We start from the raw sequence: 265,796 nt of genomic DNA on the forward strand, positions 1-265,796 counted from the left end.
CTACCCATAGGATTAAAAGTATCAGAGAAATTTTGGTGAAGTGAATATTTTAACTAGGTGAGTTATTAAACCCATATGGAAAAGATACCATCCAATGGCCAACAAGAGCTTTGAAAATACAAAAAAATTGCCTTACTGAAATTATAACCTCACCCTTCTTTCAGCACACAGGTCCAAAAAAACAAGTCAAAGATTCTTTTTCTCATTTTCTCCATAATTTAGCCAAAATTGCAATGAGACAAAGAAAGGTATAAATGAGGTAACAGCACCAGTTAAAATCATAGCTACTGACAAAAACAAAACAAGAATAATTAGCACCTGATTGTAATTTTAATTATTATCAGCCTTGTTAACTCCCAGATCCTATTGTTTCAAAATATTTTATGTTTTGCAGGATATCCAAATAAGACACCATTTTTCAGTGGCCAGCAATGACTCTCTCAGGCCCTTCTTATCCTCTTGCTTAGTATCTGCAGCATCTTCCAGATTCATCCTGGCACATCAGATAAGTCTAGATTAGCTACTGGCCATCCTTCCTCCTTGGTGGGTAACACCAAGGTCATGATGGAAGTGAAGTATCTGGGAATAAACTAACCTGGAATGGCTGTCATGTTTTTATTCTTTTCTAAATGAACATAACCTTTATTGTTAAAGGGATGAAAAAGATAGAAAAACCCACTAAACAAGTCACTTGCAGAGCAAGACAAAGACAAAACAAACTGACTTGCAAAAACAAGGTTCTATAAAATTGGAGTTATAGTGAGAAGCAAGCATGACTACTTAATTTTGCCTTCCTATTCTTAGTATAATGCAAAATGGAACAGAAATAAGAGTTTAATCATGGCTTGGCAATATTTACTCATACTTTTAGCACGTATATAGGTGATCATAGTATCTATAAGCAAATGAAAGATCAGGTTATTGCTTTATGACTGAACTAGAAGAAAAGCAATGGCATGGATTTTTTTTTCCTTCTGTTTTTCCCCTGTGTTTGGTAAGAAATTAAGCCCATTAATCTTATGCACTGGGTTTACACTGGTGTGGGTTTACACTGTACTTCTGCAAGTACAAGCCTCATTCAGAAAAAGATGTGCAAGGGAGTATTGGAAAACACTGGAAGTTTCATAGATCAGAAAGAATCAGAGCAGCCATTTGGGTATGTTATCTTTTTCCTACAAATTCTTTTATATTTTCAAGTCTTTTCATCTCAAAGCAAATACATACATGACATTAAAAATATGTTTGCTTTGGCTAAATTTTAACTAAGGTCCTAAGATATGCAGTAATAAAATGCATGGTTTGTTTTCCAATGGTATTTTCAGGGAAAGAACACATTTTGTAATACATCACAGGCATCTTAAATCAATGTGACACATTTAAGTTAATTCAGTTCCTTCTATCAGCACATCACTAGCTCTAGGTTGCTCTTATTAGCCATTTCCCTATTTCCCACTTTTGATCCCCAGGGAAAAATTAACAAACCAGTTTGTTTAAACTCTTCTTGAAATATTAGCTCGCCTGTTAACCCAAGTGACTCCAAAAATTCATTTGGAAAATAGAAAACATAGCATACATCTGGATGGCTGTACACTATTGTAACACACACATATTAACTACTTCTTCTGTATTGCTTGAGGGACCAAGAATACATTTATCTTTCATGGAAAATTCTACCTAGCACTAGAAGTAGCAAAAAATAAATACAGTGAACATCATGTAATTCCCAAGGCAAACATTAATCAGTTATGAGAAATATTATGATACAGGTATTTCAGCTCTCTTTTCCTTGTGGGACTCATAAGGTGAATAATCTAAGCCATTGGATTGATTGTAGAAAGCATTTAAACCTATGATGTCAAGATATTTATGATTTGTGCAGCCAGATATTAATTTGCCAATACTTTTAACTCATGTGATTAGCTTTTTGCTATCTACACAGAGGTTGAAATGATGGCACCTTTTAAAGCTGGTGCTATTTCAGTGAGTAATGTAGAAATGATATTCTACTGACTGAGAGTTGCACCAGGACTGTAACTTATCCACAGACAGACAGCACTACTTTCTTAGTTTATGCAGACATTTCAAACGTTTTTCTACAGAGAATATTCCAAAGAGAACATCTATTGATACCCTAAGAATCCAAATATACATTACTTTTGTCCTAATTACATACTGAAAGTTTCAGTCAGGAAATTCCACTAATGCCAACTAAAGCTTTTTTCCCCAATAATATTTTTTACAGGTTTTGATTTAGATTTATTTTCCCATATACTTAAGTGATCTTTCCCAGGGGAAATGTTTTATTTGTCTATATTAAATACATATATATTATTATTATTTTGACATTTAGAAAGGTTTAGTCTGAAATATCTAAGCATTGCTATCATGTCAAACTTCTTTCAGTTATCTTGGAAACTTTACATCCATAAAGATTAATCATACTCAAAATTTTCCAATGTACCACAAGATGCAGAAAACTAAATAGCAGGGATGTTTCAAATAGCATTCAATGAAAAGCAGCTGTCTTTAAATGAGCTATATGTAAATATAGCAAATTAATTTAATATTTTGATTCTTTCTATATGGTGTAAAATATTGTAGGCATAATAAAAGTTAGGCACAACTGAAAAATATACACAGAGGGGGAAATTTCATTTTCAAAAAAGCAGCCTTTCTTCTACATGATGTCCTCATATAATGAAAAGTTCTGAAACATTAAATGTTTAATTTGGTTTTGCTCCAAATCAGAAAAAAAAAAAACAACATTAAAATGTTTTGTAATGCAAAATAGACATCTCTAGCTTTTATCCACTCCACTCATTAACTTTTGTCAAATCAGTGCTATTCATTATGGGTGAGTTTCTTTGTGAAACAGAAAATAAAACTAAAAAGTCCATAACTCAAATCCTCAAGTTGTTCAATTGCTCAATTTTGTGAAGAACCAGTACTGGTTTTTTTTCCTTCTGGTTTTGTTCTTATCTTAGTTTTAGACATCTGGCTGGTTTCTGTTTCCCAGTGGGCATTTTCTTTAATGTGTGGGATGTACAACACAGAAAAGAGACTTTACCAAGTATCCAAGCACCAACATTAGGTGTGATTAACTCCTATTCAAACAGCATCTTAACTCATAGTTAATTTTGAAAAAAAAAAAAAAAAAAGAAAGAAAAGTGTTTGATTTTTTTTTTTTTCCTGGAGACCATTCCTTATTTCCACTCACTTTCCCTGAACTTTCTGGACAACCATTTTAATACCTGAAAGAGGAGGTAATTTTGATAAACATCCACTTCGACATCTGACTCACTTGGAGTGACTTGGCTGGGTTCATCTTCCTGTCTAAAACACTTTCCACCTTTCCTTTTCCCCATTTTGATCCATCTTGCATGTGATTTTGTCCCACATGCAGCATGACACAGAAAATCTATTTGAAGTCTGTAAAATGAACATGAAGTGCAGCCAGAAGAACTCTGCATTTACAGAATATTAGTGCATGTGAACAGAACACCTTCAGCAATAACAGGTGAAAATTAGAATCTGATTATGGACAATTTAAGATGAATCTTATCCTACTTACTCAACTAGCAAATTATAAGATTTACCCAAACTAAATTTAATTCACAAAGATGCTTGATTTTGTAACCCTTTATTTTTAAATTTGCATATTGATTTTATAAACCCCAAGAGATTTAAATTACATTCACACATTTCCATCTTTGTTCACATGGAAATCCTTCCTTGTCCTTCATATGCAGGACAAGTGCCCACGAGTGCACAGCTAAAATGCACAAAAAACATAGATTTCAATAATTTTTCTCCTTCAGGAAGTGCAAAGAGAGGTGTACTAAAGCTATAATTAGAATATATAACTTTCAAGGGCAGCATGTATGCTCAGAGTCTATGTGCTGTGCTTTGCATGCTTACACAAAACCAATTTAACAGCAAAGATCCAAATTTCAGGTGTTGACACTACCCAAGTATTATCAAACTTTGTCACTAAACTGTGACCCACACTGGATAAGTGAGGCAGCAAGAAAAAGGTGTGGAGTAGAAACTCCTTTTTGTGGAGTAACATTAGAAATCTGTGTTTCCCACTTGTCCCAACCACAGACCTCTAATGGATCAAATTTGCAGCATCCTTTCTATTGGGCTGCTAGGGGTACTAAAATCTAATTAATATGCATTTATTGAAATATTGAATGAACTACAAAATAACCCAAATCTTAGGCAATCACTGTCCAAAGGTTCAATATTGCTACTTCAGGTAATATTATTACCTTATAATAAGGTCTCCTGTTTTCTAAGTGTGACTAATATCCCTGAATTCCTAGACATTGTGCTCAGCTGTGTTAAACACACACACAGGCCAAATGAACTCACTTAGCAGCAGTACTCAGACTAGATTGTAAAGCAGATTTATCTGTGCTGTGATTTAATATTCCATTTCATTCAGCTGCCAACTTCACATGAATTTTTTTCTTCTAGTCCTTGATGCAAACCAAGAAATAGGGATTCACCTTTTCCCCACAGGAAACAAATTTAAACAATAACAATCCATCCTTGGATTTTTCAGATCTGACAGTCTGCATCTATTCAAGACTTCCTGAACTCTAAACAAACAAATAAAAAGGATTAGTATGCTTTTCAGAATTTTGTGCTGTAATATTTTATTAGGAACCATATTGCATCCCACTGCCTAATATTAATCAAATTAGATTATTTTTTAATTGTATACTGACTGGGCCCCAAATGCCCAAGTGCAACAGCAGGCTAATGTGTTAATTGATGCCTATTTAATTTTATCTCAATAGTTCCTGTTTCATTATTACCTGAATAACATCCTTTACATCTTGGTTTTTTGGGGTTTTTTTCACCTATTCTTTGCCTCTTTGTTTCCCCAAGTTTGGTCTTCTCTTCCTAATATTTCTTCTACTGCATGTACTTAATTCATCTGGATTGAAACTACCTTTTTAACCTCTCACAGACTTCACACTGATTTTATTCTTGCTGTTTCAGAAAAGCAAACCTCTGACATTGACAGGATGTTAATAGCCCACAAAAAAAAAAAGATTTTTCTTTTTATAAGAAAAATCTACAGCTACTAAAGTTCAGTTCTTAATGCAGTGTTTCTGTCTGCACTTCAACTCTTGTCAATGGTAAGACCAAAGTAACACCAGTTGATCAATAAAGGAGGCAATCTTTGAAAAAATAGTTGTGGAAAAGTAGAATTGCACTAGCACAAGCCTGGAGTTGGCAATGTCTGCTCTTATGTTTTTATTATAATTTTGAGACTTAAGGCTTTGGGGTTTTTTAACATTAATTCCTTAGCATACTCCAAAGGAAATTAGAGAAACAGTAGTAATAACTGAGTAGGCAATATGACCACAATTTAAAAATTAAGATCCAATTTTTAGTATTTTCCACTTTACCACAACTTCTTATTAAAAGAGAAAACAAAACAAAACAACCTTGGAACAAAATTATCTTTAAGGTCCCTTCCTCCCAGGCCATTCTATGATTCTATGATCATGCAGACTAACAAAACCAACCAACACTGGAAACCAGGGCTGTCAAAGAAAAGTCTCATCCAAGAAAAATTTCAAATTGGTGCTATTAAATACAAAATAAAAGAACCTGAAACAAATCTCTAAACTAGGCTGAAAACCTAAGTCCCATAAATACTATAACTGTCTTAAATTTCACACTGATGACCTTTGGTTGGCCAATAAATCCAAGAGAAACCAAGCATTTTACAACAAAATAATTATTAAAAATAGTTACTATGTTTCCTCATATGAAGATTCTGTGTCCTCTGTTATAAACATACCTACAAAACAGATATGAAAAGTCCATTTAAGTCATAAGGACTAGACAGACTAAACAGGTGTAGAACCAGGTTGAGTGATTTCAATTACTTTGTGAAGCAGAAATGAATTTGAAGCAGCTTCCTGAAAGCTATATTATATATGTCATTTATCAAAATTAAAAAAAATAATCTATAAATCTTGGAAAGATAGATTAATTTTAATGTAAAGGTAAGTGTGATAAGAAATTCATCCTGTGCCTAGGTATAGAATGAAGACACTTTTTCTCTTTATGTTGTTAAATATATTGTCAGAGAATTCTTATTGTTCATTGGCAGTCTAACTGTATTTTTTAAAAACCAATTCATCCACAATCAACAAAAAAAAGTACTGCAAGTTATAGTATCAAACCAGGGCCTGATCCTGCATTAGACATAAAAAAGAGGAAAAGTAAAACCTGTAAATATATCTGTAAATAGTAATCATTCTTTGCTTGGTGCCACTAAAATGAACCCCAAAGTTTTTTTATGTTTTAGCTGCCAAATTAAAGAAAATCTTTCTACTTATTTGACCACTGTACACCTCGAATTTATGTTTCAACAGAGAGGTTATAAAACAGAGGCAAAATAAGACATTCAGCAACCACAGGTGTTTATCAAAATTTTTGAATTTAAGCTCCTTTCTAAGGAAGAGCACTGTGAATATTCCTCATTCCTTCTGCAGCCAGCCATAAAGAAATCAATGTCTCTTGCACACTTCTTATCTTCTGATGATCTCGTTCACCAGTTTACTTTAGAGATACTTTTTTTGCTTACAATTTGCTAACTGGTTCAAAATTTCCTGTAATGAGTTCTCTGTCCCTAGTTCAAAGTAAATCTGGCACTCAGGATTAAGGAGGGAATGATTTGACTACTGTGTGCACAAGGTAATTATTTCTTTCCTAAAATTTTAACCTTGTTTAGATTAAATTATTAGATTATTAGATTAAATCATCAGCTTTTAATATATGGAAATCACAACCAGTCAAAACTTGCAGAATGCAGCTTTAGCACTGAAAAATCTTGTTGTACTTTATCAGTCTTCTAATGCCTGGATCTGCTGTGTGACAGCAGAGGCTGTTTGACATTATACAAGGGCTTCAGGATCTTTATCAGGAGCCACTGAAAAATGATGGAAAAGCATTTCTGGGTTCTGCCCCTGGAGAGTATTGATACAATGGGACATCTGGATATTGCATAATGCTCTGTGCTGGCCATTCAGATGGAAATAATGCAAAATTTGTAAAATCTGAGAGTTTGCCTCACCTGTAGGATTCTCACACATCAGCTGACACACTGTAAGATAATGCAATCAAAGACACAAACCAGCCTTTTCTCAGCACCACCCTGGTGCAGAACATTCTGAGCTCTGCAGCACGTTCAGGTTCAAAAGTGGGGTGAAAAGAGTAGCAGGGTAGGTAAAACCAGCTGCCTGCTTATTCCTGAGCACAATAGGAGGTATGCATTTCTTCTGTGATAAAATATCAATGAGCCATGTAATTCTGCATGTGGAGTGAGATAAAACACCATAACTACTTTTCAGGAGGTAGTCACTGAAAACTAAAGAAGAATTCATTTCAGATAAGCTCACGCTGCTTTTGTGTTCCCTCCCCTTAATCATTAGAGTGATTTTCCCTAATTTAAACAGGACATCACAGGAAAATGTTAAGAGTCTTGAATGCTTGTGTACCTGCATGTCACTGTACATGAAAGGGAACTTAAGGGAGGAAAAAATCCTCGTTAATAACCCAGCACAGAGGTAAATTGAAAGAATCATGCCAAGATCTGACTTCACAGCAGTAAGACAATGCATCTCATCATTTAATGAGAACAAAATGCAGGAATATTGAACTCTTCATCCAACTAATGTTTTGAAGTTCAGGAAAACTTGGGAGAAATGTCTGTGGCAAGAAATATATCTGCCATAAGAGACAGAGTTTCATATTAGTCCAATTTTCATTCTTAAAATCATATGCCAATTCTTCCTACTACTGCTTTCTGCTTGTGAAATACTGTTTTCTGCAAAGTAACTTAGTTTGTTTTCAATACCAGTGTGACAGCTGTGATAGTCAGTGAGAAGCAATATGGGCAGCTCAAATCAATGCAGAGTGGAAGGTATTTGCAACCTGGTCCAGCATCCTTTCAGACCCCCCAGAGAGGTGGGGTGGATGGATGACCAGCAGCACCAGTTTTACGAGAATATTTGAATATATGTCCTGTTGCTGTCCTAGAGTACATCATGCATCACCCTCAGGTAAGCTTGGAATATGCAAAACAGCAGGTCCAGGATCACTAATCACTTTCAGTGATACTGTCTCCAAGTTTATGAAACTTTCTCCTTGTGATTAATTGATATTAATTAGAACAGGATCTGGCATCCATTACTAAAGGATGCCAGATAGAAAACGAGTGAGCATATGACTGAAAACCTGCAGAATTGTTTTCATAATTTTACACTGCCTCAAAATATAACACTTAACTCAGATAATTAATCAACTCAGAAATAAAACATTTGGCTTAATTGAAATGGAAAATTCTATTCTAATATCAAACAAATATTGCTCAACTCTCAAGAAAGAGGAAGGACACAAGACATGAAAAAACACCTTGCTTTCCAACATTGCCACAGTCTGAAATTCTATCAATGTACCTGCTCAGTTAGAAATGGTCCCTCATGATTTCAAATGGAACTGCAAGAGTCCTTCAGGTTTCCACTGTGGCAGAGATTATGACACTGAACCTGCAAGATGTACACATTACTTAGCTAAAGTATAAAGTTAAGCACAGAATATAAATCTCTGCTGACTCAAAAGCCAGCATACTGTATTCCTTGGAATTCCCAGTGTTCCACAGGGACTGCAGAATTAGCTCTTCAGCAGCTGCTGTCTGTCATTGTAAGCAATACACAGAGCATGCAGTAATGAAACAAAGAAGTGACTTCTGTTTTCCTTTAGGTTATGGCATTGATAAAATTGTTTAAGTACTGGATTGTAACAAAGTCAAGGAAGGAAGCTATTTGAATACAATGCAAGTTTCTATGGCTTGCAGCCACTCTGCTGCCTAATTTTATAGGAGTTAGCTGTTACCTACATAGCAGAGACTGTGCTGTGGTAGTTTTATCCCACCCAGAATCCAAGCCCCCCTTGGTATTTCCAGCCAGCACTTCCAACTCCAGCATTGTTCCATGTGATGAACACGATGTAAATGCTCAGTTATCTGTCCCAGTTCCATAGAATACTTAACCTTCACAGAAATACTGCACCTCATAAGCTAAGCATTTATTTAAGCTCAGAGTTGGACCTTCAGATGAACCCTGAAAGATAAGTAATTTCAAGGTTCTTACACAGCACAGCTGAGCTGACAGTCTCAGCAGTCCCAAATCATCTTTTTTCTCTTCTCACTTGGTACATCCCAGAGCAGAACTTCATTTAATCACAGAAGGAGGAACTGGCACAATTTAAAGATTTCCTGATACAATTTAAAGGTTTCCAGGTTGTTTTCTGTTTTCCTGTTGTTTTGGTTAAACTTCAGTAAATCAGAGCATAAACCACAAATTTTAAAAATACTACTCAAAACCTGACAATACATTTTGTTGCAAAAGATATGGATGTAAATTATTTGGGTTTTTAATTACTCTGAGATCAGTTTTTTCCTGTGAAGTTAGTTTTGCTACTATCAGTTTTCATGCTCCTTTCTGTATAAGTGATAGCAATGAGGTTTGCCATCACAGGATCACACAAAAAAATACTTGCAGAACACATTAAATAATGTAGGAGTAACACTATCATATATTGATTTGGGCTAAAAAAATATTTTTGGGGAAAAGAAAGACTATCTTAAAAGATACAATTAAACTAGAAAAACAGTATGATATGCATTCTAAAATTATATACTTTGCCATTCAATTTTCTAAATGTAAACCCAAATGTTTTGTCTTCCTGCTTAATTTTAGCTCCATTCTACTGCAGGTAAGTCTTCTGCAAATTCTAGCCTGAGGGTATACTTTTTTTCCTTTGTGTTTAATGCTGTTTGAAGCTGCCTGTGTGGAACTTGTGAAATTCCCAGCATCACAAGAGAGGTTTGTATTTTCCATTTAACCCCTGAGTTCTAACTTCTGTTCACAAATTATCTGAGCAATATGCTACATGCTGCACTTTCCACATGCTGATGCAGATGCTGGGCTCCACTCACATGAAAGCAGAACATGTTTATTTAAATATTGACTCCACTTAGACATCAATCTTTCTGCTATAAAAGCTGCATCTGAATATTGTGGAGAGTGAGGAGGATCTAGATAAAACTCACAGTATTTTTTTTTTCAGTAATAACATAAATTCCATGTGAGTAAGAAAACAGACCAACAAAGAATGCACCAACAATCATAGGAAGGAAGGATTTAAATTACATGGGTAGTTATGTGGCAAAGACTACAGTGGTTTATTTTTATAGACAAAGTAAAAGCCTTATATAAACAGAGGAGGAACTGGATGTACTAGCTTTAAGGCTTTATCCAAAGAACTTACACCTGAAGTTAATATATTTTTAGAACTGATAAAACAAATGTAATTTAGAGTGCTCAGTGTGCTAAATCTACTTGGCATGCTCTACAGCTTCCTCTTTGCTGCTGTAAGATTCCTGCCTATAGCTTTTGGCAGTCCCAACAGAGCCAGCTCTTTCCACTAACAAAATACAAAATGCAAAATTAATAAAAGGACCCTTTGAAACTGACAAAAGTGCCTCAGGCAAACTATCTGCCCAGCAGCTGGTTAAAATTTAATCAGTTATTTTTTTCCAGCCCTGTATATCTTTTGTATGGAGCTCCCCAGACCGAGTGTGGTCAAAGTTTGTTAAAAAGGAAGAATAGATAAGTCTCTCTCTTTCAATAAATTAGCAGCAAAGCTAGTTCATTTCTGGTTTTTATTGACAAATTGAGCTAATTGTTTCAGTTTCCCCAAAAGCATCTAAAAAAATCTATTGACAGATTTTATTTAAATACAAGAAAATTAATGCAGAAAGTCTGATTTGGATAGTGGTGAAACTGTGATGCTTTTTACCATCTACTATTGCTTTAAATCTTTAAATAATTTTTGTGGAGGTGGGTTTTAGCAGACATGCTGATTTTAAGCATTAACACTATCTGTTACAGATGAGGAATATAGATTCACTGAGTAGTCAGATGCAAAATATAGGGTTGCTCTTCAGTTCATTTAGTTTTCATACTTAAAAACTGTTTCCAAGCATTCAAGTGAAAAGGAGGCATTTTCATGAACCACAGAGTACTTTAAAGTGGACTTGCATATGTAGATCAGGCTCCTTTCTAGTATCAGTCTCATCTTTGAAATCTTAGGTTAAACCTTCAAAACTAACTGCATGCAAAAAGGGTTTCTCATAGCTTAGGTAAACTTTAACTCCAGGCATATATTTCCATGCACTAGACTGAGCAGATAAAAATTTACCTCTGAATATAACTCTCAGCTGCAAAAATTGTAGCAGATGGCATTTTTTAAGAACTCCCAATAAGCTCACACACTCTATTAGCATATGCTTTATCATAACACCCAGGAACTGTAGGCTTAGGAAAGGACTCCACTGCATTTCATTTATTATGGTCACACCATCAGAGTGTGGAAGTTTCCCCAGAATGCCTGAATTAGAAAGACAGAAAAGCTTTTCTGAAAAGCTAATAAGTGAGCATGAGAAGCATGAAGGTACTTGTTACATGTATTTACTTGTTAGCAATAGGATAAAGTTCAAAAATTAACTTTGTGTGTGAGAGAGGGGTTGTTTTGGTTTTTTGTAATTCATAATCATTAACACATATAGCCAACTAGATGTGGGACAAAAGCTGCATATTTCTTATTTAATACAACTTTGCTTGAATTACAAGTCTACACAAAACATGGATTTCATGGTAATTTTGCTTTGGTATACTACCTGCTGGCAAAGCATGCATTTTATAACAGTTCATAGTATCATGGTGGTGTCAGAGCAGGGTAAGGAGGTTTATTGTGGTTTATAATGCCAGTGTAAAATTGATTTCATGAAATCTATTGTCCAACAACCTCTCCATGTCTGTGTGATGACATCCCTCTGCATCCCTGCTGGCCTCCCTTGGCTCACAGGTGCCCATCTGGGTGCAAAGTACAATCCAAGGATTTTCTCCTGCCAGGACCACTCACTTCAGTCCAACAGGTTGAATCCATTTGCACTCTGCAGCATATCTTATTTTCCCCCAAATTTTCTCTTACAGAAATGAAAAATGTATAAGAATGCTCAAGTCTTTTCAAATAGCTGCACAACTTAGTGTTCAGTAAATTAATGTACAGACAGCTCCCTTATTAGAGTCCCCTCACTAGGATATGTTTATCCTAATGTTCTTGCAGGGTAACTAATGAGTTCTGCAGTAACATTGTGCTATGTAAGACACTGCCTCAGGCTCTACAAGGAGCCCTGAAGGCCCAAGGCAGGTCCCAGCCACACCACATAAACAGATTCAGCTGCAGGTGGAAATGCTTTCAAGCTATTTACCTTGAGCAGATCATATGTCTTTCCCTAAATAACCAAGATAGCATGACCAATAAAATCTCCAAGCAGAGCCTGCTTACAGGCTAGGATTTTGACAGATGATTTTCTTCATAATCCTAATGTCTATTCTTATATTGATATAGCTCTCTACTTACTTTTAATAAAATCAAATGCCATTAATTGCAAAGTTCTCTCTTCATTCTTTAAATCTAACAATGTAAAAATAAGGATGTGAATACTAAAGCATTGTAGGTAGAGTTATATAAATCTGTGTTTAACTGACAGAAATGAACCAAAACTGCAAACTCTACATTTTAGTAGAATATTCACTGGGAGAAATAAATTCCTTTTATCACACAATTCAGTTATGTTTCTCCATCCTGGTACGCTCTGTGTTTTTTTAATATTCTGGTGTTGCTCACTCTTCCATTACTATCCCATTATTAATAAAACAAAATGGTGTTGCATTACCAGCCACCATCCACCTCTGTAATCCATAACTTCTAATGCTCATGGAGGTTTGACAATATCCAATTGAGGAGAAACTCTGTGCCTTCTGTGCTGCTACAAATGGATGACCAGAATTCATACCCTGTTTGTGCTCAGCTCAGAGCTGGCAGTTCTGGTGTGAACCTCTATCCCACCTCTGCTTAGGTTCAGTCACAACTCTGCTATTCTATGTATCCTACAGACTGAGGGGCTGCTCACAGCAAATTTTCCTTGTAGCTTCTGTAGCTCAGCCAGGTGTATTTTGGAACAATCACAACCAAAAACTGCATAAGAAAAAAAATGACATCCTTGAGGTAAAGATGAGTGAGCATTTATACACAGGGTTACTTTAGGATAAATTCCTTTGGCATCTCGTGAAATCCACAGCCTAAAAGTTGTGTCATCAGCATACAGAAAGAGCAGCTGGATGAATTATTCTTAGGAGGCAGCAAAAGGGACATCCTCCTTATAGATCAGCATTCGGAAAATTCATCTGACATGCAAAGTATCCTGCTTCAAATGCCTTTGCAGGTTCTGAGGACACTTGTCTGGATAGCCATTAGGAGATGAAAGAAATAAGTTCATTTTCCTCTCTATGTAATTATGTGAAGTATAACAAGTTATAAAGCAGTGAATGGGAGAATTCCCAACTAGAAAATCCTTTTTCAGATTAACTGCTAGCACGAGATCTTGCACAGGGAGTGCTCTTGAGATAAAAGGGAAGCAGCATCGTGTTCTTCTCACATTTTCACTGTGCAAGCCCCAGGTCTGTACGAGTCTTGAATAAATCCTTACCTTAATTGGACCCCTCAGGAAAGACAGGTAGAGGATCCCTTTACTGTGAATTGTAATAGGATATGTGAAAAGATCTATAAGAGATGTTGGCAGTCTTTATGTGTTCTTGATGGCCCACAGAGACCCAGCTAAGTATTGCAGTTCAGCATTCCATGCTTCCACAAAGAATGCCTCACCTGCCAAATTGTCTCCCCTACTGCCCTTAGACTGTCCAGAGTGGATTCCTTTTTTTATATATATTACTAATATTTAGGACATGCCTAAAGGTTTTGCTACTTTGCTTGAAAAAATCTTTTACAAACCTAGCTATCTGTTCAGACACCTCAAGAGTTATCTAAGTTTGTGCATCACCCAAAACCAACCATGGCAGGGAGAGGAACTACCTTTGTTGTGTTTCCAAAGACCTGCACACCAATATTCCTGTAAAGTGCATCTGTCACAGGATCTCTTCTGTACTTACTACAGAAAATGCTAAATCCTAAATATAGTTTAGGGTATGAACAGGGCTGCTGAAATGAGCTGCAGTGAAATGAGCACACAATGGCCACAGCTTCATCTCTATGAGTGACATGAACCTAAACTGCTATGAGTAGTTCTAATCAATAAGAAGATAATGGAGAAGACAACAGATATTCTGCACAGAAGTGACAAAATACATTCACCCTCTAAAAAGTCATTTCCCTTCTCTTTCTTTAACATTGGGAGTACTGGAAAAGGACTTTGTGTATTGTATGAGAATCTAAATAAGGAATCCACTCCTGATTATTATCAAAGAATTGTCACCCAGTCTTATAAAAGCTGTGGAAAACCTTCCAAAGTAACCAAGCCTGGAAAATTATTTGGCACACATTGACACACCTCTTCAAACTAATAAAAAAAATATCTATATGAAAACTAAAGTAAATAACAATAGACATATAATAAACAGCACTGAGTGTTTACATACCAATAGTAGCATAACTCAGCCACATATCAAGACAGTAAAAAATGCAGTTTTACCCACTATCCATTTTATTACTTATCCAAGGACATCAGGCCTTGGTTAAAGAAATAATATTCATCTCTGAGCTGAATAGACTGATAAAAATTATCAAAATTCTTAGAATTATAGCAATAGCCTTGATGGCTGAATTAGTCTGCAGTATACAAGAAAGGTTTAAAATCTGGTGGCAAACTTTCTCTCAGACCATTGGGTTTAATGGTAAGATAATTAAGATAAAGAGTGTTTGATTACCAAGTACAAATAATCTGATCTGTGATTTGTTTGAGGAAGGTGGAGATTTGACTGACACATGTGGAATATACAAAATGAGTGCCTGATTAGGAAAAGAAATGTGTAAAAAAGTACTTTCAGAAGAATAAAATCAAAGACACAACATAGGCATGACATTGTAGAAGTAAGTTCTCTTTGCTGGAGGATCAACTGCAAGTTAGACCAAAACTGAAAGCTTAATTCTGATTTTTTTCAGGTCTCTGGAGAGTGAGAGGAGCACAGTCTACTATCCTGATTTCAGTAACCCCTACTTGTTACACATTGGTGGCAGAATACCCTGAACTCAGAAGCATGATTTTCCTATACACTTCTACAGGAACAGATAGCAAAAAGGCAGTAATACTCACATCCATGGCATCTGTTAGTCTTTATGCAAATTAATTTCTCATTTACAGAGGGCCAGGTTCTATCACCATTAGCAGAGAGTTCAAACTTTTCTCAGTAGTGCTAAATAAAAGTAGTAGGGAGGTATGTACGGAGCAGAAATCACTCTGGATTTAAGTGACAACATCTGAAATTAAAGGGAGAGAGAATTTCAGGTTCTCATTAACCATCACCATTAAGTTTTTCTGTAAAGATATGTCTAAACTCAGTTGATAATGTAAATACTTTGCAAATCCTATTGAGTCCTGTGAACAAACCCACTACAGAGAAGAAATAGTCCATGTTCCAGACTTGCAGAATCATCCCCCCTGTTTGCTATCTCACTTGGGTTTCACATTGTATGCATAAATAGCTGAGACACTTGTATTAATACATCAGCTAAAATTAGCAATACAGTATTTTAAATGCAGGGAGCATTTAAATAAAAATCAAAGAATGTAAAATAGCCTTAGTCTTCATGCTGCAGCAGCTTTACTTAAGCTTGCCTCAGTAAGCACCATGACATTGCCCAACAGTTGCATAGAGCCCACACAGCAAACTACTGGAGCTTTTATTTTGCAAGAAACCACAGACATTTGTTTTTATTAGCATATCTGAGGTGTACTAACTTTGTGCCTGTAGTGTGAAAGAGACAGGTATTTAAGTAACCATCTAAAAGTATAATCAGGGACAATTTGCATCTCTCTTTCATGGTTCTGTCTTTTGTAAAAGGGTGCAGCAGCAGTGATTGCATGAATTCCTATCCATTGCTCTGCTTTCTGATACTAGGCTTTAAATCATCAAATTGAAAGTGGACATTTGGGTCTATCAATGATATTCACAGACAAAAAAAAAGAGGATCAGGGCATTCTGGTTCTGTGTATAGCTTATATCCAACTAACACTCCTGAAAGAGCTTCATTCACAAAGGTTCCATGACTGTAAATTTACATGGAGAAATACTTTCTTCCTGTTTCCCTCACCCCACAAATTCCACCAATTTTCCACTTCTGAGCCCATTTCCTGCCCCCTGAATTTGATCTATTATCACATCTTGATTAAACCATAAAATTGAACTGCAGGCAGCAGGATGTAGGGAGCACAGTGGCCTTCCCAGAATACTGACTTGTGGCTCAGTCTGTTGTATTTGCTATAAACACAGATTGCTAAGGAAAAAAAAAAAAATCCGTATCTACTTCCACATGTAGCCAAATGTCAGGATGAACCATTTTCCTTGAAAGAATTCCAGAGGCAATGTCTAGGTGTTGGGAGTGGCTACAGGATCTGTAGCTGTGGTACACATTCTACTCTGGTTTTGAATGAGTATCCTACACATAACTGTTTGGGAATAAGTAAACATTTGAAACCATGATAGTGGAAATTTAGAAAATGCCAAATATATTCAATATCAGCTCAGCAATCACTTCAGAAAAAAATCCATATAAAAATTCAAAAATGCATTATATCATTAACAGAGCACAGGCTGACAGTGCAAGACCAACAATTTTGCTGCCCGAAAACTGCAATAAAAATCTGCTTAAATATATTGAGATTTTTAAAATCACATTTCACAATTAATATTTTGGTGCAGAAATAATGGAAAAGGAAAAAAAGAAGAGTGGTTTTGTTCTAGAGTTGGGTGGCAGTAAATTTCAAAATAAACATTAATGCAACTGAAAAGTATTAAGTCAGAAATTAAAGCCAATTGACAGACACTGAAAAGGGGATGGTATAAGAATTAAACATTGAAAATGCCAGATGTGTATTTCTCAAAACTGTAATTTCTGCCTTCCTTTTATTTTTGTTTTTAATTTGTTATTCCTGCGGTTATGTTTTGGATTTTTTCTGGTTTTTGTGTTGTGTTTTTTTTTTTTTTCAATGACTGATTCAGTATTTTTCACTGGAATCCATTTGATACCTAATGTGAGTGTCTTCCAAAGTATTTCATGCTTTCTACAGAACACCTTAGAGCTTCTGGGAACATTATTAGTATGCAATGTGGAGTTTTTTTCTTTTATCTGCAAGACTAAAAGCTATTGGTTCAAACAGGTGTGTTTGAGTTGATTATTTTCTCCACTTATCTTTTGCTCTAGATGCTCACAAAAATCTAGATTTGGCATAAAGTTATAAAATGGAATTCAGTGTATGTAAATATTAGAGGATTTGATGGAGCACTTACAGTTCTTCATGCCTGGACATCTATTTTTTCTTACTTGGTTCATGTTGCTTTTCATCACTTAAAGGTAAAAAAATCACATTTTTGGTTACAAAGCTTAAGACAATCATATATACATTGCCCTGTGAAAGTGTTATCATGTCATAGACCAAGTTTCAGAGCCAAAATCTTCCCCAGATGGATATTCTCCTTACTGTCAATCAGATAATGAATAGGGAAGAGTAAGGGGTATCTCAAATTGAATTAGATATCAAATACCTGCTCTGATATCTGATGTTTCTACAACTGAGATCCTTGACACCAACAAAAAAAAAAAAAAAAAAAAAATTACAGACAGTTTTACCACCATGAAATAAAAGCAGTGAATATTATCACAGTGAGTCACAAAACAGACTGCTCTTCCTCCACTTAAATTAGTGGAGCACAAGAGTGGTTATCAGAAATAATCTAGCCTTCCTCTGACCCCCAAATTTCAGTCAGCTGCCTGTCCCAATGAGGCAGCACATGGTCCAATCTCCAGGAGCTGGCCACCCACACATACACACCTTAACAAACTGATGTTTGAGTGAAAAGGTGAAAACACCATTTGAAAATTCATTTTTTCTTCCACTTTAGACTATCTGTACCCCAGACATCAATGACTGAAACAAAACCTACCTTATGAGCTTCCATTTCAGAAAACATGCAGCTACAGTGGCTGTCCTGTGTAGATCTGCTGTATTTTGACTTATAGACAAGAAATATTTGGTGAGTCCTATGAAAAGCAATAAGTTTCTAAAATGCAGAGACAAGAGGAAATCAGAGCTATGCAGCTTTAGATAAAACCTTCTCTGATAGGACTGGAGCTACAATAAAAGATTTCTGCCCACGGTCTAATGTTAGTAAGCGTAAGGAAGGGCATAACACAAAATCTTATTATGTTCCACTCCACTTTTTAAAAGTCAGGCACCGGTTATACAGATAATTACATTGAGGTACAGTAAGAACAAGTGTCAAGTGTGGTGGAGAAGGATATACTAAAAGGAGAGATTGTTAGAATATATTAAAAGTTTAACCATATGAGCTTCTTCAGAAGTCAGTTCTGACATGTAATACCTGAAGATTTTAGTCTGTATTTATGTTTGTAATCTATATGATTATTTGCTCACTTAGAAAGGCAAAACCATAAAAATGTACATTAGACTGTACTTAGACCAAAAAAAGAAGAACACAGTGTGGATATGGCAAGCTTTCCCAAGAAAACAGCAAATGGCTATAACCTCCCATGGTATGGCTGCAATATTTTATAGGGGTTTTTTGTCTTAAAAATCAAACCTCATCTCCTCTGATCAAAACAAGTATATGTTTTATATTGTATATATACATTTACAATATTTAAAACATAATTATATTTATATTAAAGAAGGCACTTTACAAAATGTAAGCATCATTTTTAATAGATTTCAGTGATTTGTAAACCTCAGTTTCACTATGGGTAGTTTCCTATGGGATCTCTTGTTTTTCCTCTAGTCTTGAATCTTTTAAAGCCCCTCTCATTATTTTTGTTGTCTGAAGTTGGGCAATAATGTTACTGTGATTAATTAAGCAAAAAGACATGGAAATGGGGGTGTGGTAATCATCAGATAATAAAGCCCTCTGGGTCTTGCAATGCATGAGGTGCAGCCAGGACCCTTTATCCCCAGAGGTCTGATTATCTCCAGGAAAGCTACACCTCCCTGTACTTGCTGTATGGCTATTATGAAATATCTTTACATTTTATAGATAAAGTAAATTACTTTAATCACTGAAAATTGCCAGTGTTGTGAGGTTTCAGCTGTGAGGTTCACAGAGCTTAATCTGCCCATTTCAAGTCTGAAATAACCAATAATTGTTCTAATAAAAGCATCAGTAAATCATTATTTAAATGCTGGGATCATCCCCTCAGAGTGGCAAAGGCACCTTCTGTATGTTTGATGACATGGGGTGCTCGTTTAACCATAACCCTGGAAGTGCAAGCCATAAGGGAAATGCTCTACCAGGGCTATTTAGTGTGTGTAATCAATGCTTTGTTAGAGCATCAAATTCTTTTCTGTCATTCTGCAAAGTCCTAGGTCAGCAAACAATAACATCTGCCCAACATCTGAAAATCTCTTTGGAAAAATTCCAAATGTCTTCAATTTGTCACACTTCCAATCAAGCATTTTTCAGAAAATCTTCAGTGGCTTTTGTTCAAAGGCAAAATATATTTTCCCATTCCTAAATCATTGGAACGCACAAGAAGCATGTTTACTAATTGCAAATCTGATGGGGATGTCAGTGACAACTCTATCCTGCCCTCCACATGCTCTGGAACTGGGAACACAGGGCTCTGGCAGGCACCACAGTCAATCCAAAGATGGATCCTCCTCACTGCTGCCAGCCCTGGGATCCTGAGAGCCTCACATCTCCTTCCCCTGCAGCAGCACAGAAACAGAAATTCCAGAATTACATCCCAACTGATGAAAGAGTCACTGTCTGACAAAAATATCACCTTTCAGGAGGAGTGTTTCCAAAACAAAAATTGCTTGCACTGATATATTATCCTTACCTGCCTCATCACAGTAATATATTTAAGATAGACTATTTGGGAAGATTTGCAAGCAGGGCTATGGATTTCTGCTTCCAGGAGGCTTTCAGTGACCTAATGCACTGCAAAAAGGCACTATAGGATAGAGACATTTAGCTAAAAAGCACTCCTGGTTATGTGACTATCCAGAAAGGTGATCTATGTCTGAACTGTACAAACAGATGAATTAAAATCAATCCAAAGCCTTTTTGCAGTGCAATGTTCACACACATGTAGAAGCTGAAGACCAGTCAGCCAGGAAAGCAACTAGTTCTATTTATTGGACTAATGTTTCCAGTGGCATGTCAAACTGGAGACATTTTACCTAGAAACAGAAAAAATATCCTTAGAAGAGCTGAAAAAACAGAACTAGGAGGCAGAGGAATACTGGTCCTAATGCCATTTATTCTACTTTTTTAAAGAAGTGCTAAAAAAGTTGACATATTTCTCATGACAGGAAAGTAATTTTATTTCAGAAGGAAAATGTGTGCTATCAGTAATTCTCCAGAGAAATCTGAGATTATTGTGCCAGAGGCAATTAACCCTGAGTAATAAAAACTTCTAGCAGCCTCAAATGACAACCTGATAGAAGAGCAGATATTTCCAAGGGAAAATAGTGACTTGCAAACAAGATATCTTTTTCTTCTCTTCTGGCTTTCAACCCAAGCTTTTAAGCTTCCTGCAGTAATTTGTTTACCAAGCTGACTAATGAGAAGAATTAATCAGAAGACTTTTCATAGGAGAAATATGACCAGTAATATGAGCAAGAATCGTATGATACAGAAGACCAATGTCATCTGCTTCTGGGAGAAGTCCAAATTGAAAGATTGAATCTGGTTACAAGATACAGTGTAGGAGATGAGGAGGAATGCTCTGTAGAAGCTGCATTTTAAAAAAAAACAAAAAACAACAAAAAAAAAAGCCAAAAAAATAAATGAGACTATCAGTCCTAGGAATGAAGATGAGATCAAATTTAAGGCTTTAGACTTGTTCACTCCTGAAGTGTAACATATAAAGAAGGAGCTGGTAAAGTCAGTGAAAGGACTGATGTGAGAAAACATGAAAATTGGGAAAATGGAAAGATTCTGCCTTCTGATAACTAATTTGCTAGTGCTGAAAATCTATTGCATTTTTGAGATTCAAAGGTAAACATCAAAATCCCAGTACTGTGTTCTTGTTTCATCTGGGACACAGTTACTTTTCTTCCCAGTAGTTGGCACGGCTGAGTTTTGGATTTAGGATAACAATAATGTTGATAACACACTGAGGTTTGAGTTGCTGCTTACACTAAGATTTCAGCTCATACCAGGGAGGAGGATGAGGGGCACAAGGAGCTGGGAGCTGGGACAGCCAAGCTGGCCAGGGGGATATTCCATATGGTGCCATGGTCAGTGTCTGTCCTAGGAGGAAACTGGCCAGAGATTGCTTAGCATTGCAGGTGGGTGGTGAGAAATTGCACAGTGCATCACTTGGGTTTGATATTCCAATCAAATTCTGTACACTTCCAAATGAAACAGACTAAGTAGCTCCAAAATTTTTAGCTCCATATAGTTCATGATGTAGCCCATTAGTTAATGCAGTTTCAAAAACTAACTTACATCTTATAATTCAGGAAGACAGAGTGAACAAAAGATAATGAAACAACTATATTGAGAATAAAAAATGTGGGCTCTTAGGAGCTGTTATTGGAATACTGCTTATGGAATCAAAATTTTGGTCAAGTATATCTCTTATGAAAAAGGGCACAATGCTTTCAGAAGTTATCTATGCCAGAACTGTGCTTTATGTGGTACATTGTGCATCCAATAATTTTCTTATGCAAAAAAAAAAAAGCAAAAACACAGAGTTAAATTCATCATACCTCAGTATTTCTCAAAGTATTTCTTCTGAATTTTATCCTGAACAAGCAAATAAACCTAAGTTTAACAAAAGTTTTTAGAACATGCTAAAAGGAGGAATTGGAAATGCATGCAACATGGCATGTTTTTAACAAATATATGTTCTGTGACTGAGTACAGCATAACCAAAGCTGTTCATGAGTATGTTGGTCAGTATGTTCTGCTACTTACAGCACCAGAATTTAAAGCTCATGTGCATTTGAAAAAACTTCCAAACAGTTCCAGCCACATGGTATACCTAAAATATAAAAGCTAGAACCATAAAAATTCTTGGTTATTTAGAAATGGAAATACTGCATCATCTGAGCCCAGAGTCTTGGGGTCCAGCTCTGCAACTTGTTCAAAGTGAGCAAACTGGGACAGCTCACAGGAGCAGCTCCCTCTTGCCTGTGGTTGCTGAGGAGAAGGGCAATGTTCAGGTTTTAGTAATTATGTTAGAAAAAGATGCACATAGACACTCGATATCAGGTAAGCTCCTCGTCTAATACGGAAATTGAACTCATGTAACATTCATGCAGAAATATTTTACGTAGCTACAGTAAATATGATCAAAGCTTCTAATTGTAAAACAGGCTGAAGCTTCTTGTGAAGAATTTTGGGTAATAAGCAAATATGAAAGCCAACTTGGGGGTTACCTAAAAGGGTGAACAGCCTTTGAGGTACCAAACTTAAAGCCTCTTGTGCATCAAAATCTATAATATTTAGAAATAAAACAGAGATCTTTGAAGGCATGAAAATCCTGAGGCTTCAAGAATATCTTATTTAGGCTGAGAATATATTACATAAAATGGGAGAGGGCATTATGAACACAGCCTAACAAGGAACACAGAGTAATGTCTCAACATGCTTTTTGTTCAAACTTTATAGGAAATTAGATTAATAATGCATGAGTTGCTTTATGCTAAGGTTACTGGCTCACCCGCCCCCTCATTTATTTTCCTTTGGAAAGCATTCTACTTTTACATACAAAATTAGATTTTTCCCGTTTTATTCAACATGGCTAGAGCAAACACAGAGCTCTCAAAAGCACTTGGATAAAGTCACTTTTATTGGGCTATGCAGAGCTCTTCTGTCCATCTGGGCATTTTTCTCGTTGCAAAAAGTAGACAACCTAATGAGTAGCACAACTACTAGTAGAGAGAATTTCTGTCATTCTCCCTTTCTTTCTTTGTGGAAAGAGGGTCAAACTTCTATTAGGATCAGTTTTTCAGCTAAGATTTGGGCAGGAAAACCTTCACCCTGTTTTCATTCTGAAGAGAAACAAGTTGCAATAACACAGACTCTCCTTGAAGCCACCATACCTCCACCTACCTCTCTTGTCAATGAGAAGATTAAACTGTGCAGTCCATATGTCTTGTCTCATGAAACACAAGGCATTTTAAGGGAAATTAGAGGTTGTAGATGAGAAAAAGGCAATTACTGCTAGCAGAGAATAACTGTGTGCACTACGATGGCTTCTTGAGCACAGTGACTCATGGAAAATCAGAGAGTCAAACACACATTGTGGTGTTTCTTTAAATGACAAATCATCACCAAAAGAAAACTGTGAAACTGTTGCCATCACCTTCAAAATATAAATAGGGGAGAAGAGAGCAGAAGAGAAGGAAGACTTCTCCCATAGAATCACAAACCTCATTAACAGAACAAGAACATACAACCATTTTGTGGATAAATTCCTGCAATCACTAAGTTAAACAGTTGCAGGGATGAAAAGGAGCTCAGTAGACCACTTTGTCTAAGACCATGATCTGAGACAGAGCCATCTGTATTAAATAAACATTTACCAGGGAAAGCTAACAGTTCTATAAAATTTTCAGTCAGATCTTTTCCTTTTGGAAAACTTTTATTTACCTGCTTAGGTATCAGTAGAGTGTGGTATTTTTTTTCCCTCCTGAATGGAGATATTCTCTTTCTACAAACTAAGCCAATTTCCTGTTGTCCTTCACCTGAAGTTACAGGGAGCAATTCAGGATACTCCTAATTACTGTTTAGACACTGAAATGCTACTGTCAAAATTCTTCTGTTTTTCAAAAGTAGAAAACTAAAACAGTTTTTTCAGCTGTTGATTTAAGCTTTACATTGGGTGTTTGTGCTTCATCATCAAAAGACTCAAATCAGGTAAATATAGTATAAATTAATATATCCTGAATGAATATATATATATATATATAAAATTATAGTCAAAGGACTTTTTACTTTGTCGTCACAGGCACTGTGAACTTTTTCATTGCCTTCACTAGGAACAGCATTAATCTAAAGAAAGAAAACAGTACAAATCCAGGATGATCTTTATGAATAACAGCACATTATTTTGGGAAAATTCTGGACAAATCTATGTTTGCAAGACACACCCTTTCCTTAACTTCAGAGAGAAGTTGCATGTAGGAGATAAGTAGGATTTGACTGTAAAATAAGTCACTAACCATGTACACTAATATTTTAAGAGTTCATCATCTGGCACACACGCAATATTAATAAAAAATACATAATTCAGTTTTCCTTCTCTTGTAACAAATAATTACATTGCCAAAGTTCTCACAAATTGAGAGAGCCAGCAATAAGAATCATTTTCTGTAGATTATAAAAGTTAATTTCCAATACATTATGTATATCATTCTTTAAATGTCACATCCAAATGCATTTTTAGTGACTGATCTTAATTTTGCATATGCTTTTAAAGTCGTACTCATTAAAAAGTAATCTCAGTAAATTGACGTCAGGACCGTATTTCATTTCGTCAATCAAATTCCTGAAATGTTTTGAGACAAACTCTTGCACATCACCAACTATACCTGGGAAGTTATTGTTTCACTCTCATTTAAACCACACTCTGAATCATCAAAAAAAGATTAGGAACTTGCTAGGGAGAGATCCTTCACTTAAAGCAAAGTGGAGAATGATTCTGCCCTCCAAGGAGTTTTTTAATCTGTTTTTTTCCAGAAATTCCAGGTGAAGCTGCTCATCAGATGGGGACAGCCACAACACCCACACCCAGGTTTTGTGCACTGTCCTTTGTGAGCTGCCAGAACTAAATGACCTTTCCTGCATACACATAAACATTTCCAATTCATTTCTGATTTCAAATTAGACTAAAAATCCAATGAAGAGCAGGTTTTGCTTTAATTTACTGTGAATTTCATAATGTAATAACATCAGAGGAGTTAACATACAGCTCTATTAATTGAAAGTAGAGCTTCAGGGGTTGGTGGAGCTCTTTGGTTCTTTTCCTCATTTCTTTGTAGAGAATGAACTTTGAATTTTATATTTTCAGGTCCCGTAGATTTGTGACACAAAACACTTTTTCCTCATTCTTGTCTCAACATGATTAGGGGGAAAAAAAGCCTTTTTTTGGCTGGCTTTCTCTCTTTTTTTCCATATAATGACTCAGATCAGCTAGTCAGTCTGACTACCCTTACAATGTCACAGCTTTCAGACTGACATTTATGTTCATTTTAATATTTCCTTCTGGCTAATAAAGAAAATTGGCAAATAAGGTACTCATATAAAAAGTGTATCTGAGCAGTTGGTTGTGTAGGGAGATATGACAAACCAAAATGCTGGAGAAAGGGAGAAAAAAAAAACCCACAAAACTGAATCACATTTTAAACAGTTTCCCAATGAGGTTTGGAGGAATCCTGGCAACCTTTTTTAGATAGATCCACTGATCCTAAATGTCATTTTCCTTATCTAATGTTGTATCTTGGTAAATGAAGAGAGAGAAGTGGTAATTCTTTGTTCTGTACACCATAATAATTCATTAAAAGAGCTGGGACTAAGGAGCACCATATATCACATATATCACATATATAACATATATCACATAAAGAAGAATCTAAGGTTCACTGAGATACACAGACCAGTCTTGATTGCACTGTGAGGGATTCCCAGTGCCTGGGATCACAATACTCTCTTGTGTCTTATGTCTTCAAGTTCAATCTCTTTTTTTTTCCCCTAATATTAAGAGGTTCTGTAATTCAGGAGAGGATTTCAGGTTCCCTCGCTCAAAAAAAAATCTCACACCCACAAATTAACCCTGTCCCTCCACCCTACAAATACACAGATACCCTGTCCAACAGAAACATCTAAATATTTATATTAACCATCAAAACTTGCATAAAATCTCTTCATGACATTTTCTAAAAGTACAGAGGAGAGTCATGAAATCTGGCTGCTAAAATTTCTGCCTACCATACAGACAGAAGAAAGAGGAAAGCAACATACTGGTCACAGGGTAAAATTAGGGTACATTACGCCTGTATCCCAAATTCTACAAAAGAGTTCTACAGATATAAAACCCTACAGAAATTTTCCAGATAATTATTTGGCCTCATCTAAATCACAGAAGAATTTGATAGTGGGACTTGGTGTTTTGGGCTATTTTGTCCCAGTCACATTCTGGGACAAACATTGCAACATACTGGAAAAGTTTAGATTTTAATTTCCCTCTGAGGAGGAAAGCATTCTTCTCTACCAACCTACCTGCCCACCTTTTGTACCAAAGATATGTGACTCCTCAGGAAATCCTCCTGAGGCAGAAAAAGAATATTCTAAAAATTAGATTTGTTGTCTGTTAACACCCTATTTTATATTCAATTTTCTTTTGTCACATTCCAAGAAAGCAATTATTTTTGCATGTACAGACACAATGTTTTTTCTGAAAGGTACAGCTTCATATCTTTGTCCATCCCTTTTGATTTATTTCCTCAGTGTCAATACAGGATGTCTGTGCCAGCATTTTGAAACTCAAAAAGGAGTATTTGCTCCACAGAATACAAATGCTAGTTCAAAGAAAATCTGTGCTTGCATTTACACTTTGAGAAAACAGATTTTAAAATCCTGGAAATCTGTTTAAATTTGGTTTACTGGCAGTATCTGCCCTGTTATGACATTTGCCTCTTTAGCTCCTGAAGGACAGCAACACAGAAAAACCACCATCATTCTCTGCTAATTACTAACATGTGAATCTTAAAAACAAGCAAACCAACAACATAACAAACAGAGATTTTAATCTGGCAGGTCATTTTAAGTATTAAAAGCTGATGTAAAGTCGCAGGTACTGGAGCCCACTCGAAGTCCCCAGAGCTCTCTGTTCTGCTGGAATTTACAGAAATGCTTTTGGCAGGTGCATCCAGAAATACACTAAGAATATTTTTGCAACTGATTTTTTTTTTTTTTTTTTTTTTTTTGTCTCACCAACTGTTATTAACTTTTACTGAGAGGGAGCCACAGATTATTTTTACTACTGGAGTGGTAATCTGCTATGAGCAGCACAGCTCCCCTCATTAGTTTTGTTTGCTCAAGATGTTTGTGTTTTTTTGTTTGCAAACACAGCAAGGTTAAGGGAATTTTCCCATATTCTGTGCCTAGCTTTTGAAACTAGAAAGAGCTGTTCTATGAGCATGCAGGAGAACACTTTTCCCCCCTATTTCTATAGGACCACAATTTCTTCACATTGGCTACACTTAGAAATTTGAAATAAATACTTCTATTTTCAGCTGAAATCCACTATCACTGCCTGTAATAAATTTTCTGAGCTAAAGGAAAAAAGCACTAATAAAATAAGATGAATTATTGCAGACTGACAAGCACTCTTTAACTCTTCACAGGGGAGAATAACAGCTGTGAATATCAAGCAGAAGCCTCTAATTGAAAATGCCCCACACTTTACAGAGTTTACAGTAAAAAAAGTGTTGGGAGAGGGATGTGCAGGGGCAGGGGGAGACCACAAGGACACTGTACAAATCCAAAAAGTGTTTTTAGCTTGCTGCAGCATCCTTGAATTCTGTTTACATCACCACCTCTAAGAAAAGCTTTGTTTGAAGGGCTCCATCAGTGAACATTCTGGGTTGGTGCTTTTTAGTTTTACCATGTGGATAACAGGTCCCTGCATCATCACACACCCCTGCACTGCACCCGTGCTGAAAACACACAGGATTTGTGTTCTTAACCCTGTGATTTGAGAACAATAACTGTTAATGCAACTCAGTTAACTGTATTGCTTTTAATTGAAGATTATCTTGATTACAGCCAAAGGGCACTATTAATACTCTGAATAAATGACTAAGACTTTAGCATCTGAATGTTGTAGAGAAAATAGAACTAATTAGCACTAATTTAATTCTAAGATTAAAGAAAATTCTCTTTTTTTTAATTTTTAATTTAAGATAAACTATTTTACTCAGAACAAAGAAAGAATAATAAGTACTTTTTCCAACTGAAAGGCATTTTTTTACTTTTGCATTATTTCATTAATATGGGAATATGGGAATCATGACCCCATTAAAGATCAAATAATAAGCATTTAATTATTGACAGCAAATAAATTTTTAATAAAGATACAAGGGTTTTGCTGTATAAAAGAAAGAAAACAAAGTACCTCTGACCCAGAAATTCTTGGAGGATCTCACACCACTATATAATCTATAACCTAATTTCAAAAGGATAGGTTCACAAAGGGACATGTCATTTTTCTTTCTTCTGTACCACAGAATGAGGTACTGTAAGTACAACATCTGTGAAAATGCTCCCCAGAAGTCCCCCAGTTCTATCTTAATCATGCACTTAAACTAAATAATACATTGAATATGTCATAACCAGGAGGACAGTCATGATAAAAAGTGATTTAACCCCTTTTTACTCTACAAAATAATACTTTCTTTTCTTTACCTTGGGACTAGTTGTCATTTATAATTTCTGACCAAGGGAAACATAATGGATGTACAATGAAACCCTGATGCTTTTCCAAGGAACTTGAAGATGCAGAAAATAAGCACCCATTACATTAGCAGACAAAAAGCTGTTTTCATTGGAACTCTGAGCCTCATCCTGATGCTGGCAAATAAATGTTTGCAGGTTCTGAAAGCAAAATTTCTGGCTAATCACATTTGTACAAGGCAAAAATAAAATGAACTTTTTATGAACCTTCTGATTCATCACATAACTAAAAGATTCAACATGATTTTTTTTTCAGTTTTGCATTCATATTCAGAAGGGTCCCAAATCCAAGAGCTCCAGACCAACCAGTCACTACCAAATATTTAGATTGGTTTCCTAAAATTAATAGAAATACCTACTTGACAAAAAGGAAGAAAAAAAGGAAGATTTATTTGGGAAATCATTCCTGTAAGAAATTCTAAGTCTTTTCCCAAATTACTTCTTTTGCCACCTGTAAACCTCATCCAAATATCACATCAAGGAGGGGAAAAAAAAATCTTAAAAATGTAAAAAGTAGAAGAAAAAGTGGAGCTGTCAGAAGACAAAATATTTACTAAATTATGGAATCTATTTAGTCTTTTCATAGTTTAAAAATAATAGCATATTCTTGACAGATGAGAAAATTTCAAAAGATTCTATGTTGAGATTCACAGTACGAGCTGAGTTTCACGAATTTTGCAGAAGTGGGTTGAAGTTCTCCCATGCACTGCTTTTCTTCAGATTCCCCAGATTTCCAGAAGCAACATAATATATAAATAGGCAGAAGTGAATCACATGAACATTTGAAAAAAATCCCTCCTCAACAATTCAGTCTAAGTTAGTTTATGGAGATCCTGATCTGAGATATGAGGAAGAAATCCTTTCCTTTGAGGATGGTGAGACACTGGTGCAGCTGCTCAGAGAGGTTGTGGAATTTCCATCCCTGGAAGAGTCCAGGGCCAGGTTGGATGGGGCTCTGAGAAACCTGGTCTGGTGGAAGGTATCTGCACTTTGTGTCTAGCAGCAGTAGGAAATAACAGCCCTCATCACTCTGCATTTCACAAAATAAAAAGGCTGCAAAAGAATGTGCATTTTGCACAATGCATTTCTCAAAAACATCCTCCTGCAGCTACACTGGTCACATTCACAACAGCATCATCTGCACTGACTTACCCTCAGCAGCATCAACACAGAGCCAACACCATTTTCAAAGGATATCCAGAGCATTCGTGAGCAAAAGTGAACATTTTGGAAAGAATTTGACTGACTGCCTGACTGCTTGGGGAAAAAAAAAAAAAAAAAAAAAAAAAAAAAAAAAAAAAAAAAAAAAAAAAAAAAAAAAAAAAAAAACCCAGACAGAAACCTGAGAACAGGTTAAATAAATAAATAAATAAATAAATAAATAAACAAATAAATAAATAAACAAATAAATAAATAAATTGTCCTCAGTCTACTCTGTTGTAACATTGCATCCCAGTTTTTGTGAAACATCTGGTGCAGGCCACTGCAGGGCTGCTCAAGGGAAATTGCTACTCTCTGATTCGGACCAAGCCTGAAGGACCATTTAAAGATAATTTTTAGAGTGAGTTTTCCCAATCTCCTAGACCAGGAAAACTGCAGGTTAGCAACATCTGCTTTATTGGGAGCAAAATTAAGCTCCTAGCAACCATTTTTGAAAATGCTTTGCAATGAAGATTTCAAACAAACATTGTTATCAACTACTAACATTGCAAAAACTACTCTGATTTTTACGTTTCTTCTAATACAACATGGATTTTTATAGAGTGAAATGCAGTGTATAGTGCCTGTGGCTGGTTTGTCTTTGATGCAAATGCAGTCTGTGCATATTTACAGCATTGGGATTGCTCTGCAGGCAGCTCCTCAGCCTGTTTGCCAGGGAACAGGCATTGGGAAAGCACCTCCACTGCTAAGACTTCCCAGTAATGTTAGAATTCAGGTAAATCATGGATCCAAAGCAAAGCAGCATTAAACTGAGCCCCTGTGAGTGACTTCAGGCTGCTTAAAGCAAATATTCAATGAAAGAAATATTTGTCTAGCCTAGCATTTGACCAAAAAAAAAAAAAAAAAAAAAAAAAAAGAAAGGAGACAAATGTTTATTTCTTACAAGTGGGGTAAAATTCAGTGAAGTAAAAATACCAGTCCTGCTCCAAGGTACATTTGGTTTCTCCTCACAGCTCTGTGTAGATTCTTGCCTCCTAGTCACATTTTGCCTGCTACATTAACTTCTCAAACTCATTTACTGAATCTAGATTAATTTTAAATACAAACAAAGCCCTCATTTGCTTAGCTGTGAAAGTCTCAACTAGATGAAAACACAGTTGTCAACTTTATCACCAGTTTTATGCCACATTCCGTCCCTTTCCAGCAACACCAACAAGAACAGTCCATTCCTCAGACACTTCCCCATCACAGCTTTTGGGGATGAGCAGTGCTTATCTGACTGTTCAGCTCAGGCTCATCTGAATTTCCCAACTTGATGGAGAAGGCAGGAGACACCAAAAACATCTTATGTGGGATGAGAGAAAAGCAGTGTGTCCTCTCTGACACAGGCCTTCCCAGTGAAGCCTTGTTATTAAGGAATCTGACTAAAAATCAAGCTTTTGCCAACATTTAGATAAACTTTGAATGAAAATTCAAAGGAAGAGAGGAACTTTCAAAGTGATAATATCAGTAGTTTTGAATATTTCTTAAGGTTAACAGTCATTTTTTTAAAAATATAATCTCACTACTGCACATCAGTGGCACCTTTTATCAATAAATTCTGTCGGGAAACAGTTGAAAGTAAAGTTTTTTTCAGTTTTAAGTTTGCATTCTTTCCATTCTGTTGACTATTTTCCTTTTTTTTTTTGTTGTTATTCAGAAAAAGAGTGAGTAGTTTCCCTGATCTACCTTCTCTATAACAGTCATCCCTTCTGATCCCTTTATCATATCTCTTCTTATTCATTCTGCCCTGAAATAAAAAAGCTTAGTATTTTCCATCTCTTTTAATATTACTCTTGTTCCATAACACCAATTATTCTTGTTTTCCCTTTCAACAACCTGTTTATTTCTTCCATATCTTTTTAAAGCTACAGTGCAAGAGTAAATATTCAGTTTTACTAGGGAAAAAAAAACAACCAACCAGATTTTACTTCAGGTATTAGACTAGGGTTTTCTTTTATCACCATCCTATTCTTTACATACATGTTCTCTGTTCCCTGGTGAACAAAATTCTTCAACAAGTCCACTTCCAATACTGCCCTTCAAGAAACCATATAAACCAATATTTTATTGCACTCCAAACTTTTTTCATTTAAAATGACCATAATCACAGAGGGAGAAGTCAACTAGAGAAAGGAAAAAGCTTGACCAATATTCTCATTGATCAATCATTTTCTATTTGTTTATAGGCTAGAGTTGAAGTACTGAAAACAAACTTCCATCACAGTCCTATGAATAACTTCAGGGTGCTTTTTATCAGTATTTCAAGGAGTCTTCAAGGGTCAGCCATAAATAAACTTTGTTTTTTTCAAGGATGCTAATGTCTAGTTAGTTTGGGGCAGGGTAGAAGACTGTCACAGGGTTATCTTTAAGAAACAAAAGAATTACTATTTAAGAATGTTAATCAAATAACATGCTGCACCCCTTACTTCTGCTTGATATTTTAATTATTAGTAACTCAGTTCAGTTCATTAGGGACCTATTGTGCTGCTGTTGGCAAAACAGAAATGTCACTGCATGTTAAATAATTAAAAGCAGTAAAACAAACATTAACTTTTGAGTCCTGGATTTATAAATTGCTGTTAAGCATGCAACCCTTTAATCAATAACTGCTTATCTGTTTTGTTTTAGCAAATAATGAGTATAAACTTTTTCCTGCCACTCTGATTAGATGACTTCCCAATTCTTCCTACTACAACCATAGATATTTTATCTCATTTTGTTTTACTAGAGAGTATAAATATGAGCAACAGTTTGCATCCAACAGGTTATGCAGCAGTACTAGGCTATGTTTCCCCAAGCCAATCACTACATTTTTTCCCCTTTTCTGGAGTGTCAGGTTATTCTATATGACCAAAACCTGCAGTCCTTAATCAGTGGATTTGTGTGTGCCATGTATTTGTCCTGCAGCACAGGAACTGGTTCAGATTTAGTCCTAAGAAGATTAGAAACTTGGAAACTTTTAAGGAGAAGCTGCAGGGAAAGGTTATTGAATGGTCTTATATTGTTTATTTGAAATTAAATAATGGCTTTGCTGTGTCCAAGTCCCCAGAATTTTAAGAGTATTTACTTGCTAGTCATAAGAAATGGGACACCAGTGATAGAGGAACTCTGTGCACTCAGTTCTTTGCTCCTTCAGCCCAAATTTTTACACCACAAACTGTGTATTTTATCACCAACAATTACCATTACTGAGCTCTGGTACAACAAAGACTGAACAAAGGCACAGTCTGACTCAGAAAACCTTGCTAACAGGCAGACTTTCTTACACTGGAATAATCATAGGAGAGATTATTTTGGAACTGAATATCATCATTCTTATTATTCATATTTTTTTTGGTTATATTACATTATGGCAGTCCTGCCAACCTCAGTCAGAAAGAGAGAGAGAGAGTATAATGCAAATTAAAATGCAGTGTAAATCTAGCTTTTACAAATATTTACTGCTGACAGGAAAGGAATGCCAAGTGGAGAATAATATCTTTGTCACAACTTGGGAGAAACTTTAAGAACCTTGAAGAGAGTCACTTTCATACTATAACTTCAAAACTGGGCATGTGTAGGCTGGATTTGGCAAGGAAGCAAACCATTAAATCACCATGTATGATTTAGGTATTTCTGTTGCCATATTGGCAATGATCACCTTTTAATGCCTACTATTTCCCTCACAACTTCCTCTCACCAAACCAGGCAGAAAGCTGCCACCCAACAGCTAATGCCTGTGCAGAACAGCTACTCAAATCCTTGGAAAGAGGATACCTAAATCAGCCTGAGGAGCAGCTCTGGTAATTCAGCTCCCTTCCAGCAAAGGGCAGGTTAACTGTGGTAAGAAAAGGCAGCTGTGATCACAAGGGCACAGCATGGGAAGAGAAAAAGGCATTTCAGGTACTGACACGAGGGTTAGCAAGTGCCTGACCTGACTTGAGCAGCTCTCTCCAGGACAGTTCAGTGGAAAAGGACAGCAAAGAAAACCAGAAAAATTTCTGGAGAAAAATACAATCACACTGCACTTATTAGTTTGAGAACAAAGTAATTTAATACATCAGAGTGACAAAAATTATTTCTTTAAATAATCTATTGCAAGCTGGTCTTCACAGCTACTCTGTGTTTCTTTTCATTTTCTTCTAGTAGGTCTCCTACAACCATGATTTCTGAATATCTGTTTTCTGATCAGCAGAAACAAAGCATTCTTTTCCTCAAAGCATAGCTGTACATGACAAAAACAGGTAACTACAAACTCCCCACTCCTGGCCTTAGCTGGCCACCTGTTACAGTGCCTTTTGTTGGGAATATCTCAGATTAACCAATTTTGCATTGCTTGTACCCTCAGTCTAGTTTGCACACCATGATTATGTTTTTAGTCATTACAGCAAGTGGACATAAGAAGAATGTTTCATATTAAAATGGGAAAATTCAAGTCAAGGCTAAAACAAAATGCCAATAGGTACATTTGTTTTCTTAAAAAAAAAAAAAAATAGAATTCAGCAAGAAGCCAAAGGAAAACAAGCTAACTTGCACTAAAGAACCCATCAAACTTGAGAGGGTGCTGGCACTGCCACAGGATATATCATAGCACAAGTCCCTGTGGCAGAGAAAAACTCATTTCACACGCCTGGTTTTCAACATGCAACTCAAACTGACCCATCTCCCTTTTCCATTTTACAGAACCATTCAGTAGACAATAAATCCACCCCCAAACACTTTGTTTTCAAGGCAAAGCTTGCTTTTTGTTTGTTTACTTCCATATAGGTACACAGGCCCAGAGCACAGGCAGCCAAAGCTCACAAACACTACCAGAAAGCAAAATGACAAGCATTGCAAAAACAACAAACAGGAGATGGGAAACAAGAAACACCGTGGGGAAGACACAGAATAAATGGTTTCCCTCATGCAGGACTCTGAATGAAGATGAGCAGTGGCTTATACAGGTGGGGAATAGGCAAAGGGAAGCTAAAATGAGACTGAAATTGTGTGTCAGCTCCCAAAATGTCACCATGCAGTAATTTAAACGTTAGCAGAGAGCAAATTATGGAGGGGAAGAAAAAAAAAAAAATTAAAAAAAAACCAAAAAAAAAGAAAAGGAAAAAAAAGTGTTACATAGGCTTTTCATCATTTCTTCACATCTTGATCTCATATGTTCTTCTGGGCTGGTGTAATCTGCATATTTACAATCTGAAAGAGCTATTTTTAGAAGACCAACCGGGTTGCTATCTGCAGAGTAAACATCAGTTGGGGTCCAAGATCTAAGCCAAAGCAATTCATTCACTGCTCACTTGACAGAACACCATAATGCCAACAGGAGAATCTTTTCCTTCTATTTGCCATGCAGGAGCTTTCAGGATTTTTTAGGCAATCTTCTCTTTCATGTGCTCCAGCTGGTAGCTCATTTCTTCCTTGTCCCCTCCACTCCCTAGACACAACCACACTGTGTCCCCAGGTACATTTAATTCCCCACAAATTCCTCTGTTTGCCTTTGCTGATCGTAATGGATCCTTGAGCAAATTGGTTCTGCACTTATAGATATTTGCATTTTCAACATATTGGGTTTAGTGATGAAATAAGAAAAGAGCAATGGAAAAAAGAGAAGAGAACCTGAAACAAGACAGGAATGAACTCAGCATGAATAAAAGCAACTACAGATACAAATGCATTTTCAGATGTAAATAATTTCAAAGGAAAGGTAAAGGAGATTTGTATTTGGGGAATTTTATCCATATATGTGTATGTATGTGCATATTTTTACATAGACATATATTATTCAGGCTAGAAAATTCAAAGTATAAAACAATATATGAAATCCTTTCAAGTTAAAGAAATTAAAACCTCACTGCTCAGGCAGTGAGAAACCTCAAATTCTCATGTCTCCTTACCAAAAAGTGAGCACACAGGTTTGAAAAGCACCTCATAGGCACACAATAAAATACCAAATGAGAGTGATTTTTAAAAATCTGCTTTTATACACACTCTTACTCAAATACTTCACTTCCAACTTTTACTTGATGAAAGATGCTTATGGTATCACCTCTTCCTCTTTTCTTAGTGATGTCATTCTAGGTATAATGAAGACTCAACAGCTGTATTTTTAAATATGCACAGCTTTAAATGTTTCTGGAAGTATTTGGGATACAGAGCACACCTACAGACAATAAAGATTTCCCATTTAATTAATAAGTTATTCTTGAGTAACACACAATGAAATCTCCTTAAGCATCTTCCAAAAACAGTGTTCACAGCTGGTTTTTAACCCCACTCTCCACCAGGCCTCAACTAAATCCATAGTTTAGATATAGAGAACCATAAAGCAAAAGTCTCAAGGGTAAAGCACATCTCACTGAATATTTCTTCATGGGCAGATAATCCAAGCTAGTAACAAAATGAAGCAGTGAAGAGAATCACAAATGGGTACAAGTAAAGCAGCACGTGCACAAAAAAAAAAAAGTAGAATTCTGTAAAGGTAAATTAGACAAAGGCCTTAATCTGCTTCACCATTAAGGTTTTATTCTGTGTCAAAAGTTCTGGCACTGCTCTACAGCTTCAAATGGCATGTTCCTACTGTCTCTTTAACAGCCAGGCATAACTATTTAACCATTATAGGAGCAAAGTAGAATATGCAACTCCAATTAACACTAATGGGAGCTGTATGTTCATTCAGCTATATATGCTGCTAAAAATGTACTTCTTTAAAGTAAGAAAAAATCCCATTCTTAAAGGCAAAAAGGTTCACATTTTAGATATTTTCACTGAGAAAAAAAAATATATATAGTATAGTTGTTACAGGCAGCAGAAACTGCTACATAAAGACAAATCAGGCCTGCAGCAAAAAATCTGAGCACCAATAATCAGTGATGGGTCACAGTGATATACAAAATTAATCAAGGCATTTGCATGGATAGGATATAGTGGACATAACTCACAAATCCTGCAACTAGCAGCTAGAAGTTATTTCAAAAAGTTTCCAAGTGCTCTGCTTCATCTAATCAACAGTATCACTCTAAAGAGAGAATCTGAAACCATCTGTGTTTGTTAATATGGCCTTAAGTGTTAAATTTGCTGTTGCTGTCTTGAGCTATGTCAAGACTGTTTAAATAAATGCTGTGACTTGCTAAATCCTGTCTCTAGCTAATTAAAACCATGGGTTTGAAGTATGTTGCTCAATACATTCCCTTTACTCTCTGTTTACTGTGGATGCACTTACTATAGAATTGCACAATACAGGACACATTCAGGGCTGCAAATATAACAATAAAAGAAATGAGAATGTGAATTTGAGGGAATTCTCAGGGTACAAAAAAAAATCAAATGCAATGCTGTGATTAAAGAAAGAAGCAGCTTCATAAAAATTAGGAAAATTTATTGATTTGTAAAGAAATATATTTTTTAATGGACAGCATTCATATATAAGTCAGATAAATGCAGGGTTTTGTCTGAGACAGATGTTTCATAAGCGTCAAAAGACTGACAAAATAAAACAATTACGATCTAAATAAAAATTTGCAAACTCTAAGAGAAATTCGAGTAATTTACTAAGTAAGGCACAAAATACCTACCTAATGTGTCAGATCTTTTCTTCTAATTGGCATTTAAAATAATCCAGAAACTTCTGTGTGCTCCCTTCAATCTTAGCTGGGCACCTTGTCACTTGGTTGTGTCAGTTACTGGCTGATTGCAGTCAGAACTGGTTTTCTATACTGGGAAAATGTTTTCCTAAATGTTTTCAAAGAGATCTAACAAATTCTAGAGTAAGTAGGTGCAAGGTACAATCCATAGAGGGGATCCTGCAGTGTAGCTTGTGCACAAGAACCTTCCAAGCATTGATTAGGTTTAGATCTGGAGGCAAACTCCTTCATTCTGATTCCTCTCCACCCATCAGTCAGCTTTCTGATGCAGCTGTGGCAAATTACAGCTGCCCAAATATTATCTATCAGTTATTGAAGAATGCCTAATGATTGCACATCAGAGTAACTCTTTTTAAGTCAAAAGAGATTAAAAACCTATTCTGGTTGTGTCAGAGCACACAGCACTTGGACAGGAACCACATATTGCATGCAGACATAATGTGCAGAAGAGAAACAAATATATTGGATTATATTCACCTGAGCCAGGAACTTCTTAACGTTAGAATTTTTCACCTTCCCAGAGGCAATGGATTCTTGGCTCATCCAAAATACCTGAGACAATTATCAGACACAATGCATGTCCCTGAAGGTTTTTCTTTAGCAAGAAGCAGCTTGTGCAACCAAGCCACATTCTACTTCTGTAGCAAATAATAGGAATAAAAGTAATTTCTTCACACTTTAGCAAAAACATGGGATAATGGTTAGAACAGGGCTATTGGCAGGGGCCTGGGATCTCCTTGGATTGTGTTTATAATCTCTAGCAAATGTCTTTAACCTTTCTTTCTCTCTATTTTCTTTTCTGTTAGCTACTTGTAATTGCAAACTTCTCAAGTCAGTTATAGGTTTGTGTTGTGAGATGGTCCAAATGCACAAGGACCTAACCATAGGCTCAGCTGCAAAATAAGAGTGGTAAACTGCATTTAGTGAGAGTAGCCAAGCTGTGAAATGAAAACAGTATTCTCCAGGCTGTGACATTAAGGTCAAGAGAATATTTCTCCATTCAAAAGTTGACATCAGGGAGCTCCCTATTACCACTGAATGGATATGAGGATTGCAGTGACCCAGCCTTCATTACCAATCATCCTTAAAGAGAAAAAAGGGGGAAGAAAATTGGAATACTTTGTAAACTTAGAAAAATTCTCATTTAGAGAAGACCCAAATTCACTCTGAATTTGATGGAATTACTTCAGCTTTACAGTTGTGTGATCAAAAGAAAGTTATGAGCTGCAGTTCAGCCTGTTTCTGAGCTTGCTCAGCCTGATATCCCTATCCATCAGCACAGGCTTTAACTCAAAACCTGATCTGATCTTTTCAACACAGAGCCACGTCTATTATATTCCACAGCTTCATTAGCATTAATAAATTCAATCAATACTTCAGCAAATAATTAAAGTCAATAACTAAAGACATGTTTCTTATTCGCAGCCTCTGAAGGATTTCAGTTCTGTACTGGTGACAGCCTCACAGCTTTAGCAGGAAGCCTCTAAAGTAATTACTTGCAGACAAACTGGACAATTTTATATATAAATTATTTTTTTTAATGAGGCAATTCTTGAGATAGTAAGCCATCTATGAGCCAGAGAACTCTCATGGCAACTTTTGTGTGAACTTTGTTTCTTGGGCTGAACTCAGGAGCAATGTGCCTGCCTAGAATTACGTCTCATTGCCACAGGGTTGAACTGGAGCTCAGGTACTCATGATAAGCTAAACATTGCTAAAAAGTCAGGCTGCTCACAAGGGAAAGAACACATCCCCATGCTAAGACATAGATCTTCCACAGTTTATTTATCATTAGCCAAAAGTGCTTTATAGCACTGCATAGAGGTTGCCATAAAACAACGTTTTAAGGCTCTCTCAACCATATTTCAGCCATAAATGTCCTATAGATACAGGAAGGAAAACTACCAAGGTTCAATATTATCATCTTTATTACAGATGACCTCACTATTGTGCTCTCCATAAAGAAAAAATATTAAACCATTAAAATAGTCTGAATCCTAAATTAATACAGGTTTACTACGCATATCTAGATCTAAATGGCCTTACTTGCAGAGTAATTATTTTTCTAAGAAAATTTTGTTGACAGCCTCATTAACAGTGATCAGACCAGAATAAATGTTACCTCTTCTACTAAAAATGTGACTTCCCTGTCAGAGTATCCCATATATTAGTGCACATCCATTTGTGATTCAGTTCTCAGTGAAGTTTTATAATGAATGCCACATTAAACACCAAGACACAAATTAATGAAAATACAGTCATTGCACTTGCACTATGTGTTACAAAGCCTAAACAGCTGAAACAGCTATCCTGTTCAATCCAGAGATTTCCATTCCCCTTTTACATTACTTCTCACTGGTCCTATTTGTCAGTATGGGTCCAGAACACAAAAATATTATTACAAGCTGTACTGTTGCAGCTCATAACGATTCTTATAAAAATCCAAAGGAGACAGTAGAAAAAATAACATTACTTATTGTTTCATTATTTTTTAAAATGAGATGCATATGTTTGATGCCAAAATGTGTTTCTGCTTAACTCGTGGCTCTGTACATCCTAAATCTGAAAAACCCCAAGGCAATTTCTAATGCCTTGTGTCAGAGTATGGCAATAGCAACAGTTCTCATTTCTGAGCCTATTCTACTGCATTATTCTGCTAGAACTTCACAGAATTTGTCCAGCTTACTGCAACATTCTCAGATAAACAGCACATGATTTATGAAGATGGTCAGTTTTAGTTGAACACAGCAGATTTAAATCATTAAACTTGCTTTCTTTTATTGGCAAAATTCTGTCTGTAAAAGTCATATTTCACAACAAAGCACTATTGCTCTGAATACGGTTTCCCATCATACAGTGCCATAGAAAGAATTCTCTCATATTTTCTGTGGAAAGCTCATTTTGCCCTGTTTAGATAATAATGATTGCAGCAAAATACAGGGAAAAAAAATGCTGGCTGGGGGCTTTTCTTTTAAAACCTTTAAAACATCTTCCTACCTATTTAGTTCTTTCTTCTAATTTTTTTTTTCTTTTTTTAGTCCTCTGGAAGATACACACAGAATTTCCTCTCCTATTTTAGCTATAAAGTTCTGCTGGAGAAGGCACAAGGCTACAGCCACTGTGTGGTTGCACCACAGCAGAGCTGTGAACACTGCTCTGCAGACAGCAACACATCTCTGTTTATCTTGGCAATCAGCTTGCAGGGATTTGCCTAAAAAACAGAGCAACTCTAGGTCTCACTGCTGTAACAGGCCCCAGGTTATTATTTCCTCTTCTTCTAGCTGTTACTTTTTTTTCAGATGGGTAATAGAAAAATCAATTGCAGAAAGTTTCATTCTTGGGCATGAAAGAGGGCTGAGAAAGATGTGCAAGCTCTGGTGGCAGTATATTCTTATTATTCACCTTGATACAGCTTTTGTACATTGTGCTCATCACAGTTCCATGGTACCTGACAAAACTAATGCCAGTTTTCATCCAGCACCAGCTTGTGATGTTAAATAAGAAACTCTGTGTGTGAACGTGCTTTTAAGCACTACAGTGCACCAAAGAATGAGCTGTTTTCAGCTAACATTGAGCCACTAATGATTTTAATGAGAGTGCCTTCTGGATTCATATTTTTTTCATAAAATACATCACACTAAAACAAAATCAATGAGAAACATTAATTAGGGCCTTTTTAGACGCCTTCTGTGGTGTTGTTTTTCTTTTGAGAAGCACCAGATGAAGAATGCTGTGCTTTATTTAAGCTAAGTTGTTTGACATTTAGATGAGAGAAAAAAGAGAAAAATACTAACAAACACAGGAACAATTTTTGACAGCTCTTTGTCATGCAAGAGAGAAAAAAGGGGACCGACTGTGAGATACTACTTTGAAGCCCTGGAAATTTGTAATGAAAAATTTAAGATACAAGAGAGGAAGAAAGATGAGCTATTCATTTGGTTCTGCATATATTAACACTTGTAATTCAAACTAAAGGTTTGCTATGTGTTTTCATAATTTTGACTCTAATAAATATCTTGGAGAATTGCTTTGATATTCTAAGATCATGCGTGTAGCTTGCATCCATTAAGAAAAATGGGGAACAATCATCATCAGCCCTCTTGGCGCTAATGAGAAGGTCATTGCTCTTTAATTATCACAGACATGAAACCGAAATATTTCAAAGGGTTTGTGGAATACAGTGGCTATGGGCAAAGCTGTGTATCTGTTTATAAGTCTGTCTGTCCCAGAGCATCTTCCATTCTGTAGCCTTTCTGCTTTTGTGGGTATTATATTTGCAAGTTTGTATCACTGTTTCTTGCACATCAGATTAATCTGGGAAATTTAGCCCAGCTATTAGCGGGGGCTGAGTGGGAGGGAGGAGGGCAGGGAGAGGCGGAGAAAAAGGGGTAGAGATGTGAGAATAGTAAAATGTTCCTCATCAGGAGGTATTGTGAAATAAGTACCAGTGTGTTGTGTGACCTTATTTCCCACAGTAGGGGTGTTATGAAGAAATAGAAACGGTGAGGTGTTGCAGGAAAATATTAGCAAATTAAAATTTTGTGTCTGGCATTGGTTGTGATCTCACTCATATTTCCACCCTTGCAGAGGAAGTGACTACAAGGGGAACAGATAGAGTTGAGGCAAACCAGGAGCTAAAATAAAAAATAAAATAAAAAATATATTTTTTTAAAAGGTGAAATTTTTTCTGTTGGTTGTGAATTACTCAAAACAATTTTCTCCTACTCTGGTACAGAACTAAAACAAATCATTCCCCCACTCCTAATGTCTTTACACCAAACATGGTCTATTGATCCATTAGTTAAAATGTCAATTATTTCTGGATTAAATAGACCATTTTAACTTCAGTAATAAGTGAGCAACCTTGTCTTTCATGAGAGTGAAAGACTGAAGAGTACAAAGGGAAATATTTTCTCTGTGAGGGAGAGAGGAAAGAGGAAGATCCAATTTTGCATACAATTTCCACTTTGTTTTATACAGTTTGGAATGCTACTGCTGAACAGTTATCTTCCCTCTTTTTGCTCAGTTTTCACCTTTGGGAGCAGACACATTCCCAAAGGCACTGTTGAAATATGTGTGGGAAGGGGAGGGGTGGGAAGAGAAAGCATTCAAAACACCAGCAATCAAAAATTGGTCTCCTCTGGATGCTTTGTTTAATAAAAAGTTACGGCAAAAATGCAAATTTAGCTTCTAAATCTAAAATTCACAAATATTTCTCATAATTAAGAGAGTTTCCATTTGCCACCTTTGGAAGACTGATACTGAATTCACAATACAAACTGGCTTATAGTTTGGATCTCTAAATATTCATTGCTGAAATCTGATGTGAACATTTCAACAGAGTAATACAGCAGCAAATCTTTATGACAGATGAAAATTTTACCTTCCTGCAGCAACCTTCATCTTGAAAGGCAGCTTAGGTGGAATTACATTAGGCAAGGAGGAAATGATTTTCCAAATTATTTCCGATAGAGATTCCAGCTAATTCTCTTCATAGATTTTCACCTTTCTGGGGAAATACAAATACCTTTTCCTTCAGCTGCCAGATGTCAGGCCAGAAAAAACTTCTGGGGAATTTCAGTGAAATTCCAAGGGAAAAAAACACCACTCTATTTTTAAAGGTCTGTTATAATACTTGACATGCAGAAAGCAAGAAAGAAAGTCAAGTGCAGAAGGACCATGTGTTAAGCCAGTATAGAGTGACAGCTATTCAAATTTTATCTGTTCATCTCGTAATCCAAACAAAAAGACACCTAAAACTGGTTAATACCTTGAAACCAGGTAAAGTGGCCAAATCCCCAAAGGAGGCAAGTCACCAAGTAAGTGATTCTGACTAGAAAAGTAAGATTGCCCCATTAAAAACCAATGTAAACATTTTCCTAGGACCTTTCCCTTGAGATCTACATACATAACTCTGTAAAAGAGATCAGAGTGCCTTTTTCAAAGAAGGACTTGAGTAATCATTTCCAGAGTGACTACAGTGACTTGATGTGGTTGAAGCCAAAGCACAGCTGATGTCTGAACTGAGATATGCATCTGAATGCCCAGATCAGGAAATGTTTCCTGACCTTTCTGCTTCCCTCTCTCCTAAGAACCTGCTTCCCACAGTAATTTGTTGCACCAGGCAGATGGTGCACCTCCCACAAGCACTTCAGATGCAGCCAAGGTTCCCCTCTGACCAGATTTCACTGCAGCAGAAAAATGGAGTTAAACAGGAGCTGTGCTGACAGTGCCAGCTGACTCCCACAGCTGGACACCAGCTGATCTGGTGATTGCAGTGACCCCTGGAGAGCCCAGGGCTTTCTCCTTTTCCCATTACCATCAAACCTTCACTTCAAGAGCAGCACAGAATCTGTGGTGTCTCATCACAGAGTGTCATTATCTGGTACTCCCACAACTGGTATTTACAACTCTTAATTCTCACCTGCCCTTCTAACTGGGCCATTTCAAAAAGAACCAGAGGAAAACCACACATTTAGTCAGTGGGTAAAATCTGCAGTGCTATGTCAGAAAAGAGCCTGACCCTCTATATACAGGAGTACAGGCTGTGAGAGGCACTCCAAGGAGAACATCTCCTAATGATCTTGTTCATGAGGAAAGAGGGACATTAGCTGGATTTCAGGATTCCATGGGAGAAATCTGCTGTCCAAACCAGATTGACAGAAACACTGTGTTGGGCTTCACTTGTTCCCTCTATTATTGTGAAGAGCATGGGAAACTTGCAAGTGTGGTCAGGGAAGGCAAGCACGAGACTGGAATCTTCTAAATGCATTAGAAATAGAAAAAAATATTTTCTAGAATTATGAAAGAAATCAAAAGCAAATAATTTAGCTCTCATAATCCTTGGAATCCCTTTCTCTCTCTTTTGCACAGGCTTAGGGAGAATGGCAGCATGCAGGTTCAAGCTGCTATCACAAAACACATAAATAGGAAGTGCTCACACCTGGATAGAGCCAATTTTCATCTGTAAATCAAGCAGCACAAAAAGCACCAGGGAGCAAGTTTCCTGTTTCAAAGCATTATGCTGTTAGAAATATTTAGCATGTTCCCAAATACTTCTCATTTACAGTATTTTTTATCCTTAAAACACACCAAAAAAAAAAAAAAAAAAGGCATAACTTTTCATTTTGTTTATATATTTCTCCGGCTTTATACAGCTCAATATCCAGAAATGCAGCTACAGAAATAGGAGTCATTTTATTTTATTCAAATAATTCTTAATTAAACTGCCATCTTTATTTATTTTGATTTTGTTGTATCCCTGGCATCTCAAATCCTTTGCCAAATGCTTTTTATTTGTCTTGATCATTAAGGTATAAAGTAAATTGAATTTATCCTAAAACTGTTCCTTGTGGCACTTCCTTTTTTTTCCCTACCTCCTTGTATGCTGAAGTGATTTACTTCACAATTACTTTTTTGCCTTTGGTACCAATGCACTTAAAAAAGAAAAAAAAAAAGTCATCGGTTCATGTAGTAAATCCCTTCACAATATTTACAAAACTTGCATGCAATTAGAAAAGCCTTTTATGCAGCACTGTATCAAAACACAGAAAGGAAATGAAAACAGAAGAATTCTAACATTACAGGATGAAAGATTATACAGCAATTTTTATCAGGGGAAGCTGCACGAGCTTTTGACAGCCAGAGGGGGGGAATTTGTTATTATTTCAATCTCTTCACAATGGAAATGCCACACACTGAACAAATGGCTCCTACTCAAGTTTTGTGTGACCTTAAAGCACTTCTCTCCTTCTGCCACTTATTACCAGCCCTTCTTTCTTCTTCTTCACCCCATATCACACACAACCCTGACAGCAACATCTACCATGGAAAAGAATACTTTACTCCTAAGCATTTGCCCTTTTTTTTTTTTTTTTTGTGGAATCCCCATTTCATTGTTCTTAAGAGCACAGAGAATGAAACTGGAGGTGTCTGATCAGTTCATCTCCACTGCTCTCACAAGAGCCAAGTGTCTTGGCAGAGACATTCATGGGAGGCACAGCTTGGTTCTAGAACTGAGCTAGTAGGAGAGGCAATCAGACAGAAAAATATCACAGGTACAGAGAAACTGAAACAACCTGGGGGTGCATAGAACTGCACAGAAAAGGTACAGAGCCTTTAACAGGGCTCTGATTGAGTGTATCTGAAAATCCAAGCAATGAGATCCAATCTGCCCTCTGGGAATAGGTTTACACATAGAAGGCAGAGGTTGTTCTGTGGTTGCCCACTCTCAGGGTTAACTGGTGTCTCAAGCAGACAAACACACTAGTTAAAGAAATTCAGCTCTTACTCCATAGGTATCCTGAAAAAAAAACTGCACACACTTATCTAGAAACAGAAACACCATGAAAGTTCATGAAAATAACTGCAGGAGCTGTAAGGCAATGGAAAACCTGAGCATGAGGCAATGAATTCCTAGGCCAGTGGGGGCCTAAGGGGCCAAACCCCAAACTCTGCACCTATTAATTCAATGCCATTGGCTTCAGTAGGGCCATAGCCAATAATGATGGGTGATACTCCTGGTGAGGTTGTTTTTATGTCGTGTTAATACAGTGTTAAGCCAGTTGTTTAAAACTGCTTTGCAGTAATTAAGAAATGGAAGTTACTGTTACATGTGTTTATTAGTGAAAAATAGTAAAGGACTGTTGCTTTTCTTTTCTTTATATGTGGCCTTAGGGACTCTACCTTTTGTAGTCCCCAAAGTCCCCTCTCATTACTGGACTAAACTTGCCAATAAAATAGGGGATAAAGGAGATTATTATTTTTTTTTCATTGGGGTGGGAGTTCAGCTGAACCTGAACATCAGCAGAACAGCAGCTGCTGATTTCTTGGAATGGGAGAGGCAATCCTTACAGGGAGGGCTTTCTGTGCCATTCTCCTCTCTCCTTCATGATGCAGCATCACTGGGACACAAGGGGTGTGTGCCTGGATGCTGCAGTTTTCCTCTTGCTTTGTTTCTCCTCAAGAACACTAAACAGGGCTGGAGTTAGCTGTGACTTATCAAATGAAATGTCAGAGGTCTGTAATACAAAAAGCAAGGGGCTTTCCTAAGGCAACACTCACAAGTGCTCACAAAGGGCACAAAACCAAAATCCAAATCCACTTTTAGGCAAAGCAAGCCTGATTTTTCCACTACCACACACCTTATATATTTCCTTAACAGAAATGTGAGGCTGGCAACACAAAAAAGCTCTTCATTCACCATTCTGATATTTGCTCACTAAACAGAGAAAATATGGAGAATCTGCCAGAAATCCAAAAATATGGAGAATCTGCCAGAAACCCCAGCTGAATGGAATGATGGCTGTTCAAAGCATCTCTTAGGACAAGTGCACCATAAAAAACAGAACCACAACCTTTGCCCCACAAAGAATAACCATATAGATTTCTGTGTGATTTGTGGATCAAATGGCTCAATTTTTCACTTAAGAAAGGAAGTTCACTTTTTTTTTTTTCCAGCTTCTTCCAGCTGCTAAGCAATATAGACTTCTGCCCCAGGTATAACTCAGATAATACAACCAATACAATTATCCCATGTCAAAAGGTGCATTCCTTAAACTTACATACATATTCCACATCTTCTTTCAGTTTAAATATAAATATCTTCTATCACTCCAGCTTTGACATTACCTTGCCACAAGGAGAACTTCAGCAATTTTGGAATAAAAGTCTGTCAAAGATGAGATTTGCCTAAAAGTAGCCTTTTCAGCAGGCTGAGTAGTCACAAGATACTGAGATGATTTTTCTGGTCAAGACCAGCTTTCAGCAAATCACTGTCCCATAATACTAGGGCACCAGCATTTTAAGGCATTTGTCATATGTTTTAGCTCAAATACTGCAAGTAAGTAATTCCTGTGTGTGTCTGACTTTAAAAATTCAGAAGGAAATAGTCTTGAAGATTCTTGTTAAACTGTTTTCTTTCTTCTCAACTCCTTATTTGAAGCATATTTTTAATTATGCATCATTGCCCACACATAAATTCATTTATGTATATTAATTTTTGCTCCACTTAGCAGAGTGGTCACTTAATTAAATGTCTTCAGTTGTTTTAATGAAAAGAAAAAAAAAAAAGGATTTAACAGAATGTGTAACACTGTACATTTAAACATACTATTTGTTGCCTTTATTTCAGTCCATTTGTAACACTGATACTAAGACATTTGTGGAACTGGTATTAAAAAGTAATATACTTTTCTAAAGCCCCCAGACTGTTTAGCAGATTTTTAAATTGAAATCAAAATTATACAGATTTTTCATTCTGATAATTTTACCAATTCACTAATTCTTTAATCTTTACAGGTCATTGAACAGCTTCACATTAATGAGATGTAGTTAAGAACAAATTTTACAGTTTTTTCTCTCTTTTTTTTTGAAAAATGTTGCATATCGTTTGCAAATTAGAAAGAACTTGTTCCATTTATGGTACATTTATTTAAAATAATCGAATGCATGAGAGCCAGCTGAACACTGTGTGCAATGATGCTTTAAAACAAATTACCATTTATTTATAAGGAAGAAATAGACTTTTAAAAAGCTCACAGACCGCATTTCGTTATTAATGGTGCTCTCCATGCAAAACTGATTTCTTTCAGTAAGATACAGAAGCAGGAGAAAACTCAAAGTAAAAACAGGAAAGAAAGCTTTTCTTGGGGACATGCACACTTTACACATTAGAAATTTCTAAAATATAACCAAAAATTGATGGCACCTGAAGTGCACATTTGAGGGATTTCAGTGGCAACTTCTCTGCAGCTGCTAGACAATCTCACCACAGTAGATAATGCATTTAGAAAGTCAGATTGGTTCAAATCAGCATGCAAAAAACTTCACTTTCTTCCAGTGAGCCCAATGCATTCAAGAAACACTTCTAACATCAGAAGCTTGAAAGGATCAATATTTCAAAATTATTGTAGACTGTAATTTCATGCTGCGGAAACAGTGTAAGGTAATTACTTCAGCTCAAGTATGTTAAATTACTATTATTGTCTTCTAAATTGAATAGACTCTTTATCTTTTTAAACAGCAAGTTAACCACCCTGGGTTTCTGGGCCAGGTTTGATGCACAGACACGTGCACAGCACTCATGAAAGTCAGCACTCAGTGCTGGCTGAGAGGTCCATTGTTACTCACTCCAGAAAAATCAACTTCCTGAAGATTAAAGCCACATGTCTTAGCTGAATATTCTGAAAGCTGTTCAACCATTCTCTAAGTTTGCTCTTAAAAGTATGAAAATTGTTCATTTGACTCCCTCTGGAAGTCAGATGAAAAGCATTTCAGACTGCTCATAAACAACTATATCATTACAGAAGATCAGCAACCAGAAAAGAAAAAAGACATCTTGAGTGGTAGGTAGCAAGGTTCATCTTCTTTTAAAAAAGAATGACCAAAAACTTTAATTCCATGGGTCTCTATTTTAATATCAGCTTGTTCATCCACTTGCACTTTAGTTTTCTCTTTCATGTCTTATGAGCTAGAATCTGACCTGTAGCTTCAGAGCTCAAGACAAGGGAGTTTCCACGATTTCTTAGTCAATTTTAACAACAGTACAGATGGAATCATTAAAAAAAAAAAAAAAAAAAAAAAAGTCTGTTAAATCAGTTTTTGAAAGAGCTCCGAAAATATTTTCATTTCAAAAATATATGAACAGTTTGACATTAATGACTATGCACCTGATAATTCCAGAAATCTTTTTTATATAGGGCGATGACACACACAAAACCTAGAACTACTGCTACTAATGAGATTGCTGTTAACAGGCAGCAATATCAACCACTGACTGCAAATTCCTATCTGGCCAGTGATCTGACAACAATTCCAAATGACTCATTAGTGATCTTCACTTCAGGAGGTGCTTTGTAAAAACCTGAGCTAATTCCTCTTCTTTCATTGAAGCTGCTATTTGCATGAATCCTGAAATGAGAAAATTTAAGTTTCTCTGTAGCTGCCAGCTATTGTCATTGATGATATTTGAAGGTTTCTAATAAGCTTCCTCACAAAATTTCTCAGCAAAGAAAACCACAAAGTTACAGCTCCTGGGGCCTGTTCCCAGCTCTGCAATCAGGTCTGATGACCTTGCTTCCCAACTATTCTGATTTTTGCCCCTTGCAGCCTTGGGGAATGACATGGCTCTGCATAAGAAGGCAAAGAAATCTCAGAGCTTGGGATGAAGAAACACAAAATAAAGATAGAGTGGGGCGGGGGAGGGAATTAGATGAATATGTTTGTAGAAGGCTGTGGAAAATTCAACTTCTTCACCCCTGAGTCCAAACAATCAAGGGAAGAGAAAGGACATGGTTACTTCCATCCTGTTAGACAAAAGGAAAAGACAGTGCCCTGACCCATTCTCAAAGACTGAAGTACAGCAGCTTCTGAAAGCCACATAGCACCTACACCCCTTCTGCATTCAAGTAAGAACTAGGAGTCACTGGCAGGAGCCTAGGATGAGTGTATTGTAGTGACCATAGCATCTATCAAACAGTTAATAACACCACAGGAAAAAAAAGGGATGAGAAAGGTATTTCTGCAACAGGACACCTGGCAAAATAGTTAAAACTGCTATACAATGGCAATATATTAATACAAATAATCTGTAGTAAAAATTAACCCATCTCTGGTGTTTTAAAATAAAGCTCTAATTTTCAGGTCAAATCTGCATTTTAAAGCTTACAACTTCCTGTGACATTTTCCATTTGCAGAGGCTACTATTAGACATATGAAAATGGATATAAAACAGAAGCACACAATGATTTAATCCAAAGTGAGCTCTGAAGGACCTGTGGTCCAAACATATCACTAAATGCAGAGATGAGGTTAGAGACTATTTCAAAAATTACAACACCTGTTTCAGAGCCTTGCTTGGTGATGCTTTGATTATCTCCAGAGAGATTTCACTCCTCCTCTGGGCTCCTGCACCACTGTTCAAGCACCTTCAGTGTGAAAATTCCCTAAAATCAAAACAGGATTTCATATGTTGGAACCTGCATCCATCGCCCCTTTTTGTTCTGCTGTGCTATTGAGGAGTCTTCTATCTTGTTCATAAACCTGTTAAGCAGTTGGAGACAGCAGTATGGTGCACCTTCTCTTCCTAAATTGAACCAATTCTCAAGACATTCCTTGTACCTCATGTACCTCAGCCTTCTCAATGATTTTTCAGAGCTCTGCTGGACTTGCCTCTCTAATGTTGTCTCCCAAACTGGAGACAGCACTTGAGATACCCTCTCCCTTTCAAAAGAGGGAACAGTCCCTTCTCAGCCTGCTGTCTGCTCTCTTGCTGGTATAGCAGAGGTTTGCTGGCCTTTCCTGGCACAAAGACACAGGTTTGACTCAGACTGGATTTGTCACTGGCCAAGGCCCCCAGTTCTTTCCCACAGTGCACCCTCACCGGTCTGCAGTCCCAGCTGCAGGTCTCTGTATTGAACTTCAGGATATTCCTGTTGCTCAGTGCTTCAGCAAGTCAAGGTAGCTCTGGATTGCTGGACTTGCCTTGCTGAACAATGACACCCTTGAACTGAGTGCAGGTCCACTCCATCCCACATCCAGATGAGTAACAAAAGCTTCTTGACCCCTAAAGAATGCACTAGCTGGACCCTGAATGGACAACCCTTTTTTCTCTACCATGTTTCTCACCCACCTCAGAGCACATCCAGGCTGTCCCTAGCTCAACAAAACACAATAAAAATGTTAAGTCATTATATCGTGACAATAATTTGGAATTCTTTCAAGTAGAAACAGCCTGAGAAGAAGGCACTAAGCTACTCCTAAGAAGGAGGCCAGGAGCCTTGACTGCCCCAGAGGAGAGCCTATCCTTGTGCCAAATGTGCTGCCAGGAGCAGCTGCCAGCCATAACCAGGGTGCACATCATGTTCTCAACTTCTCTGGCTACATCAGACAGCCAGAGCCTTGAGGGCCACCTGCCAGTGGTGGGGTGGTGTGGGTGGATACTGCTGAGAACCAGGGAAAAAGCAGCCTTGAAACCTTGCCTTTCTCAGCCTGCTCAAGGACAAGGAGCCATAACAATGATTAAACACCTGCTGGAGATGTGATGTTTTGCAGAAAGCATGTTTTCAAAGAGGTGTTGCCTTGTTGGACCAATGAGCCTTTTCTATTCTGTTTTGCACAAACTACCCTATTTATAAACTGGTGTTTCTTTAAATTAAACTCTCTTACTTCTCCATTACACGAAGAACTGTGTTGCATTCTCCTTTTCACTGCTCCTATAGCCAAAATGCAACAGGGTGCCAGCAGGGCCATTTGGTAGCCACACAGCTGCTTCTTGCCCCCTGCCAGTGGCCAGCCTAGATGCTATTCCTGGTTCAGCTTTCCAGCCAAGCAGTCTGCAGCTGTAATGTGCAAACTGCAGGCATGTCAAGCCAGTTATTGAAATTTGCCAGCATAACTAAGCATTAAAACTGTGATGTGCATGAATTTGTGGTTTGCCTTAAGCATACATACATGCATATAAATTCTTATTTATATTATTTTCCAGGTAAAATAATGGCAGTGTCTTCCTGTGGTTTAAGAGAAACATACCACTTTACCAAATGGCTAAATAGCCAAAGTACTTGCACATATTGATCCTTCCTTTATTCCCTACAGATATTAGTTATTGCAGTGTTTTGGGCCAACTGAAAAATATGTTTCCAGTCATTTGCCATTGAAAGTTTACAGTCTACTTTGTAGGACCCATATTAGTGCCTTTTACCTAAGGAAAATCATTAGAGATCTTCCACATCTCCTTTGTGAAATCTGTGTGCTTCTGCTTCACTTCTCAATCCAATTTAACATGTACCTCTGCACTATTTTAGCAGTTGGTATCTTTACCAAACACGAGGAAAAAAAATAAGAGTAATATATGATACTTGGTTTTAAATTAAGTTTAAGACATCAATAAAAATACTTTTTCTTCAAAGCTCAAGAGAGACCCCTTCATAACCACTCTTGCAGATCACAGAAGATGGGATCTAGACATCTTCTAAACAAGAGGTTGCAGATGCCAACTTTATTCCTCAAGTGACTGAACCAGGCATATTAACTCAGTTGGAACAAGAAAAAATGCCTTCCTTGTCCCAACAAACCTATTATCATGAGGGCTGTGGATACTACGTGTTCAATGTTCTATGTGAAAGAATGAACAGCAAAAGCTTTCAAAATTTAGTCAGCTGTAAATGCATAGTGTTCCTTGAACTTAAGATGTAAGCTCCCCTGAAAGTTGGCCTTTTAAAAAGTTAGAGAAACATATTTGAAAAATGAAGGCACAGCACATATAAAATTTCCATATTTTTAGAGAAAATATAAAAATTAATACATCATAATCATGTTAAAATGAGATTTTTCAGTATACTTCTAGTTGTACTAATTTGGTGTTTAAGGATGATCTGTCAATGCTTTAAATTCTGCCTGTTTCAAAAAACAGACATTGATTGGTCCTAGTTCTAACAGTTATCTTAAATTTCAGCATATTTGTTATTTCTTCCAGAATGACATACTTTGAAAGAAGCATTCATTTCAAAAGTAACAAAAACACAAAACTCAAAATTCATGGTAGGACAGAAAGGCTGGAAAGCATTAACTAAATACGCAGATAAAATTTCGAAAATATATTCCAATTGAAATAAATGATCTTTCCCACAGTAGCTATTCCAAAGCAAAATGGGGTTTGTTTCATGGTAGAGCAGCCACACAGGGATAGCCATTAGGAAATAGCATGCCACTTTACATTTTTTGCAAAATATTTTTATTCCCATGTAGATTAGACCTAAGTCTTCCAGACTAGACCTGGAAATAATGGAGAAAGCTGTCTAGACCCCAGGGGTTTTGGTTTATCAGGATTTCTTAGGGGTGGAGGGCAATTTTGGCCAGATCTAAGTATAAAGAATTTTTGGCCATTTCCTAGGCTGCCAATCAGCTTGCATGCTAAGGATGCCTGCTGCTCCTGAAATTATTTTCTGCATGTTCTTTTCAGTCCTACAGGAGCCCCAGCAGGGAAGTGGGGTGGATGAGGACACATGGTGCTCCCACTGCAGCAAGAGCTCTGCTGCTCTCATCCTTTCCATCAGGACAGGATCAGAGTCAGCACCTCAGAGTCCTGCCCAGCCCCTCTCTCCTCACAGCAGGGCTCACCCTGGTCCTGGCCTGCTCAGTAATTTCTGTTCCACACCCCTGAGCTCTCCTGACCCATAGCTGAGCACTGTTGTCCATGTGCAGGTGCTGCCTGTTCTGGGAAGTTCCTTACAGAAGAGCTTTGCAAGGGGAATTTTCACAACAGGACCCTAGGACTCCCTCTAAGTGTGTGAATTACTGAACTTGCCTCACTGAGGGTAAATAATGCAGCACTTTCTAAAGCACAACACACACCCCAGGTCAAGCTTTCCCTCCTTAGTTACACAGGCAGCCTGGAGTACATGGAAATAGGCCAGAGACAAAGTGGATGGTAATAAAGTCAATGGCATTTTATCAGACACCATAGCTAGGGGCAGAATATGATCCAATGTGTACATTTTGAATAGAATTCCTTTAGAAAGCACTTCAGAGGAAATAAAACAAAACCAGTGTGTTTTCCTTGATAATATTCAGTCCATGCAGTACAACTCACAAGAGACCAATAAATGATTGTTACTGGAAACTTTGAAAAATCATTGCGAAAGAAAACATTTATACAAGTTTATGGATGCTTCTGAAGTATGGCCGATATGTTCAGGTCCAAAAAGGCTGTAAAGTATCAGGATATTACACAGAGTAATACTGATGGTCTTTACTTATACTGAATGCAACACAGTTTGCTTTTTGCATATAGGAAAGGTTAATTCTATACTGAACAATGTTTTGATTCCAGTCTAGTGAGTTTCTTATAGAAACACTAAAGATTACTTGGATTAATAACAAGAGTAATAAAAATAGTCCCCACTTTATAATATGAAGATAAACATATGCCTTTGCAATGGGAAAATGTGTTTTGTGGGTAAGACATAAAATTTAAGTCCTGGCAATCAGGCTCAGAGAAAGTGAAAAAAGCCCTGAATGGTTACCCCAAACTGGTTTCAACCCCTATATTTGCTTCCAGCAGAAGTAATTTTCTTAGGTCATTTCTGGTTCAAACTTGCTACTGAAGATATTTAGATAATGCTTAGAGTAGGGCTACAGCAAGATTTTAATCATGATGTGATCCATATCAGTGCAGCTTTTCAGCCATATTTGAGCCAAGTTTGCTAAGTTCATAAACCTTTTGGTAAAACTGGGTCAAGTCTAGAATGAACTCAGATTGATTTATGGCATTGCATTTAAAAGGGAAGCACCTTGTTATCTTCAGAAAGTTCAAAAATTAAATAATTGTCTCAATATTATAAATCAATGGGATACCCTATTACAAAATAATTTACCATGTTCTGTCTATTCAGCTTTGAAAAGAACACAGAGAAAGATCTACACTGATGACAGGACTAAAAAACAGACAACAGTCAAGACTTCAGTCATAAAAATACATCTGCAGAAGGAGAGCTTGAAATATTAGATTTTTTTTTCAGAGGAAACAGAGTGGGAAGCAGGAGGGAACATACTAGAGGCACTGCACTGAACACAGTCTGAGGGATTTCAGATGTTCCCATGTCCACTGTCAGTGTGTGAGAATAAAGATTGCAAAAATACTCCTCTTAAAGCATAACACTTTTTTAAACTGTAATTTCAAGTTGTTCTTTCTCAATTTATTTTTTTTTTTTAACAATATATTATAAGTAACCTGTAGAATTCAAAGTTATAATGAAAAAGCTTAGTTAGTTAGGGAAAATACAAGTGATGAGATTGAAAATCTCAACAATATAAATCACGATGATTAGCACAAAAACTGATTGGCTGAAGAGCTGAACCTGATTCAAGACAAAACAAAACTTACCTCTTGGATAAGTTGCCCTTTGTACCAAATAATGCTATTACTAGTACTACTGTCCTTTTCCCCATTATTAATTCAGCATTTTTATTTCCCTATTATGCTACTAAATTTCCAGTGGATTTAATTTTTTAATTTATTTTTTTTAAATTTTTATTGACAAAGGATTGCTCTGAGGTTAATAATCTACAAAGACTGTGTGTGTTCTTCAGCACACATGTTTCCAGGAGAGGTCTGCAGAACTGGAGAAGGCACTTCAGTCATGATTACTGGATATACCTCCTTGCTTTGGAGCTATCAATAACCTCCTTAAAAATAAAGATATCGTAGCCAGATAATTAACTTCATTCTAGCAATAATTGATCTTTATCACTGCATACCACCAGAGCAGCCTGGATACCATCTCAGAGCTTCACTAAAGTATTTGCATAAATCATCATCATGGAGCCCCTCTAGGCATTTGTTGGGTTTGAAGTAACTAAGATGCAAAAAAATCCTCTTTGAGTAATAGTCAAGAGACAGCAACTGACACCAATCGATGTCTGTAACTGAATCAGATGCAACAGATTTCTCCAGAAGCCTAGGCAAATACAATCTGGGGACGTGGAGAGAAATCAGGAATGGCACTGGGAACATGAAAGAGAAGTAAGAATATGTTTGCTGAAAATATTAGAAGGGAGTGTAAAATGTATGCAAGAATGCCAAAACAGTATGGATTAACCAGAGGAAGCCAGAAGAGATCAGAATTCAGTTTCTGTGCTCAAAGAAGCTTTTAAAGAACATCTTAGGTAAAGGTGAACAGCTCTTAGACTACATAGAATACTAATTTTCCTAGACACGTAGCTCAAGGTATAAAAAACAATAAATTAAAAGCCTATGCTATTTAGAGAGTCATGTTAGATCATCAAACCATTTCTCTTCTCCTGATTCTAGATGTTAATCATGTGCTTTAGCCACTTGTCTGCTTCATTCACTGTGGCTGTGGCATATCATATATTGGGTATGCAGAATGGGGGCACTCAGAGCAATGGCAGCAAGAAACATTATGGATTTTAACTCCATCTTCCACCAACATCCTTCCATTGCCTTGAATACTCTTGCAGCGTAATAGCAAGCATGCCTCAGGTTTAAGGATGAAGGTTAGAGCATTTAAATTTACCAAATATAAACCTGGAGGAGATATCCTGCACAATACTTGCTCAGTGCAAGTATTTTTTGCTTTCACAAAACCTTGGGTTGTTCTTGTTTCTGTAAAAGGTATTGCCACCTGATGCACAAAGCCCACAAAAAATGTTTTCACCTTCCTCCCAACACAACAAGGGGTCGGCAACAAACTGAGATACAATAAAAATAAAAAATAAAATTAAAAAAAAAAAAAAAAAGGGAAGCATTTTTTTAGACTTGCCTGCCTCATAAACCATTTGACTGAAGAAGGTTGAACACCACACTGTCAGACAGTCAGTGAAGACCTCAGTGTGTTGTAGGATCATACCTCCACTGCAGAAAGGAAGCTCAGCTCACTGTCCCAGGACACCTTAAGGGAAAGGAAGAGCACCAAACAATTCCTGCTGTTTCTAGAGACTTCTAACAGCCAGGCCAGCCCATGGCATGTGTCAAACATTACTAATTTAGTTCTTAGCTGCACAGCAGGGTCTCTTTCTGTCCACCTGGCCTACCCCAGTCTGTAAAACCACAGAGGAATCCTCTCCTGAGCAACAATTTCTGGACAGCTCAGATGAGAACTCCATTGGACAACTTGGAACTTGCAGATATGGCTCAGATTGAAACATACCCAGCAATTAAGCTCCACTTCTGTGCATGAACCCAGTAATGTGCCAAACCTCACATGTCTTGTGGGAGCAAGAGGAAGGTACTTGAAAGATATTTTTTGGGAGGAGAGGAAAAAAGAAAGCACAGCTACTTCTGTGATCAGCTTCAGATGACAAAGCCATTGTCACAAGAAGAAAAAAAGCTAGCAAGTTGTTCCTCTTCAAAATATTAAATTTAGATGAACCTTGACGTTTCTAGGTGAGAAACCAAAGTCTAGCTCCAGGTAATAGAATGTATGCTATGTATGTCACTAATGAAATGTATACAACAACTAAGACACATTAGTTAAGAGAGGCCCATTAGTCATTTGTATGTTTACAACACAGTTCCTGCTGCTTGAATATAGTTCCTCTGACTTGATGAAGCATATACAGAGCACCATTGTGATTTTTCTACAGAACACGAGCTGGTATCGAGGCAATGCAAATACCACGTAGTGCTGCGAGATCCAGATTCACAGAGTACTGTGCTAGCTGAATTGTTTGAAAAGACATATGGCATCCCAAGTGTAACAGATAGTTGAATCTCAAGGGGGAACCATTGTTCATTCATCTGGACCAAGTGACATTCTTTATGCAAGAATAATTCCTGATTAAAGGGTGAGTTTTAATGGAAACTAATTAGGCAACCTCTTTAGCCTGGGCATAATGATCAAATGAGCTGTCACACAGTACCTGATACAATGATCTCACTTGGTACAAGATTTTATTCCTTAGCAATTACACTCCCACGTTGCACTGCATGTGTTTATTGCCTGGAGCACACATGTCAAATTAAAGAGCAGCTTATGCACCTGATATTTAATTATTGCCTAGCACTACAGACAACCGGGAAATGTCAAAGCGAGCAGTCCTGCACTGGAGCAACTAAAACGGATATCTTCTCTGGCAAAGAAAAAAACACAGATAAAATATGTATGGATGATTCAGTTGTCTTACAATTCACAGTTACAAAAAATGGCCTCCCAAATCTTGAATAATTTACCATCGTGCTCAATGCAGAGAATGCTCCCTGAGCAGAAGGGTACGTGAAACAGGTTCATCAGCTCACACGATTATTTGTATTAGATGCTTTTTTTCATGGTTAGAGTGTTTACAAGAAAATGTTGAAATTTGAGCTGCTTTGTATCAACTTCAAATACCAAAGGGATCATTTATTTATTCAGGTATGGGCTAATTCACAGGTGTTAAAAGAAACATTCATTTCTACAACCCTGTTATCCTGCAGTTAACTTAAAATCATCCTTAGCTTACTGGAAATTTTCCTAAATTCCTTCATAGTCAAATCACCTCCTTAATCCTAGCTGTAATAAAGCTGAAATGAAAAGCTAGCAATACTAAACGAGATGCAAGCAAAGGGTTTCCAGCAAATTGAGACAAGCTAATCAAAAAAGAAAGTTTTATGGCTCCAACAGAGGTGATGACAATAAGGTGAGGAAAAATCCATATCGCCCCAAGTTTTGAGCCCAACTTTTAATAAAGAAAAAATGTGCACAGTACAAAAGAGTTTCTCTTAGTCATTGATCTGTAATGGAACACCCAAACAGAGATACTATGGTATCCCATGGCTAAGAAAGTTGTGTGTGTGTGTATCTTGGACCATTCTACTCCCAATAAAGGAATCTAATTACCCGTAGTCTTAATTGCACAGTCTAATACTAAAAAGGCTTAATAAGAGTGCTTTTGTATTTACAAAACTGCACAGCTTGTGAAAGAACCCTCAAAACATTTGGCAGGAATCCCAGCCGAGGTATGACTGACTGGAACCTCTAATGACTACAACATGTAAACAAGTGTTTTGTTTCGACTGATAATCATTAACTTCCAGTGTCAGACTTATCCCACAAGGTTTTGTTCACTCCTTCACCAGGCTGCTTTACAAAGGCATCTGGTGCTAAGGGAAAGGGCGGGGGGGGAGGCAGAAAGTGCAGAGTGCTATACAGTGTTGTCACTCTTAAACTAAAGTGGCAGTAGGCAAATGAAAGGGTCATGAGGTAAATGCTTCTAACAAGGAGCAAGCTGCTGTGATAATTCCCACCATTCTTTGATGGTCCCTCTTACTGTGTGACTTAGTGGCATAACGTGCTAGACCTCCTGGTTGCTTTATTTTATTTTTTAATGAAGAAAGGTAATTTGAAATGGAGCCCCTCTGAATTATTGTTTCGTGCCACAGTAGCTTTCAAAATTAAACATGTGCAAAAAGAGAAAAAAAAAGAAAATGGAAATTTGGTTTCCCTTATTACGGTAGCACTGGAACAATCTGCCTCTAAGTGTTGCATTAAAATAAAAGAGGAGCTGTTGAATTCAAGTCCTGTAAGGACAAATCTAGTTGCACATATAACAGAAGGGAAGAGTATCAGAAATGGCACAAACTGCCCTGGCTAGCTGAGTAATAGTCAGTTTAAACATGAAATTCAGATGGCCAGATCCTCAAATGCAGGCACCATGGAGAAGCCTACCTGGATTTCTCATCACATATTTCCTTTATTATTAAAGTACTTCCCATCTGAATAATTTTACGTAGAAACAGTGAAGAAGTTTTAAAACATTATGTCCATTACGTACAGCATTTAGTAAAACTTTGCAGTCGATAAACAAAACGCCGAATGGGCATATTTATATTTTTACATATTTACATTCTCAACCCTTCTTTAGCCTGAGAAGTGCAGCTAATTTGGTAATTTTTTAACTACAGCCCGTGGTCTCCAGAACAGCAGGAGTAGCTGGCAGGCTGCAGCTCTAATACTTGCTCGGCTACCTGCGAGCGAAAGGTGGCCGGTAGCACACGTTTAACTCTCCATACCGCCGAGACTCCTTTCAAAGGTTCACACTCTTTTCATGCCCTGCTAGGATGCTGCCTGTGAAAGGAGCATTTCCTGCTCGGCTCCAGCAGAGCCCGGCAGAGCAGGCTGCTCGCAGCTCCCACCGCCGCACGGAGGAATTTATGCGCGCAACTCTCCGGCGGCTCTGATGTAGAACCCCGCAGAAGCAGGTAGGAGCTGTGGAGCTGCCCAGCTAAATTTGCTTAAGGAACACTTGGCAAAGCAAGTTTGCAATTGTTTGATTTTCATTACAGCCGCCGCCTCACGAGATAATGAGCCCTCATAACAGTGTTTTATGTTAGAGCACATTATGCCTTTACCCAGCGCGCACAAATGGCCAGTGATTATTAGCAATGTTAAAATGTCAGTAGAACCAAGCCAGCAGAAAGGCGTAGATTTAGGTGCCATAAAAGCTGCAAGTGACTGTTACATTGTTTTAAGGAAGCATCTTTAAAAGGCTCTTACAAACAGAGAAAAAGAAATATTTGTTAGGCGGAATAGAAATTTATGACGAGATGCCAATCAAATTTGACTTTGCTGCAAGCATTAGGCACAAGAAGCAGCTAAGCTCATCACTGCTGTCACTAGTACTTTCAGTTTTAGGAGTAGAGACAAAACAGTCCATAAATAATTTTTGATTTTACCTTTGGCTTGAATTTTTTTTATCCCTTGCCATTCCAGGATTTCAGTGTTTTGGAATGCTGTAAGAAAACAGTCTCAAAGTAAAACTTCATAAAGTTCAAATCTGTACATTTGCCACCAATTTACAGTCAGGAAAAAAAAAAAAAAAAAAAAAGTCCAACATTTAAATAAAAGTCTAGTAAAGAGTAGAAGGTCTAGACAGGATAATCACTATCTAAATTATTACAAATATTTTAGAGGCTTTTAGCCTCAAACTGTCACTCACAGCATCATCTCAGATACAAGTGGGTCTTATTCCCATTCACTGAGGGGGAAATTAGTGTGGTAAAAGTCAGATTCACAAAGGATTCATGTTTGGCTGTTGTTGATTATTTACATCAATTCTCCAAAGTTATTCACATGAATTTAAAAGCATTCAACCCAATAGGGTCTGTTTAGGTTAGTTCAATTTTTAAATTAGAAAGAAAGGAGAATTGGGGGTGGGTTTTTGGGAGTATTTTTTAATTTGGGTTTGAAGTTTTGGGGGGGGAGGGTGGGGGGAGGTATTTCCTTATTTGTTTGTGTTTTTTAAGTTACCACTACCTGGCAAAGAATACTGCATCATCTAGGATTTGTCAGAAGAATTACTGAGTTTGTCTCCATGTAACTCCAAAACTCTACAAATTCATGTAAATTAAATAATTTTTAATTTTAGCTTGTTCAGTTGCCAGGCCACATGCTGCATTTCATTTCATACATTAACAAAAGGTGTTCAAGAGCAAATGAGTTGTGAATGTCAGTTTTCCCCACTAAAGATATGCTTCTACAAATATAAACCTTCAACCTCTTTATTAAATGTGAACATAAACAGAAATATGAAATCAAGCATTTTAGACTCAATCTATGCCATCTATTGCCAATAATGTTCTTTTTCTCATTTCCAGCTATTATTGTTTTATCTTACACAGACAGTAGCCTTTTCAAATGCAATATTCAATAAATATTTGTACATCCCTCTCACTAACCACAGGCCTAATTTCTTCTCCTCAGTTATTATAAACCAAATACTTTAGAAACTGATTTAGATAGCTCAAAGAATAAATTGGTACGTCTGTATAATTAATATAATATAGATTTTGGAACCAGATAGGAGATATTTCAAACAGGACTCTAAAGTATTAATATTTCACTGCTTTCATTGGGCACTCAATTGTGAGTTAAGGCAATAAATTAGTTTTCCTTAAGCATGCATTAGATAGATATTGTTTCTTTAAAGTTGGAAATCTATCACCAGTCTCCAGTCAGCTTTAACACTTAGCAGGTCTGTAATAAATACACACACAGAGGCAACAAAAGCCTGAAGATTAACAGGGATGCTAACAGGGCTGTTAATTAAGCCACATTAGTACAATGTGATCAAAAACAAGGCATCAGTATCCTTAGGGCAAAAACACATTTCAGGTCAAACTTTGCACATATGCACTCATATATACATGTATGCATATATATACACATATATATATATATATATATATATATATATATATATATATATATATTTATATTTATACATACACACACACAAACAGGCACACATAAAGAAATATATACCAGACAGACCCTTCCTTTATGCTAAGGAACAACAAAAAAAAATTACATCAAAGTAAGTATTTGCACTGGCTGCTTCGTTTATTTGCACTGTGAATTATTTGAGATCAGATTTTAAAGCTCGTTTGGTTTCTGATCTGCTCAAAGCCCAAACCATTGTCTCACACTGGATATACTGATGGCCTGGCACCACCCTATGGCAGCTACCAGAAATGCAGATGGAAGTTCTTCCAGATGCAGGGAGAGGAAATTAGCAACAACTAAACATATTAGAGAAAAGAAGCAGTGAGTGCTTTGTCAAAAAAAATCGACAGGCATTTATTTAAAACTAACTAGCTTCTCTTAAACACGTTTTAAAGTGGTTCAACAAGTGTGATTCTTGCAAAGTTTAGTGCTGCCTAAAATCCATAACAAAGCAAATTTGTTAGTGAATGCTGTGTTTGTTTGGGTCTTTTTAAATACTATTAAATAATCACAGTTCTTGTGATACCAAAGCTCAACCAGATGGGAATTATTGTCAGGCTTTCTGTGACAGAAAGGCTGACCTACAGTGTGTAATTACCAAGTAAAGGGTAAAAGTTAATCAATTCTAGCAACTAGGGAAAGAGAAATAGGTGGCTACAAAGCAGACAAGGAAAAAGAAAGTCTTTAGTGATTTCTTAGCCACAGCAAATGTATTCAATCCTTACTTGGTCCATGATATCTATTATGGATAATTAAGAAAAAAAACAACAAAGTGCCAAACTCCCTCCCCCTGCAAAAAGCCCTTTACTCCCACTCCTCAATCAAATGTAAGAGGGTAAACAATTCCCTTGGCTCCTCCATTCCCCAGACAGGATAACAAACATTACTGCAGTATCAGCACAGCTGGCCATTCCCAGAGAAGAGACAAAGTCACAGCTTCATCCCCAGACATCTTACTCAGTCACAGCCTTTGTGCAACTCCAAATTCGATTTCCAGCATGCAGAATTACAACAAAATGGAAAGGCAATATAAGAAGCACAAAAATCCTTTGTAACAACTCAGGTTCTTTTTCTCAGGAAAGGTTCTAAAAACCTAGTTGGTATTGCAAGTTTAAGCTGTCTTATGCTCTGGTGCGTAGTTTGCTCTTCATTGCCTTCATTATGAAGGTTGAGCTTTATCAAGTGTGAAAATAATTTCCTGCTGTTCCCAGAAAATTATAAAAGAGAGCAAGCAGCACTTAAGCTTATACTGTTTTTTTTTTCTTTTTGTTTAAACATATACATAGGAAGCTTGAAAAGCATTAATTGGTGAGGCATATTCTTTAATTGACAGATTGCTTTACTATAGGCTTTGCATGAAACTGACTGTAACAGGCATCTCTAAATTTAAGACCTGGATTTCACAAGCACAGAGCACCTGCAGAATTCCACAGAAACTAACAGTGCTTTCACAAGAGAAATTAAGCCTCAAATGCCACCATAGACTAAAAATGCTGTGGCAGCTTTATCCAATTTCAGATAAACTGGATTTTTCAAACATAAAATGAAGTGAACAGAATAATGTGTAAAGTTTACTTGCTCCTGTGTTTATAGAGATATTTCTGGACATTTGAGTGCTAGAAAAGAAAATATTTACACAATATATTTTTTCTGTGGCTCAACACTAACAATTAAACCATCGATTCTTGACCACAACTCCTCATAAGGAGAGTGTTTTGCAATAGAATTTAGAAAATCACAAAACACCTGTTCTCATGATAGCAGCATCTGTATTTCTAGAAAAGATTTCTTAGGAGGGAATCAGTTTTCTCCAAGAAATTAAGACACAAACAATTCTCTAGAATGAGCCCTTTGCAGATAGAATGAAGGTTCACAGGGATTTAATACTTCCTCTGGATGAAATGGCAGGTCTGAAATATCTTGTGTCTTAGTCACTGAAACATCCTTTCTGTCTTTTCTTTATTCTCTAGGCAATAACCACGCTAATGACAGGGGGTCATAGAATTCACTGAGAAAAATGGAAAATAACACAGGACATGTTTTTCCTATGGAGAAACTCAGAAGACATTATTTGTCAGAAATTCCACAGCTTCAAAAGGAAAACTAAACAGCAACAGCAAAGCTTGCAGCACTAAATATAATAGTACAATTTATATGTTATTTTCACAGGGATAAGCTGTTTTCTAAGGACAAGACAAAATAATCAACTCTATAGAAGCAGCTTGAGTAGTCTAAATATGTCCCAGTTAAAATTTTTAATGAAGCTGCAGAGTGAATGCAAATCTACAAGTCCCAGAGCTGGTGTAGCACCACGTAATTTGTAAGTAACAGTGCCTGAGCAGTCCCTGAGCAGCACACACAGCTCCTGCCCAGGAACCAAGAACCCTTGTAACACATTAGTGCTCTGCACAGCAGCATTCAGTCAGTGCCTTTAATCCAAGGAGCGCCTTCTTACTTTGGGGGGAATCTAAATCTACAGGGGGGGTTGAACTGGAGGCTTCAGGGTCCAAAAACAGCAACATTACCAACACTGCCAGCAGAGGCAAACCTCCAGTACCTTTTAGCAGGAGTCTTGAGAGGGCTGTAAAAACAGCGAGGGATACCAGCTATAAAGGATAAACCCCTCAGCCAGGTTTAGCAGTAACAAACAGGGGAAGGGGGGAGAAAAACCCACGGAGGAAAAAGGGATGCTAAATTATAGAGGAACAGTAGCAGATATGTTGTATTCATTCCAGGTCAGAGTTCACAAGGAATTAAATCCTGGCAGAGCCCGAGTGCTCTCGGCTACCACCGGGCCAAACCCTCCCGTCTTTCATGTTTCCTTAAAAAATAGCAAAACTGCCAGGGACTCCCAAATTATTTTTCCCCACTTAGAAGAATAGCTGGAGTGCTAAAGTGAGAGGAAGATATGACAGAGCTATTCTGGCTTACTGACAGAGGTTTCTTGGCACGTCTTCACCCCCTTTAAAGAAGCAGGAAAGTCAGACGCATAACAGAACAAGCCAACAGGAGAACAAACATTTCTCATAAAAACCTCAAGGCAAAAGACAACTTGTTTCCCTGCTTGCTGGGAGGACAGCTTCCCTGGCTGCTGGAAGACCAGCACACTCCTGGAAAAAGCTGTCCCTTCCCCCAGCTTCCTGCTGCTGTCCTGCTCCAGGTGAGATCAGCAGCTCTGAACTCCAGCACACCGGCTGACGGGAAAGCTGAAAGGCTTTCCTGGGGTTTTTGGCTCACGACCTCTAACTTTTTGGGATGGTGCCAAAGTACAGCTCTTTCTGTGCTTGTTGGCTCAGCAGCCCTAAGAGGGTGAACTAAAGCCCAGGCCTCTAAAGGACAATTACTCATTTATGCACATTGAACCTCCAACCTTATAACAACCAGGACAAATACGGCACTTCGGGGTCAGGCTCTGCTTTTGGGTAAACACGAGGAGAGTAACAGAGTGTGTGTCATTTGCATGGTTTTGAGCAAGTCCACAAAAAAGCACATGCTGGCACAGAGAAGGGAGCCTTACCCCCACTTGACACCACACAGCAAACATGGCTCTGTCCTGCTCTGTTTCCATGTGGAATTTGTTGTACCAAAAGAAAAAAAATTTCACTGCCAGCCAGAGCTCTCCAAGAGACACCCAGGTTCAGAGAGCAGAGCTCATGCACTGACAGCCAGCCCTATGGCTCCCCAAAACCTCTCTGAAAAAGCTGCACAATAAATAGGGAGCACTTGAACTCAACATTTATGTAGTAATATAAAATATTAACTCCAGCCAGGGTGTGCAGACTTTGCCAAAGCTTGATTGGCTTTAGGTGATTTTGGCACTGCTGCTTACAAAGATTTCAGTGGAAACCTGGGCAACTGAAAATTAACTGTAAAAAAATTATATAGACTAGGATCTGCCTTCAAGCCCTTGTGCAGCAGAAGAGGTCAGCCAGGTAGCTGCTATTCCAAAGGCAAGGAGGTAAATTTAAAAGCAGCTTGAAAACTTTTAATAAAGAAAATAGTGGTGCAGAAGATACCATGAAACCTCACCTGGCTAACAGTTTATTCTGAAAAGCAAAACCAAAGAATGGGAAAAAATGTCAGAGGACCTGGGAAACCAAGCAAAAACATATGTAGCTGTCATTTCAGTTAATTTCTGTGTTCGTTATTCATTAAGTCTTTTGTCTACATCTACTGATAAAAGGCTTTAATCTCTACACTTCAATTCCAAATCTCTGTGAATGACAATTTAAGGCATTTTATTTACCCCATATTTTTAAAGATGTGGTAATTAAAATAATCTGTTTTACACTTATTAAAAATAAATTATTGCATATTTTAATGTTTTTCCTCCCTGCAACTTTTTCTTAATTAGTTATTTAAACTGCGTTGAAAATCCCAAGCCAATACATTTCAATATTCATTTTTCTATTTTAATTTTTCAAACAAGAAGAAAAGTTTCCCTCTTTAAGCTGAAAATTCAATTTAAAAAGCAGATTAAATACTCATTGGTGTTATTTTACATCGTTCACAGAGAGCTTTTTTTTTTCTTCAATATTTATTAATGACGACATTCTTGCATGTACACATTATCTTACATCTATTAGCAGCTTTTATCTGGAAGGAACTTGGAGAGCTCTAACAAACAGACACTTTTGTAACTACGATGAGGGACTCATTCACTATTCTAACCCAAACCTCCCTGGAACAGAAATCCTTCAACTGTTTGAAAGTCCTCAGCAATGCTGTGAAAAGCAGCAAAGAGCACCTTGGTGAACATCAGCAGAATTTAGTGCAACATGGATCCATTCCCTCCTGGTCCCATTGAACCATAAAACTCATAAGGTAAATAAATCAGCTATCAAGGCTGATTGGCAGAGTGCTATTAGTTCTACTGAACAACAGATCCCTAAATAAAGGATTAATAAACTGAATATTCCCAAATCAGAAATGGCTGCACATACTTTACACAATTTAGCAGCACATACCTTCAATCATGTTGTTGTTTAACTCTCTGAAGAGCACTGGACTACTTCAGTATTAGCAAATAATAACCAAAGCTACAACCAAAATCTGGCTGCTATATCAGCCAAGATCCACAGCAGATGTCAGCATGTTCTAGGTGTATGCCATGGCCACACAGCAATGCTGGAGAGGAGGCTCACAAGGATACACAAATAAATGTAGGTGGTTTAAATTTAATTGTAATTACAGACTTTGTGAAAACAAAGCTTCAGGGGAAGACAGAGGCTTAATTTCAGCTCAGTTGGAACTGAAGCAATCATTACACAGTGGGGAATGGTACAAAGAATGAACTCAGCAAGCTTATGCAGAAAATGACTGAGTTTAAAGGGTCCTTACATGTCTTTGAAAAGAAAATAATTTTACTCTTTGACTCTGTTTTTCCACCATGGCATAGCATAAACTAACTTCTCCCAAGGTGAGACACAGGTTACACTGTCCCATGATATTGGTGGTAACAAATATTTCTAGTTTGGCCAGCCTGTTTCTAGTTTTTCAGAGAGATACCCAGAGAAATTTGGGGAAGGGGGGAAGGTGGGTGGATTTGGTTTCAGGGTGGTTTGATATTGTTGTTTGGTTTTGAATTTTATTTGGGTTTTTTGTCCCTTCTCCTATTCCACTACTTTTCCTTGTGCAGACTGGTTTTATCCATGTAGGAAATACAGAGGTGAAGTATGCAAACACTGCTTTGGCACAGGGTGTTCCCCAACTGCAGCATCATTTTTACTGCCTGCATTGTCTAATGCTTCCCTAATAAATAATGTCCTGCTCTTTCATGCTAATCATAGTGGGCAAGTGTACACCACTCTCTCTTCAGCTGGATTAATCTCTTCAGGGTTTGACCGGTGCAGTATTTTTCCACATTGAACCCAGTCTAATTCAGGGCAAGATGCCACAATTAAAGATGAAACTTTTACACAATTGCTGAGAAGAACATTCCAGATATGTATTTATAAATTCAAAATTTTTATGTTCCAATGTGTCCTTCCCAGTTCTTATAGAATTGTTTAGGTTGGAAAAGACCTTTAAGATCATTGAGTCCAACTCTTAACTCAGCACTGTAAAGGCCACCACTAAACCAAGTGCCTAGGCTGTCTCTTGCCACATTTGCAAGACTTTTAAATACCTTGAGAGGTGGTGATCTGGGTCAGAAAGAAGCAGCAGTTTTATCAAGTTCACCAGCCTTGTTTCCTCTCAAAAAAAGCATCAGATTCTTCTTCATTCCTGGGGGCTTTCTTTCTCTGTAGTTCAAGTGTGATGGTCAAGTCACAGAGAAATGACAGAGCACATTATATCCACAAAAAGTAATCTTAAAGTCCAGCAGCAGGCCCAAACTAATGATTATTTTACTTTACGTGTTCAACATGTTATTCCTGCTTTTGACTCTAAATTAAGCCTCAATAATTTTGCACATTTCTATCTATCTCAAATGTAAAACTTGTAAGAGAATGGTAACTAAAAACCTGGGTTAGAACTGGACCAAAATTTCCAGTCTAATGCTGAAGATGTGGATTTTAAGGTTTTGGTATCTGCACTGTAACCAACTGTCCACTCCAGTAATTTTGTAAATTTACAGCTTTGAATGAGAGCAGAGATCTGCAGATTCCATTACCAGATCAAAGCCAAAGACATCAACTGTCACCATAATGTCTTTATTCACAGAAAGGGGGGCACATTTGTGCACACAGATATTCTATGCACTGCATGCAAACTCTCTTTCTATAGGAATTATATTGCTGCAAAGCAGAGCTAGGAAAGCTCTACACTAAGGCTACATCCCTGTGGAAATACTGCATGAAAAGGCTTTTTATTTTCAAAGATAAATTAATTTTTTTTTTGTATAATTGAGTCGCACTTTTCATGTAGCACTCAGCCTAGGGATGTCTGCAGGAGAAAAGAACAATATCTTACTAAATCCCTTTTAGGATCATTAAATTTAGATCACAAAACTCTCGCAGGCAAGCAATTCCAAACATGTCACAGAAACAAAAGGAACAACAACAAAAAGTGACAAGCTTCTCTTACATTATTTTCCTTCTTTACAATGATGTTTAAGGTAGCAAAGTGTTAATGAATTCAGTACAATGTATCATGCATTGTGTTAGAACTTTTATATTGTTGAAAAATTGTCATATTTGGCTAGGCAGCTGCATGGAGAAAAAAAGCTCTGACAATATCTAATTGAGTCTATTTTTGCTGTCTTTCAGATAACATTGTTAGAATTATATACTGTACATATTTCTTATTTTTAGTTTCATACTCCCTCCCCCCCTCTTCACAGCTCTTCTCTGCAACAGTGTTTTATTACTGCTGATATAAATCCAGGTCATTTTCACAAAAGAAGAGTGAGTCCTATTCTATAATATTGAAATGGGGCTACAAACTGTTATGTAAATCACTATTAATAAGAGAATATTCAGGACATGTGTCCCTTAAAAGCTGGTCCTTCTTTAGAATGCTCACTGGGACACAAAGGCTTCGAGCTCCATCTCCTACTTTACCATGTGCTTCCTGGGCATGTCTGAGCTGAACACCTCACATCTCACTCCTGTCTGTAAAATGGGAATAGCAGAACATTCCTTTGGTTTTTCCTGCCTTTGGAAACAAAGAATGCTTCAATGCAAAGCCTGCCTCTTCTGTGGATAGATCATGTTGAGTACCACTCCTCCAACTCACACAAAATTTCTGCTGTTGCCATGGGATGCTTCCAGCACAACCTTTCATCCCTCATCCTTACCCAACCAGCCTATTCACTCGGGATTTTTCATGAGTTTCCCAAGCCCCCACAGCCTGGTAGGAAAATCAGGTAGGTGGGTCAGTCACACAGACAGAACAATTTGCTTCAGGGACAGAGAAATCACATCTTGAGCCTCATCCTTTGCAGCAGCCTGGTTAAGAATGTTGCAGGACACTAAGCAGAGACTGTCAGAAAGTCTTTCCAAGAGGAATCAAATTGTCTGGGGCAGCACACACCAAGCACACCACTGCTGATGAAGTCCAGGAGCAGAAATTTACAAGAGGGCTGGAACTTCAGCCTTTGCAAATGGAGATACCAAAGCCTGCTCCCATGCAGGACAGCAGCACAACAACCTAGATAAAGCAAGCCAGCCAGGGGAAACAGCCCCAGGCCTCCACAGAGAAATGCATTTGCTTAAAAATATTACTGTTGAGGAGAAATCACTTTAAAAATATCCCACAATTTAAAAGCAACATAAAACTTCACATCAGTATCACCCCATTGTTGTTTAAATCATATTTTATACCCATGGGCTCAAGAACAGACTTCTGGGGACAAAACTCTATGAAAATTTCAATCAGTTGTGATCCAAGAAAGCATGTTGCTATGTATACACCAGAGACACTCTCAATAACTGGGCTTCAGAGGAAAACTTTTTACTGAGAGGAAAATAATTATTTCATGGACAAGGTACAGGAGAAGAAAGTAAGCAAATGGGACTTCCAAAATGGGAAAGAAAACCACATCACCTAAAAAAAACTAAAACCCACCAAAAAAAAACCACTTCTCAGCTTCTTTGGTTGGCTCCCATTAGCACCACCAAGATTTGCCCCCCAAAAATAGAGAAAAATATCTCCTCTTGAAATCTGAATGACATACATTCATGGGAATAAAATGAAACACAGAGCAAAAAGTCAAAATTACAGAAACTGAAACTTGTACTACATATAGTAGAAAAACTAAACTTTTCCTTTCTTTTACTTTTTTCTTCCCAAAAATAGAAACATTGAGTTTAGGGTGAAAAGCAAGATACCATTTTGCAGAAGACTGACAAAGTAAAATACAAATTCTCTATGCCTTTCCCTTGGCCCTTACCCTCCAATTCTGTCTCTATAAAAACATATTTCATGATTTTTCTTCATGGCACCTCAGATTCCCATGATAGGAACCTAATACTGAGACATTATTCTGAGTGATTTAAGCCTGTGTAAGCTTTTAGGTGCCCATGGGGACGTTGATTATTAGAGAAACAGGAGTGAAAAAAAGGAATGAAAAGAGAACTTGGAAAGCATGGCACTCTCAGGGAAGAATAGTTGAGATCTAATGAGGAGCTGTGCCTAATAGCCAGAACAGAATTAGCCATTCAGGGTGACTTACTCAAAATAGTTCTTAGAGCAGGTTTAACAGCAGAAGTGCTCCAAACCAATATAAAGTGCAGGTGCAGATAAAGTAACAAATGCATGAGTTAGTGGGACCTGCTCCTCTGTTAGAGATGCCCAGAGGCTACAGTCAGACATCCAGGATATGAAAATGGATACACCATATAATCAAGACCATAATGCCCACAGCATCCACTTCCATTTAGCCTGCAGGCTTCTGAAAGTACAGGGGAAATCTGGTTGATTATGGGAACTGGCATTATGTATGTATTGCCAAAGAGAGCAGAATTCTCTAATATGATAACACCACTTTTCATTTTTCATGACTTTCCTGATTTATAGCACATAGCATACTGGTTTGAACAGATGGATTTAGGAACCAATTTGCTTGTGAGCAAACTTGTCCATTATTAAAAAAAAAAAAAAAAAAATCAGTATAATTTTCATGTATGGATCTACACAAAGACTGGAAATGGAGTGTCACCAACTTTGCAGGCTGAACTATAACAACCTTAATAAAGATTCTGCCCATGTACCCCTGTCAGTTCCCACCAGAGGTGAGGACTGAGTCTCACATGAAAACTTCTTAAAAAAACCTAATTAAATCTGCTTGACTACTACCACTTACTGTCTAGAGTTACTATGTGACTGAATATAAAATAGCAACTGCTAATGACAAAAACACAGAAATACTTAGTAAAGGAAGTTTCCACTTTCTGAATGCAAGATGAGCTGTAGCCTCATAATGATTGCTATGACATTTATTAATCACATATTTTTGGAAATAAATGCCTATTTTTAGGGGTGGGAGGTTTGTGAATATTCAGTCTAACCCTTACCTATCTACCATTCATATTTTGCAGTTCAACATGGAAAAATAAGTATAATATGGTAATTTCCTGCTCAGCTCCAAGCCAGACACAGGATAACCATATGCACAAATCTCCTGCAGAAACACAGAATATGAGAGTGCAACCTGGACTATCAGCTCCTGGCCCCACTTCACAAAAAGTCTTCCAGAAGGGGTTAAATCTCTATTTTGGTCCATAGGGCTCGTGGCAGGCAGTTCTGAGCTCCCACTGCTCTGATAATTAGTTTAGTCCCAGATTTTCAACCTGAATGTACTCATGGCCAACTCATCCCATTTGTTCAGTATTCTTGAAATCTCACTTCCTCTATCCAGTCTGCTTCCTCTGCTGTTCAATTTTTCTCCCTCTCCCTTTTCTTTCCTTCTCTTCCCGTTTCCCTGCTGTCCTTGAGAGTTTCTTGGGTAAATTACTGTTTGCAAAGACCTACTTGACAACAAATTATTCATTTCCATTTTGCACAATTATGCAAGTAATTTATTTAAGGATCCTGTTGAATGTGTGTACATATAACACACACAATTGTTACTAGTTACTGAATTATCAAACAGCTCAACATGACACAAGCCAAAACAGAGACCTTATTTTGGTGTCAGTAAGAACACTTACACTCACTAAAACGGGAAACTTTTTTTTTATTTTGGTCTTAGTTCTGTTTATGGCAAAGTCTGTTTTCAGTGTGGTTTCCTACCACAGTGGAATCACAGAAACAAAGACTCTTCTCTGAATTATCTCTGCTTCTGGCAATTGTCAAAGAAAATACATTGAAATAACACACCATTTATTTGCCCCAGCAAGCAGCTCTTACTGCAGTTGCAGTCCTGGGCCAATGCTCAGATTTGTGAATAAGTTCCTGACTTAAGTATCAGTCCCACACTATCCTTCATTTTGAGAACTACCTTTAATAAAATTAGCAGAGACTGGCTAGACATTGTTCTCTCTCTCAGTACAGAAAAGTTATTACAAGGAAACAAATACACCAATAAAGTGGCAAAGGTTCACAGAAGAATCTATAAGAGGATGTAACTATATCTCCACTGTGTTCCCTGCTTGCAACCCAGGAAACTAACTGGTAGGACATGAAAGATGTACTAGAAAGCAAACTCAACTTTAAAACATCAGAAGCAAAGTTGAACTTCATTAGCCAATGCACAAGCCATCTTGAAAACATGGAAAAATTAAGCCTTGTGCATGGTTTGAGGCTTTATGAAATTTACACCCTTAATATTTAAAATTATGCAATTGCTTCAAGGCCTCCCTCTATCTCTTTAGGAAAGTCTAAAACAAAACTTTCATTAAAGGAGACTGCAAGCTTGCCTGTGGAGTCAAATAATTTCTTCATGTCCCACTTAAGAAAGCTCTTATTTTGCAGGTCAGCTCTGCTTACCACACATGCACATTTTGTAAGGGATGTAACTCGTGCCAGCTAGACTAGCAGATGATATGCAATAGAATAAAGAGATTATACTGGCAATTTGGGAGAAAAGAGTTAATCTGACAGCTCCATCTGATTAGAAAAATGTATATTTTATCTTTTGAGAGTTCATTTCTCCCATTACAGTTGCTTGCCCTTTATTTTGTTCTTTCTTCTGTTCACCTTCCTCTCTTCCCATGCAACATTCTCCTCCTGACTGTATTGTCCCCCTTCCTCCTTGACATGTCCTGTCTCACTGGAGGCACTAATTTTCCTGCACTTCTTTCTCTTTAAAGTGATTCTCACATGAGTCCTCCTTCCAGGACCATCTCATTCCCACCATGTAGGGAAGAGTTTGCATCCATCAGACCCCAAACTCTGCTCCACTGAAGTGAGAGCAGACTACAGCCTCAGGCTATCTTGTTTGATGCCCCAGAGTTCATAGCCCAAATGCAGCTGTTTTACCATCCTCTCTTCTCATCAGGAGATGCTGTGTGTGCTGGAGCTCACACAGAATAAAATCCATCTCTGTTCTTCTCTGTGCCTGCATCCAGATGGGGTGGCTTTTGTCCTTGCATGCTGCTTGAAAACAAAGCAAAGAATCTGCCCCATTTATTGATTTCCAGAACCCTACAGGTTTTGAAATAATGCCTTTCAAGCCAGAAGGGTTGGAAGCCACAGCATAGGAAACTGGCAACAAAGAAAACGTTTTTGAAAGCATTCATTCCCTCAGCAATTCAGAATCAATCTGCAGAGTGTGTTCCACTTGTGCTGGCTTTCCACAGCCATTAGAGCAAGAAAGCTCTTTTTGCACTCCTGCCCTGCCAAAGGCTGGAGGCTCCTGGGCTGTGCACACCCCAACTCATGGGGCAACCTGGCAGAGCTGGTGCCATGGCACAGAGAGGAGAAACCCACCCTGGGTAAAGGGAAAAACATCCAGAAGATCTTGTGTGGATCAGGACTATGCTGTCTCAGATAAAAGAAAAAGACAGATCAATCTTAATATTTCCTTACATCACCTATTGGTTTGTACCTGGTAATTCAAACAAAAAAAAATACAGCATGGAAACATATATCTCCCCCAAGGGAATAACCTTTAATGTTCAACCTCTAATCAAGGCCAGCTCAAATTGCCCTATCATGTCTACAGACATGTAATGAACCACAGAAAAGAAGTTATTGCAGAAAAGAAGTTCTTTATCTCAATGATCTCCTGTAAACTTCACATTTTCTGAAAAGACTGCCAAACTACTGTTTATTTATTTCCTGACACACAGGCTGCTTCAATGGACCTTCCACAAGCAGAAGAAAAACCCAAGCAAGCTTTCCCTGGTCACAGAGCAGACAATTTCCTTGCTTCTGGAATGCAGGACCCCAAACTCCCTTGACATATCTCCTGCACATTGAGACAGAACAGTACAGGAAGGAATAGCTGTTTGACCTCCCTCTCTGCTGACAATAAGCACAACAAACATATGGGATGTATCTCTGTGGTGAGACAAATTCTTAATTTATTTAATGTTATCAGAGGCTAGAAGCATTTGGTGACTTAAAGGTCCCCTAAAAACTCAGGCTTATGTTAAGAGATTATTTTATCACCATGGAAAGAAATGCATTCAGAGATCTGTTGAGCTGAGACTTAGGGAAGTGTCAGGTTACAACCATCTTCAGGAAATTAGAATCAAAAGGAACTCCAGACCACAGCAGCTCAGAATCCATTTCACTACTTCAATACTTTTAGAGAAAAAGAAAAAAAACCAGCAGATTTTAATTGTTTAAAAATAGATGTCTAACTAGTGGTCCAAGACTGCATGGCAGGAATATTTGACAGCACTCTCTCATCTTTGCTCTGCAGTCTTTATACCACACCCATATCATATGTGACACCCATCTATTCTGCTGCATAATTTGTCACACAGAGTCAAGTCAAGTCTCTTGCAGTGTTTCTGAATATGCTGCACGGATTTTTGGCATCCCATTCCCAATATTACTTGGTTTTTTTCTTTAAGTTTGTTCCCTCTGTTGGCCTAAGAAACATTAATATAACATATATTTCAAAGAGGTGAATGTCTACTTTTGCATGTACTCACAAAGCTTCCTATTTTTTACAGAAATAAAAGTCATGATTGAAATTCCACAGAACAACCACAGTTGTTAACAACTGTGATGGAATTTCAGAATATGTGCTTTCTCTCAGGCCTAGTCTTTGTTATCAGCTCTAGGAAAACAAGCCAGAAACCAGTTAATAAACCTGAGTTTATACTTTCTTCCTGACGACTTGTGACTGTGCAGAAAGAGCTTTTTAATGCTTTGGTGCTACCACCATAATTAAACATCACAGATGTTCACTCAGATCTACAGTAACACAAGTGCAATTTTCACCAAGTCAAAAATACAATATTGTACTTCCTACTCATCTTCTGGCCACAGCATGACCACAGATGAAAAAGAAGAAAAGGAAAAGAAAAAAGGAAAAAGAAAGAAAAAAATAATAATTTAAAAAAATAATTAAAAAAAAACCACCCCGTTGTGGGATCTGTCTCCTTGGGAAAAGGCTGGAATTTCAAGTCTTGGCACTATTTATGCATGCTGTGATTTCTTATGCACAGTCTCTATAGCATGAAAAAGCCTACATCAAATATGACCATCTTCTGAAGATTCTGTGTGGGTTTCAAAAAATCACTTTGCACATTCCAGTGCTAGTAGGTACCCACACTGAGTTATGAATAACTCCCAACATGTCTGGAAGCCAGCAAGCCTCTGGCACTTCTTCAGGATATTCCTGGCAAGAGAGAGTTTTCCTACAACCATCATATTAGACTCAGGTAACATTTTGGAAAAGGATGTTCTACCTACTGAGCAATCTTTTTTTTATTTTTTGTTTTGTAAGAAGGGGTCACCCAAAGCACTCTGCTTTGTATATAGAGTTTTGCAAATAGATTTTTAATCCTGGCTTCCCCAGAAAACAAGGCTGATGCAATCCCATTTGTTTATCTGTTTTCCACCAAAGCTTCCCACATCAGCACATTTGCAAGTAGAACTAGTATCAAAGACATGTTGAGTGAAAACAGGCTGTCAATAGAAGGAAAAGTTCCAGGCTGGGCTTGTGCACTTACTTATCCCTAGAAAAGTTTACACTCAGGAGACCAAAATAATTTTCTCTTGTTGAAAAAAAAAAAATATGGATGATAACCCTAGGGTAAAAACAGGAGAACCTTCCAAATAATGGGGAAATGTCAGGTTTCACTCTCAAGCATTATATGCAGCTCCCCTGCAAACCAGCCCACAATTGTTCTTGTACTCCTGAAATTATTTGCTTTTAGCTTTCATGCTGTTCTTTATATCAGCACAGCTCAGCAACATTAGAGTTCACAAACAGCCTGTTTTGGTGTACTTGTGCATGTCTGTGCACTTTCAAAAATACTTAATTGGGGTTTTTCCTATTTAGAAAGAGAATTTGCACCAGATTACACCAATTACAATCTGTGCACCAACCTCATTTATTACACAGGTCTCTAGGAGACTGCCCACATCCTCCAGTTCCTTTATGCACACCATATTGCTGAATATTTATTTTCATAAAACATATTTTAGTGACACTACAAGTGGACAGCACTCAGGCATTGGGTGGGATTTTTGGGGGGTCCTGTGCAGGGCCACAAGTTGGGCTCAAATTCCCTGATGGGTCCCCTCCAGCTCAGCATATTCTATGATTCTGTGACCCTTCTTTCTCAGTCAGCATGGTAAAATCAGTGTGACTCAACTTACAAAAGCAAGGCCCAACACCAGTTTCTTACAGCCTGGAGGAGAAATTGTCTAGATCTTTAATTCACTCTTAAATCTAGTTTAGAGCTCTGAAAATACATCTATATTTGCACTGTGTTCTCATTTTGCAGATAAGTGGTAAAAACTCAGTTTACTTCATGCTTTCAGCTGATGGTAGGCAGATTTTACATGGCTTTCTTCATCTGATTCTTACTTTAAATAATATATATATATATCTCCAGGAATGAATGAGAGCATTAGCCTCCACACATTCTGTACTTTATGCTATTTACTACTGGATAGCCCTGGAATATTCGCAGCTGGCTGTACTGTGTTTTGTACAATTGTAGCTCTTTATCATGTTTTTTATCAAAGAACTGTGGTTTAGCACAGAATGAGGCAGAGCTGCATTGAAGCTGTAATGTGGTTTAGGTTACCAGATTGCATTTTTGATGATTTGGTATTAAAGTGCTCAACACACACACACAAAAAAAAAAAAGTAAAAATGAGAAAAAAAAAATCAACATTTAAGAGATGCAAGTGAGAAAAGCTCAAAAGAGAGACTGAATAAACTATACCATTATGGAAATTTTACATTACTTTCTATATTAAAACAAGTAGCTTTGAATCAATACAAGCAAATCTCACTATTATTTTCTTTCTGAGGCAAATCTTACACAAAACTTTTGCCAGCAGAAAGTCAGGGGTGTGAGGACATGGGATTTGCAACCAGCACAGCTGTGCTGGCAAAAGGCCCTAACATGGATGTGGTTTTACTGGCAAAATTGAACTTTTGCCAGCATAGCTAATTTCTCTGTTGGGAGTTAGTTTTGCCAGTACAGCTGTGTCCAGACTCAGGACCCTGGTGTTAGAGGCACTCACAGAGCTGCCATCTCTGACTTCCAATCTGGGCACACTCTCAGCTCAGCAGAGCTCTGCTGTGTCAACACCTTGAGTGACAAGGAAACAACCAGCCAAAAGAGTTACCTGGCTCCTCCAGGCTCATGGAGTCACTCCTTTCTGTTCTCCTCTCTTTCTTCTCCTGACTCCTTGCTGTAGGGGTAACACAGGACACTAATTTGGAAGTTATCCTGTTTCCTCCTCCCTCCCTGCAACCCCAAGCGCATCACCTTCTCCCCATCCCCTCAACTCTGCACAAAGCCTTTGTGTTTCTGAGCTCAGTGCTGATTTCAGCTGATGCCTGGGACAATAATTGCTATCAGCTGCAGCGCCATCACCTAGCCATGGTCCTTGCACAGCTGCCTGTCTCTCATCCTAAAGGACTTCTGCAGCATGGCATTTCTGATGTGCTGCTGAAAGTGCTGATCTGCTACCACCTACACGCCCTTATTCAGCATTTCTGTCTTTCTCCAGCATTATTGCTTCCAGCTTGGAGCCCTCTTTCAAACAGGGATCTCTCCTTTTCCTGTGGGAAACTGTTTTGGCACCACTCTGCACAGGTAAATTTGGCCTTTAAAATAAAAATCTATTTTCTTCTCCTTTTTTTTTTTTTTTTTTTGAGTACATGGAAAATGGAGTTAGAACAAAGCCAGTTCCCCTATTTGTTTTTTCGATTCTTTTTTTTTTTTTTTTTAATGCTAACAAGCAGTGATTATGTAGCTATGCAGACTTAAAAAACCGAGGGAAGCCATCCAAAAAAATCTACCAGGAAAAACACTGTGGGTTATGTGTATCCTGCCCTCCACACCCTGGAGCTCTTTGAGCAAAATGTGATGCTGTGTTTCCTTTAGCCCCAGGAAAAGATCACTGAGAGCCACAGAGATTCAGCTTGGGAATCCTCCAGTCTGAGCTCTCCAGGCTACTGGCCTGGGCTGTGAACAGCTTGGCTTTATCACACTTTCTTTGCCCCAGATTTAGTGGAGATGCACAACTGCTACCAAGTAACAGTTATTCAGTGTTTTAAATGCTTTCAATCAGGCATTGTCAAAACCGTTTGAGGAAATTAAACATGTGCTACTGTTGTGTGATTTGGTTTGTTTTGCTTTTCTGCTTTTTTTTTTTTTTTTTTTTTTTTGGGAAGTTTTCTATTCAGTGCAAAGAAATTAAGGCACTGATTTATCAATTCTTAGATATTTCTTTCTAATTTAAAGAAACTGCATGTCCAGAGAGGATATTCTGCCTTTTTGGGGGGTAAAATGAAAAGTCAAATTCTAGCCTCAAGCTCACCAGTGGAAGGCAACAGGCACATCATTTTATGTTTTATGGCCATGTGAAAATGCACACTTGATTACCTACAGCTTATCACATGAGACAGGTGAGGACACACCTGTAGTTAAGGCCAACAAATACCAACAGATTTTTGGATAAATCTAGGACTTTTTACAGGCATTTGTGAGAGATTCTCACACAAGACACCTGCAGCAGCAACAATATATTCCCCAAGCACCTTAAAAGTACAGGCTGCAGATTCAATTTCTCCTGAGCTTTGCACTTCTCAGCTATTGTCAATTTGCATCACAAGCATAAAGTTATTTAATATACAAAAGCTTTAATGCTCTTTCCACATCATATAACAACACATGTTTATCTGAGTGCTAAATAAAAGCTTTCAGAACTTTAAAGTGACTTTATGAATTGTATGTACCATAAAATAAACATTAGAGTATAATAATATTCTGTAATTTGGAAAACAGCAACAGAAACCAGTAGAAGACAAAAGAATGAATGCTTGAATAATCTGCTGCATGTCAGAAACATTAAATTAATTTATGCAATAATGTAAGCACAGTGATGTTAAGGTAATATGGAGGACATAAATTATACATTATTATTGTCAGTTCTAGCACTTATCTTAGTGGTATGTCAAAATAAATCCTGATGTGTTAATATTTATAGAAATGAACAAGTGTTGCAGCTCAGGGATTCATCTGTGATATTTTTATATATAATTTGCATTCACACATATGGGTGTCATTGTCTTTTCTGTAATTTGAGAGGTAAGCATCATGCAATTCATTTCTAATGCATTTTGCATTACCATGAAAGCACATTATGCTTTCTCCACTAACACTTTTCAAATAGATGGCCTGCAATGATTTAGAGATTGCACAGAAGGACTCAGCAAATGGGCGAAAATCCACCTGCGAAATCTGCAGTGACAATGGGCTACAGTGAGCAAAGTGCACACTCTGCTAACTACTAATTGTCCCTGGGGAACAAACACCTCCCAAAGTTCTTGCAGTGGCACATTTGTTGGGGATTCATATCTTCAAAGGATACATCTTTTTCCTTTCTTTGTATTTTCACACAAAGTGGGAGAATAATTCACCCTCCTCCCTGTGAAATATGAGATCTGTATTCACCACCTTTCATCACACCCATTTTCATCCAACAGATCAGTTTATGGATGAAGATAGCTGAACCCCACTTGACTTGGCATTTGAATCTGACAGGAGAAGTTTCCAGAGGAAAAAAAAAAAAAAAAAAAAAAAAGAATATATATATATATATATATATATATATATATATATATATATATATATAAAAGGAAGATTTCCTCCCCTAGATTAAGTACAGTCACATTTGTTGCTACCTCAGAAGCAAGAGATGCACATTCTTCAATCAGCAAGAGACCAAAATTCCTCCCTTGAGTAAGGGTGGGTTAAGGGTTTTGGCCCAGGGCCATGAGTTCTGGGAGCTGTGCTTGGGACAAAAAGGTGGCTGTAGAGTTCATATACTGCTGAGTCTACAAGTAAGGCTACTGTTTCTAATTACCCGAGATGGTTTTGGTGTTTCCCAGAAAAGAAGTGTGAAAATACTTATACTCCCTGATTCAGCAGTATAAAACTTATTCTGAGCCTTAGGTTCGTGTTCTGCTTATGCAAGGACTGCCATGTCAAAATGATTTGGCTAAATCTGATGATCTTGTCTCTTCCCAATTGTCTCACGCACAGCTGAGGTTTGTTGCTCCAAAGTTCATCTGTCAAGATTTTCAGTATGGAAGAGTTTAAATTCAGTTTTTTGTATTTTTATTATGGAGATGATTATCTTTTAAGAAACTCAACAACTATTCCCCATCCTAACCTTTATGCTTCATCCTATCTTCTGAGATAGCTTATCTGGAAAAATGTCTTTCCTTTTTTCCCCCTCTCAAGGTATTTCTAGGGTCTATTAACAAACCCATGAATATCAACCTAAAGAGTAATTTTGATGCCAACACAGGCACAAAATCCAGAGAAACAGTAGAGAAACTTAAAGAATAAGCCATAAAAAACATGTTGGCTGTGGCCTTACACACAACTAAGTTCTAATGGACTCTATATGAGCATACAAGAAGTTACAAGAGAAGATATGGGGGAATATCTGAGGGTAGTTTCAGATCAACACACTCTAAAATCAGCCCAACACTTGAATGGAGACAAAAGGCTTCGTAGCCATAAACTTGGAATATAAATTGTCCCTGTAAGCATGACAACATGGAGAAAAAGTCCTGCTTGATTTCACCTTTCAACAGGAAACAAAAATAAAAAAAATTCAAAGGCCACATTTTCACAGAACCCATGTACAATTCAGGAGAGTGAAAAAAGACACAAGTGCAATCTTTTCACATATGAATATAATACCTGAAAAAATGCCATACCAGTACAGGCAGCACACTGCAGACACAGAAAATATGTAAGTAAAGCATAGTGTGTGGGTCTGATCTATCACTTGCCTTTTGTTTATAACATTTTATGCTCCACAGAAGTAGAGGATTCTCTTCCATCACTGAAATGGAACTCGTGTCAGCTCTGCAGTGAAATGAAATACTATAAAAGGCTGCTTGAAGGGTCTGGGAACAGAGAGGAAATAGTCTTGGGGTAAACGAGGAAAAAGCTTCTAAGCATGCAACTTTACAATAGCATTCAGTCTCTGTGGGATATGTCTTCAGCTACAATAAATGTTATCACTTCATTGAAATCAGTGGAAGAGTAGCATTTGGTATCAGCTGAGGATTTGTCCCACTGGCTTCAAAGGACATACTTAGAGTGCACACATTTAAAGGAAATGTATAAACCTTCCCAGCACTGGGGGCTTCAATGTAAGCACAACAAACCCTGAAATCCTTACTTAATATTTTAAACTACTTTTATTCAGAAAACTCTCATTGGAATCAATCAGGATAAGTAACAAACAGAGCATCAAAAGTTTTTTTCAGACCAAGATACTACATATGAGATTTTACATGTCAAAGCTGCTTAGCAGAATAAGGTGATTATTCTCATGTAAATTTGTACTCTGGAGGAGAAGTATTCTTTATTTCTTGGGCTTACAAAATAAGGGGATTTCTTTACTATTATTTATTATAACTTTACCAATGTAGCTGAAGCAGAGAAGAGAGACTGAAAGCAGGAGGAAAGTTGGAAGAAAGCATTCTGTGTAGACAGTATGGATTTTAACAGACTCAGTACCAAAAGGGAAAAATATGAGCAACAGGGAAAAAACCAGATTTGTGAAACAGTAACTGGGTTTTGAAAACAGCATGCATTTTTCAACCTTATAAAGCAAAAATTATGTCAAATATTTTATAGTATTCCATAAACTGCTCTTCTACTTTCCAACCAGATCTTATACATATAATCTTATAGATTTTATCTTTACTTTTAGCAGAACTTTAGGAAAACATAAGATAATATTAAAGGTGTTCAGTGTGAGCCTATCCTTCTTGAACACTCATAAATCCTGATAAGGGGAATGGGAATTTTAAGTATAAGAGCATATTGTATATTCCCTCTACTTTCTTCCTGCCTTGGTTTCATCCAGAGTTCTGATTTATATATTTATAAGAATTGTGCAAAGTTACTGGAAAATTCCAATAATGGGCATACAGAAGAACAGAGTAACTGGCAATTGCCAGATGGAGGGGAGGGAGGAAAAGGTGCAGTTTATAGTGTGCTGCTAGTGCTAGAACTGCCTTTCTTTCCTGAGTGTAAAGGACCCTTTACAAAATGGTCACTACAGCATATTTCACCCTAGTGGGGTTTAAGTGGCAGCCTGATGCTTGTTGCTTGTTTCTTTGGTCTCATTTCAGCTTGCTATCACTGCACTGAAATGTATTTTTTGACTCATTTCTTCTCCCTTCTGAAATATCTCTAGTTCTGTTTGGTTTTTATTTCTGCTTAATATGGCTGGCTCAGTCCATCACACTGCTTTTCTATTTTGTCTTCCTTATCCTCATAAACTCCTTTTTTGTTCCTTTCTAGTGTATGACCTTTCTTCTTGTTTATCAAACTTAGTGAGCATCCTAAAGTATCCCACAGTGTCCAACAGTACTCTTACTCAAAATCTATCAGGATTCCTCAGCATTGAGGAAACCAGCAATGTTCCTGCCTGGAGAAAATCCTGAGCTGGCATTAAGTATAATACATAAGCATGGGCCTTTCTTGGCCATGGAATATGGGATATGTTTAGTGCAAATGGACAATCCTGGTGCAGTATCACTCCTGGAAGAATCTGCAGGCAGTCAGCCAGCCATGAGTTAGCACAATCTGATGTTTGCCCAAATTATACTGGCCACCAGGAGAGGGCTGTGTGATTTGGGAGGGGCAAACATGCACAAACCTGTTTCATTGGCAGTTTGTAAAACCAATTATTTCTGCCTCCCTACATGCAGCCATCACAAATATGTTCTTTATTCTGACCTAGTGCTCTGTCCCCAGAAGAATTCTGTTCCTTCTCTCCACAAAACAGATTGCCATGGCTTTCTGTTCTCAAGCACAATTTTCACTAGATCAACTCCAAGATCACTCCAGGGTCTCCTGACTGTTCTAGCTTGTCTAGAAAAAAAGCAGTTTAACTCCACAGAGGAGCAGAGGAGCACATGTGTGGCTAGAGAGGAGGGTAAGTCAGAAAAAACCAGAAAAGGTCTAATACTCAGCTACAAAACAGGCTCTCCTACAGACAGCACCTACTGTAATACCAAATCTCTATTTAGGGAGTTCTAAAGTGACACATCCCTTTGTGAAGGACAGCAAAAACATTTCTCAATTTCACATCTATTTATACTTTTCTACAATGCTCTCCACTCTCACCTGTGACTATGTTGAGACAAATCAGTTTGCTGTATTGATTCAGTCTCACAGTTACTTTTTTCCTTTTTTTAATTTCTCATAAATGTGGCATAAATATGGAGCAGTTGTAATACCACAGGTTAAAAAATAAATAAATAAATAAATAAATAAGAAAGAAACTAAAATTAAAACAGAAAGACAAATTCACAGTGAGATTATTTTGTTCCAGCTATAGAACCAGCATGCTCAGTCATGTCATGTGCACCTGTAGCTCTCCCCTTTCCTGTCTTTCACAGGTATCAGGCTTTGGTAGCAAACACACACTCCAGACTTTCCCAGGGTGGTTAGGGTTGGGAAGGGGGTGGTGACAGAGCCTGTGGGTGCTGAGAGCAGCCAGGCAGGGCTGTGTGTGTCAGCACCAGCTGTTCTCTGCAAAGAATGCGTGTTATCATGCTAAACAGGATGCATCTTTTCTGCATTAGGCTGGTAAAGCTTTGCAACTTTGTCAACCTTTTTAGCATTCAACAAATTCTTTTAAACATATGACTTTTAGTAAGTTAATCCATTCATTGTCTGGAACTGTGCAAAGTGACATAAAAGCACAATGAAGCCTAATTAAACTTGTTCTGTGAAAGCTAATTTGTCAAACCCAGAAGCATAGTTCATAGATAAATGCTAATATTTGAAAGTCAAATTAAAGTTGAAAAGGTTTGTAATAACAGTTAATTAACTCTTGTTTTGTTTTCCTCTCACAAACTTGAACCAGCTGAAATATTGCTCAGTTCATCTTTAACATTTTGGACCACAAAGATAAAATTCAAAGCTTTGAGATAAGCCTTTGATGTTGGTATTCTCTACAGATTATATATTATTTTAAGATCTCTTTGTTTAAAAATTCATTTTTATTATCCCTGCATGAAATGCATGGCAATTCCCCAAATAACTAACCATCAGGGCAATTAACATCTTCGATCGACACCATATTCCTGATAATTAATACAGACTTTGTACCTCCCCTGTGATAGCTGCAAGGGTTTGATTTTTCAGAGCAACTGTTCATTTACAGAATCAGTTTCATCCTAATGAAAATGGATTGTGAAACTTTAATGAACAAGACTTTGCTGTCATAATAATAAAGACTTTGAAACAACACGAAGACCTACATAACAAGCATCTCTCTACACTTGTGCTGCTGCTCTGTATCAAACCAATTAAGCCATACAATGAATACTAACACCAGTGTTTGTCTAAAGTATGTGACATCAGATAAACTCACAAAAATGTCCATTATTTTGGCCTGACAGCTTCTGGCATTATGGCTTAATAAGCTTGCATCTGTAGAGCAGGATGCTTTGGTCTGCCCTCCTCCCTTTGGTTTAACACAGGTCAGCCAAAGTCTGGAAAATCAATTTACACATGGTGCCATTGTGTGTTTGCTGTGACAGGCAAAGGATTGCCTCTTCTGCTTCCAGACCTCAGGAAGTGCACACAAAAGCAAAAATGCTGTTTCTGGCATGCATCTAAGCACTTGTACCAGCACCCTGCAGGGTAAATAACCCACCTATTGACAGGTAGGCTCTCCTGAGGAAGGGGTTTGCTGTTCCAACACTGATCTTGGATAGCCTTGCCAAGGATTCCCTGTTGGCAAAGGCTGAAGGGTTTTCAGCTAGCCACTGACCTCACTGGAATGAGCCCATCAGGCTGTGGTTCATCTTGAAAACCAACCAACCCAGCAATCACCTGCTGAAAAAATAAAATAACTGGGGGGCAGAGAGGATAAATATTTTCATGTGCTGAACCAAGATGTCAGGGTTCCTCTCCAACTCACCTCATCCCTGTGCAGGGCTCCCTGGAAAGCTCAGAAAGAAGTTTTATTCAGCCTCTAATATCTTGGCAAAAGGTCTTTCAAAGTTGTGATCTGAGCTATAATATGCTCATAGTTTTTCTTTGGCTAAATCCCCTCAAACATGGAAATGACTGATAGTTCCAACTTTAAAAAAAAAAATGGTGTATGGAGAGAAGGGATAGAGTCATTAGTAAATAAATGAATGGGATGATTTTAAAAAAGAATAATTTGCTCAATCAAGAATAATTTGAGCAGCATCTAAGTAGTCATGGAAAATCATAAACTATTACCCTATATAGTGCTCTGTTGACTATTAAATGCCTCCTTTTTCACACCACTGGCCTGAATGAATAACTTGGCAGCACAAAATTAGCCAGGTGGCAAAATGTGCTTGTGTCAGCTATTGGCCAAACAAAACAGCAAATAGCAAAGCTCATTTTGCAATGTCACATTAACTCCTTCAACACTGGGGGCACGTATTTTATATCTGCTGTTTGGAAGTACCTGGGAGCAGGCCAGGAGAGAGCTGCTCACTCCCTGCAGCACAGGTGGCCCTGCTCTTGCTGCACTCACTGTTGCAGTTTGAGCTGATGTTCGTGGCTGTTTCCAGATGTGGCATCTGAGATTATGTGGAAAGGGCTCCTCTGTAACATCTGTGTCAGCTTAACATCCCAGATTAGAAAAACTGAACTCTCAGATGCTTTCTACTAGAGGGGATTTCATTCACAACTTCCTTTACCTTTATTAGAGCCATCTCTTGACATTACCATAACACTCACCGATCTTTCTGTTTTCATATTGCCATTATCTCATGTTTGTCTTCAGCTTCCAAGTGACTTTCAGGAAATTGATGTAAACAGCATGAAGCCAAGTGTTAGATGACCAAACTTAACTGCACTGTGTTCCTAGTAGTTTCATTGGAATCATCTCAGGGATTAATCTGGAGCTTTACTTGCACAGCATTACTAAAATACTATATATGACAAAAGGACACTTATCTCATTGATGTCAGCAGGATCCTTTTGAGAGATTTCACAGAATTTATCAAGAGCAACCAATGAGCTTTTTCATGCTAAAGGTTAATACAGGGGAACAAAACATGTTCTTTTACCATTAGCAGTCTTTCCCTGCTACAGAAACTCACCTTCCCATTGCACAGCTAAAGTTAAGACTGGGCCTGGTTTTTGTTAGCAGAGAATTTATTTAACCCTAGTATGTAATATTTCCCCGAAGTACCGTGGAATCCATTAAGAAAATAAAGGCAGTATTTCATAATTAAGTTGCTAGTTTAATATTTTTTTTTTTACATGAGACATGCTTTATTGATAAAACTGACCGTGTCATTCACTGTGAACTCAAAGCAGAAAAGGGTGGGATATTGGCAGCTGTATTTTTTACAAAGGATATTTATAGATTTTTTTTGGTCCACAACACATATATCTAGTATTTCAGATTCACTTTATTTCCAGAAATTATAAACACATTGTACCTAGCCAAGGATGATGTCCTGTTCTTATCCAGGCAGTCTCTTTTCCACAGGGTTGTTTCACATGCCCTAGGAGAAAGACCTGTGAATATTTTCCATTAAAAACAGCAGTGGTGGGAGGAGGGAATCACCAGTACTCTAAGTTAATGAGATGGGGGGCTTTAAATACACTTAATAAACAGTCACTTAGGCTGAGCATAATAAGTCATGGAAATTTATAAACTATTACCCACTATAGTACTTCATTGACTATTAAACATCTATTTTTCACACCACAAGCCTGAGTGAATAGCTTGGCAGGAAAAAAAATTGGCCAGGTGGCAAAACGTGCTCAGTACAACCATGTCAGATATTGGCCAAACAAAATAGTCCAATAGAAGCTGATTTTCAAATGCTTTTTAACCCTTGATAGCCTACAAGGAAGTTTTCTAGTGGCAAGCAGACTTATTTTCCTGGAAAGAGTAACCTGTATGAGAACTACACACTTTTTTTCTCCAGTGTATTGTGGTTTTGCCTATCCTGGACAGGTGTTCTTAGTGCTGCCTCTCTGTGATCTCCAGTGGTGCTGATGGTCACAGCCTGGGGACAGAGGCACTCTCTGTCACCCAAGGTGTGAGGGTGCACCCAACATGAAGTTTTCATGGCTGGCCTTTAATGCTGGGGTTTGGACTGTTCTCTAATTTGGGTTCTCTCTCATTTAATAACAAACTCCAAGGAGGACTGGGGGAATTTCCAGTCTAGCTAAACACATGGCAATCCTTAATCACTCTCCCAAATGGACTCTTTCTGCTGTAGAACCAAGCTTTACCTGTGGATTTAAGTCTGTGGTGTGCCTGGAGTCACACGAGACAAGGAATGTCTGAGGAAATCTCTGAGCTTGGTTGCATTGCTGTATATTAGCTCTGCTGATCTCTGTGGAGAGAACAAAACCCCACATTTTTAGAAATTCATCAAACTTCAGCCACTCCCAGGCTGTTTAAGCTTTCTGGGGTATCTCAGCCTGGCTGAAGAGCCCCTCTATAAAGTAGGGTAGAAGGGCTAAAGTTGATTGCATAGAGCACATTGGAAACTATCCAGTCTAGAAGAAAAATGAGAGGTTTGCACTGTGTCTGACCTTTCATCATCCTTTGTGACTTCAATTAGGCACAGCAGCAGAAAGGCAGCAACTTTGTTTTCCATTATGGACTCGTATCTGTCAGAGCAGAAGATACAATATTTTGATTCAGCTTCTAATGCATTTCATGTGCCTCGTGTTTCTTCCTTTCTCCCATCTAACACTGTATTTCTGCCTTCAATTTGCTCATGTCTTCTCTGTAGAATTTTGGAAGTGCTTTACCAGATTACACAGAGAGACAGAGTTATCTCTTCTTACTGATACCACCCATCACTGCAAATCCAACCATGCAGCACATGGTGGGTAACACTTCCTGCCATGAAAGAACAGTGTGACAGTCCTGTGTGCCACTGCAGGACTGAAATTCAGTGTGCCAGCAGAATGGCTCAACCACCAGTGTTCATAAATAATCCCTTCACTTCTTGAGTCCCTACTGAATATTGCCTTCTAGAAATGTCCCCCTGTCAATTGCTCCTGGAGAGGTGGTAGGGACACACCACTGAAAGCACAGCTGAAGAAAATGTGTTAAACAGTAATTATATTCTTGGGATAAGGAGCTGTATTGGAGGGAAAAGAGAGCTTACAGTTGTCTTAGTGTCTGTTTGCATCAGTCTAGCTAAAAAAAAGGGGGGGCCAATGTGGCAACACTGAACTGAGCCCAGCACACAGAACTAAATGAAACTGCTGAAGGAATGTGTGTAGGTTAAAAAAAAAAAAAATCCAATTACTGGCACTGGAATTAGGCCAGAACACCTTCACTAACACCTCTATTCATGAAAAAGGAAAAAAAAAGTTATCCTTAATGACCACAAATGATCACAGACTCTGTTTTACATCTCTTACAAAAGCCAGCATATTCAGCAGCATTACATTCCCCAGAGCTAGATGGATAAAGGGGGAAATATGTCATTGATTTTTTTCCTCTCCAAGAAACCCATGACACTATTTGCACTAATTTGAACAGTACAGAGATTTTCAAATAGGGAATCAGTCTTGTTTAACCTGGAAGCTAACAGATTGAAAACCTATGTTGTGTCACTGCTTTCGTTTGCAGAGGCAATCAGGATCTGCTTCTTCTCAAGCTGTATTCATGAAAAGCCTCTTAACTCCTAGACTGTAACACTATTACCTGCAGCAGAAGGGAAACATCCTCTCTGAAGGCTCCTTGTAAGCTCATTCCATCAGGGCAATGTCTGCACTGTCCCAAGGCCCACTGAAGCACATGGATAGGGTTCTGTTTTTTACAGCCAGGCCTAGAAACATGTAGGAAAGACTTCATGTTTTTCATTTCTACTAATGAAGAACTGTCAATTTTTATCTACATCCTTCCTTTCTCCATATGTCTATTATTCAGGTTCTTGCTGCCTGAATTTTGGGCACACAGAAACAAGGACTAAATTCCTTTACTTACCCATCCTCTGTTCCACTGGAAAAGAATGAAGAATTATGACATCACCTTTTCCCCTCACTCAATTCCAGTCTCACTGGGATTCAATGTCTTGCAGGACAATTCTTGGCACAGTGTAATCTTTTTCCCAATAATTTGCTCTTTCTATTGCCTACTAAACCCTCACCTTCACTTTACATGAAAGTTACTGAATCGAAACTGAGAGAACAGCTCACATGGTTCTACATAAATTCCTTGGATTACTTGTTCAAAGAGACTGATATAGTTCTGCTGTCAAACTTACAATTGGCTTAACCCAACTTGGAGCCTGTGGTGTTGTTCCAACATGTGCTACTGGGAAAGTTTTCTCTTTCTGAAATTTTATTTTCCACTGCCAAAGCACGCAATGATCCAGTGCTCAGCTACATAAACTTAATGAATGAAAGGAGAACGCTCCTGAAATCTGAAGAATTTACTTTATTTCATATTCCTTTTCAAATTGGCTACTACTCTGAAACACTTCTGCCACTTTAATGGGCAATAAAAAATAACCAAAATCCTGCTGTCCTTAGAGCCTGTGCTGGTTAAATAAAGCAAAGCACTACTCCAGCCTATATGTTGAAAGGACACACAAGCCTTACTTCTAAAGCAGATAAATAATTTTGCTTATGTGCTTGCAAGGGAAGAGTGACACCATCATGATAAGGTTTGGTATTAGGGTTTTTCAGCCTGTTCTCATTTCTAGGCTCACCATTCTTGGGGACACATCCTCTATTGGACACTCTAGACTGGCAGGAGAAGTAAGCCTGGGGGATTCTTGCTTAATTGCTGAGAGGTGTCATCTGCTGCTGCTCAACCAGGGCTCCTGTGATGGATCTGAGTAAAATACTGGTGAATTTTTGGGAGTGCAGCCCCACTGAGCCCCTTCTAGGAAATGGTGCTCTAAAATGGAGGGTTTGCTTTGTATTTAGCTTTTTAATTTCATCTTTGGTTAAAGGAGATAATTATTAGCACTGATTAAATATTAGCAAATGGAATGATTGCTAACTCTAACCAGGTATTCCTGGTTGTGCCATGATCTCTTCCTTACCCTTTATTTACTGTTATCTTGGAACTGCATTCTGGATTTCATTTAACCTAAATTCAGAAGATTTTTGCTCATCTGTTTTGCTGGTGGTGTTCTTTTTTTCTCCTTATTATATGCCATTCATGCCATCTATACAAACTTGCTGTTTCAGCTATGGAAGAAATCCATAAGACACCACTGTAGATGCAAACCATGCACCCAAATGAGTTGATTTTGGCACCCAGCTTGCTGATGAAATTTATGCTTCATTAACAGATGCCTAATGTATATAATGCACATATTTAAGAATTGACCTCAACCTGGCCAGGGAGGCTGGCTGACCCCATGAAAATACAATTACCTAATGAGAGATTAGAGTTTTGCTCATTGTATTTACTATTTATAGGAAATTACTTTGTGTCTCTCTAGCTAAGTCAGCCTTCTTGCTTGAAGTTTGTTTTAATGTTATTAGAGCTTGCAAGCTAAACTAGTGGAAAGACAGGGAAAGGCAGCACAATTTCCTTTCAGATCAGAGCCAATGTTTCTCCAAAACCTTAGCAGGCTGGGTTTGCCACAAGATCAATGCAGCTGAACACTCCACCTGCAGAATGAGCTCACTGTCTGTGCATTACACCAGCTCTCTGCCAGTCCAAGTACTGAGACTCCTGGGGTTGGTCCTGAACCTGCTACTCCCCACACTGGAGTGCTAAGCTTTGCTGCCAAGACACCAGGCCAGGCATTAAATGCATTCTTGTTCCTATTACTTTCCAGCACTCCAGAGGACCACATTAGAAACACCAGAAAACTTAATTGGAAAGCAAGGAGAATGCAGAATGCTTCAAGACATTTTACAGACTGAAGTATGTTCTTTAAAAAAAATAAATAAAGCAACAACACCAAAACAAGAACTCACCCAGTGATTTAAGTATTCAGCTCACCTTTTCTTTACAGAGGCATGAAAATGATAAATCCTATTTGAAGTAAACAAAAATTAAAAGTATTAGAAGTAAGTTCATCTTCATCACTGTATTAAATTTTATGTGGGCTGCTCATTTCAGCATTGTAAAGCCTCCATCTTTTGGAGAAGGGGACTTTATGGACACTGTAGCTCAAATCCCCAGGTGCAGGAGCCCAGGGCTAAGAACCCACCAAGCACCTCCAATTCAGTCTCAATCAGGACTTTGGATGGAGCATGTGCACCTTGTGAATTCCTTGGAAACCACAGTGAAGGGCAGGAGTGCTGCTTTTAATTATTTGGAGTAAAACTAGTGAACAGGAAAGTGAGGTCCCTATAAAAGTGATTTGGCAGGACAGTTTACCTTGGTTTTTTATAGCTCTTGCAAGGGAGAAATGAAAAGCCCATTTGTGGTTTTCTAGTTGTGATTATTGGAGGTAAAAACCCAAGCACCTCAGGTTTATCATTGTATAGATTGCAGACATGGGAAATAATGCACAGTAGAGTTTGACCACTATGCTAAGTAAAACTTCTTACAGGTTTTCCTGAGATCAAGCTACCAACAAGAAGCAATTCAAAGATTGTGAGATGCCATGAGGAACTCAGAGGCACACAAGCATGAGGATACATTTTTTCAATATAACAGATTGTTAAAAAACATTAGTAATTTAGTCTTTCTGAATCAGAGCTAAATTTTAGTCTTCCATTTTTTCACAAGAGAGTTGAAAGTAGCAGTTTGTTTGTTCCACTGCAAGGGGTTTCCCTACTATCCATGCTTCTCTCTCTGTAGATTTCTATAGACAAAAAGGACAAGAAAGTTAAAAAAGACAAAGCAAAAAAGAAAAGAAGACAAAGAAGAAAATCCTTCTATTTGTAGTAATAAGTCTTAAGAAAAATATTTCCATGTTACTTTAAGCTATCCTATACATGACAGTCCCTTCAAACAAGCCATATAAGTCAGGGGGAATAAAGAGGAAGCAGTTATATAAATTTTATATAGCTCCCCTCTTAATGGGGGAACTGCACTGGTATATCTCTGCCTAAAGCTTTAACTGTGTTGGGTATGGCAGGGAGATACTACAATAAAAATATTTAGCATGTAAATAACAAACATTTGTGAAATCTGTAAACCTTCTCCAAAATACATATCCACTGCTCAAAACAGCAATTTCAAGTTCTTAAAGCCCTGATTTGGAAGGGTTTTCCATCTTGAACAAGAAATGATTAATGAACAATAATTAATCTGATGGCTTTGACAGCTGCAGCTTATGCTGAAGTTTGATATACAACCCACCCTCTTACTGGTGGCCTCACAATAAGGTAATTGATCTGGATCCAGACTGAAAGGCAGCAGCTCTGCCATGTCAGTTTTCAATGCAGAGGGCAGCAGTGGCTTAGAGAGCCTGTCAATATTTTTGAATAACTTACTTGGAATGTAAGCTGATAAGTTTTGCCTGCTGATAAAGGTTTGCTATTAACCCTAATATATCAATCAATTCTCATCTGTAGGAGAATAATGACTCTGCTTTCTCTCTGAGTCAGCAAGGAACAATGCCAAAGCTTGGGATGTTTTCACATTAGTGCCAGGAGAAGGGAGAGCATTGCAGTACAGCTGCTGTACACACTTGGAGGAACACCTCTCAACAGGATTGATGCTCCTGTCTCCTTGGGTAAGTAAGAAAATATTCAAGCAAGAACACCACAGGCACCTTGTTCTCAGACTGATATCAGTGAGGCTTTTAGATTTAAAACAAAAAAAAAACCAAAAAATCTCACCAAGACAATCCCCAAAAAATGCAGAGTGAAAATATTCAAATGGTCAGAAATTTATAAAAATGTGAAATCCAAAGCAACAGACACACAATGAGGAAGCTTTATCTGTATCATTCAAAGATTTTGATTACATCCCACTCACATTTAGGGAAAGTTCTCCACTAACACAAGGTTCTCTGATGTAGCATGACAAGATCTCAAAAATGATTAATTCCAGATTTTAGCTGAAAAAAACTCACTTAGAAATACATAGGGTTTCCTTTTTTTTTTTTTTTTATGAGCATAGATCACCATCAATCACTGAAGCAATTTAAGAAAGTGATCAATTTACTGTTAACCCCATAGTAGTTCAGATAATCTAGGAGGATCCCTCTCTGGAAAAAAAAAAAAAAAACAAAAAAACCCCCAAAAAATCAGCAAATCAGGACATGCATAATAAATGCAACTTGTTGTCTTCAAGAGGCAAGGCAGACCAAAACATCCTAAAATATCCCTCAAAAATCCATTAAACCAAGCAAAACTAAATCAGTTTAAATCAGTGCAGCTATGTACATGATGCCCCTTGAAACATGAGAATCATAAAAAAAAAAAAAACAAAACAAAAAAGAACACCAAAACCCATATAGTCAGTGTTTTTGTGTGCTTGTGAAAAGAGACACTGAAAAATATTCATAGGGTTTTGTGCTAGGCAAGGGACCTCCCATCCTATTCTGAGTATTATACTGTTTGGATGTTGACAAATAAATTACATTAATTGCATTCATTCTAGCAACCACTTAAACACCATTAGGGCTTATGCATACAATAACTGTGCCATTAGTCAAATCTGGATACCTCACTGCTGGTAATCAACATTCTGTCTTCTTCTAGTATAACTATCTTAATTTCTTTTTGCAATCCTCCTTCAGAACCATTCAGCTTTTGAACATGAAATTAAGGACATTATCATTTTGCCTAATAACATTACATGGTGTTCTCTCACAGTTACAGTCAACTGAGCTACTTGTAATTACTTGGAGTGAAAAGCTGAGGTTTGCTGACTCTTCTATTTTTTTTTTTTTTTTTTTGCCACTTTGCAAACACCTGCTGCAATACCACCCTTGTATTACTGCTAGAATTGTTGCTTGGCTTATTTCTTAATCCAGGGGGAAGTAACAATCCTTCTTTTCCTATCCCTCTCCCAGAGGACTGACAGCCTAGGCTGGGAGGAACATGAGATACAAAGGATCAAATATTGGAAAAACTGTCCATCCCTTCTATCCACTTTGAAATAAAGGAAAGTGGGATTCTTGAAATCTGTTTTCCTTCCTTGCCCTTCAGCTGGCTATAGGAGCTGCCACCACAGTCCTGGGATTAGGAAGCTGATTCCTTGCCAAAGCTGCTTGTGCATCCTCTCCTGCAGGTGATCCAGGGGCATGTGGTCTCAGCAGTGCCAGAGCCCCATCTCTAGGAGCTCCCAGCTTTGTCATCAGAGTAGCTGCTTCTGCACACAGGGACCAGGGGACTGTGACCCTTCTTTAAAGGGTAGGCTGAAACCACTCAGAAACTCACCTGTCCTGTATCAGCCCATAACCACAAGAGTAAGCTGATTTATTTTTCATATTGACACCAAAAACTCATCTATGCACCAGGGAGGAATTCCTTGATTACTTGAGTTAGAGAACTGCTTGGTATAAATGCGAGAAAAAATTAACAGGCAGGGTAGGAAGCTATAAAACTGATTATTCAGGTCACAGAGATCTCTATTTTTATCATTTCATTAGCATTTGTTTGTGTTTGATCAAGGCAATAAAGAAAGGAATGAGCACACTCAGCATGGCAAGAAATATTTGGAAGTGTGGTTTGCCCACAGCTTTAAGGGAAACTAAGCAATAAATCAGCAGACCTGAAAAGATGAATCTTAGAGAAAACATCTCACCATTACTTCAAACTCTTCATTCCACAGCCAACACCTGGCCAAGATTCCTAAATTCAGCATTGATACAGCATTGTTCTAACTGTAACAGTTGTTCATTAAAATCAAGTCCTTTCATTTATGTTCATTCTCCCCCCTCTTGTGGTTCATTATAAAATCACAATTGTTGCTTTCAGAAATGTTCCATAGTTGGGCTTTTGTGCAGAAAGGACAGAAAAGGATCCACAAAATCTAACCAGGCAGTAAAACTAATAAACTCAACAAAATGCAAATATAGTAAATAATGATCTTATAATTCAGGGTAATATAATTCTCACCGCTAATGTAAAGGTTTCTGTAATCTCCTATTGAAAGCAACTCTTGCCACAAATGATATGAAATGTATTTCAGGCAGATTTACCACTATTTACAACTATTAATGGGATATTATGTGCTATTGTCTAGGGAAGATTTTAGTACTTGCACCCTCAATCATTTATTTTCTTACTAGCTTAACATAGGAGCATTTTTACTTTAATGTCTTCAGCAGATCTTCAGCTTGTATAAGTGGATGTAGTACTAAAATACTCTGAACTTGTGCCAGAAGTTCTACCAGCATCCTTGTGCAGGCAGCTTCTGGCATTTCTAACATACAAGTGTGCTCCCCCAGCAATGCCCTGATCCACTAAAGTGTAATTATGAAAAGTACTAATTGAAAATATACAAGAACTTTGCCCACAGATCTTGGATATTGGAAGGTCTGCAATGGCAGTAGGTTTAAGCCTCAAAATTGTTAGAAATGGATGTGGGTATGCCTACAGACTCAGGGAATCTCTTTTCACTTAAAAATGTGTTATTTGGGATACATTTAGAAAAACTTGGGAGCAGCAGGCCAGGTAAATGAGACTAGAAACGTGTCAGTTTAGTAAATCAGAGACACAGTGAAGGAAAGTCAACATTTACTAACAAAACCAGAGGATTAAAACTTATTACTAAAGTCAGAAAACAGTCATGTCAGCATTTCTCACCATAATGCTGACAGCCAAACTGTTCATAATGAGCATCAGGTAAGAGAGATTGTCACTTGTGATCTCTTTACCCAGACAGTCTCATAACCAGAGCACACTGCAAACACTGTGCAAAACAAATCTCATTACTGAAAATGCTGTGACCACTGGGAGGTCCTTTGATTTCCAGAACCCAACTGAGGGCTGCAGAAATAGAATATTACAACAGTTTGTATGGTCATAGGTGGAAAAATCCACATGAAATCTCCACACATCCGAAACTTTCAGAATTAAGGGTAAGACTGGAAGTAAATGTGTGTTTTGATGAGCAGCAAATGGGTCCCTTTTGTCATTCCAGCAGAAAATCCTAAAGAACAGATTTGCTTTACAGAAAGTTTCTCACAGATCTGACCATTTTTAACCAGAGAGATATAATGAGTAAAAAACCCAGCACAACAATGGGAATAGGTATGAAACAGTCCTTAGAATGAAAAATGCTGATGGGACTTACAGGAACATTTTCCATTTTGCCCATGGCATTTCTTGTGCCTGGTACTCTAAATACTGCTGAGCAATTATTTAACATTACCCACCAGAAACTACACAATTTATTTAGTTAATTGTAGGCAAAAAGTTGAAAATGCAAAGAACCCAGTAAAATAGAGAGTTTCTGAAACTCTGTGGATGAGTCTGTGAAGTACCAATGTACTTCAAACATTGGTAATTTGGTTTTTAGTTTAAGGTAAGTGGGAAAACTCCTGCTTCTCATTTTCATTAACTTTTAATTGCATTACACAATCACATTATACAATCAGGTCATAAACTTTGTAAAGTCATAAGGTCTTTGAACTTTAAGGATTAAAATAAGGCACAGACTGACAGGCAAATTGCAGTGGCACAAGATAACACTGGAAAACAGCCCCTCAGGACAACTTTGTTAACATCTTCCTTGTCCCAGCAGGAATTATTTATTCACTGGTTCACAGCAGTGATGGGAAACCCTCATCTAAACCCAGCAATCCAGGATTTCTGTATCAAGAGGGATAGCGTCCCCTTCTGCAACCTTATTCTCCTTTCCCTCCCCTCCAGAGGCTTTCTCTGAGAAGACAAAGGGAGCACATCCATAACCCTGCTGCTCCTGCAGGCACAGTCCCAAGGTCCAAGTAAACCTACCTCAGGATGCAGGAAGAGCCTTCACACTCCTATTGGCCATGCAGGACACGTCACAATCTAGCCCCAAGAAATTAGGAGATTAAAGTCAGAACATGCTTTACATGGATCTGAGTGAATAATTTCTAATGAATGCATTTAATGATGGATGAGTTTCCTTCCTTCTTACCATGAAATGTGGGGAGTGGGTTGCAATTTCCTCCACATATTCCTTTCTCATTGAATTCTTTTTTAATTTCTTTTAAAGTAAGGGGTTGTTACTCCAAGCACAAACTCACTGTTCAATTTTTGTTAGTCCCATAAATCACATAATATTGTTTCCATCCTCCAGTCTAATGAACATAACTCATGGAATCAGCTTTGTGGTACACAGGCTTACAGAAAGCACATTTGAAATTCACTTTTCATACTATTCCTGTGTGATCTTAACATTTATTTTCTGCCAACAGTTATGAGATTAAAGTTTAATAACTCTGTGTGTGCAGGAAATGACACCAAAAGCAACCCCAAGATGGCTGAAGATTTGCTTCCAAGTTTGCACAAATATAAGAAGAAATTGTTTCTGCATTATTCATCCAACTTTAGACCTAAACCAAATACATCTCACTAGCAGCCTTGGAAACATATGATGAAGTGTTTTAAAATTCCAGTAGATGTCCCCACTTCTCCCCCAGCAAGTCCTTAAGTACATGTAAAAGAAGCTTTTGAAAGCTCAGTTTGCACTTCATCATGAGCTGTGAAAGCACAGAGACTCCTTTTGCTTTGGGTTACATTGTGTTTTGACAGAAAAAGAATATACCCATTTTTCTAATCTGTGCCAATGAATTAATGAGCTTCTAGAACTCGTGCCACCATTACAAACCAAGGCACATGCAGATCAGCTGCCAGTTGTGATGTTGTTGCTAATACAAAACAGTACCTAGTTTTATATTAATTCTTTCTCTTTTCACTTGATACTTCATAAATATCCAAGTTTTAAATGATATTTTGATTGTAACTCTATCCCTGATTGTGACTACAGTTAGTTTTCCAGTGTTCATTCCCTGCAACATTTCTATGCTTTTGTTTCCCAATTTTCAACAAGCCCCAGTAATGTCTCCTTCCTAAACATTTGGGCTCAATTCTTTTCAGGTTTTGCTCGCTGTTATCATCTCCTCTCATGAAAAATGAGAGTTCTCATGCTGCAGTTCACCTGATTTTCATGGCTACATTTTTCTCCACTCCCACTGGGAACAAGACACCCATGAGTCCTGGAGTTCTGACAGCATGGAAGGTTCATACTCCTGGTCAGTTACATCCAGACAGACATTCCCAGTACTTTCCCTTCTTTGCACAATAAGGCTCTATGGAAGAAAATATTTTTAAATTAATATCAGATGAAACTCAATTCCAGCTAAAATCTGCATCTTTGAGAAACACCATCAGTGGATATTCATTTGCTTCCACTGACCTTGTGACTCCTCACATCTGACAATTAATAAATGTTCTTAATTAATTAATAAATAATTGTTCTTTTAAATATAATAAATTAATAAATGCCTTTTTATTTCTCTGCATCACGGAATAAAACAAAAAAATATATTTACTCTGCTCTTTTAAAAGCAACTCAGATCCACAGGACATTGTAATGTGAAAAACCAAATTAAGAAAACCTTATTCTACTATAAAAAAAAAAAATCTTTAGCCCAAACTTCAATTTCTGAAGTGATTTTAATAATCTTTTTCTTTAGAGACAAATTTAACATTTTCTAAAAAATATCACAGGACAAAATTAATTCTTAGCAGTTCCCAGAGCAAGAAAATGTTTTGTGTGACTTTTTTTTGTCACTTTACCAGCTCCTAAGGGAAGCTGACTTTCTGGCTACAGTCACCCCTTAAGACTTGGAGGAGAGTTTGGATGCATAACAGTGTATAATGATCATCTATTTCTGATGAGTTCAGCAGTGGCTTAAAGACCTCAGAAAGGTTCATTTGCAGGTCTCTAGATTACTTGCTCTCATTCAGATTTCACCCAGATAAAACCAGCCAAACTGACTAAAGACATTACAGATGTCAGGAAAATTGGTTCTTAAGTGTTTTAGGAAGTCAGATAAGATTCAAATGCATCCCTTAAACTCTTTAAAATGTCTTTATTTATGGGATCAGGTCACCAGAACAAGTTAAAAAACTATCATGCTTTTTAAGAATACTTTTTAAGAATAACTTTTTAAGAATATTTCAAACATTTTTGTTGCAATTCCTTTCCCAACCAGCTGCAAAGGGGCCTCTAAATTACTCTATTGTTCATGGGATTTGTAGAATAGCAGCCAGAACTAACATGAAACTGAACAATAGCAACACTGTACTCCTTCTCAAGAAAAAGGAAAAATGCAGTCTCTGGCAAAACCTTGGGCAGCTACATGACAATTGACTCCTTTTAGAAGATTTTCTAATTGTTTTCTATTTTTTAAATAAACAAACTTTCATGTTAAGCATTTGAAACTTTTTCCTTGTTTGAAAATAAGTTAAATTTGAAGAGAGATTATTTTGTTTGAACTGATAAAAGTTTATTGACAAAAGTATGTAAATGGAGGAGAATAATATGAGCAACTGTGCCTGACAAAATAGGTTAAGTTTTCCAGAAAATGCTTTTTAGTCTTACAAAAATAATGCCATCTTTACACAGAAGAAACACATTAATTATGTGGTGAGTTTGACTGAAGTCTTTTCAGATTTCAGAAAAACCTGTCATGAGTAAACAATAGTGAGGAAGATGATTCTTCAGCAGGCAAGTGTTACAAATAGAGCAGAAAGAAAGAGGTATGCAGACAAAATCAGAATTTTCCACAGGGTTGCAGCTCTCAGCTGTCCTGATGGGAACAGAGAGATGTTACCACTCAAGGTTTTTTTGAAAAAGTGAATAAGCCCTCAAGGTACTGAGTGAAGGCAGTGGACACCTGAACTCCACAGGGGTCAGGGAGCAGTCTCCAAATGGCAAGGACTTTGCTGATTCTTCAACAGGAGGAAGCACATTCAGCAAGATCTCTGCTACATTTCTAATAATAATTTAAAAAAACAAAAATCTAAGAATATATCCATACTTCTTTAGTGAAAGACACTCTACCTCAAATGTACCTGAGAATCACTTCAAAATACTTAAAGTCTGAGATCCTGGTGTCAATAAACCTCTCTACCAAAACCATATTTTAATGATTTAATTTTCAGCAATCTTTTTGATTATTGCTCACACCCACCTATACCATTTAAATCTGAATTTAAACAGCTACAATATTTTATTAATAATGAGAAAAGTGAACAAATTAAAAAGGTGATCAAAGGATAAATGAAGAAGGCAATTAAGTATGAGAAGCAAGAAAAGTACTGCCACATGAAAGGGGTTCTCAGATGAGCTTGCAAACAATAGAAGTATAAATCATAAAAAAAAATTGAAATCAGCTGGTTTTAGTGAATGAAAGCTGCAGCTGAACAGGTGTTGGACACAAAAGACATCTCTATTAGAGCCATGTCAGATTATTAACTGCACATAAGCTCCAAAGGCATTTGCACATAAAGAATAGCTAAGGGTCACAAACCAAGATATCATACTGGTACTGCCTAAGGAATTGGTTATTTTAAAATATTTTTCAAAATAAATTCTTTTTAAGTGGTCTCAAATGAAAGGAACAATCTTAGAGACCTCAGTATCGTGTGAAATGATGGAAAGGAACACTTCACTCCTGTAATTTTTAGCCTATATAGGCAAGAGAAACAAAAAATGACAAAAGGAACAATTCATGAACGTTCATCTGGTGTTTGAGGCAGAATCCAGAAATTCCATCTGAGTGCACTACCCAGCATGTTGGTAACTATAAGTATGATGCTTTCAAAAAAGAGAAATAGATAGTATTTGAGGAGAAATGGTTGTGAGATGGTGATAACAGTGCAAGTGAGGAAACAGACAAAATTTTGTCCAGGATGTCAGACCAAGAGATTGCCTTGATGCAGATGTAACAGAGCAGTGAGACAGCACCTGCCAATAGTTTGTAAAAAATGTCACCGTCCATTTCCACACATGCTGGGTTTGAACTCTCAGTAGCTTTCTCTTATACTGAGCTATGCAAGTCCTTCAGCTGCCATTCACTCTAAAGGGGAGCATTCATCAGGGGAAAGGCCTAGAGAAAACTAGAAAGGATCACAGTTGTGAACTGCCACACATCCATCATCTGCAACACTGACCAAAAGCATATTCTTGACTCAATAAAGGGTTCCCAATGTTTGCTAGCTCAAAGATAAAGCCACAGCAACCACAGCACAGAGACTTCTATGCAAGGGTTTAACAATGGTCTTGATAATAAGCAACTTCCAAGCCAGTATGGGCTCCTATAGGATATCCTGAAGCATCTGGAAATTGTCCTCCTTTATCTGACTTACCTGTGATGTTGTTTTGTTCCAGGCTCTGCCTTGTAATGAAGTGTCCTGTCTTCTTCCAGCTCATCTGGCTACTTTTGGGAAAGGAGATGTACTGGGTTGGAGGAGATTTGTGTTTGTTTTCTTGTTTTCTGGTGAGCAGTAGCTTTCGTGGCATGTGCAATATTATTGATTAGCTCAGTGGTATTTCATATATTGTCCAGGAGAGCTCACTTTGGAGTTCTTACTTAGTGGCCTGTAACCTGTTTTTCTTCTGTCTTTTTTTCAAATGAAAGATATTTTCCTGTAATAAGAAACCTACAATCTGGTATATCATCATGAGATCAATGAGTTGGTCCAGCTACTCCTTGTTTTAAAACAGTGGCAAACAGAATTCATCAGTTAGCACATACCAAACAAGTAAATGACATCTTAGTCATTTCAAAAGAAGAGTCTGATCTTGCAAAATTTTCTGGTTTGAGAGAAATTGTGCTTGGTAAGTAAAAAGCATGTAAAACCCCACCTGAACAAGTGCCTCCCATTTGTCTCCAGACAGAAATTCATCTCCCCTGATCTGAACTGAGAGTCAGATGTCAGGGTGTTTAGACAGCTGTCTCAGAGAAATCATCAGCACTGTTTTTCCATAGCCACTAGATAAAAAAAGGCAGCCCACAGTATTATGTATACTGTCTGTCTTGGGCAGTCATCCTCAAAGAGAAAGCACTGCCCACTTCTCTCTGTGGTCTACAGAAACTACCTAAATTGCAGGTCTGATCTGTGCTTGCAGAACTGAATTTCAACCAGTTCGCAATTCCCCCCTAGACAAAGAACATGATAATTTCTTCTACTGATAGGATAAAACTTTAAAATCATTGATTTGTGTTAATTGCTTCTCTGGAAAAAAAAAGTTTGTTATCCTTAGTTTTGTATTTATATTTATTTTATGTGTTGGAGCACTACACATCTAACTCAACAAGATCCTGGAAATCATGGGTTATTTTTGGCTCTTTATTTCAGTACTAGCAAAGTGATTTATAAAAGTCCAAAGAATAATACCAAATAATATTAAATAATACTTCCCTAGGTCATTTGGGCCCATAATTATCCTTTTTTTTCTGGATCCTTTTAGATATACATTCTTGATTTATCATAATCTTTTTCTCACCTGATGAGCATATATAGCACATATATTATTAGGTTTATCCTTTCAGAACTACTCAAAAAAGAAGATTTCTACAATATGATGTATTAAAAAATAAATAAATCAGACTAAGTAGATCACTTAGAATACATATGCATTATTAGGTCACATTCTAAATGTTGTGAGGAACATGGACCAAAGCTGGTTAAAACTCAGCAGTAATCCAGAAAGCCTGAAGAGGGGATGAGCAGTGATTTGCAACACAGGTGATCACAACAGTGATAGGTGAGGCACTGTATTACATACACCTCCTTCTTCACATCATTTAAGACTTTTGATCCTTTATAATTTCTTTCCAAAGCAAATTACCCTCCTTACCTTCTACCTTTTTTTTTTTTTTTTTTTTTTTTTTTTTTTTTTTTTTTTTTTACCACTGGTATCCCATAGGTTTCTTTGGGTACTAGGTACACTTTAATTATTAAGAGAAAAAAGTCAGCAATTGACTGCTGAAAATGAAAGAGAAAAATCTTTGATTTTCCAGGATTTGGTTTGTAGGTCTAGTGGGTTTCTTCGATTTCTCTCATTCAATGGTTATTTCGCTGACAACTGATCAATTCATAAACTCTTTTCAGCAGATCTGCTTGTAAAAGTACCAAAATATGAAAGCTGATATACCAATGCTTTCATTAAGTTTTTTTTGAGGATATGTTGGTCCTTCCCCTTATTGTAAGAATGATAAATATTTCTTTCTCTTCTAGGTGATCCTTATTACATCTACTTAACTAGATATCTTTGTTACTAAATTTCTCAGCAAAAACTTTTTCAATATAATAATTAGAAGGACCAGACCTTGGAATGTAACCCTCTTCTGTTACATAGCTAGTAATTATATAAATAGACTCCCAATAAGAAGAAATTTGTCACAGCTGGAAAAAGAGAAACAGATGCAAGGGCAAGCTAGAAAATGGAGATAAGGGCCTCCACAAAGCACAGAAGTATCTAGAATAGATGACCCTGTGTTTTTCTTTAGCTTGTCAAGGGCTGAAATTATTCACCCACCTTCCCACCAGTTCTGCACTTCCAACTCCAATTAACAAACTCATTCTGGACCTGTATTTCAATGCTTAATGTCATCTTCCTTCCAACTGTCCTTGAAAATGAGAACACTGGGGAATAATTTACAGTGTCTAGAGTCCTTCTTTAAATATATTAAATACAAATTTAAACTGAAGATCAAAGCAGATTCCTGAAAATACAAAAGGCAAGGTTATTTTGACAGTTCATTGCTGTTATTTAAAAGGAGATAGTCAACACAAAAATTTGGAACTAGCCAAATGAGAGACCAGAAGCATTCTTGAGCAAAGGCAAAAATCCTACAAATTAAGTAATCTTCTGGATATTAACAGGCAGCCCCAAAAAATAGTGAAGGAATGCAATTTACAAAGACACTATTTTATTCTTTGTAGATACAAATACTATTTTAAACTGAAAAGGTCAGACAAGTAACATTCCACATAAGTGATTCATGTACCAAGTTCACAATAAACTGAGAATAACCAAACTTTATTCTATGAATGAAACATCTGGGCCCTGAATATCTGTAAACAGTTTGAAATTAAAGCTGAAATTTGAAGACATTGTCCAAAGTTGCTGGAGTGTAAATCAAAATTACAAAGAATCCTGCAGCTCACTGTGTGCTTGTTAAGCATTTCTAATCTCATACAAAACTGAAAATGTTCAGAAGAATTTAAGTGAAATGACATTTTTAACAAGTTTCACATTCATTTTCCAGGAAGATTAAACCAATACCTAACCAACATTCAGTCTCTATAGGTCAATGAGTCAACATAAATGACCTGATTTGTGACTGTATTACACATATTCTCCACTCCCTCTCCTACCTGTATATGTATATACACAGGGTGTCCAAGGATTAAGCCATTGCAATACATAATTTAGTGAAAATGTCTTGATATGAAATGTTCTACTTCATACTACATTTGAAAGCAAAAATGCTTATTCTGGCTTCAACTGTCCTTTTTTGTTTGTTTGTTTTGTTCAAAAGCTGAAGGGTCAAACATTTAGGATCAAGAACTCATTCAGAATCCAGAATTCTCATTCAGAAGTAATGGAAAAATAACTCAATCATTTTAATGTTCAATTATTTCCAAGTGAATCAAGAGGTAAAGTTAGAGGCATGTTTATTTTCTCATAAACTTTAGCAGTGCACAGCTCTAGGTGAAAAAATCATGGTTTTGAGGACACTTATGTGACACAAGAGGTCTGCTGAAATGGCTCTTTCAAGGTATCTTTTCTGCTGCAAATGTGAGTTTCACCTAAATGTACTTTTCTTTTGTAATATCAACAGCCACATCTGTAATATGAACATATTTAAATAGAAAATTTGGGCCTAGAATTATGGACCCATATTTGTACATTGGGAGTATCTGTAGTAAATTCAATTAATGTGGGTTCACATTACTGTATTTGAGAGCAAATTAGTTGTTATCAACTGCTCACTTAATATTTGATTGATCTGTTAGAAATTACATTTAAACATTATGAATCATTTTCACTGTGCATGTGTAGAAAATTTCTTTAAATGAGATTTTAAATTTACCTACTATGGGATAAACCCTACTCTTCTAGAAACTCATCTCTCTGGTGTTAACTGAAGGTGACAGAATGAAGTTCTATACAGAAATTCACTACAGAATTTGATGTGTTTTATCAGAGATTGCCATGCTATCAGAATGACAGCAACAGGATTTTATTTGGAATCAGGTTTTTTTTTATGAAATTCATTAATTTATTGATTAGAGCAAGACATCCACATGTATTTCTGCTTAGTGTAGAAAGTGTTAAAGTCCATCACTAATACGTTTTTAAAGCTTTACAGTACCATACATTTTAACAATAAGAAGCTGTCTCAAAGTAAGCAAAAAAAGCAGAATTCATCTCTGAGCTTACTAGAACATCTGATTCAACACTTTTCTTCAAATAGCTGCTCATGACAGAGGTTATTGTATGCTTTGTAAGGTTTTCAAATCCAGTCAAGATAGAGCTTATTAAATGAAGGGCTCACAAGAAAGACATTAAGGCAGAGATTTCTTAACCTATACAGTCAAGGGAGGAAAATGTAGCCACCACTGTCTCACTGCTTGAAGCAGGAGAGATTTCTCATATGCAGAAAATGGGGAAGGCAATCACAGCTTCAAATATCCTGGTGCCTTTTATCTAAACACCATGTAACACTAAAGAAACATTAATGAATTAAGCTGCTTAATGTATCTACAAAGTATAGTGAGGAAGGAAAGGGGCGGGGGGAGTTGGCAGATATCCTAGGACCCTGAAATTACTGATCATAAAATGATCCAAAGCAATGTTTGGGAGCCATGAGGAAAAAATTACATCTTTTTTCATAATCTTCTGAGTGCTTTGTGAAAAGCTAAGGAAAGAAAAACTACCAAGATATGGTTGAGTAATTTTCAATATATGTGGTTTGTCAATGAAAAGTAAAAGCAAGAATTAAGAACATTAATGAAAAAAATAAAACCCAATTTCAAAATCACGTCTGTTATCCATTTCTCAACTTCCAGAGCTCCCAAGAGTCCAATTTAAGTTTGAAAAATTTAGAACTTGTTAGAAACCCAGAAAAATGAAAATTCAAGTTACAATTAATTAAACTCTTCAGATTATTTAGCATAGGTGTGAATAACTTTTCACAAAAACAGTAGCTTGAATGTTAAAAACATCTCTGGACATTAGCACTTCCAGTTCTTGCGTGGCTTGGAAAGGAAAGAAAGTTATCACGGTGTAATTATTTTATATCATAGGTGGAAAATCTCATATTATGAGATAAAACACACACCATCAAAGATTTTTCTATAACTCTTAATTTCTTTAGGAAATTTCAGTCAATGTAAATAAAGAGGTTTCTGGTAGTGAGTATCCTCTGATGGAAATCATCTTGACACAGCCTAAGAACCTAATCGAGCATAATTTGAAGCCAGCATCTGAACACTTTTTTGGAAATTTTTCTTCAGTTACATAATTCTATTAAAAAATAACAACAGTTAAGAACTAGACTCAGACTGTAACATCCCTTTCATTTCAAAATATATACTTGCAGCTTTTAGGATTATTTTTCTCCTAATACAGATGAGTCTAAAACATTTATTAAAAAACCTACAAAATGTCCTAGCTATAGCAAAATATCAGTCATAAAACATTATTAGAAGCATTTAACATCAGAGCAACAAATTCTTGGCTTCATTACCTTAATTCAACTATATTAAACAAAACATTTTGTTAGATGGCAATGATAAGGTCTTGTGTGTCTTGGCAGGAAAATAAAATACAAAATTACCTTTGCAAACCACAGTAACAAGTTTTCTCATTCTGTTCCTTTGCTCTGACAAACCACACATTCATGGGTTTAGAATAAATAAGTCATAAATAACAATAGGACTAAACCAAAATAAAATTGTACATGTGTTATCTTACTGTATACCTAACAACTTCATTATTGTTCAAAGGTTTTTGGCTCCCATTTATACAAAGCTCTCTTCCATATTTGTGCATAGCAGAAAAGAATCCACCAGTCTGGGCTTTACCAGCTGCTGAAAATCTGAATCTTCCAGTCCATCAGGACTCATGACTGCTAGTCTCCTCAAGGCAGCCTAGAAAAACACAACAGCATCATTGCAATGCAGACAGGTTTGGCAAAGCCTTCATTGCAGGAATCCATTATAACCACATCCAAATAACAGCCAGAACTCAAAACTGAACTGTGCAGGTCTAAGAATTCTGCTACCTGGGTAATCTCTCCTTACTGTCTTCATCTGTCAGGTGAATCTTCCCTCACACAAAGTTATTAAATGACAATTATTTTTAGATGTGAGCAGCAGGTCTAAGTACAGCACAAGCCCTCAGTATCAATACTTATCAGAGCTTGAAGCAGCTTATGTCTCAAGGACAATATTTTTGCAACATTTTTCTCAGAAAACATCTTCAGCAGTTACAAAAATATCAGGAGAAGCAGAACTTCTGAGACAGGAAGGTAGGTAATGTCTCAAACAATAGGCATGGATTCAAGGAATGTGCAGCAACAACTTCAGTGAGACAGAAAAATCATAGTCTGGTTTGCTGCCATTGCTCTGTGGTCTCTGCTCTTACCACACAATATTAACAAGTCTTCTTGGGATGTAGGAAGAATAATCACAGCATTTTCTATGCTCACATTTATACTTTCTTCATCCTGAATAAGACCGACTTACATGAACAAGGTGCAATAACCTAGCTTTGCTTTTACATTTAAAATAGCATTAATATCATAAAGCACTGTCAAACAATATTCTTCAGTTTCCATTCACCAGAGCTTGTGCTTCATCTCTAGATCACCCATGTCCCCAGAGCCCTTTCACAGAATGCTCAGTGAAATCATTCAGTAGATGGGATCTTTCTCCTGACCAGAGAAAGTGTTAAGATTCTGTTGCCCACTGGGCACTATATTGTCTTGGTAAGGCTTTTCCCCTTTTTGGATGCTTTACATAAATATTTTCATATGTATGGGTGAGTGCAGATAAAGGAATGCTACCCCCATGACTCAAGGCTAATTTCAACAAACACAGAACTTCACTGAATGGAATTTAGCAATTAATGAATCCCTAAATTCCAAAGTGTTCCAAGAAAATTTTTTTGGAATGTGAAGATGAAGCCATTTTTCCTTATGTGCTTAAATCTTCAATCTGAGGATGAATATATAATTGACAGTGTACAGAATTATGTTTAAGGGGAAAAGCAGGAGACCCTGACATGAATTTAAAACATTATTGCAATACTTATGCATTTTGAAATCTAAAGGGATGCTTTTTCCTTAATTTTCCAGTATAAGCATGAAAGGAAAATAAAAATGTACATACCAGACATGCCACTAAAACAGAATCACTGTTATTTCTTTCTGTTGGTGATCTGCAAAGTTTAATCAGGCGAGGAATACCTGAGTGCACAAAAGAGTATCAGGAGAAATAATTTAGAAAAACAACTTCTTATTTTGTGATATTTTTTAGATGCATCATGTTTATCTTTTTTTTTAGTAGATATGATCTGTAATGCAAAGATGATATGCAAACACTTAAGGGACTTTCCATGGAGCTATGCAGTTCAGAGCACTCATAATTAATAGTTGTAAAGCATAAACAAATAAATTGGGTTTACTTGCTGCTGCAGTTTCAGAGTGGAAATTGTGACCTCCATTTCTTCCCCACCAATCCTCCCACACACCCTTGAAAAACTCCTAGTCAAAGAGCACGTTCCCTCCCATTGGATCCATCACATCTGGAACTACAGGGGTCCCAGTTTTCTGTGCCATGGCAGATCCTGCATGAGGGTAGGATCAGGAGCAGTGTCAGTTGGCACAGTAAGGCACAGCTACATGTTGAGTGGATGCTGCACCTCAGGTTCCTCTGGGAAACCAGCCAGAGGTTCATTTAGCTCCATCTCCTCAGTCATCCCTTGGACAGACTCTATAGGGAATATCTTTCAGAAAGTTTACCAAGTGAGGCTAAACATTAAAAAGAGCTTCTCCAAGACTGGCAGTTCCTCCCCCTTATTTAGCAGGAGCCACATCCTTACAGCTGAGCTTTACAGCTGCATCTGCCACCTCAGGGTCTCGGCTGAGCCGCGCCAGGGTAACCGCAGATTTCTGCTGCACCCGCTCACAGGCTGCAACCTCTGCTGCATTTCCTGAGGAGGATTTTTCAGAGAGCATCTCCATTAACAGTTCAACACCTAAAAGAATACAAGAGGTGTTGTTATCCACTCTCCAACAAAATAAAAAAAAATCAGTGCAAAAAAAGCAAAGGGAAAAGGAAAGCTGTTAATACAGACCAGCCACTGCCCAAAAAGGGAATGGAGAATACATCAATGTAGGTGCAATTTTGACATCAGCACCCAAGCATATCTGATCTATACATAACTTTGTCCTCACCAGGAAGCTACAGAACTTCTGGAACTAGAAAGCATAGTAACTCTTTCCTCTTCTAAAAGTTGGTATTTTAAATTTCATAGATTTATTTCAGTCAACCAAATGTAATTCCTTATCTTCTTCTAAATTGACCTGAAGGTAATCACTACCTTAAAAACCTGTAGTTTCAAGTCCCTAAATGAAGTTTCACTCTCAATTAAAGTAATGTGGTTTTTTTTGTTTAGATATTTTTATGCAAGCCTTTAAAAATTTCCTTCTCAAAGTGTTTAAGGGTATTTTAGACTCAGGAATCCTTTAATGAAGGAAATTATTAAATCTTGTTTCTTAAAGTTTACTTCATGACTAACTCTTGACTCCAGAAGAGACAATGTCATCCATGTTGAAGTGGCTTCATTAATTTATTATTGCCTGTAGGAGTTTATATTCTTCTTGTAGCAACACAAAAAAAAAAAAAGATGATTTCTCTTTTCTAGATTACTTTAAGTGTAAAGACAATTATGTGCTATTAGACTCCATATGCTATTAGGAATTTAGATTACATTAGGTAGCATCAGAGGATTTTAACTGTTAGTACATTTGCATAAATAATTCAGAGAATTATCATCAGAACCATGCAGCTAGATAGTAATCAGTCAACATACAAAAAAGTCAGAGTTGAGAAAAAAGTGCCTAAATTCTCCAGCATTCAAAGACCATTCTCAGAATGTGACACTTACTTATTATAACATTAGGCAGACACAAAAAAAGATTTTACGCACAGGTTAAGTGCTAACCCCTCTCAAAAGCCAGGGGGAAAATGCTTCTTGTGAAATTCCAGGATGGAGTGTATACACAAATTTTACTAGGTCTCACTATCCCTGACAATCCACTGCAGGGTCTACCATGAGTTGGGCCTCCTTGGCCTAGTAAAACAATGTATGTGAATTTTCACTGTAATTTAATGTTAAAAAAAAAAAAAAAAAGAAAATTGCTTGCCCTTGAATTTATTGGTAGATGCATTAATAAGGCATTTACATCTTACCATATTAGCTGTATTACCACAATACAAGTTACTGAAACACTTTTTACTGCTTTGCTTTGCATCTAGGAGTAAGACACGCACAGAGAACACCAGCAACGTGGTCACAAATGCAAAGTTTCCTAAAACAGTGGCATTTTATTTCAGTTATATAGAACTCATTTTGCACCCTGCAGCAATGCACAATATCCTGCAGAGATAGGATGCAAAATGAATCTTTATATGTGAAGTCTTTCTCCTTTACCTTGTAAGTACTACATTCCCTTCTACTCAGACCCTCCAAAAATTAAAAAAACCCCATAATTCAGCTAAAATACATACCATTTCCTTGAATGATTTCTGAAGCACACTGGTCCAACACAGACATGTTTGCCAGTATTGTTACCACCTGTTGTCAAATAGAGAAGGACATATGGAGTCTAGTCCTACAATTCAGTAATATCAAATATCACTTTGGTTCATAAAATAAATATGGCAGAAGCAAGGCAAATATTTGGGAGTGCTGTCATTGCACTGAATTGGTTCAGGTGAAATGCTAAGAAATCCTTACAAGAGATTTGGAGTTTTGAGCTTTGATTCAAGGGAATATTAAAGGAATATTTTTCAGTTTTGTTGAAGTCAAAAACTGTGTGGATATCAAGGCACTGTCTCAAAAGCAACTGGACTTAAAATTCCATTTATACCTTTCAAGAGACAAAGACCATGTTTAGGGTTTGTACCAACACATTCCGTGTTGATATCTGCACAAACACATTCTGAGATCTTGATTTACAGAATTTCTTATCCCAAATAGCTTTAACTGTTTTTGAGATTAGGTGTAATTTAACTTGCTTAAAGTGATGCAGCAAGCCACTGACAGAGACTGAACATTGTGGAGCTGCTGGCTTTCAGTCAGCCATTCCCTTCATTGATATCTTTCTCACACATCCTGTAAGACATTCTTGTCAATCCTTCAAATAGTTGGCTTTTTGCATGCAGGCACATCCCAATATTAACAGCATATGTGAGAGACCAAATAATAAATGCTAGAGATCATAAGAATTCAAAACAGAAATAATATTTTTTCTTAAGAGGTTTTAAATTTAATCTAATTCAGGAAAACTGACCAGCCTCAAAAATAATGGACAATTTTGGAACTGGTTATGAGCTTTTTAACAGTACACTGTCAGTTTAGAAACCAGCAAACTTCTTAGATGTAAGGAGACATGAGATCAAATCACCATTCTGATCTCACTTTGCCATTTTAAAAACAAGGATGACTCATTTCTGATGCTGTGACATAAAGGTCTTCCACTTTTGAAGGTAGTGTTACAGTGTCATCTCTCTGAATAAATATACTTACTTAGCATGCAAATGAGTTGCTGAAACTCTACAGAGTGACAGGTAGAAATATGGTAACTCAGTGTATGTCTATGTATTTATTCCATATTAATTATTAACTGTGTTGCAGGCAGAGTGTATATGTTTTCTCATTCTAAATTATATCCCGTTAATGAAAATTGCTTCCTCTGTGCAGAATCTGTACCCCATGTGGCTCTCTAAGCCACAGATGAAGAATTCAATTAACCACAATTTGAATACATGCCAATTATTCCACTCTTCAAGTTATTTTGTCTAATAAGTATTTTCATACATAAAAATAGTTTGTGTGCATCTTTTAACACCAAAAAAATTATTTGAGGTTATGGTTATACTTCCTTTGTGTTGATTATGTGGGCCCTGTATTTTGCAATATTTATGGACTGCTCTGAAGGGTTTGTATGTAACCTTATCCAGAGAGGTGGAAAAAAGACCCTTATGATCAATGACCATCAGGTTTCAGCTATATTAACTTTTACAATTTTAGTAGGATTTGAATGGTAGTTAAGCCACAGATTAGCTCACTACACATGGATAGATTTTTTTCTTTCCCCTAGAAAATTCATTTCCTGTGATGTAAATAATGCAACAAATAGTATAATGTAAAAAATTATAATAGGCAAACAGAACAAAGAGTTGACTTTAAATGCTCTATTTCCCCTATATTCTCCTATTTTAAAGTTCATGCAACTTACATGAAAATTTCGTCTATAACACAAACCAAAGTTCAACAAAGTTTCCTATTAAGGATGAACACTCTAGAGCAAAACACAAACAAATGTAGACTCAATTTGCTACAGAAAGTAACACTTCTTTGAGTGCTGGTATTAAAGAAGTCTCATCTCTTTTGGATTTAGAGTTGATCAAAAAACATAAATAGATGTTTTCCAGTAGGTTCTCTCCCACTAGATATTTTTTTTTCTTTTTGTCTAATGATACAGAGGCTTACACTGCTGTCTTCATCTTTGCTTCTTTTCCCATTATCTGGCTCCAAATTTCAAAAAGCCTTAGGCAATTTCAAAAATAACTACAAAGTCCTGTTGAATCAGCAAACCATTTCAGATGTTATTGTGAGACATGGAGCACATAAACAGATATAGACAAAAACCACAGCCTAAACCTCATTCTGTAGGTCAAAATTACTGGAAAAGAATAGATACCAAAGCCTCTTTCAGAACTGAAATTACTTTGAAAAAATTTAAAGACTTGAAGATATTTAACATGGAATCTCTACTGTTCAATTGCAATCTTTAACATCAATTTCATTAATTGCTCAAGTAATTGATCCTGTAAAAGAACACACTCCGTGATCACAAAGTACTGGCATCTGACACAATTTATGACTCTTGGAATTATTTTGGATTCCTAAGTCATGCAATGAACTTGTGGTCAACTCAAAGTGCAAGAAAGAAGACATCTGAAGACAGGATACATGAGTTCTGGTCATCTGTCATTGCCTTCCTATCATGGAGAAGGAATATGCTGAAACCACACACCAATTCTTGACCTGTGGGATTTGTAGATGTGCTATTAATAAAATTTTGTCAGGGAATCCAGCATAATTCCCTACCCCAGCATCTGTATATCTGCTAAAAAGATCTGCTTTGGAGGTGGATCTTAATCCATGCATTTCCAATATCTTTGTTTCAGCAGTGCTCTCCAATACACTGACACACTGTTCCACACCCCTTTCTCTATCCAAATCCATCCAAAATTGCAGGTTTCTCACTAGAGCAGAGCCTGATAAACCTGGTGGCTGCAGCTTGTGAACCGGCAGCCCTAAATCCACTGTACTAATGAAGACCACAGAAAAATGGATTTGCTCAACAAATAATCAGCACAGAATCATAGAATGGTTTGGAAGGGACCATAGAGATCATCTAATTCCAATCCCTGCCATAGGTAGAGACACTTCCTACTTGATCAGGTTGCTCAGATTCCATTCAGCCTGGCAATAGACACTTCCAGGGATGGGGCATCCACAGCTTCTCTTGACAATCTCTGCCAGTGCCTCACCTCCCGTGCAACAAAGAATTTCTCCCTAATATCTAATCCAAACCTGCTCTCTTTCAGTTTGAGGCCATTGCCCTTGTCCTGTCACTCCATGTCCTTGTAAAAAAGTCCTTCTCCACCTTCCCTGTTGGCTCCTTCAGGGCCTGGAAGGTCTGAGATGTTTATTGGATCAGAGGGAAGCTGGATGGATGATTCAGGTCAGTGTCATGAGTGGCACTGCTAAAAACAAGCAGAGGAACAGCCCTGCAGGGTTCAACACCTGCCTGTTATGGTGTGCCCAGCTCCACACACCTAAACCACGGGGCACTGAGACACAGGAAAAGGTGAAACATCAGCAAATGAATTCTCAGACCAGCTCATGCTTTAGCACCTTCTGAAGGGGCACCGACTTAGCAAAATATCAGCATGCAGAGATTTCACTGGGACTAGTAAGATTTTTCACAAGAGTAAGAGATTAGAGTAGGCAACTTTTTTTTTTTGTCAGAACTTTTAAAAAACACACCCAAAATCAAGAAGCTTTGAAGGTTCATCTTTAAATGGTTTGTTGGTGAACTGAGTATACAGAGATATTTGAGGGGTCCCTTAAGGCCCATGGAAAATTTCCCTATTTAATAAACAGACTTAAAAAATAATGGTGTTATTTCATATTTTTCAAAAGCCAATACAGCATCATCTTTTTAGTCTTGCAATTGCCTTGGAAATTAATTGAAATACAATCAAAAATCTCTATCTTTATAAGCAAAATAAGTAAACATATAGTGGCAATATCATAAATCATTATAAATTTGGCAGTGTTGGTCTCTTTTTGTTACTCTATATATGTTTCATAATTTAAAATTTGTTTCTATTTCCACATGATTTCCTTCCACTGCCTCAGAATTTCACACATATTGAATTTATGAATGGTGAGCCTTCCTTTTAAGTTCTATAGTCTGCTTTGCCCTGAACTGTAGGAATTTCAGTCATCAAGGGCAATTTAAATTTGAGAAACCTTGGATAATAAAGAACTTTAATAATTTTATTCAAACAGTAGTCACCTTGGAAATTGTTTTTGCTAAAATATGTAATTACTAACATTATAATAAAACTTCTCTACACAACTAATAGTGACTAAAGCTCATCAACCAGTGTATGAAGGTACTAAATCTTTGTTGCAAAAGTAAAAACTAGATACAAATGCTTTGCTGTAAAATAAGACACACTGAGAGTGTAAATCTGTAGTTATCAAAGAGACTTAAACTTGGTGAAAACTTTAGAAACAGAAGGCTTTTTTTAGAACTTTCCCTGAGTGGGAGATTTAAGGAAGTTTTCCCCTTTATTGTGAGACTAACAACTAAGGAAGAAAGGTGCCAAAGGATTAGGAGGATGAAAGCACACATTTTAACCTGCTAAAGAGCCAATATCTTCCACAACTGAGGGTCCCTTGCCTCATTTGTGAGAGGGGGAAGTGTCTACAGAGATGGAAGGTGTGGTGCTAATATACCTTTATTCATAATAAAGGCACACTGCTCAGTAGGCTCTTATTAACAGTCCTGACATAAAGACACAAGCTCAAAATAAGAATTAGCAAGTAATTTAATAGAGTGGCAAAGTAGATCAATATGGAATTGCTAATTCTCTTAGTTAATTACTCCTTTAAGGCTGATTCATCGCTAAGTAATATTAATTTTTGTACATATTATAAGGGCATTTTGTAATTCATTCAAATAAATGACATAAGCATAAATCATAGTGGGTCTGCAAAGTTCCAGATAGCCATCTTCAGAAGCAAAGTGGCACTGGGAAAACTACTCAGAAGAAAGACAGAGTCTTTGTTTCTGAAAGTAATTAAAATCATCTGAATGTCACAATTCAAGATCTATCCACAGGGAGACAAGACAGCAAGAGTGCTGAGGTAGAAAAAGCCTTTCAAGATATTATCCATCAGGAGAAAAAACTTGAGTAAGAAATGTCTGGAAGTTCTCGCTGGGACATTATATTGCTTAAAAATAGAAGATAACTCCAAGTGCTTCTGATAGCCATTTTTGTGATTGGCAATTTAGTTTTTCTTCTGGAAAAGAGAAAATAAATACACCTAGATGAGCATAAGAAGCTAACATCCCCCAAAAATAATAACAGTGGTTGGAGACAGGATCTGCTTGCAAAGTCTAGGTTTATTCTGAGACTGTGCCAGGGAACTGTATTTTTGGCATGCTGAGGCAGAGCAACAGAGACTAAAGCTGTAGGAAATTCACATTTTGGAATGAAGGAAGTCTTCACTACATTTTTATTTACTTTACTTCCTATTGCTGGCTAATCTAGATAAGGAATAGGCAGGATAGGCAGGTTCTCACATTATTTGTTTTAAAGAAGCACGTAGGACATGTATGGGTCATGTTGTGAAAATACACATCCCAAAAAACAGGGCATGTAACTAGAGGAGTGATTGAGCTAGTGGCCACAGTTTTCTGTATTTCATGTTAAAACCTGGAAGGGGGAAAGAATATCCATCTCTGAGATTTCCTTCAAGGCATTGAAAAGCTTCTCATGTTTTGAAAAAGGCTCAACCAGCCAAAGGCACCTAAGAGATCTGATCTCCCCAGAGCAGAGCACAAATTAGCCTTTCAACACAAATTAGTTTTTCAACTGAGCTGAGATTTTATTCTTGCAACTGAACCCCTTGCTTTGCAAGTGGGAGCACATTGTTTTATCCCACATATAATCTAAAATATGAAAGGCAGAATTGCAACTAAGCAACAATTTTTTCTCAAAATTTTAGTGGTTTAGACAGTCAGTATTGCACCCCTGAAATACAACAACCCATAACATTGATCATATAATGCCAGTCAATACTGTTATTTACTTATAAGAGTATAAATGTGTGGCCACATGTGCATGAAAAGACAGACAAGCAGTTAAAAAGAAAAATAAAACACACCAGGAAAATTGTTACACTCTTACATAGGAAAATAACTGGAATATCATGAATATAATGGTGTGGTTAAAATTCACATAATCAGGTGACTTTGGCCTGATTTTCATTTTTTTATCTTTACTAGCAGTCGTGTTTCTTTCTTGATTTCTTAAGCTTTTTAAAATAACTTAATTTTTAAATTTATCAGGTCCCTTTCTAGCTGTATTAGTTGAAATCATGTTTTCCCAGCGTGATCCAGCCAATACTGGAAAGGATGCCACAGTTTTAATGTACACTGTGGTTGGTATACACAGTGCACAGTCAGACCTCTCAGAGGAAAGGGAACTCCAAGCACATATCTAGTGATCATGGTACTAATGTTAGAGCTGGATATTAACAGAGACTTGTGCAAGAAAACAGTGCAGATCCCTTTATAACCTTGTCCACACATAAAGCCTTTGTTAATAAACTCCCCAGTATTTAAGAAACTCAGATGATGAAGTAGTACTGCAAGCTTCTTTCATACAAACATCGATTTTCAAAAGAAATCGAAAAGAATTGTTAATACTCATTAAAAGCATTACTCTCAAAGTCTTTCACTGGGGGTTCAGCAATATTTAAAAATCAAAACTTCTTTATATTAAAGTAGCATCAGTCTCTAATCTCCTTTTGATAATACAATCTTCAATTAAGAGGGGAAAAAAGTGAGGAAGGACAGTAAAAACAGACACAAATGACTGCTGAAGAAAAAAGGTGAAGAGCAGAGACAAGAATGTGAAACCTAGGGGAAGAATTGTATTAAGGATTTAAAATCTTAAATGAGACTGAAAACCACCAGCATCTCCCAAACACCAAGAAAACAGGAAAGAATTTATCAGAAGGAAAAAAAACCAAACAAACCAGCAACCATTTCCAATTTTTTCTTCCAGCTTAAGAGCCTTTCTCCACCTCAAACTGTTCTGACACATAATTCACTGATTTTAGACCTAGGAATAACCACTTTAAAATGGATGTCTTCACTGCACATTAATTCTTTGTCTGCCTAAATAAGAGAAAATCAGAAGGTGTTAGGCTATACCTCCACAACTTCACAGGTAAGGTGAGAATGCTAACAACACTGAAGAGACAAGTGGGAATGCAGAGAGAAAAATTTTATTATACATAACCATACTGTGCCCAAGCATACATATTTCATGTTTTTCCATGTAGAGTTTAAGATGATGGCTAAAGTCAAGAAGATCCTGAATGATAAGGGGTTTGGCTAAACCCCTCTTCTGACAGATCTTGAACTCCATTAAGACTGCATATACTACACTGCTCAATTTAACAATGAACCCTTCTGAAAGGGTCTGTTGATGCTTTTTTGAAGTACAAAACCTGCTCTTCAGAAAACAACTATCTACAGAAAGAAACATAATATGGGATATTCATATCCATTTTGACCCAAAACTAAGAACTCAGGAATCTGGAAATTATTGCTTTATGACTGTTCTTATAAAATACATTTTCTTACAAAACTAAGGAATCTCAATATCATGTTGCTGGCTATAGAAGCAGTCATAGGCTTCTATAAAATGGGAAATGATAATCCTGTTTATTAGTAAATCCAGATCTCAGCTGTAGATTTCCTTCCTGACCTAATCTAACACTGCCTGGGAAATGAAAGAAGAAAGAGGTTGGTTTTTGGATAGCAAAGACAGGAAAGGTTTTTTATCATTTGGACAAAAAAAAATTCCAGAAGTAAAAAGGAAGAACAATTTTAAAGATCTTTGAGCAGTAAAATACTGTTTGCAGCCAGTACACAATCTATTCAATATCCCGCTCCTGGGCAGAATGTTATTTATTTGTACCATCCCAGAGGGTGATAACTAATAATAATTCCATGTCCTGTATAGAAGAACAAATAATAATTCAATGTCTAGTATAGAAGTGTGAATTTAAGATGAGATAAAATGGCACAAAGGAAAACAATGTTCACTGTTCCTTCCCTGCATTTCAGCTGTCTTCCTCCCAATTTTGGCTTACAGTAAAGCACACTTCAGACTACCAAAACAGAATTTTCTGAAATCAGCATTAATGCTAAAGTAGTATTTCTAAAATATTTAGAAACATTAGATAGCTTTCTGTAACTACCTAATAACTACCTAGTTATGTTACTTAAAGTTTGAAAAAGTTTGCATGAAAAACAGAGCATTTAAGTTTAAGGGGCTCTTTTATACAACTTATAATATTCTGACCATATTTTGTATCAGTTATGAGTCTTCTTATTTTGTTTTATGGTTTCAACCTTTATTATAAATAAATTCTAAATCATCTGTTTCACTGGCCAAGATGACTTGATCATTCAGAATGGACATCAGTCCACAAAAATACATATCACATTTGCTGCATAATCCAAAAAAAAATCTCGAATCAAAAATTTTTCAAACCTACTCATCTTTAATGTACCTCTCCCTAGACAAATTTCTACTGCCTGGAACATAATATTTTACATACTGGGAAAAGAAATCGACTACATTATTTACCTAAAATTATTTCCTGTCAAAAGCCAAAATGGTAATTTGTGATACCATTTTAAAATACAGTACTGTTGTGCTGCTTTTCTTTTCAGCTGAGTGTATTTTCCTCATTGTAACTTGGCATAGAGAAATTAAAAGGCAAAATACTCCATGAGACTGCTGTAATTGGCAGACACCACCCCCACCCCTAAATACAAGACCGAAACAAGGACAGCAATTCAGTCAAACACACACTTGTTCAGGAATTTGAAGGAAGACTTCTCTCAAGGCTTTCACATTACCAAAACTGCTTGACTGGCACCTCTTAAAGAAAAGATGAGCAGCACTCAGATTCCACCTGGACATTGAGGGCCCAGTAAAAGACCCCAAGGTAGGATTTGATAGTTCCCATTGCTGCAGGACCAAGGAGTCAGCTCAGAAGCTGACTGCAGCCCATCACAGAGAACATCACCCTTTCTGCTCCCATTTCTCATTCTCAGAAGGAAGGTAAGGGGTTATGGGGGATGAAATCTCCTCAGTTCTTGGAAGGAAGCCATCCAGTTTGCTGTTCATCTAGCTAGTGAGATGAACCTGCAAGCAGCAAAAGGCCTGGAACTAGCCTGCCACCTAAAAAAGTGATATGTATTTCTTTCAATATCTACCTTCTCAAAAGGGGCTTGCTGTGCTACCCACAGAGCAAACTGCAAACTCACAGCTAACAGCAGAATTCAGATGAGGGCATAAAGAAATAAGGAAATCAAAACTATGAGAGCATATAGGAGGAATAAAAAAAAAAAGAATGTCAAGGATTGTATATATGAAAATAGTACACAGCCATGTCAACACCACAGCTGATATCTCCAACTTTGCCCAAAGAGCACTACAGTAATTATGGCTTAATTTTTTTTATACACAGTCCTGAGCTGAAAAACTAGTAAGCGCTATTAATATAATCTAAAATAGCACTAGTCATCCCTCTAGAACACCAATAATCAGTTTCTAGGATCCACAGGGCCTTAATCTCCAAGGCCTGGCTCCTGGTTAAGGGTGAAAAAAGTCTTCTGTGGTAGTGAGGATCCCAAGTCTACTATAATTCATCTGTGCATTAGCATAGGCCTTTAGTATTCTATGTCCCTGTACTAAAATTAATTAAATAAATAAATAAATAAATAAATAAATAAATAAATAAATAAATAAATAAATAAATAATGGTGAGAAGGAAAGGCAAAAGAGCATTGGCAGTATTGGCCAATAAAAATTTGCACACTATCCACCAGGCAGACAAGACTTGGTCCAAAGCCCACCGACGTCAATGGGCTGGGGATCAGATCCTTATTCAGCTTTTGGAGCTAATTCAGCTTTGAAACTGACAGCTGTTTGGGCTCCATACATATCTTTGCCTCAGAGTTCTGTGCAGTCAAGTTTTGAATCCCTCCAAAGACAGAGATTCCACTACAATAAATTCTACTTCCTTAGATAGTAGAATTACATAGGAACTGCATAGGAACTGCCACCTCTTTTTTTTGAAAATCAAAATTAAAGCTGTCATATTTTATAAAGATCATTAAACACACACACACAAAAAAAGAAAAAAAAAACCAAAACAAAACAAAAAAACTGAAGTAGATAAAGAAAGAGGAATATAATAAAAAGAACCAAGAAAGAAATACATGAAAGAAACTTAGGTTTGGCTATGTCAAAATGGACCCAGTGCTGAAATCATCTGGCTTTTACACAAATGTGACAGTGGCTTGCACAGAAATTCCTCACCTGATCCCGGGAATATGGAGTATCCACTATGTGTCTGTCTGAGCATGCTGCTAGGAGAATCTTCATTGCATTTAACTGGAGCAATATTTCACAAGCCATGGTATCAAAGAAAGTAATATTGGCAAGAGCTGCTGAAGCCAGCAGGAAAACTTCACCTGATGAGGCTTCTTGGCACAGTTCTAGGAATGCAGAAAATAAGCTGAATAAAAGACATTCCTTCATTGCAGCATTTAAAGGCAATACCTAAGCATCTGAAACTTGCAATAGTGATCTTATTAGCCAATATCAAGTTCATAAACACATAAACTTTATTTTGTCAATTGTGTAATATTATAGAGTGGTTTAGGGTGCAAAAGCCTTCTAAGATCATCAGTTCCAACCAAACCCATCAATGCCAAGTCCACCACCAAACTACATGCCTCAGTGCCACACCAACACAGCTTTTAAATACCTCCAGGGATAGCAACTCAACCACTTCCCTGGGCAGAGCTTTCCAGCACTTAACAACCCTTTCCATTAAGTAATTTTTCCTAATATCCAATCTGAAACTCCCCTGGCACAACCTGAGGCCATTTACTCTTTTTCTATCACCTATTACTTGGAAGAGACCAACACCCACCTCACCACAACCTCTGATGAACGATATGCTCCACTTAGTATACAATTCCACTGGGAATATTTCACTGCATGTTGTTCAAAATAAAGCTTTATATAACTAAATTAAGTTAAATACAGGAGGTAGAAAGCTAACAGTAAATGATCCATATGAGAATAATTCCATCCTCTTTTCTAGAACAAGGTACATATACATGCTGCTTATCTCTAAACCTAATTCTCTGTAGTCAGAAATCATCCTGCATATTTTTCAACTTCAATAAGAAGTGCTGAAGAGACAGCTACCTTTTAATCCCTTGTACATATGTACTTTAAGATGTGAATCACCTGGTAATGGGATTTCTGCATGGTTTAAAAATTAAACATATTACAGTAATTCAATTACTGAGTTATAAATATTACAAGGAAAGTGATGTGTGATTACTGAAACAGCTCTTGCAAAGTCATGCACGTTCTATTTTTAACATTTACATTTCTTGGGCAGAACATATACTGCTAAAATTCCTGTGGAACTTAAACAGCAACAACTGAGGAAATGATCCACCAACTGCTAATGCTTTCTGGATAGGCTGCTCAGATTGGTCCTTGACTGCAGTACACCAAAATACCCCAGAAAATCATCTGAAACAAATCAGGTCAGGTGCTGCTAGCTACAACAGAACCAAGCTCAGCACAGGTTAATTCCACCTGCTGGATTCAGGGTAGTGTCAGGGCACAAGCTTCTCCATTTGATGCTGGACATCAGGAATAAATTGTTCCCCTGATTTCTGCATCACTAGTTCTGTTTGGGCCTATTGAAGTATGCCTAAATATATCTCAGGTAATACCCAGCTACCACAGAATCCTCAAGCACTTGTACTACTCTTTTTTTCTTCTTTAAATAAATAAAAATAAAATTAAAACCCATACACGCAAAAACATGCATTCAAATTGAAGTGTTGCAGTTTAACCACTGGGTTGACCAGAAAAAATTCCAAATGTACTAATCTATTATACATGAGAAATCAAACTAGAAAACCCAAACATCCCATTCTGATGTGGAGCTCTGGGAAACTGAATTTCTAGACTAGAGAGAAAAGAATGCTTGAGTGAAAACTTCTGGTATTTGTGAGGGAGGGAACACAGTAACAGAAATAAGATATTCCTCTCTTTGAAAAGCAATGAGAAATGTCATATTGTTTTTCTAAAGTATCCTCACTGACCCAGATTAAGGAAAGACTTGCTGTTACCTTTGTCTCATTTTACCATGGATCAGGGGCCTAGACAAGAAAGATCTTTTATTTTCTTGTAACAATGCCCATAGATTATATGACACTACTTTTCCTCTGAATTAGCATACAAATACAGATGTAGTGGTGAGCTTGAGTTCTAGAAAGTTTGGAAAACACAAAAGGCATTAAGGTTAGCAGCTCTCAATATTCCTTTATTTTACAGACAAAAGTCAAACAAGAAGATATTTTGCTGAGTTTTTCCTGAGCCTCTTAAGTTAATTTTCACACAGATACTATTTTTACAAATATGCATAAATTCTATTCACATGTGGCCTGGAGTAAAAGATATTATGTAATTGCAGAATTCTCTGGTTTGGAATGTTAAATTGTTTTTTATCTGTTAAGGGAAGTATGGGAAACATTATATAAAGATCTTTTATAATGAAAGAAATAATTTAACCTGTTATTTTAACTGGACACAGAAGTCCAGTTACTGACAAGTAACTGACAAGTTACTTACTGACAAGTGCTGTCACAATCTCTTCCATATTTTCCAGAAAGCTGCTGAGATGCTGAGTGAAGGTGAGATGTGGAGATGTGATCTGGGCAATTACTGCTGCTGCTTCTGCATGAGTAGCCTCAGAATGGCTGGTATCAGTGAGGATGTCAGCCAGGCACAGTATCCCATCAACCTACAGAGGAATAATAGGTAGGAGTTAGAAATACTGTAGGAAGCACTTTTGCAACCAAAGACAGTTTTCCATTTGTCTTTTCTTGGCGGTGACTAAACTACTCAATTTATTTTCAAAAATAACTTAAACTCGGTGGCCTTTGTGTTGCAGGAAGTTTCAGTTCAGCAAATATAAGAGTTTGTTGTCCTGCCAAAAGTCTTGCAGTTCCTTCTCCCTTAATGTTTCTGTAAAATCAGTTTTGGTCCAAGGAAGCCTTTTCTGACAAACATCTAAAGTTAAACATGAATTCAAAAATAAGCTCTGATAAGCAAATGTTAATTGCTACTGTGCCTCATTTGAGCTCTACTACAAGACTCAAACTTGAGTGTATACTAAGGTCTAAATAGACTTTTTTATTTTTTGCCAGTTTTCCCTGAAATTGTCACAAAGCTAATACAGGATCAAAAAGAATACTGTTAAGATGACCCTGACCAAGCTGTTCCTGAGGAGCTTGCACAGCACTTATACTAATGCCAGGTTCTTACATCCCTTGCTCACTTCAAAGGGAAACAGAAAAATTAGGAACTACTTTATGTGAACACTTGAAGTGTTCTTACATGGTTCAAGCAGATAGATCATATACACATGTATTGGTTTAAGTTATAGGAGACCCAGTGGCACAAAGAAAGCAACAGGGCACATCCATTGGGATCACTGTTAGCAACAAAACACAGCAAGGGGGTTTTTGTTCTCTATGCACAGGGGCATAATCTGTGAACTTTCAGAGTAACAGCCATGTGTTTCTGCCCATCTGACATAGCCCTGAACAATTCATCACATTGACAAGCAAGTAGGTAGAACAGAGGATCATCCAGGATGCAAAAGCCTCCAAGATCACTGAGTGCAGCCTATGACTGAACACCACCTGGTCAAGCAGACTTGGCACACAGTGCTGTGCCCATCATGGTGGGAGTATCACCTCTCTTGGGCAGTACATTCTGAAGCTTGACAATCCTTTTCATGAAGAAATTTTCCTGATGTCCAACCTGACCCTTCCCTGGGGCAGCCTGAGGCCATTCGGTAATTGCTCTTGTCCTGTCTCTGGCTGCCTGGTAGAAGTGGTCAGCTCCCACCTTGCTCCACCCTCCTTTCACTGACTTGCAGAGTGATAAGGGCACCCCTGAGCCTCCTTTTCTCCAAGGTAAACACCCCCAGCTCTGGACACTTAAGAGCTACAAAGAGGAATTAAGAAGGCTTAGTACTGAAATAAACTTCAACACTGAAACAAAAAACAAGCCCACATTTGTGTTGTATACCTGCTCTTAGCTCTGTTGCTCAGACTGTGTTCTCTGTCAATTCAAAGCCTCCTCACAATATCCAGGTTGAGACCTACCCATTATATTCAAAAAGGGTATTTAGCAAATCTCTTACTCTCATTTTTGCTATTTATTAATATAGAATATTCAGTTATCTTAGTTACTGGTCCTGCAATGGGCATGAATTAAATTATTTGATAAGCACTGCCAGTTACTGCATTTTATGAGAAGAGCTCTCAGACATCAGAGTAAAAATTACCTTCTGAGAGATTATTCACTGGGATGTAGTTTTTAATAGGGAATAGACTATATCATTGAAACTCTAATAACACAGATAAATATAAAAGAAATTATATCTCTATTTTTCCTCAGATCACAAATGGTATTTATTGTAGAAGCTCTAGTACTGGCAAAAAGAGAAAGAATAAATTTTCAATGTTAAACTTTTTCTTGACAAGCTTTCAACATTAATCTACCTACAGCAAAATATTTCCTCCTAGTTATGGCAGAATTCTACAGCTTGAAACAGCAGATTCACATAATTCACTGGGCTTCAAGGTATATTAATAGATCTCAGTGTCAAGAATTAATCTATGTCCTCACAAGATGATTTAGTGCCCAAAGTGTGCTAGACAATATCATATGCAAAACCCCACAATTTTGTCACCTTGAAATCTCCCCAGATCACACCTTGTCTGGGGTCCAAAGGATATTAATAACAACAGGCAGTATAAGAAGTTAAACACATTTCAAGACATTAAAAAAATACTTCACAAGAGACTTCTTCTAAGATCTGCTTCAGTCTTCAGCTCTAAATTTACTGGTTAAAATTCACTTGGCCAACTTATATTCGATGACCTTGACAAATGAGCTAAGAGTACTTTTATGCCATTTGAGAACAGGTAATGGCTCATGAAAGACAAGTACAAGCACATGGTTAGATTTTTCTATCACCAGTAATTGTGTAAATTTACATTACTAATAGAAGCTTCTAACAATACAGGGCTGTAGTCAAATTCTAAATCACATATTTGATTTCATTTTTTGCTAAGTAATAATTTTTGGAAATTGGGAGTTGCTGAACTGTGAATAAAAAAAGCAGATACAATTTTATTCAACACAAATATAAATTACATATTTTGGGTCTCTGAAGGCCAACACTAGTTATTCTCCTTCCTTTTCAGAAACATGTAAAATACTAACAAATTCAGACTAAAATTTGCCCCATACACTTCTTCCTCCCATCTTAAATATAGAAAATAAAATAATTCTACTTCAGCAGGCAACCCCATTTATAAGTGTCTAGCAATAAATTTTAAAATGACAGGGGAACAATCTAATAAAAGCACTTTAACATCCAAAAAGAAATTGCTGTTCAAAGCATTTTTATAATTAGGTTTCACACTGAAAGGAACTTTGGATGGCTGCCCTGTTTTCTGTTTAATTTTGGTGAAGTAATCAGCTAAATGTCAAATCTGTTCATCACCTTGGCAATACAAAAGAACCAGTTAGCCAGATAATGCAAACAAATGAATTCCATGAGTGCAACAAGATGCTGTGGAGCCCCTGCATTTGAGGAATGGTGTTCAGTAAAGGCTTGATCACTAATATTTCAGTATTGATAACTGGGAAAATGCCAGGAACTTACATCCTTATGAGCATAGCCCTGTTGTAGAAACTTAATCCAAGTGACAAAATAAATGTGTGACCATGTTACTGCGTAGATCAAGACTTCTGAAAGAAAATTATTTCTTTTTTTCTACAGCAGCAATGAATGAGTTCTGGGTCAACAGTCTTCTTCAGTATACCTGTCCTTCCTCTTAAAAATATTAAATAAAACTAGGCATCTGTTAAAGATACCAATCCAGATCTTGGGATGAATTGCATTAATGACTTCATGATTTGAAATATTATACACAACAGCAATCTTAACTCTCTGCTTTCCACTAGGGGGTTCAAGGCAGTTTTTAATGCCACTCTGGGAACCAAGACCCTTTGCCTTCCTTTTAGTAATGTCTATGTTCATTTGTATGAAATGCTGCTGAAGGCCTTTTCTCATAGCATGACTTTCCCTAGCTTTCCTGTTTGCTCACTTAATGCTCAGATGATCCCTACATGTTGGTAAAACTTTGGTCAAAATATTTTTTTACCTTCTTTAAATTGATCTTCAGAGTCATTTAGTGAGACTGGAAAGTCTTTCAAGCTTCTGTCAGCTGATTTCCCACTGTCAAATCCATGGATAACACTATCAACTAAATCTGGGTGCTTCTAGTAAGAGGAACCAGAAGATTTCAAAGCAGTTTTACAGAAGAAAGAAATGGAGATGTTGAGATCCAGATAGGGCAGCAAATGTGGAAACAATATCACAAAGGGGATCACCCCTTAAACAATCTCAGCTTTTCTAGAGGAGAATTTCAAAAGCAGAGGCTGCACCCAACAGTCAAGAAGTGATAGATCAGAGCTGTGAGTCTTCTATCCTTTCACCCATGCTGTGTAATAGCACCTCCTACCTGAAGCTAGGACAGGTTAACTATGTAAGTGAAGACATAAACATTAGCAGGGCAAACCAAATATGTAAAGGTGGATAAAAACCCAAACACATCAAAATTTATAGGATGAGGAAGAGGGTAACTGAAAAAGAAGGCACGGAGGGAGGATTATCATATTTCTCCAGCAAAACCCATATACTGTAATTTTGATGACTTGTTACTGAGTAATGAAATTGAATGAGAAGGTATAGCAACAAAGTGACACCATTAAAACATCCCCAAATATAATCCCAAGGAATCCAAACTACTGCAACAATTCCATGGCAGCAGCAATGACCAGTGAACAAAACTGCAATGATTTTTATGATTAATGCTGTACAGCAGTGGCCATGGCACCTAATTTATAAGTTCTGTTGTGTACACCACAAAGTAGTGTGGGGCTGAATAGAGGTTGAGTAGTTTTGAAACTTCTGTCAATAACTTCAGCTTTGTATCTAAACTGGCAGTGAGTTGTGCTTTGGTTTGCAGCAACTTTGACTACAGTTTCCCTTTAAAACTTCCCTCCTTCAGATGTAGTCAAGCTGATGAAGAAGTACTTGGTCTTTCTGACATTTACCCATCTAGGAATATTGTTATAAGAGGAAAGAAATTTGGCTGCATCAGTTTGAAGGATGCATTAAATGTGGTAGTGCCTGTGTAACAACCTTACATCAATGTTGCAGGGAGACAAAAATTGGAGAGCAAGATAAAATAAGAAGTTCCTTACTCTGGACTGTCTAGGAGTTGAAAGATTAATCCTATTCAAACCCTTTCTCCCTGAGAAACAAAGAGGAAGCAGCCCTGCACCTCAGAATTCATGTTCCTTGGCACTCAGAGATGCTCTAAGCTTGTTGCAGATAAAAAGTAAAAGGTATTGTCAAAGAGGTAATGGAGAATAAGTCATTTTACAGAAAGGTTGGACAATATATCCAGACTTCTCTCTTGTCTTTGTTTCAAGGATAAGAGAATAGCTGGTTTTGAACTCCCCCAATATTGAGGACTGATATGAAGGGTAAACTATTTTTGTGGATAAAAGGAACCAGGCACTGCACTGCTGTTAGCCTAGCAATATTCACATATTCTCACCACCATAAATCACAGCTTACATTGCTTCAAACTACTCTCCACAAACATAAGTGAAACATCCAAGGATAAACTCAGCTTTACTGATCTACTCCTCCAATGTGATATCCCTCCATTTCCACAGGATAAACACTGAGTGGCTACAAAGGGCAGGAGAAGAGACTGCAGAGGAATTCACTTGCAGTTATGTAGAAGTCATCTGTGGTGCAAGTTGGTGTTCACAGAATTGGGATGCATCAATAAAACAGAGGGAAAACAATGGGTGACAAATGAATACAATGGCTTGTGAGAGAAGAAAAAAAAAAAAAAAAAATTTGCAATAACCCTTGTACTCGACATTTGTTACATTTTCTTTCTCCTATTCTGTCAAAAAATCCCAGTAATGACTATGTTACCTGTAGGGTCAGAACCCTGTAAGAATAAAGAAGAACTATGTATGCTCACATATGATAAAGATTAAATTCCTGAAATTATGTGGCACATGACACCAAATGTTTCTCAGGTTCTTGTGCCCTACATTTTTGAGGGCTGGATACACTGGCTTGTTTTTAAGCTGCAAGAATCTATTCCTATTTGTAGGGTTTTCTTGGTATCTGCATCTGCATTACAAATTCCAGAAAGTACATGCTTGTTTCTTTTAAATAATGGATAAGGCTTTATACATTATATTTTGGGGTCTGAAATCCATTAAAATGAAGCCACACAGGCCCAAAAAATGACTTGTCAAAAAGATGAGAGGAACTGTCAAGTGGTGTACAAGAATGCTGAACAAGATACTGAGACCTGAAGTCTGAATTAAGGAAAGACCATACATTAGTCATTTTCACATAGCCCTCATTTTTATTTACCCTGGGGGATCATAGTCTGAGAAAAGGAAAAACACCCTCCTCAACTACTCCAATAAACAAACAGGGGCTCCAGGTTATGTGTAGCAGGGCACTCCAGAAAATGAGATGTTCTCCCTGAAAAACACCATGCTCCAGTCATCTACTTTTAAATAAATAATGTCACAGACACTTCATGGTGTGAGGGTATATTCTCCAACACCTGGTGCCTGGTATTTAAAAAACAAGACACTCTTTCAACATGTTTGATTACTTTGTATTTGTTTAGGTTTAGGTGTGACACCGTGGTTTTTATTTTCAAGTGTCTCATAGTGTAGCTTTTCATGAGAATAAAAAAAAAAATCTCATGCACACCACATTTTTAGAGGACCCTCTTATTCTATTAAGATAATGAGAAAGGGTCTCTATCCAAAAAGAGCAGCATGGAGGTCACAGCCCCTCATTTTCACCTAATCTAACTCTTCATAATATCCTTCCTCTCTCAGGAAAAGTATCAGATAACCTTCCTGCTGGAATTATGGATCTTTTTCGAGTCAAAAATTTGAAGCCTTAATTATGCTGCAGATTTAATCAATAAGTTTAATAATCCTTGTTGTTATTATTGCTGTAATGTCACATACAACTTCTCTCATTGAATTAAAATTCTGGACCAGGTATATACCATTATACCATGACTGGCACACAAATACAACCCTACCCTATTCTCAAATTATGACAATGGAAGAAATCAGAATTGCATTAGAGAGGCAGAGAAAGTGAGCAATAGATACACATAAAATGTTGTTCTTTCTTTAACTCTTATTTTAAATATGAGATTTTTGCAAACATATTTAAGAAGAAGATCCGTATGCAAAAAAAATTCCTACAAGCATTTCTCATTTCAATTGAGTCAGTCAGTTTACCCTAAAAAATATCCACTCACTAAAATACAAGGCTTCTGGAATATCTGAATCATATGTACACTAATCAAATGCACTATAATAGTAGAATATTTATATAATATAATGTATTAAATATACACAGGAACTAAGTAAAAAAAAAAAAAAAAAAAAAAAAAAAAAAAAAGGCTTTTTATGTCTAAATTCACATTGTTGCCAAAACTGATTTGGTGTTTTACTCATATTTCTCTTCCCAAAATTTTTGAGAACAGTGCTATGAGGCACCAGACGTTCGTAGAATTGTTTGCTACATTCATTACTTCACAATGCCTGTTCAATTACTTTAATAATTTTTTTTAAATAAATTACCTCCAGAACCAAACTTGGATGTGCCAGATTTTTATTGGCAGAGAATTTTTACAAGCAAGTTATAGAGTTTTATGATACCCATTTATAATGAAAACACTCACAGTACTTTAGCTATAAAACTTTTTGTGAGCAACTCAATAAGAGTCTATTCATGTTGTAATAACAACAGAGGAAATTAGTACCCTTATTTAAACAAAAAAAAAAAAATTAAAACTGAAAAAGTGGCCATTTTCATCTGGTGAAAATTGATAGAATTTTATTGGCTACAGCAGACCCAAGTTATTTGATCATAAGATTCCTCTCCTGACAGTTGGGCAAATCTCCTTGGGTCTCCTACAAACACTGATTTATGTCTATGACTGCAGTGGCAATAAAATAATTTCAGAATTGCTTTAAGCCTGAGAAATTCAAGTTTAAGATCAGCTGTTCACATACAGTCTTTATGAGCAGTCAGAGGTCTAGTAGGAGTCATCAGGTAAAGTGATCTCAGATGTTTTTCTCTCCATTAGCACTTTCCAGTGCCTGCTCTATGGTCAAATACAGTTGCTACATTGATTCTGTATTAGAAGGAATAAGGAAAATCCTAAGACACTGAGAAAATTGAATATTTTTACAAGCTGAATTTTTATTTTTCTTTTACTCAATATTCTTTCCTTCCTTAACAGGTCTCAACATAAAGAACCATTCTTAAGAAAGATAATAAACATATATATTTTAAGTTAAGCTAGTGTTTGAACTAGGAGGAACAAAACCACAAATTTCTTTACACTTTCAATAGATTGGTCTTCCAACATGTGAAAATCCAAGGATAAGTACCATACAGCACTTTGATAGCGGGGAAGTTACAATCTGCATTTGAAATCATATTTTCAAGTCATCTTATTTTCATAAACTGTTCTCACATCAAAAAAACAGGTCAGAACTGACTGAAACTGAATTTTCCTTGTGAGCAGATTCCTACTTCAATAGCCCAGGATCTTCTCCAGGTACTTTGGATAGATCAATGTAGGGGTGTTATGTTATGGCAAAGACAAAGCCCCAGTTTGCCTTATTTTAGCTTCACAGATCTGGGAAAACATGTCGTTTAGAAAAATCCCAAATACTGTTCTGATTCTGTCATCCAGCCACTGCCTGTTTTTCTAATATTGCCAATAATCTCTACACCAGTTTTCTCATTCTTAGAAAAATGCAAGGGATGTTGTGATGGAATGTAACATCCACAAAGTACTAAATATTAGCGTTCCCAAATAACACTCAAGGCTCACTTCTCATAAGCAGCAAAAACTCTCATTCCATGCTCCAAACCAACTGAATCCCCCACATCTGCAAAACCCAGGTCTGGAGTAGAAATTTCACATGATCAAGCTGCATTCTGCCATCAGCCAGTCCATAAAGAACAGAGGCAGAGCCACTGCAGGTCTCCACAGAATGGTACTGGGCTTCTCCTGGATCCAGGAGAGCTCCCAGGATTAGGACCTGTTCTGTTTCAGAAAGAATCCAAGACAACATAATTGGACATCTAGAAGTGATACTAGAAAAGTGTGACAGCTAGGATTCTGGAGTATATACACACCACTCTGAAACCAGAGCTACTGAATCCTTGAGGCCAAAAAATGTAACTTTAAATCAAAATGTACTAGACTTTTATAGAGAACTCAAATTCAAGGCATCCAGAAGAAAGAAAATGGTGTTTTGAAGGACAATGCCTAGAAAGAGACTATGGCTTACTAGATTTTCTCCTGAGCCTTGCCTTCTGTGCACTTACCATTCCCAAGGAACAAAAGGAAGAAATAACAGTGGACATTCTATTTATATTAGCATCCCATCTCAGAGTACAAATATGTCCAGCTTCACTGGGCAGCAGGCAGAGTCGTGGTCACATCCTTCTCACCCTGGGGAAAGTGTAACAAGCCTGAAGTTCCACTGAAAGCAATGACAACAACTGCTGAGGAAAAGACACTGCCAAGTCTGTGCTATGTCTCTCCCACTATTTTTACCAAAGATGAATTTAGCATATTTTTTGAAATTTACTTCGACTGATGTCTGATGAGGAAAGTAAACTATATAAAACAAGATTCAACATCAACAAATTAGACCAAATTCAAAGCCAACAAGGATTAATGAGGAGAAAAAAGAATGATCAGTGCAAATGACTTTTTAAAATATCCCCCATGTTGCTTATAATTAGATTAGTAGCCTCCAAACAAAAAAATTCAGACCAATCTCTCTTACATGTTTTCTTTCCCTCTCTACATAAGAGGAGGAGAATCTCTAGTAAAGATCATTCAAAACTGACTTGAAGTGAGTCTCTTGAGTGCTAAGAACTGCTGGCTCTCTCACATTCCACAAATAAAAGAGCATTCTTCAGGCTTGGTTTCACCCAAAATGTGTGAAAAGTGCTTTGCAATTGAGGCATTAATGATAGGACAAACAGAATGTTTAGCATTCTTCAGTGAAAATAGGAGCCATCAACACAAGTCTTTGCACCTAGACCTAGTTAAGCTAAGAACTGTTCCACATCCCATGCCCCAAAAGTCACTATAAATCTTTACAGGTGTGAATACTCTCAGACTGCCTAGGGATTTAGGTGTTCTGTTCACAGCATCTGCTCTAAAGTTCTGTATCAAAACCTAAATGGCAGTTGTTGCATTGAACACGTGGGCTATTGTTTTCAAAATATTTATAGAATTGCCAGTTTTTGAAGCAATACCAATGGCATTTATTTCCATATTGCTTCCCATCAAAATAACTTCCATATTGCCAACAGCATAGATTCACCACAAACTCTGGAGATTTATTAGTCCCATCAGTGAGCAAAGATATTTCTAAAGCCAAGTAGATCCAAACCACCTTCTAGATGGTCCTTGCCATGGCAGAAAGCTGATGCTTCCCACTCCTAATGCACAAAACCTGCAGGACAGCTCTGTCATCTCCATTTTCAACCACCATGGACAAGTTGCCCAGCAGCAAGAGATGTTGTCTGGCCTTTCATTGACACTTATGGCTTAGATCCTTAGATGTTTTAGGGATCAGCAACTTTAACCAGAAGTAAGATACAGGAGTCACTACAAAGATGAATGGCCAAAGTAAATGCAAGTACCTATTCCAAAGGTAATATTTAAGGCAATATTTTTGTTCAACATAGCTGGCCACAAACCATTCTTAAAGAAAAAAAAAACAACTCCAACAGTCTAACCAGTCAGCTTTTAATGAGTTTTAGCTGATCTCTCTTAATTCAGTTGTAAATCTTAATCCATGTTACTGAAAAGATCTTTAATTGTTATATAATTTCCTATCTCTCTGTTATTTTCCCTTTATTTGAACTATAAAATGCTACTTATTGCTATAACCTTACTCTTCTTTTAAGGACTAAAAGGATCAGAAGTCAGCACTCATAACTTCTTTAAAAACCAAGAGAGAAAAAGAAGGAAAAGAACACCAGTGTCATCTTGACTTAAAATCACTTCCTTTGCCATTACCACTTTCAGCAATTGTCATTCTTTGTCTTTTGGTTTTGTTTTTTTGTTTTTTTTTTTTCCTGTAAGAAAAATCAATTGTAATTACATAAGTATGTCTCAATTACCTGTCCTTTTTTTTGGGCTGGAAGTCATGATCTGATTAATTGAACTTCTCTGTCCTAATGTCTTCTCCAATGCCCCAGGTCCCAAGTGCCTTACCTTCCTCATAAATTTTGTGGCAAGTGCTTCATTTTTACTGGTTAATTCAAGACAAATTCTTTCAACAGAGGAATGTGCCAGAAATTAGATGCAAGTAAATGAGCTTGAAGGGAAGATGAAGCAAAGGAAAGCAGTAAACAGAATTTTTACTCAGAGTAACACCAAAGTCATTAACACACTAGCAAAGTTGGTAAAATAAAGGTGCAGGGTGTATCAGCCTCATCTGATACAGCCACACAGAAATCCATGGGCTGGAAAATTCAAGCACCGACAGTTCCCTGAGGCATAAATCATCAAAAATCCTTTTCTGAGTGAGGAGAAAAGCAATTTGTCACAGCCTTTAAATGTATAAATAAATTTAGCTAACAGCAGCAGGAAGTCAGTCATGTGTCTTCATCTGTGAATATTTCCTAGGTGAGATCCTGTGACTTGTAACCCAGTTCTTCTTCCAGTATACAAGATGAGACAGGAGCAATCTTTAGTAACTAAAAGGTGCCTTATGCCTTCTAATTATTTTTCTCAGAACAAATCAAGTATCTTGCTCAAAAATAAATTGCAAAGCTATTCTAACAGCTCTCTTGCCTTCTCTTTGGTTATAGTTGCTTCCTCAGTCCAGACAGTAGTAAAACATCATGTTTGATCAGCCATGAAGTTCACATTACACATTTGGGGGAGATTCCTACTCCTGAGTGACTTCATTTCCCTCTCATACCCTGTGTTAAGATAAAAAACAAAGTTAAAAACCTACCTACTGTCACATAGCATGTGGATATAGGCCTTTACAATAATGTTCTTTATTGTCCTTCAAATGAACTTTCATTTTTCCAGAAGTTGAATGTTTCTCAGACTGAATAATAACCAGATCAACAGAAAGTCCTGGAAGGTGTTTTCCTGCATCCAGCCACTCTATGGAGATCTAGAATGATCCATTATGGACAAAATGCCAGAGCATCTGGTGCTTATAATGAAATGCTAAAATAAATACAGAGAGCAAAGAGTGCTAAAGGATGGGCATTTTCTAGGAACTCAGATCATCATTCTCATTCATCACATTTTTGTGGTCTTATGAGTAGGCCTACGTATAACAGGAACAGAAATCTCAGCTCAAATCTGCAGCACCTTGTGTGAAGGAACATTATTCTAATTCACTCCATTCTCTTTAGCACTACATGTTAGTTATTCCCAAATCCCTGTTCATCAGAAATATTTGCAATGCATGATGCCTGAGAAAGCAATAACCAAAAGATGACAAGTGCAGGTAGCTTCATTCCCCATGGAGCAGCACATTGACCACCCTGTAGTAAATAATACATTCTTTACAGAAATCTGATAGTCCATTCATTTTGTAAGATATTGAGGACTCCACACTGAGGGGGATTCTGCTTACAGCTTATTAGTAGTGTCAATTTGCTTTTAGTGGTACTGCTGTTAGCATTACCTCAATTTAAAACTTGAAGATATTTTCCCTTGATAATTCCTTCCCTACCTGACACTCCTGGCATTCCTCCTGTTCTCAACTCCTCTCTCATGCACCTTACAGGCTTTTCAGATTGAAACTGAACAAGGAGCCATGGTTTCCTTCTGATCCTTCTTTCCCCCAAGCACACATCCTGTTCCTCACATCCTCTCCAAGCTTTTCAGGCTGACACTGTCACTATCCAGGCAGTACTCTCAGAGCAGTAGGAACAGAAGGAATTTTTCCCCACTCCCCCAAGGATGCTCTAGCATTAAATATTGCTTAAGGATCTTTTTTTAAATTGCTGTAGTTAAGGCAGAGAGTCTATCCTGTAGGAAAACAGTTTTCACATCATCCAGGTTGTTGTAAACAGATAAGAAAACCTAAACTTTTCAGATTAAAAGCCCATTTAACAAGGCTTCCCTTAATTTAGGAGGATGCTTCAGTGGTGCATAGCTTTGGTCCTCATAAACCCATTTTCCTAAATCCTCTTCTGCCTTCCTAAACACAGGATAGATTTGGGCAGACCATATCCAGGAGCAGCACAAACCTTGCTGTAATTCCAGCCTCCACTGGGTGCCACTATTGCATAGCATAATATGCATTTACTACGGGAGAAAACAGCCTTGCAAAACTGAGTTTTAATCTGTGCTTCCCCCTCGTGAAGTTTTCAGACTGCATGTAGAGAATTATCACTTGGTTTTTACAACCCTGAAACACCATGTGATAATCATTTTAGCACAGAAGTAAGAGGATGATTTAATTCCTCCTAGATCTCTACAGCTGAAAAGTTCTAATGCAAAGGTGCTCAGATTCTTTCCTGATTTTGTGCTTGAATAAGCCTTTTTGACCTGTGTGTGGATCTCTTCCTCCATGCTGGCTGATAATCAATTTAGCCCTCTATTTTGCCTTATCTTTTTTAATCTCATTGCAGAGGGCCTGGATTAGATGACCTTTAAAAGTCTCTTCCAGCCCAAATTATTCTATTGTTCTGTCTCCATCTAAAGTATTTTGAGGACAGCTTAACTAGCACAAGGGTAAAATCTTAGCACAGACCCACAAACACCCTAAAACCTCAGTGCTCTTAAACTGTGTGCACATCCCAAGGATGGCAAAAACACTGAAAATACATTATCAACCAACTTTTAAATTAATAGCAATTAAGTATTTATTTTATGGAGTGGATTTAATTGAAATTTGATGGTGCATGGATATCAAACAACTTGATGGACACTATTTTGCTGATTCAAGCTGTAATCTAAAAAGACTGAAATTTAACGTTATTAATCACTTTTTAAAATCCTGGGCAGACAATTAAATCACCTTTGGTCCTTTTCACTTTATCCCTGCTCTTGTATTTGACTTTATTTCCTTTTCCTAGGCCTCAAATAAATATCTTAATAACTGACTAATATCAACTGAAATTATATTAATTTAAAAAATACTTAAATGTATATATTATTTTAATTAAGTCAATAATATATACAATTAAATAAAAAATATTACCTAATGGAGTACTTTGAGAGCTTACAGAAAACATGCAAAATTCTTCCAGGCAAAATACTGCTAGAAGGAGATTTTCGTGCCAGCCTCCCATCCTGGAATGATTTGTTATCCTACTCATTTGGCAGAGCTGACATAACCACAACTGTTTCAAGTTGCTGAAGATGGGGGAAGCAGTGGCTCAGTGTTTATGAAGTCTACTTTTGTAGCTCAGTCCTTCCTCTCACTCCTCTCAACACTCATAGACAGTGACATTGATAAGTACAGAAATGTCTTGAGTCAGTGGCCTTTGAAAGGATCTCAGCCTTTTCTAGCAGAGATCCAAAATACTTCCTTGAAAATCTGCTGTGTTCTAGCACAAGCTTTATTGCAAACAGAAGCCCAAGAGACTCTGCCCAGTATTGGTTATATTACCCTCACAGAGATGGGCAATAAAAGAACATGCAAGCATTAATCTGGCAGTGTAGACCTTTCTAAGGCCTGAAGATAGAGCAGCAAGAGAGAACAAGACTACACAATAAATAAGGGAAATCAATAAAAGCAAACAGCAAGTGGACTGAATCTTAATCTTACCCACAGTTTTTCAAAGCCAGCTAAATCTCTGGCACCAGCAGCTAAACACATCTGTGGTACAGGTCTGGAGGCAACAGGTAAGACCTGTGCTCTGCAGCCTGGACATTCCTGCATTGCTGGAGACTCAAAAGTGGCTAAGGAGAAACAGCTATTCATTTGGCAAGGTAAACTAATAAGTTCAAGAAATTCACCCAGGGCAGGAAATAGAAACACTTGCAAAAGAAGATTGAGACAGAGGCAGAATTTCACTCTATTAGAGCAGCTCTGCCCTAATGCTCTCTCAGCATTCCAGCTGACATGGCACATCTGCAAGAGTGACCATCACCTATGTAGTTCCCTATGTTATACCTACTTACTGAATCATGTTAAAAACAGCAACAGAACAAAATAGCTATCTACCTGCTATTTAAATTGATGTGTGCCTGTCACACATGAGAATGTTAAGCAAAGGCCACAGATGGAAAGAGGTTCAGGTTTATAAACCAGTTTGTGCTATCAAAAACTGAGAAATCCCTGTCTCTTTATCAACAGATGAACTAAAAGTTTCTGGGTAGGAGAGCCCAGTCCCACTTCCAGGTATTAGGATGTGTAAGGTCTTTCCTACCTCACCAACAGCTCAGGAAACTGACTGCACAGCCACCAGAAGTACTTTCCCAAGGGACTTGTTCTGCCTTCAGAATTCTGGGCAATTGTCAGGCTATCAGAGGGCTTTTGCCTCAGCATAGCTTTCCAATTTCACTTATTTTTTAGGGTTCTTTGGTTTAGGTTTCGTTTCTTTCCCTTATTTTACAAGTCATAGTTAATGAGGGGCTCTGGCCAGTAAAGCTCAAGATTAATAGACAATACAGTGACCAGGAAATTGTGTCATCACAGGCAGACCTTTCATGGCTCTTGCTGCACATCTTCATGTGACACTGTCTCTCCAGTGGCATTCAGCTCTGCTCTGCCTTCAGTTAGACAGAGGCTGTCACAAACTCTTCTTAGAAGAGGATTCTTTGAAATATCAAGATGCCTATAGAAGATGCTTATCTCCTTACAAAACATGGATTTATGTATAGGCTATAGTGTTCAGAGGGGCAGAAGGAGCACTTTTAGCTGGTATATTGACTTTTCTGTTGTAACTAAGAACAGCAGTGCAGGGATTAGTAAAACTAATAAGACAGTTTCTACTCTATTGTCAGATACCATTCTAGTAATGACATCACAGAATTTCATGGCAGATTGAACAGAAAAAATCAACTTCTTCAGTGACAGATGTTATAGATCCCCTGTTGAGTGTCAACAAGTCTTCATGGGATGTATGCAAGAGAACACTTTGGCCTCTCTTCCAAATCAAATTTTCTAAAGCGTTGTTGCCAGAAAAGCCTATTTTTTGCAATCCGTCTAAAACCATTTTTAAACAAAGACAGACAAGAAGATATTTGGACTCTGGCAGAAACACACAAATGTGTAATTATGGAGACACAAGAGAAGCTAGAAAGAAACAACCAGCTGGCTTGGGATTAGACATGGACTGTTTGTTGGATGATGCACTGGCTGGATTGCCACAAACAGAAAGTAGTAGTTGACTCCTCAGTGTCAAGATGAAGAGCAGTGATGAATGGGATCCCTCAGGAGCCCATATTTGGACCAGTCCTCTTTGATATCTTCCTTAAATATTATTATCTTGAGCTTGAAACTAACAGTTAGTTTCAAATAAAAAGGAGTGACAGCAAAATGAGGTTATCTGTCAGTTATATATGAAGTATAAAGAAAATGCACACATGTCCAGTGTGACAGGATTCTCAATATGAGAACATCATGTCAAAAGCCTTACAGAAATCCAGGTAAATTATATCAGTGGATCTTCCCTTGTCCACTAGTGTACTCACTCCATCACAGAAGCCTTTAGATTAGTCAGGCAGGACTGGTCCTTGGCTAATTTAAGTTACTGTGAAAACTTTTCCACATCTTCTTTGTGACAACAAAGTGACAAAGATGAGTTCCTACAAAAACTGGAAAGGCTTCTGTCATCTTAATTCAACCTGTTGATCCCATAAGGATTCCTTCTTCATCCCAGCTGAAGATCCTTGTCAGACAAGTATATGAGTATGCCCTGATGCACATAAGACTTGCTGATCCATTCCCAGGGACTGCAAAGGAACAAAGCCCTCAAAAAAAAAAAGGTCGAGACAGTACTGGCAAGGGAAGGAACAGCCAGTGAAAGAGCTACTGTCTGGGAACTTAATAATAGGCAAGAGAAGAAAGGTACAGGTCAGGTAAATATACAAGCAATGCTGTTAGATGTTTATCTAACAGGATTATTATCTTTACCAGAAGAGGTTGTTTTTCCAGCAGCTCTTTAAGTGTTTTCAGAGATGCTTTATGAAACATGAAAGTTTTAGTGTAAATCAGGCAGTGTGCCAGACCTAAGTGGTTTCCTGCAAACAAGCCTAAGCAGAAAAAATCCCCTTACAGGAGACACAAACACATCTCTACATCATCTGCCATTGATTATTGTTTAACCTTCCCTTATTTGAAGAAATACATGGAGACTCCTACATATCATGGGTGAGCTTCAGTTAAGCCACCTAGTAGCTCTGAGCTCATTACAAACTTGAAGTAAGAAAAATCTCCCACAATTAACTTCCTTTTGGTTTGTTAGGAGCACATACAAGACGTTTCACCTGAGTAGTGCCAGCCCTGACTTCACTGCACATCACAAGGAAAAGATACCAGGTTTCATCTAATTACCCAGCTGGATTACATGGGGTTTGATTTCCTGTTTCTTTTTTACAAGTAACTCTGGGAAAACAGTCAGCTCCACTAAGGGCTAGTTTTTGGCCCATGTAGCAGAGTCAGAATATTACCACCAGGAAAGCTCTGAGTTTTTTCTTTCTATAAGGCTGTTTGAGGGGTAAAGTTAAACTGGTAACACTCAATTTAAACCAAGCAAACCCACTGAATGTTTAATAGCAGCCAGGGCTAGAAGTGGCCAAAGCTGATATTGTAAAAGTTTCCTGAATATATTATTTTCCCAGTTTTCTAAAGAGTTTCTGACTTTCTTGCAGTGATAGGTACTAGAGACAAGAAAGGAGAAAAGAGGTTTTGACCAAATATTTTGACTGTAATTTTGGCAAACATTGTGTGAAACCAAACAAAAACCACAAGCAACTGTATAAAATTAAAATTGGCAAAACACAAATATATGGATTTCCCTCTCGATAACAATATCCAGATCTTTTGTGCTTTGGGAGCCTCTCTTGGACCTGATTTGCAAAGGTTCCTTAGTATGTGCAGCTAGAAAAGATTACCAGCTTGTAGGTGGACTGAATTGTGTCACAGCAGGACTCTTGGAGCTTCCCTGCCTAAGTATGAACTCTGGGAAGTGCTGTGATGCTAGGGCTGGTTAGCACCACGTTGAGCTGGAGGAAGGGCAGTAGCACTCATGGGGGTACAAGAATGGCAAAAGTGGTTTTGGAGAAGAGCCAAGCTGTAAGCTGTACATAAGGTGAGGTTTATGTGCTTTGCTAGTTTGAACTACTACCAAAAAGCAGGGACAAGGAAGTGGTCAAGATGAGAAGTTGATTCAGAATATGGATGTTCTTGTGATGAAGGCTTATTTTCTGTGGTGTTCTCACATCCTGTTATCCCAATAAAAGACCAATATCTATTTCCAGACCAAGTAAGCCAGTCACTTTGTCTAGCAGCCTCCATCATGTTACCCTCAAATGTGCCTGAGGTCAGCTCATTTATGAACATACAGAGCTATATGCTTCCATCTGGTATGACCTAAGGAAAAGAAATATAAATCACCTGAAATCAGGAGAAATAATTCTCTATTTTTGAGAGTTTTGGTCATTCAGTACTTCTGTAAGTATAGCTTTATATTAGTAAGGAATCCCATAGCTGCAGTTAGATGAACAAAGAAAGGATTTTGTTAATACTTTTGGTAATGTACATCAGAGAATTCAGTCCTTCAAAATCGAATGTGTATTAACATTTTTGAAAATTGTTATACAAGCAGGAATAGATACATAAGAAACCATATCAAGCAGTAGAAAACTCTAAGAGTGATAGTTAATTAAGGTGGGAAAATAAACATGAGAGAGGAAGGGAAAATAATGTTCAAGTGCATCCTCAGGCACCAGAGGCATTTAAATCCCTGATGTGTTACCAGATTTTTGCAGGAAGGCACCTGCAGAGGTCTCAGAAACCAGTGAGGTTTTAGGTAAGCTCAAGGATCAGCCAAAGAAGAAAAGGAAGCTCTGAGCAGTAAATTATTTGGACTTTCCTGTGAAACAGAAAATTCATCCACAATACTGAGTCATAAAATCTTCAGCAGCAGACCAGCACAACTTACTATTATTAGCAGAGGTTTTATAGAGGGGAACTATCTACTTGTATTTGTCTCCTTTTCCAAGCAGCTTCACTCCTACCTCTCCTTTATTATGGCTACAGCTAAGCTATTTAGAAAGTCTTACCTAAATACATTCAGCACATGTGTTTACACCTGGCTACAAATGCAGACATGAGAGGCAGCAGTTTCCTGCTGAGGGAGGAGAAAAGGATTATCAGAGTTACCCATCTTTTAGATCTTTCTGTAAGGACATCTCTTTGCAGTTTTCGGCCTCTGTCAGGGACAAGGGGAATATCTGAGGTCCAGAACAGCTCTCTGCTTGCACTCTTTTTAAATGTTTCAATTGATTCTCATTCATCTCTGTCTTCAGTTTAGGAGCTGAGTAAGCTGTTTCTTTCATCTTAAAATTAATTTTTCTTGATATATTATTATTATTATTATTAGGTATGGAAAACTCACCTGTTATTTGTGCAGGTTCCTGTTCCTTTGGATGTCACTCATGGATCATTCATGCCCCGATCACTGTCATCACTTTAGGTAATATTTTAAATTGTTACAGAAAAATCATCATCTGGTGATTTCCAAGTTATTTTTCATTTATAAAATTCTCTTAACATCCTGACTTTTGAACTGTAAATCTAGAGCTACTTGGAGTGCCCGAAATAAAATACTTAGCAAAATATAAAATCAATAGATAGCATAAAATACTAACAGAACTGACTGCAAAAACCATGTGTAAATTATATCGGAGCCAAGCAAGTGCAGAGCAGTAACCTGGCACCAGTCCAAATTTTCAAAATTAAGTTGGAGGGAATGGCAATCCACAGGCACTGCTCCAAGTTGATCTTGCTGTTTGAAGTGTACACCTCAGTAACCTGGCATAGCCTGGGGACTTTCCTTTTCAGCAAGAAGAGAAAAAAAAAGATCTGTAGAGTCTATTCTGTATCTCAATGAATAAAATCAAGGTGTATAAAAAGACAGAGCTGAGGGATATATTAGAAGAGTGGTTGCTCCTCCTTCAGGAACTACATCCTGTATGGAAACCAAATGCCAAAGGACACCTGATTCTATCAGCTCTCACATGCTGAGCACTGCTCTGGAGCCATGAAAAAAGGATAATTGTGACAAGATTTACTGCCAGCACATCAGTGATAATACCTGAGTACCACTGCAATGCCTTCTTCTGATCAGGTCTGGCTGAAACATTTAAAAAACTAAAAGCTGCTTTGACTGCTATGAAATTTTTGCAAACTGTGGGTGGGTGGTCTGGAAGGACACACACTACAGGATAAGGACTTTAAGTATTCATTATTGGGTTAGAAGACAGCTCACTTTGAATTGACATACAAATCTATCCATAAATTGGTAACAGAAGTTAACAATTTACAGATAGATTTTTATGTCAACTCATAGATTACCTGTTGCACTCCATTGTGAAAGGCAGACAAAGTTTATTAAAAAGATCTTTCACCTATTTAACTCTAAAAGTTTTCCTTTGTACCACAGCACTGTGTTCAGTACTCAACAAATTAATATTTATTTAAGAAAATTTATTGCCATCAGAAATCTGTTGGTCATGAATAGACCAAAAGATGTACATCTGCTGACATTTTTAGCAGGTAGTGGTTATCTTGGTTTTTTCCTTAAATTACTCAGATGTTTAAGGCTGAGTGCACATTTATGTGTTTGCAGAATCTGGGCAAGGCCAGATATCTAAATGAGGATCTGCTGATAAACAATAGAATCTGTGTCCTCCAAAGGCCAAGGCAGGTATTCACCAACTCCTTAGCCAAGTCTCACCTTGTCCTCCTTCACCAGTCTTATCAAAGTGTTTATCTTTAGTGCTGCACTTGCTGGCTCCTTTGTCCCTCTTTTAAAACATGTAATATGATTTAAGTGAAGCAAAGATTTTAAGGAGAGGTAATGTATTTTATCAGAGCAACAGATATGTATCTTTTTAGAGCGTCAGGACTGCAACAACACAACCACTATTATTTCATTAGTCATTTTAACAGAATTGAAATAATGGCCATGACCTTAGTCAAAGAAGTCTGTCTATACTTTTTCCTATGGAGATCTGGCGATGTACCATAAACCTGCACATACTTGTCTGTCTTTATTCAATTCTACATCTCTTGAATGAGGCATAAAAAAACTTGCTTACTTACCTTTTTGCATGGTGAAATGGGTACTATCATAAAGTGAACAAACTTTAATCTTCTGTGTAACTGGCAGAAGGTTTTCAACGAATCAAATGCTGCTTCAGAGACTGGATCCCAATTGGTTTTGGGGTTTTTCTTTTGTTGTTTTTGTGAGGTTTGGTGGGGAGGGATGGGGTTTTTTAAACCTCTTTTCACACTGCTTTTCAGTATTCACAAATATCCTTTCCATTACTTCCTTATTTCACCTTAAAACTGCAACCTGTTGCATTTAAGTTGGTCAGATTCTGCAGTGACCTAAGAAGTCTTGCTGCTCCTGCCTGGGAAAGTGCTGAAAGAGGCTACATTTACTAATTTTGTGTACATAGCTGTGTAGTCAGAGGTAAAACTTGAACCACCTGATACACACGAAGGCAGCACTTGAGGAAGGGCAGTTCCTGCACTCTCAGATATGATTTAATGAATCTTGCAGGAGCTTTGACAGAAATGTAATTTGCCAAACACAGCACATTTTTCACTGCCAATTAATTAAACAGCCTTACTCAGAAGAAGTGTCCAGTAAATTAAAGAGCTGCAAGCGTAGAACTTTACATTATCTAATTGTACCACAAAATCAGCTACTGAAACAGATATGCCTGGTTATCCAAAAAGCTATGTGAAAAGCAGCTTGAATATGCTGCCCCTCCTGCTATTCCTTAAGTTTGACTTATATTTCTTTCTCACTGCTCTTCATTCTCATGTGTCTTTCACAGTTACCCACTGACAGCAGTGAGACACAGTTCCCATCTCCAGCTATCAATGCCACCAACTTTCAGTTCACTGACTCAAAAGTTGCCAGAATAAGTCTTTACAAGGTTATGCCTCTCCCTCAAAATTCAGAAACCTCTTTATCCATCCTTGCTTACTGTTTGGAACTTCACAAGTATTATTTCAAAACCTGGCTACGCACAGCCATGAAAGATGAGCCAAAGAAGTGTTCCAGGATGAAAAGAAGTGAATTATGCAGACCAGAAGAGTAGACTCTCCAGCCAAAGGGCTGTAAAAGCAATGCATCACTTGTACGCTATCCACCTAAATCTTTTCACATGTTTTCAGCACACAAGCCAGTGCTCTGTGGTTTTCAGCATGCAAAAAGTAAGTTTCTGGGCTTTTCCCTACCATGAAGCTTCACATATTTCTCCTGTAAGCAAGTACTGCTTTAGGAACCTAAAAAAGTGGTATTGCTCTTTATAAAATAGCATTAAGAATGTTTGCCAACATGACCCATGAAAAATTCAGAGAGGGTTGTAACACTGCACGTTACCTGATTTTGTGGGAAAGAGACAAGAGAAGAGCTCCTTGATAACTTGACACCTAATGGCTTCTAAGAATCCTGCATTTTGTTGTTATTATCCAGCTTTATCCTGTCTAACTTGGGAAACAGAATAATGTGATATTTGACTCTTCATGCATTTAGACTGAAATTTGAAAACTATGACTGTTACAAATATTTTTAAGTAGTTTGAGTTCTTAAATTCAACTAATTTTAGAATAAAATAACAATGCAATTTTTTTCATCTTTGAGACCATCTAACCCTTGTTCTGAAACTATTAAAATAGACCATGAGAAATTTTCATCTAAGAAACACTAACACCAAGCTCTTCTCTGAGGAGTAATAAGGGCTAACAGGCTGAGGCAGAGGTATGCACTTTCTGAAATTTTCTAATTGTTGGAAGTCCTGTAAATAAGCCACCATTTGCCATAATGAAAATCAATATTTCCCTGTTTCTCAGAAAACTTGCAATTCTTAAAAGAAGCAAACAACCTGCAGACATGCTTTTAAATTTAGCAACCTTAGAGTTTCTTCGACCTAAACTGACAATCTCACATACCTTTTCTAGAAGAGTATAAATAATAATATCCCTTGATATTTTGCATTTGGAATAATGAAATATGAAGGCAGCTATACAGTTCATTCAGACTGGGAATATTTTCCATCTCTTGCATTGTACAAAGTTACTTCCACTGTATACCAGGTACTATGAAAACTAAAACATTCACAACTGTGGAGCATTCCCATGCTGTGACAATGAAATCCATGGGTTCTGTAATATTTTCATCTGTATCATGGAGAGAGTCATGCAGAAATTATTACTGTGCATAAAAATATGGTTATTCTAAGACTCAAACTGGATTCACAGTGAGTAATAGAATTTTACAAGTCTTTGTAAAACTCATATAGTTTCCCAGCTACAAATAATGTACACTTCATACTTTCTTTACCCTTCTTCTTCTGGAGGTAATTTGATTTAGTGTGCTTTAAAGGAAGGATTGAAAGTAATTTGTAATCTATTCCTGGGGAATTTTGCTTAAAGCACAGTGATAAAAGCTGTGTCATTTGTTTAAAAGGTTTTAATAATGAAAGTAACAGCTGTTGCCACCAGTGTCTCTGGATTATCTCCTCTTAATGAGCTGATTCCAGGTGTCTTGCTTTTTGGAGTAGTTTAAATAATGGAAGTAACCATACTCAGCACACTGTTAAAATTTAGGCAGCTGCCTGTTTGTATAATGATCCTGTTTTTGTGGCAGTTGACCCTTGATCTAGGTCTCACCTCAGCTGCATTTTTTTAATATGATAAAATTTCACATGCACAGTAAAAAAAATGCAGTACATTGCACTGTTTGCTATTTATTTCTGAACCAGCTCTGCAGTTCTTTTATTGCTGCAGGAAGTTTATTGCCACAGAAGCCTCAGTGAAAAGCCACACAACTGAGCTTCAGTAGGGCAAAAATTGGAATGTCATGCCTTCTAGTACCAACAACAACAACTTTTGTACAGACAGCCCTGAAGCAGAGAAAGTGCCATAGTTTTACATTTTAATGGGGCTGAATGTTACCAAATATATGGGGGACACTTTGTTCAGACAGCTCTGCAAAGCAAGCATCTAATGTATGCTCAGAGGGGTAAGGCCTAAAGAATTGCTTTAGAAAAGAAAAATATATATTCAAACACAAACCCAATTTCCAAGCAAGATTGCTCCATGTTGAAGACCATATCTGTTAGGCTTTCTGTGTCTTCATAACCAAAGCATTACTTGAAGTACAGTTATTCCCAATGCAATTTGCAGGACCTACATCATCAAGATCACAATTTTTTTTTTTTTCTGAACCTTAAGTGTCACTAAATTTACACAATAATCTATCCCAAATGAAGATTCAGGTATTCTCTCCAGAACCCTCAACAAATCTTGAGAACCAATCTCCTACTACATCACTCTATTTCTGTCCTAAACATCAGAGCAGGACACACCACCAGGTCTGTGTTCGTGTGCAGCAGTCGTAACATTGTCCTTCAGTTCAATCATGTTCAGCTCTCACAAACTCCTTTCAGTTGGAGGTTTAGGGATTTTATCTATTTTCTGTATTCTCAATTACCTGTATTACTTATTGTATCTGTGTAAACTCTGGAATGCTCAGATCAAGAATAAACAACTTTTCTGGTGCAGTGACCTTTCCCCTAAAAATGCTTGAGTGCCACAAGACACAGATGACAAAGTTCTCTTGGGTACAGGGACAAACAGCTATAGGAATAATATGTTCTGGTTGCTTTTCCAGGGTCTCTCCACTCTGAAGTAGAACTGGTCAGGAAGCTCAGACCAAATAATGATCTCAAACACAGTGGATTACAAAATTAAAGTGTATCACACAACCAGACACCCACAAGCAGCTTGAAGCACCAAAATTACCACTTGTTGAGCACAGCTTACAGATAACATTTATTTATGCAGTCCTCAGGCACACAATGAGACTATTTCCTCACTATTTTTCTACTTTAATTGCCAAATTGGTCACTCTTCAGTTCCTGGAGCTCTGTACTTCAATGTACAGCAAAGTAAGAGCACCTTACCAAAATTCAGTAAAGTACTTGCAAGTGAAATAATTGTTTCAAACTCAGATTTTAACTGACTGATTTTACATCATTGTACACAGACCCAGCTAAATTCACGTAAAAGAGGAAAAGCTAAACATTGCAATAGCTACCTTATCACTGCAATTATAGCAAGGGTCAGCTTGTTTATCAAGCTGATGAAAAAGGTGATAATAGCTTTTCTCAGTGTGATATAGTCATATATGTGACTGGGAAGAGCAAGAACTGGGTTTTTAAAAATTTGAAAATGTTTTTTATTAAAATAGGCAATTTTCTACATTGTTAGAAATGAGCACTGAATTGGCAAGATCCAAGAGCATTGATAAACAATATTCCTGATGTCTGTAGTAATTAAGCACTGCAATTACTGCAGAAAGGGTACATCCCCTTTTAGTTCACCTCTCAGATAAGTGTTTCATAAGATATTATAGCTCTTGGTGCTTTCTTTTAAGTAGTCTTTTAAGCACTGCAATGGCTGTGCAATCTAATTGGAAAATATAGGGGAAGGGCTTCTATAGGGTTTTTTATTTGATTTTAAAATCTTGAATTGCTTGGTAGCCAAGTTTGCAGTTTTTAAATGAAGTTACTATCATTAAAAACCCAGTTCAAATTGCACTGATATTTTAATGCACTAGGTGGCATAATGATATTCATATTAGAGAAATTAAATTACTTACCAGCACCCAAATACTTCTTTGGCTGAAAGAAGCCACCCTTTCTGCCAGATAAGAAGTCCCATGGTAACTTTTGTAATTAATAGGATTGCTAATACTTTCAAATCTCATTTGTGTTCTTTGGAAGAGTACTTCAAATTTTGAAAGAAAAAAAACTGTTCATATTTCAAGATGATGACTTAAGAATTGAAAGCCCTTGAAGGTAGGGATTTCAGTTTAAAATCATTTAAACCCTGCTCCAGTTTTGATTGTGATCAAGTTTACCCTGAACAATTTTACTTGTGGCCAACATTAAAGCAGATCAAAGAAATGTGAGCTTGAGAGTGCTCCCTTTTCCTGGGACTCCTGTTCCATCAGCTTTGATATGGGCCACGTTAAACACATGTTGATGCTGCCAGGAATTGGACAGGGTGACTTGAATCAATCTTTTTCATTTCTAACTCTATTAACTCCACCATTATAGTGGACATAATGAAAGATCCTTTTAGACTGATTCTGGTGTCAGTCTAAACCAGCATCATGTAAAAAAAAAATTTAAGTCATCTTCATTTACTGTAAACTCAGAGACTTGCATTTTGCTGCAGGTGTTCTGTCACAGTTTGCTTGAATTCGGGGAAGTAAATTACAAGACACGTCAATGTAAAGAGGCAGTGAAATCATTTATCATTACCTTGAAGAGGCCATTATTCAGCTGAGGAAGATGACTGTTTTATGAAATACAAAGGATGAGATCATGATTTAGTGACCAGAAGTGTTCATTTTCCAAAACATAGCAGTATGTAGTGAATGTGAGAAAGGAAAGGAGCTAAGAAGTTGATATAATTTTATCTGGATAATGTTTTGATGTTCGCCATCACACTTAAAAGTGGCTTTTATGAAAGCTGATGATGATGATTAACAGGCACATTTTTTGATTGACTAATGACTGTATCTGTCCCACTTCTTTCTGTGCAACTACAACTCTCAAAAGCTACAGCATTGCCACAAGCAGAAGCCTTATCAGACCATCAGGAAAGGATTTAAAGAGGTTTAAGGGCAATTTGAAATAGCACAGATTCTAAACACTTCAGAGAGTCCAGAAAATATAATTTCTCTTGTTTGTTCTACTTTTTTGATGTAGTCACCTACATGTTGACCTGTTTTACAAAATTATCCCCACTTATAAAGCTTATTTGTGCAAGGATAATAGGATAATGCTATTGCTGGGACTAATTTTTTGAAGAATGAAGAGGGTTCAGCACAGAAAGGTAAGCACAGGATGGAACACAGTATCAAACACTATCAAATTATCAGTTTCTGGAAGAGATTAAAGACAAGGCTTTTCCACTTTATGACACAGTCAGTAAGGAATCCTGAAGTGCCTACCTTTTCCAGCTGGTGCATCCCTTCCTCTACACAGCAAATTGATGCCAGTGTTCTCAGGGTCTGGGGATAAATGCACCTGAAACAATCCTGGCGACAGATCTTAAAGAGAGCCACCACACCTCCTTCCTGTAGGGCAAAAACAGCAATCAGAAAAGTAATACCAGCAGTTTCCCCAGCACTTAAGATTAGAATGGGGAGCAGATGCCTTTAGTAGTTTATTCAAAATAGCTATCATAACAACACCAACAGAGAAGATGTTAAACTCACACAGAGAGCTCAAGTGGATTAATGCTTGTACACTAAGTGATGAAAAAGTAATACAACCTCAGTAGGAGGTGTGCTTAAGTGATCGACTTCTACCAGTTACAAGCTCCATTTAAATTAAGCCTGACATTCCTGCAAAAATTACAAAGAACCATCAATAGGTGGCAATTAGAGTGACATTTAACTGATCCTTCAGCCATATTATTAGTATAAAAGAGATTTTTGTTACCATATATTTCCCATTCCTCTACATTTCTGAGCTCCACACACAATTCATTTAATGCTAAAATTATGATTGGGAAGGTCATATGTTTGAAGAGGTATTGAAAATAAGGTGGAAATAGGTGTCCAATTTTAAACAGATACAATCCAAGTCTTCATCCTCTAATAAATAAAATTTGCAGTACAAAAAGTTTTTCTTTAAATACTTTAGCGACAAAGACTTGAATACATATTAGAATAGCTATCCTTAATTAATTTCCAACACATCTTGTAAACATGTTTTAGTATATTTAATATTTTAAAAGTAAATAAATAAATAAACACCAACAATGTTGCATTTTGAGTGGTGGAGTTTTTAAAATTATTTTTCATTTCAAAATGTAGTGCTATCAGGTAGACTACATGTGTCTTTTATGATGTAGAACAGAAATATGATGAAGACAAAAGCATTTAAATTATTGATGACAGATAGAAGATCTCAGACTAAAATGTTCCCATTACAGCAGTAAATTAAAACCAGTTGAAATTATGGACCAAGTGAAGAGTACACCCTTTTTTAAAGCCTGTTTCAGTAGACTCTGTTTAAAAATATTTTTAGATTCACAGAAATAATCTATTTTTTTCTCAACCATTATTTGAAAGCTCAACAGGTTATACTGACTTAAAACCTCTGGGCTACAATTCAAACTTTGCTCATTTTCAGAATTCTGTATTTTTGTACTAGTTCTGCTTGAATAGAGTAGAGGATAATAGAGGAAGCAAAACCCTCTGTTCAGTCTAACAAAAAAATTATACCAAGTCATATAGAATTAGACAAAATTAACCCTTCAACATATTTTCCAGACAGAAGTTTTATATCATGTTTTTGCACAAGTATGTGGAATTTCTGTGGCATCAGTGAAAATAGGCCCATTGAAGATTGTTAAGAGTAAAATTTATTTCTGGAATTGTAAGAAGTGTTCATGTTATTTTATATCTAGTACTGCTATATGTAGCCTAATGCAGCCTAATGTTTCTGAGCCTTTAAATTTAAAAAGAGTACATTAACAAAGTTTTATCATATTTTTCCTTCCACAAAAAGATACTGATATTTCATCTGAACATTAATTAAATTATCTATCAAAAATACAGGGAAAAAGCTGTTGCACTTTCATTCCCAAGGCAAAGGTAACAGTTTTGTTGGGCTTTTTTGCTTAAATTTCATTATCAATTTGAATTTTCCTGCAGTTCAATTGAATCAGGCATGATCTGATCCTCTGCTTTAGCCATAATAAGTAGAATTTTGTGGACAAATCTAGTAATGCTCAAGTGATGTTGGCACATTTGCTTTAAGCCTCTTCTATGCCAAATGGGTGCCTGATCTTGGCTTTGATGGACAGGAAATGATTTATCACGGCATTTGTCAAGAGGAGATCTGTACTCTTTATTTTGTGCCCCTTGTGCCATTACTAAGCTGTAAAATATTGACCATGAGTAATGAAGTGAGAGATCTCTAAGTGAAATATTGGACAGGTGGGAAACACTGAGCCTGATTCCATGGCTTGTCAAAAGCAATCCCTTCACTGGGATTGAAGCATTTCTCAGAATTTATTCACTTTTTCAAGATTCATCCGCTATATCTTTTGCAATGATGCCAAACCCTTCCATCTAACAGAGACATACATAAATTGGTTGAGTGAGTAAACATTCAGAGGAAGAGAGGGACACTTGCTTTACTACTTGATGATCAGCTTCTCTCCTATATTGGATTAACAGGAATTTAATTTTGTGGGATGCTGTTTACAATGGCCAGGTTTAGGTAACAAAATCACCTGAAATAAAATCACCAAAACTATGTGGATAGAGTGAATAAAGAAGGGAATCAAAAAGACATCTCATTCTAAGATGGGATATTTTGCAGTTTCAGCCTGAAATGACCTAAGTGCAGTAAATTCTCATCAACACTTTGACAACATTTATAATTATCTTGACAGATCATCTCCAAAGAGAGTTTCATCACAAATACTTGCTAGGAAAGGAGCTGGCATATAAGGAAGACAATTGCAATAGTCAGGTATTCTCCAAAGGGAGTGTTATGCAAGTGTGAATATCTTCACTTTTGTTTCTTTCTCTTTTACAAGCCTATTATCACAGCACTCTGTTTGATAGTTGAAATTAAACTCTATCTTCAGTAAAATAGATTTTTAAAAAAAAATTACTATTTTCTTTATCAATCTATGACCGATTTATTTTAACTCATAAACAGATTTTTACCAATTCTTCTGGTTGTTATGCATCCAAATCTATTCATAGCCCTTCTGCACTAAGTAATGCTAATTTTCTTATCTTGTCAATACTACTATTCATTTTTGTTAGAGACCTTAAGTTTTATGTCTCTGACAACTAGTGATAACTATTACTGGCTGCCAGGTGAGTCAGCAACATGATTTTTTTACAGCAGATTACAAAGTTACATGCTAAAAAGGAAAATGTCAAAGAATGCCTATAGGTGGGATAAAATTATGGGTGATGCTTCAGCATAGAGGGGAGCATTTGATTTTGTAAATTTTTGTAAAATACTAGCAGGGGATGGGGGAGAAGGAGAAAGAAGACTGAAATCCTTACCAAAATGTTAAGTGAGAGACCAGCTCCTGTAATATTGCATCTTTACAACACTATCTTGGTGTTTTGTTGTTTTGGGTGGTTTTTTGCACATCCAAGATTGGTGTGCTGTAGGGTTGTAACTTACAGCTTGGGACAGGAAAGAACCCATCAGCAGTGTTCCACAAGATCACACTTTGCCATGGAGAGTGAGACTTCGATGTTACATGGACAAATTTGTTGAATTTCTCTACCCCAGCAAACAAATAATCTCTCTGGCTAGTTTTTATTGAAGATACTATGACAGCTGTTGAGGGAACTATGGAGTCTATAAAAGATTTTGAAATCTTTGCATGACTTCAGTCCTTTTTCACCCTCATAGTGACTGAGAACATTTTCAGGTTTTGTTCTTGTTTATTTTCTGTTTTGAAGTCACCCTGAATTTTTACTGTCATAGGTAAATAAAGCCAGTGCCCATCTCTTCCTTTCTGCTTCAGAGATTGTGAAACCTGTCACAAATGAAACTTTAATTACAGCACAAGCAGCATTTCTTGTGTTACCTGGTCAAAAACTAGAAATGTCACAAAGTCTGCAAACAGGAAATATAAACACACTTTGTTCATATTGGGAGCTTTTGGAAAGGTGCAAGTTAAACTCCAAAGCATGCAAACCTTAGTGCTGTTAAGTTTCTTTGTCTGAACAGTACTCTTTACCCATTTGAAATTCTGGTTTGTTACAGTTCCTCTGCTCCCTTGGTCACTGATGCAGGTAACTGAGAGGGTGAAGGATAATGCTCAGCCTGGGCAAATGCATCTTTCAGTGCACAGGGCAGGCAGAGGTACAGGACAGGTGGTGCAATCACTGCTGCAATTTGGCAGCCAAGCACCACTTAGGGTTCTTTGCATAAGGGGGTGCATTCCCTCAATTGTAAACCTGTGACACACCCAGGTTTTAGCAATATATTAGCTTAGTGATTTATGAAAGGTCAGACTTCACTTCTGCTAAATTAAACAGTTATGGAAGTCATGAAATCATAAAAGCCGAATACCAATTTTCCTTCATTTGTTAATTTTGCACTTCCTCAATACTCAACTTTTAACATTGTTTTTGGGTACCACTGAGTGGAGCTCAAATACCAATTTAGAAAAAAACCAAACCTCTCAGGCTGTTGACAGAATCCGCTACAGGTTTCTGAGTCTGGCTCATTCTCAGCCTTCAGAACAGAGGAGTACCTTTTATGGTGTAAATATCCATCTAAAGGACCATCAAAAGTAATTAAATGCTGCTGTCTAACCCTGCCTCTGAGTAGGACAAGGAACTGGCACAGCACTCCACAAGCAGTAGCTGGGGGAGGGAGGTTTTCATCTTTCTGCATGCCCTGTGGTTGTGATTATCCTATCCTCAACAAGACCTCATGTCCCACCTTTTTCACTTTTTCAAGATCAAAATGTCCTCAAAGGTGCAAACTCTGCAGGGATTTCCAGTATCACAGATCTTGACAGAATGACTCATTTATACCAAAAGTCAGCACCAACTACTCAGCAAATGGGAACACACACTGACAGAAGTAACTGCAGTGATGGGTCTTTTGTAAAAGGACAATAATGAATGCAAAGTATTTCTAAATTTGCCTCTTTAATAACATCTCCAACCTCCCCTGTACACACAGCTGAAGAGATCTCACTGTTTCTCTGCCACAGTCATGACCTATTGTAAAGTTTCTCTCCATTTACATGGCTGGTGTTTAAAAAGTGCTATTAGGAAAGATGCTAAAAAGTTCCCAAAAAAACTCAGATGGCACAAAGACAACTGCAATACTGAGAAGCCTGTTGGAGCAGACCATCCTACTGAAGCTGCTTGCACAAGTATTGGGCTTTATCAAAATAAAGATTGTGCGGGGTGAAAAAAAAACCTTCTAATGTGATCGTTGTGGTGTAAGCTCTGTAGAGTAAGACTTGCAAAAGCCGCACAAGAGGAAAAAGCAGTTTCTGTGAGTAAATTGTGTTGCTCCTGATTGAAATGGGTTTCTTGCAGTGCAGCTGTCTTTGGGTTCCTCCAGGCACGCCTTACCTTGGCTATGATGCGGCAGAGGTGAGCGCCTTCTTGGGCAAGGCTGAACAATCCGCTGATGGCCGACTCGGTGACGAACACACTGCCCGAGAGCTCGATCTGCCGCAGCAGGTGCTGGGGGATACAGGACACAAAACCTGGAGCCAGACTCACAATTATCTCTGCATTGCAGTGAATTTAACCAAGGATAGCGATATTCAGAAGTAAATATTAACAGGGAAACCAGTGTGAGTATGTTCGGTATGGAACTCTCCAGCTGTTTAGTAAATTGGTTTTGTGTTTTGGCTGGGATTGAACCAGAATTTTCAGAAGGCAACCGATTTAGTTAGGGTAGAAGCTGAATCACATGGTGATACAAGATTTCCACCTTTTTTATAAGACTTATTGCTACACCCTTTCTTACACCACCTTCTAAGGCTCTGGGTTCAACTCTCAGTCAAAATGTCACTGACAAACAGACATTCTTATATAGAAATATACTTTATTTCTCCAACGAATGAAATAGATTAAATATTTCTTCATCTTTGTAAATATTTATCTTGCTTTTTCATTTGTGTCATTGAAGCTTTAGAGAAGCACAACTATGAAAAGAACATGAAGTCTATTTCATTTTATTTTTCTAAAAAAAAAAGACATAGAACCAATAGGAAAATTAATTCTATTTTAGGAGGGGGAAGGTAAGCATTTTTGTATTTAATCCAACTATGAAAGAAATGCAAGGAAGTATCCCAAGTTTATATATACAAAATTCAATTACCTTGCCTTCAAGAGGCTCTGTTCTTCCACCTTTAGCATTAGAAAAATGCTCTATAATAATGAATTAGAAAAATGCTTCCTTAAATGGTATAGCTTAAGAGTTCAAAATTTGATATGAGCCTATCCTGAATTAAATCTTGATACACTGATTAGAAAACAAAGCTCTTTACACAATTTAAGCTGTCTCACACAGATACCTAAGTCTGCTTCAGAGCAGCAAACTACCCCCAGACAATGTGTTTTCATGTCAGAAATGGGCACTAGCCTGGCTGAATGGCTCACAGAACTGTTCATAAAACTGCTTTTATTAACGAGTTCTAATCCAAGATCCAAGTCCTTCATCCACACAAATACGCACAAGATGATGTGGACTCAATAATTCCACTCCCTTAAAAGAAAAATGGAGTAGGATTTCAGGTGTCATTTGCAGCCAGTTGGTGACAAGATGCCCAAAAGCAGAAATATCAGCAGAGAAGAACTGCTTTTCAGACTGAAAAAAATACTTAACAATGCTGAATTGTTTCACTGAATCTGAAATATGCTGTTTTTACACACTTCAATTCACACATTTCATGGAGTTCTCATAAATAATCCCAACCTAAGAGCATTATGAAGCAGCTTGTTTGACTGTAATTCTGCAAATATATTTGGGATATTCTCACCTCCAAGTAATAACCCTTTTAAACTAGAAGGGATGTTTCTGAAACTACCACAGCTTTTTTTTTTTGCCATCTTAACACATCAGGGTATGCTAGAGCTTAACCAATAGTATGCTGTTTTGTTGGGTTTTTGGCACTGTAATAAATACTTTTTAACTATTTGTGTTCACTAAGCCTCTCCCTTCCTCTTTTTCTGCTGTGACAACAAAAATTTCAGCATAACGTCACCTCTAAAACATGGACAAATTATCTGAGCAGAATTACATTTGAGATTGTTTGGGATTTGAGGTTTTTAGAGAATTTGAGAATATGAGTACCTAAACCTCATTGCAACATATTTGAGTTACTGATCATACATTTGTTGAAAATTGAGAGCTGTAATTCTAATCCTTCTCTTAATCACAGAATTATAGAATGGCTTGGGTTGGAAGTGGCCTCAAAAATCATATAATTGCCATCTCCCTGCCATGAGCAGGGACACCTTCCACTAGATCAGGTTGCTCATAAGCCCCATCCAACCCAGCCTTGGATCCTTAATGGATGGCTGCCCTCAAGATTTAATAATTTAGGAAAAACATTTTGGTTTGGGTCTTTTTTTTACTATAAACTAACCTGTGCCTCTTGTGTTAAAACCAGCTCTATCAACTGGCCAAAATATTGGGCAATGGTGGTGAGTGTTTCATTAACACAAGATTTCATAGACTTCAGTATCTCTTCATCTTCAGTCTGTAAGCACCTGAAAAGAAAGAGGTGGGAAAGGGATGAGGAGAAAAAGATGCAACAGACCTGATTGTCAGAGGTGAGGGCTGTGTTAATCACAGGATCTAACTGGAATTCAGCTGTTCACAAGGACTTTGTGTCATTAACATCATTCCAGACTTTAATCAAAGCTTTTCTACACAGAGCTAATGCACCATTAAAGGATAACTGTGGACACTACTGAATAATTTTGGGATCACAATTTACTTCACAGACTGCAGGCCAAATTCTGCTGCAGATGCTGTGTGTTTATACAGTGCAACACTGCTCTTTTCCTCTTATGCTGATAGTTTCACTCTTGGATGCCTGCATTTCAACTGCAGCTGTGCATATCCACCCATCTTTCATGATCAGTAAAAGGCTTTCAGTAATTTTTAATTTCTTTACCTTCTTTGTCATAGTTTAATGACAGCAGGATAAGGATGAAGAAAGAAATGTGTGTCCAGATGAGTTAAACAACATAATCAGAAATAAAATTTGGCTCTCTAAACAGAAAGATATATAAAGCACCTTTACAGAGTTAGTACAGTTATCCTGTAGCAAGTGATGTTTGGCAGTAATTGAAAAAATGAGATAAAGATGGAAACCTTTATACAATTCAAGTAAAATAATTAATACTTCCTCACAGAAATTAATTTATTTGTATTAGCTAAACATCTTCTACCCAGGCAGGCCACTGTAATGGAAGATATAGTTTGGGTGATCAGCCTCTCTATCTGCACACAGGTCAGCTTTTCAGCTTTACCTGCCTGTCAGCCACCTATATCAATTTTTGGTGAAAAAAGACAAGAAGGGAGGGGGCTGATTTGGGGCAGACACTTTGAGATGAGAGCTCATTATTAAATCTGTGTGCCTCATAGTAGAACTTAAAAGACAAATGTGAGCTGTGTGGGTTTGGCAAAAAGCAATAGTGCTCCAAAAAAATGATATTTCCTGATAATTAGATGGTGTTTTTTCCCTGATTATATCCCTGAAACAGAATGACTTGCACAATGTTTAAAGTAAACCAAAAAAGGGTAATTGAACTGTGCTGGAGGAAACAGGCAATTTATGTTAGAAAGTGGAAATAGCATAAGATGAATTGTAGAGATTTTTATTTTCCAGTTCTCAGCATTCCAGCGTGCAGGGAGATGAGTAAACCTATAACTACAATTTATTTACTTTAGTTTGATTTGCAATGCATGGAGATGTTCATACAGGAACACAGTATGAGTCTCAAAGCCCAAGTTTGCACACCAGCTGAAATCCTGACTGCACAGAACTAGAAGGGAACTTTGTCACTGGTATCTGCCACAGCCAAACTTTCCCCCTTGATGTCTTAAAGTCCTGAAAAATCCACTTGCAAGCAGCTTTGCCCCTATGTCAGACTCATAGTGCAACAGATCCCATCTTTCATTAGGATGCAGTTTAGGTAAAAGCAGCTCACTTCATCCACTAGAGATTAACATTTAGAAAGCCTTGCAGGGTGTTAAGTGGCCTAGTTCAAACAATTAGGATGCCTATGGATTTGTGTTTCTCATTAGAAGTTCTACAGCATAATAAAACAGCAAAATTCATATTTCAACTACATAATTTAAGTTACCTTTCAGTGAATGCTGTAAATTCTGAACACTTGTCTATTAAAAGTTTTTCAAGCTGCAGAGAGAGCAAGAGAAGGTGGTTTTAAAGTTATATCCATACACACAATTGCATTACCAAGATAAATAATCCTTGTTAATTGAAAATCCTCTCAAAACATAACATTTCATATGAGCACCCTTCATCTATTTTTCTGAATAAAACAGGTAGAGAGAAAATTGAAGTTAACAAAAAAGTAGCATTTTCTACATTTTAAATGCAAAGGAACTCACAGATGGGATGTCAAAATACTGTAGTCCTCAAAAGCAAAACATTTTTCCCATGCAGTTTGTCAACATGATTAACATTCAGGATATCCTATGATAAAATAGGATCCAAAGTAATCAAGAAGATTTCCATTGCTGAAAAGGGATTGGAAAGTCTTAAAGGACCAGTATCAGTATGTCAGAATTTCTTACAGACTATTTAATGCAAGTTTTGATTGCAATAAAAAAAATTGCAATAAAATAACATTCAAAAAGTGAGAGAAACATGACATCAGCTAAGGCATCTTCTCACCTGGTGCATTTCTTGTGAAGAGCTCCTGGTGAAGGTGTTGTACTCATTTATCATGGAATGCACATGGCAGTTGACTCTCACTGTCATGCTGTGCACCCTCTGCCACCTGTTCTTCTCCAGCTTCTGAGCAATCCTGGTCAGCTCTGTGCTTATGATCCAAGCTCTCTTTAGCAGAAGCTGCAAGTTATCACAAGTGCTGTACTGTGAGGAGAGGATGAGTTCATTTTGTTCATCCTTCTCAATGCTGATGGGCTTGGACTGGAGAATGCACATACATTCACAGTCTGTCATCAGCTTCAGGTCTTCCATCCATCTCTGAACAGAGTCCACCTGGATTAGGTGCATGCTGGAAGGCACAGAAGGAGAGGGAAAAGTGAGGTAAAGCAAAACAACCTTAGAATAACCACCAGCAGCACCATGCAGCTGCACCCACTACTAGGTTGTAATTGATTGACAAAAAGCAGATAATTGAACAAACAATTTACTTGTACTAGCACTGTGGCACACTTAGCTCATTATTCCAAAAGCAAGTTCTGGATTTCTAAACACTTTTATACCACATACCCTGCTATAAAACTATATCCGAAAAATCAGAGGATATTAGCAATAAGCAAAAGTTTTGATTATGTTTTTTGGGGAAAATATTTCTTGCACATTCAGAGTTTAATATGGGAGAAGGAACAAAGTTATGGGTGTGTTTGCTTTTTGTTTATGGGACTATCAGGTTTATCTAGATATTCGGCCAATCAAGTGCTTAAAATAAAATTTTACCTTGCAGCATCTCCCCAAAGCTCTTCCAAATTTATGCAGCCAAAACAAGACAGTGAGCAATACTGTAGCAAGAAATATCTATTTGTTACATAATTTCTAAAACTAGAGCTGGGTTCTACTTCCTGACCAGACCTTTACCTCCCCCTTATTTCCCACTGTTCTCTGTACAATTTTTACACTGACTTCCAGAGCTCATTTTTCATACTACCACAAATATGATGTGAACCAGCAAGGCAGAAAAGCTCCTTGACAAGTGTACCCTGACACACAGGCAGTGATCCTGCATTTTGTGCCCTCACACCCTCCAGCCAGTAAAATATGGTACCTTAGGCAGAAGTTTCATTGATTCTGAGCTCATTTTTTGGGGGATCAGAAATTTCATAGAGTCTTGAGATTAAGATGCCTAAATTTTTCTTATAAGGCACTCAAATCCTAATAAAAATATTTTAATCCTCATCCCAGCCATACTAAAATTTTCCAAATAATTGAAAATCAAAGGTGAAGAAGAGATTAGATTGAGTGAAAACCAGAGAAAATGGATTTAACTATTTTTTCAAACTTCAATTGGTATCCTATATTTAATACAACAGTACAGTAGATTGTTGTCTACCTTATGGATATACATACAGATTTCATGATGCTATACCAGAAAAGACAAAAATAAAGTTTGTATTTTAGTCCCTATTCTTTTAATTCAGATACTGATTTATTGCAACTCAGTAATGTTCTATGCTGTTATATAAAGCCTGTTAGAACAAAATCTGCAATTACATTAGCTAAGCTAAGGAGGACCAGGTGGAAACCTTTTTCAATTCTTGTGCTTCCATTTGCACAGTGAGCACCAGCTGAACTCAAGAGTTCTGCCAGATCACTCCAGTAACATTCCAGATATAAACAAAATGTATTTACATACACAGAAAAAGGAGGTTCACCTCAAGTGTCATTTCATGAAAATTGACAGCAAACAAGATACAAGAGATCGGTTTCATTGATCCAATCTCCCTTTTCACAATATATGATGAAACTACTTTTAATTTTGGACTTTACAGGCTACTGCTATTTAAAGTCTTTATTTCACTCAGCTCTGAATATTGTGTAATTGCATCTCATGATCGATTGAGGCCCACTTTCTACTTGCTATGTGTAGTCTCCTTATTGCCTTTTTGGATCTGAAGCAAGGTTTCCTAATAAACAAAAACAACAACTTTAGAAGTTTGAGACCATGATTTATAGGGATGTGAATAGTTTGCATGCAGAACAGGATAAACTTATTTGACACAGAGTAATGCATCTTTCATTTCCAAAGTGCATTGTGATAATTAATTAAATCTCTTTTTAGTAAGTAGAAATAAACTTCTACATTATAAATTCACATGGACAAAAAACTAGAATAGCAAGTTCGTGGGGAAAAAAGTAACAACAAAAAAAAACCCCCAATAGCAAAAAATTTAATTTGTATTTCCTTTAGTCCCAAAATACATTCTTCACTCTAAGAAGGCAAAAAGGTAATAAGAATTTTACAAGAAAAAAAATAGATGCCAAAGAAGCTCTCCTTGTTTGCTTCTGCTCCTACTAATTGCCAGAAGTACAACTGTAGAATGTAGGATATTCTTTCACTGAAACTTAATATTCCTTAAGTGACAACAAGAGCAAAAATAATACCATTCATCTCCTTCTAGAGGAGCACAGAAAACTCCCCCTGCTTACTGTCAGCTTTTCTGACACATTGTCCTTTAAATTAGACACACATCATTATCACTCAAATGAAATACATAAATGATTCACCTTCATCCAAATCTCACTGTGTTTAGAGAAAATCTTTCAAACATTCCACAGATGAATTTGTAGACTCATTTTTTACATATTAAAATGAGGAAAGCAAAAAAGTGTGATCATCCCTAATTAGCTATTAAGAATCATATTCCAGATGGCACTTACTGAACTCAAAAAACAAGTTGGAAATTTCCATTTTGTCTCCCCATTATTGAAAAAAAATCTACGCCTACAAAATAAAAACAACTGTAATGGTTCAGACAAAAAAAAAAACAAACAAACTCTGTTTAGCCCATTATCCTGGTCCCAATATGCCCATTAGGAGATACATAAGGAAAGATTATAAGAAGTGTGGCAAGAGCTGAGCAACCCCTCCTTCCCATCTTCTGGCAATTAGTGGTTTAGGAACTTCCTCAGCCAGAAGTTGTGTCTGAGTAGGATGTTTTTACAATTCATGAAACAAAAGTAGCCATTAATCCCTTTTTGAACTCAGTTAAACTTTTGGCCTTTGCAGCATCTAGTGGCAGTGTCTCACATTGTTTATTTTTTTTTTGTATGAAAAAGTGTTTCTTATTGTTTATTTTAAACTTGCTGCCTAGAGACACAAACACTTTAGTTGCTATATTCTAAGAGATCCTGTAAATGAAATTATGGTCCTGTATTCACCCTCTTCATGCAATTTATTATTTTGTTTGCTCTACCCCATCTTCTCAAGGTTATTTTATTTCCATTGTATAGAAACTCAGTCTATCTAGTCTGTCCCCTTATAGACAGTATACCAACTCTCTGATCATTCACTTTCTCAAAAAACTTTTGCCAGTTTCCCATTGTCCCAAGAGGTAATGGGGGAAACAGGACACAATACACAAAAAAAATATCAGGTAAATTTATACATTTGAAACACTTTTTCTGCACAGTACCTATTTTCCAAAACATTATTAAATTTATCTTTCTTTTACTAAAGTATTTTCCAGAGAGTTGTTTCATTTTTACCTTTCTGAAAATACACCTATTTTGTTTTCAGAATCTTTTTCATGAGTGATAATAGATAGAGTTCATTATACATGTGAAGAAAAAAATCGTGCTTCACTTCCCTTTACCTCCTCAGATGTACTACTTTGTGTTCATCAACACAATTTCTTCTAGCATTTTGCAGTCTTTTATCGTCCTGCTTTCATAACGATTTTCAGGTCATTAAATACATCAAGCAAAATTTGCTCAAGCATAAGAGACCTTACTTCTGTGATTTCCCACAGTTGTTCTCTAATTCAGCAAAAGTATCTGGTTAACTGGCTCAGACCCTGATGTTTATAGAATCATAGAATGATTTAGGTTGGAAAAGACTTCTACCATCAGTTCCAACCCTTAACCCAGCAGTGCCAGGTCCATCACTTAACCCTGTCCTTAAGTGTCACTTTTACACAGCTTTTAAATTCCTTCAGGGATGGTGACTCCAGCACTTCCATTCCAGTGCTTGTCACCACTTCCAGTGAAGAAATTTTCCCTAATTTTCAATCTAAATCTCCCCTGGGTTTCTTTGGGGCCATTTTTTCTTGTCCTATCACTGGTTATTTGGGAGAAGAGATCAGCCCCCACCTAGCTCCATCCTTCTTTCAGGCAGTAATAAAAAGAGATGTGTTCCTCCTCAGCCTCTTTTTCTCTAGGCTAAACACCCCCAGCTCCTTCAGCTGCTCCTCACAGGACTTGTGCTCCAGACCATTCCCCAGCTCCTTGCCCATCTCTGGACTCACTGCAGCCCCTCAATATCTTCCTTACAGTGACAGGCCCAGAACTGGGCACAGCACTCAAGGTGTGGCCTCATTGCTGCCCAGCACAAGGGGACAATCCCTGCCCTGGTTCTGTCAGACACAATATTCATCCAAGCCATGAGCACCCTTGGGCAACAGTTTCAAGGTCTTTCCTGCAGTCCAGACAGGCAGACAACAGCTACAGCCTTTCCTTCATCCACTGAGTGGGTCACCTTGTCAGAGGAGGTCAGATTGGTCCAGCAGGACCTGCCTTTCCTGAACTCCTGACTGATCCCCCCTGGTTGTCCAGGATGTGCTCCATGATGGCACCCAGGATAACCTGCTCCATAACCTTCCCTGGCTCTGAGGCTGTAGCTCCCTAGATGCACCTTCTGGCTCTTCTGGAAGACAGGTGCCCCACTGGATAGAAAGCAGAGAGGTGTGCTGGTAAATGATGGAGAGCAGCCCAGTGATCCCTTCTGCCAGGACCCTTACTATCCTTTGGTAGATCCCATCCATCCCATTGACTTTGGTGATCACTTCCACTTGGAATATGGGGGCTTCACTCTGTTCCCTGCCCCTAACATCTCAGGGGGTTGAGAAGCTGTAGAACAGCTGGTCTTACTATTAAAGACTGAGGCAAGAAGGCACTGGAGACCCTGAACCTTTTCTCATCCTCTGTCACCATGTTTTCCCCCAGATCTGATAAAAGATCTTGCTTAGCCTCCCTTTTGCTGCCAGTGTATTTATAGAAACTTTTTTGTTTTTTACTGCAGTAGCCAGATTAATTCTGGTTGGGCTTTAGCCATTCTAATTTTCTCCCTGCATAACCCCATGGCATCCTTGTAGCTCTCACAAGGGGCTCTCCCTTTCTTCCAAAAGTGATCAATTTGCCTTTTTTTTTCTGAATTCCAGCCAAGGCTCTCTGTTCAGCCAGGCTAGTTTTCTTCCCTGCAGGCTCATCTTTTGGCACATGGGCACAGCCTGCTTCTGTGCCTTTAGGATTTCCTTCTTGAAAGGAAAATGCATAGATACACAGATGAATAGCAGTTACCCACTAGTTAAAATTACTAAATTTAGTACGCCGTGGCATATTGACAAAAAATTAATTTATCTAGATATTATAAAAGCAGCATTTAATATAAAAAACAGTTGTAAAAATAATTCAATGCAAAAAGAAAATTCAAGAGAAAGTCTCCAACATTTCTTAAAAGTCATCTATTTTAATTGAGGTTGTAAAGTATTTGACACAGTTTTCAAGAGCACTCAACAGAACTCGAGTAGTGAGCAATTTGAATACTTTGAATTCTAGTGTGCTTGCCAAAAAACATAGTCTTTTTAAAATGGTGTAATTTTGTAAAAATCCTCTGGTGTCAGCTTAGAGCAACAGCCTGTTAGAAGTGTGTTACTTCAAAAGATGTTTGGACCTTGTTTAATACACGTGTTTCTGCACTACATAACACATTGCAGGTAAATTTCATCCTGGGTAAATACTCTTATATTGAATATCTAAAAAAGAGACACATGATATTCAAAGTTCTCTTTCCAGCATTTCTCTTCCCCTCTCCACCTTTTTTTTTTTTTTTTTTTTTGCTATTTTCTATCACCTCTTAAGCAGTTTGTTACCTAATAGATCAAGATTTTTTGGGATAGACTGGGTGGATTGATATCAAAATGACTGAGATCTCTCATGTTGATGTGATATGAATACATAAGTCAGGAGTTAATGACTAGATCATTTGTTTGAAACCTCCAGCTTGAAACTCTTTACCACCATTTTACTGGCAGCACACACACTTCTGTTTTAAATTGCAAATGTTATCATGAAAAAGAGTTATACCCCCAATTTAGCACTGAGTTTCACTAAGCGCAAAAGTTTCATGTTTTATAACATTGTGTCGAAGTCAGAGCTGATCAATTCATGTGAATAATTCCAGTGGTCGTATTTATAAAGTGTAAAGACTTCTGCTCAGTCAAATTATGTTTTCAAGGCTTCTTAGCCTTTTTATCCATTTTCACCTAATATGACAGATTTATTACTAATCCTAATGATAGCATTTAGTACTGCTTCCAGATAAGCCTATGGTGAAAGTCAAAGCCAAATCTTACAACTGTGTGCAAATTTATTATTCTAATTAGTGGTAGGTAATTAATTGGCAACAAACAATGTATTGAATTAATTTCACCCCCTCTTTGAACATAAATAATCTCTAATTTTTTTCTAATTCATCTTTTCAGCATTATTCATGGGTATGCAATATAGCCAGGACCAATTTCCACATCAATACAACAGCCAGCAGGACTCAACTCTCAGTGAAATGAGAGAGTGAAGAGCCATAGACAGTGCTCATTTATCTTCAATTGCTTTACATGATAGTAATCACATAAAAGAGCCCTGCAGATACATGATATTGTATTTGCACTGGTTCTGACAAAGTTTTGTAGAGCTAGATGGAGAGATAGCTTAAAACACACAAGAGTATCATTAAGGTAGATAAGAATCAGATTCCTGTTTTTTAAGTGAGTGCACTTACTGTGTAGATCATTCCTAAGGTAATAGAATCCTACAAATATTTAGATTTTGTACTTGACACAGCAAGATAAAAGTACAGCCAGATGGTTTGTAGTATATTCTCTTTTTTTCCTCTAAGCTTTACCTACTTCTTTTCCAATGGAACACTAGTAACCAACTTCACTGTGACAAAAGGTGACTATAGCATAAATTATTAAAACCTTTAGAACATACAGATAAAAGCTAGTTTCTAGGTAAAAAAGAGGCTATACTGACATGGTTATTTTAATTTGCCTCAATGATTACTCAATTGTTACAGTTACCAAAGTCTAACAACTTCCCCAAATTAAGTCAGTAATGGATAATGCAGAATTACTCAAAGATCACTATTGTAGAAAACTCTATAAGGAAAGTAAAAACACAGTAATCATGTGTAATAAGATATAATATGTGAACTTACAGTTGTTTCATCAGTCCTCTTTAAAAGGCCATATAAATAATTTACTGTTAAATGCTGCAGCAGGCTTCTCCTCAGATCTTTACATTTCTCTGAGAAATCCTCACTGTAAGTCGTCCCTCTAAAAATGTTTGAAAATATTATACCAGCCTGGAATTGCTGGCACACTGCAGAACTTAAGGAAGTCACTCTGTAAAATCACAGACTAACTAAGCTTGCTGATTAGTTTATGTAAAATCTAGGATAAACTCATCATATATTAATTTTCTGTACATGGGAATAGTTTAAGTAGGTCCAGCCCTATCCAACCCCCATTAGCTGAAGGGATACTGAGACATTGTTCAAGCTGCCTTTGAGGAGCTTTACTTCCTGCCTAGCATGTTAAATTGCTTAAAATGTAGTTATCTTGACAAACACACAAGCCACTGAGTTCACAGAAGTTAAAGACCACAGTAAAAGAATATAATTTCCTGAGAGAAAGGAGGAAAATGCAAAAAAGCCCCACTATCAGCAAGTTAATGACATAAGGCTGTTAATTGGGCTCTTTTCAGGCAAAGCTGAACAAAGAACATGCTAATATTGTCACAATGATTACCAACCAAAATATGTCTGTTGAATTTATATTTGTATCATTAATTCATACTAACAGTGAATATTATTGCATTTGCAGTGTTGTTATAAGATAATAAATCAAGGAAAGTCTTCAAAACCACTAAGTTTGTGGAACCCTGTGTATTGGTATATTCAGACTTAACAAACTGTTATGGACTCAAATCAGAGTTAATCAGCTTAGATCCAACTTAAGGAATCCACCAGAGTTAGAAACAGGCAATTTTAGCCACTCTAAAATTTGGACGTGAGGGATGGGGCAAAAATTAATCTGCTGACTCAGATTTTTAAAGGATATTTGTTCCTTTTTTTGCAGCATATAACCTGATGGTTTGTAACAAGCAGTTCTCCAGTGCACAGACAAAAGTAGTGAAGGTGAAAGATCCCATGACTCAATCTCTTTGCAAATTACAGTCTGGGTCTTGCAAAAACAGGCAATAATTATAGTTTTCCTGAAAAATGAGATAGCAGAGCTGGGAGACCTTAACTTTGTGCACAATGGCTGAATCCATGACTTTTGACTTCATTTAGCCCAAATTAAGAGGAATATGCCTCATGGAACACTGCATGACAAATCTAGTCAGAACTTCCTTACAGGCTCTTCCAGGAGTTTAAAATCTGACATGGTGACTGAAGCACGTCAATAAATTTGAAGGGATGTTGCCATCATCACACATTTAACTTGCAGATACCTGAGTGCACACACAGTACTCACTCCCATAAACAACAGGCTGGGGTTCCTGCAGTGTGAAGGAGAGTGAGCAAGGCCAGCAACGGGAGAGAATGTGCTCAGGAGAGATCATCCTGGTTCACTGCTGCCCAATGCTCGGGCAACACTTGTAATTGAAGGGGACAATATTCCTCATGGCCTTATTAGAAAAATATGCTGCAAGAGAGACACACCTGGCAGGGAGGCAGAACTCAAAATGAAAGTGAAAAGGAGAAAAACAACTCTGGACATAATTTGGGGCCACAGGCAGTGAAATCACAAGCAATGACTAATTTGGAGACTAACATGAGAGTCCATGAAAATAGCCCTAGCACCTCGCTGAACATTGTTTTTTTCTTCCTCCAAATCTGCCTTAATTTGTAGTTTAATAACAAACACTACAGCTCTCTGTGCCTTATTCAAAGGAGTTATGACATGCATTATGAGCAGCAGCATTAGCCTTTCACCCTCCACTATTTACTCATTTAAGGTCCTAACCCTACTGATTAAGCAAAGCCTGGATTACTTAATGAAGGGAGCAACAAGCATTTTACAGGGAGCTGTGAGATCAGTATCACTCAGGAGACTACAGAAATTTGGAGACCCTTGTTCACATCTATTACACAGTAGCTCCAGCTAAAACTGTCAAAAAAAAAAAAAAAAAAAGGTGAGAAAAGGACAGCCTGAAATTGGCTTTTCTAAGATTCCCATCCAAATATTAACCCTTCAACAGACAAATTTAAAAGACTAGAAGTAGCAACACAGTGTCACAAATACTTGAATGAGATGGCAAAAAATACTTTAGGTGGTCTCATTCAAATAAGAAAGCAGTTTCTAATCAAATAAATTAATTAGTTATGCACAGGTCTATATATTGCTGTAGAAGTCAGCAAATGGAAAACGAAATCTTACACCTTCAAACCTAAACTGATACTAGAAGCAACCAGATCAGATAATTTGCTCATAAATGTTTTAAAAATCACTCTAAAATTAATTTAGAGGGCTCAAATATGTTCTATTAAATAGTTATTCTAGAATCACAGTGGAAGTTTGGTTGGAAGTTTCTTATTTTTAATCGGAATTTCTTAAAGACAAGATCATTCCCATTTGGTTTCATCTTTCTTTTAAATAAGATTTTATCTTTGAATGCATTTCTGGAAAGCAAACACGTATTCCCAGCTTCTAATTTGCAAGACTTTACAAGCAAAATTCTTCAGATTCCTTTTATGCATTTCCAGGCCCCTGCTTTGAATAGATTTGTAGATCATGTGAAATTAACTTTTTACTGGAAGTCTTGATATCATACATGATAGGATACAAAGTCTAACTGTATTTTTGAGTCATATTAGTACAACCTTATCTCCACCAGAAATCTCATTTCATACAGTCTAGGACTGAGCTTCCTGCTTTCATCACCACATCTTACTGGCAAAAGCAGTCACAGTTAATTAACCAGCATAAATAGGTCCTCCTCCTACTTTTTTTTTTTTTACATAGAATAAACTACAGGTTGTTGCAGATTCTCTAGTTCCCAAGCCCCAAATGCATAACATCAATATTTCAATTACTCCTCCCTTTTCTTTAGTACCTAAAGTCCACTTCTAATTCTCTACATTCAGAAGTAACCTTTGTCATTACCCCTTGATCTAAAAACTAATTTTAGGTATTTAATAGTAAATACCATGTATATAATCACTGAACTTTCTTTGTTCAGAAGGAAAGTGATAAAGTAATTTTGTCTGCCCCAGATTATTCATTACTCTGCATCTTTGGCAGGTTCATGTATTGGCATCTCATGTCCCATTTTATTCCAAACCTTTAACTACTCCTTACTAGAAGACCTTCCTCTTCTTTTCCAATTAAATCTTATTCCACCCTTTCTCACTTCTTAGATACAAACATTTTATTTTGCTATTTTATATTTGGAGTAACTGCAAAATTTTTTAGTAAGTTTAGCAGCTGAAATAGAAGCAAAACACAAAATATAAAAGGCAGGAAAATTACTCTCAGACACATCCTTCTCTTTCCATTCACTTTACAAAGTCACAACAAAGTGATTAGTGTTCCTGGCTGCATTTCATTTTCCTTTCTGCAGGTGTTGAACCTAAGAAAGCCAAACTAACTAAAGGTTTAAATGCAAACAAAGCAGGTTCAATTATTACAACCAATATGAAAAGCAAAACTCACACTCTATCTGCATTTCAAGCCACCTCTATAAACAAAGACTTGGGCTATACTGTCAGTTTTTCCATCATGCTTTTCTCATGATGGCATTGTGCTTTATCATCAATCATTTCAGGTTTTCATAGGAGAGTCTAGTGTTTTTCAACTGAAAATGGGAATTCTGAGCCACCTTGCTATAAAGCATATTTCTGTGGAACTGCTGAAATGGAATAGGACATTGGCTTCTGGATGATAATCATGGATACCTGAGGATTTTAACATAAGCAGTAAATATGTGAACCATCATCTTAAAGCTGGATGAAGAAATGTAGTTCCAGCACTTCTTAAAACTGAAATTAAATTCCTCCTCTGGCTTCAGTGGACTTTGGATGAGGCTTTGGGTGTGTGATTCTCATGAATCTTTTGACAATGCTCATAGTAAATGCCCCAAGGGAAAGAATCAAGGGTAAAGAATTTTAAGAACAGCATAATCACACTTAGGAATTAAGAAGAGATGAGCAGTTGACTGAAAATAAAACCAATAGAGAATATTCTCAGGAAACTGATGGCTTAGCATCATCTCTAAGTGAAAAAAAAAATCAGCGCCAGAATCTGTGATTTCCTAAAACCCCAGGATTGAGTAATTCTGGGACATCAGGATTCCATGTCCCTGGAACCCAGCTTCTCCAGGAGTATCTCCAAGGCAACAAGAAGAGGTTGGTGTCAGAGGGAAGAGCAGAAACACTGCTCAGAGGCACTGCTGGTAAGTGACCTTCAGCCAAGGCCTCTCAACACCGCCAGGCCTTCAGCAGTAGAGGGGGGAGAATGACACAAACTCCCTGAGATTTAAAACTCACGTGAACAAGTGATGGTGTGTGCATTCCATAGCAGCAGTTCCCCCTCAGCACTTCATGGTTCCTTAACTCCCATCCTGCTGTACCCAGCCCACCCTGAGGCAGCTGGGGAACATCTCCCTCATGGGCCTGAACCCGCTTGTTGAGCCCCTCCTCTCCTCCTCCTGCTTTGTTTCCTCTCTGATCTAAAACCCTGCACTTCTCTCTCCTCAAATATGACATTTTTGTTTTACCCCCTGTGTGTCACACCTTCCTCACCTTTCCCCCCATCTCGCCCCAAGGCCTGGCAGAGCAGCTGGGGAACATCTCCCTCATGGGCCTGAACCAGCTTGTTGGGCCCATCCTCTCCTCCTCCTGCTTGGGGGACTTGTTTCATCTCTTACCTAAAACTCTGCCCTTCTCTCTCCTCAAATATGCCCATTTCTGTTTTGCTCCCTGTGTGTCACACCTTCCCCCTCAGCACAGGCTGAAGGAGCCTCTTTGGGCAGTGCCTTTGGAACTTGCACGCACTGAGGAGCACCTCTGACCTCCAGCTTTTTTTCAGGGCTAGAAAGGCTATGAAATCTTTTATTTCTGTGTGAAGCTTCTCTTTCTTCTTGAGAATCTGAGTCCTGGGTGATTCCACCTTTGTCTTTCAAGGAAGGGTCTGCCATGGCTGTGGGAGTCCAGCTGTTGATGTCAGACAGCTGTTCCTCTCCTCTGAGGAGGAGGGAATTGGTGAGAAGGAAAGGATGGAGAAAATGCTTCAGAGGTTGAAGGAGAAGGAGGCCAGCGTTCAGCTGCAACACTTGTGTTTGAAGAAGGTGATTGCAGAGCTGGAAGCCAAGCAGAAGGCTCTGACAAAATCTGCATGGGCACTGGAGAGAATATACAGTGCATATGTGAAGTCCTTTGCTTGGCTGCCATCCCACTGTTCAGGCTCTGGGAATAGCATCTGCAGGGAGTCATTGTCAGCTCAGTGAGAAGAGACTGACATGGTATTTGTGAGGAAAGCACTGAAAGGAGTGGCCTTCGCTGGCAGCACCCTTGTGCTAACCAGGGGAATTCACATCCAGGTGGACAGAACTGTAGCAAATCTTTGTTTACTTATATTACCCTTGAAATTCCTTCGGTCCACTAAAAAAACACTTTGTACTTGAATGTATTAAGAATTTCTTCTTTTTTGTATCAGTTGCTACAAATCCTAGAGTTCCTTTAGTGAAATAAAATAGATTAAAGCAAAGGAATATGCTTTTCAGAATTGTTTGCTTGCAACCAAACAACTTCATTTCATCTTTTGACTCTGGCATTTTCCTTGCATTGTGCATTACTGTTAAGAGGCCAAACTAGAAACACCATAGAAATAGAGCCCATGTTTGCAAAATAATTCTATGGATATGTAACACAACTTTACTGTGCTAAATGCATGGGAACTTAGAAGATGGATCAGAAAGGGATTATAGATATTTTGGATGGAAAGCAGGGAAAAGCAGTTTAGCACTGTTTCATCCAGTAATAATGGAGACAGAATTGTTTGTTTAGAATGAAGTCTTATACTGGCATCAAATACTGGAAGAAATATAAGAATAAATAATAAAAAAGTTTACACGTTTACAGCTAATGACTTAATGATGACAAACCATTCCTAAACTGAACATTAAATCTCAAAACCATACCATTTTAGGAAGGAATTGTAGGAAATACTTTTTTCACTGGTATAAATAGATTTTCCTACCCTTTGCAGTTAAGAAAGGATTTCATTCCTTGAATGTATTAATGGACATTTGAATGCATAGTGAATGCTGTGAACTTATGGGATTTGGAGGGTGCACTGTGGGATGCAAGGAAACACTGCCCAGGCATTGTGTAGGTTGAAAATCCCTTTTTAAACCAAGGAGAACTTGATAGAATTATTTTGAACTTTGATTTCTTTCCATGCCATAAGGAATGCTCTTCAAAGAATTCATTTTCCAAGAACAAGTACAGCACACATGATGTGCATAAGCAATAAGCATTTTACCAAGATGGCCAGAATGATGCCATAACCACCACCCAACAGACTAGGGCAGCACCCAGGCAAATCCCTTTTTCCCATGGGTCTAGACTGACCTTGCAGGTTCAGTACCATAATATGCCCTTCACACAATGTTTTCTGAGTAACTCTTGTTTAAGGCTGTAAGTTTTGTGCTTTATTTCATATCAGAAAGAGAAATGGAATTTTTTTGTCTTTTTGCCCTACTTATCTATACAGATATGATAGAAGGCTGTACACAGCCAGGCTTTTATATGTTCAGTTACTTAAAAGTTCTGTGGCTTTTCCATTATTTGCCACAATAATGTTATTCAGAACAGAAGAGCAATCTAGTGGATACATTCAAGCAGAAATTTCAAAAGTTGAGCTTCACTCTTTGCTTTCCTACTAATATGAGTTTTATTACTTCCTGCCATTCTTCTCTCCTGCTAAACTCTCTTCTCTGCTTAGCCTAAGTGACACTTCCTTGGGTTTGCACTGAGCATTGCACACAGTGCTCTCAACTTGACTGGTGCTTCCAGATGCTACTGTAACACAATAGTGGAGAAAGGCAAAAAACTGAAGTTTTTCCAAGCAATCCTGAGAAGAGTTCTGAGGGTCAAACAGGAAAGGCAAAAAGGAAATGAATGACCACTTTTACTACCTTAGAGTTGATTTTCAATGGCAGACAACAGCTGAAGTGTGAAGAATGCCTGAACTAGAACACTCTCATTAAAATATAAAATCCAAAGCAATTGGATTCTAAGTCCTCAAATAGAAAAGAGTTCAGGAGGGTCCTTCACAAGATTGAATGAGGCGAAGAAACAAATACAGCCTGGTTTCCAGGCAAAAGTAAAGATGAGCGGGTTAGGAAATGCACAGATTGTTCATTCCTGGGAAATAATTCATTAGTGAGAACTTTTCACCTCACTGCTGTGCACAGCAACTCATAATATCAGGTGTAAAAGAGGAGCAAGAGAGGGAGCAAATCTTGCTGACAAGAGCCCCATTGCACAGGTGCCAATCTCCACCTTCACAAGGGAGTGAGTGAAAAGAATTACAAACCCCTGAGGATAGGACAGAGTGGCTTTTACAGACTGAGAAAATATTACAAATGATGACAAAAAGAAAAGACAGAATAAGGATTCCTTCCTTTTCCCTCTTCTTAGGGAGCAGAATGAAACAGAATATCTATTTATTCCTCTTTATTTAGCAAGAGCAGGGTTTGGATCACTGTCAGTGAATCTCTGGCCCAAATGAGCTATCCATGATTCATAAGGACATGCAGGCTTCACATTCTGCAGTGCATTAGAAACAGAACAATGATGTTTTCACGAAAAAAAAAAAAAAAAAAAAGGGCATCATTCTGGTATCATTGCACAAAAATAAGCCAATTATCCCTCCTTAATTATTTATTTAGCAATAATAAATGCTTAGTGGCCATCAAAGAACCTGGAAAACAGCTAACAGAGCATAAAAGTGTAGTGAACACCATTGTTTTGCAATAATACATCCCAGATTCAATGAATTTGCCTCTGGCACCAGATAGGAATAAATGGATGTTTTATGGGAGTACAGTATTTTGCATTAAAAAAACAATTAAAGGATGAGCGGAACTAGGTTTTTGTCGTTTTATAATCCCTTATGGTACCTCACAGCACATCAAGTAAATCAGATTTGAAAATATATCAGAAATGGAAGCAAGGAAATATTGCATCATATTAAGTCTGTTATTGTCACCAGCTTTAGCTATAAGAAATTTATTTCATACAAATTACTGTGAGATAACAGAATTTCCTCAGAAATTGAAATTACATGTGTGAAACACACAAAAAATAAAGTTACTTTTTCACTGAATATTCTTTTCATTTCCCTCTTGCAGCCTGTATTATGAAAGTAAGGACTTCATAGTAAAGAAAAAAGCTCTGTATTTTCTGATTAAAAATCCTCTTCTGCTGCTATCATGTAAACAGAAAATAAGATAACTGACTTCACTGTATAGAGAAGCAAATAAAGTAGATCCAGTTTTCTATTTGATTTCTATGTTCTACTGTTATCCAGAGTGCAAGGATAAATCAATTTAGCTTTATTAAAGGCTTTTCACCACTTCATTAAATTTTCAAAGCACCTGCTCAACGGCTTTTCAAGCTTCAATTCTCAAGCAAGATGTACTTTTCTGTAGCTGCCACTAACACAAAAATTCAGGCAGCAATCTCAGCACTAACTTAGCACATTGATTGCAAGCAAAAAGATGGGTAATTTAGATTCTGCTTCTTATCTGACACCTGTTCCTGGAAGGACCCAAACAATGCCCTGAAACACATATACTAAATTTAAAACATCTTACAGGCTTAATACTGTGTATTTTGGGCCACCTCTGACTTGGAGGGAAATACAGTTTCTCTCTCTAATGTCCCTCTCCTTCAAAATTTTTATTTTGCTAAATTCTTAGACTGGACATTATCCAACCACAAGAAAAAACAGCTGAACCTTCCTTCTGAATTCAGAAGACAGGATTGAATTATGCAATTCCCACCTGGGGAAAGATTCAATATACTGCAGAAATTAATAAATTGAATAGACACATTCTTCAAAAGGCACTGATAGGTAACTCTGTTTCTCAAGCCAAACAAGATACTGTCTCTGATTTCCTGTCTCTCACTACTGCTGTGCACTGAAGGCAAAGACCACCCATTTCCCGTGGAGAGCAGAAAAGAAATACCAATGAACTTATTTAAGGCTGATCAAAAAACATACATTGAAAACTATAAAGAAAGCATGAGCAAAACAAGAGCAGTTCACCACAATTTCAGACTTTAAAGTTACATTCAATTCCCTGTGTAGGGCACAGGGATGGGGGCAATCAATGCTATATGCTGCAAACTTACTCCAGCTGGATCAGCAAAAACATCATTAAATATCTTCTGTCTGTATTTTCTCAAGTGTGTACTGATAGCCAAAGTTGTGTGATGTTTTATCCTTTCCCACCTTTTCTTACACCACTGCAACCACACAGATTTCTGAACTTGGAAGTTTTGAGGGCTTGAGATATTCCAGACTGCTCTATTCAGGTCAAAGTCTCAGAGCTAAGTTTTGAAGAGCAATATTGATGAAAGTGTTATTACCTCCATGAGACTGGAAAGGGATGAGACTATCTTCTTTCTCTGTTCATGAAATACCTTTGTATCACATCACCTTTGATCTATTAAATGTATGGTTGGATTCTGTAGCAAGCATAACCTTACTGGAACTAGATTTTCCTGTACTTCACAGCTGCCTGGAATGATAGCTGGTGATAGCAGGAGTGAAACCATGACAGGGCACACACAGATGAAACCATTAAGTTATTTGTGTCCATACACACACAGTTGAAACCAAATGTCATGATACTTCACAGGAAAGAAACTACCAGATGCAAGAAACTACAAATCACATTTCACAATCTGGTTTATTACACCATCTATAAGTGGCTGGCTACTTTCTGAGCAATTTTATTGCTTCTCTCTTTCTCTATCCCATTCTTCTTTTCTTTTTAATCAGGTCTTTTTTTTTTTTTTTTTTTTTTTTTAATGTATCAGACTTAATTTGCAGCCCAATTAAGAGCACACATATCTGCATACATGGATACCTGTGGGTTAATACCTGGTCATGTATCTCCTCATTCAGATCATTAAGTTGTATTTTTAGCATACTTTAACTTCATATTTCATTTGCTAGATATTTGCTGTTCCAACATTTGTCTCATGCAATAAATTCTACTAGAACAATTTGCCTCCCACTATATATATACATATTTATCCAGAAAAATAGAGCACTAATAATGAACTTAGGCTCAAGTCCCACTTTGAGGGAATGTTTTTACAGGTAGAAGCTCTCAGTGCAAGATCTTCCTCTGCTGGTTTCAAATTACTAAGTGGAACAAGTAAGAAACATCTTTATGCAGAGGTAAAAAAAAAAAACATTTACAATCACAACTATTCAAACAGAAGAACCATTTCTCAGCCAACTGTACTCAAAACTCCAGATAATTTGCTCTGCACCTCCAGCTTTGGAAAAAAAAAATGCAATACACCTTGATAAGTAACACTAGAAATTTTATTTCCCTTTTATTTAATTTGCAGACCTAAGCTGTTGAGAAATAATACAAAATTAATTCAACTTTCTAACTTCACATTTCCTGAAAACTAAAAAAATTTCCCAAAGGAATGCTCTAGGTCATGCTGAATAATCTGTGTCACTCTACCATTGGCTAGGATATCCTTTCACAAGTTTTTTACACGTGGGTCCACGAATCACCTTGCACAGGTGCCTAACAGTGACAGCATTCTGAGCTTTCAGCTTCCAAACAACCAGAGAAAAAAGCTTGGAGAATAACCCTAAGGCAAATATCAGCACCATTTTGCTGTCTATTAGCAAAAAGTTTTACTATTTCTGACATAAAAGAATGCCTGAAATCCTAACATATCTTCTCTTATACAGCTGTACTAAATAAATTCATCTGTATCACATTTATCTGATTGAAGCAGAAACCTCTGTCCTAATGAGCTGCAGGGATGTACACAGAGCTGTTAATGGGCAGTTTTCACCACTGATGCTCTTTGAGATATAAAACTAAACTCACTTCTAGTTATAGATTACTTAAGGAATTAAATTGAAAAGTAGCACCATTTTACACAAAGGACAAGAGTGATTGGAGGCTCTTTATTGGTTGAAATAAAACTAAGGTTAATATACCTGCAGGAAGCAGGTGCAGTTCCTGTATCACATTTATGAAATATTATGTGTGTTCCAGCATATCCATTTCCTCTTTCCTGATTCATTTAATGCTGAGGTGATCATATTTGCCAAAGCATTTCTTCAGAGTATGAAACAGGTAGAGGCATATGAAAAGTGCAAAAGGTGACTTTGCCTGGCCTTCATACAGGGCCTCTGTGTGTAAGCATCATTTTACAACAGAAGCACAGGTCCAAGTGGAAGCACACTGAGGGGGATCCAAATAAAATGCTGAAGAGGGGGACAAAAAGTGGTACAAGACTCAAAAGTGTGTGACCTCATTGAGGACTTCCAATGCCTAAAGAGAAACCAGAAGATTGAGATTTACAAGAGCATAACAAGATAATGGGAATGGCTTCAAATTGAAATAGAATTTTTAGGAAAATATTCTTTACAGTGAAGGTGGTGAGGCACTGGCACAGGTTGCCATGTCCCTGGCAGTGTTCAAAGCCAACCTGCCCTAGTGGAACATGTCTCTGTTCAGGGAGTTGGAACAAGATCATCTTTCAGGTCCCTTCCAACTCAAGACATTCTATGATTCCAACAGGAGCACAATCTCCCCCAAATAGCTTTGGCTTTCTTTGCAACCTGTCTTTGTAAGCAATTCTAAGAAAAGCTCAGCTCAAGTGTCCTTGTCAAAAGCATTGTGCATACAAAGTGGAAAGAGCAATAAAGCTAAAAGATTCCATGAGACAGTGGGGAGAGAGAGAAATAAAGTTATGTGTAAAAAATAAATTCTACTCCTCAAAGAGGATGTATCATTGGAAAAATGCCTACAAAAGACAGAAGCAAACAGAACACAAAGGCCATATGTTTCTGAAATTTATGGAGTCCCATTTCACTCCTTCCAAATGTAGTTCTTTCTGGAAACACAAAACCATGCATAGGTTTGCTAGAAAAGTAAGCTGAAATCACATTTTCTGTGCTTTTGCACTATAACCAGTATATTAAATGTATGTCATATACATCCCTATTCTGTGTCAAATTTAAAAGGATAGGCAAATTCTGGCTTAAATTTTAATTGAAAGAGTATCATAACTGTCCAAAAACCTTCCCTGTTTCTTCCACAAACACATACATGCACTGAAATTTATTGGCAAGCAAAGAGCAGTATCACTTTTTAGACACTGGAAAATTCATCAAGATTGTTGTGGAATCTGTTGAGGTATTTAAACTGATATCAAGCTGTTAACTTAAGTAGTAAAAAATCTGCAATTTAAGCTTTTAATGAGCACCTCGCATTTGCAGCAAACTGAACTGCAGTAGAACCATGCTAGGACCAAGGTGCACTTTTAAATACCTTCTCTTGCACAGCAAGGTGGCTGTGCAGCATTTCAGTCAGTTGGACTGTTTGTACATTTTACCAATTAAAAAAAATACATTTTTAAAGTTGTTGAGATCAACCTCCAATCCAGCAGTTAAACAGAGAACGTTCAGTACAATTCCAGCCCTTTGGAGCAGGACAAAATATCTTATTTTCTCCTGGCAGTAGCAGCTGATTGCTTTCCAGGTTGCTCCTGACACTTGAGCCAAGAGCAATAGGGGGTTAGACTAAGCCAGGAGTGTTCCCATCCAAAGCTTCCTGATTCACTCTCATGACACAAACACATCCCTTACGCCTCCACACCGGGACTGTGCCACAGCAAGACAGGCTTGAGGAAAGTTTGTTTGCTTCTAAACGAGATGGAAAAATTAGATTTGTCCCTGAACCACTGAGAGAGAGCAGTTTCTGTCAAAACAACAGAAAAATTAAATTATGAAGATATATGGCTATCCCATAATTCTCCCTCTTGACTTCCTGCTGGTGCATTGAACTATAAGAAAGTGTTAAGCAATAGTAGCTGTTAAGGATTGTTACTTGAGATCTGGAAGCCTGAGGACTTCAGTGATATTCTCAAAATTGAGAAACCAGCTCAAACAACTGTGAATAAAGGACTCTTCACTGCTGCAGACTGGACACTTGACATATTCAACAAGGTCACTTCCTTTAAGCCATGAAGATGGTTCAGCATGGCAGATTTTATGCTTGAAATAGTAACTTTAGTATTTATGTGAATTCGTTTTGAAACTTGGAATTCAAACATTAAAAGTTTCAAAAATAAAGTAAAAGGTATTAATTTACATCAATGGCACAAAGCAGAGAAATGTCTGGCCTAGAATTCAAGTTAGCCTGCAGACAAATTAAGACTCTCTTATTCTGGGATCCTGGCAAACAAGGTTAACAATCTGAATACACATCATTAGCTGATTTCACTGCTTTCCAATGAGAGCATTTGCCTGCCCTTTGCTTTCATCCCTTCCTACCACCACAGATAGCCCAGAGTGAAGTTGTGTCACACATAGTGCATCAAAAACAAAACACTGATTTGTGCACAGCTGATACTGAACAAGATATTTTTTGCTCTATAGCACTTCCCAAAAGTTGGCTTTCACTTGTGTCATCACAGCCTCATCTACTTGGATACCACTGACTAGTTCTTCCTTTTTTTCCTTTGACAATTTTCTCAGCTTTTCCCTGGTTTGCTCTTGTTTAATCTTTATCCTGACATCAGTGCTCCTGACATTTAAGATATTGAAAAAAATATTTCCATAGCTTTAGTTGAAGAGAATATTATATTCTTGATGTAGGTATTTTCTGTACTTCCATGAGAGCCCTGGACCAAATTCAACAATAAAGAATCAACAACGATCAGAATGCAAATTTCAAATACTTGAAGCATAGTTTACATATGCAGGATAATTAAAATCTGGTTCTTTAGAAACAAGTAAAATATTACATCTAGTTCTTTATGTATATTGCTCTAAATAAAACAATATCTATGTTTATATGTGTATATATAGTCTCACTTTACCACATTCTCTGAAACACTGTGAGAAGTAAAACAAAACAACTGGAATTGTTAACAGCCACACTTCAGGTTAATATTAAACTCCTGTTTGCACTCCAAATCCCTCAGGGTTAATATGAGCACATAAACCCAACCACTAACAGACATGAGCCAATTTAATGAGACCAGAAATGGGGTCACACCAACCACCACTTTTTTAAAGATCTTATTTGTCAAAAAGGGAAAATAACAAAGAAAAATATTTACAAAGTTGAAGCATTGTCCTTATAGCTTTCTTAAATTTGCTCATTATAGACTACTGAGCAACTGATTACAAGATCCTCCCAACCATCCCCAGGCAACAGTGAACCAGATTAAGAGAGACCAGGCAATTAAATAAGGAACAAATTCCCAGGAAATATGAACTGAAGAGGAAAATACTGTATTTAATACAGTATGGGAGTCATATTTGTGCTAAATTGCTGAAAAAACAAGTCATAGTAAGACCATTAAAATATCTTTAATTAAGGAATTAATTTTTTTAAAATTAATTGTGGAAAAACACCTCAAATACCAAGGTACAGGTACTTATTCTTCAGTCTCTGTTATGGCCATGGTTGTGAAGAGAGTTTAATGAACTCACTACTGTGAAAAATGATCATAAAATGTAACATATGTAAGAACAAGCTGGGTTTTGTGAACAGAAACACATTCCCTGCATTTAATGGAAGCAGCTATTAGACAATATTCAGCATTTCCCACCTGCCACAGCTCAGGAGGGGGCTGCACCCACAGCAGGCACAGCAAGGCATACAACCCCATAATATAGTACTGAACAAGAACCATTTAATAAAAATATATGGAGATAGGCTAGTAAAGACTTCCTTTGTTTCCCCAGCTGAGGTGGAACACAAAGACAAGGGAAAGTAAAATGGTTTGCCTGAGGCAAGAAGATTAATCAGCATTACACCCAGGAGAGAATCAGGAGGAATGATAACTAGTGCTAAATCAAAGCTTCAACAAACCATACTCTCCTTTTGAAGAGACAACACCATCTTTTCTCTCAGCAAGTCAATAATTAATTCAGTGAACTTGATTCCTTAAGCTTTAGGATCCCTTCATCATTCTGACCATTGTTTTCAAGTTTCAGGAAGAGTTGTGTTTCTATTGAGGGGGACAATGTGGTTCTTTTCCCTCTCTTAGCACAGTAAAGAGGAAGGTCCCTGGAATGCTTCAAAGCAGCTTGAATTTTTTACAGGAATTATACATTGAACATACTAAGCAGACAGGATTTCATCCTCAATTTCCTTCCAGGGCTAACTAGAATAATTCTATCTATATTGCCAATGTGATAATAACAGTAACATGGCCTAACTGATAAAAGGAGGAAAAAATTTGAAACTGGTTTCCATAGCATGCCATTTGATTTCAGCATAGTCTACCTATTACAATAATTTACACTTTTTAACTCCCTTAGCACTGACAATTTTCTCTTTTAGTTCACAGGTGGTATCCCATATGATTCCCTGCCAAAAAAGTCATTATTTCCAACATTATACCAGCAAGAATACTAAAGTCAGATTACCTGACATATATATGTAGTTGCATAGAAAGTCAGTGTCTCAGTAAAACAAGCAACTAATAACTTCATATTGTAAAAGGAAAAGCAAAAACAGTCTTTACTACAATTTGCAAAGTTCAGAAAGACTTAGAAAGTAAAGAAGTCAAAGATTAGACACTGCAGGCTCTCTGTTTTTCTTGTAAAATCCAGTTTACAATAACATTAAACCTTGCCATCCTATAGACTGCAACTTTCAAGTTCTCCCCTGCATGACCAAATTATCAGAGCAGGACATGAACAGACCACCATGGTAACTTGATATGTCTATATAAACCATTATCACAAGAGAAAATGGCAAAATAAAATTCTGAATAAAAGTATTATGATGACAGTACAAATAAAATTATAATTTTTAAAATCCCATGAGCTTCTCATAGTAGATTTCATAGGGTGTGAAGTTGACAGGATTACTAACTCGATGTCACAACAGAAACTTCATGCAACACTTGAGAAGCTGCAATCAGAACCTGCCATCCATGCCTGGCAGATAAGGTAACCTCACATTCAGGCACAGTTCTGTCACTGTGATTTCAAAGACATTAATTTGAGAGTTCACTAAAATTAATTTCTGAAAAGGACACCAAGGCCTGAAGACAAGATATTCACTGTGCAGAAAAAACAACTGCTTTTTCTCTAAGAGACAAAAAGAGAAGAACCTCCTCTCTTAAATCCCACATTTCAAAAATACACATTCTCAGAATAATAGGCAAAGTTCCTTCCATAATAAAGGCTCCACCAGCACTACCTTGAGCTCTTTACAGTGTTTGTGTGCCACAGGCTATTAAACATTACTGACCCTTACAAGGGATTCAGAATAAACTCTTAATTGTCTTTAAGGATGAAAGATGGCCCTTGATCTTTTAAAAGTATTTTCCAAGCAACAGCAAACCACAAATATGAAATATCAAGTTTAATGAAGGAAAGGTCTAGTGAGGCCAGTCAGACAGATTGTATAAATTAATCAGTTTGTTCACATTTTAAAGTCACATAACTTCACAACTATTATAGTTGTCAAACTCAAATCTGCTTCAGGTTAAAAGCCAAAATTCTCTTGTGACTTCTAATGTTCAACATACAATATTTTACAGCATAGCTCTGGGAAGTAGTATAACATTTCTACAGCACATTATACACTAAATATAAAGATATAATGATAAAACTATCGGAAGGAAAAGGTTAGGAAATATCTTGCATTCTGGCAGACTTACAGACCCCAAAAATGCCCAAAGTACAAGTGAAATGCAATTATTTTTGCTGCTTGCTAGCTAAACTGCTGACCTACATTTTAACATCCTGAATAGAGGAACAGAGATATTTTACCCATGGATTCAAAGGGAAAAAATCTGTTGAGTTCATATTCCTTATGAATGCCTCCAAATGATGGCAAATCAATAGCTGCTGCTTTACTAACATCACCCTTTGGACTTAGTCAGCTAGCATGCCTGAAAATTCTTCCCAGAAGAACCATACAGATTCACAAATCTGTTTTACAACCACCATCAGAACTCCATACAAACAACTCAGCTTTCAGTTTGGTTACAGGTACAATATAAACCTCTAAAGTCAAAAACACTTCATAGTAAGGTTAGCTCTGCTTCTGAAGCTATAAAATTATTTGCTGAATTGTTGTAGGGTAAACTGAGTGAAAGGCAAATAATACAAGGTCATTAAATGAGGCATCATTAGTGCCTTGAGCTATGCAATAACTGATTTTATTTCTTGTCACTAGAAGGCAATTTTATTGCATTATTGGCAAAGCACCCTCCTCTCTTCTGTCATAATCTACTCCTACAGCCTGTTGCAAAAGGAAGTTTTCCATAACACATTTTCAATTCCCCAGCAAGCATTCAATTCTCAAATGGTTTTTAAAAACTCAAAGCAACAATTCATACAGCCAAGTAAGAGCACTGAACTTGGAACTCTGAAAATTTCCTGCTCTAGCTCTGGAGTTTCTTACAGTCTTTATCTGACAACTTTCAAGGAGCCACAACAATAAAGTTCCTGACATAATCCAAATAAAACTGATCATAGGGAATGTAGGATTCTAAGTAACAGGGCAAGATCTATGCACAGCAAGTAGTTTGCAAAATACAAAAATCAGAAGTACAAACATTGTTTTCTGCTTTTCATGGAGTTCTTGTTAGACAGGGAGTTCAGTTTGCAGACACAGGTAAGAAAAACCAGAAATACCAAACAAAATGCTTAGTTATCAGCAGCAAACACTGTAGGAAACTGAAATAGAAAGGATTCAGCACTTACAGAAGATATCCCTGATCAGACAAAGCTTATTTCCTGATCAAGTATAACTGGAGCAGTGTCTTAAAACTGAAGACTAAAAAGTGCTATTAAAAAAAAAAAGTAAGAAAAATCTTGTGAGAACAAGCACTAAGATGTGACAACAAACTGCAGACACCACACAGATTGGAAATAGAAAAGTAAGAAGAACTGAGGTGGTTTAAAAAAAATGACAGACCAGAATGAAAAAAAAAGAACTTTTATTTGTGTTCACAGAACTCACATCCCTAGAAATCCTTCACTTGGGGATTCATATCTGAGAAAATAGATAAAGAATAAGTGGATAATAATAATTTCAAGGAACTGCCATGCAACCAAGCAACTCACTGCCCAAAATTCAAGGCCAGAAAAAACAGTGGCATCAAAACCTACAGATTCAAATGGGCAAGACATAATTGGCAAACTGAAGGAAAAAAATTTGCTATTTTAGTCAGAATTCACTTTCTATGACACAATAATAAAATGTCACTGTCTTTGATAAGCAGCGTTAAATTGTATATTGATATTTTAGACATTCTATAGAGAGGGACAAATTGATGGATCCATTCTTGTCCTGATATCCCCATATGAATACAATATTAAACACATTGAAAAATTCTGCACATATCTTACCCCTCAAAATATCTCTTCAGCTGTATGTAGGCCATGTGAAGTGTTAAAAGTAGGAGCAAAAATATGACATGAATGGTCCAGGAAATAATTCAGTTCCTGATCAAGTAGAAATCCTCTTACTTAATAAAGGGTTTTTTGTTGGGTTTTTTTTCCCCCCTTTTTCTTTTCCCCTTTTAAACAGTATTCACTTCTGGGACTATAGATCTATCTGTTTTTTATCTTATATGTCCATGTGTTCCCATAAAGTTAGACAAATTTGTCATCCTGATTAGGCAGAGAAACAAGCAGAATCAAGGCAGTTCCTGCAGCATAAAGTCCTGAATTTCTTTTGTTTCTGTTTCAAGTCACAGCTTTCAACAAACATTATCCAAAGGTCAATTAATATGAAATATAAACAATTATTTCTTCCTTCCATTTCCTTGAACATTTCTGCTTCCTTTCAGATAGCGCTTGTCTCCCCACCAGGCAAGCAGCAATGTACTCACAGCTGTAAAAAAACCCCATGGTGCCCAGCCCTTCAAGGATGCTTCTGGAGTTCACTATCTGAAAACCAGCAAGCTATTTTAATCAATTCATGGAATGGTTTGGGTTGGAAGGGTCTTAAAAGATGATCTGGTTCCATCCCACCTGCCATGGGCAGGGACATCTTCCACTAGACCAGGTTGCTCAAAGCCCCATCACACTTCTTTTGATGCAGCTCAGGATACAACTGTGTTTATAAGCTGCTAGTGCATGGTTCTGACTCATATTCGGGATTAGGATTTTTCTTCACTTTGTTTTGTTAATTTTATTTTGGTTTTAGTTGGTTGCTGTTTTGGGGTTGAGAGGTTTTCATGGGGAAGAGGGGAAGTTGGTGATGACAATTGTGGCTTATTTTTTTTAACCTAATGTCGATAAAATATGAGAAAATATTATTTATTTTTTTTAAAATTTATAATTATACTTTATTTTTCCAATTGCAACTCTGAATTGAACACATAATCCAAGCATCCAAAACAGCATCCTATTTAACTTTTGGTGATGAGTACTCTCTCTTTAGTGGAATGACTTCAGATTCAGCACTGTCTTAAGTTTAGTTTACCATCCAATATGGAAAGTATAAAAAACCCCATGACTACAATGAAAAAAGCTTGTGAAAACTCACAGAACACAAGAAGGCAAATGAACTTTCATTACACAGGACAAAGGGCAGGGGCATAAGAGAAAGGTAGGTTTTATTCTAGATGTAAAAGATATGTAAATACTTATTATCTCTTTTAAAGATAAGGAAAGGGTACTGACATTTTCCCAAAGTTACACTAAAAATAGCTATTTCAGAATGGGGTTATGTGCATCTGTAAGGAATACACACACACTTCACATGCTATAGTGAACTGGCCCTCTCTGATGAAAACAGATAATTTTTATGGTCCTGTAAGGTGATGTACATGGGAATACAGCTTTTGGAGAGTAAGCAAATTAGTCCTTTATAAAAGTGATCTATTTCCAACTGTTTCCTCTCCTAAGAGACAAAACCATCACATAAGTTCCTACCCCACTGAAATAGAAAATAAAGTTTTTGCAACAATAATTTGTTTTTCCTCTGGATACTTCATAGCTTTAAATACTGTAACTACAGCAGATATCAATTAGAGATAGCAGCTCTGGCAGTATGTTAGAAAACCATTAACACAGTGACTCAATACTCTAGAGACTCCAACACAAAGTGTGATTTCCCATAAAATCTGAGTGTAAACAACAGTTCATGAAGCACAGAGACTTGGTTTAAGGCCCCAGTTTTAAATTCCTTATACAGCCAAAATAACTGTTGACTCCAATGACCACTGTAGAAACACCTGGAATCTGTTTGCCTGTTTATGATACACTTTTCCTATGGAGACATTTTCTTGCTTAGGGACCTGACTGTTCTTATTTCTGAAAGATTATACTACAACAATAGGAACAATAAAGAAATAATAATATTTGAATCTTGTTATTTGAAAATGATTTTTGAAGCAGCACAAGCAGCCTTTTTCCACTGGATTTCAGAGGAATACCAGACCTTTCCACATCATCCCTGGACCTTCAGAGGAAAACTGCACCTTCTACAGGAGCACTGCTGCAGCTGAATCACATCTGCCACTGCAGGAGGACTGCATTTAATGGGACTGCTGCCAACACCCTGACTGACAGGGGGTCAGGTTGTATTCTGACTCTCTGTCAGTGTTTTTGTATACTGCATTTTATTTTCACTTTCCTATTAAATTGTAGTTCTGGCTTGAGATATCACTGGTTTGCTTTCAAACCAGCACATGGAAATATCAAAGTATTTGCTGGAAGACTGAGGTAAGGAAAGGCAGAGAAATATCAAACTACTGATGAAGTATCATATTTTGAGAGATATGTCAGTTACAATTAAAAATTAATTACAATAAAGAATTACAGTCTGACCTGAAGAAAGAAGACTAGAGAGAAGACTGAAATTTAAATCCTTTTTATCTCTGATTTTATTGCTGCATTCAGCAGCCCTCACCCTCCTTCTTCCCATAAACAAAAACAAAACAAACCTAGATGTGACAAGATGACTGTAGTTTACTGCATTTTTTTTTTCTTTTCATGGAACCTCTATTAGGCTAGAAGCAAAACCACACTACACAGAGACAGCTACTAGATGGCAACCAAAAGACAGGTTTTTTTTAAAAAAATTTTGGTTAAGAGAATCACCAATGTCTTCACTCCCAACAGGGTACAGCAGACTGGAGATGTTATACCATTGTCTTCACAACATTACCATACCTACACCAGAACAAAATCAATCATGCTAAACAAATTTATATATACAGCTTTCAGCAGTCTTCATAGAGTGCAGAGGGCTCCAGTTATTTCCATCATGACTAAAAAGCAGTCCAGTAAGTACATTTTCATTGCTACTGCAAACATGGTCATTAAAGTGATGGCTGCATGAACTCTGCCATGATTTACCAGACTCCAGAATTTTCCAAATGCATCAAGAAATACATCTCAAATTTTCACATCCATTCTACAGATTTCATAGGAATAGTACTGAGTTTAAAAATGAGCTTTTAAGAATCTTCAGAGCCTCAAAGGAAAGTGCAGCTGCTGCCTCAGAATCATTTAAACACTGAAATCTGGATGATGGAGTGCACCACTTACCGCTGAACTGGTAAGGAAAGGGAGTCTAAGTGGTCCTCGCCCTTAAAAGCCATGTTTATCCTGTTCTTATGTGCACTTCTGCATAGGCTGGAATCTAGGAAGAAAAGAGTCATTTAGTAAACCCAGGAAAACTCAGGCACCTTCAGCCCAGGCTGGCATGGCATTTTCCTGCTCTTCTGGGGAGAGAGCTCATTAAAACAAATTAAAGGTCTCTTTTTCCAAAGGTACCCCACAATTACAGCAGATAACCAAGGCCATTAAATGAATTTCACAGCATAAACAATGTATGGTTACATATTCTTGAAGATCTTGAGCTACTGCACAGGTCAGAGCCATCTGGGTTGTACATTTCTGAGTCAGTATTGAGGTATTATTTAACCTCATTTATTTTATATTAACTTGAATGGTAGAGGAAATTTATTGAGTATTATATTAATTCTTCATGTTATTGTGAGAAAGATTGCAAGTGAGGTGCCTTCCAGCCCTAATTATTCTGCAATATTATTTCAGGGTTGTTAAGTACTACATTTACAGAAAGATCCTTGATGTCTAACACACTCAAGCATCTGACCCTTCCATATTGGACAACTCCATTTTTTTTACATTTTAAATGCTTCACACATCTTTCTCCTCCATGATTTTCCTTTATACCTACTGACCAAGAGATGGATCCAAGCTTTATTGCACTAGAAAAAAAAAATAAGGAAGGAAAAGAAAGACTCTTCATTTTCACAAAAGGAAGATTCTTACTTCTTTCCCTCTTCTTTTAATTAGCCTCACCCTACATTAGAGCACTACCTACCATAGGTCAAAGCATATTCACAGCAAAAATCATAGAGGATTTATTCTACAAAAAAGGTAATTTTCACTCACACATATGGGTGGAAGAAAATTTGAGGCAAAATATTTGAAGGGAAAGACTAATCCATTACTCAGGAAGAAGGAGGAAATGGATTCATTTCAACAAGGAGGCAGAAACAGTGGGAAAATTATGTTTTCTTATATGTGAAGAAAAATCTGGGATCAATGGATCTCAATCCTAGAGGAAATACTTTACACAGGAAATTACTGTTGTTTGTGTCACCAGCTGAGGGTTTTTGATGTAGCTGCTTGTGAAATTCTGCTATTTGGTCATTGGCTGCACTATACAAGCTGAGTCAGCCAGCATTCAAGATATTTGCCACCCCAAATTGCTCTTAATTGACACAGAGTGGTCCTCACTCCCTTTCCTAGCAAACTCATCTCATTACTAATGCATGTCCTTGTTTTTTTTCCCCAAGATCTCTCAAACACATCCTGAGCACATAAAAATAATACAACCAATAATGAGTTCACATGCTTTGTCCACTGTTAGCACCAGATTGCTCTGATGATGGTGCCATGCTGTATTTCTCCCTTGGTTTTCCTGGAAATAACTAACTTAAAATAATCCTTCTTTAGATATATAAACTAAGAAGATTGAAATATAGGAGAAGAATCTATTTAAAAAGCCAAAACCAACACCAAAAAACACATTAAAAATAGTTTAATTGTTACTGAAGTCTCTGGTTTAAAAAGACTGCTGATATTTTGTAGGTTTTGACTGAAGGTTCAAGTATGTATGCCCAAGTATGAAAATATTGATATGTATTCTTCTGCTCCTGTGACACTAAGATTTGAAAAAATAACCTTATTTTGGGGAGTGGGAGGGGTATAGGATTTACAGCATTTAGTGTATGATATATAGATTTCACTAACAAATGGAATAAATGAGCTATCTTCATTTCAACTAGTAGAATAATTTAGGTTTTTTTTAAAAAACATTTAAGATTACCAGATACAAACAATTGTATAATCACATTTACTGGAAACAGCCAAATATCACAATAATCACTGTCTTCATTGTGGAGGAGATACCCTTAAAGCTGAACACACCCACATAAAACCTTTATCTCCAAGATTAACTTCCCCTCCTATGTCTTGCCATTTAAAGGACCAAAACACCCAATATTTTAGTCTATAGAACTACAGATTTCACGGACACTAAGTATCTCTTTCTCCTCAGCATTAGACCTGGATTTACTTTCTTATGCTACAAGCACTAAATCAAATCTAAAACTTTAGCTTTCTCTGGCAAGCTAAGTCTACTTCAGCATTAGCTCAGCCTACAACCAATTTCTACACATACAAATCAAAGCACCTGCTTGTGCTCCATTACTTGTGATCAGTGACATAATGTACACAGACATAAATTAGATTATTGCATGTCCTTCTTCCCCATAAATTAGAAACCTGACAAAAATGCAAGTTTTTATGTGCTGCCTTCCCACAAAACATACTTTTATATTATGTCTGAGAGCCTTTAAAAACATTATCAACTCCTACTTAGAGGTTACTTACACTCCAGGAACAATAACAAAATGCCACAACAACATCTTAGCCAAACTGTCTGGCTAGAGACTATGACTAGATATTAGCTCAAATATTTAATCTCAAATTAATTTTGGCAACATGAGGAATTTATCTGCCCTGGCACTTTTCCAGGAGATCCCCTGTACCCCCAGGATCACAGTAGATGCTGGAACAGCAGTGATTTGTGCTACAGGCTTCTGGTGCTGCTTGGAATGCCTCCTCCACCTGCTGGGCAATTACAGAGATATTGTTCTGTTTCTTTCCTCTTTCCAGGCAAGACCAAGACAACTGCACTTCCTAGTAAAGACTAGGAGACAGATTTTGAGCCCTTCTATTCAGTTGATTCTGCTTTTATTCAAGTCCACAACACAATGATGAGCTCTAGCCATCACTCCTGAAAGCAGAGTCCTCTACTCTGTGGAGATGTAACACATGCACTCACTTTAATTAAGTATATATTTAATAATAGATAACATCAGTAGACTTCTGGAGGAGAGTCTAATATTTTTTCCCACTGAAAATATTTTTCTCCATGACCAATGATCTCAGAGATGCAGTGCAGATAATTTTGTACAAAAAACCCAAATCAAGACAAACCAAAAAACCCATTGCCCATAGTTTGCAATATTGTTAACTTAGGTTGAAGCCTGAGGGGCATACTGAAATAATAAATTTGTATTTTTATGTTATGAAGCCTTTTATTTAACTCCTTATATAGGACTTTGCATCTGCACACAGCCTTGTATCACATTGTAAATGCTGACTTAAAATTTGTTTGATTCCTCTGGTAGGTAGCAGCACATGCATCTGAAATTACACGTATTCAAGGCAGCAGGCTCTGTGTCCTGCCTTTCTCTCTTTGTGATTTCAACATTTATTTAGGTTTTGGGATGTTGTTTTCTCAAGGAATAGATGTAGATAATCAGAGCACAAACCACACTTCAATCCCATCCGGCACAGTCAGCCAAAAGTTTTTTTCAGAGATAAGAAGTCCAGAAGAGAATAAAGTATCACACCTGAAAGGGCATGAAAGCATTGCTGTCAAATCAACAAAGTGTCAGTAAAGGCCATAATCTTCACGGCAAAAAATCCCCAAAACCACATAAGCAGGAAGAGGGATCTTGTTCACAGACAGGCACCAGACCTTGCCAGGAACTCACAGAGAACTAAAAACATCTTTAATTTACATCTGGGCTCTTTGACAGTTTTTAAAGGAGGAGAAGCCTCATCCCAAATCACACCAGGCTTGGCAGTACAGGGGAGACCTGTGCAGCACCTCATCAGCAGAGTGCTGCAGCTGGCAGCTGTTATCCCACTGCTCCACCACAAACCCTTCCTGCCTTACAAGAATTTGTAAAATCTCCCAGTTTAAGTTTCTTTTTCATCATTTAGCCTGTTAGATTATTGTTTAAAAAAAAAAACAAAAAAAACAGAGATTAGGAGGGTTTTAGCATAAGGATTCTTCTAGCAACAACATCCATGCCCAAAAGCATCATGTTTTCCAGGTGTGGAAAACCTTCACTCTGTGGGATTCATTTGCTGCTACTGATGGCCCTTAAGTTCTCTGTCACAAACTGATGTCTTTAATAATTAAACCCTGAAAATTCAGACAATTAAACCCACATTTGAGCTCATTCTTGTCACACACGTTCACCCTTGCAAAGGCTCAAATCAAAAGGCAAATCTGTGAACTTTCACCAGACTCTTTTAACCCCTAACATCATATTTCAACATTAACAATATCTTAAAATAAGGTCAATCAAGAGCATAGTTTCTCTTTCAGAAAGAGCCAGAAATCCATACATCTAGCCTCTGATAATTAATAATCATCTGAATTAGAAGAGCATGTTACCTATAAGCAATATGGTTAACCTGAGAATAAGAAGTTATTAGCTAAAAGTCGTTTCAGACCAGATATCCCTTGATTAATATGAACAGTTCCTGTCTGTACTAAAGTACAATCCTTTTTCTGCCAAACAGTGCTTGCCCTTATTTTACAATTCTGGGAGTCTGGGAATCATTAGTTATTATTCTCCTATACACAGAATAACTGTTAATGGAATACCACAAATCAAATTAAGAGCAGAATTCTGACAGCATTTATGTGAGAGGTCAGAAAGTAAATACATGCATTCTGTCCTTCAGCAACATATCCAGCCCATCAGAAGGTTTTCCACACTAACCATTTAAGGACTCAAGATCCTGTGTCATTCTGCATTATGAGAAGCTTACATGGACATGAATTAATTACAATAGTAAGAGCCAACTCAAAATTAAGGTGGGTGTCACAAATCTAAGAAACCATAAAACCAGAAGCAAAAATAATGAAGAGCCTTTCAAATGGGGCATTTTAATGGGTTGTATGAGCATGGGATCTATGGACCACACTCCTAGAATGCAAAATTAAAACCAGGAGGGAGAGGTGGGAAAAGGCACTACCTATGACATTCATTCATGGCTGCAGCTCTTTTAGAACCAATAATCAGAGGGGAAGCACTGCTGAGTAGTTTATGCCTCACACATCAAGTAAAATCTGAAATACAAAACCATTTCCAGTCACAGAGGGGTTTTATTTTTATGGCATATTTCTTCTCCTCTTTTCTCTCTGCTTTCTGATACAGAGAGAGGATCTCATTTTAAATAAGTCTCTGTATTTGAAAATATTCCTTTTAATGTATCATGGAACAGTTTCTTTTGGAAGGGACCTTAAAGATTATTTATTTCCAAACCCCCAGCTTTTGGTAGCTTTGCCTTCCACTGGATCAGGTTTCCCACAACCTCATCCAACCTATATAGACTATATAGGCATATGAAAAAGTATATATCAATTTATTGTCATCTGTTTCTTTCAATATTTCACTTATCTTTTCATAATTTTCAAAACTATGTTTTATTATATTATATAGTCATTATATATTTCTTTTAGATTAAATATTTTTAAAGTATCTATTATAATATACGTGGAAGTTTGGGGTGTGTGTATATATACATTGATATACATACCAACATGCATTTGATGTAGTTATTCATGACAACTCAAGTTTGTCCTATTTCTTTTTACTTCTGGATATTTTTTCATTTTGGCCTTGTTTTACACATCTGTACCTTGGAAATACACCAGAAGAAAGAGAGGGAGAAAAAAAAAATTAAGGATTTACCTCAGTCAAATAGACCATCCTGAAAACTACAGACAAAGAATATTATCATGTAGATCCTCAAGGGTGGAAAAAAAATCTGAAGCCAGTACATTCCTCTGCATACAGAGTAATTCCTTAATGACTTCCTGGTTTTAAAAACCTCCATGAACATTAAAAAAAATGTTTATGATCTCCACAAGGCAAAACCCTGCTTTGAAAGTAAGATGTATTGGACTACTCCTTCCATATTTTTATTTTTATAATGGATTATGTGTAACACACTAAGTAGAATATATGTAGAACACATTTATCCAGGTAATTCAGGTTTCTCCAAGATTAGGAATGGAGGAGATCAGTCATCACATGAACTACAGTAAGTCCTTTTGCCAAGGCATGAGTTTTCTTACAATGCATCTTTAACAAATCTTCCAATTCAAATACAAAATATTTAGAAAAAAAGGAGTTTCTGTCATCATTGATTGCATTATGAAAATATTTAAAATAAGGACATAAAGAAGGGCACAACAGATTTGATGATTTGTTTATACCCACCCTCCTTCAAAATTATTTTAGGCAACAGGCCACTAGAACAGTCACTTGACATCTTTTGGGTAATTTTTAGTCTTAAATCTTTAAGATCTCCCCTTCTGAAAGGAGCACAATTTCTACAGCCAGCAGTAGAAGAAACTGATTAGTGGTAACATTTCTAGCAATTAGCATTTCAGAGGCAGTTTCCTTGAAGAAAATTTACTTTTGAGGTTCAGGAACCGAATAATAAGTGTCAGGTTGGTGCACTCCAGAGCCATATTTTACCTTTTATGCAGTGCAGAATAGTCACCATATAAAACCCTTTATTGGATCTCAGAGCAACAGTAATGCCAGGTGCTACCAGGTGGTTCTGGGGGGTCCAATGGGCCAGGCTGCTCAGAGCCCCATCCAGCCTGGCCCTGAACACTGCCAGGGATGAGCCACCCACAGCTCTGGGCAACATCTCCCAGTGCCTCACCACTCTCACAGTAAAGAATTTGATCCCAATATTTAACCTAACTTTTTCTCAGTTTAAATCCATCATCCCTTCAGCCTATCCTAGCAGGAGAGGTGTTCCATCCCTTAGTCTTTGTGGTCCTCCTCTGGATTCACTCCAGCAGGTCTGTATCCTTCCAGTGCTGGGGACTCCAGTGTGGTATTAGATGTCAGAGGTTTGTGCTGACAATAAATCACCTCAAGTGAAATTGCCCTGCTTTGGTCTCATTTATCCTGACACCATAGCCAAAATTTCATCTTGTCTCCATGTAGTGAGATCAGAAATAAAAAAATCTGTTCTTTCAACCAGCCACTGGGTATAGCACAAGGGAAAACAGACTTTTGTACCTTGGAGTGTACAAACATAGAATGTAGACTGTGCTGCTCAGAAGAAATACCTACAGAATATCAGTATTCTGTTGTTATATAACTCCTTAAAGTGTGATAAAATTGGAGATCAGATTCATCATTTCCCCTATAAACATGCAAAACTTCCAAAAGGATCTTAGCATGAAAAGAAATAAAAGAAAATTCTTTCCCTATTGAGGCATAAAAATAAAGAAAAATAATTGACTAGCCCAAAGTCAACCATAATGCAAGTAAAAATTGAAACAAAATATTGTTTAATATAGGAGTTTAAGACTATAAACAAGTACATAGAGAAGATAACACTGTATTTAACCACTTCAAAGAGAAATTAATAGAGACCTACACAAATAAGTCACTGCAAGGAAACATGACAATATTTGCACATATCTGTGTACAAACCATTACCTGTAATGAAAGGATTTTTTCTCAATAGCCATTCATGTTAGTCAGAGAGGAAGTCTAAAAGACATCTTTATTTACATTGATATTCCTCAAAAAGAAAAACAAATCTGACATTTTAACAGAGAAGAGCAAAAAAAATCTTATTAATTCAGGTCATAGCCCACACGAGCAAGGCTGTATTGGACTGGCATCACAAGGCATTGCATGGTAAACAGTGGTTGTATTTTCACAATATTTGCCAGTGGTGATTAAGTTTTTCATTTTACTGAGTTAATATCAAATTGATCTTTTTTGGTCATAACTCTGAAAACCTTAAGACCAGCTTTTTTTGGCCAGTACTGATAACATAGCACATTTATCTAAAAGTTAGCTATTCTTAGCCTTTTGTGATTATCTCTAGAACTTAAGTCAGTTCTCCATTTGAGCTACTAATAAACTTCCTACTTCTTTCAATCAACTTCAGCATAGCTTTTTCACCCTTCTACAACATATTGGGAAAAAAAAGAAAAACAAGGACACCCAAGAACTAGAGGAAAATTAAAAAGGAAGAAAGTAGTTGAGAGATCAAAGCTATTGCCTGCTAATAAAACAATTCAACAGGATGCAAGAGCAGGAGGTTCAATTGGGCAACAAACACATGAGATGAACCAACACACCTAACAAAATGTTAAACCTGTGGTTGAGCTACATATTTTCAAGAATCCCAGCTCTCCTCATGCTCATTGCAAGTTCTACATTCAAGCCTGCCTTTTCTAGACAGACACAGCAAACCCAGAAGACAAACTTCCTGAAAGCTGAAAAAAAGTCAAAGTGTGTTGCACAATTACCTGTACACTAAAAACCAAGAACATGGAGCCTACAGCAATATTTGAGCATAGTTTCTATTTCTTGCTTTTTCCCTTTAATTAACTTCAATTAGCACTTCCAGACAGCCTGTCAGCAAACTATGCCACCTGGTCATTATAATTCTACACAAAGAGCAAGTCATAAAGCAGCAGCGAGCTTTTTCTGTTTGTAAGGAGAAAATACTTCATTTATAATTTTGAACCACTGCCAAAGAGTATCCAATCACCAGACATTTTCTTCTTCCTCTGTCCTTAGCACAAAAAAAAAAAAATAAAAAAAGTAGAGGAGCCAAAAAGCTGTACCAATATCACAAAGAGGGAATCCTCAGCAGGGCTAGAGGCAAAACTGCTCTGCAGGATTATTCCTATATTCAGTGTCTCAGGTGTGGGTGTAATGTGAGAAGAGTACATTCAGAAACTCCAAGCAAACCCAAAGGCTCGGGGGGATGTTCCAGCCTGTTCATATAATTTTTGCACCAGAGATCAAGTTGGGAGTGGGAGCAGAAAGTGCAAATCCTACTTCAAGGCAACGAGCTGCACTCAGTTTTTGTGCCCCAAATACTCCTGAGCCTCTGGAAGGCCAAGAAGAAAAGTTCAGGTGCTATTACCTGATGGAATGGCAGTTTTTGTAAGGAACACAGGATATCCTGGATTGGAAGGACCCCAGGGATTATCAAAGTTCAACTTTTGGCCCACCACAGGACAATCCCCAAGATCCACACCATGTGCCAAGAGGACTGTCTAAATTTTTCCTTGAGCTCTGGTAGGTTTTAGTCTGCAAGCACTTCCCTGGGGAGCTGCTCCAGTGCCCAACCACCCCCTGGGTGAAAAACCTTTTCCTGATATCCAACCCAAACCTCCCCTGACACATCTTCAGGCCATTCCCTCAGGTCCTGACAGGTCATCAGTGAGATCAGTGCCAGCCTCTCTTCCCTTCATGAGAAATCTGTAGGCTATGATGAGGTTCATAGAACCACAGAACATGGTAAGTTGGAAGAGACCACCAGGATCACCAAGCCCAACTTTTGGCCTTGCACAGGACAGCTTCCTTTGGACCTTTTTGTTTCTGGGAGTTTTTTGGTTGTTTTGTTGTTGTTGTTGATATTGTTGCTGGTTATGTTTTTCTAGTCTTTCCCCTTTTCCAATTCACAGGCTAAAGTTTTAGTATGGAAGAGTCAGGGAGGAGACCACAAGCAAAATAATAATTAAAAAATATAAGAGTACTGTTTATTAAGATGTAAAGTTTGGATGTAGATGACTGAATAATCATGCCATGCCTGAAAGTATTGTAGCTCAGTAGGGACCTTTGCAGTTTCAATTAAAAAGTGACTATATGTCACAGTACTTTTAATTACTAAACCCCCACATTCAGCAGGTGTACAAGTCACAGCCTGTATTTTCTTTTGCACTGGTAACTCCCAGATATGCAGCAAATTACAGAAGTTCAACAAGTTCACATCTATCAGCTGATGTTCAGTTACCCATTATGCAAGGAACTGGCACACAAGTTCTGAGGACAAAATGAATTGCTACACAGTCTGTTCCAGGATGGCTGCATTGTTTGTTCTCATGGTTTTCTAAAAATTGATATTGAAAGAAAAGAAAAATTATCTTTTAAACTGCACAAGTCTCCTTGCAGAACAGGGCTAGTGTTTTGATAAATATTTCCCATTATTATCATGAGGTTGTAACAGTGTGTGATGGCACAAGCAAAGATACATACCAGAATTAGCTGGAAGGAAAACTGTCAGAGCCAATTTTCCTATTAGCAGCCAAATTCCGTGAATTTGTAGTAATTAGGTTTAGGAGTGCTCAGATTCCAGACTTTATTTTTCTTCCCCACAGAAAAATATAACAGTGACTATAGGGGGTTTTATCCATAATAGTAGCTTGAGTTTTCTAGTTATTTATAATTATGCCACAGAACTTGGTCTCCCTGAAAGTCAAGCAGAGACACATTAGACTCACATTTGGAAAGTAATCTGTTCATTCATTTCCAATGCAAGTCTCAGTACTATTAACCCTCCAGACACATGAGACAGGTAAGAACAAAGAAGTGTAAAAGTTCTCCATGAACTCCCATTTTCAGAAATTTGGCATTGATCATTTTTGTTGCAAATGCACCAAAACTTACAAGTCACACTGCTGATCCACTGCCCTGAAAGCCTCAGTCTTCTGACCTGTTCCTGTGGTTAGCTGGGATATGTGGGCAGAGGATCAGCCCATCTCCCATTTGCAAGAGCAGCTAAGAAAACTGAAAATCCCTCCAGCCAGCTCATTTCCATCTATCACCTCTAGAGATAGTTCCATGACCAAGAGCTTCCTTCATTTTCCACTACCAACCTCAGAAAACTGCCAACCTTGAAACACCCATTACCTCCAGTGTTCCCAGTGCAACCTAAGGCAATAATTGGCCTCAGCAAGCAAACAGCCACGTTCCCAAGCCCTCGGGGTGACAGGGTGTACATTCCACCTGCAGCTGTGGCTTTCATTATTTTCAGCGTGCCCAAATTGAGAGATGCTATCAACAATGCAGGGTTTACATCAGCTGGCTCCAAGGAACTGCCTGTGCCAATTACACTCCCATTATAGCAGCAAATATCTGAGGGTCAGGCATGTCAAATATCTTGCTAGGTGTTGCCAATGCTCACCCACTGATGTGGCATCCCACAGGAGGGATGTGCCACCTGAGCAGCCAAGCACAGTCTGCCCCAATTGCAGGAGAGAAGGCACACACAAATTTTTCCTTTAGGTTCACATTATCTGGACAAGACATAAAGCAGAGGTTTCAGGGAAATAGCCTGTGACCTCTCTCAGTCAGTGCCCAGGTGAAAGAACATGATCCTGAAGTCACATATCATCTGTACTCATTACCATGACTTGAATGTCACACAGGTAATTTGAAGTCCATGTGCATGGCGCAGCTTTCCTAGGCATTGTCAGTACAGATTTCAGTGAGAAAAACATCTCCAAAAGCACAATCAACACTTGTACAGCAGATCCAAAACCTGAAATATCTTTTTTTATTTAAAGATAGAGTGCTGTGACCAGCAACATGTACATGCAAGGGAAAAAGTGACATCCTTAAATTGAAGGAAAAAAATTCAAAACCACTGCAGTGGTAAATGTAAATCAGTTCTGAGACCCAGCCACCTAATTGTCCATTAAGATATCAAAAACCAGATTCTTCTTTTAATTTAATAGTCTTCTAAAAGAGAACCCAAGAAAATGTTAGGCATTACTCATGGTGGAACTACAGGACAGTGCTTTCGACTCATGACTCATCCAATAAAAGGGAAAGCAGTTCATAAGCAAATTCTGAAAAGTTTCAAAGCACAAGATGAATTTACCTTTTAAAAAAAAGCATTTCAGTAAGATGGGTGGAAAGAGAAATCAGTTACAGGAAACATAGGGCAGTGGTTACATCCAGGGAATGAAAATACAGAAATCATCCTGCTTTTCACAACAAGGTGCATCACCATCCTCTCACAGCTAAACAGAAACTTATTTAACCTCTCTCCACACTCTGGAGTGATAATGCTCCAAATTCTTCTGCTCTCTTTAGTGCAATGACAGATTGTGTCTGCAAAGGTGGGGCTGGGGGTGCCTTTTTACAGCCCTTGAACCTCAACTTGATTCTAAAGCATCAGCCCAAATCTAATTCCAGGAATTGAAGATCTCATACTTGTAAGGGTGAAATGCGTAAGATGCAAAAATAGATTTTAGTAAAAATGTGAAGTGGTTGAATCCTGACAGAAAGTGAGTAAGAGGGGAATCCAGAAAGGAGTAAACATGGAAAAATAAGTCAGGCAGTTTAACATCTTAGAGCCTCTAAAAGATTAGAGGAATAAAACTGCAAAGTTAAAACTCAGCTGGGCTGTGCTTCTTATGTAGCACATGTGCCACTTTCTCCCACAAAGTCACTGTGACCCAGGACTTGGCATCACACAGCCACAGAATCACTGAGGCTGAAATGGGAAACTCTTATGGATAATAAGAGTTAAAATTATTTATAAATTAAATTTATAAAGTTAAAATTATTTATAATAATTTTAAAATTAATTGTAGCCCCTCAAAAAAATTCCTACTTGCATTCACCCTCCCCTTAGGATGTCCTTGCAAGTTTGGCATCTGGTTTAACTTTTGAAGACCAGCATTTTCCAGGATAACAGAAAACTGAAAGGAAGAGCTAGATGGGGTCAGGAAGAGTCAATGAGAGGGAAAAAATGCATTAAAGTTCCCAACAGCCCTGCCACTGATTTCAGCGGTGGAAGAAGCCAAAAACTTCTTGTACATTTAGGAGTTAAGATCGACTGGGACCTTTCTAAAATCACATATACAAAACACCAGCTTCTGCAAATAATTATCAGGTCATATAGCCATAAAAGTCAAGAAAATATATTTTATTACCTGCTCATCTTACTTATTCAAGGAGTAGAGCCAATATTAGTCAGCACAAGTTGCTGCTTGCGAGCAGGAAGGCTTCAGTCATTAAGGAAGAGATGTAATTAAAAGGAGGGAACTCCAAAACACCGTTATACCTACCAATCATGTCATCTAAGTTGTACTGTTTTATTCATCAAAAATAAAGCTTTGAAACAAAGATGTCATATTTTATGCAAGTTCTTGATTATCTTTCTTCTGAGAGAGTATGTAATTTACAAGAAAGAGGACTTAAAGCTTTAAGTGCCTCTGACTTAATTCAGCATTGCTGTATTGATGGTCCCATTTAGATGATTCCATTTTAGGCCCCTCTAACGCATTAAAGGCATGACTTACTCACATCCATTTGGCTAATGATCCCCTACTGCTCTAAAGTAAATGACAGCTATTTACAGTAAATTATTCAATTAGATAGAGGGAAGTGCGGTATTCATTTTATATTGTTTGACATGGCAAAACAGAAGTGTGCAGGAAGGCAGGTAGGGCATTTTAATCTTCCAGAATCAATTGTTTAATCCACAGCAGGAGAACACACTTCACAATACTTGTCAGCATCAGGTTTCTATTGTAAACATTCTAAGAGACTGAAGTGTTGCAACTGCAGTTAATATAATTCTGTTCATTTCAAAAGTCAGTCATCAGATCACACAAGGAATACCAGCACCTAACAGAACTGATTTATTTTAGGCACCATTTCAAGCAGCACACAAAGTGACCATATGCTAGCAGGAGACCAAATTTCCATTTAAATAAAAAAATAGGTATGAGCAATTCTGAATGCCATTTATCTGTAATGGGATTTACACTACTAAGTGACTGCCTCACTCTCCAAAACAAGGACTCAATGTCCCAGGACATTTGGATAGTGGGGCATTTTTAATTTATGAAATCCCAGGACAGGACAGCTCAGTTACTCTCACAAATTAGGAGGGGGATTCACAAGGATAATCAAATAAAGATCAAGTTGAGGCTAAAAAGAGCCCAGGAAAAGAGGGAATGATTGCACTACAGTAACTCAGGTCTAGTCCTTAATTTGAGAATCTTTTCCCACATTTATCTCTTCTTTTCCAGGAGTTGAAGGGGGTGTGTGAGTACATACACATTACAATCCTCACTGTGTACACACTTGTCTGACCACAACACCTGGAGAAAAAAAGAAGTCGTGACTTTGCTGTCCCCTGTCAAACCTCTGCCTTCTAGAAGAGAAAATTAACAACTAGTTACCATTATTGTAGACAGGAACATGAAGTCCAGGGTGCAGGACAGGCCACCATGTGTGCTGAGCCTGCCAGTGACCATGCTTGTGTGGCTCTCAGGCCTCCCAGAATTTATCAGAGGGAAAAAAACAAATGGGCAATTTGTCTGAGCCCTCCAGGCTAGCCCTAATTTTGGAGAATTTGTCTCATCCACAAGCCCACAACACCTCAGAATAAGTGCTGAGCACCCCAAATAGAAGAACATTTTCCTCTGGCTAAGCTGCCAACACATTTAATTTTCTACAGGCAGAGGGCCAAGATCAGCAAGCACAGCTCCTGCTGAGCTTAATGGGAGCTGCACTTGCCTGTGCCAGGCAGTGAAGGTTTGCTGGGGACTGCAAGGAACACACCACAGAAAATACAACTGCTGCCAGTATCTCTATTCAGAGGCTGCATTTGAATGGATGACTGCCTTTTTTTCCCCCCTCTCATTTTATTGAATTCTTCTAAAGCTGCTGGCACAATGAAACCCTTCCTACTCTTAGCATGTGTTCACTCACTCCCATGAGCAAGGAATCCAGACTGGCTGCTTGCAGTGATGAATTTTGCCAAAGACCAGCTTACCACAACTAGGCTGTGTAAATTTAGCTGTCATTTGGTGCCTTATAGCCAACAGTGCTGGCCCAATTATTCAAAAGGACTTCTACACACAACTCCTGAATTCCTAGGGAAGGTCTGCATTTCAATGGCTCCAGATTCTATTTTCTACAAATCAATTCTTATTGCTAAATTTCCTAGCTACCTTTATCCTCTTATAAACTATTATGTTTTAATTTCTAGCTCTACCAGAACCAAACACATTAAAGAAATTTTAGTAAAGGTTCTCAGTGACTCTAAGCTACATCAATTTTTACTAGGCAAAGATTTCTCCTTTATTTGAAGAAAATCCCCTCCCCTTTAAGTAATTTTCAGCTACAGTAATACAAGTAATAGTAATAACAGTTCTAGAGCTTAATAAGCAACATTCTGGTTTTTCAGACCCTGGTGGCTGCCTCTGCTCAACCTACACCTCTTCATACAATGTCTGCCTTGTACACCCTCCTGCTCTCAGATCAAGCATATCTGCTGAAATTCCCCCTGGTGCCAAAGGAAGTGGCTTGGATTTAAATCCTTTAAACCTGTGATGATCCTCTGAAACATTCCACAGTTAATTTCCACTGGAAAAAAAAAAAAATAATCACCTGCCTGAAAGGTGTTAAAATAGACTTCAAGCCAGTTCTCATCTAGTAGATAAGAGGAGTGAAAACACTTTGTGTGGCAATTGAAATCACACAGGAAGGCTAAATTATTAAAAGGAAATTAAAAAAGAAAAAACCACAAAATGCAAGGACAGTGTGAATTTGGATGCATATTTTTAAATATTTAATTCACTGAAATAGACTTCTCTACACCAAATAGTCAACATTTACATTTTTTCCAGTTCCAAAATTCATCCAGACAGCCAAACAGGAAAGTTCAGAGGAGCTGAGACTTTCAAGGTACATTGCCAGTAAAATTGCTACTCATCAAAACTACAGTAAGCAATATTAAACACTGGATATTGGGTGCACAAAATTTCTGCTTAGCTATTCAGATTCTGAGCAGAATGGGCTGTTTGGAGTAGCAAAAATCAGCAGACACTGAAGTGGAGGAGGCAGGGGGAGCCAATGCTGCAGCTGAGTTTCCTCTAAGCTCTTCAGGGAGAAACTTTCCCTTCCCCTGTAGGGAAGAGTGTAGTGGGAGCACAGCTCTGTGAGCCATTGCCACCAGCAGGGACAGCACAGCCAAGCTGGCCTGATAACCTGACCATGCTGCTGCCAAGAAAACACCAGAGCAGGGAGTGGAAGAGATGATTTGGCTGGGATGAGTCACTGGACATCATCTCCTCTGGGATGGACCAGGCAGGAATGCTGATGCTCACATCCTCATCCCCACTGCCCATGCTGTGCCCAGCTTTCTCCAGCACAAGGTCATGAACTGCACAAAGGGAGCTGATTTGCAAGTGCTATTCACAAAGCACCTGAACATCCTTCACAAGCAAGTGAAATTATACCAAGACACAGTGTGCAAGGTCACTGCACCTTAGGCAGGTGCACTGCATCTGCATCAGAATCAATTCACAGGCATTCAGGGTCAGGCACTCACATCAGCTGAGAGCAGCACCATAAGTGACATGAACAGCACAGCTCTGCTCACATAACATCAAGATTTGCTTAGTTTTGAGCTTTTTTCTCCCCCCCTCTCAAAACCCTTAGCTTTGTTTTCCAGCTATAGTAATACTTAGATTAACAGAAACAGGTAACATTTCCAGATGATATTATGTCATCCTATAACAACCCTTAATTTCATAATTTCATAAATTATATGCAGAGTATTTTTAATGTAAGCAAACAGAGTACAACTACTCCCTGAGGGTTTCCAGGTCTCCCACAGTGTCAGGAGTTGTTAAATATATCTCCATAGAAGTGGAAGGCCAGAAACTTATTTTTTTTTACACTTTCACAGCAACCAAAGGTCACCTTCATTTCACAAGTCCTACAAATGTTCTCCAAAGGAGAGGAGTTAGAAATGGGAGAGGCAAGAGCATACAAATACAAAAAGAATGCAAGAAAGAGATAAAAGAAAAAGCTGCTCTGTGGAGTCACTTTCATTGAAAATGACCATGAAGATAAAGAAGATGCACCATGAAAAGTGCCAGTGGAACTCATGCTTAGAACATCAGTCTGTGCTGGAGACAGCAAGTCCCTGGCATGGGACAATGTTTCAGCAGTGTTGAGAGCACATTTCAGACACAGCACAGTGTTATATTTTGCAATTCATGTTGGCTGCATTTTTCTTTTGCAAATCAACATAATTTGGCTCTTTTAGTGGTCCTCTTACTTTTCCTTCATTTAATGATTCTTCCAGAAGTGCTTAAAAATCAAGGATGTTCCGAATACTAAATTATAAAACCTGGCATATAAAGACTCAAATTCCCATAAATAGATGAATATCCCATTTTCTGGAATTCTAATCAGCTTCCACTTTCTATTTCACCTCTATTAGATGGCAATCTCAAGAGCATGTTTAGAACTGCTGAATATTCATCACTGCTTTTTCCTTTAAAGAAAATCAATTGATTAACTGATTTTATAGCTTACATCAAAACATAGGTCCCAGATTTAAAAAAAAAAAAAAAATTATGTGGGTATAGAAGTACTAAAGTTTATACCTTATAAATTAGAAGGATGACAGAATTTCAACAGCAAATCTCAATTTGAGAGATTGGTGTAAAGTTCTTCATCTCATTGACTCTTTGTCATTCTTCACTACCTTATCCTAATATTTCTTGGGAAAATCACCTCCAGCTCTTTTTATCCACTTCATGTTCCCAGCTCTACATTTCCCCAGGATGAGAAGCAGTGTTTATATTAAATAGCTGCTCTGAATCAAGGCTGACTAGAGGGTCCCTGCTGGATAGCTTGGAACTTGGAGAAGGAAGAGAGGATGGTGGCCTGAGGATTCCAGCACTCCAGAGTTCTGGAGTTTTGTCTCCCACACCCCACTGCAGCCATGCCAGGGAGCTGAGCAGCACCAGCTCAGGGAGAAGGCAGCACTGGGAGCCCTGTCCCACACTCAATTGTCAAAGCATGCACTCACCTTTTCAGCTGCAATCCATGAAAATGAAAAATCAGGCAAGACTCTTTGTTCATAGCTGTGCTCATACAAGAACTTGCATAAAAATCAAAGGGACAAAAAGCTCTCACACAACACACACCTAAAATAACCTTGCTTCAGCTGTGCCTTGGCAAAAAGCCTAGGTAGCAACAAGATTTTCCCTTCAGCTAGCAAACTGACCCCATTTTCCTTTTTTCCAGGGCCCACATCCGTATAATCAACTATAGTTTTGGTATCAGCATTTATAGGTTTCATATGGTCACCATTTATAAGCAAACCACTTCCTCAGTCCAGACACAGTTAGTATATTTTCTCATTTGCATTTGGCAAAATAGTTGTGGACTGTGGGAGAGAGCAAAGAGAAACTGTAAGGGATAGAAATCAGGTCTTGAAAAAAATCAAAGTGTGTTTCTTAAGACATGATAGATCAAATATGAAAAAATCACTACACAGTGTTTCAAGCCCACTTTCTGCCTTCCTCTTCTCAGTGAAATAATCTTTCTGGTGAGATTTCATGAATTATTTCAAGCATTGTGTGTAAAGGGACTAAAGCAGCCACATTAGTATCTTCACTACTACTACTAAAGGGAAAAAAAAAATAAAAAAAAGGCTTAGAAACAAACCCTAACTAAATCCTCTTCCAACAGGCAAAATTGTCATTTCAGTGCTATCTTTGAAACAGAAGTTCCAGAATTCAATACACTGGTTGTTCAGCTCCAAGATAAAGACTGACATTAAATACCACAGCTCTAAAAGAAAATATAACAACAGGCTTCAGCCTGACCTGGGATTACTGGCTGCAGACTCCCAGGAGCTGGATTTAACCTCTAACAATTTACACATCAGTGTGCTGAACTGGTACTGATAAAGACACAAGTTCAAAAAAACAAGAGCACACATTTCTGTCTGTCACTTCTCTGGCAAGGACTGGTGTCAAGCCTTTCATCTGCCTGCTCCACCACACAGCATCAAAATTATTTTTTGTGACACATAATAAAAGCTGCTTTTTAAAGAAAACAATCAACCACCCATCCTGAAACAGCTTACCTGGCCTGTAACAAACAGAAGGCAGTAAAATGAATTACTCAAAGGTCAGTTCACTGTTGGTACATTAAAACTCCCAATTCCCTTGCACTTGGGCTGAAAAGGCATGTTCAAATCCTGTATGCAGTGCAGTTTCTTTATATGAAGAAAGTTCATGCTTAAAAATTACTCATACCATTGTGTTTGAGAGCAAATTGACCTAGTTTTAATTATTCATACACTTGACTCTCAACAGGTTGGCTTTCCCAATTACAGTGCTTAGGAAAGTGTGTAACCCAGCCAGCCCTCAAGGACTTCCACACAATATTTCTTACTAGTTTGTTTCTGATTACAGCAAAGTTCTTGTGTAGATATTTTCCACTTATTCAATCTGTCAGTGGTATTCCACATCTCTTTCAAAGATAGCTAATTATCAACAGGCCCTTTCATTCTAGGGAACATGCCAGGAGATCTCATGAAGCAGATACTAAAGAACAAAAAGCCTCAAGATATCATAAGAGATTCAAAGGATCAGATTTTCAAACTAAGAAGCATCACCAAAAAAAAAAAAATCGACTATTTTCCAAATTTGACAAACACTCATTTTCTGGGTGGAATGTGAATTCTAGAATAAACAAAACTTACATCTGACATAGGAACTAGAAAACTAATTTTCTGAAGTAAAACAGTGTTCCAATATAGATTCATTATGAATATAAAACCTACAGTGAAACAACAACTTCTGTTTTTCTGGAGGACAGCATGGATGTCAAGAAGAGACAACAATCATGGAGCAGTGCCTTGTTATACCAGCTGAAAATATGGCTCACTCCCCTTGCTCTAGAGAACTGGAATCTAAAAATATTATGCTATAGTCCATTGTTTTAATGTGAGTTTACATCTATTCTACTCTCTCTGAAATTTTTACACTCTGCCCTGAAGTAGGCAATGAGCTAGAATTCAGCATATGGAAGGCAGAAAACTTCAGGGGAACCTCAGCATCTCTGGGTACCTGGTTCACTATTAAATAAAGTATATGAAAAATAACTTTAAAAATAAAGTTATTTATAGAGATATCATAAAGCAAAAAAGCATTTAGCTGCTCTTAAAAAATTCTGCAACTTTATCCATATCATTTAGGAACAATTTACTGTGATATGGGTACTAAAAAAACTTTGGTCACACAAAATGTTTAAAATTAACTGCTACTTCATTAGTAAAAAAAAATATTAATTACTATAATTAAAATAATCTGACTTCAGAAAAACAGAGAACAGATATCCTTATCACTGTGCATGAAGGCCAGGTTCATTCCCAGTCAAAGACTGAGATTTTTATTCAGGTATTTACTTTACCCTGTAACAGTTGCAAGCACATTTAAATCTATGAAATGTAAAAAGTATTTACATGAACCAAAATGTGAATAAGAAAAAATCCCTTCCTTTTAAACCACAAACTGTTCCTGCAAATTATGTGACTAAAGAAATGTTCATATCATGACTTGAAAGTATTGTTCAAAACCATAAATTGTGAACAGCAAAGAAGGCAGCACACTGATGCAATGTAGATGTAAAGTTCCATTTGTTTTACACAGCATAGCAGCACATCTTAGTAATCAAACATGACATTTGCTTTTCTGTCTTTTAATCCACCCCAATAAACAAGCAGATATTTATCCCACAAGCCACTTTTTCAAGCTCTCTATAGGATTGTTGAGTGCCTCTGTGCCTGCTGCAGGCCTGCAGAGCAAGAAATGCTTTAGCCCTGCACAGATACTTTGCACTCATACTGCATTGAGTGCAAAAACTTGTCCTGAAAAAAATAAATAATAAACCAAGCAAAAACAATATTTAAAAAAAGAAAGCCCACATGCACATTGCCCAAGACATTGCCACATCTTCCCCATGCTCCCCCTCCAGTAACCTGGACAAACTAGCAGATCTAAGGTCAAAAGACATCTCCAAGAGACATTTACCATCTTTGAATTAACAGACTCACCAGGAAGTGTGTGGATGGTGCAGGACTCTACTTCTTTCACAGTTCCTGTGAAAACTGGCCTACCTGCAAATTTAGATACTATCACAGATTCAGATAATAAACCAAAGTCTTGGCCAGCAGCTGACATAATGCTGAAAGTAGTCTTAATTCCTTTTTCTTCCACTGGAACCAGGAATGAAAGCTGAGACTAAAATGGAATATTTGGGATAGAAATGAAAGGGCAAATTCATCCCTTTGGAAAACCATTGTAACCTCAAAATAATAGTCAGGTTTGTGGCTGAGGCAAGTAGCATCATATTTTGTGGGCCAGCTTATTTGATATGCTTCTGTAATTACAAGTTTAAATCTATCCAGCTGGAGGAATAGCAGTAATAGGGTTCATTTCCAAAAGATCTGCATTTAAAGAGTTTTTTTCTGTTAAGTAAAATTCTTTATGAAATCATGTGTCCTCTATGTTTTCTTGCTTGGTTTTCAGTATTGGAAACTGCTGAAGTCCATCTACTTCATTAGCTGGGCAGACAGAGAACCTACAGCTGGAACACACCCACTATGCACTGAAAAACTGCTGTATTCTCTCTTCTTTGAAGCCAAAAGAGCCCCTCAATCAATGTGCAAAAATCTGTTCTAGAAGACCAGCAGGAACCCTGCAAGCTACAGTAATGCAAACTGGGCAAGAGGAGCTCAGGTCCTGCTGCCTGAATCATGGGAGCTCTCCCAGCCTTGCTTCAGCTTTCTTCTCATCAGCCAAAAGAAACATGTGCTGCTCTATGCTGAAAAGCCATTTAATTCAGCTGGTTTTGGCAAACTGCTAACATCTCTTGAAAAATGCATTGCATTCATTATTTGCTATCCAGTCTAGTCTCCCAATTCCTTCTGCAACAATACACAAAAACAGCATGATGGAACTTCACAAAAGAGAGAGGCATCACCACCAGACAGACACCAAGGTGTGCAATGCAGTCATGAAACACAAGCAGAATCAAGCTCAACAGCCCTCATTTTGTAGGGGAACCAATCCATAATTTATGATGGTTTGCTGTTAAGTGTGAGTTCTCACAGCTCAGATAAGCTGAGCTCAGCTGAGCTGTTGCTAGATGTGCTTCATCTTTGCCTCCACACTAAGTGCAAACACAGCTCTCAAAATCACTTTTTTTTTCTTCTTTTGGCAGGCCAGAACACAAGTACTCCTCTGTGATGGTTTGCTTGACAAGATTGCAATTTTTTCTACAGACAGCCTCAAAGTTCTACAAGAGGTGTATTTTTCATCAGTATTAGTTTTCTAGGGCTTGCTGATTAATTTCTTTTTTTTTTTCCCCAAGCTCTTTAAACATTTGCATATCTCATACAACAAAAATGCAGAGTCTTAAATATTATAAAACCCAATTAATTCTTTGAAGCTCTTAAAGAAGCAGGAACTACCAATAGGGAAACAGTATAAGTACATTACAGAATTTAAGGAAAATCTGCAAATTTTTGCTCTAGCTATGCTGCTCCATGGTCAAAGATATTTAAGGATCCCAATCCAGCAAACTACATAAGGATGCTCATATGAAACAAAATGAAAAACCTCGCATGTTTAAAACCTGACACCTGCTGAAATGCTTTGCAAAATTAAGTTAAATTAAAGCCAAATCATTACATTAAGGTTTGGGCATGTTCTTTGTCAAATAAAGCAAGTTTTTGCCCTGTAGAAATAATCCCATGCTTCTTCACATTCCTTCCTTTGTCTTCCAATAACCTCAATCTAGGTCTTACTTGCCAGATTTGATAGAGATACTGGACACACTCAAAACCCTGCATTTTCTGGACTAGATGGGGACTCATCAAGTTCAAAAATTTAATAGCTCAGAGAAAAAAAATCAGTCTATTTTATCCTCTACTGTGTGAGCATAACTCTCAGTTAAAGACCATTAGGGTAAATTGAATAACTCTAAAACGTGAAAATTTGGCCAACACAATTTTTTAGACAAATTAAATACACACAGATTGTAGCTGGCAATCTGTTTCCAATGACAGAGTAAGAGACACAGCAATGGGCTGTACAGACCTTCACAGATTTCATACTAGAAGCAAAATGCACAGCCAACAAGCCTTTAGATGTGTGTCTCAATGAGGAAACGGCACCAAAAATATGTAGTTGTAGGCAAAGGATGAGCTTGCAAAAGAAAACATGGATTTATATAGAAAAGCAGCACAAATGGAAAGGCTCTTGTGAACAAAAAGCTGAGCAAAGAACAATTAACTCAAGCTCAGATGAAAAGCAGCTTATTATTTAGAGAAAAAAAAATAGAACAAGGATGAAAAATAAAGGCTTCTTTTTGTTACATGCGAGTTTATTTCATTCTTTACCCATATCCTAAAGCATCTGTGCACATACTGTCCTGTTCTGGTAAAAAGTGGTGATGCAAGGGCAAAATATATGTGGGAAAAAAAAACAGTGTCCAAACACATCAACACTGTGTCAGCACACTGTGGGGTGACACAGCATGGTGGCTCAGAGGAATCTGCAATTTAATCAACTTCTGCTCTCCTATACAGAAATTACTGGCACAAATGGGTATTTTGAACATCAAAACTGAAAACTTACACTGGGATTTGAAAGCCAGGTTAGTAGGAAAAAAGAAACAACTGGTAGGATGTACGATGTATCCCTCCTTTCAAATAAGAAAAAAATTTAAAGAAAACATTTAGCAAGTGAATCTATCAACTTCTTGTCACACAAGCACTTTTTTCATCACCGAAGTTTTGTTGGACCAGGGAATATTCCTTTGATACTGCAGTGTTAAAAAACCCTACATTGATGTAATGACACTACTGCCTATAATTTCTAGTGGCTGAATGAGTAAAAGGCTGAACTTTTAAGGTGCTGTTGCAGAAAAGTCTAAGTTACAGCTACATACAGTGAGAAATGATAGGTTTTATACCAGAATTTTCAGCTAGTGAACCAATATTGATCAGCTGTGAATTGTGATGGATCCCTGTCACCAGGACTGACTTGCACTGAACTATGGCCAACTGCTCAACATTCAAATTATCTCACTGAGGACCCTTTCTGCATCATTTTTGTTACTTCAGAAGAATACTTTGGACAAAGAAGCATCAAGAGTTCTCACTCTTTCCTTATATTTTAATGTATTTGTGTACTGGCTTTCATCCATTTGCACATTTGAGGGTGATATTAAATAAAATAGTGCTCACAGTCCAAAGAGAGACTACACCAGACTGTCATTAAAATCAGAGCAACATCTGGCTGCTTTTTGTTTGAAAGGGGTATGAGAATGGTCACAACTACTTAATGGGTTCATTAAAAGTAATTCCCCCTCTTTCTTAGCAGTCTAAACTGAGAGTAAAAGGCAGAGGAGGGCTTTGTTCACTCCCCAAACACTGTGTACTTGTACAGAAAGGCAAAATCTGATTTAGTAACACATTGAAGATTACTGGCCTCCCTGGCACCACACTGCCTGTCCAGACAAGCAAGGTTACTGTGAAACAGACACCAGACACTTGTGCTGAGTTTATCAAGCAAAAAACCTTTCTGAGGCTCCAAGAGAGCTTTTATCCACCCAAGATATTAGAGGAACTAGAGATATTTCATAGACTCATAGAACCATCAAGGCTGGAAAGCATCTCCAATATCATGAGGTCCAACCCTTGATCAATCACCACATTGTCAACTAAACCCCAGCACTAAGTGGCACATCCAGTCATCTCTTCAACACTTCCAGGGATGGCACCTCCACCTATTGCCAAAATGTCTTGGCTTGCAAACAGGATGTAACCAAAAGTATGTATTCTACCACCATCTCTTAAAACCAGGTGGAGCAGTCATCTTTATCTTTTTCATGATCCATCCTTCCTCCAGGAAGATATCTCCTGCTAATGGCCCATTAACTCCCACTGTATGGCTGATCAAATTACATCATCCCACTGGGAGATGCTCCAGCCAGGGGGAGCAGCCAAGCCTTTCCTACCTAGATAAAAACTGAGATTTTGGACACCAAGGTACCTTCTTTCCACTGGAGTCCAGAGGAACACCAGACCTTTCCACATCATTCCTGGGCCTTCAGAGGAAAACTGCACCTTCTGCAGGAGCACTGCTACAGCTGAACCACATCTGCCACTGCAGGGGGACTGTAGCCACCATTTAATGGGACTGCTACCAACACCCTGACTGACTGACAGGGTGTCAGGTTGTATTCTGGCTCTGTCAGGCTTGGGATTGTTCTTTGTAATACTGCATTTTATTTTAACTTTACTAGGAAAAAACTGTTCTTCCTAATTCCCAAATCTCTGACTGAGAGCCCCTTAATTTCAGAATTATAATAATTTGGAGGGAGGGGGTTTACATTTTTCCATTTCAAGAAAGGCTCCTGCATTTCTTAAACACCTTGTTTCAAACCAAGACAAAATGCCATTTCAGTGTAGAAATTCTCCTAATGTCCAGCTTGAACCTCCCCTGCTGCAGCCCAAGGCCACTTCACCCCATCCTGTCATTAGATGCCTGAGGGATGAGGCCAACCCCACATCTCTTCTCAGGTGCTTGTGAGAGCAATCAGGACTCCCCCGAGCCTCCTCTTCTCCAGCTCCCTCAGCCATTCCTCACAGGATTTGTGCTCCAACCATTCACCAGCTCTGTTGTCCACATCCACAGAACTGAATCTATTTTCACTCAGATTTCAACCAGACTTCTCATAATTTTGTGATTAATTTCTCTAACTGGCCATCCACTGTATTTTTATAAATGTGTTAAGAAGGCACCGTAGCAATGCTTGAATGGACAACATTTAAAATAAAGTTTTAAGTTGTATCCTGTTTTTCTCCTATTACTACCTGACAGGTGCACGGAGCACCAGCACCTTTCAGACCACCCCTGAGACAAAACTCAAAGTCAGCTTTTACAAGCCCTGTATGAGTGGCTGCTTTATGTGATTTATTACAGCAGAAGCCACACGAAACTCTGTGTGTGGTCTTTAGGAGAGAAGGGCTTAGGCAGTGATGCTGCAGCAGGAAGGATTGCAGCCTCCCCTCCACCAGATGAGAGCAAAACCATGGAACAGAGCAGGACAAGCAGACTGAACACAAGACAGGCCTGTCCTGAGCTCCAAAGAACTTTGAGGAGGAGACAAGACTTCCTATATTAAACATGCTGCCAAAGAATGGTGTCAGCCCAGCTTTAGGGTTGTATTTCCCTGTTTTCTTTTAGTCTCTTCTTCACCAAATCAACACTATATTGTTCAACAATAAACACAGCTGATTCTGCCCTTTATGCAGAATGAAGCATTTAACAGCTGTCTCAAAGTCATGAAAGTGCAAAAAGAAAAACTGAAGTATTTGGCCATCCTAGTACATCAAACTGTCAAAGCATTTGAATGTGGTTACACTCACTTCTGTGTTAGCATTAAAGAAAAATAAACTAACAGTGATCTTGTATAATAAAAAATTAATCTACATACTTGTAAAAAGTTACTCATTAAAAAATGAACTTGACAGATTAACCCTACAAGAACAGAAAGCTGTCATACTTGAAGGCTGTAACACAGCTCTCCCCCACAGCTCCTGGCAAAGGAGAGATTGACATAAGTTTTCAACATCCCTAGTTAATACATTGGTAAAAGGCAGAAGAATTTATATGCCTCTTGTGAAAGGTTTTGTTAAAATTGCATCTATTTTTACAGCAGATCTTATAAATCCAAATCCATCTGCAAATATCCCTCAGTTTCCAGAGCACTGAAGCCATCAGGAACCCAGCTCATCTGAGATCAATGATGAAATCCCTGCCTTCCCACGTGCTCTGTGTCATATGCAGACTGCATATTGCCTGAAAAAATAAATAGCAAACCCCTGACAAAAAGGCAAGGTAGGGATTTATTCTTGCTTTGCTTGCAGGGACCACATATTTAAGTTTGAACCCTAAAAATTCCAGGAAGCCAAAGAGCAAATTAGAACAAACAAATCAAGCACTGCACAGTTTTTCCAGGTCTGCCACAGCCAATCTGCTCTTTTAACAGTTCCAGTAGGAAGTGGTCTCCTTTCACATTGGTTTTAAAATGTCTGAGACCATTGCCTACTGAGAAACACTTTTTGTCTCCTGGATCATGTTCTCAAGTGTGCCTATGGCTAAACTTCACTTTGGGCATTCACCAGTTTGTTCTTGTTACAATACACCTCATATTTACCTTTTCTAGATATATGGTTAAATCACTTTAGAATTAATAGCCTCACATCTTCCTAGGAAAATGCATTACAGCATGTGCTGGGAACTAACTTGTCTCATCATGAAAACCTGGCTCCTAAGATCACTTATCACAGAAAGCCCCAAAATACCCTTTCCTGCACTCACCACACCACAGTACTTGATGTGCCACAGCCATTTCCTCCTCCTGAGGATGCACATAACTGTGGCATCTGAGATAATGCTGCCAGCATGGAGAAATGCTCACTTGTGAAATGGAAAAATGATAGCTTGTACAGTAATTGCAGGCTATCATAAATGCCAGAGTTACTTCACTGCAAGACAGAACAAAGGCTGGCCCCAGTTTGAGGCAGTTAAACTCCACAGCAATCAAAATAAAAATAAAAAGACTTTGACACAGATGTACTTTTTTTGTTTTTTACTGGAAATTGTAATGCAGCCCAGCCTCAATAAATCAGAGGTTGAGCCAGCTAAACTACAGGTCTCCCCTCCATGAGGACCCTGGCCTGGGGCCTTTGGGCTTTCTGGGAAGGAAAGCTAAAAAAATAAAATAAGAACATCCACAAACTTGAAGAATTCTTTTCAGAAATACCAGCCATCAGGCAGGTCAAAGGCAGGCAGGCACTGCAGAGTCAGGCATTGCCTTGCAGAGACCTGGAGCCATGACAGAGTTTGTCTGGTATTTCAGATATGATCTCATCTCCAGCCATGGGCAATTTGTTTATGGAATCAAATCTAACAAGTAATGAATGGATGGATTTGGCACATAAGCTTGCACTTCATTATTTCTCAAAAAATCTAGAGTTATATTTAGCATATGCAACAACTAATAAAGCAATTGAGCTAGCACATCCCTGAAAGTTCAACTAATACTTTTACAGCACTGATGAGCCAGTTGCCTCCTTCAAGCAACTCCCTCTTTAGCAATATTATTCAATTTTTGCTTCCCCATCTCCTTTTCTTCAAGCCAATTACCCCTGCACCCATTCCTTCAATTTATTTTGGGAGGTAACTAGGCTGTGAGAGAGAAAAAAAAAAGTATTTTAAATTGAAAAAATCTTTAGGAATCTTGAACTGATTTTTAACAAAAAAACCTTGGGGCAGTGTGAAAAACTCTTTATGTATTTTCCTTTCATAGAAACTTTTCTCCCCAGGCAAGTTCACTGTTGTTAATATTATTATTAAAGAGTTCTAGTTCCTGACTCTCTTCCCCTTCTCCTCTCCTTTCTGACACACTGCATTCACTTTTCAAAGGAATTGGGAATTTTGAGCCCTTTCCATACCTGGTGTGTTAGATGCTACAGAGGCCTCTCATTAGCAGACTACATAAATGGTACTTGAAGCCATAATGGTGCAAAACAATTTTTTAAAGGAGCAATTTATTCATGTGACAAGAAGTGTCTCACTTGTTTTCCACAGAAATATATCTGATTAATTTAATTTTCCTATTTTGAAAACCCATTAAACTGTAGTCTGCCTTTGACAAAGCAGTGCAGAGATTCACAGTACTATAAAAAGTTTTATTTGGTTTATAATAAGTTTTATTGACTGTTTTGTGATGCAGATGGTTGTGCTCAGGTTTTGAGAATGACAAGTAAAATTCTGCTGAAAATAGAAATATATAATGAGACTGCCTATCTGGGTCCAAAAAAATGCAAAATCCAAGAGAAAAACCAAAATTATCTTGAGCTATTAAGTGTAAGAGCTGTCAATTAGGATCATAAAGGCAGAAACCATAAAGAAGAACTCAAGGTATAGGAAACCTGATTAAATCTCAAACTATTCTTCTGTCTGCCCTTGAGGCATGATCTCCAGCTTCTGCAGAGAAATATCTCCAATCTGCCAGCAGGTTCTTGTGAAATAACCTCACCCTAGGAAAATGCACACCTCATTTAGGTGGAATGTTTATCCATGGAAAACACCAAGGAACCATGGCAAAGAAGAGAAGATTCTTGAACCCAATGACATGGTCTGGATCACATCTTGCCACCAGGTCATTTTTCTGGGGGTTGTAGTGGGAGATGGAGCAGATGGTCCATGAGCTCTGGCACTGCTCTTGAGCACTGCACAGCAGGCACCTGCATCTCACCAAAAGTTACAACTCAAAAAAGACAAGAATAGTGTTCACCCCCTGCAGTTTATGAGAAGGATCACTTTTAGAAAGCAATTTATAGGATTCTGAAGTCCCACTGTTCCTTTCACCTCTAGAACAAGGCTTTTGCCTTTTTTTCATAAAAGACCTCCCTATAGACAATTGAATGAAGCTACCTCATAAAGAAATTAAATTCCTCTCTCACCTATTAGTGCAATAACAGAACACAACCCTTAGCACCCAGAGAGCAGCCTTCCACCTTAGACTTTAGTTTGGACAAAGACCTGTGCTGCAACCAGAATATTTCTGTCAATCTTTATCAAGCCTCACCTTGATTATGCTCAAACCAGCATTAAAATTAAGGTGATGGTTTGGCTTCCACTCATCACCATAATGGGAGTATAGGTGATCCAGAAGCATTAGAAATGTAAATTCTCAAACAGAGATACAAAAAAGTAGGGAGGACAGAGGTGTTGTATTTGTCCAATTTTTGTTTTAAAAAAATGTAGCAGTGGCACATTCATAATGTGACCAAACTGTATTGCCACTTTTGTGCTTTATTACCAACACTAACAGGTGAGCAAAGGACTTCATAGCAATCCTGGTAATTTACAATATTTCCTCTCTCTGCTGTCACACCTGCACCAAACCCTCTCCACGACACCCAGACTGAGACAATATTTCTGTCACATTGCCACCCCTCAAACCAACAGGACATTTACCAGCACTCTGATTTACTGTTACATCATTTTGGACCTGTGCAGCACCCAGGCCTCTTTCATCATTGACCTTTCTGCAACACGTGCTGGTCCTGCAGGCTATTGTGAAAATAATTGTATAAATCACAGCTTTTGCTGGAGATTAACAGATCCAACTGCAGATAATCTCTGCTGCACACAGCTATTCCAAAGGTCTCAGTGGGAAGTTGTACTCTTTTTTGGAACACCACACATTGAGGTCTTGGGGGGGGGCATTTTAGAGACAGATCTGGGGGGGCTTAAAAAAAAAAAGGGACAGAGGGGACAGATTTATACACTCAGAAAAATACTAGCTTCAAATTATTTACTAAGGAATTTACAGCATCTGCTGTTTCACTGAAACAGGCTCTCACAGGTGTTGTCTGTATTAATCCTAACACACTCTTGGGAACACATTTTCCATTCACATAATAATTTTGAGCCAAGCTTCTTTTTTCATACTCCATTCCCCCCAAAAGTAAACCCAGCTAACATGCACACCTATTGCTAGTTGAGCAGGAAAGAAATAATTAAGAAGTCTCTCACCTCTCAAAGCATAGAAAACCAACTGCTAAGTGGAAATCAATGAAAATATTCATGCTTAGTTATGATAAGAGTCATTCATTACAAGCTCAGTTGCAGCTCATAAATGCAGAGCTAGGTTTACACATACAGTACATAATCACAATTTTCTCTCCAATTCCTGCATTTCAGAGGCTGTTAATTGCCTCTGCATTTGTAGAGGGGAAAAAAATAGCCATGAAAGCTTACAGGACACTTTACCAGGAAACATATTTAAGATTTATCCCAGCTTCAAACATATGACTAATTTCAAATTTACACTGAATTTAAAAAGCAGTGATTTAGATTTCCTCACCAAATCACCCAATGTTGTCTGTCCAGCCAGTTGGGGCTTGGTTTTGTTTCTTTTCTTGCAGTATCTCATTTCCCAAGAGCTCTACTCTTCAGCACAGGTGGTGCCTCTCCAGCAGAGCTCTCAGGACCATCACACTCAGTGATTGCTGTGGATTCCTACCTACAGCACTTTTCTGAGGAATACAGTTAGGAAAGGGAAAGGCAGTCCTAAAGTTATTAAGCCAGTTAATCCTTAACATATGGAACAGAGAAAGGAGTTTTCTGGCCAGGAAAGCTCTCTCACAACTGGCTTGGAGAAAGGCTAATGTAAATGATGAGAATAAGGGAGTGTTCCAGCCAAAAAACAATGAGAACATTTTTAAATGAGACTATTTGAGGATGCTGATGTTTTAAATCTGCTCCTCCAATGTGTTTTGGTTTTTTTTTACCATCCAAGATTACACAGCCTTAAACCCATATCTAAATCACATGTTGCTAAGAAGAATACCTAACTTTTTATTAATTCATGAATGCAGACTATAAACAGTAAAACCCCTACATCTGGAGCAGGGCAAAGTTCTGCAATAGATAGGCTCATTGCATGAAAAATGTGCTGTATCACATCAAAATGGGCTTCTTGTTCTGGGACAGAAACTGTCACTTGGGCTCTAAGGAATATAAAGTTCAGAAGGAAGTCTGAGTCCATAAATCACAATCAGATTAAACATCAGCAAGTGTCCAGTGGCCCAGTTTCAGTACTCTCAGAGCATACTGAATTAAGTGGTGTCAAACCCTGTACCTACATAAGGAAACATTTCACTTTCCTAAATAACAAGTGTTCTCACATCCACAGTGAATGACATGGACCAAGTTATAGCAAAGATAAAAGGCCTAAACTATATCTTGAATTGTGTTTTGCCTATTTTCCAACTGTAACTATACGGTTACTACACCAAGTCTATGAATAACATTACTTTCCTTACACAATGAGACCTAATCATAAAAAACGATTTTGTTTTTCTAGGTTTGCATCCAAGTAGCACATGCTGAAAGACATCTGTTGCTTACACATTTTTCAGGCTGATTATCTGTTGTTGATTCCATATGTAAGTTTGTATAGTCACACTTTAATTTAAAATAAATTCAACACTAGATCTCTTGAAAATTAAGCTATCCCTTTTTTTTTTTTTTTTTTTTAATATAGAAAGTTTGGCTCATTACCCAGCACCGCTTCCCACCTGGGGCAGTGGCTTGAACAGACAATGATTCTGTGGGCTCCAGTTCCATTCCCTTGAAAAGCCACAAACTTCAGCTGTTGTTGAGAAAGTCAATTATTCAAAGCTGTGTGGCCTGATGGCTACCAGGTACTTTGTTTAAGCTGCATTATTGCTATGGCCAGAAATTTTGGGGAGGGAGGAGGTCTAAAGATTAGGCAACCCCCTTTTGTAGTTATTTGAAGTGAAACAAGGGGGCGAAAAGAATATTATTAAATATCAGATTCACCACTCTGCAAGTCATAGCCTTAGGAACACATCCAACAAAAAAAATCCAGACAAAATCTGAACAAGCAAAGCCAGAACTCTCTCTTTGCAGTTTGCTTATTGCAGAACAGGGCCAAGCACAGGGTTCTAGATTTGGACTTTTTAAGGCCTTTCCCCACATGGGAAGACACAGAGAAGACAGATGCACATTTGTCATACATACACAGTTTCAAAGCTCACTCAGGCTGAGGGATGGTGTATTGGACACTTAACTAGATGTAAATATCTTGAAATCATTCTCAGGTATCTATTTCAGTTACTGCAAACTCTTAGTTTAGAGTACAAAGGAATATTTTGGCCCTAAGCCTCCAACCATATCATGAGGCAAGGACAAATTAAATGCCCAGAGGAAGAAGAGACAAGTTTCCCTCCCTACTTGTGCAGCCAGGAGGGAGAAAGGATCATCTCCAGGGAAAAGCTTGGGCACTCCTGTAACAGGCACTAAGCAGCTTGCTGGCCCTTAACCTGTGCTGGCAAAGGAACAGCAGTGACAGGAGAAGTTGGAAGAGCTCCTGGGAGAGGACAGCCTGTGGGACATTGCTGCAATGCTGTGGAGGTGCCTCCAAGCAAAAGGCTCTGAGGAACACGGCTCAGTGGCATCACCTGTCCTGAGAGAGCAGGGCTGGCCTCACAGGGCCAGGGGTGATGCTCCACCATCTTCATCTGACTGACACACAGCCCTCTTCTCAGCCTCCAAACCCCCACCACAAGTCAAATCCCCACAATACTCACACAACCTCCAGGTTCACGGAAGAGAACCATGGCCTTCTTCCCTCTGGAGCTGCCACTTCCTTCTCCTCTCCCAAGGTGCTCTCCAGTGGTATGCACTGATTTCAATCTTATCAAACACAGTTTACAACCTGTGCACCACAGCCTGCTCAATTCAGACACCAGCTACTGTGTGAGAGGCACAAAAATACAGTGCTCCCCTTCACCTCCACGCTCAAATAGTTCCCATCTTGGTGGTGTAAATATAACCCACCTGTGCAGGCTGGTGGAGAGGCACAGGCTATGCTTGTCAGCACCAAAAAGCACTAGAAGGGAGCAATAAACAAACAGCTGTGACAAAGAAAAGCTGTCCTGCTCACAATCAAGTCAATGGCAGAGATCCCAGCAAGAAGCAGTGTTGCACCCTGCATCAGCAGCCAAGAGCTCAGTGTAACAATCTCACTTTTCCTGTGTCTTCCTGTGCAGTTTTCTAAAGGAAAGAAATTCCCAGTGTGTTCCTGGCACGGCAGATCCCTTATCTTCTGCCTGGAAACACAAGAAAACTCATTGTGCCCAGACCCTGTGCTGTAACTCTGATCCTGTTTCAGCACAGCTGATAAATAAAGAAAAGCCTTCCATGGCAGTCTTCAGTCAAGGCACTTAAATCTGCAGCTTCAAATCCTCTTTATGCACTTTCAGGCACGTCAAAGTAAAACACTTTCCCCTAGAAAAAAAAAAATGAGGATGGTAGAAAAAGCCTCTGGGTTCTCCTGGCCCATTTACCAAATGGAACACTTACTTTCTGTTCGGTGTAAAGTGACAGCTGGCTTATTAGAACTGACACTGATCCTCCCGAGAGGATTCCAGGGAGCCAGTCACACAGGTGAAGGTCAACACTGCAAAGGAATTAAATGAAGAGAGGAAGGAAGCCACTTCCTCCTAAGGACAGAAATTAGCTAACAGAAAAGCTATTACTAAAGCAGCCCCTGGCTGGCTGGAAATGCACTGCTTGCAACATGTTTTGTTCTCCAGAAGTGCTTCCAAGACACCTTTTGAAAGCAAGTTTTGTGCCTTGTCACCTACTGCAGCAGGACCCCAGTGCAGTTTCCAGCTGCTAAGGGCTCAGCAAGCACAGCTTGCACCCTGCCACCATCTGACTGACACAGCATCAGAGCCAACACCTGAAACATCCTTATTTAATAATCATACATCACTCCTGACATGTGTGAAAAGGATAATTAGCATGGGGTGACACATTTTAGAGTAGACAACAGGCACAGCCGTGGTGCCTGAGTGGGTTTTAACTCCTGCACCATGCACCACAGCTGGCTGCAGAGCTGCATGAGTCCTCTGGCTCCCTCAGCAGACCTTCAGCAGGCCAGAGGAATAAAGACTTTAGCCAAGGCAGGATCAGCTTTTGCCAAGGTTTGTTCAGCACTCCTGCTTTTCCTGTCTGGGTCCAGCCTGGAAATGCAGCACCAGGACCTTGGCAGCTGCTGCCCCACAGCTAAACCTGGAGGAGGAAGATTGCATCCTCACAGAGCTGGTGAGAGATGGTGTATCTGGTGCTTAGCTATGGAAAGAAATGGGGGTTTAAACCCTGGCCAGAGCCTGAATTCCTGCCTTTGTTGTGAGCCTTTCCTTGGGACCCCCCAGAGCCAGTGAGTTTGTTACAACTTTCACAGTTTAAGCAGAAAGTGCAAAGTCCCCCCTCAGTCAGCACAGCCCCCTCTGGAAAACTCTTACTCTGAATATTTCAATCCGCTTCCAAAACTGGTTTTAACTCCTTTCTAACCAAGAACACAAAAAGCATCAGAACTCTCAGTGATCCACCATCATTTTGGGTTTTCCCTAACAATTCTAGAAGTCAGTGAGTTTGGGGTTGCAGGGAGAGCTCAGTAAATTAATCTGACAGGCATCAGCACCTCTGGCTTTAATCTCATCCCTCTCCAGGCATGTTTGTGTGATACAAGCTCACAGGTTTTATTATTATTTCATGTAGATATGACTTACTTAAAATTATGAGGGCTTTTCCTAGCCAGAGACAAATTAATGTGGCTCTACTGACTAGACTGGGACTCTGCCAGGGTGCAGAGTCTGGGGATGTGAGAGTGTAAAAACAGCATTGTTTAGAAGTGGCTTTTCCCTGGTCTCTGTTAGACCTGAAAAATAAATTCTCAGTAACTCTGAATTATTGTAATTTTGGTAAGTTGGAATTCTGGTATCAGAAATTTTCATGTGAAGCTCCATGTGACAGATCTCAGGACCACCAAAACAAGATTTTTGTCCCTTGAGGTAACTGAGGATGAAAGCAATCATCAGTCAGAAATCCAACTTTCCAGTTCTCAGCCTTCATGAGAGCAGCTGGATTTCAAGGATACTCAGAAATATGCAAAGGAAGGCAGGATCTGAGAAGTTTGGCTTAGCCCCACAATTTTGCAGAGTCCCATTCTGTGTGACTGCTTGAGTTTCAATCAATAGTTTCAATTCTGATGCTCCGGATAATACCCTGAGATTGAGCACATCTCCATGGAACACCCCAAGGAATAGTTATAGGCAATCAAATACATTACTTGTCTCTGAACAATTTCTATGAAATATCACTTGCATACTGTTATATATATACAGATAACACAGAGCACCCACTCAAATGAACATTGGAGGTAGAAATGAACTAATAGCTAGCTCTAATCTCTTTTAAAGGTCACAAGCTAAAATGTTTCACCATTCCATCTGCCCCCTGCTACCTCCCACCCCATGGACCTCTGCAGGTGGAGGGCTGGGGTCCAGGAAGAACAGGGGCCATGGCAGGGAAAGGGCTGAGCTGCTGGATTGTAACTAAGCACAAACTCTCCACAAACCCAAAGTTGTGGGAGGGAGGCAGGCAGAAGCAAAGAGGAAATCTTGTTTAAGAATTGAGAACAATGGTATCTAACCCCAGCTGAAGTTCTTCCCTTTGTGCCCAGCTGAAGTTACTCCTCTGGCTCCTCTGTGCAGCTGTCCCAAACTAATCCAGCTTCCATCTCATGACCTACGTTACCCAAAGAGACTCTTCCAGGAATCAGGAAGAGGGCACAGGTACATCCTCTGAATTCCCTTTTGGACAGCACTGCTGCCTCTGACACTCTCAGAGACCCCTCCAAAGGGCTGAGACACCCCCTACACCCCAAAACATTTCCACATGGACCAGTGCCATGCATTTTATGGCCCATTAAGACCAGGTAGCTGCCTGGGGAGATGACTGAAGAATGAAGAATGGAATTAATTGAGCCAGGTACACAGGAGGCAAAAGAAATTTGGCAGGCGGTCACTCACACCACTCTAGCTGATTATCCTGGTAGTAAACCTTGCACTCTGAGAACACATTTGCCTTCCAGGCCCAGGAAAATATGTGCTTCCTCCTGTGTTCAGTAAGTCAGTATGAAGACTGGTAGGCAGCTCCTGCAGGAAAATAAAAAGAGCTTTCCATGGCTGTGCCATCCTGAGTGTGCCTTTCAGCAACCTGCTTCAAGCCCATTTTGTTTCCTCTTTGATCACCAGGACTTTCTGCCAGAAATGACACATTAGGCATTTGGCATTCAAGGAAATAAATAAAAAAGGTCAGTGGGTAAAAAGCATGTCCAAGCACAGAATGGCAGTCCTAAAGAAACCAGGAGCAATGTCAGTGCCCTTTGGAAAAAAATCACACAGGCCAAAGGATGGCTGCCAAAAAATACTAATTTCTTTTATTAGACAGTGCATGTCTTAACCCCATTGCCCTTAGTGCTTTAATACACATTTTACCTCATATGACACTGATGAAAATTTAAAGCCACCTCAAAGAGTACAAGGGCATATAAAAGAAGCAAAGAAACACTTGGATTTCCTCTTTACCAAAGGGGAGGAAACAGACCCTTGTTTGTTACAGATAGTAAAATGCTAAAAATGCATAATCTATTTTCCAGTCTTCCAAATATTCTACCAGCATACAGACCTACCAAAATCATACAATATTTAATTTTTTGTCTTTTTCCACATGTGCAGCACAATTTCAACATCCAACACAGTGTACATTGTTCTTGGTGAGATTTTCAGGAGACAAATTAAAATCAAACTGCCCAAGGATTGGAATCCCAAAACATAAAACTGAAAATATTTTTGAAGCAAATATTTTATTTTTGTGTCAATCAGCTCCAGTGAGATCCATCATACATATTTACCCGCAGGCATAGGTTTCTGGAATATCAAACCCCAGACAGGTGGGGGTTTATACTCAATATTATGAAAATTAAATTAGATTTTATATTATTCTAGTATCTATCAGCCTTGGCTTTAAAACACACACTTCATTTAGTTAAAGAGAGGAAGGAGAGAAAAAGCAAGTAACAAAAAGATTTCCATGAAACTTGTTTTAGGAGAAACCTGGCATATTTGTCTTTACAGTGCCAACACACTTCCCCTCCCTACCTGGACATAAACCACTTTAAACAAAACCCATAGATATACAATTACAGCTTTTTTTTCAGTCTGTCTGTAGAAACTGCCACATGTGCAACTGAGCAAAAGCACCTAACCCAGTAATAGCTTTCCCTTTCCAAGAGGAAATATTTGCCTCAGCGTATGCCAGCTTTGAAAATACAGGAAAAAAAGTTCCTAAAGGCTGAGCTGTGTTCCCTTTCCACAGACATCAGATAAGACTGTTCACATAAAATGAAGGTATGGCTCAAAATAGAGTAGCAGCACAAAAATGCATGCTGAGCTGAAGAAACACAAGCCCTGAAGAGCAGAAGAAATCACACACACATTCACCTCCTTTCTTACATTCAAAGTGTATGAAAAGTCCCAGCCCAAAATTAACTGCCACAAAAAGTTGCTCAACTGCTTAAACTTCTCATTTAACACACTCACTGCCCTTGTAAAATGCCTGTATGGATTTGATCTCACAGAGACCTCAGAAGAGCATGGTCAGATATTATCACCCAACAAGCCATTACCATTTGTGCTCATTTTCTCTCTGTATTTACCAACAAATCTCCTTTTTTTCTGCTCTTCCAGCTGAATTCCAGCCAATTACCTGCTGTGCTTTGTCAGCTCCCATCCACATTCCCCAGGATAACGTGCAGCACAGTGAGGAGAGCTCACTCCAATGCAAAATAATTCCCAACTTACTCAAGTAAAGTCGCTCCACTGCATTTGCAGGCTGAGCTGTGTGTTAACTGTATTTATTCACCACTGAAAGACTACACTTTACAGTTATAACCCTGGCAAATACCGAGAATTTAAATAATTCTGCTTTTCCTTATCTGCACAAAGGGGTTTTATTCCTCTAGCACAGCTGTACACAAAAGAATAGAGTGCCATTTCAACCCCAAACTCTCTGAAGTTACTACTTACCAGCTTGTGATTATATATTCAGCAAGCCTGAAGAGCTGAAAAGATTTTGTTGCAGCAGACAAAAGTTACAAAAAAGCAGGCAGAGTTGACAAAAATGAAGGGAAACTAGCATAAATCCTCTCTTCATTCATCTACTTAAATGTTCCTGAAGACTAAAAAGGACCTTAAAGAAAGTGCTCTCAGCAAAGACTACATCCTCTTGTCAGTCAAACCCTGCATAGTTTCAGCTAGGCATCCGTCCAAAAAGACATGGAATTATTCTATTTTTGTCTCCCAGTGCAAGTGGAAACATTTTTACAGATTTGTGGTAAGGATTTCGATTTTTGTAGTGGTCAGCTAGTAGAGGAATGTAATTAAAGACCCTAATAAATGCAAGATAGTCCAGAAAGGAGGAATTGGATAAATCTGGAGATAAATAACAATTCTGTTACAATACAGTCTGATATAAAAACACATTAAAAACTTTCAATGAAGTTAAAAATCCAGATGTGGTTTACTGAAAGTTGCAAAAACCTTTTCTCTTAAAAGAGAATTGTCAGTAGTGGGATACCAACACAGTTTCAACAAATGTAGGCTGATATTTTTAAATTAAATAATTTTAGCAAAAATCTTAATGATATTATGCAGAACACCAAAAGTTTGGTTTACACCCATGTTATGTCTGTTACTGGTTTTACACAACACAGGTGTTTCCTTAGAAGTACTTCACTGTTGCCTGTTGCTGTCCTACAAAATAAACCTTCTAAACTTCTGGCTTTGCAAAGTAGGAAAATACTTTGGACATTATGTTTGGCTTCTACTGCATTTAATTTTTGCTCCTGTTCTATCAGTAAGAAAATATGGCCATTTCCCCTGTACATCCAGTCTGGAAGCTGACTCTGAAACTCATTGTACTGATCTGTGGAGCTCTTCAGATCTGAGACCTTCCTCAGAAGTGAAGCTTTTAGTTCAGTTCCCCAAAATTCTGTCATCATTAAGGAGGATGAACTTTTGTCCTTGCTGCCTTCTCCTCTCTGCTCCAGCTTCCTCATCCATTGTGCCTTTCACAGTGGTTGCTATTCTGCTCTCATCCCTCCTCCCCTGATGTGCTCCATCCATTATACACTGATTTTTGATGTGCTCCATCCATTATACACTGATTTTTGTCCTCTTTGCAGCTCCAGGTCCTGCCCAGCCTCAGCCACTGCTCCTGCTGGGTTACCTTACACACTGCTCCAAAATCTCCCTCCTGACTTAGTCCAAGAAGTGGGAAGTTGATCCTGGCTGCCACCATCCCTCAGGTCAAAGCCTCCATCCACATGCACCAGAAGAGGTGAGAGAACTGTGAAGGGTGCAAGGAACAAATAATACACATTTTAACATTTTAACAGAGAAGAAAATAAGCACTTGTTGTCCCCCTGTTCCCTGGTTCTTAACTTATATGTTGCTTTTCTGCTTTGATTTTTTGTAAATGTCCTTGGGGTAGGAATTTTCTCACAGTGCATTTTGAATTAATCTCTGGAGTAGCTGGATCCAGTTTTTTCGCACTGCAAAGCAAAGAATTAAACTCTTTCTTTAACACCTTGCTACTTATTATCTTCTTCCTCAAATCACAGCTCTTCTGAGATTGCAACTACCTGTAGAGATTTGGTTTAGTTTTAGGGATGAAAAGGAGAGCTAAAAATCCCTGTGTAGATGGGTGCAAATTGCAGACTGCTACCCACACATTACTAGAAATGACAGTGGGCTACTAAAGCTTCAGCAGAACAAGGAAACTTCTCTAACCAGGAACATGTCATGCTATCATTCCATCCTTGAGTTCTCATGTTTGCTGAGAGTGGGATGAGAAAATGTGAAGGAGAAGAGCATAAGCTGGAGCACAGGGGTGCAGAAGAAGGAAAAAAATGAGCACTAGTTGCCAAGGACCAAATCTGCTTGGATTAGATCTGGGAAGGCAGGATAAGGACAAGGCAGGATTGTCTCTATTAAATTTGTCAGCCCTTTTCTTGTTGACATAGGAGTTTAATTTCTCCCTTTCCTACAGGATACCTGGAAATCTCTACATGGTGACATGTAGAGAAGAATCTACCTCAGGAAGTGCCACAGGGGTACCCAGGAAACCACAAAGTTTCCTCAGCCTCATTTTTACCTCATAATTTTATGAATAAGCACAGCTTCATACATTCATTTTCCTTTAGTTCAATCCCTAGCCATCCTCTCCCATATTAAAATTGTGACTGTTTTTACAGCTTGCTCCTTCCTGTGGTTGTGTTGGGCAGAACAATCCAGCCCTTGCACCCACCCATCCCTCCTGGGAGAGGACAGTTCCTCCCTGCCTGGCCCAGCACAGAGGGTTTGATTTCAATTCTGCTTGCCCCAGTGTGATGCCAGTCATCTACAGGGTGAATGGTCCTCTTAGGGTGGGCAAAATACTGTAATTTAGGGAGTCCCAGCACAGAAGGGCTGCCAGCATTCCCACCCCTTCTCTCTGCACTGAACAACCCAAAAACACCTGGCACAGGTGCAATCACTGCTCCACCAGCTGCACCTGATGTTGAACACAATTCCCAAACCTTCTGTTATCCAAAATATAGGAAAATCATCATTGTTAATGTTTAATTAACAATTAACATCACATTTCTTGCTGGCTGGCCTTCAGCCACTATTACACCAGTACGACATTGACTTTTAAAATGGAGATGTTTTATGGCACTGATTACTTAACTGACTTGTTCTAAAATTGCCTGGTCTCCAAAATCCATCCATTTTAGAGTTCCTGAGAGGCAAAAAGCACTGGATTAAGATTACTGTTCTGTTATTGGTCAGAGTGTTAATTTCCTTCCTGTGATCCCAGGCTGCTCATCATCTTTGACAACACTCTTAATTGCTGTTACAACCCCCACAGTTTTTTCATAGGTGCTGTCAAGATTTTTTTTAATTAAAATAATATCTATTCGGAGGTTAATGAAAATAGAGAGAAAAAAATCCAGCAGGAATTTGTCATTTGCCACACTTCATTCCTCAGGATTCATGGAGACCAAGTGGGACAAGGAAAACACCCACAAAGATATGGAATCCATCTCAGTTTTTCATGCAGATCCAGCACAGTTTTCACAGAGGAACCATCCAAGTCCTTGTTACTCTCCTCACAAATGGCCATGGGGCATGTAAAATCTCCTTCATTGAGTCAAATGTTACTTTTGCATAGCACCATAGACATAACCTGGGGTCACCTATGCTTTTTCAAAGGTAAGATAACTTGGTATCACAAATGCATTCCTTTTTATACATTTTGAAACTAAGTAAAAAACACCAAGTGGGAATCCCATGCTTTCAACAATAAAGGCACATATTACATTTACTCAATACAACTTCTGTTTTTTAAAGCAGACTACTCTCCACTTTAAATAAACCCTGGATATAATTAGACAAATCAATATCAATTTCTCTCTCTCTTTTTTTTTTTTTTTTTTTTGTTAGCAACCCTCACTTAGTGCTAAATTCTATCTCTGCAAACTGCAAATCTAACAAATTGTAGGTTTTCAGTCAAACCAGCACATTTTGTTTGCTGTGTATGGTCACAGCCCAGAACTTTGGAGGCTGTTTCACTAAAGTTTCTTGCAGTACTGTTCATGAGAGTCGAGCTCACTGACTCCTCCATTTCAAACACAATTTACAAGCTGCTGGGGTGTCTTAGTGTGCAGGTGACAGCAGGCACATCAGTCACCTTCTGCAGCTCAAAGCAATGCCCCTGGAGATTTGGCCATAATTCCAACTTCTAGCTCAGGTCCCTGTTTGCTCTGTGGTCTCATTTTCTGTCCCACAGTAAAGTCATTACTAAAAGTTGCTTTTTATTTGGGAAAATGGTCACCTCCCCAGCTGACACCTGCTCCCAGTGGGGACAAACTGCAAAGTCCACATCTCTCTACAGGCAGCAGAACTAGCAGAGGTTGTTTTCCCACAGTTTTCCATGCTGTTTATTAAACTTTCTGTTCTCAGTTCCTTGCCATGTGCCATATTACACCCATTATGGCTCCCCTGCTTCCTTCTAATGGGCCTCTAAAGCTCATTTCCAGATGACAGGCAGTTCCTGAATAAAAAAAAAAACCAAGCATGAGCAGCTAATTCCTCACTTTTCCCCTACTAGGAACCCAATTTTGATACAAGCTGTAGACACTTGGTACTTTTGAATTGGATTTTTCAGCCTTTGCTGGTTACACAGCTGCCAAGAGTGTCCCACTCCCTCCCAAGTCACCATCCCAGTGTGAGGAAACAGGGGACAGCTGACAAAAACTTGTTCTCCATCCTGGAAAGCAGAATGCTGCAGCATAACACAGCACAGCTGGTGGAAACTTCTCATGGATTCACCATTGTGTGATGAACTGCTCATGCAAAAAATACACAGTTGTGAAAAAAAGCTATGTGTGTGTACAGAAAAAAACCTGGGAAACAAACTGGAAGGAATCCCTGATGAGGTCAACATTGCTGCTCTTCATCAATGGGAGACAGAAAACTGAGGGTTTACTGCAAATAAGGGAAAATCTGCCAGAGAGATTTTCTTGGCCACTGCATCTGAGCACACCATATTCCCCCCATCCTGCCTGCAAGCATGACTTGTTCTGCTAAAGGGAGCTCCTCCTAACCTAAAGCTGCCAAACATAAATTAGCCTTGAATAGGAATAATTAAAGTTAGAAGATTAAAACCATGGGAACAGGAAATACACAACAACCCCTCTGTAGCTGTGATTTTCTGTGGGGGAGGCAGAGGATTCTTGTTCTCACTCACACTCCATCAGGACATTTTCTGGTAAAGGGGCAGCATTGTCACTGGCTCTCAGATTTCCTCATGCCTTTTTTGTGACTGTGATGATGCCTCAAAGCCTTTTCTATTAGCCTTTCCCATTATTAACCTTCTTTAGCTCATAACAGTTCCTATGCTTTCTGCTGTGAGGATAAAGAGGCTCTTCACTCCTCACACACTGCAGTGATTCTGATTACTGGGAGGATATCTGAAATATAATATTGTGAGGAGAGGTGCAATTATGTCTGGATTTGAATGGTTCTATTCTAAGGGGCTTTGCAAAGGCAGACTGTCATGCCTGCTATAGGCCCTTGGGGTCAAGCAGTTCCTCAGGAAATAATCAGGACCTGAAAATGGTCTGGTTGCTTTTTGGATGCTTGGCAAATTCCACCACCTTCTCAGGAAACTGATATTAATTATTCTCATTGTAAGTGCTGAAACTGTTCAGTGAGCACTGGCATTGATACCACTGATAACTCCTAATGGTTCCACCAACATTCTTTTCTCTTCCTGGCTACTGGATGTGGTTGCATCCTGCATCACTTGTTTCGTGTACTTTAATTCTTTTATCATCATTATCACTGTTGTTATTTTCCCTTCCATTTCTCTCCTACTGAACTGTTTTTATCTCAAACCACAAATTTCACTCTTTTTTCCCAGTTGTCTCCCCCATCCCACTGGTGATGGGGGTAGAGGGCATGAGAGGCTGTGCTGTTCATCTGCCTGCCAGGTTAAACCACAACAACCCAATACAGATTGAATAGCAGCCCAAATTCTTAAGATTAGGGCACGTTTCTTCTTCCATACACTTTTTAGTCAAAACTGGCCTCCCAAAAACTTCTCTTTTTTTCATATTCTCAAATATTTTTCATATTTGGTGTGCTCTCAGCCTCTGTTTCAGCTTTGTGTTGCCCTCAGCAGTAACTGGGCAGAGCCTGAAGCAAGGCAAACACCAAACCCCCACACAATCACCCTGAAGCTTGTTCTTATTTTCTGACTAGAAAACATGAACTTCCTTTCTCTTCTGCCTCCTTCATGGATTTATTCCAGCAAAGCAAAAATGTAAAATGTTTTTGGGCTTTTTTTTTTGTAAAATGTGTTGAACAACATAGGGAAAGTCAGAGGAAGCCCAGCTTTTCATTTCCCAGACAGCCTAACCTGGGCCAAGAGCTGTGTGAAGAAGGCCAGGTTTCCACACATTCTTCCCACCCATACAGGCACTGCGGCCCAAAACAAGAAGTTTAATCAGCATCTTGCCAAGATAGCCCAAAGTCAGCTTTTCTGACAACTATTTCTTCAAAATTTTGTCCTGTTTATGGCTGCAGCCAGGCTCTGTCCTCCTAGTGAGATTGGTGCAGAGCTAGTTCAGAAATCTGGCCTGAAGAGTGACCAAAAAGTTTTTCACATAACCTTTTTTTAGAAATACTACAAGTCCACATATGTGTCAAGGGAGGGAAAGTTCCAAATTTGGGTTTAAAACATCAGGGTCCCTTGGGAGAGCAGGCTGCAGGCAGCATCAGTGAAGCAGAGGCTGAGAGGAGGGCTCCTGATCCCAAAGACCATTCCTGTGGGATTTCCACCAGCTCAAATTACAGTCTCAGGCACACACTGCAGGGCACCCAGAGAAACACTAGAGAAATCACACAAGTTCTGCCACAGCCAGCTGGGCAGTAATCACATCCAATCATGCAAGAATGCCAAAGCCACTGGAGTCCTTCCACAAAAAAATGGGTATTCTCCACATTCTAATGCTGTCCTCCATCACAAGACAAAATCAAGTCTTTGCTTTCCAAAAACAACAAGCTGCATGGCTGGGTGGCTCGTGTGCAGAAACATCTGGGCTGGATAGGGAATAACATACAGAAAACAGCCAGCAAGAATGTCAAAAGTTCAGAGAAGCAGGAACTGAACATCATCCTATTTCAGCCCTATAGGCAAAGATATCACCAAAAAAAAAATCAAGTAAAAAATTGCAAGCCCATTGTGTAGGAGAAATCATGAGTATTTAACATTTTAAAGTGAATGGTTTCCCATTAATTTCCCTTCTCCCCATAAATTGTGTCTCTTACAAGCCAAGCACAGAGGTTAAAGTGCCAGAGCCAGTGTATAGCCCCAGTCAGCAGCAGGGAAGGGGAGGCCTCTGACAGTGGCAGCACATAAATATGAACAATTTCAGGGAAACAACACTAAAAGTTTTCAATGCCTCTCTCTGGCAACACAGTCTCACCAAGTGGAGTTGTCAAAGGTGGGATGCACATCTGCTACAGGAAAGGCAAAGACTGCTTGATACTGCACAAAGTTGATAATATTGTATTAAATTTAAACCTGCACTGTTAGGACAAGCCATGCCTCAGTCTGCTACAAATTACTATGCTTTTAAGCAGAGTCCTATTCTCTTACAGCTGTATGCTTTGATATCCAGTAGCAAAACAAATAATTTTTTGGATTCTTATGAAAATGTATCAAATTAATTCACTACATTTTTCTCTAAGATTTCAAGACCTCCTAATAAGCTTTTACTTCATCTTTAATGAACAAGAAAAACGTTGCAATAAACTGTAAATTATATATTTTTAAAACATTATAGGTTGAAAAAAATAGAAGTTATTCTATGACACTTGATGATGAAGCAAAGTCTGCACCTTGTTCTTGATAAATTTCAACTAGTATGACTTAGCAGTAACCACCATCAGAAGCAAGGCAGACATCTGAAGCAGACATCAGCTGAGTTAAATTATTCTGTGCATTACTATATACTAGGATTTTATATTAATATAATGCTAAAAATACATTATATTAGATGCAAAGTCGCTTAGGGAAAGCTTGAGTGCACCAGCTTTTCCTTGGATCATTATTGCCCCGTTCAAAATGCTGCTCTGCTTACCCTGTGGTATTACCCACTGTTTTGCTCTTGGGTTTTCTCATAGCACCTGTCATCACCACCACAAATCTGAAGTGGCAGCATGGTTCTCCTTCCAGAGTTTCTCTGCCACCAGTGGGCACCAACAACCAGACTACCACAACCTAATGTTGAACATTTTATGGCTTCCACCAAAGTTTAGAATGGGGCTTTGGAAAACTAATTTGCTTTTGGGAGGGTGGGAGGTTTGGATTCTAAACTCATTCTACAGAGGGGTTTCTTCCTTCCTCCCACCCCTGATGTAATCTTTCCTCCAGAGCTGAAGCACTGCTTCACTCACCATCACTACTGGCAGGCTTCAGCAGACACTCCCTCAGCACCATCCAAAACTAAACCTCCAGACATTTTTTATGGAAAGACCACTTCAGTTTTATAGACACAAGTGACCTCACCATCATCATTTTCTCCACTCCAGCTTCTCTGCCCATTCTGAACACCCTCTAAATTTCCTACTTGCATTAACACACCCCTGGTCATTCTCAAACTGTGACAGCAGTGGGAGCAATGTACCTCGAGATACCTACTTGGGGATGGGGCTGTGCTGTTCCCCAGCTGGGAAAATGCTTCATGGGCTAACATTGTGTTGCTGGTACACACTGTGGGTTTTTTGGAACCTGGCTGATGTATTTTTGTAGGTATGTGAGACATTTACTAGGAGGCATCATCAGATTTTGGCCAGCAAGTTTGAAGATGTGCTTCTCTATGAAGATGTGCTCCCTTAAAAATGTGCAGAAGTCCATTGCTTTGTAGTAAAGTGCTTGAGCCTGCTTTTAATGTTATGTCTATGGCACCAGAGCCACTTAAGTGGCATTTTTTTGGAGTTAGATTGACTATTGTGAGTCATAAATTCCAAGATGAATTTGGCTGACAGCTACCAAACATGGTTGTTCCAGTCTGTTTATGCAAAGACATGAATTTTTGCCCACCTGAGAAAACAGGCCAGGTGCACAGCACAGTCACAGGGCTGGCACTGATCTCATCCTCAGGGCTGTTTACTATGAAAACTCTCTCTGCATCATTCAGGACCCCATGAATAATTCAGCAGAGTTTCATTACTCCACCAGTGCTGTTTGTTTACTGCAATATCATCCCGTGGTTCAGCACCCATCTGACTTTAGGCATAAAGCCTGTGGGAAATGGAGAATTCCCAAAGGCTGGAGGGAATCCTTCCTGTGATGCTGGAGTCCTATAAACTCACAGAATTTCTAATTTTCTGCTTGAGAAAGTTAACTACCCGGAGAAACCCAGCAAAAATTAATCCATACATACATCTTGTATCCTTTACAGATACTGGCAAAGTTCTGTTCTCTCACTGGCTTACTTGGAACTGAAAACAAAACACACTGGAATTCAGAATTTACTCTTCCAAAGAGCAGGTCAGGATATTCTGCTCCACTTACACACTTACAGGGTAAGGCCTGTGAACTCCATTTCAAAATGCAAACAAAATAAGGATTGGTCTGTACCAATATTTCCCAATGTCCTTCTCACACATGTAGGACACTGGTAGGACACGTGGCTTGTGACATAAAATACACCAGGATTATCACAGAAATACTCTGTAAAGGTGTGGAAAAGCTGTCAAACACTTCCACCAGACAAGTGAAAATCTAAAATCTCTAGTTATTAGGTTTGATAGGAACACTCCTCTGCCCATGAACTTACCTTTGACCTTTTCCATTAAAACAATTTTCAGTAGTTCTCTATAAATGGCTAATGGTAGGAGCTCCTGCAGAAAATTGTTACTGAACAAATCTGGGTTAAAAATGGGAAGCATATATTGGCAACTTCATTTATATCAGTGGCAATATGAATAATTGATTTTCCTTCAGACCATCTGCAAAACTGATAAAAATCCAGAAAGAAAATTCTGATTTTCAGACACTTCTCTTCAGAAAGAGGAAAAAAATCTGTTTTGAGCTTGAGTAGCAAGTGCCATTTTCTGTGAAAAGAAGCAAAAGTTACTCTGACTCACTCACACCTCCTGGTAACAGAGTTAAACCAGAAGCTTTCTGTGGCTCCTGTGCCCTCTAGCTTCTAGAAGATGCATTTACCAAATATTCCGCTAATTTGAGCAGGTTTATAGAGTTTTCATTTTCATGCAATCACTAAAACTTGCTAAAAAAGAAAGTGATGCCTTTCCCCCTCTTCCTACCAGATAAAACTTTAACCCAAGACTGAAATGAAGAAAATAAATAATAAATAAATAAATATTAGTCTAGATTTTTGTTTACTTCAGAGGCACTTCATACTTCTGTGGTGATACAAATGAGCTTTAGAGGTACATATTAATATCAATTTTGAGTCCTCTGCACATATTAATATCAATTTAGAGTCCTCTGTGAGTGCTGCAAAGGACATTCAGCTTAACAGAGAAATGCCAACCAAATTGGAAAGAGCAGTGTTGAGAAGAGTGAGTTGTGAGACATGAGGGGTACCAAACCAGGCCATTGTATGGCATACAGCAAAAAGCACCTGATGCACAAGCAGCAAGCTGAAGGCTGGATTTTGTGAACCCAGCAGGCTTCAGGCTGAACTTCTGATGTGAGAGCAACACATGGCTGGGGAGGGGAAAAAGGAAGGATAATCCTGGTGTCCATAGCCAGAGAACTCACAACAGCCTGATGGGGAAAGCAGATTCCTTGGAGTTTAGGAGGCTGATGGATCAGCTTAAAGCTGGCTGGCTGTGAGAGACAGTCCAAGTGAATTTTATGTTGACATATCATCAAAAGCACCTGTGTTGGTTTCCACCTGCCAGGTGACAGGTCTTTGTGAGAGTAGAGGCTTCACCTCCAGTCCTGCCTGCCACATCTCTGCAGTGGCAGCTCCTGCTCATCTAACCAGGGATAACAAACAAGCAGTGAAACTTCTGTGGAGGAGGAAGTCACTGGAGCAACAGAATAGGGACACAAATCCTATCAAAAACCTCAGTCACAAAGGCACTTCATGAAGTTAAATAGTAAATGTATGTGGTTTTAAAGCACAATTACAAGTCCAGTGCTTTGACACGTGAGGAGCAAGGTTACACAAAGCTCTGCCACTGTCTATTAGGAAAAGGTGCAATAAAGACATTTTATTTCTTCTGAGAACCTAAGCCATGAACAAGAAGCAAACAGCATTTTCAAACAAACCTTTTGTTCACTGAATGTGCAATCTTACCAAGACTAAGCTTAAACCAGAGATAGTCAAAGCATAAAGTTTATGAAAAAAATATTTGACTTCACTTTCAAAGTGCTTCAAATGGTTTGGACAGATATCTGTGAGCCTTTTAAGACAAACTGTGTTAATTTTCATTTAAACTCTGTATTTCCAGTATTTGAAGGTCAGAACTATTTTCTTTTTCTATGTAATTCTCTGCTTCTATTACATTAACAACACAAATCAATATTAATTTTCATAACTAATTTAACTCTTAGATAGTATCTTTAACTACAGAATGACAAAGAAGGACTGCATTAACTAAGAGTGAAACCTTCCTTGGAAAATGTACAGTCAAGAATGACCCTGTAAACAGCAAAATTGTTTTCTTCAGCCTGTGTAGCAGGACTGACATGCTAAAAAGTTCCCCTGAGCTACTAAGACTGTTCCATGGAAGACACTGAACTACAAGGATTGTCATCCTTCCCCTGATGCACTTGCTTGGAATTCACTTCCAGTAACAGCCCATTCCTACCCACTACAAATAACAAATATGATATGGTTCCATATAAAATCATGGAATTATAAACTAATTATCCAACTATCTTAGGTATATATGCCAACTAGAATAGTTGGTTTCTTCCACAACAAAAGACAGTGGAGAACTGTGACAGTCCTTCAAGCATGTAAGGAGAATAATGTGCAAATTCATGTGTCTGACACAATATATTTGTATATTCAAGGTGTTTGCAAAGCTACAAAATAAAAATTATAAAGGCTCCAAATAGCCTTTAGTGTGGTGGGTTGATCCTGGCTAGACTCCAGGTGCTCACCAAATTCACTCTGTCATTCATCCTCAGCTGGACATGGGAGGGAAAATATAATGAAAAGTTCATGGGATGAGGTAAGAAAGGGGGAGACCACTCAGCACTCAGTTTATGGGCAAAGCAGACTAAACTTATGGAAATCAGTTTAATTTATTACAATCAACCACAGTTAAATAATGAGTAAAACCAAGTTTTACAAACAGCTTTGTCCCACCTCTCTTCTTCCCAGATGCAACTTACTCTCAATTTCTCCACCTTTCCACAGAGTGCAGTCCTTCAGGAAAAGGCTGCTCCAGCATGGATCTCTCATGGGGTTACAAGTCCTGCCAAAAAACCTGCTCCTCTTTCCACGTGTCCAGAGGAGAGGACCTTCCCTCCTTCTTGTCACAGCTTTTTCAGCCCCTCAAACTTCTTTTCTCCTTCCTCTCTTCCCTCCCTCCTTTATCCTCAGTTCATAATCACACAAATCATTCAGTGTTCACAAAGCCCTCGAGCTCCACGTTCAGACTGGAAGGCAATTATTTGCTTTCGTGGAGGTGACACTAATAATTTAGCTGGGATCACAGCTCAGCAGCAGCCAAAAGAGTAATTGGTGAAAATAAGAGCTGTGATGAAGCCAAGAATAGAAAGAAAAGATAAATGTTGCAATGATTTTGATTACTCCACAGAATCAGAAATCTCACAGATTGGAAAGTTCACAGAGAAAGTGTGACAATGTTAGGTGTAAGTTGGAATTGGGATTTCCTTTCTGTGGAAAAAAAAATTTAAAAAGAGGGGTAGTATACTCCTTGTACATTTTCTGCAGAAAAGAAGAATTTTGGAAGGCATAAGGGCTATCCAAAGTTGAGAATAGGGAAAGGATGTGGTGCCTTTAAGGATTCACCTGTTCTGAGACAGTTCAGGCTGGAAAAATGCTCAGATCCGAACTCTCCAGCATGTTTTAAACTCTTCACCTCTTAGAGATGTTCAATCTGCTAATTAGACATGACAATGCTGGATTAGATAACCAATACCAAAATTTACTACTGCCTGATATAAGTTGCTTTTGGCAGTGTTCAGTGTCAGAAGCAATAACATTAGCTCTGCTCCTTTCTCACACTGCAGATAATGGAAGCTTTCAGGAAGATGAATTAAATTTCACTAACAGAAGGAAAAAAAAAAATCGCCACAGTGGAAATCCACTTGGGTTATTTCAAAATGATGCTCTATCAGTGTGTGCAGCAATGTCCTGGTGAACAATCCTGAACCAAAAACTCAGTCAGGTCTAGGAGCAGATCACCACCTGTCCCCTTTCTTTCTCAGAATTTCTTCCATTTTTGCTTTTGCTTGCAAAGTACTCTCCCAAGACTTCATTTGCATTCAGAATTTAAATAAATAAATAAATAAATAAATAATAAACAAAAACAAACCAAAACCTTAGTAGTTAAAGAAAACACACACAGACAGACACCTAAAAATGTTAGAACTAAACATAGGCAGGCCGATGTTGCCTCATAAACAAGAACATCGACATTCATGCATGAATACTGAGTGCTAAGTAACTTGGGTTTGGTGCCCCTCACATGTACTGCACCAATGTTATACTTTCCACCAAGTATTCTTACAATGGCAATGTATTAAAATGGAAAGAAAAGTATATTAGAAACCACACTTTTCATTTTTAAATGCTAATTCCAAAAGGAGTTTTCTCCTTGAGTAGAAGTTTTGGGTTCACTTGAGAGCTGACAAGTTTGGGTAGTATTACCCAGAACAGTACCTTTTAAAACTTTTTTTAAAAAGTCATTTATTCCACTTGTTCACCAATTGACAACCTTCTAGCAGCTTTGCAATTCCTTCTACCATGTTTAATGCCTTAAAACTACAAATTTTTTATTTAAAATATTACACTCTAGTTTCAATAACAATCTGTTTCTTCTGAAGCTCTGAGCATCTCAGTTTTGTGGTGCAGGGCTTCTATCCCTTCACATTATGGAAAAGTTTTATTTGTATTCCCCCTTCCATAGTGCTCAAGCCTCTGTCCTTTACAGGAAGATGTACAGCTAAGTGTATGTGCAGACAGAGATTCTAAGGAGAAATGAGACAGAAGGTACAATAGGAATAGATCTTGAGGTGGGAAAGTAGCTAGTTCTTCCTAAGGAAAAAAAGAAAACAATAATCAACACAAAAACCACGTATCAAAAGTTTCACCCCAATTCCCTATACCCAGCACAATGTAAAACCAGCACCAAAGCTACTGGAATGTTTCCCATGTTGGGTTTGTGCTGTGGGGTAGAATGTTGGTCTGAAGAATTCCCTTTGTCTGACAGAAAGATGGGTTTAACTTGGTTAAACTGAAAAGAAGGACTGATAGATTTTAGATCAGCTGCCATTCAGTTACACAGAGCCTCAGGTGTCTCTCAGCAGAGAATGGCTGTAAATGGGAAAAAATGGGAAAAAAAATGCCTGACTATTTAGACTTTAAAGCCAGAAGGGACCCATGGACATTGCCTGGCTTCTTATTGAATACAAATCACTAAATTGCATGTATTCACCCCAATAACTGCACTTAGTATTCTATCTTGGAGAGGATTAAACTGCTGAGTGCTGTATTAGGAAAAAAAACAAACAAAATGCCACCTGTGCCCAGAATATCTGCAGTGACAGGGGAAGCCAGGCAATCCCAGCATATGACCCCCCAGTTAGTGCAAAAAAAAATGGGGGAAAACACCTGAAACGTGGCAACAAATGCTTACAGGCTCCAAATGTTGGCCAAAGCCAGGCAGATCCTTGCACAAAGCAGTGCAGTGGTTCATCATGTCAAGGCCTGCTTTGGACTGACTTACCAGGGCTGGTGCTCCCCAGGAGTGAACCCACAGCCAGGAGGGAGCACGGGCTGGGAGTGTCATCACTGGGCTGGCCAAGCTCCTCTTTGGCACCACACCTGCAGCAGAGACACAGAGACAGCCTGAGAGCCTCCACTTTGCACAGCAAGGAGGAGTCTCCCACCCTGGAGACAGCCCAGAGCCCTCTGGATGCAATCCTGGAGGATGGGGAGCTGGGAGCACTTGGCCTCTTCCCTCTCCCATCCTGGGATCCATCTGAACTGATGAAGCAGATTTTAGGGTCGGGCTGTAAAGCACGAAACAAATCTAAACAAATATCTGACTCAGCTACTAAACTGAAAGAGCAGCAGCTTTGAGAAGGAAGTTGGCAGCACCACTTAGAAGTCCATGGAATGAATCCAGCTACCCTCTTCTCCACTCACTCTAATTATTTATCCCTGATCCCTAAATAGATTCAGTCTCAGGATTGCTTCAAAGAAATGTACATTTCTGTAGCTTCTCTTTCTCTTCTAATTCACTTTTTTTCACCTTACACAAAAATCTACAGTGGATGTCAGGCTGCACTACAGCCTGTATAAAAAGATTTAGTTTTAAACCACACATGAAATTTGTCTCCATGTTTTTACTAAATGTACCTGTGGCTTCATTTTATTTTTCTAGCAGAAGTCTCACCAAGAAGTGTCTTTTGGTTCATTTGGGGTTTTTTTAACACATATAAAAAGCAGCTATTCTTTCTGTTCTGAACTTTTGACTCAAACCTTAGTAGTCATAGTTAATAAGGCTGGAGCAGATCAATGGACTAGCTGATCTGCAATGATGTTGGCTTAGTGCCACATGTCTCCATAAGCGTGTCCAAATGAAAAATCAGTTTCTCAATCCAAGTGTATCTAAAATACTTTTTTTAATTTTGCGTAAATTCACAAATAATACAATATTGAAGTGATATCTTTTCTTTCTTTAAACATACTGTACAATCAGGATAGTTAAGTGTTTTACATCAAGGCACAGCACACTGTATAATACACATATGCCTTGCCAGGCAGCAGTTTAGTATAATCCCCGAGATTTGGCAGTAGGGCCAGGAGAAGTAGCATGGATCACATAAGCTGGAAGATAAATAAATAATAGATGCCGTCACATTTTATTTGAAATAGAGTTGCATATAAAAAGAATATACAATAATTTAACTTTAATAACTAGATTCTCTTTTACTATACATAACAGAAGTGTTCTCATTTGTATTAAATAAAACATTTTCAATATTAGGATGAAAAATTAATCTTTTTGGTGGTCTTGGTTTATGAAGAAGAGTTGCTTCCATTAGAAATTAAAGTCGAGATCTCAATTTCATTGCAACCTGTAAGAAAGAAAACCAGAGTTACTGATATGTTGGTAATGAAATGTTAGTGGTAAAAGAAGGAAATAATTCCAACCAAATTGTTGTGTTTAGTTAATGCACTCTCCAAAAGCTCTCCTTCATAGTGCACACATCTGTGTTCTCTTTATAACATCTTTTTTCCTTTTACTCTCACTCACCCTTTCTTCTCAGAGCTTACCCCTGCAGGTCTGTTATCCTCCCCCACAAAACTAAAACGTTGGTGATGCCCCAGGTTCTGTTGGTGCTGTGCATTTACCATGTCCACATCACCCCTCAGCTTCCCTTTTCCTATTTCTGGGCGCTTCTTCTCCGCCTGCCGAAGGCCTTGGAGCCCACGTTGGTTGGGACGAAGTTGTTCTTGCCCACGGCCCCTGACCTGCTCAGGAAGTCTGCCAGGCGGTGGGTCACACAGGTGGCTGTGTTGCAGGCCCTCTTCTGTGCTGTCACACTGCTTTTCAGGAGGGAAAAGGGAGGGTTAGCTCCTGCAGCATGAGCCCTGCACCCAGTGAAGCATCACTGTGACTAGCAAAGGCTCCTCTGCAGGGTTAAGAGCAGGCTGGCTCTGCAGCAGGCTTACAGCTGCTAAAAGAAGCCTCTTTATGCTTTTCTCAACATCAGGCTCACTTTATAAAAGCAGGACTGAAAACTAAACCCAGGCCACATTTTCAGCCACACCTGGGCTACTGCCTGCCTCCAGCCAGGCATTATAGCCATGGAAAGGAGCTGAGGAACTTCAGATCTGGAGAATTTAAACAATCCCCACTTCCTTCAAAAGCTCACATTTGTATTTTGCTTGAGGTGTTCCTGAAAAGGCAGCAGCAGACACAGATTATTCCCTTCTCACTCCAACACCTGTGCTCCCTGACAGCCAGCAAACACATGGAATTGCAGCACCACTGGTGACTATAGGAGCTTTGTCAGTGACTCTGAGCAGCTGCCTTCAGAGCTGAGCCACACATAAAGACACTGTTCCAGGTACTTGATGGGAATGGGAGAACCTCTCTTTCCTCCTGTTAGACCTTTATCTACTACCAAACTTCACCATGGGGCAGCTCAGACTTTGACAGTACTAGTTCTCTGCTCACAGTTCAGCCTACAGCTAACATCTTCAAGGAATATGCATTCACACAATCCTTGCTTGAAGAATTTTCTACTAAAGCAATGAGTTTCTCACAGTAGGGAGGGATTTTTCTCAGCTAAGCATCACAAGGCAGTCTATTAATGTTAACAGTGAAGAGTTGTTTTTACAATCAATGCCAAGTATTTGAAAGATGTTTCTAATTACAAGATAGATGCAGTGCTGCAACAGAACTGTAAAGAAGTCTGGGTTGGGCTCTTAATGCAAGATAACCTAATGTAGGTGAATTGTAAATCAACACAAATATTTTAAAGGTACACGAGTTTTAAATATAGTGCAAAAACCCATTGTAAAATAAGAAAAGAGAAAGACCACAAAATTCTTACCTGGACATGTTCAGTACCCAGCTTTAACAGGATTACATTTCTAGTTTGTTAGAATGAATAGGTATGAGCCTTCCTGAATTCTTTGCTTCTTAGGGTCCCTACCAACAGGATTGCATGCATGCCTGATACAGCAGTAAATATCAATTTATATGTAGAGCTGACTTCTAAATTCTCTTTCAACTTTTCTAGAAGTTACTAGCATTGCCTCTCTTGAATTAAGACCAGTTGCAAAATTTTTCTAGCCTTGTCTAGAAATCTCACATTTTAAAACAAACTGTTAAACCAAGCAGATCTAATCCTTATAGAAAAATAGGTTTATTGAACAAGTGCATGGGCAAGCACAAAAGAAAGAATCTACTTGTACATTTAGCGGCCAGAAATGAAGAACCTTTTTTAGAATTTTTTTAATCAGTGTCTAAGAAAATAATTTGGAATATCAAGGCAGTGCTGATCATTTTTATTTATTTTTTTCCCCTAGTTTGGTATGCATGTTATGTTCGTGGTCTTCCTAACATTAGGTCCATCTCAAACATTCTCTGTCGAAAACAGAATCAAAAGAACACAGCAAAGTTAGCAATCAAAGTTAGATCCACATGCATCAGGTTAAAAAAGGGGGAGGAGGGGGAGAAATAAGCATGTCTAGTTGTTTCCTAGGGGTTCCCCATAGTTTGCATAGCGTTCATGTTCCAGGTCACTCAGCACATTCCGTTTCTTGCCAGGAGTTCCAGCCCCGACGTCAGTGCGAGGGTAAGTTTGCAATTTGTGCAATTCTTGAGACAGTTTGCCCAGCACACAAGTACTCAGACTGGCACAGCGTTTGGAAATGGGTCTATCCAGGCTGCAGGGGGGAAAGAAAATAAAAACATGCCCAGAGGAAGAGTAACCTCAAACATGCACATTCATGCATTTCTTCCCTACATAAAAGATCTAGCGTTAGGAAACTTAAAAGTCCATTCAAAACAAATCCAAACCCTCTGCATCACATTCCATGCAAGGCAAGTCCATACAGAAGCAGTCAGAAGGAAAACACCATTTGTTAATGAATCCAATTTTGTTGACAAGCAAGTCCATTAGCCTTTTGGATGCTCATATAGTCAGAGGTCAGGGAGCTGAACTTCCCCCATATCCCGCATGCTGCTCAGTGTCTCATCCATCCCCATGCATTGCAATGCAAATCCTGTTAGGATAATGCAAATGCTCCTGCATGCCTGAGGGAGAGTGGCTTCGTGCATCAGGAGGAACACATCCCTCCTGCCAGGGGCTTTCCATGCCTTACAACAGCATGCACTTGCACGACAGAGAATCCAAGAGTGACTGAGTGATCCCCTGACACTCCCAATGGGAAGACATACCTTTTGCTGCCATATTTTAACACAACCTATTCATTCAAGCTCAAATCACCCTCCACTTTCAGAAGTAAGAGACAGATAGAGGCAGGTTAACTAGTTGAAAGCCATTCTCTGGACACCAACACTAGGATGTCTCTGCAGCATCATCCTTCACCAGTTAGCCATAACCCCAGGAAAACAGAAAGATCTTGACCTGCAAAGGGTCTGCTCAAATGGCTTTTGCTAAATATCAAACATATAACAGTCCCACATTGCTTTTCTGCAGCCCAGGACTGCAGTCCTTACCTGTTCCCCTCGGAGGCTTGCTCCAGCTCCTCTGCTGTCATCTGTATGAACTCTTTGACCAGTGCATTTAATAACCTCCGAGCTTCATAATCACTGAGAGTCACTCGATCCGTGATGGACTCCAAGCCAGGTCTAGGCAGAGGCAAGGCAAACAGGGTGAACACAGCCCAGGCTGCTGCAGAGACAGGGGTCTGGCAGGCTGTGTGTCATTGACAGTGCCTTTCAGGGTGTGAATGTGCAAACCCCGGTGCGCTCCCCTCACACGCTGCGGTTTAAAAATGAAATCAAAAAGCCACAACACAAAACGCAGCCACCTTTCTCCTTCACCGTTGTCTGTTTCCCTCCTGGACCTCTCAAGAATATTAAGCATTTTCATACCATTCAGACAGAGCACTCAGCAACAGGACCAGCTTCTTACCTGACTGGGGCTGCCTGGAAGCTGTCCATCTGGCACACAACCAAGGCATAAACAGCAAGGAAAGATGAAATCTTCAGCATAACCATGATTTCCTCTCTACAACAAAGAGGTACATCAAGCAATGGCTGTTTTCCAACCCTCTCAATCCTGCAAGTTCCACTAAAGAGGTCATTCCTTCCTAGCCACAAGTAGCACAATCATGAACAGATTTGTATTTTAAATTCACCTTTTTTTTTATTTTGATTATTGCTACTGTGCTTTAGTTTTCTCAAAATTTTATTATAATGTGACACTATTACAGGGCAGGAAAACGTGGCTGCAGTTATTTGCATTCAACTTAAATCAGCTTTCCTCAAACTGGCAGAAAATACATTCCTCTAACTACTGCACACAATGTCACAGACTGTGTGTCCAACACGGACAGATACAAATCACAAGGAAAAACAGTGTTTAACATTTTTGAGAACAAAATACCCTTGTTAGCACTTTACCTGAAGCTGCCTGCTTCTTGCCAGTAAGCACACTAACATCCCAGTTCAGATTACACTAAGAATTATTAGTTTAATTTCAATAAATATTTATATGCTGAAACCAGAGAAGATAAGTTAAAAATCAGTCATAATCACAAAAGCTATTATTGAAGATTTGAGATACGTCTCTCTCACAGCATCAGTGTCCCGGACTCCAAGGAGCACATCAGCACCACCACCTCATCCTCATTTCAGCCAACTCCCAGCACTCGACGGGAGCATCCAAAGGATGCTCCTCACGCCCGCGGCTCCCGGTGCCGCAGCGCTGTGTCCTGGCCGGACACGCCGGAAGGGCTGTCCCCCGCCTTGGCACAGACAGCCCCGGGGACGCGGTCGGCGGCGCTTACCGGGGAGCGGAGCGCAGAGCGGAGCCGGTGCGGGTGCCGCCGATGCGCGGTGTCACGCACTGCCCGCCGCCCCCTTTTATACCTGCCGCCGCCGCCGCCTGCGTGGGCGCCCGCGCGCGCCCGCCAGCCAATCACCGCGCCGGCCGCGCGCCGCGGCCCGCTCCGCCATTGGGCACCGGCTGGGCCCGGCGGTGACGTCATGGCCCGCTCCCTGAGAGTCCCATTCACAAAAAAAAGCGCGGCCGGGGCGGGGCGGGATCGGGGAGCCGCTCCCGCCGCTCCCGCCGCGCTCCCGCGGCACCGCTCACGCCTGGCGACCTCTGCAGCGGTGGGACCGCATTGCAGAGCGGGGCCGCTCCCTCCCCGGGAATTCCCGCCCCCCCGGCAGCCGCCGCGGCTCCGGAGAGCATCCCGGGTGTACCGCGTGTGGGCACGGGCGGCTTGTGCCGCCCGAAGGGAGCAGAGGGACAAGCGGCACCTGCGAGCGCCTCCCGCGCTCTGCCCCGCCTGCCGGGGCCGCGGAGAAACTCCGCGCTCCGAGAGGAAACCATCAGCATCAGCGCCATCTCCATGGCACAACTCGAGGGGCAGGTGCAGCGCCTTTCCGCGCCCGGGAAGGGGGGCTCGCCCCGCGGCCCGGCGGGGATTACCGGGCCGCCCATGCATCACCCGCCGAGGAGCCGCTGTCACGGCAGCACCTGCCTGCTCAGGATGTTTGCCCGGAGACTCAACACGGGGGGGACACGGCAACACGGGGGGGACACGGCAACACGGGGGGGACACGGCAACACGGGGGGGACACGGCCGGGGTGCTGCCGCCCGGAGCGGGCGCGGGGAGGGGGAGAAGCTGCTCGGGGGAGATGCCCTGCAAGGCAGAGAGCGCTTCCACAGCCCCCCGGGAGAGCGGGAGCGCCTTTGCTGCCCGCCCGGAGCGGCTGGGCGATGCCGAGCGCGGCGGCACCGCAGCCCCGCGGCGCACGGGCTGCGCAGCCGGCGATGCCCGGGGGTGCGCAGGGTCCCCGACCGCTCTCGGGACCCCGGTCCTGCCCTGTCCTCTCTCCCCTGCACCACCCCAGCTGCCGGCGGCAGCGCTGGGAGCCGCCTGTGCCGCTGTGGCCGGTGGCGAGCAGAGCCCCGCGCACGCTGCGCGGCCGCGCAGGGAGCAGGTGACCAGCGCGGCTGCCGGGCGCGTTCCGCTGTTCAAAGGGATGGCGAGCTTTCCTCCCAACATCCCGCCGGCCCCTCGTTCCTGTTTTACAGCCGCCCGTGACAGGGTCGCTCCCGGCGGCAGGAGCCGAGTGTTCCCCCGGAGGTGGATAAATTTCGGGAGAACCGCGGGGAGGGCGATGTTTTGTTGATGAGATTTTAGCCGGGAAGTTTATAAATAAACCCCACGAACATACAGAAACCAGTGGTGAGCGGCTGCCGCGCGGGCAGGATCGCTGTGTCCATCACCCTCCTGGTTTTGGGGCGCCCCGTCCCCTCCCAGCGGGAGCGGCCACCGGCGGGCGCTGCGCCCTTCGCCACCCTCGTTTGGCAGAGCGACGACTGCAAAACCCTCTCGGATTTTGGGGGTCTGAGTTCTGCGTTTTTCCAAGTGAAAACCCAATGCGCTTTTGGAGGGTTTTTTCGGGTTGATTTTTTTCTCCACTCCCTAACAGGTCTCCGTAGCCCTCCACGAGCTGCAGCCCTCGAAGGGCTGGCAGAGGGGATGCTCCCTGGAAAGCTTTTTCCTCCCCCCCGCTCTGCCAAATTTGAAAGTTCGTTTTAAACAGCGGCTCCCTCGCACTTATGCTGACCACGGGAATCCCCTCGGAGAAGGAGTCTAAACATTTGATTTAAAATCTCTTCCGTTTCCAAGACTCCTGTTCTAGTTTTAAGGTAGTTTTTCTGAGGATGCGTTTCAGGCAGCACCTGAAAGAATGGCTCGGCTTTGCTTCTGCTGTTTTAATATGATTTATACAGTTACACCAACAGAAATAAAGTGCAGGAACTTAAACGTCTGGACTGCCAGTCTGATATTTCCCTCTAATTATTCCTTTTCTCTTCCTGTGCTAACAGTTAATTGTTCCCATTTCCTTTGAGGAATTATTTACCCCTTGTCCACATAGAATATCTTAAAGTTAAAAGTTAGGGCAATAGAATTCCAGACGGTTCTGTTGTAATAGCGTATTTCCTCCTTCTTTCTGGGAGGAAAAAGCTAACTTTTGCCTTGTGGTTGATTCCAGTCAGTTCAAGCCCTTCACCTGCCAGTGTGGCTCGGTCCGGGGCTGGAGCCGGTGATTACAGCATTTCAGGTGCCAACATTTCTACTTTAAGCTTTCACAGGAAGGAGTGTAAATTTAAACCAACAGGTACGAATGCCAATAGATCCACTCCTGGGCACGTAGAGATGATGTAGCACTTGGATATTGGCAGGCACTTTGGCTGTTCCTTGCCAGCGCTAATGGAGGGACTCCCAGCTGGAACGCTCGTCCTGTTTCCCCCCTCCCCCCCAGCTATATGTCATCCCCAAACATATTTTCTTTTTGCAAATATCTCTTCTCTTCTCTTCAGAAGGGGCAGTTGACCAGCTTGTCTGTTTTTGAAGCTGTAAAAAAAGACTCGATTTTCACAGGATGATGTTCTTCTGTTGCTTGATAAATCCAAAACTAGAGGTTAAGTGTTCGTGGAAAATGTAGCAGAGAGGGGGTGCTTTGGAGCACTGCACTAAGAAAGTGAGACATTTACTGAAAAAATCTGTTCCAAGGGACTGGTTCTGCCTTTTTCTGTGCTGCCTTTTTCAGATTAAATAAAAAGCCACAGAATGACTAGATTTTTTATTTATTTTAAGAAATAAAATTATCTAATGCAACCCCCAGCTCCATGTAAAAGGAATTTCATTTTGAAATAAGCTTTAATTTGTAGAGAATAAGAAAAATCTGGGCTATTTTATAGTGAGTTTCTGCACACTAGATACAACTTCTTACAATATTATACTCCTTGATATAATTTAACCAAAACATTTTCAAGTGTGACCATGTTTTCTGCTGTAAAATTGCCATTATGTTGAGAAGCCACAGACACTGTAGTGAAGTTCTGAAATGCTACCAGCTGACATGCTGGTAAACAAAAATATCACCTTTATATATTATGGTGCAGTTTTTGTTCAGTACTAAAATGCAATTCTCCAAGGAAGGTAAGACTGTGAGCTGCACAGGTAGAATCTTCATTCCCATGATTGGTTCATATCAGAGAAAAGGAGAGACATGAAAGGAGAGACAGTGATGAGGCCATGATCCACAAACACAGTAAGCTCTCCACCAGGGAGGTGAGTGTGATTCAGGTCTCTGCTCTAAGTCTGCTCTTCATAACAACTATTCAAGATTTTTCAGGTAAGGACAAGTTATGACAAAGTAGCTGTAAAAATCCCATGTTCCTTCTTTACAAGGAGAACCTGGGGAGTCACTTCTCTGACTTTTTGGGGGATGCCAGTTTTTTCTGATCCAGGATCCTGTCTCTGTGAACAGGCAGCAAAGGAGGCTCTGCAAGCCACGTGGGGGAAGGTGAGGAGAGCTAGCCTCCTAACATTTCACTGGAATCTGCTCTGCAGAAAATGAAATCAGCTAAGCCAGAGTTAATGGTGTTGTGCTGCTGTAAAAGCAAGCTGTATGTTAGCAGGGCTACCTTGTTTGGGGTCTGGGAGGTAATCCTTACACTTCACTTTTTGCTGATAGGATCTAGATCAAAAAGACTTGGGCAAGTTGGAGAAAGTCCAGAAAAATGCCAGTAAGGGTTACCAGACATCCCATATAATGGTTTAGGGAAACAAACTCAAAGATCAGGGAAATGTAACAGAAGGAAAGACTATGGAGAAAGATGATAACAAAAAAATTAATACTTGTCATGAAACAATAACCATCTGCAACCTGGTAATTTATATATATATATATATGTATAATATATATATATATATATGTAGTCTTGAAGGGCAACAAAGGAGACTCCACACATGAGAAAAGCTTTCTGCAACTGAGATTAATGACAGGCAAGAATAGTTTGCATTGCAGTTATAGCATCTCTTTCAGTGGAGGATTTCATGGCATGTTACTCTAACATCTGTCAGGAGTGACATATGTAGGTGAGATGCTCTGGGAAAGGAACATAATCCATTATATTTGTTCTCTTTTTATCTTTCTTCTCCAATTTCTGTGACACTATAATTTAAATAGCTGGAGAATGGTTTAAACTGTGAAACCAACACTATAACTTTTCTAGGCATTTGGTTTTGTGAAACTTACATCCCTAATTGGTCAAATTATTTCCTCAATTCTGCTCTCGTAGTCTCTGTAATACCATATTTAGATTTAGCATAAATTCACATCAAGCTTATCCACATGAATAAAACTGCACCAATCTATCTTGTGGTTTGGTTTGAATTTGGACCAAAAAGAAAAGCTTATTTTTTTCTAAAAATGCAGTATTTTCCTGAGAACCAGAACACTGATATAAATCCCAACACTAAAGCATTTCCTTTTTAATGGACATTTAAATCTGGATTTAGGCTGCTTCGGTGCCTACTTTTGAGAAAGTGGAACTGCTGTTGAGCTAATTAGAGAAAAATCTATGAATCACTCTGGAGGCAACTCTCCTCCAAAATGCCTTAGAAAAGCTCCAAGACTGATTTATGAAAGAAATTTTACACAGAAGATCAGCATTGCATTGGTTTAATCTCCTTGAAATACTCCTGTTGCACAAACCCCCAAAATATTCTGTAGGTTTTGTGGCAATTTCCCTGGGTATATCAAAAATCCAGTTTGGAGTAGCCCTTTAAACCAGGCTGGGCCACACTGTCCTGCACTGAGGTTTGCTTGGGCAGGCAGCAGGGGCAGAGCACAGGGGAGTTTGCTGTGGCTTTGTCATCTCCTGCCCTGCCCCAGCACAGCTCAGCCTCCCAGCAGGTTCATGAGGCTCCAGCCCTCTCCTGCCCCCGGGAAACACATTCCCTCCCTCTGACAACTGGCACAATTCCTGTTCTGTCCCTACACCTCCAGCAGACTGGCCAGGAGAACCCCTCACACTCAGCAGAGACAGGGGCAGACTTGCAGCATTGCCAGGGATGCACTACGGAGGAAGATCTCACTCTGAAAATGTTTCAAAACCAGCACTCCACTTTTTTACATTTTGCAGGTAAAATGATAGTTGGGAAAACAACCTCAGAGCACAAAACTAGTCCTCTTAAGCAATAGCATGGTTATAAAACTTTGATTTCATTGCTTGCACAAGTGCTGTGATACTATCTTATACAGTCAGAGCATGTCAGGGAAAAGAGGGTGAGAAACTGTTTCTCAAGCCCTCAAGTTAGTCCTTGCTTGTTCTTTACAGGATGTTAGAAGGGTGGAAGTCCTTGTGTCATCGTTTCATCCTTTGTCTTGCCAGTGCTGAGGTCTGATGAAGCCACAGAGTAACTCAGAGTTTTCCTCTGTCCCTCCCCGAGCCATGCAGTCGTCCTGATATTGTTAGGTCCTACAGCACTGATTTAGCCTCTGCCCTCAGTGAAATTTAGGGCTAAAAAAGATCTCTTTCTTTTCAGTGTTGGTAAATAGTATGTGAAGGCAAAGGCTATAATAATAATAATATAATATTTGCTAATATTATATATATTAGCAAATATATAATATAATATTTGCTAATCTACTTTCAGCAGAGTTTCTCGGAACCCAGTCATATGACACCATCAATTAAAAAGATGAATTTCTAAATTTATGCATAGAATTGACCTAAGTATCCTCTGAAATAACCAGAAAATACAACATGCCAAAACTATTTTTGAAGTTAAGCCAGTCTCTTAGCCTTCTGAGTCTGCTTGACAGACCTGAAATGTTTAGGCAGAGTAGGACTGTCACGAAGGGAAAGGATGTGACTGAAGGAAAAGGTGGGAGTTTTCTCAGCAATCAGTCACCAGGTTCACAAGGGAAAACATCAGATGTGATTTTCCTGTTTTAGATAATCTGCAAAGCACCAGCATCATTAGAGGCTTGACTCAGGAGATTATTGTAACATGGAAGTTGATCATTCACTGTGATGACTTAGGTTAAAAAGAGCTTTGTGAGTGTAACAGATAACATCTGCACATGACTTGTCAGTGGGCTTATGAAATTAATTTCTTTCATGACAAGCATGCCTGTTTTACATACATCTGTAAAGATCTCTCTTTTTTCCTGATTCACCCTCAGGGATGCAAGGAGCAAGATCTTTGCACATTTGTCTATAAAGAAGTTATTTTCCTGCATTTTATAAATCATGTCATGATTTCACTGAACAAGAGACATTACTATAGGAATGGGCTTTCACCTGATAAAGTTTTACCTTGTTTTCCATTTACAATATCAACTCTGAAGAATAAGAAAACCAGAGCCCGTTTCAAAGTTGTAGCTAAATACAATTTTGTGAGATTTTTAATGGAACTTGGAAACAATTTTTCTCCCCAGAATTACCATTAAGTTCTTAACATTGCTGCTCAGAGAACAGCCACACCTGGCAGTATATTTCTTCAAAAGTCAAAGCTATATATAATTATGTGTAGTCAAAGAATACAAAGCCAAATAATTGCTTTCTGATTTTCTTGAGAGGACAGGAACACAATCATTTCCTGTTACTCCAACTTCTGCTTACAGAATTTCCAGTGCAAAGTAATTGTAAAACTTGATGACTAGAATGTTTTAGAATTTAATAAAGATACATGCTTTAATGGGTTTCTTTACTCAGCCATCATTTTTATAATTGAAATAAAAAAACCTGTATTCATCCTATAAGTTTGCTCATTTGATCATCCATGATTAAGATGAGCAAAACGTTCCCAAAGAAGCAATTCAGCACAAGCTGCCCACACACTTCTGAAGGAATGAATGAATGAAAAAAAAAAAAAAAAACAAAAAAAAACCCTAAAAAATAAAAAGATCAATCAAAAACTGGCAAGGAATCCTGGACTTGGACAGCAATTGGAGTCTTGCATCCCTAAACCTGCATCCTTAAGTGATTTCATCTGTCTACAAGGGTTTATTTATCACTTACTTCTGACAAGTTTCAGTCATCTTTGTCCATGCTGGTGCTTTTTCCCTCCATTTAATCACGCATCTTTTAGAGCTCCTCAGACCTTTAATCTTGGTTGATTCACCATCTTTTAGCATTTGGCTTGGCCAAAATGGATTTCATTTTTCTGCAATCATGCTCTTCAGTTTCCCTTCCTCTGTTACAGCGATCAACATCACTGTGTCTTCTCCATCCTCATGGCTCAAAAATCATGGTGAGGTCAGTTTTGACTATCCTCTCCTTGCTTGAAGATAATTGTCAAATATTGTTGGCTTTCCCCCCACTACAAGTCTATTCCTTCGTTTTTAGTCAAATATTTGGACTTTTCTTCTGTATCTTTTTTCCTCCCTCTTCTTGGGTCTTTCCTACACTATTTCCCCCCCTTTTTCCCCCTTCAAAATGCTTGCTGGGAAAACTGTTAATCACCTTTCTTTTTTTACACAAATGCAGTGGAAATCATGATAATCTAAAATTTTGGTTATTAAACACTTAAATAACAGAACATTGAAAATAAGCTGCAAAAATAAATTCAAGCAGATACCTCCTCCTGTGTTTTTTCAGATACTTAAGCATGTGCACATCTTACTTTACTCCTTGGCAATTTCTCTTCATTCTTCCTCTGACTGGAGCCAGGCTGAGGTCCTGAATCACCTGCCCTTTGGTGAGAATTCTTAAGGAAATGACATTGAAAATACTGGCATTTTTTGCAGATATGACCCAAATAAGACATCAGGCTGTATTACACTGAAAAAAAGGATGAAGAAGTAACTTGGAAAAATAATGAAAAAAACAAACCTCCAACAGGGTTCAAGCCACATCTTTGTGTTCTGACAAACTTGGTAAGATTTTGATATAGGATTTTGATACATTGGCACAAGTTATTAATGAGCTCCATCAGCATAAATTTCTCATCTGTTGAGATCTTAACAATGTTCTTAAAAATCTATGTACAGCTATTAAGATAAATTCAACAAGAAAGTTGTTAGAAAGTTAGAAACGCATGGCACAGAAATTGTAACGGGCCAGGACCGCTTCTGTTATTCCTAAAATCTCTTGTAAAATAGTAGTAACGTAATAACAAAACCAGCGTGAATGGAAACAATTCTGGGTGTGTTTTGCCAAGAATGTCACACGGCACAGCAACATTGCTGTCCGACCTCTGCCTTACCCATCTTGCCTTCTGCAGCTCAAGCCCAGGCTCCTGAGCCATCACCCCACTGGGTAACAGCAACCTTTGCACGCTGTGTGTGTGAACTCCGTGGTGACACGGATCGGGGACATTCCCCACCGTGCACTCCGGGCTCTTCCCTGCTGCTGGGTCAGTGCCCCCGGGCCGGGCTGTGCGGGGCAGGGAGCGAGCATCACACCTGGATGCGTCACATCTGGATGTGTCACAGCTGGGTGCATCACATCTGGATGTGTCACACTGAGCGCATCACACCTGGATGCATCACCTGCTTCCCGAGATCCAGCGGGAATCACAGCGGAGCTCATCGCCCCGGGCTCCCCAAGCAGTGAGATACACCCCAGTGCGTCTCTCCGGGACAGACACCTCGAAACCGTGAATTTGAGATTCCCAGAAGTGTGACGAGGAGCAGAGAGCCGCGGCTTGCTCCCCCCTCCCCTGCCACGGTCGGAGTGCGGAGCGCTGCGCTTCGACACCGCGAGGGACCAACGCTGGGGGATTATTCCGGGGGAAAAAAAAAAAATAAATAAAAATTAAAAACTAACAACCGAAGAAGCCAGCGGAGGAGCTCCTGACGCGGCGGGCGGAGCCTCCGCGGGCCAATGCGGGGCGGCGGGCGGGCGCGGCCGGAGGAAGCGGCGGCGGCGGCGGGGCCGATGCGGGCGGCGGGGCCGGGAGCGGCGGCGGGCGGCGGGGCCTGGCTGCTGCTGCTGGCGGCGGCGCTGGCGCTGCTGCTGGCGCTGGTGGTGCGGCAGCTGCTGAAGCAGCGGCGGCCGCCCGGCTTCCCGCCCGGCCCCGCGGGGCTGCCGCTGCTCGGAAACATCCCCGCGCTGGGCGCCGAGCAGCCGCACGTCTACCTGCGGCGGCAGAGCCAGATCCACGGGCAGGTACCGGCGGCCCGGGGCCCCGCGGGAGCGGGGAGGGACGAGCCGGGCACCGGGAGCCCGGAGGGGCAGCGCCCGGGGCGGGGGCGGCGGGCGGAGCGGCAGCGGGAGCGCGGGGCTGCGGCGGGACCGGGCTCGGAGCGCCTTCAGCGCTCAGACACTCACAGATAGAGACACTCACTGACACTCACTGACACTTACAGATACTTACTGACAGCCCGCCAGCCTCGCTGGGAAACCACCGAACTTCTTCTTCTTTTTATTTTCATCAGCCAGCTCTAAGCAGCCAGTCTCCTCTTACAAATTGCGTAAAAGTTACCTCCCAACTAGATCCAGCATGTATTTACTTACTACTACTAGTACTACTACTACCACTAATAATAATACCGTTCTTCAAGCAAAATGCTAGGACAAATGGAATGGAAATAGGTACGGGAATGTGTTGTCAAATACGCCAAGCTTTTCACTTGCCTGGAATGCTCTATGGAGTTTGTGCTCTGCGAAAAGATCCTGAAGAATTTGAGGGAACTTGGAAACAGCACGTTAGGATTTGGGAGGTTCTGGAAAAATACAGTTGAAAAAAAAAAAAAAAAGGCATGTGTGATATAGGAATAAAGATAAATAATCTAGGCCTAAACTCACAAATGGTTTGCAGAAGTATACTAGGAGTGTCTTCTTGACACGTAAAAAAGAAGAGCCATTATAACAGTGAAAATACCAAGTTTGCTAAAATGAAATGGACTCATAGAATCGTTTAGGTTGGAAAAGACCCCTAAGATCAAGTCCAGCTGTTAACCCAGCATTGCCAAGTCTGCCACTAAACCATGTCCCCAAGTGCCACATCTACACAACTTTTAAATGCCTCGAGGGATGATGACTCCACCACTTCCCCCAGCAGTCTGTTCCAGTGCCTGACAGTGCCTTGGGTGACAACCCACTTGTCACAGAATGTATAATTAGGCCAACACAATTTCATATTGTGGAGGTCACCAGCTTTGATATGGAGAAATATATAAAGATTTGTGATTGTAAAAGTAGAGATTTCTAACACTGAGGAAATGTATGAAGAGGGATCTCTCTTGTGTAATGCCACAGCTGTCCCAGCTCTGGTCACCTGTGTGACCTGCTGAAGGTTATTCAGCTCTGCACTTCACATTGATGTTCAGCATTTCACTTTTTCATTCCTTGAGCTCAGGATTGGGTTGTAATAGCATTTTACATTTCTTATTCCTTTTTTTTTTTTTTGCCCCCCAAAGATCTTCAGCCTGGATCTTGGGGGTATATCTGCTGTTGTGCTGAATGGCTATGATGCAGTGAAGGAATGCCTCGTCCATCAAAGTGAAATTTTTGCAGACAGGCCATCTCTCCCCTTGTTTAAGAAGCTGACAAATATGGGAGGTGAGTGCTAATGTCTTTTGTATAATATCTTTTGTAATTTTTGTCCCATAGATGAACAAATCACATGAAGCATCTGCTCTAGCCATTTTCTCTACTTGATGTCCTTTCCTAAAATACTTGATGCTTCTTTAAAGATATTATTTGGAAAGGACTGTCACTCGTGGACTATGTTCCATAGCAAAATGTCTGAAATATTTTGTCTCATTTTTCATCCTGTTGAATAATTTGATTATCTTATGGGGGAAGAAAAATAAAGCATTGCATAAAATACTGTATCAAAATATTTTTTCAGGCTTACTGAACAGTAAATATGGCAGAGGATGGACAGAACACCGCAAATTAGCTGTAAATACCTTTCGAATTTTTGGATATGGTCAAAGGTCCTTTGAACACAAAATTTCAGAAGAATCTCTGTTTTTTCTTGATGCCATTGATACATACAAAGGCAGACCCTTTGATCTTAAGCACTTGATAACAAATGCCGTTTCAAACATTACTAATTTGATTATTTTTGGAGAACGTTTCACATACGAAGACACTGAATTTCAGCACATGATTGAGATTTTTAGTGAAAACGTTGAGTTAGCTGCTAGTGCTTCTGTATTTTTATATAATGCTTTTCCTTGGCTTGGTATCTTGCCATTTGGGAAACACCAGCAGCTGTTTAAAAATGCAGCTGAAGTCTATGAGTTCCTTCATGAGCTTATTGAACGTGTCTCTGAAAATAGGAAGCCTCAGTCACCTCGACATTTCGTAGATGCATATTTAGATGAGATGGATTGCAATGGAAATGACCCAGAATCTACATATTCAAGAGAAAATTTAATTTTCTCCGTTGGAGAACTCATCATAGCTGGGACAGAAACCACCACAAATGTTTTAAGATGGGCAGTGTTGTTTATGGCTCTTTATCCAAACATTCAAGGTAAGAAATTTGACATTTTGAGGAATTTATTCCCTTTCCTATTGCAAATTTAAAATGCTTACTCAAAGTGGTGCATTGATCCATAATCATCACCAAAAAAAGGCTTTTATATATTATTCTATAGTATAATTTACCAAATATACTATGGACAGAGGTGGAAAGCTTGCTTTAAATGCAGACAAAGAGGATATCAAAAGTCAAGTGTTATGATAAAATTTTAGAGTATTATTTTGTGAATACATTTTTATGAAGCTCTAATACTTTTAAGTATTTCTAATACATTTAAGTTTAGCATTGTGATGCATGATCTGTTGTTGGCATATGTAGTAATCTATGTAGTTAATAAATAATAAGAAAATGTAATTAAATATGAAAGTAATAAACTAAATTAAAAACCTACAAGTGTCAGCAAAAATGTAAATCAGGATGTGGTTAACAATTTAGGTACAATTCTTTTTATCTTAAGTGCCCCAGTTCACAACAGATTTACATATGATAGACAGGAATAGTTATACTTTTGGAAAAGCAGAAATGGCATTTAAAAATAAAAATATGTGTTATGGTCATTCTGAAGACAGCAATAGATGTCTGAATGTTAGCCTAGACATTTTGAGGAGAAGTTTGGACTCTAGAAGTAAACACATTTCTGGTTTCACTGCCTCCAGTTCACTCTTCCTTAGCAGTGCTGGTTCAGTTGGGGCTTCCAGCATTTGGGGGATGAGAGGCCCAGACAATTTGGAAAGTTACTGCTGGTACTTTGACCAAACATTATTGCTCTAATATCAATTTCACCATTGTTTCAGAATGGGGATAACAACACTAACCATGGATAGGAATATAGAGTCTAAATTTAAAGACTTGTAAGCTACTGTTTTTATATAAGGTATATAATGTTTCAGTATTCTTTTAAAGTGTGTATATATGTATATAATATACACAAATACTTTTGCTTAAATTAAAATGCAAAGGCTATTACAAAATAAACCTCAGCTTTCATTCCTAACAGGGCAAGTCCAAAAAGAAATAGATCTTGTCATTGGCCCAAACAAGATGCCCACCTTGGAAGAGAAGAGCCAGATGCCCTACACTGAGGCTGTTCTACACGAGGTTCTGAGGTTCTGCAACATTGTCCCACTAGGGATTTTCCATGCAACTTCCAAAGACACTGTTGTGCGTGGCTACACAATTCCTGGAGGCACCACAGTCATCACAAACCTCTACTCTGTTCACTTTGATGAAAAGTACTGGAGCAATCCAGAAGTGTTTTTTCCTGAGAGGTTTTTGGACAGTAATGGGCAGTTTGTCAAGAAAGATGCGTTTATTCCTTTTTCCCTAGGTAAGAGCAATTCCTTCCTCTGTTCCTTTTCACAGATCCAGAGATGTGTAAAGTGTAAGGGATGGAAATAAATGGACAGAGTGATACCCTCAGTTCTGATTTAAAGATATCCAATATAATTCAGTTTAAAGATATTCAATATAACGTGCTCTGGAGATAACAAATTTTAGCAAAACATCATTTATATAGATGACCTCAGTATTATATATAAACCAATAAAAATCCTCCTTACAAAGTCTTAATTATTGCTAGTTAATAATGATTGGCAGTAGATGTAATTAAGAAAATAGTAGGGGGAAAAGGCTAAAATTCACAATGCCATTTTTTAAAGCATCTTCTACCTAGATTGGCACTTCAAGACAAGATACAGTAAGTAACAAGTGTATCTAAATCAATTGGACAGAATTGCTTTCAATAGCACTTGTGAGCAACAAATTCTCTAAAATCAGTTTCTTAGTGTAAGTTATCACCTATCCTTCTTACAAAATACTTCCACCAGGTTCACACAGCACTCCTAGAACACAGAAATGACCATTCCTATTCATCATAGAGCGAAAAACGTGACTGGAGATATCTTAAATCTCTTTATACCTTTTTTTTTCAATCCAGGAAGAAGACACTGTCTTGGAGAGCAGCTGGCTCGAATGGAAATGTTTTTGTTTTTCACCTCGTTGCTACAACGATTTCACCTGCATTTTCCTCATGGAGTGATCCCAGAGCTGAAGCCAAGGTTGGGGATGACCCTCCAACCCCAGCCATACCTCATCTGTGCTGAAAGGAGGTGAAGGGAAGGGCTGAGATGTAGCACTGTGCTGCAAGCTACAGCTCTGGATCCTTTGCCTTCTGTTCCTAAAAGTGTTCAAGCCAGAATAACAAAAATTCAAAGGACTAATAGTTTATTTTTTACTTGGTTTTCACAGAAAAAAAAAAAAAAAAAAAACAACCAAACCTGAGCCAAAGGTGTGGAGCACATCCTGTGTGAAACTGGTGTTTTCACTCCATACTATATTGAATCTAACTTCTGATAGAGTTTTTAAGTATTTAATTACTTAGCTAGCCATTGTACTTTGAGAGGATATTTTCATAAGTATGGAGAATATGGTTCAAAATTTTTATGCTTGAATTCATCCATGGAAATAACATTTACATTATTCCAGCTAAGCCATCCTTTATAATTATCTATGAAATTTTCATAGCTAAAAGGGCTTTAAAAAGTGTCTATTTAAATATCTGTAACCAAGAATAAACTATATTTTCCAGCCTTAATAAACAGATTGTCTATTAAAATATTTTATTCCTTCTTTCTCCTTGCCCTATCTACCCAGTTCATAATTTTCTAGTGAATCAGATAGCCATTAATTCACTTCTAAGATCTTTTATGGCTTGCTTCTCACCTAACCTCATACACAAAATGTTCAATTATTGACATACCCCTGACAATCACAGAGCTTTTGTTTCTCCAGTATATTGCATTTCCACCTGTCCTCCACTGCCTCTGTGTAATGATTAATCTCTGCTTAAATAGTCTGAAAAAGGCAGTATTTGTGTTGCTAGAGTCACATGCAACTATACTATGAGTAAAGAAAATAAACTGCTCACTCTTCTGACCAGAGAAGAGACTTTTTGGGGAGGTTAAGCACAATAGGATGGGGAGAAACAGATTTTTAATTCATTTTAACCACAAGTTTTAGGTGTAAGGGCCACACTTGACTTCTGCCAACTTCACTTATTATTCTTGCCAGCTCTTGCTGTGTGGTTATTGGTTGATAAAGATTTGTGTCTGCAGACCTTGCAGGAGCAGCTGAAGCTCCAAGCACAGTATTTAGTCCCCTCTGTGTGGGGGGAGAGGCACTCAGGACAGAGCTCAGAACAAAACAAGCAAGCAGTTATTAAAGGACAGGGCTGAGTGTTGGACCTGGCTTTTTACACAGACAGTGCTGCATCTTGGAGCTGCAGGGAAGTTGAAAGGCAGGAATTGCTGTTTGTCTGCTATCCTGATGAAATGCTTCATTTCTTTAAAAAGAACTAAAGAGAAAAAGCAAAGAGAGCTAATAGCAGCCCACTCACATAACAGTTGACTTCAGATGCAGCAGGTCCAGTTTATTTTACCCACATGTGTCACAGAGAGCAGCTCTTACACAAGTTCCTGTTTCTCTGAAGAGGTTGGGCAGGCTCCTCCACTCCCTGAAAAAGTGCTTTTTGTAGAGAAGATTTAAAACTCAAAAAAAGAGAGGAAGGAGGCAAACCTGATTGCAGTGCATTGGGCAATAACAGAATAAAAATATAAAAAAAAAAAAAACAAAACAAACCCTGAATAAACCACTCCTAATCCGTTGGCAAGCCGTGGGGTTAGGAGTCATGATCAAGGTTTTTCTGGATACCAAATAGATGCTGTGTGCTTGTGAAATGCCTAAGGAGAAATTGTGAAATCTACTAAACTTAGTGTGAAGCAGCCCTGAGCAGTTCAGCACTAGTTTTGGAGTCATGGCAATTCTTCCTGTTCCCAGCCCTGTGCTCACAGCCAGAGCTTGTTTAGTACCTAGTCTTGCTTTCTGGGTTGCAAGAACTCTAGTCCATCCTTTGGTTAAACATGGCTCAAATAATGCTAATTGAAGTAGGGGGAGGATTAAAAAACATCAAGAAACAGTTCTTGCAGGGACCCATGCTCAAAATGCAGCTGACCAGTTATAATTCCCTTTTGCTGAGGTATTTTGAGATCTAACTCCTGGGTAGTCTTTAATCCATTTAATGAGAACCTCATTGATTATATGTCATTCTGGTTTCTAAATCAAAATGCCTTATAAAAGCCTCAGAATATCAATCCAAACTTATACTATTACCTGCCAACTTATGGTCTCATTTAAGCAATCAAATACGTTTGACAAACTGTCTTTTCTCTAAATCTGTATCAGTATTAGTCATATTTACATGTTTCATTCTCTATCAACTTTTTCATTATTTTCCCTCTGACTTGGAATTATCTTAATGATCCACTTTAATAATTTGAAATATTGACATAATAGTAGGTTTTCCTAGTCCTCTGGAATTTCTCCACTGTATGAACATTGATTACAGTAGCCAGCCAGAGGTTCAGAATTTCCTGATGGGGTGTTCAGAGAATTCCAGCTGAATATCTAGATTAGATAGCAGCTGGCTGCTATTTAACATTCTTTTGGGATTAAAGGTTGATATATTAACCAGTGTATCTTCATAACACTGCAGCAAGAGCTGCAGCCAGAACCACCATAGTGTCTTAAATCCTCCTTTCCAAATCTTTAAATTTTGGGCTGTTTTCTGACATGTCAGCATCCCCAGAGACTGAAAAGGGAACACTACTGGCATGTCATATATGACACTGAAAAAATGCTGGAGAAAAATCTTACTCATTACCACTCAATTTCCTGAACTTCCAGCAGTTTCAGTAATACTGATGAACACATCCTTAGTACAAACTTAATAAATGGAGGAAGGTTCATTAAATAGTTAATTCAGAAATTAAATATTCAAAGGAAGATTTCATAAAAATTCAAGAAACATTACTGCTTCTCTGAAAGTAAGTAATTTAAACTCACTGTGATATATTTTTAAATGTATCCAGAGTGTGTTTAGCCTGAATTGAGCTTAAGGATTTATATAAGCACTACAAAGGGGATAAGGCAAACTATGTCATCATGAGAATAGCAAGTTCATGAGAAAAGTAGCAAGGCTCAGAGAAAAACACAGTGAAAAACAGAAAAATGCCTTTGAAAAAATGAGTAAAAATTAGATTGTGTAAATTTCATAACAATGCATTGGATATGAAAACAGAAAGATTCAGGATAAACAAGGTGGGGGGAAATCATAATGGGGCAGATGCCAGATCAGAATTTGTTTTTGGCTGAGAGAGCTGGGCTGATGAAAACACAAGATAACATGGCCAAGATCAGAAGACTATTCAGTAAGAGTTGGAAAGCAGAACTCTCAGTATAAATTGCTCTGTAAAGGCACACACAAAGGTTGCTATATGTTTTCATACCAATGAGTTGTCCCAGATGTTTTTTGGCACAAGGCTGATCATTCAAACCCTCTGTCTAATCAAGATCAAATTAAACCACTGCTCTGGAAATCTTCTGCCTTCTTCTGTCCTTTCATAACAATGCAAATTGGGCATCAGCAGATTCTCCCCACTCTAGGTTATCCCTTCAGGCATTTTTGAAGGCTGTCAGCTCCCTCCATGGCATTAGAATTAGGCAGAACCCACACTCAGAGTGGCCCTTCCTTCGGAAGACTGCCAGGCTTCAGGAGAAGTTACATTTGTTACATTCTTCCGAATAAGTAACATTCCAAATAGATTAAATCCATTAAAATAATGGGAGCATATCAGGAATGTGCAATCTAATCCAATATCTTGCTATTACTGCAGCAGATGGCTGCTTGCCAAAAAAATTTACATGTGATGTAGACTGGCCTATAGCAATATTCCAGAAAAAAAGAATAAACTTACTGTTTATTCTGCTGCTGCTTTCGAATCCTGACTTCCTTTTCTACACTCACTTAAAAAAAAAAAAAAAAAAAAAAAATTAAATATTTTTAATTTGTGTAAACTATGATTTATCAGAGGTATGAAAAAATATTCTGTATTAAAAAGTTTTTTATATTACAGTTAATTTGTTCAGATGCTTATCCACAGTGGGTCTATCAGAATCCAGGCAACAGGATTCACCCATCCATGTCTCATGGACATTTATATCCTCACCAAAATCATTGTTCAGGTCCCTCACTACTACAGGTAATACAGGTACAGCTTCATACCAGTAAGGAAGTTAGGGAAAGTTAGGGAATAGAACCACTATGGATAAAACATCTGAAATAATTCCAGTTATTCTCAGGTAATTGTTTCCTTTCTCCAGAGGCATCTCTGTTTAAGGAGTCAAAATGCCCTTTTGGTTCTCTTCAACTTGCACAATAAGCTCAATTTGAAAAAATAAAATAGTGCTGAACATGCACCACAGCAGAATTTTATGAGCCTAATTTTTCCAGGGAAAAACATTGGTACTTACAATTCCTCTTTAGCTGATACAGTTCAGGAAGTTAATTTAATTGCTTTTTTTTGGAAGCATAAAAATT

The 265,796-nt window shown here is 38.3% G+C and overlaps 3 protein-coding genes across 14 annotated transcripts; 1 reads left to right on the forward strand and 2 right to left on the reverse strand.

Annotated features, from left to right (window-relative positions):
• Positions 1-105,023: 105,023 nt before the first annotated feature.
• On the reverse strand, positions 105,024-227,798 carry INSC (INSC spindle orientation adaptor protein). 8 transcript variants are annotated; one of them, XM_079308061.1, is made up of 13 exons: positions 222,284-222,520; positions 189,611-189,704; positions 160,743-161,088; positions 160,189-160,241; positions 158,460-158,583; positions 156,433-156,546; positions 151,297-151,422; positions 124,473-124,644; positions 122,127-122,305; positions 111,915-111,981; positions 110,224-110,379; positions 109,512-109,588; positions 105,024-108,269 (listed from the first exon to the last, which is right to left on the reverse strand). In XM_079308061.1, exons 2-13 carry the CDS (start codon positions 189,661-189,663, stop codon positions 108,141-108,143), a joined length of 1,596 nt encoding a protein of 531 aa, XP_079164187.1. In that variant the 5' UTR covers positions 189,664-189,704; positions 222,284-222,520; the 3' UTR covers positions 105,024-108,140. The 8 variants fall into 8 exon arrangements, with proteins under 8 accessions (XP_079164187.1, XP_079164188.1, XP_079164189.1 ...); XM_079308062.1 differs by lacking the exon at positions 222,284-222,520 and adding an exon at positions 227,633-227,798 and having other exon boundaries at positions 106,416-108,269; XM_079308063.1 differs by lacking the exon at positions 222,284-222,520 and adding an exon at positions 162,446-162,697 and having other exon boundaries at positions 106,416-108,269; positions 189,611-189,702.
• Positions 227,799-243,039: 15,241 nt separating this feature from the next.
• CALCB (calcitonin related polypeptide beta) lies at positions 243,040-247,926 on the reverse strand. 4 transcript variants are annotated; one of them, XM_079307567.1, is made up of 5 exons: positions 247,891-247,926; positions 247,014-247,109; positions 246,596-246,727; positions 243,754-243,945; positions 243,040-243,476 (listed from the first exon to the last, which is right to left on the reverse strand). In XM_079307567.1, exons 2-4 carry the CDS (start codon positions 247,097-247,099, stop codon positions 243,786-243,788), a joined length of 378 nt encoding a protein of 125 aa, XP_079163693.1. In that variant the 5' UTR covers positions 247,100-247,109; positions 247,891-247,926; the 3' UTR covers positions 243,040-243,476; positions 243,754-243,785. The 4 variants fall into 4 exon arrangements, with proteins under 4 accessions (XP_079163693.1, XP_079163692.1, XP_079163690.1 ...); XM_079307566.1 differs by having other exon boundaries at positions 243,227-243,476; positions 243,754-243,948; XM_079307564.1 differs by lacking the exons at positions 243,040-243,476; positions 243,754-243,945 and adding an exon at positions 245,255-245,799.
• An 8,832-nt stretch (positions 247,927-256,758) lies between these two features.
• On the forward strand, positions 256,759-262,006 carry CYP2R1 (cytochrome P450 family 2 subfamily R member 1). Of its 2 annotated transcripts, XM_079309780.1 has the most exons (5): positions 256,759-257,034; positions 258,288-258,429; positions 258,722-259,354; positions 260,361-260,690; positions 261,300-262,006. In XM_079309780.1, exons 1-5 carry the CDS (start codon positions 256,804-256,806, stop codon positions 261,473-261,475), a joined length of 1,512 nt encoding a protein of 503 aa, XP_079165906.1. In that variant the 5' UTR covers positions 256,759-256,803; the 3' UTR covers positions 261,476-262,006. The 2 variants fall into 2 exon arrangements, with proteins under 2 accessions (XP_079165906.1, XP_079165907.1); XM_079309781.1 differs by lacking the exon at positions 256,759-257,034 and having other exon boundaries at positions 258,294-258,429; positions 259,158-259,354.
• Positions 262,007-265,796: the final 3,790 nt, after the last annotated feature.

Source organism: Erithacus rubecula, assembly GCF_903797595.1.
Source record: "Erithacus rubecula genome assembly, chromosome: 6".
Classification (NCBI taxonomy): domain Eukaryota; kingdom Metazoa; phylum Chordata; class Aves; order Passeriformes; family Muscicapidae; genus Erithacus; species Erithacus rubecula.

What these genes read in the sequence shown, in the direction of transcription:
- INSC (XM_079308061.1), bottom strand. Translation starts at nt 189,663, where the DNA reads ATGGCTTTTAAGGGCGAGGACCACTTAGACTCCCTTTCCTTACCAGTT. An exon ending in TTTACAGCATTCACTGAAAG is followed by an intron (nt 158,584 to 160,188) that starts GTAACTTAAATT and finishes CTTTCTTTTCAG; the next exon opens with GTGCTTACAGACTGAAGATG. An exon ending in GGATGCACCAGCTGGAAAAG is followed by an intron (nt 124,645 to 151,296) that starts GTAGGCACTTCA and finishes ATTCCTCTGTAG; the next exon opens with GTTGATGGGATACTGTGCCT.
- CALCB (XM_079307564.1), bottom strand. Translation starts at nt 247,099, where the DNA reads ATGGTTATGCTGAAGATTTCATCTTTCCTTGCTGTTTATGCCTTGGTT. An exon ending in TTCCAGGCAGCCCCAGTCAG is followed by an intron (nt 246,728 to 247,013) that starts GTAAGAAGCTGG and finishes GCCTCTGCCTAG; the next exon opens with ACCTGGCTTGGAGTCCATCA. An exon ending in CAAGCCTCCGAGGGGAACAG is followed by an intron (nt 245,800 to 246,595) that starts GTAAGGACTGCA and finishes TCCCCCCTGCAG; the next exon opens with CCTGGATAGACCCATTTCCA.
- CYP2R1 (XM_079309780.1), top strand. Translation starts at nt 256,804, where the DNA reads ATGCGGGCGGCGGGGCCGGGAGCGGCGGCGGGCGGCGGGGCCTGGCTG. An exon ending in AGAGCCAGATCCACGGGCAG is followed by an intron (nt 257,035 to 258,287) that starts GTACCGGCGGCC and finishes TGCCCCCCAAAG; the next exon opens with ATCTTCAGCCTGGATCTTGG. An exon ending in GTTTATTCCTTTTTCCCTAG is followed by an intron (nt 260,691 to 261,299) that starts GTAAGAGCAATT and finishes TTTTCAATCCAG; the next exon opens with GAAGAAGACACTGTCTTGGA.